Source organism: Peromyscus eremicus, chromosome 4 (assembly GCF_949786415.1).
Source record: "Peromyscus eremicus chromosome 4, PerEre_H2_v1, whole genome shotgun sequence".
NCBI lineage: Eukaryota > Metazoa > Chordata > Mammalia > Rodentia > Cricetidae > Peromyscus > Peromyscus eremicus.
The window spans coordinates 13,852,587-14,124,258 of record NC_081419.1 but is presented as its reverse complement, the minus strand read 5'-3'; the positions used below and the strand labels follow the sequence as shown (position 1 = coordinate 14,124,258).

The following is a 271,672-nucleotide window of genomic DNA, read 5'->3' as shown; positions in this document are numbered from 1 at the left end:
GATATTGTTGACCTTTAAATCAACTTTAGTGAAGTCTCAGTCACATGTTATAAAACGTTAAATATCACTGGTCCTTGGAAAACTGGCCTTGCCTCTTGCTGGACACTACAGCAAGAGAGCTGGCCCCTGCACTCGGGAGAGATAGCCCCACTCCTCACCACAGGCCAACATGAACTGACCCTAAGGGCATGGACTGACCAGCTCAGCTACCACCCAGGGCCTTGGATTGGCCCACCCTAGCATCTACCCCATCTAGGACCTGCTGGAGCTCATGAAGGGATGAGTCCTGCAGAGAGAGACCCACAAGACCTCCAAGACTCAGGGCGGCCACAGGATATCCCAGAGGAGTTCCAGAGAGGATCCAGTGATGACGGTGTCAGAAACCAGAGGCCTTGAACCAGACCAGTGACTCATTGCAATGAACGTTTGCTAGTAAAGCTGATAGGACAAAAGGGTACACTGTGTGACACACTGAGGCCCCCAGTGACACCAGGACAAATGATGTGTTGGAGAGGCAGGAAAGACGGAGAAGCAAAGAGGTTTTATGTTGTTGTTTTGGTTTCTTTTGTTCTTATTTTTTTTGTTGTTTGCTTGCTTTGTTTTGTTTTATTTTGTGGGGGGATGCTGCAGGGGTGAGGGGAAGATAGGGGGGACTGGGGAGGTGGGAGGAATTGGGGTGCATGATATGAAACTCCCAGAGAGTCAATAAAGAAGTTAAATTAGAAGAAAAATTAAGTATCTGGTAAATTTTGATCACTATATGGACATTTATCTTTTGGGGGGAAGTTTTATTGTATTTTTACATTTAAGCCTATAGTCAATCAAGTGAATTTTTGTGGAAAGTATAAGGCATGTGTCTAGATGGGTTTTTTACTCCATATAGAAATATGAAGAAGTCTCTATTCCCCTGAGAGAGAGCACTGCAGGGTCCATTGAAATCCAGCCTGAGGGACCACTCAGTGAAAACTCAAGAGAGACACTGAGGCTGATTGTCCTGTTGGGTGTGGGATTTGTTAGACTTATTAATGCCACAGAAAGACAGCATGGCAGGGACTCTGAAGAGAGTTGAGGTGTACAAGGCAAAGCAGGGGTCCACTCTTGAAGGTTTCAAAGAGGGAGGAAGGTTTCATGATACAGTGATGAGTAGCCCATAGTATTGCTTGCAGTCAGGTTGTCTCTGATTCCTGGCAGGGAAGGGACAGGTTCTACCCTTGGTTTAATGTGTATCCATCATATGGGGTGTTCCGCTTGTAGCCTCTGATAGCTTAGGGTACTTGATAGACTTCTGCGGTGGCTTGAATGGTTCCCACAGGTTCATGTATTTGAATGCTTAGTCTCCAGTTGGTGGACATGTTTGGGAAGGATTAGGAGGTGTGGCCTTATTGGAGGAAGTGTGTCACTGGGGTGGATTTTGCTGAAATATAAGCCAAATAAACCCTTTTCTTGCCAACCTGCTATTTTTTATTTTTATTTTTTTTTTTGGACAGGGTTTCTCTGTGCAGCTTTGCACCTTTTCCTGGATCTTGCTCTGTAGACCAGGCTGGCCTTGAACTCACACAGATCCACCTGCCTCTGCCTCCCGAGTGCTGGGATTAAAGGCGTGCGCCACCACCGCCCGGCTGCCAACCTGCTTTTTAGTCATGGTGTTTCCTTGTAGCAATAGAAACCCTGACTCAGACAAGGGTAGGGTATTGCTGTGGCAGACTTGACCTATGTGCGTTTACCTCTACATTTTACATCTTGTTTATTTTAAAGGTTTATATCCTTGTTTTGTCTGCAGATCATTAGACAAACTTGATTGTTAGTAATATTTTAATCTAAACTTACAGTTTTGGGGGTGGAGAGAGCTAGATTATCAGCATTTGGGTGGAATAGCAAACTTAACAGGCTGACAACAGGAGCCCAGTGTTTCCTGGTCATCCGTAACTGAACCTGAGGCTGACTCAATGTATTTTAAAATAGACCATCAGATTGTATTGCTTACACCTGTAAGCACTAGTTTTGTTTCATTCCATAAATTCTCATAAGTGATAGTTTCAATTAAGGTTGGTTTAAAGTATTTTAAAATTTCATTTTGCCTTTGTTTTGACCCATGTGTCAGCTATGTGGGATTTTTTTTATTCCATATATTTATTTATTTATGTGTGTGCATGTGCTACAACCTGCCTATGGAGATCAAGTGTGAGATCATGGTCTGTGCCCTAACAATCCGGGTTCAGCCACTGGTCCTCCATAAGCCAATCAAAAGAGATAAATTAATGGTGAAAACCATAAGAATGATTTGTTAATGTGGCCATATTGGGAGAAGGACAATGAGAGCCAGTAACCACATACAAAGTCATCGGTCCTGACATGAGGTAAGTTTTAAGTAGAAAGCAAGCCATAGGCAAAAGTAAGCAATCTGACCAAGGGTCCTGCCCATCACTCCAAGTCTCTGCTGCAAGGCGGCTGACAAGTTCCTCTTCTGCCTGCCCCCAGGGCTCTCTAGTTTTCTTTTCCTCTAGAAAGAAAAGGTTGCTGGGAAAATTCTGTCGTGGGGCCCATTGTTTTAGTAGTCTGATAGCAAAAGAGAGGTACAAATACCTTTTTAGAATATTTTCATTCCTGCAAGGTAGATGCTACAAGGGGACAGCTTATGGAAGTTGGTTCTCTTCTTACATGATGTGTGTGGGGATCAAACTCGGGGTCTTCTTGGTAAATGCCTTTGCCCATTGAGCCATCCTGCCAGCGTAGCAGTGTGTGTGTGTGTGTGTGTGTGTGTGTGTGTGTGTGTGTATACCCCAAATATTTGGGGATTTTCCAGGTGCTTTTGTGTGTTCAAAAATATATAAGAGGCCAAAGAGATACTCATCAGGTAAAAGCACTGACAACCTGAGTTCAATCCCCAGCACCTAGAAAGACAGACTACCAGAAATTGTCCTCTGGCCTCCATACACTCTGTGGTACAATCTGCTCCTACCCACATACATCATATATGTACAATAGTAATATTTTAGAAGTGCTTCTATTTTACCTTCATTCTTAAAATTGTTTCAGGAAGCCGGGCGGTGGTGGCGCATGCCTTTAATCCCAGCACTCGGGAGGCAGAGCCAGGCGGATCTCTGTGAGTTTGAGGCCAGCCTGGGCTACCAAGTGAGTTCCAGGAAAGGCGCAAAGCTACACAGAGAAACCCTGTCTCGGAAAATCAAAAAAAAAAAATTGTTTCAGGAGTGTAGACTTCTGGTGGACAGTTTTTCTCCTCTTTTAGCACTTGGAATGTCTTTTTTTTTTTTTTTTTCTGGCAGGACTCATATACCCCAGGCTGGTCTTGAACTCACTGTGGAACAAAGGATGACTGTGAACTTCTGGTTCTCCTGCCTCTATCGGTCAGCAATGGGATTAGAGGTGTGCCCCATCAGTGCTGGGGATTGAACCCAGGACTTTATGCATGCTAAGCAAGTACTCTGTCAACTGAGCTACTTCGCAGCCCTTCCTTTTAGCACTTTGAAAATGTCCTGATGCCTTCTGGCCTGCCTTGTTTCTGGTCAGAAACCAGTGGGTTGTCTTCAGTGTTGTGCTTTCTTTTCACCACAGGAAAACTTGCTTTTCACAAACAAGTTTTGGGGGGCTGGAGAAATGGCTTCGCTTGCTCTTGTAGAGAACCTGAGTTCAGTCCTAAGCTAGATCAGTCCCTAACACCCACAACTATCGGTAACTCCAGTTGCAAGGGATCTGGCACCCTCCTGACTTGCACGGGCAACAGGTATGCATATGGTGCACATATACACATGCAGGCAGGACAATCACAGAAAACAAAGTCTAAAATTAAAAGAAATTTTCATATCTAGACATTCTCTTTAGTTCCTTGTGAAGGGGCCGTTCTTCAGACTTTCTGTAAATGCAAATCAAATGTACACATGAGCTGTCTATGCATTTTTCTACTGTTATTGCTATGTGTGTATATAATGGTCGTGCATGTGTGTGTCACAGGTTGTGTATGGAGGTCAGAGGACAACATTGTGCATTTAGTTCTCTCCTGCACCAGGTCTAAAGCCTAAGGAGTACACTGTGGAGTTTATCATGGCTGAGACTCCACTTCTCTGTATCCGTTGTCTGTGTTTGCTACCTTCCTTATCACATGACAGACACCTGAGAGCAAGATTTGAGAGGAAAAGTTTACTTTGGTTTATGGTTTAGAAGGGTCTATCATGATAGGATAGCACAGTGGCTAGAGTGAGCAGTGCCTCCTTGTTAAACCATACCAAATAGGTCTTTAATAAGTCTGAGGTTCTTTATTATGGCTCCATCCTGGCCCCCTTCCTGTAGATGTAACCAACCGTCTTATTAAATAAGAAACACAGAGCCAATACAGACATGAAAGCCAAGAGGTCAGAGCAATAGCTAAGAGCTAAAAACCTTACCCTTCACTGTTGCTGTACCTCTCTGAAAGAGAGCTACTTCCTGTGTCTGTCTTTTTTTTATAGAGTTTTTGTTCTGCCTTCTCATTGGTTGTAAACCCAACCACATGACCTCCTAGTCACTGCCTGTCTGTACAGACCTCCAGGTCTTCTGTGGTTGGTATTGAGATTAAAGGCGTGTGTCTCCAATGCTGGCTATATCCTTGAACACACAGAGATCTACCTAGCTCTGCCTACCAAGTTCTGGGATTAAAGGCATGCACCACCACCGCCCAGCTTTTGCTATGGCTTGCTAATAGCTCTGACCCCTGGGCAACTTTATTTATTAAAGTCACATTTCAATACAAATAAAATATCACCATACCTTCCCCTCAAAAACCAGCCACTTTTGCCTCCTCCATGTCTCACTTGTCATCCCAACAGGAGGACTGGGCTTTCTGGTGCCTTCCTCCTTATGCTGTCATTGGAAAACTGTCTTCTTAGACAGCCAAGCAGGGTGATTGTTCACAAATACCATTCATTCTTCTTCCAAGGATCAGCAGCTTGCATTTTCTATTTATCTCCCAGGGACTAGGACAGTTTCATATATTTTTGCTCAGTTTTATGGTTGTTGTAGGATGGGTATCTAATACTTCTAGCCAAGTTGTATCTAAACGGAAAACAATAGCAATAAACAAAAGCCTTTCTAATTTTATTTCAAATTAAAAACCCAAACCAGTTTTCTTGGTTATTAATAAGGTTATGCCAACTCAAATACTATTTGTTGATTCTTTCCACAAAAATTTAAATATCACCTATAAAGTTGTGTACACTTCCTTTTATTTATTATGCTATTAGTTTATGACTTTCCTAATGCATCCTGTTTCTTTGAGATGTTATATTTTAAATAGAAAAAGTCAACCACAGATATAATATATAAAGGCAGAAGGTTACAACCCTACTGTGGTGGTTTGAAAGAAAATGGCCCCCAAAGGGAGTATGGCACTATTAGGAGGTATGACCTCGTTGGAGAAAGTGTGTCACTGAGGGGTTGGACTTTGAGGTCTACTGTACTCAAGCTGTGCCCAGTGTCACAGTTTACTTCCTGTAGAACTCAGCTCCTTCTCCAGCACCATATCTGCCTGCATGCTGTCATGTCCCGTGATGATGATGATGGACTGAACTTCTGAAACTGTAAGCCATCCCAAATAAATGTTTTCCTTTATAAGAGTTGCTGTGTCCATGGCATCTCTTCACAACAATAGAAATCCTAACTAAGACATTCACTTTCAATGTCTTCCTCAGATTAATCAGTTACTGGTTTTGATAATTATGCATCTAATCATCCAGTCATTTTATATAAAAATAGATTGAGGAATGGGTATTTTAATTACTTTCTACTTCTGTGATGAGACACCATGACCAAAGCAACTTATAAAAGAAAGCATTTAATTTGGTTTATGGACTCAGAGGATAAGAGTCCATGATGACGGAGCAAAGGCATGGTGACAGGAACTGCTGAGAGCTCACATCCTGATTTGCAAGAAGGAAACAGAGAACACACTGGGAATGACATGAGTCTTTTGAAAACTCAAAACCATCCCCAATGACACATCTCCTCCAACAAGGCCACACATCCTCATCCTTCCCCCAAATACTTGGTCCATCAACTGGACCAAGTATTCAAGCATATGAGCCTATGGGGTCTATTCTTATTCAAACACCACATCCAGTAAGGTGGCATATACCTGTATTCACAGCACTTAGGAGGTGGAGGCAGGACAACCAGGAATTCAAGGCCAGTTTTGTCCATATGTGTTGCAGGATATTTGATCACACTATGAACCCCGAGATTGTGCTATTTACTAGAAAAACGTGTTTCTAGTTGTGGTGTGGCTCAGCACTAGCACACACCTTTAATCCAAGAGATTTCTTCCTGGATATTGTAAACAGGATTAAATAAAGTCAACCATAGGTTAAGAGGCGGAGCAACAAACCAATGACAGGAAGTGAACAACAGAGAGTAAAAGGGAATCAGGAGGATAGAGAGACACACCGGAACTAGAAGGGAGGGACTTTGTGTTGCAGGAGTCTTGTTAGAGATAGTGTAAGAGAAAGGTCCTCTTTCTGGGATGTCAGTGGAGGAGGAAGGTCAGTCTTGTGCTTTCAGTGCTTATCTGAGCTAGCAGGTTATCACCCCAACACCTGGATCCCAAGTTTTTATTGGTAAAACTGAACAATTGAGATTTAGTTAAAAAACAACATATATGAGACCCTGTCAAATCCTGTCTCCTCTGCAAATATATAGAGAAACAAGGGTAGTAGTTAAACTCAGTTCCTTCTGTCTGTCCTATGTACTGTGTCCCAGCAGCCTACTTGGGCTTTTCAAATGTAAGTCTCTTTGTTTTTCATAGTGACTCTCTTTTAGGAGAACTGTCTCTCCACACAAGCAACCAGCATGAAGCTTACACAGCTCATAAAAGCAAAGTTGTGGTCTGTGTGGTGTCTGCTCCAGAGTCCTGGGGTACCGTAGTTGTTACTTCATCTCAGGACAGTCCCATTAGCTACCTGCCAAGAATCTAAAAAGCCTGCACCATCAGACCTGTAGTCCTGTGTGTTGAAAGTTCTGGGATAGTACGCAAAGCAACTTTTCACATTCTTTCCCTGTTTCTAGTTGAATCATTAATGCCTTTATTATTGATCTTAAAGAGCTCTTTGAATATGGAGAAAATGCATTTCTTGTATTACAGATTGCCAGTATTTTAGTTGTGATTATTTGCTTTTCTGATGATGTTCTTAGGACATTAACTTTGAGTGATTTCCCACAGTTTCAACTATTCTGCAATTAGGTAAGCTGTCTGTGTCTGAAATTGGTGGCTCTCAGCCCCAGTGGTACCGTGGGCCCCTGTGTGATTAGATGAACATGACACTTCTGACTTCTGGTGCTCATGTGAGCGGTAGGCGGTGACCCTGCCTAGGCCTCCCCACTTGGACACCATACGATCACTGCCCCCTTGCATTAGCGACTCTTTTTGCTGCTGTTACAAATGCCTGGCAAACACCACTTCAGGAGGGCAGGGGCTGCTTTGGCTCAGGGTTTAAGAAGGGACAGCAGGGCAGCAGAGGCAGGGGAGTGGCCACATCGTGTCTAGTCAGGAAGCAGAGAGGCGTTCTGGTGCTCAGCTCATGCTCTCCTTTTTATTCAGTCCAGGACCTTAGCCAATTCTGTGGTGCCACCCACATTCAGAGTGGGTCTCCCCTCCTCACACTGTCCTGGAAATACTCAATAGACACACCCAGATGTGTGTTTCCATGGTGATTCTAAATCCAGTCAAGTCGAAAATGAAGGTTAACCATCTCACTCTCCTTGCTTCTCCATAGCGTGGTCCGCTCTTGCCGCATCTGATCTAGACTTTACTGCAGTGTCTACATGCTGCATCTTTTGAGTTGTGGGTCATTTTGAAGAACATTTTCATATTGTCCTTCATTCTTCTTCCCTCTGTTGTCTCATTTCATTTCTCGGCTCTTCCAGATTAGCTTTCTTATAAACTTGACAATTTTCTCCCGACTGTCTGAAATCCCATTTCAGTGTCTAGGAGAGAATGTCTAGAGGAAAATGGACCCTTAGGTGCAAGGGCCTAGGCAGAGCTGTGGGTCTGGGAACTCAAAGCACTGGGCAGCAGTTTTTACCTTGAAATGGCGCAGGGTTGACATGGCAGGCAGTGACATCACCCAGTGTGTAGGCTTCATGAGGATACGTCACCCCAGAGACTTGTCTAACCCAAATGTCAGTGCTGTTAAGGGGCCAGTGCAATGATGGACAAACTAACTGAACCCAGACTGCTGGGTGTTGTTACCTGGAGCATACTTGGGAGACATGGGGAAGCTGAGAAAAGGTCGTGGCACAGTGTTCTAGAGACTCACCAGCCATGAGTTCTACAAAAGAGGGGTGGAGGGAGGAAGCTGTTAACCATGGTTCACACGAGCCTGTTGGGGAACACAGGTCTGGAAGTGGCAGGGAGGGGAATGAGGTTACTGTTGTTCTCTGACGGCTAAAGAAGGGCACAGAGCCTGTCGCTGTGGGTGGTGCTGTGGTTCCTAGTGGGAGGCGGGTCTACCGGTGAGATCTGGTGACACAGTGAGAGAAACAGCAAGTCTGAACTTAAAAAAAATCCGAGAGGGAATGTGTGTGGCTACCAGTGTTTGGCATTTGGCCAATGGCTCTTTCATCCTGCCCAGTATGGTACCAGGCAGAGAGCAGTGCAGACTGGCTAATTCTCAGACTGTCTGTGACAAGATGAAATGGTGTGCACAGTGATGGAGGAGCAGGGATGTGTAGGCTTCTCCAAGACCTGAGCCAGCATAGTCCATGCCAGGCCTGCAGAGACATGTGGTGGACATTGGTGGGTAAGTTTTTATTTGAACTGTTTTGAGGTCTATTAATTTTGATCAATTCCAACTCAATTTCATTAACATATAAAACCTTTGCTCCTGGATATATAGCTGTCTCCCCTAGGCCACAGTCACAAACTACAACCTTGTACACTGTGCCTTCAGCAGGATGTCTTTAAATCTCTTTAGCAGTTATCTTTAAATTGCATAGTTCTCTATTGAGACCATGGAAAAAGCACAGGGACAAATAAAAAAAAAAAAACTAGTGGAAACACATGAACTATGAACCAATAGCTGAGGAGCCCCCAACTGGATCAGGCCCTCTGGATAAGTGAGGCAGTTGATTAGCTTGAACTGTTTGGGAGGCTTCCAGGCAGTGGGACCGGGACCTGTCCTTGGTGCATGAACTGGCTTTTTGGAGCCTGGGGCCTATGCAGGGACACTTTGCCCAGCCTTAGTGCAGGGAGGAGGGGACTGGACCTGCCTCAACTGAATCTACCAGGCTGGGCTGACTCTCCAGGGGAGACCTTGCCTTGGAGGAGGTGGGAATGGGGGGTGGGCAGGTGGGGCTGGGGGGTGGGAGGAGGGAGGAGAGGGGAATCCATGGCTGATATATAGTTAAATAAATTATAAAATAAAAATATTTTTTAAAAATTGCATAGTTCTTACAGAGGAACCACAGACCAACACCCTCAGATTTATCTGGCCAAGAAGTAAGTGTGGTGGGCAGAGTATTAACCTGCCCATCTTACCTCCTGGGCTGGCTGCCTCCTTCAACAGTAGGTCCCAAGCCTGAAAACTGAGGCAGGGATCTGAACTCTGGACCTCCATGTTTAATTACATCTATGCAGCATCTTGATCCCAGATCCACTCCACATAACTCTGGCTTTCACAGAACACCATGGCCTGGCCTCTTCCACTCAGTGACAGGTGCTACTATGAGGCACGCTGATATCCTGCTGAGACAGCTCGGTCTCCTCATCTTTCTGCAGGTTGTTTGGACACAGGAGTCAACCGGTCCCATCTTTGTGGAGCTTGGTTTCCCTGTTCCTGTTGCTCTTCAAAGGCCTCATTAGGCACAGCACCTTCTTCTTCAGGTTGCTTCTAAGGTCACCACTCATGAAGCCCCATCTGTGTCAGGGACACCTACCTCCAACAACTGGGGAACCCCCTTCTTCCTTGTACGATGGTGCTTGAGCCAATTCCACATCATCTCCTGATGCCAGGTGTATGGGTTCAAGTCTTCAAGAGACAGGTACAGCTAGATTTGTGTGGGTTAGATCAGGCCTCATGATAGAGTGATGATTAGATATTATTGAAATTTCTAGAATTAAACCTGAGGACAATTGGGAGAGCAAGCATCCTGAAATGTTGCAACTTCAGTGAGGATGAGAGACAGAAGGTAGGGGGAGCTCTGGACCAAAGAGGCGAGACTTCAGCATCACTATGGGATAGATCTAGATCCAGAGCATGGAGCTGGCCTTGTATCATGCTTCTTGTGGTTTCATGTTATTGCATGAAGGCAGTAATGTCCTAGACGGATTTTTCTTTTTAAAAGAAAGCCCCCCAAATCGAGCAAAGAGAAGACAGTAGGGCTGGTAGCTGGATTGGTAAAGGCTTGTCTTGCGAGTGTGAAGATCTGAGTGACCCCCAGAACTCACTTTTAGGGAGCCAGGTATGACGGTGCACACATGTGATCTCCACACTGGGAGCTGTGTCAAGTGTATCCCTGAGACTTGATGACTAGCCATTCTACACTTGCTGGTTAACTTTAGGCCGGTGAGAGATACCCCACTCACAGCCCCCCCCCCTCGTTTCAAAAAACAAGGAAGAAAGTTCTTTGGGAATGACACTTGTGGCTGATGTCCGGCCTCCACTTGTACCTGAACATATACATCTGTACATACATGTGCATGTCTACCTGAACATACATGACCACATACATATAAGAACTGTTTACAAGACATCAGAGGTGAACAGGGACTCTATTAGGAACAGGGCTAGAGGCTTAGTTATACTCTGGGGAGAAAATGTGGTTGCTTTCTTCCTGAAAATTTGACCATGCTGAGTTAAAAGATAATGGACTACGGCATTTGCTACGGGAAATTTGAAGACAGGTTAGCATTCAGACTGCAACATAGCTACTGCTCACTGCTTTTACTCAGATCTGCAGTAGGAAAGAGCAGCCAGAGGAGCAGAAGGATATGAAAAATGTGCCTTTTTTTTTCACCCAAGGCAGGAAGTGTGAGCAGTTAGAAGGTTGCAGAAAAGCGTGTAGAGAAAGCAGCTGTGATGTTAAAGTGATGCATACATTGAAGACAGAGCCTTGAGATCTGCACGGGGACAACAGGAAAGGTACAAAATCACGACACTGAAGGCTCCAGCCTGTGGAAATGCAAATTGATTCGAAAGGAGGCAGCCTCAGTTGAGAATGCTGCCACCCGGGGTTCCTGCTCAAACAGTCTCCTAGGGAAGAGCTTTCCCGGCTCAGCCTCCAAGACTCACATAGGCTGCTACAAACCGTAGTCCGAGAGCGAGGCCACGTCTCAAGCTGACAGCAGAACTTGGCAGTGTGTCTCTGTGCTACTCGTCTTGCAGGCAAGAAAGCCGAAGGGTTGAGGGAGTCATGGAGACTGGTGCCGAGGTTCCAGAAGGACATCGAGGAAAAGCAGTGCACCGAGGGAGCAGGTTCCCTACGAGGAGACGCTGAGAGGCCGCTCACCCGTAAACAGGAAGTGCAGTTGCCAAGGCGAAGCCTAAGTTGTAATGGGGATGCAAATATGTTGGAGATGCCAGGACTGCGATCCCATAGTCTTGTGCCACAGAGAGCTGTTGGTGCAGAGGGGAGCTGGCCTGAGAGTCTGTGTGTTGCAGATGGCAGCGTTGAGAACGGAGTAATTCCAAGGCTGTTGGAGCTTAGACGATGCCTCCAAGAGTGTCAGACACCGGAAATGGAGGTGCAGCGCTTGTTCACCCTGCATGGTTTTAGTCTTCGTGCCGGCCTGATCTTTCCTTGTTGTGTCCCCATCCCCCCCCCGTTTGGTTAAAAGAAAGTTGACTCGGAGAAAACAAAGATGGCAGCGGCAGCCGGCACCCGCCAAGGAGCTCCATGGAGTCTTGAGAGACTAGCCTCTTGGAGGTTCCAAAGGGTGACGAGGTGGTGGAAGAGGAGTCTACAGAGCCCGCAGTAGCTCTGGGAAGATGCTTTTAAAGGGTGGACTCAATACATTGGAAAGAAAGATGGCCGAACAGAGTCACAAGCGGTGCGGAGTGACGAAACTGTCCTCGGCTGCAGTGTCTCAGCCAGGAGGCTGCAAGCACAAAAGTCGTGCTTGATGAGCCGTGGGGGCTGCCAGAACTGAAGACAGGGAGATGTGCAGTGGCCTGGAGCTCCTGCAGAAACAGGTCACTACTGATGAGGGCCCGCCCTAGACCTGCAGGCCGGCTCCCACGGTGCTGCTTGCTGCTTGCCCTGCTGGGAGAGCACAGGGGAGCGGTGCTCCCCACAGACTACAAGATCAACAGTCATGCCTGGTGAGCCATGAGGCAGCCGGCACTGAGGACAGGGTGGTATATAGCGGCCTAGTGCTCCCTCGGAAACATGTCATTACTGAATAGGGCTGGTCCTAGGCCGGACAGCTGACCCCACAGCATGGAGCTTCTCTGGCTGCAGCCTCTGCTGCTTGCCGTGCTGGGAGAGGGAGAGCCCAGGGCAGTGGAGAAGATTGAGCACAAAAATTGAGCCCAGCGAGCCTTCCAGTGAGTGGCAGCCAAGAGCTCACATGGAACCTGTCCCCCAGAAGCCCTGCTTAGCCACAACATCACCCTGACTCTGGGCAACAGCAAGATATCCCAACAAGTCTCTGCAATGGTCCAGTATTTATGGTGCTTCAGAAACCAGAAACCTTGAACCAGACCAATGACTCATTGCAATGAAAATTTGCATGTAAAGCTGTTTGGGCAAAAAAAATATATTTTGGGTATACTGCATTTTCCAATGCCACTATGATGACCAAATATGCAGTGGAGAGGTGGGAAAATGGAGGAATGGATTGGTGACTGCAGGTGAAGAGAGGTGGAACTAGAGAGTCAACAGTGGTGGCAGGTGGGAAAGGAGACTGTGGTGGATGGGGAACGTGTCCTGCTGAGTAGGACCAGCAGGGTAGTGTGCAGGAGCCTGGAGTTGTGCAGACTCAGCCCCTGAACATGCTGCCCAGCCACATGACAGCCCTGGTTCTGAGCAATGACAGGATGTCCCAGATGAAGAACAGTTCATTTTCTGGATTTGACCTCCTTGAAAGACCTCTATGGTCCATGCTGCCCCTGGAGGCCATGTTGGTATCCATGGTCCCTTGCACCTGGCCGTGTTGAAACTTGATGTTCGTGTGGATGTCTGTGGTCTGAGCTGCCACTGGAGGCCATGTGGATGTCCAAGGCCCTTGCTACTGCTGGAGACCAGGTGGACTTCCACAGTATGTGCTACCACAGGAGGCCGTATTAGTTAGTGTTCATGGTCTGGGTTGCCACTGAGGGCCATGTTGATGTGAGTGGCCTGTACTGCCACTGAGGGCCATGTTGGGGTTCATTGTCCTGTTGTAGCTGGGGCCATGCTGATGTGGGTGGCCTACACTCTCACCTGAGGGCATGTTGATGTTTGTCAGTTGGGCTGCCATCAGGGACCATATTGGTGTCCTTGGACTGTGCGGTCACCAAGGGCTGTGATGGTGTCTACGGACTGTGCTGTGCAGAGGGCTGTGTTGATGTCCCTGGTCTGTTCTTCTACCAGAGACTATGCTGAGGTCTGTGGCACTTGCTGATGCTGGAGACCATGTGGATGTCTGTGATCTGTGCTGTCACCAGAAACCAGGTGGAAGTCTATGATTGGTGCTCTCTCTGACTGTAAAGGGCAAGGAAACTACCTTTGCAGTGGCATCGATGACTGCAGACTCACAGTTGAGAAAGAGGGACATGGAAGGCTTCTGTGACAACCCCTATTGCTCCCCCACAAAGTAACAGCCTAGACAGGAAACCATCCAAGAGAATCTTACAGATTGTCATGGGGATACTGAAGTGTAGCTCTCCACAGCTGAGGGCCTCTGGTGGAGGTGCAGGTGGGAAGTGTTGGAGCCCACTAGGTTTCCTAGTGTCTGTACCCAGCAGGACTGCATAAGAGGTTGATTGGACCACAGGCCTGGGTACCAGGTGACTGTAACTAGCAAGGGGGAGGTCTTATGCTCCACCCCTTAGCATGGTTATAAATAGACCTTTGGAATAAAGTTCTGGGCCGGTGGATAAGGATCCAGGCCCACCGGAGTCTATCCTACATTTCTCTCTGTTTCTCTCCCCTCTATTTCTAAGTCTCTTATTGCTCAATCCTCAAGAGTCCTGGGGTAAATAAATGTGGGGGCCAGTCCCCCACAGGGAAGGACTCAGTTTTCTTTAAGGGAGTTTGGCCATGCTCCAGTGAGTATATAAGCAACACAAATGGACTTGTATTTGTTTCTTTTCTTCTTCCTTTTTTTGGTGGGGGGGAGGTGACAAGGGTGACGGGGAGCTGACCTAGGAGGACTGGGAAATGTGTGTGATGGGGTGCATGATGTGAACTTCCCAAATAAAAATATTGCATTGAAAAAACAAGAATGTTTACTGTGTCATTGTCGATTGGGAATATATAATTTGCATTTTAATTTCATAGAGGTTCATAGTTAACAGATCACCTTGAGTCTCAGAAGAGACTTTGGGTTTTTGAACAGAGATGAAATAAATGCATTTTGTATTATTAGATAAACATGGAAGTTTATGGTTCATGAATGATATGTTATGATTTAAAAAGCATGTGTTTAGAATCTGAGCATGGTGGCACATACCTTTAATCTTAGCACTCAGGAGACAGAAGCAGAAGGATCTCTGTGAGTTCAAGGCCAGCAGGGGCTACATGATTTCAAAAACAAAACAAAACTTACATGTTTAGGTGTCAAGTTGACAAGGGGTAGAATTTTCACAGTTAATCCTCACTGTCAGCTTGACTAGATTTAGAATCAGCATGGAAACACACTTCTGGATGCTGGAAGACAGCGGTGCTCAACCTCTTGAAGAACCCTTTCACAGGGGTCACCTAAGGCCATCAGAAGACACAAATATTTACATTACAATTCATAACAGTAGCAAAATTACAGTTATGAAGTAGCGACGAAAATAATGTTGTGGTTAGGGATCACCACAACACGAGGAACTGTATTGAAGGCTGGCAGCATTAGGAAGGTTGAGAACCACTGCTCTAAGGGTATTTCCAGAAAGGTTTGATGGAGGAAGGAAGACCACCCTGAACACAGGTGGCACTATCCCATGGGCTGGGGTCCTTCACTGAATGAGAAGGAGAGAGAGCAAGCCGAGCATCAGCATTCATCTGTTTTCTGCTTTCTGCCTGAGGATGTAAGATGACCAGCCGCCTCACGCCGCCATACCGCCACCCCCACCACAGCACACTGCATTTCCTTAAACTTGAGCCCAAATACATTCTTCCTTCCTTAAGTTGTTTACGGTCAGGCATCTCATCACAGCAGAGAAATAAGTAACTAATCCTATTATAGCATGAAAACAGATAGAACATCTCAGAAAGAAGCAGCATCAATGTGTAGAATTTTCATTAAAAAGTGAAATATTTTACTGAAATGCTCTAAGAATGGCCCTACCCAACAGAGATACACATTGCTGTGGTATTAGAAGCTCAAAATCACAAGGATTTATATTTGCCTCTGATTATCTATTGATAGTATGTAATTTCTGCGAAGAGCCCACTGTGTGTATATGTTTAACTTGACAAGATGATTATAAAATCTACAAGGGTGAATCAAGGCTCAAGGAGAGTAAGGCATTTCCCAGTGAAAATCGAGTGTGGGGATATTTGCCTGTCTGTGAGTCCATGCCTCACACTTATCTGAAAGGAAGGCTGAGCCCAGGAATGACAGTCCTTCCCATAAATGGTGTTGTGGCAATTCGATGCTTTAATAAAAACAAGTAGTACCTCCCTTAAATCGTGCAGGAAAATTAGCTGACGTGGTTTAAAACAGAAAAGCCAAATCATACCAGTGTTAGGAGGGAGCACAAGAGAACGTATCATCAACACTTCACAAGGATGGCAGAGGGTTACTGTCACAGTGGGGACTAAGAACCTCTTTGGGTTCAGCACCCCAAAACATAAAAGCCAGTTGGATGGGGAGTTTCATGGAGCTATCCAGGGGATAGCAGCACAGATTCATTTGAAAGGAGAGTTCCTTACAAGGTGGAACCTCACGGGGTTGGCAGGATGGGGCTGCCAAACCTGATGACTTGAAATTGATCCCCAATACAATGAAAAGTTAGGAGAACAAACTCCTCAAAGTTGTCCTCAGACCTCCACACACAGTCCTTAACATGTGTGCTTGTGTGTGCACATATGTACACACACAATAGTAATAAACAGAAAATCCTAAAAAGATGAGGCCTCGGGTACCTTGCTGGAAAGTGACTGCCAAGGGAAGTGAGCTGGGGAGACTCTAGATTTTAAACAGTGGCTGCTTCTTAGATTTGGTGTCCCTTAGAAATGGACTAAAAGCATTTTGCATTATGAAATGTTGGGAGCGCAAAGGTCCTTGGGCCCAGAGATCACTAGGGAAACCAGGAATGTCAAATAAGCATGCAGTTTTGTCTTTTCAAAGAAAAAGATGTATAACCTGTTTTTCCACCCAAAAGGCTAGAAATTGGAGATGATTAATAGCATGGTAATCTGCGTTATCTGAAGGGCCAGGCCATATCAAGCTCCCACAAGCAGGACCAGAGGTGGCTGATAGTCTGGGTGATTTTGCATTATCTGTATGGTCAGGGGTTCCCCCAAGCTCCCACAACCAGGACTGAAGGTGGCTAATAGCCCAATGCTATCTGGGTGACCAAGACCATATCAGATCCTCCCCTATGCCCTTAAGCTAATACATGTATCCTATCTCTAGAACTCATCTTCTTGGAAGAAGTGACATGTACTTTGAGTTGAGTTTCAATGTAATTATGCCTCCTTGTGCAGCAGGGGTTGTATTACACCAGGAAACTTCCCCCTGCCCCCAGATTGTACTGTGCTTAAATATGCTTACAATAAATTGCTCGGGGTCACATTACAGAAGTTTGAACCTGTCCGTCTAAGTAAGTCATGCCTCTCGAGAGGTGCCTTTCTCTGCTGGTAGTAGAGCTTGAAGATACACCCATATCGAAGTGATCATGATACTTCAAGAGTCATGGATGCAGTGTTACGGTTTGAAGTGATGTGTTTGGGGTCAAGTTGATGTAGACTGTGGTAGTTAATTTCAGGTTTTAACTTGATTAAACTAAGAAGCACTTAAGGAGCTAGGCATGGTGGTGCATTCCTTTAATTCTAGCACTTGGGAGGCAAAGGTAGGAGGATCTCTGAGTTTGAGGTCAGCCTGGTCTACAAAGCAAGTGTCAGGACAACCAGGGCTACACAGAGAGACTCTATCTCGGGGAAAAAAACCAAAACAACAACAAAAAACAAGACAAACAAACTAAGAGCTTAAAGCATTAACGAGAGCATAACTTGGGGTGTGTCTGTGAAGGCATTTCCAGAGGAGATTAAGGGAGGGGAGATGAGCTGCCTTGACTGTGGGCAGTATCTGGGCTGCTGTCCTGGACCGAACGAAGGGAATAAGAAGAAAGCCGTGCTGGCATCCCTTTTCTCTGCTCGCTGATCTTTCATATTCCTGTTGCCACACCTGTCTGGCTGACTTGTCTTTGTATCCATGACAGACTGTACTCCTAATGTCATTAGTCAGAATACACCCTTCATCTCCTACGTGGCCACATCAACAAGAAACATAACCAGTACAATATGCTTAGGCTGTGTTACAGCTATGAAAGCTGTACACTTCCACATCAAAAGAATCACAAAACAGCAAGAGAGAAGTCAGCATAAGGGAAGACACTGTGACCATACACTTGAAGCAGAGGACTCACTTGGCAGAGAAAACGCCACTGAGAATGACAGGAACAGCGGGCTGCCTGGATAGTCACCCAAGGTTCCCCTGCAAGGTTGGGGCATCTGTCTTTGGCCTATGTGCCTAGAATATCTGACAGACTTTTCTGTGAAGCAGGAATTTTGAAGGGCTGTCCTGCCTTGTCTTGGCAAAGTTTGGCAGTTACTTTCTTTTGTGTCCTGCTTGTTCAATTTGTACAGCACATTGTCAGCAGTCAAGGCAAGGGCAGTTTCTTGTCCAGTGGCTAACTTTGCCACAATTAAAGCAAACTCCATATGGAGGTGCTTTGATGTCCATCATCTTCTCTGAAGTAGATTGGTGCTGCCAGGAGCAGATGTGTCTCATTGTCATAAAAAGCCTTATGTTTTTGGAACATCTTAAATGTCATATTCTCTAGATCTCTGAAGTGTTTGAAAACCACCTGTCTATTTCAAATACATCTCTGTTTGACCTTCAAAACATACCTAACATGGCCACAAATTTGATTGTTATAGATGACTAACTACTAACCTACATGTCTTAATTATTTTTTTTCTTTTTCCTTCTGAGACAGGGTTTCTCTGTGTAGCTTTCTGGTGCCTGTCCTGGAACTTGCTCTATTGTAGACAAATTTCTAAATGGTCTTATTAAATAAAAAACATGGAGCCAAATATAGGAGTGAAAGACTTAGAGATCAGAGAAGCCACCAGCCAACCTTAACTCACCAACTCTGCTGCTTCCAAATGTGAGCTACTTCCTGTCTACCTGTGCCTTTATTGCCTTGCTATTCTGCCCTCTCTTTGGCTCTTAGCCCAGCTACCTCACTTCCTTGTCACTCCCTGTCTGTACAGACTTCCAGGTCTCTATGGTTGGTACTAGGATTAAGAGCGTGTGTCACCAAGCTTGGCTGTGTTCCCCAGTGTGGCCTTGAATACACAGAGACCCTGCCCGCTAAGTGATAGGATTAAGGGCATGTGCTACCATTGCCTGACTTTTGTGTTTACCTAAAATGGCTTGCTATTTCCTTTGATCTCTAGGAAAACTTTATTTATTAAAGCACAAATAAAATATCACCACATTCTGTGGCCCAGGCTGCCTTCAAACTCATAGAGAACCACCTGACTCTGCCTACCGAGTGCTGGGATTAAAGGGATGTGCCACCACTGCCCAGCTGTCTTAATTATCTTAAAGAGTTTGTAATAATAGCCTTTAAGGACTCCAACTCTACATTACATTTTAAAATGAGCTGCATAGCCGGGCGGTGGTGGCGCACGCCTTTAATCCCAGCACTCGGGAGGCAGAGCCAGGCGGATCTCTGTGAGTTCGAGGCCAGCCTGGACTACCAAGTGAGTTCCAGGAAAGGCGCAAAGCTACACAGAGAAACCCTGTCTCGAAAAAAAAAAAATAAATAAAATGAGCTGCATAAGGTATAATACCTTAAACAAGAGTAAAAATGTAAGCCACGTGGCAGTGGCTCACGCCTTTAATCCCAGCACTCAGGAGGCAGAGGCAGGAGGATCTCTGTGAGTTTGAGGCCAGTCTGGTCTACAGAGTGAGATCCAGGACAGACACCAAAACTACACAGAGAAACCCTGTCTCGAGCCCTCCTCCCCCCCCAAAAAAAGAGTAGAAATGTATGTACTGTATGTTCTAACAAAAATAACCTTAAATTTGTATCAATATACAAAAATTCCTTAAACAAGAGTATAAACATATATAAGTATAACAAAACTAACCTTAAATTTATTTCAATATATAAAAATCTATACCATTGTAAAGTATTTAAGACTGGTAGTTACTTTTTTAGTTTAAAAGTAGATTCAGTTATCTACTCTTTTATCTATCATTTCCTCATTCTTCTTTTCAGAATGAGATCCTAAATCTAATCTCCTTTGTTCAGCTTTTTTTCCTGACCATTACCAATAACAACTTGTAACAAATCCCCCTAAATTATGATAAATATCCATAACCCACTGAATGACCAAAAACCACTCACCCATCTCTTGGAAATGTGGACATCATGTTCTCTAGACTGCTTCCTGTTGTCTGAGAGGGCGACGGCATCTCGAGGGGACCCTGAGAAAATTGAGGTAACGGTTAAGTTCTGGGAGAGCTAGCTGCATCATTTGTTGCCAGTCTCTGTGTAGTGGGAAAGTGTAGGGCTTATCTGAAGTCCTGGCTGGAGTAGTGCATGAGGCGGGATCATCTCAGCTAGCTGTCTTAAAATTGTCCTGAGCAGTTTGCAGTCCAAAGCTGATCTTTGGGTGGTGCTCATCAGCTTAGTGGCATTACCACAATCCAGGTGGAATTGTTGTTGTGGGGCTCCATCATCCTTTTGGAGACTTCAAAAGTCACTGTTAGGAAGGGTCACAGTTCACTGCAGAAAATGTAAATATTTTATTTATTTATTTATTTATTTATTTATTTATTTATTTATTTATTTATTTATGAGTGTTCTGTCTGCATGTATGCCTGCATGTCAGAAGAGGGCATCAGATCTCATTACAGATGGTTGTGAGCCACCATGTAGTTGTTGGGAATTGAACTCAGGACCTCTGGAAGAGTAACCAGTGCTCTTAACCACTTAGCCATCTCACCAGCCCCCAACTTAAACATTTTAAATGTCATATGCAGCAGATCTTGGAGAGGTTAAAGGACCACAATTTGTTAAGTACATCTGTGGTACATAAACTTAATTCCTAGTTACCTGATTCAGACTCAAGCCTGAAATCATGTACAGGAAGCTAGATGAAGGAAGCTTTTTTTTCTAGAATTTGTTAGTACTCTATATGACCATTAATGACATGACAGAAAGTTTAAATATATATGTTGTGGGATAATGCTCTTGTACACTGGTTTAATAAAATGTTGACTGGTCAGTAGCCAGGCAGGAAGTATAGGTGAGATAAGCAGACTAGGAGAGTTCTGGGAAAAGGAAGGCTGAGTCAGGAGTCTCCAGCCAGACACAGAGGAAGCAAGATGACAAGGCAGAACTGAGAAAAGGAATCAAGCCATGTGGCTAAACATAGATAAATATTATGGGTTCATTTAAGTGTAAGAGCTAGTCAGTAATAAGCCTGAGCTAATGGCTGGGCAGTTTAATTAATATAAGCTTCTGAGTGATTATTTTATAAGTGGGCCACAGGACTGTAGGGGTTTGGCGGGACCGGAGAAAACTTCTGACTACATATATTAATATATGTATATATTAATCTTATAAATTTTTGAGATAATATTTATACCTTAAGAAAAGTTTTAAAGAGTCAAAACCAAAGGATTATGAGATTAGTAGCAATAAAATAATCCTTTAATTTTGATTTTTCTTCTGTCCCATACCAGGTGGCTCTTCTCACATGAGACAGAGATTTTGGATTTTCCTTTAACAGACATGTTTAGGTTTAGAGAAGGAGAGAGCCATGCTCCAACCCCAAAGCCAGCTTTAATTTTCAATTCATCTGGGACTATAAAAAGACCATATGCCTTATATGTCTGTAGAGAACAGCAGAAACAAACATTTGGGAAGATTTATAATATTTTATCCTTTTGGAAATGTGCTATATCATTAGGCCAATTTACTCTTTTTCATGGGACATTTTCTCTGGATGATTTGTCCTCTTTCTTCAGATGTCTCATTTGTCCAGTGGTCTTCAGATTCCTTAGTTGGATGCTTCATTCTCCTGGAAAGACAAACACAAAACTCTGCTCCAACCCCAATTTTGGGAAGGTTCCCTTTTTGGTAAGTTATATCTGATCAAATGAAACGCATTTGGTAGTCTTATAAGTTAGTTTAGTTTGAATGGCCACACTGTTTGATGAACTATTGACTCTTCTAATCAAGAGGGCTCTCCTGTTTGAATCTAAACTTTATCAATTTTGATAGTATCTATAGCTTTTCTTCTCCTGCGGAAACAAAAGCAAAACCTCTTCCCCAACATAGCACATATCCTGGTTTCCATTCTGAGGTCAACACATCTTTAAAGTACACAGGCTGACTTAATTCAGCAGTTTCTTTCTACCATCCAATGTCTCTCCAAAGTTGTCATTCCTTTCTCATTAGCATTTAAAAAATTTAAAGTTAATAAAGCATTGTGCAATCTATCTCTGGGGATCTTTATTACCCCTTTCTGTTTATTAAGTATATCTTTTAAAGTTCAATTAGATCTTTCTACACCTGCTTGCCCTTAGGATCATGTAGTATACCTGGAATATACTTTATGTTGTAACATGAAAAAAATGGTTTCATTTTACTAGAGACATATGCGGGAACATTGTCAGTCTTAATTTATGCAGGTATCCACATAATGACCATAACTTCTAGCAAATGTGTGATTACAGAATCAGCCTTTTCAGAACTCAAGCAGCTGCCCGTTGAAATCCTGAATATGTATCTATGGTATGGTATACATATTTTAATTTTCCAAACTCTGCAAAATGAAACACATCCATTTGCCAAATTTCATTTCTTTGAGAACCCATATAGGTAGTGAAGTTTGGTTACACAAAGAACAAGTAAGATATTTCTTCATAATTTCCTTGGCTTGTTGTCAAGTGATAGAAAAATCTTTCTTCAACCCTTGCTATTAACATAGTGTTTTTTATGAAATTCTGAGGCTTCAAGCACATTTCCTACCAATAGCTAATTAATTTCATCATTACCTTGTGGTAGACCTGTATGGGATCTGATATGTGTTATATACAAAGGATGATTTCTATTTTTGATTATTTCTTGTAATTGAATAAATAACAAAGCTAATTCTGAATCATCTGAAATAAGTTCAGCTATTTAAATATATAATACAACTCTTTCTGCATATTGAGAGTCAGTAACTATATTAAGAGGTTTTGAGAATCTAACAATATCATGAGAATAATATATCATTCTGACTTTTGAACAGAATCATAAGGACTTTGAGCCACTTTACTTAAATTTCCTGACTTATAATCTACATTTCCTGATTTATTTGCATCAGTATAGAATGTAGGATCTCCAGAAATCGGTGTTCATCATACAATGTAAGGATCAAATTAGTTCTCTTTGTAAACTGAATTCTCTTGCTTTTGGGATATTTGTTGCTAATATCTTAACAAATTACTTCAAGCTTTTTGCCAATGTTCATTTTCTGTCCATAATGAGTAAATTTCAGCATCAGTAAAAGTACCACAATTTCTACTGGGTCTATTCCTATTAATCAACAAAGTCTTAATTTTCCTTTCAGAAACAATTAAGGAACCTTTTCTACATAGGTCTTTAATTTTTTACTGTTTGTGTGGCAAAAATATCCATTCCAGAACATTATCTTCTCTCTGCATAAGAATTCCTGTAGGAAAATGTGTAGAAGATAAAGTAACCAGAATACATTCAAGCTCTAGATCCAACTGATCCACATGTGCATCCTGTAATTTCTTTTCTACCAATGCCAATTCTTTCTCAGCCTCATCTGATAATTTTCTTGGATTATTTAAGTCCTTATCACCTTGTAAGGTTTGAAATAAATTACTTAGTTCTTGAGTTCTCAGTCCAATTGTGGGCTGTAGCCAGTTAATATCTCCCAACAATTTTTGAAAATTATCAAGTGTTTACAATTGATCTCTCCTGATTTGTATTTTCTGTGGCTAAATTTTTTTGTAAACCTATCTTATATTCTATGTAGTTAATAGAATCTTCTCTTGCCAGACAGTGGTGATGCCCGCCTTTAATATCAGCACTTGGGAGGCAAAGGCAGGTAGATCTCTGTGAGTTCGAGGCCAGCCCGGTCTACAGATTGAGATCCAGGACAGGCATCAAAACTACACAGAGAAACCCTGTCTCAAAAAATTCAAAAAAAAAAAAAACAAAAACAAAAACAAAAAAACCCAAACAAACAAACAAAAAACCTTCTGTTTTAATGTTGAGGAATATTTGTTTACACAGTGAAGATGTGTCTTTTGTCAAGGTGCCTTCTGATTGGTTTAATAAAGAGCTGAATGGCCAATAGCTAGGCAGAAAGTGGTTAGGTGGGACTTTCAGGAACAGAAAGGACTCTGGGAAGAGGAAAGGCAGAGTTGCCAGTCAGCTCAGAGGAAGCAAGATGAGCAGTACAGAGAGATGAGGTATTGAGCCACACAAGTGAACATAGATTTTAAAAATATGGGTTAATTTAAGTTCTAAGAACTAATTAGAAACAAACCTAAATTAAGACTGAGCTATAATTAACAAGAAATCTCCATGTCACTATTTTGGAGCTGGCTGCCCAAAGAAAAATCCATCTACCTATACATAGTTTTATTGTGTTAGAGTAAAAACATTTCCTTTTTTACTTAGACAAAAGGAGGGAAATATTGTGGGATAATCGTTTTGTACACTGTGAAGATGTGTCACTTGGATTGGTTTAATAAAAAAGTTGAGCCGGGCGGTGGTGGCGCACGCCTTTAATCCCAGCACTCGGGAGGCAGAGCCAGGCGGATCTCTGTGAGTTCGAGGCCAGCCTGGGCTACCAAGTGAGTTCCAGGAGAGGCGCAAAGCTACACAGAGAAACCCTGTCTCAAAAAACCAAAAAAAAAAAAAAAAAAAAGTTGAATGGCCAATAGCTAGGCAGGATTTCCAGGCACAGAGAATAGGGTAGAGATGTGAGGAGACATTGAGGAGGCAGGAAAGCAGGATAGACAGTACATAGATGAGGTAAACAAGCCTCGGGGCACCACCTAGATTAATAGAAATGGGTTAATTTAAGTTATAAGAGCTAGCTGAAAGCAAGCCTAAGCTATTGGTCAACGTTTCATAATTAATAATAAGTCTCTTTGTCATTACTGGGGAGCCAATGGCCTGACAAAAAAGTCCGACCACACTTCTCTGAAGGAAAGAATGTTTCAATCTGGAGGAAACTATTATACAACACCAACAATGCCAGCTACTCAGTGGTGTTTAGCTTTCTTGGAGAGATAGGAAATTGGTGATGTGGGGAAGTAAATAAATGGACTGGCAAATACCCACAGTGGAGTACCCACAGTAGATTGTTTATAACCGCCTGTCTAGATCCAGGACCATAAGATCCACACACACCCATATGCAGACAGTGTTACACATATAATTAAAAACAAAAATTATTATTTTTTTGAACAGAGTCTCACTATGTAGGTCTGGTTGGTTTGGAACTTGCTGTGTAGACAAGGTTGAACTTGAACATAGATGAGGCTGGACTTAAACTCACAAAGACAAACCTGCCTCTGCCACCTGAGTGTCTAGATTAAAGGATGTGTTCATCACATCCTTTAAAAATATTTTAAAATTTTAATTTTTTGAGATTTTATTTTTACTTCATTGTATGAGTATTTGTCTGAATGTTTGTTTGTTGTACCATTTTCATTCAGTGCCCTTGGAGGCTAGAAGGCATTGGATCCCCTGTGACTGGAGTTATAGACAGCATGAGCTGCCATGTAGGTGCTGGGAATTCAACCCCCATCCTCTAGAAGAACAGCCAGTGCTCTTACCCTTAGAGCTATCTCCACAGCCCATGAAAAATAAATCTTAAAGTAAATAAATGTTTTAAAGTGAAAAAAAAAATCAAAAGTTTAAGAGTTCTGAACAAAATCTTTCCTTCATTATAAAAGGATATAATAAACTGATTTAAAAAACAGGTGCTTTTATACCTTCCTTCCCTTGCTTGATATGGTAAAGATGTAACAGCACAGCAGTCTTTGAGTCACAAGGTAACAAGCGTGAAGACAAAGGGAGTATACAGTGATCTTGGAAAGAAGGGGGATGAAGACAATGGTCCTAGAGCCAACTTTTCATTACGTGAAGTTAAAACTGTTTCTTATAAGTTGCTGCCTGCCTCTGCTTCCTAAGTCACCATGTACTGTGTCCTGCTGTCTATGTTCTTGTACAGCCAGTGGGATCCTTTGGAATGTGTCAGATGCCAACAAGGAGAGCATCCCACTTCCAGCAGTGGACTGCCCTGGCTGTGTCCTCTGCTAGGTCTGGTTTTGCACGCCTCACCTCCCAGGAGCACTCTGGAGGCATGTGTGGATCAGCTTTCATTCACTAAGAGCAATTTAAAGGAGGAAGGGTGTATTATCGCTCACAGTTTCAGAGGTTTCAGTCCATGGTTTCTGTGGCACCACTGTTTGAACCTGTACAATGCCAGAAAAGGTGAAGTAGAGAGCAGGGAGAGTGGGAGATAGAAGAATGAGACACACAGAAAGGACTGTAGACCCATGCAGCCCTCTACCCCCACCCCGCAGCATGCCCCTCAACGGTCCACTCCCTTCAGCTAGGTCCCACCTCTGCTTTTCACCGCCTCCCAGCAGCCCATCAATTTATGAATCCATCAACAGATTAATCCATTCATAAGGTCAGAGTCCTCTCGTGATCCCAAAGCTCTCGCTTCTGATTACTGCTGCAATGGGGACCAAGCTCAACACACGAGAACTGGGGCAACATCTCAGATCCAAGTCATAGCAGGGCAGAGAGACCCCCACCTTCCACTCTTCCACAGGGCTGTGGCTCTGTGACCCGCCTTTGTTTATTTTCTGCAAGGGTGAAGAGGACCCTTTCTCTTCCTCCGGCACTCAAGTGTGATTTGGGAAGGGGTTAATCCCAACGCTGTTAAGACCCACAAGCCAGCCTGTGTACTCACCGTGTCTGCTATCACCTATTAAGTGCTATATAGATGTTTCTATCTTTGGTAGAAAAATGTCAGCTCGGTGAAGGTGGATCCTGGGCGTGGCAAACAGGTGCACCAGGAAGGCTCTGTCTGAATGTTTATAGAATGAATGGCAGAACAAGGACTGTCTGAACTGAGATCGTGGAGCGTCTCAGAGTCCGGTATATGAAAAACCGCAGATGGAACTCTTGACAGGGTCCATTGCGAAACCTTCAGGGGCCAGGGATTTCAAAGTAGGGCATGTAAGGATATCAAAAAATGGAGGGGCGACGATAGCCTGAGCATCCGATGGCCAGCAGCGAGAGGGAGTGGCTGACGACATGGCCTCCGCAGGACAGGGGTGTGGACGCCAATGGGAAGCTAGGCTGCCGCTTCTGGATGCCATGGACATCTCCCCCCGGGGGAGGGTCTGTTCGGGTTCGAGGAGCGCGAGGGCACCCGGGGGCCTCTCAGGCTGCTGAGCTGGGGAACCAGAGGCAGCGAAGGCTTTGGGCGGCGCCCCGGGGGCACGCAGAGGCTCACGCTGCCTCGAGCTGGGGACACGCAGCTCGGCGTTCCCCGAGGACCGCCGCGGACTCCGGCGGGGGCGGCCGCGGGGGCGGGGTCTGGAGGGTCCGGGGGTGGGACCGGCGCGGATTGGCTGGGCGCGGCCGCGTGACCGACCCCTTATAGGGCGTGGCGTAGGGCCGCGGCTCGGGTGCGGTAGCAGCTGGCGGGCGAGGTCCAGGCGGCTCGCGGCGGCTCGGCTAGGAGCCCCTGGCGCGCCGCGCCCTCGGTGCCGGGCCGCGGAGCCGGGGATGCTCGCGGCGCCCAGGAGCCATGGTCCGCTTCGGGGACGAGCTGAGTGGCCGCTATGGGGGCACCGGCGGCGGGGAGCGGGCTCGGGGCGGCGGGGCCGGCGGGGCGGGTGGCCCGGGCCAGGGAGGTCTGCCGCCGGGCCAGCGGGTCCTGTACAAGCAGTCCATCGCGCAGCGCGCACGGACCATGGCCCTGTACAACCCCATCCCAGTCAAGCAGAACTGCTTCACCGTCAACCGCTCGCTCTTCGTCTTCAGCGAGGACAACGTCGTCCGCAAATACGCTAAGCGCATCACCGAGTGGCCATATCCTACGGGGGCCTGGCCGGGCGGGGACCGGCGGCGGAGGTCAGGGGCAGGGGCGACGTCGGTGTCCGCGCGGCGGGTCCGGGAGGGGCGGCTGGGGCCTGGGCGGAGGCGCCCAGTGGCCATCTTTCCGGTGCTGGGAGGGGGTGCGACCCGGGAGAGGCGCGTCGCGGACCCCCACGGCCCGGCGAGGAGGAGCGGGGCGGAGCCTCTGGGGCGGTCTCCGAGTGCGTGTGTGCGTGGTTTGGGTGTGCGCGTGTGTGGTCGTGGAGGCCACGACGGACCGGGTGCACGCTGGGCGGAGCCCCTTCTGACCTGGGGCTTGTCTCTTCGTGCACTTGGTTTTGGGGAGCCAGGTGGGGTCACACAGCATGCGGCCGGCCTGGAGGACACGGGAGGGCGAATCTGAGGCTTGCAGGTGTGAGGGCTGAGTGGATGCAGGTCCGTGCGCGTGCTGACTGCAGGTGCCTGCGTTTGTGTGCGGGCATCGCATGAGCCGGTGCTGCGCGTGCGTGTGTTCGGCATTCGTGGTACATTATGTTCACGTGCGGGTGTAGATACTTGTGGCTGTGTCTTTAGGTAGGGTGTGCGCCTGCGCAGGGTCCGCTTCTGCTGCTCTGGGGGGCTACAGGAGGGTTCCCCTGTGGCGCTGGCCGGCTAGGCAAAGCAGCTGTCCGTGGTGCTGACGGCGTCGGAACTAGCGGAGGGGCTGGGCAACTGCAGAGGCCCCGCCTCTTGGCTGCCCCCAGAAGTAGGGCGGGGAGCTGAGAAGACTAGCCTTGAAGCGGGGAAGGTGGGTGTCGGCCAGCAGTACTCAGCCCTGGCTACTGCACTGCGCTGTCCTCAGCTTCACTACCTCCGTAGCGCCTCCTAGCCAGTCCTTAACCCACACACGCCCTTCGAATACATGATCCTGGCCACCATCATCGCCAACTGCATTGTTCTGGCCCTGGAGCAGCACCTTCCTGATGGGGACAAGACTCCCATGTCTGAACGCCTGGTGAGTGCTGGCTGAGGGTCTGGGGAGCCGAAAGCTGGGGGTAGTGGCAGGTTGTCTGATGTGCCTAAGCTGGACGGGCAGGGCCCAGTCTTACATCTGAGGGCCCTTTGACTCCCCCATCCAGTGCCAGGAAACTGGGGTTGCCAGTTGAGCCTGATGAAAGACCAGGGAATCACCAGCTGGTGTGTCTTGTGTCTTTAGGTATCCCTACTCCACAGATGGTTGGGCATGCTATGCTGGTCTTGGCTTAAGAACCCAGTTCTAGACCTGGAATGAGGGAGGGGCATTTCTCATAGACAGAACAAGAATATCAGGCTTTATGGGTAGCCCTGTGGCCAGCTGACCACCTTTCCTGCCATGCTCCCTAAGGAAGCACTCCTTCCCAAATGTTCTGAATCCATAGTTTCCTCTAGTGTCCTGCTAAGAGTTTCCTAGAACCCAGTGGTGTCCACTCCTGGAATCAGGCCGGTACCTCTGGGATTAGGACTCTTAGGGAGCAGGAGACAGGATTGAAGGCCAGCCTTCTGGACTCTGGAGGTTTGAGGGGCTAGCACAACTTCACAGGTGAAAGCACAGCCCCAACTCTTTCCTGCTGCCCTTTTACCTGGGCTTAGCACGTGCAGGGTATGACTATGAGACTGTAGCACTTCACAGTGTGGAGGGGAGGGAGTAGGGGTCAGAAGGGCTCTGGGGACTGAGGTCTTTAAGAAGAGGCTGCTCCATTCTTTCTCCATCCTGGTTGTTACTTCCCCGACTTCAGCTCAGATAAAGCAATGCTTAGCCTGGGACCTGCTGAGCTCTGGGGTGGCCTGTCTTCCCGCTCTCTTCTGAAGTTTGGAAGGGGAGGTGGCTCTGGGTAGGTGGGCATCAAGACAAACTAAGAGTATGTCTAGGATGGCCACCTGGGGTTGAGGACCTTCCTGGAGGACAGGAGAAGGCCAAGTGGGCTTAGAGAATGTAGGTTGGGAAGGAGGAGTGTGAGTTAAGTCACATTTCAAGGCAGAGGGTAAGTAATGGTAACTGGGCACTTCTGGGCATGCCCAGTAGGATTCCTGTGTTTCTCTGGGCTTCTGGTGGAGTAGGTCCTCTGCCTGCTCTATCCTTGTGGTGAGCACCCATTCCAGAGTCCAGAGAAGGGAGTGAACTTGGAGGTTTACCAGGTTGAGCATCACTAATGCCAGGCCACAGGTCGTGACCATATCTCTAGGGAACTCTGGCAGGTAGGGCCAAGAGGGTCACAGGCCAGACTGAGGGCAGTGCCAGGAGGCCATGAACTTAAGCATCCTTTCATAGACAAGTCTAGTGTTCATCTTTCTGAGTACCTGTGTCAGTGGAGCAGGCTTGCTTGGTGTTGGTAACGGTGGGGATGGATGGGGAGGTGTATTTTTTGTGGCTAAGCTATTAGAAAAACAAGCAGTATATGGAGGTCCAAAAAGCTCTCTGCTGACCCCAGTCTTGTCTGTCGGCTCAGTCCTCAGGGGCTGTTAGGACGAACAAAGGAGAGATGGGCTTGGAAACTGGAGCTGCTTTCTACCTGGCAGGAAGGGGTTGAATGGTGTTAGGACCCCCCATGTTTGTAGCCTCACTTGGGTCGAGCTTCTCATCTCCTGGGACTCTGCTTCTTATTCACTTACCTTCTATAGCTGCCTGAGAAGATTTTTTCTAGCTTGCAGCCCAGTGGCTCCCCAGCTGTCGGCATACCCATCTTCCAGCCCCATCAGCCTCAGTCATGGGTCTGGCTTATAGGAGCTGGGCAGAAGAACCTCGGGGAGGACTGCCTTGCTAGTGGCCCTAGAGTCTAGTCCGCTCTTCTCGTTCTGCCCAGGAGCTTTTCGTAAAGACCTTCTGAGGTCAGTTTCTTCTTTGGTGTAGAGAGTCAACAGCACCTCCCCTTGAGGAATGAAGACCCTCCCACCTAAACTAGACCAGAAACCTTGAGGCCAAGAACAGTTCATGCATTCCTCCAGGAGCTTCATCCTTCATGAGTCAGCATCAGGAGGCCGGACAGGGACACTAGCCTGTCATGGACGCTTAGTTGCCAGGCCCCTCAGATACTTCCTCTCATACTGCTCATACCTCCTCATAGCCATCTCCCCCTCCAAACTCCAGGGTCCTCAGTCAGTCTTAGGAGCTGACTCCTTGCAGACGAGAGAGGGAGGCTAAGCCCATGTGTTGGCAAGGCATGGGGCCCTTGAGGGCCTTACTTCTTGGACAAGGGCTCCAGCTGAAGAAGTTAGTGGCCCCATCTCATCTGACACAACCTTAGAGCATCTAGGCCACACGCCCAGTCTTTCTTCATGGGCGCATAGTGGCTCTGAAGAGCAGTTTGTGCTGGAGCTGGTCCTAGGGGCCAACCTGTGTGAATGGACTCTGGAAGCTAGCCTCCTCCCCAATCATTCCTCTTTTTAAAGCCGCTGCTCCAGAGTGTAGCAACTGATCATGCTAATCCTCCGTGTCTAGCTTCCTAAAGCTCTGCTCTCCTCCCTTACGCATGAGGCTCCTCTTGCTTTCCACATCTGTGGTCCTAGAACAGTCTTTGCTCAGTACCAGTGTTCCCCAGCACCGTACCTTGTAGATGTGGGGTAAGAAGTAGACTTGGGGATCTCGTTAGAGTCCCTACCTTTATTCTGTTTGTCCCACTGTTTTCTCCAACAATAATTTTTCCTTAGATTCTAGCCTTAGAAACCTTTGTTGCCACACCTTTGACAAGGGTCCCCGAGCCGTGGTCTATCTGGGTTCCTGGGTTGCTCCCACCTCCCAAGTCTCATGCCTACTCCTGGGCTTTAGGCCTGGCCTGTAAAGGGCACTGTCCTCTGGTCTTCACAATATCATCACTGTAGCATCCTTAATGCTGGAGCTTTTCTTTTCTTTCTCCCCCTGTCAGAATTTGCATGTTCTGCTTGTCTATGTGTGTTGCACATGTGAGTGAGTCCCAAAGCAAAGACTAAGGATGTCAAGCTTTCCAGATAACTTGGCATAGTGGCCAGAGCCTAGGGTCAGACCCAGCTGGCTGTTGGGGTCACCTATGGTCTCTGGCCTAGTTCCTCCCTCTCTATGCCTTTGTGGCCTTAGAATGGGGAAGACTTGAGTGTATAGAAAGAGTTGTTCCAGTTAATACAAGGACTTGATTGACAGGCATTGCCTATGAGTATCATCACTACCTTTTTACCTCCTTGAGCGAAGTCTTCCTGATTCCAGCAGGACAGTCCTGGTACCCTGTAACTGGAGCAGAAGCTGGGATGACATAGTAGAGGCCTAAGGACTCCCAGGCATAATCAGGACACTGTTGTCATATCAACAAATGATAGACTCCACGATGAGTTATCTCAGATGAGCAAGCTCATGTTAGTGGGAACAGTGCATGCTAGAGAAGGCTGCGGGGTGCCTGGCAGGGTCAGCCTTGGGGTAGCAGGCATGCCCATCAGACAGGGACTGCTGTCTAGCTATTTTGCTGAGAGGACAGAGGTGAACACTGTCCTGTGCTCCTCCCCAGGATGACACGGAGCCTTATTTCATCGGGATCTTTTGCTTCGAGGCGGGGATCAAGATCATCGCACTGGGCTTCGTTTTCCACAAGGGCTCCTACCTTCGAAATGGCTGGAATGTCATGGACTTCGTGGTGGTCCTCACGGGGTAGGTGGGCCAAGCCTGAGTGTACTCATGTGTGCTGCCCTGCTGTAGAACTGAGGTGGCAGAAATGTTCACGTTGGTACCCCATCCCCTGACTGTAGTGCAGAGTGTAAAGAGGTCTCTGATTGTACTTCTGAGTAAATGGGGACTGCTTCTCCCCACTCAAGTAATGGCCTCTGGGCTCCCGACTAAGGCCGTCAAAGACATTGGGGGTCTGTTCCCATCTGCTGTGCTGTGGTTTCTGGTTTAAGGATCACGTTTGTGTTTGTAACATGTTTTCTCAAAGGACTCACTCCTAGTGGCCTATCTGGAGGAGTCTGCTTACAGACCCTAAAAGCAAGGTGGACACTATGGTCATAGGGTCCTGGGTACTATAGATGGTGTGACCAGCAAGTGAGGGCTTCTCCAAGGTTCTTACCCAACTGTGATCTTAGAGGAGCGCTTGGTATATGAGCCATTTCCTGTCTGAGAAGCTACCTGGGACGTCTCCCTGATAGCTCTGTGCCTCTCCACTGTGTGAGGCAGAGCACATGGTCCTGGTTCTAACCCTGGCAATGTTTTCATTTTCAGATTTATTTAATGTATGAGTGTTTTGCTTGCATGTGTGTATGTGTGCCTGGTGCCCTCGGAGGTCAGAAGAGGGCATCAGGTCCCCTGGAACTGGAGTTACTGTGTGGGTGCTGGAAACTGAACCTGGGTTCTCTGCTAGAACAACAAGTACTCTTAACTGCTGAACTGTCTCTCCAGCCCCTCTGCCCTGAATGCGTTTAGTCACAACGTATGCCTGCTGCTTCCTGTCAGTCCTTCCTTATAATGATGAGAATAAAGCTCCCTACTATCCAGGAGCTTCAGGAAGCCAGTGTATGGCCCATCTCCTGGCCACCTCAGTTGATTTATCTCCCTAATGGGTACTGTACGTCCTTCTTCTGTTTCTCTGGTGTCGGTTGAGGACTGTGGAACTCCCGTGTTGGGGACAAAAGCTATGGTTGGGATGAGGACTACTCACACAGAGCCTGTGGCTTTTCCAGAGGCTCCGTCCTGGTCTAGGGATGGCAGCGTCATCTTCCGTAGGGCCTTGTGGTTGGGGATTAAGTACCAAGATCAGAGCACAGGGAGCTGGCCCACTAGAGGTGAGAGCGATAGCACTTTTTAAAGTGGGAGCTGGGGTGGCTCCGTCTCTGCCCACTGACCTCCGTAGAGGCCTGGTGCACGTGGGTGTGTGTGGGACGGGGCTGAGCAGATGGAGAGCAGGAAGGAGGTGACTGGGAAACCTGGGTCTGGGGCTTCAGCAACCATGGCTCCCTGTATTTGAGGAATAAAGGAAGTCAGGTAGTGACCTCTGTCCTGCAGAGACATGGGGGGCCTGCTCCCCATCTTTGTGTTGTAGCTTCTGTTGGGAGGACCATGTTTGTAAGGCTGAGGCTGGGGAAAATCTATATGATGGTAATCTTTGCACACTTCTGTGGGTTGCTCCTTGTTCCAAAGTGGGAGTGTGTTGACATGGTGTTTACAGAAGGTCCTCCATAGCTTTATGGAGGCTTGCTTCCACGGATGACATAAGTGAACAATCACGAGGGGTTGGTGCACAGTGTGGCCCCTGTGGGTCGGGTGTTCCCCACGTCCAGGGCTGCTACCCGGGCATCCGGGAGTAACCACAGCTGTTTACAGTTCTCCTTCTCTTGAGATCAAGTCCCTGAAGACAAGAATGGCGTCTTATTTTTCAGAGTGTCCCCTGAGCCTATCTTGGGGCAGGCATCCAGGAGGGGGCAGTGAGTGGAGGCAAAACTGATGGATGTTGAGGGGAGAGGCTGACAAGGGATGCCGGACCCTACTACTAGAATCGGCCACCCATGACGTAGGGTGCCTGGGAATAGGAGGCAAGGAAGGAGACCAGAGCGCCCCATCCCATCCCACCCCCGGGGCCTATAGGACCTCTAGATCTTCCAGAACTCTGATCCTAGGAGAGGCTGAGAGTGGGAGACGCCGCAGCCCATCGCTGGGTGGTGGAAGACAGGAATGCTCATCTTCCTGTGAATGCCTGTGAGAAGATGCCAGGGCCCCACAAAGGAAGGCAGACTGTCTCACTCTAGTCTGGAGATCCCTGGTCCATTTTCTGTTTACCCCTTCTCCTTTCCGCCTCTTTGTACAGCTGTCTTTTCTCCTCTTCCACGTCTCCACCCTTCTGCCTCCCTCACCCCGTCGTCTTCCCTCCGCTGTCTCAGCCTCTTGCTCTGTGGCTCCGCCCTCTGCCCTGTGTCTGCAGGAAAACCGTCAGGGTTTTAGGCATCTCCCCTCACATCGAACTCCTTGAGGTAGTGCCAGGTTTGGGGGACACCCCCCCCAGGGTGGAGGGGTGATCCATGTCTCATGGAGGCCGGCATGCAGGACCAGAGCCACACTAGGAGCTGCTCTGACACTCCTGTAGGATACAGAGTCACAAGGACCTGCGTGTGTCTGTGTTTGTGGGAGGTTTTGGTGGGAAACCCAGGGAAGAACCCATCTCTAACCCTCCTGAGCTGAGGTCCCTGTGGCAGGGTATATGTGGGTGTGTGGCACATTCTTGTTATTTTGTTGTTTTAATTAGGCTTTGTTTAATTGGTGCTTAGGGGTTCGAGACCCAGAGGGGAGAGGCAGACAGCACCCTGGCCTGTTGCCTAGTGAAGCCAGGCATATCCCTAGTGGCCAGCAGGGGTCTCTCTGCTCCTGATGCTGGTGTGGTGGTTGTGAGAGATGCCTGATGCCTGGGCAGGGGTAGGATAGGGAGTTGTGTGCCACCCCCTGCTCTTGGAGAAGCCACGGCTGGTGCCTCCTGCTCCCTGCCTTGCTTCCTTCTCCGGTGTATCTTGTTATCCACACCCTACAATATATATGATGCAAAGACTGTAATAACCAGGTGTGCTTCCTTCTCCGGTGTATCTTGTTATCCGCACCCTACAATATATATGATGCAAAGACTGTAATAACCAGGTGTGCTTCCTTCTCCGGTGTATCTTGTTATCCGCACCCTACAATATATATGGTGCAAAGACTGTAATAACCAGGTGTGCTGGGCACTTGCTGCTCTGGGGCATAGATGTGATCGGGTTTGGGGTCTATATTGGTCACAGAGATGCCTCTGGGACCCTGGGGATTATGAGAGATGTTGGTAGGTCCTGAGCATTGAGGCTGGCTTGGGAAGTATGGATGGGCCTGTGCTCAGGGAGTCTGGCCCCTCAGTTGTGAGTTCCTGTTCCCGATTGGACCAGCCCATGGATTACCAACCAGACTGTTATCCCTTGGTAGAGTAGGGGCAAGAGCCTAAATCTCCTAATATGGGCCCAGCCTCACAGCTGATTGTAGGGATAGGGGTAGGCTTCCCTGCCCATCTCCTTTTCCAAGAACACTTCTTTCTGCACAGTAGGAAGTGCCCCGATGGGAGCCCTAGTTGGAGGAGGACAGAAAGAGCCACCATCCCAGTGCAGCCAGGGGCCACCTGAGAGCTGCTACTCTTCTGCCTGTTCACCCTGTGTCCGTCCACATCCTGTCTACCTGTAACTGTTCATTTTCCTGAGCATTTGAGCTTCTCATCTGCTGATACTGCTCCGTTCACCATTAATCACTTCCGTACTCAGTGTTTGCCAGATGGTGTGAACATGAGAACAAAGCCACAGAGCCCTTTCCGGTGAATGGTGTCCAAAGTGGCATGCATTTTTCCTAGCCTGTTTCTCACCAGTACACGTAATCTCATGCCTGGATGGGGCTTAGATATGTTGCAGTCACTGGCTCTGGGTTTCCACCACCTAGACTGTAGCTGGGGCAGTTCTGCATCTTGGCTGGGCCATAATGCTTCTTGGCATGGACTAACTCAACATACATCAAGGAAGGACTGAATAATCTTGATCTTGGTGGGAAAGTGGGTAATGAGTTCATAGGGCAAGCTTTGTCTGTAGGCAGGCAGGGAAGGCTTCCGGTTTGGGAGGGCATGAATGGGCTTCAAGGCTTAAGGTTATAAGCTGCTTGATTTCTGGGGAGAGCTGTGGCTATGGTCCTGACCAAGAGTATAGAGAAACCAGACAGGATTCCCAGGAACTAGAGACGCTATCTTGGACTGTACCCTAGCGCCCATAGCTGTAGGCTGCCTGGGCAAGGAGGTGATGGAGAGCCAGGGGAGCACTTGTGTGTGCAGTTGGGGAATCAGGAAGAGTATATTCTGCACCACAAAGCTGACGTTGGAGGGAAATGTGTGATGTGACCTGAAGTGGATTAGGTGTGTGTGGGAGTGAGAATGCTGGGCCCGGGGGCCTTGTGGTGGGACCTGTTAGTAAAGCTCATTGTAGCATGCTTCTCAGCAAAGTAGAGAGGAAGTTGGGTGGTGTGGGTAGAGGATAGAGGCCCAGAGCGCCTACTTGAGCATTAGTGGGAGGTCCAGGGAAAACTGATGCAGTTGGAGAAGGCCAGCCCTGGAGTCGGAGTGAAGATGTGTCTGGTCAATGTATGGGTCTATCCAGTGGAAACGAGTGTCTGGGGGCTGAAGATGGGTGTGCTTAGGTGGGCAGGGGTGGCAGAGATGGCTGGAGTCTTCACAGACTGTTCACTGAATTTGGAAGCAAGTGCGTCAGCTGAGATGTGTGAAGATGAGTGAAGGGATACAGGAGACAGAGATGTAGGAGAGAAATGTAGGGCAGAGCAGGGAGGGGTGACTGAGGGAGGGAGAGAAAGCGAATGAGTGGGGCCACTGGAGCTCCCCAGCCCAGCACCCCAGTCTGTCCTGCCTTCACTGCCTGGTCAGCGCCTTGCTCGGTCACCTGAAAGGCACCTGCTGGAGACACCTCTCGCCTTCTACCCTGTGTAGGTTTCTTGGGACACAGAGGTGACCAAATAGATCTTGCTCTTCTGCAGGCCATGTTTTTCTGGATACATAGAGCAAACTGTCCAATTGCCCTTGGGGAGAGGGAAGGCTTGAAGTCGGCAGAGTGGAGAGTGCCGTCACTGTCCGGAGATCCTTGAGAGACAATTTCAGTGGATGGTGGGGAAGAGGATGCAGGGACAAGGGCCGTGGTCTGGGTGCAGGGCAGTCAAGTTGGGCTTACGCTGGGCACAGGGAGGAAAGCAGACAGTTGAGGAGAGCGAGGGTACTGGGGACAGCAGCAGCCCAAGTAGAGGCTCCAGGGCCAGCCTCAGAGCATTCGAGAGGCATACTGAGAAGGCACAGTCTACAGGAACCTCTGGCACCTTCCAGACCCAACACTCACTTTTCCAGGCAGCTGTCTTTTTTGTGCTCTCTATGGCGCCCATCATACTTCTTCCCCACCCCGCCACCTCGTCACTGACTCCTCTCTTCCGGGACCCGCAGAACACCATGCTATAGCCTTTTGCCTGGAGGACTTTAATCCACAGGTAATAAGACCTCTGTTGTGGCCTAGCCTGCTGCTTTCCCTATGGCCTATGGAGACACAGAGAAACATGTCTTGGCTCAGGCAGGTGGTTCCCTGGGGGACATTTCCAACCACAGCTTCTCATTTTACTTCAAATTAAACTGAGATTCCTTTCCAGGACGTGTAATTAGAGCTCAGGCTCCTCTCTCTGGATTCATCTCCTGTGGGAAGAGGAGAGGAGTGTGGGTTGCCTCGGGGGAGGGGCGGTGGACAGTGAGTTCAGAATCGGGCATGGCCTTCGCAGGCTCTGAACTTAGTGCTGCTGGTGTCCAATGGCTTTTAGGGGACATGGATGTAGCCTGATTTGGGAGGTGTTCTTTGGGGACTGGGGAGGCACAAGGAATTAGGGACAGAACAAATAGATGAGCACCATGGACATCTGCCACAGGGCAAGGGGACAGTGCTTAGGGATACTGTGCCGGCCAGCAAGTGACTCAAGACATATCTGAACATGGTAGGAGAGACAGGGAGTGCCAGTGGCACGTGTTTGAATGAAGCTGACCCGGTGTGTGTCGAACAGTGTTTACAGCCAGCTCCATACAATGGGCCGTTCTCCAGCTCCCCAGCGTTAAACTGTGGCTCTGTTGGGGGATGGCCTCTGGTGCTGGTCAAATTGAAGTTCACTGGACTCCCTTTCCCTTCCTACATCCAGGGCCCTGATTATTTGCTGCCTCTAAATGTGGCTGGAGCCATTGGGGTTAGGAGTTTAGTTCTGAGAGATAGATAGCCTCTGTAGCTGCATGGAGGAAAACCTTTGCTCCCTATCTTTTGAGATCAGAGTTCAGATTTTCTAGGTAGTATGCTTGGGGCTTTATTGCAGGCTCATGGGGCGTTGCAACCTTTCCTGGTCCTGTGGCATCTGAGAACTTGCCAGACCCAGGACATGGGGAACCCTACCTTGTACAGCAAAGCCTCTGCCCCGAGCAGCCCTGTGAATGCTGCCATGTGAGTGTGGGCACTGGGTGAGTAGTGGTGACACTGTGGGTCAGCACTGGTGTTCATATCTCAGATGTCCTGTGTTGGTAGTGGCCTCCCACTGGACTCATGTCCGTGGGACAGCTCTAGAGCCCTGTGTTGGTTACATAAAGTGCCAGGGATGCCCTGCTCTGATGAGTGGCTCCCAGCCTCCCTCCTTGGAACACACCCCTGCAAGTGGGTATTTATAGAGGACCCAGCTCACTCTCTGCTCCGTTTCCTCCCTCCCCCAACTTTTCCTTTGCTTCAGGACTCTATGCTTCTGGATCATGGAATAGAACCAGCCCTTCTCAGGGACAATCCTCATTGACTTGTATTCAGGGGTTCAGGCTCTTCCCCGGTGCTAGGTAGGTGGGGATCCACAGTCCCCTAGCTGAAGTATCTTCAAGCTCTCATCCTGTCCGTCATTTCCAGGGTCTAAGAGTCCTTGTCTGCTTCTAGGTTAGGACCAGCCCCTGGGAAAAACTAATTGTAAAATCTACCTTATACAAAAGCAGAGCGGGGCCTTCTTGATGGGTCGGGGCATGGGCTGGTTGATGTGCAGACCTTGAGGCCCTGTGCTACTCAGGGGGTGTACAGAGGCCCACCTTCCTCTGGGCTAGACCACAGGTGAGTGTGTGGGAGGCACTCCTGAAGTCCACTAACCACTGACTCACGAAGGAAAGCATCCATGGTCGCCAATAGCCCAGACCTCTGGCTGACTACAGGGTCCAGGAGTGGGATATACTTCCAGTTGCTTCCTGCTGTCACTAGCCACCACCTTCCGAGTCCCCAGCTGTGAGAAAGGGGAGAGAGCAGGGATCCTAGGCCCTAGGACTCATGCCCACCTGTCCCTCATACTTCCACAAACTCTGCCCTCAGACTTGGGTGAATTTTAGGCTAAGACACTCCTAAATCCAGCCTCCACGGCCTCTCAGATTATTCAGAAAGAAACCCAGAAGTTTCTTTGTAGTCAGCACGGGTGGTCAGCCAGGAGACTTGCCTGTTCCCACTTGATCCCTCTGCACCTGACCACTGCAGCTCAGAGATGAGGAAGTGAAGCCTTTTTACAGAACCTCTCAGGGAAAGGGGCATGCATTTGTAAAACCTAGCATAGTTGGTGCCCAGGCTGTCAAGGTCTACAGAGCTTGGGACACAGAGTGGACCCAGGGTGCTAGAGACTCCACTGTGATTATGAACAACAGTTCATGGCCAGGGAGCTGGTCCTGTAGCACCCAGTGAGGGCTTTATACAAGGTGTCAGACAAAGGAGTAAGGGTCTGGTGCAACATGGACCTCGCTTGGGGCCATGAACCCTTTTCCTGACTGAGCCAGTAGCTGATGGGCTGTAGGCCTGGCCAAGGTTTTGAAGTGGGCTCTAAATTAGGTGTCACCATTTAGGAGGGAGGGGCCTTGTAAATCCCCACGTTTCCATCTTGAATAGACATTCTAATTCCATCTAGTGGTCTCTGCCTGTCTGGCTCCCTTGCATTGCCCTGTCCTGATTGGCATTTCCTTGATAGGCTCTGGCATGGGTGCTCCGGTGTGTGGTGCTGTGTCCAGGCCAGTGATATAACCTGGGGCATTGGCACTGCATCCTGTGGCTATACCCCCACAGATGTCACAGGAATTTAAGTTCACACCCAGCGAGGGTGGCACTTGTGAGCGAAGGGTAGTGGACTCACTGGCTCCACTCCTTCCGCTCACCATCCCTCCTCACACTGCAGGCCAGAGCTGTGATTCACACTGAGGTGAGAATGATTGCTAATGGTTTCTCTCTGTTACTACTAGGCTTGGAGCTAGTCCCTGGCCTGAGAGCAGGGTGGCAAGCAGGCCTCCTTCTCAGCCTGGATTCCTTGATGGGGTCTCAGGAGCTTCCCATCTTCTGGTAGAGAGGCTCTCACTGGACTGTAACTTCGTTGGTTGACCTGTTTTGCACCCCACCATGCAGCCAGGCAGATGTTTCTAGGGCGGCTTCTCAGCAGTCCACATAGCTGCTCCTGTCACTCCATCTCTCATCTGCTTCCCTCCCTTCTCGCTGTCACACCCTTTGGTGTTGTTCCAGGCCTGGGGTAGGGTTCATTCTGGACTTCACATCACACCATCACAGAGCCCGTCTGTGGGTCTGCCCCTTGGAAAGGGCCCTGTGCTACTGGCTGGCCTGGGAGGTAGTGCTGGGGCCCATTTGGAATGGGACTTGTACTATGTCACGACCCTCTCTTCTCCAGTGCTGGCCTTAGCCGTAACTCACTCTCACCCCCGCCCCCAGGGCCGTGTGTGTGTGTGTGTGTGTGTGTGTGTGTGTGTGTGTGTGTGTGGTGTGGTGTGTGTGTAGGCAGGTATAACACAGCCCCACACAGGCTGGGTAGCTTTCACTCAACTGTAATCTTACCTGTTCTGTGGGCTGGAAGCCCAAGCTCCTGGTTTTACAGTGAGTACAGGGGGGGATGTGATTATGGGCAGGATGCAACTCTATGCCCAGTTGTTTTGTGACCCCTTGGTATCCTGAGCTGGCCTGCTCTTCTAGTGCCTTGAAGCCCTAGCTAAGCATTGTGGAGTGCTGTGTTACCCCGTTTGCAGTCTCTCCTGATGCACTTCTTGCATTTTCCTCCCATTAGCCACAGAACCTGGCAACACAGCACCCAGAAGAGGCTGAGGATGGGGAGGAGGAAGGAGTTGGGGTATGAGGGCAGTATGTTGTTTAAGGTGGAGCCCCTGGTTCCACCTTTTCTCAACACCTGCCTCAGACCCTAGCTCAGGAAGTACAGTGTTGCTCACTGGTGGGTAGGAGGCCAGAGCTGCCTTTTCTGCTTGCACCCAGCCTGTGTGGGGCTGTGTTATGCCTGCCTGTACACACACACACACACACACACACACACACACACACACACACACACCACACACACACACACACACACACACACACACACACACACACGGGAGGTGATTGACTCCTGCCACAGATGGACAGACAGGAGGGGCCATGGGTTTTAACTGGGAGTGGTTGACAGGTGGGTTTCCACAGACTCACCAGACTCATACTGGGACACACTGGTAGGATCAGGGCCAGGAGTGTAAGGGATGTGTGCCTGTGGACCAGGCATGATCAGTGGCTGGGCACTGTGAGCTCTGAAATTAACCCCATCTTTTTTTCTTCCTTCTTTCTTTCCTTCTTTCTTTCCTTCCTTCCTTCCTTCCTTCCTTCCTTCCTTCCTTCCTTCCTTCCTTCCTTCCTTCCTTCCTTCTTTTCTTTCTTTTTTGTAGCTCTTTTTCTTATTTAATTTTTTTTTCATTTTACATACCAACCCCTGTTATCCCCCTCTCCTTTCCCCCTCTCCCCATCCCCTCCTCATCCCCTCGTCATAGGGGGTAAGGCCTCCTTGGGTAGTCAACACAGGCTGGCATACCAAGTTGGGCCAGGACCAAGCCCCTCCCCCTTGCGTTATGGCTGAGTAAGGCATTGCACCATAGGGAATGGGCTCTAAAAAGCCAGTTTGTATTCCTGGGATAAGTCCTAGTCTCATTTGCCAGGGGACCCACAAACACATCAAGCCACTCAACTTTCATCCACATTCAGAGAGCCTAGTGTGGTCCCATGCAGGCTCCCCAGCTGTCAGTCCAGAGACCGTGAGCTCCCAATAGCTCGGGTCAGCTGTCTCTGTGGTTTTTTCTTATCATGATCCTGCCCCTCCTTGCTCCTATAATCCCTCCTCCCTCTCTTCAACTGAACTCCAGGACCTTGGCCAAGTGCTTGGCTGTGGGTCTCTGCATCTGCTTCCATCAGTCGCTGCATGTAGGTTCTGTGATGACAATTAGGGTAGACATCAATCTGAGTACAGTGGAAGGCTAGTTCAAGCACTCTGTCCACCATTGCTGAGTCTTAGCTGGGGATATCCTTGTGAGTTCCTGGGGATTTCTCCCTAACTCCTTAATGGTCCACTCTGTCAAGATATCTCTTTCATTGCTCTCCTTCTCCATCCCTCTCCCAACTTGGCCATCTCAAACTCTCATGTTCCCACCTTCCATCCATGCTGTCATTGTTTTTTTTACTGCTGCGTAATACTCCACTGTGTACCTGTACCACATTTTCTTTATCCATTCTTTGGTTGAAGGGCATCTAGGTTGTTTCCAGGTTCTGGCTGTTACAAATAATGCTGCTATGAACATAGTTGAGCCTATGTCCTTGTGGTTAACACCACTTATTAAAGAAAGGTAAAGTTTTGATTTTGAGCTAATTGTAGATTTGCCATATATTCATAATAAGTATTATGGAGTGAGTATCGCATCCTTACTCAGATTTCCCAAGTGACAGCTCCTCACAGGTGCAATATAATGCCACAGCCAGGACACTGAGCTTGCTGTTCCCAGAAGGAGCCCTCATGTACCCTTCTGTAGCCTACAGACTTACTATATCCTCCCCACCCTGACCTCTGGAAACCCCTAATCCTTTCTATATTTCTGTTGTTGTTGTTTCAAGACTATTATGTGAGTGGTATATGCTGCTTCAGGTTCTGCTCCCCACACTGAACACAATCATTTGCAGGTAATGTGGCCATGACAGTTGGCTTCTTTTATTGCTAATTTCAGGCATGCCTCAAAGATGTAGTGTGGGTCTATACTACAATGAAGTACATTTTGCAATAAAGCAAGTCAGGGCTTTTTATTGCCATAGTGCATATGAAAGTTATACATTTTTCTACTATATTAAGGGCAACAACATGTCTAAAACATGTGCATTCCTTACTTTAAAAAGTGCTTTATTGCTGACAGTGTTAACTATCATTGAGCCTTTTTGTTGAAATCATCTTTTTGTTGGTGGCAGCTGCTGAAGTGGTGCCTGGCAGTTTCCTAAGGCAACAGTAAAGTCGGCCTTTTGACGGACTCTTCTGTCCACATGCTTCTCTTCAGTCTACAGTGCTATTTGATAGCACGCTATCCACAGCAGAACTTCTTTCAAAATTGAGGTTGCCACTGCCCTACCAACCAAGTCATGTGATGCTGTGAAGTGCCTCACCAGGAACAGATTCCGCCTCAGGAACCTGTCGTGTGCATCCTCTAAGGCTTAAGCAACTTGCTTGATTACGCAATGACAGTATTCAGATAGTTCTTCAGGACCCATTCCTAACTCTAGGTCTCTTGGTATTACTCCACAGCTGCAGTCAGCTCCTCTGCTAGATTCTTTAGACCCCAACATCCCCCGTGAAGGTTAACATCCTCTTCCAATCTATGTGAGTTGGTGTTTTGATTTGACCCACCCCGAGTTGCCAGTGTTCCTGCCTCTTAGCACGGTGAGTCCTTAGAATTGGTGATGTTTGTTTTCCCAGATTTATCAGGAGAGTAAATTGGAATTATGTCTCCCTTTGTGAGCTACAGAATGGCTATTGTGTTAGCCGGTGTGAAAACAACATCCGTCTCATTTAAGATCGACATCACAGCGCTTTAGTGACCAGATGCATTGTCAATGGATAGTAATATTTAACAGAATCTTTGCCTCTGCCGTGGGCCCTGTGTTCAGTAAAACATACTTTAACAGGTGTGTGGTCATTCAAGATTCGTTCATTTGCAGAGCAGAATGGACTTAGTATAATTTTTAAGGCCCGAGGATTTCAGAAAGGAAAATGAACAGTGGCTTCTACTTCTGCATCAGTACCCAGTGGAGTCAGCCGGTACTGTCTTTATACCTGGGGCAGTTTTCAGTGGCTTCTTCTCCCAGGAAGCTACTGCTTCTGTGCTGTGAATCTGTTTCAAAGATGCCAGCTCCATCAGTTGCTCAGCTGGGCCTTCTGGAATTCTTGCTATTGCTCTTACAACAGCACCTGCTGCTTTCACTTGGATGTTATGTTGCAGCCTTGGGCCTTGTAGAAGGGAAGAAAAGTTGGACTCCGCTGAGTGAGGTGTTAGTTGAGGGAGCTGTGGTGGCTAGTTGATTTCTACAGACCACTAGCACTTTGTCCTTGTCAGCAGTAGGCTGGTAGCTTTTCCTCATATGGATGTCATTAGACTTCCAGAATGTTGGTTTAGATTTACAACTTGGCTGTTTGGAGTAAGAGGCCGCTTAGTCCCTCTCAGCTTCTGACACACTTTCCTCACTAAATTTCATCATTCACAGCTTCTCTTTAAGGTAAGAGATACACAATTCTTCTTTTCACTTGGACGCTCTGAGGTCATTATAGGGTTATTGCTGATTTTAATATTGTGTCTCAGATTAGAGAGGCCCAAGGCAAGAGGCAAGATGGGAGATTTGCTGATTAGGGAAGCCATCATAGCATAACATTTCTTAAGTTCCTTGTCTTTTGTGTGTAATTATGAGTCTTATGATAAATGTTGCTCCCAAACAAGTATAGTAAGAGTGTTGGGTCTCAGCTCACAAGGGTGGGGCTGTGTCCTTTGCACTGAACATTACTGTGGTCATTTTGATACAGAGTATCTGTGATGACTTACCTGAGACCCTCGGGGGATAGGTCTGTTAGTCTCTTTCCTTGTGAGAATTGAAGGGAGGCTTAGAGCATCCCTTTCCCCGCTCTGCTGTTCATAGTATAGCTGTTCATGAGTTGCCAAGGGCACTTCCTGGTGGTGTAGCCGCCTCTGAGTTGCCCACATTCCTATAGATAACCAAGCAAACTCACTGCTCATCAGACCGGACTTAGAAGCAGTCTCCTTTGGTTTGTTGGTGCCCTATCCACAGTGAATAGATGTTTTTATATCTCCCCATGAAAAATCATGCCACATAGGTCACCATAGCAAATCAGTAAGAACATTTGGAATACTGCAATAGTTACTAAGTTGTAGTAAAAGCCAAAAACAAGAAAATGATGTTGGAGAGATGCTCAGTACACTCGATGGACATAGGTTATAAAAACACTGTCTGAGGCACAGTAAAGCCAAGTACAGATAAAGGGGCTCAGTTTGCTAACCATCTCCCTGTGAAAAGTTTCCATACATCTCCAAATACAGTTGCCTTTTGTGTGTGTGTGAAGCTAAAGAATATATTAATCAGGCTGTATTATGGCTCCATGTTTAGTGTTTTTAAAAGAAAGTATTAAATGGTAGCCCAGAGTAGGTACACTATTGCTGTGTTTACATTCCCACTGGCAGTGTGCAGAGATCTCTGTCTTTGCTGGCCTTTGGGGTTGTCATTATCTTTATTTACCTGTCCTCACAGGCAGTGGATTGCCTATGATGTATTGAAATCATTGTAGTTTGATTTATGTTTCCTAATGACCAGTGACAATGGACATCCAGTATCAAACACTCCAGCTGGAACTGAGCTGAGGGGGTAGCTCAGTGAAAGAGGACTTGCCTGTCATGTGTGAGACCCAGAGTTCAATGCCCATCATAAAAAGTAAGACAGACAAAAAAAATCAGCAAAATAGATAGAGACTCAGTTCATGGGCTAGGTCTCAACAGGTGGCAAAGCACTGTAGCTTCCTTTATTTTGTGTTTTTCTTTTAAAAACTTTAAATACTCTGTGTGTGTGTGTGTGTGTGTGTGTGTGTGTGTGTGTGTGTGTGTGTGTGTGTGATGGTCAGCAGATAGTTTGTAGGAATTACTCTCTCCTGTCTTGGGGACTGAACTTTTCACTGGGTTTGGCAGCAAGTGACTTTACCCACTGAGCCATCTTATTGATGCTCTATCTTTTAAAAATCAAATTAAAAAAGTTTTTGTACTGTGGATTTTGCTAGTAGATACAAGCTTTTATAAATTAAATTTGGAAATGTTCTCTTTTCTAGAAGTCACTACATCAGAATGACAGTTCTTGAAATGTTCAGTAGATCTCTGGAGTGAATCCATCTCTAATACTGGAGATTTATTTCTTTGGGAGTTTAAAAAATTTAAAATTCAATTTCTTTCATTGTCATGGGGATATTCAAATTATCTGTTTCATACAAAGTGGGTTGTAATAGCTTGTGTTTTTCTGGAAGAATTCCAATTAGGCTGAGGTCTCCTGAGAGCCAGCTTCTACAGGGGCTTACCCTGCAGGGTTTGTAATTTTATGCTCTCTTCATTTCATCTCTTGGCAACTGGCGTCTACCTTTTTGTTTTGTTTTGCTACTGTTGCTGGAAGTCGGTCAATTTTAATAATCTTCTGGAAGATTACTCGACCCTGATTTTTGTCTCACATGTTTGATGTTCTGCTCTTATGTTGTTTCCTCCTCTCTGTTATCTTTAAGTTTATTCTCCCTTCTTCTCGGTCTCTGCAGAGAGAGTTTAGATTTTTTAAATGCTTGTATATATGTTTTCAGTGCTGTGCGTTTGCCTGTTAGCACTGCCCTAGCTGCCCACCATTTCTTCTGATATATTGTATTGTCGGTTTAATTCAGGTCTCTGTGTTACTGAATTTTACTTTGGATTCCTGCTGTGACTTAGGCATTGTTCAGAGGTGTGCCCAGTTTCCAAGTGCTTGGAGAGTTTCCAGAATCTTGTCATTTCCATTTGGATTCCATTGTGGCCAGAGGGCACACTAAGTATGATTTCAGTTTTAAAAGTTTGTTAAGATTTCTTTTGGGGACAAATTTGATTTATGTTATATGCTCCCATGGATACTTGGAAAGTTTGTACATAATGTCATGTAGAACGTTTCTCAACAGTTTCTGTTAGTTGCATTATTCTAGAAATTCTTGTTGATTTTTTTTCTTTGTCTTAAGCATTGGAGAGTGGCACTGAAGTCTTCAGTTCTCACTGTGAGTTTGTCTGTCTTCCTTCTAGCTTGCTGAGTTTGTTTTCTTCTTCTTTTCTGTTTTGCAGCTCTGTTGATTGGTGGACACACTGCTTTGGTTTAGAATCAGTGGTTCTCAACCTGTGGGCTGTGACTCCTTTGGCAAGCTTCTGTCTCCAAAAATATTTACATTATAATTCATAGCAGTAATAAAATTATAGTTATGAAGTAGCAATAAAAATAATTTTGTGCTTGGGGGTCATCACAACATGAGGAACTACATTAAAGGGTCGCAGCATTAGGAAGGTTGAGAACCACTGGGAACTCTAGATGTTTGTGCTCACTGAAAACCCATGTTGAATCTTAATCTCTTATGCAACAGTATCAAGAGGTGGACCTTTCAACGGCAATTACAATGTGAGGACTCCACCTTCATGGGTGGGATTAGTGCCCCATAAAAGGCCTTTCCATCATTTTGGCTCTGTAGAGATGCAGCAACAAGGTGCTGTCTTGAAAGCAGAAACTGGCCCTTCCCCAGACATCCAATCTGCTGTTACTCCATCTTGGATTTCGTAACCCCCAGAACCATTAGAAATATAAACCTCTATCATTTATAAGTTTGTAAATGTTGGTCTTAGGTATTTCATTATAGTGGCACAAACGTCAAGTAAATGAAAAAAAAAAGAAATAAAGAGGAGGAGGGCTATGATTGCTCCTAGTTATGGTGGAGGAGAAAGTTTATTGTAGATAAAAGGGAGACATAGCCAGAGGCAGAGACATCTGGAAGAGTCTAGAGCAGATATGACCCTGAGCCATGTGAGGAGAGGAAGGAGGGGAAGGGAGAAGGGAGAGAGGGGAACCAGGTACAGAGGCCTAGAGGGCAAAAGGTAAAAAAGAGATAGGTAGCCAAAATGGGTGGATTATAGGGAGGAGCCTCTGGGGGAAGGGCAGCTGGAGAGTTAGGGGGTAGAGGGCGGGGCATGCCAGCCATACCTTGTAACAGGTAGGGACTGAGGGATGATGAGAGAACTTGGCAGTCAGGTCCGCTTTGATATGCTAAGTGGTCACTTCAGCCATTTATCCCAGGGTTTGAGACTTGACAGCAAGGACCTTTATGTTTAGAATCAACGTATAGTCTCGGTACGTATTGGCAATATTTTTGTTCTGAAGTCTGCTTCCCCCTCCCTTCCTGATATAAATGTAGTTACTGTTGCTTTTCTTTGGGTAGTGTTTACATAATAGTTCTTTCTCAATCCTTTTATGTTCAACCTACCTATGTCATTTTATATATACAATGATTTTAATGAATTACTTTAGATTGATTTTTATTTATGTGCATGTGCATGTTTGTATGTGTATAAGCCACATGTGTGCAGGTTCCCAAGGAGTCCAGAAGGGGTCACTGGATCCCCAGAGTTACAGGCAGCTGTGAGTGCAGCTGTATAAGTGGCGCATTGTGGTGCAAAACTTGCCCCAGTCTCCTGAGGATATTTTACTAATCCACAGGAGGAGAAATCCTGCCATTACTATATTCTGCTTATAGTTGCCTTAAGTAGTTCTTCTGTTTATATTTGGAAGTACGTAAGTTAGTAAATCTAAGTAAATTGACTTTGATTCAACCACCAAATATATTTCACAGAACTCAGAAGGAGAGGAGATTGTATTTACTTTTCACTCATTTGAGGATGTCCTGATTTCCCCTTCATTCTTGAAGGATGTTTTTGCAGTTGACAGTTCTTTTCTTCCAGCCTCTAAACTGTGCCATTTCCTTCTGTCCTGTGTGTTTTGTGATGTGACATTAATTAATGAATTGCTTTCCATGATCATCAAGATGTGTTTTTCTGTCTGCTTTTAAGACTTTTTTTTTTTAAGTTTTCTGTGGGTTACTGAGGTGTGTTTTGTTTGGAGTACCTATGAGTTGGTTCTGTTCAGAGTTTGTTCAGCTTCTTGAATCTGATATTTATGTGTCTTCCATATTTTTCAAGATATTATATTTTTGAGTACTGTTTCAGTCTGTTAAACCTGAAAATCACAAGAGAAAGACTAGTTCCACAATTTTTGAGCCAAATTTGAGGAAAGTGTTAAATACTGGCTAGGATGATGGGCTCTGGCCAGAACCACTCCAGAGTTCCCAGAAAATGGTGACAAATCACATTTTGCAGAGGCTTAAAAATGCTACACCATAGGGCCACTTATTTTCCATCAGGTCCAATCAGGGCCAAGCATATATCCTGATGTATTTCCTCCCTACATACCTCCCGCCTACATCCAATCAGGGCTAAGCATATATCCTGATGTATTTCCTCCCTACATACCTCTCACCTACATCCAATCAGGGGCAAGCACACATCCTGATGTATTTCCTCCCTACATACCTCCCGTCTACATCCAATCAGGGCCAAGCATATATCCTGACATAACTCTTGCCTATGTACTTCCGCCCACATGTGATCAAGCACATCATGCAGATGGGGCAAACAAACCTGTTTAGGGGAGTGAAAACATGTGGCTTGTTATCTCCCACAAACAATAGCCTCCAGCATTTCAGGAAGTATCAGTCCTTGGGCAAGGGGCTTACAGGTAGAGGCATTTTTGTTTTATGAATCTCTTAGGCACAATAATTAAAACTTGAAACATAACTTTGGCTCTCCCAGCCTTTCTCTTTTCCTTCTGGAACTGTGATGGTATTAATGTCACAGTTTTAGAGGTGCAAGCCTCCATTGTTGTTCGTACTTGTGTTTTTCCTTATGTCTGTGTTCTCTCTGTTCACAGTGGGTAACGTCCATCATTCTGTCATAATAGGTCATTGGTTCTGTCCTTTGTCCCTGTCAGTCTGGTGTTGAGCTCATCCACTTAGCTTTTCACTTGAGGGGTGTGAGTGTGTGTGTGTGGGTGTGTGTGTGTGTGTGTGTGGGTGTGGGTGTGGGGGTGCACACACATGCCACTTTTGGGAGGTCAGAGGACAGCCTGCAAGAGTCATTTCCCCCGTTCTGCCCTGTGAGTTCCAGGTGTTGAACCCAGTTTGCTCAGCTCGGCAGCAGGTGCTTTCACCACTGAGCCCTCTCTCAGGCCCTTGGTGGTGTTTTCTGAGTGGTTTTTGCATGAAAACATGGACATTCCCATGTTATATTCTGGGTCTCTGGATCTTACTTAGACCTCCTGTTCTAGCTGGGCCCTTTTGAACATAATACTAACGACGTAGAGGTTGAGTGCTGAGGGTTCCTTGTTGAAGAAGGAGGTAATATCCATTCTGCTAGCTAGAACTTAGAGGTCTTGGGCCCCAGGTCACAGATACAAAAGGTCCAGCACCAGAATGAAGCCGATTCTAGCTTCTTAGTTCCTAGAGATGCAGGAAGAGTAAAACTTACTGGAAGGGCTGGAGTGCGGCTCAGGGGAGGGCACTTGCCTGTCATGCCTGCAGCCATGACTTCAGTCTCTAGCACCGCACATACTGGGTGTGGTGGTGTGTGCTTGTAGTTCCAGCACCCAGGGTGATGAGTATGGGGTGGTGGTAGAGGCTGGAGGATCAAAGTTCAAGGTCACCCTCAGCTACTCTTTGAATTCAAAGTCCATTTGGGCTATGTGAGAACCTGTCTCAAAACAATGACAGCAACAAAACAACAGTGACAACAACCAAACACCATTCAAAAGAAGGACAAACGGTGCACCTGAAGCGTTTCCTGGTCTGTGGATGCTGTGAGTGTCCTCGTCACTCACCGAGCTTTGCTGGCTAGAGCTCTGCTGCACTTGATCAGCTGTAGGCCTCTTCTGAGCACATCTAGAGCTCTCTAGCCAGCCCAGGACTAAGCGTCCTCCTAGGTCCCTTTCTCCCAGGGAGGTGAGTGACAAAAGTCTGAGGATGATCGTGAAGGGCAGGGAAGCCTGTAAGATTGCCTTCCCTGCCTTGAAGAGGAAGTTTGAGGCCTGGAAGTCACTGGGTAACGTGTTGTCTCACTGCCTGTCTGTAGTGCTTCCTTAGAGATGACTGAGAGGATGACGGTACAAGGCTAGAGCCTTTCCTGAAGGGACTGTGACATCCCTCTGCACATGTCACTATGGGACGAATGAGGCATTGGGATTTCGTTGTTGTGATTCGAGGTCTTTCCTGAGGTTGGTTCTGTTCCCAACTGCCTTTTCCTGTGTCAGTGCTGTATCTTCTGCAGACTGCAGTGGTCCTGACAGGGTGTCGTGAAAGAGCCTGGCATGCAGTGGGCAGCCCACAGTTGCCTGCTGTTGGGTGTGTTTGCAGGGTCTCTGCATGACAGGCCAAGCCCTTGTGCATCCTACCTGAGATCTCCTGGGCTTAGAGTGGAGTAGGGGCTTGTACTGCTGGGAGGCAGGGAGCCCTGGGTCTGCTCTTCTTGTCCGCTTGGAGTGGGGATGGGACTTGGAGGCTGGGATAAAGCCAGAGTGTCTTTGGATGAGACTCAGAAAGTCTGTCTCCATGGAAACCACCAGCAGCTTCTTGGGTGACACCAGCACCTGGAAAGTCAGTGACAAAGCGGTTCCTAGGAGATGGTGTCTCTGCTGCTCTGTCTGCTGTGTAGCAGGCTGCCTCCCTGGGCCTGCCCTGGCCTAGAGGCTCTTCCTTTGCCCTGGATAGGCCAGAGCCAGGGTGTGCAATGCAAACCTTTTCCGAGCAGAGCACCCTGAGCTGTGGGACCCAGATGCCTCCTTACTGCCTTACTGTGGTAGCAGGTCACAAGGACACTGGTGTCTGATCCTGCCACTAGGTGCCAATGCAGGTGGGCACATCTGCAGAGTGTTTCACCACAGACATGACACTTCTCCATGACCTCTGTGTCAGGGAAAAGGATATGCAGATAGGCTGGGCAAGCGGACAGGCCAAGTGTCTGTGACTCAGATTGCTGTCACTTAGACCTCTAGCTCTTGGTCGCAGGAGCCTATAACTTTAAGTTCCTCCTGGCATGACTTGCTGAGCTAGAGTGTCAGTTAGTCGAGAGTGGAGGTATCCCTAGCTGCCTGGTCTAGTGGATGAAGAGATGCCTCCCGTCTCAGCCCTTAGTGGGGCAGAGGCTCGTCTCAAATTTCCATCGCTAGAGTGGCATCCCGTGAGAGATGGGCTTCCTTTTCCTCTAGACTTTTTCTTTTTTAAATTGCCCAAATGTAGATGTTTCTAAGTGTCAGAGGGTTTCCTGTAGCGATGTTGGGATGGCATTGTCCTGCTGTCTTGTCCTAGTGGCTGGAGACACCAACGGTCAGTCTATGCTGTTCCCTTCCCGGGACTTTATGTAATGGGAGCTTCAAGGTAGGGCTGCCAGCTCTGCTCAGAGGATCCTCGGCCTCAGGCTGGCAAAATGGAAGACAGTTGCCCATGTTCCAAAGGCAGTACGGGCTCAGTGAGCCTTGCATGTGCCTGCTAGGCAGAGACTATGTGCAGATTCAGTGCTGCCATCATGGTTTTGATGGCTGTCTCCAAATAGCTCCCAAAGTATGCATACATAGGCTTGGGACTGCTGGGTGCCATGAGCTTTGTGGTCGCCTCCATGCTCGGTACAGGTGCTCTGAGGAGCCAGCCCAGGTGGATGGGGCAGAAAGAAGCAGAGAGAATATGCAGGCAGGGCTAGGCCAAGGTAGCCCCAGGTGCATGGGGCCTGAGGACACCAGTTTTCAGTCACCTCTGGTGTTCCGACTGGTATGGCTGCTCAAAGGATGAGACCTGCAGATCATGGGAGCAGCTAGCTATGGGGGCTCAGATGTTGCTCCAGACAGAAATTTAGTCAGTCATCTTTGCTAACTCATGACTTATGGGTAGGTGGCCGTGAACACCCAGCTGGGACTCCAGGTTTGAGGAATATGGGATTAGTTTCAGGGTTGGCTCAGGGTTATAGTTATAAGGGCCTATCCCTTCTCCATGCCTCTCTGTTCTTGGGAGGGCTTCACTCTGTAGGCGCTATAGTTCACCAGGGGAATGATGTTGTATCTAGACATGTGTCCACATGGTCTCTTCATGTGTCCACATGTCAGTGCTGTGTGTCCCTGTGTCCATGAGTGTACCCCTTGCCTGGGTTGCGTCCACCTGTCTGGGTCATGTGGGCTGTGTTTCTGTGTTTCCATGTCCTTGGCATGCTTCTGTGTCTGGCTGTAGCTGTGTGTACAGAGCTGTTGTGGTATGAAATGACTGCCCACAGTTGCAAGCTGTGCAGGTGTATGCTCTGAGGTTTTGAGTCCCTGTACATTTTATAAGTGAGGTAAACGTTTGCACTTAACCTTTTCCTTTAAATTGAGGCTTATTGAGGCAAACATTGTCACCTCCATCTTTTGTAGCATGCAATCACTGGCGCTTTGTGTGAGATGCTCATGAAGTTGTACACCTTGGTCTAATCTTAGAACATTTACGTCGCCCCCTAAAGAAGCTCTGTGCCCACCACTCGACTTGGGGCCACTGCTGACAAGTGCGTGTTCGTTTCGTCACATCTGTGAAAGATCACAGGATGTGACCTGTGCGTGCGATGGCTTTCTTTTAGGATGTGGGAGGCCTGTCTGTTCTGTACATGTATCAGCCTTTAACATTGTGTCCCATGGAGACGTCCACATATTGCTGTCGTCTGCAGTGACCACTCTATGTTCTCTTCCTGTATGAAGTGCTCTCTGCTGAACACTGAGAGTGCTGAGTTGGGGTCATGGATTGTAAGCCTGTGATGACCAGCCTTGGCTGCACTTCTTAACTCCGGATCGTTTTGATGGGGCAGGTTCCCAGAATGCGTAAACAAGTGTGTGACTGTTACAACACCAGTGTTTTGCCAGGTTGTTTCCAAACGGGCTGTGCCAGTTTATGTTCCCACCAGTTCTGTTATATCTTTATTTTCATGTCTAGTTTGCTGCCACTCAGCATTCTGTTTTCAAAGCTTTTGTTAATTCATTCTTTATGAGTCTGTATACCATTACTGTTTAGTTTTCTGGCTTCCATTATTCACACATCACTGAATTGTGCTCACTTTTATAAATTTACTATGGGTCCTTTGCCATTAGGTTTAGAAGTTTCTGGGCCCTTCCACTAGAATCCATGGAACTCGTGTTCCTTCCCAGGATTCATGCTAACCCTCATGACAGGTGAGTGAAGAAGGGAGGGGAAGGGCAGCTGGCTCTGGGCATCTGCCAGGCTGTTCCGGGGGTTTGGAAAGCTGAGAACTTAGGATGTAGAAAGCACTCAAGAAATACTTGTTGACTGTAGAATGTGTATTAGAATAGGCTGGCCTTGAACTCAACAGAGCTTGCTTGCCTCTGCCTTCCAAGTCCTGAGATCCAAGGTATGTGCCACCACTCCTGGCATTGAACATTCTTCTTTATCACTGTTAATATAAATGTTTAGACAGTTACCTTGAAGTTGTTTTTTGTTTGTTTTTATTTTGTTTTGGTGGGGGATTTATCTGTGACCTTAAAGGATAGTCTATTTCTCTTCATTTCAGATGGAGAGGGCAGCAATAGACCAAAGGAATTATTCTGCCCAAGTGTAGCTTGGCGAAGCAGTGATTTTAACTGGTTTACTTACAGGAGCATGGACAACTTAAGGGCCACTGCAGCTCTGAAGAACTTTTCTTCACCATCAACGATTTGTTAACTGCTCATATGTGCTTAGAGAGGGGAGGGGCCTTCTGTGTCTTGTAAGGAATGTTTATAGGTTCCAGTTTATCAGACTCTTCTGTGGACAGTTCCAGCTGCTCTCTGATTTTAAGATAGCAACAGCCATGACATGCTTGGGAGACAGAAGAAGAATCCTGGCCACAAGAAGGATAGAAATTTTTTTTTTAATAAATAAGATACCAAATAAAATAAAAAATAATTACTGTAAAATGCTTATTACAAGGAGTATGATAGTGATATAAGTGCCAGCATCTGGCAGGAGGGTCAATTCAGAGTCCTTTATTTGTCTTTACTCTGTCTGTCTGTCTATCTGTGTGTGTGTATGTGTGTGTGTGTGTGTGTGTGTGTGTGTGTGTGTGTGTGTGTGTAAGTGAGTGAGTAAACGTGTAGATGCCAGAGGACAACCTGTGAGAGAGAGTCCGGTCTTTGATTTCACCAAGCGAGTCCTTGAATGTCCAGCTCCGATTTCAGACTGTTGGGCTTGGCAGCACCTTTACCAGCTGAACCAGCTCACTGGCCCTCGTATCTTCTAATTAGACTCACAGTGCAGTTGCTTATGTTCTGATAAATTCTCTTAGTCATAATTAAAAAATATTACCACAGAAGGTTTGATTTTTCATAAACATTTTTGTATTGTTCAGGGTTCTCTAACTTCCTGATGCTGTGACCCTTTAATACATTTTAATACGTGTTGTGCTGGCTCCCAATCATAAAATTATTTCATTGCTACTTCATAACTGTAATTTTGCTACTGATATGAACCATAATGTAAACGTCTGGTATATGACTCCCCCACAGGTTGAGAACCACTGCTTTAGAGGCCCAGAACTGGTAGAATGAATCTATATGGAGAAGGGGGATTTATTAGACTGTGGTCCAGCTAGTCCAAAAATGGCTGTCTACCAACAGCAAGCCCAAGAATCCAGTAGTTGTTCAGTCTGTGAGGCTGAATGTCTCAGCTGGTCTTCAGTAGATGCCAGAATCCCGAAGAGGTAGGCTCCAATGCCAGTGAAGGTACAGACTTGCCAGCGAGAGCAAGAGCTAGGGCAGACGTGAAAGCAGGCAGGCAAAGAGAGCGAGTTTCTTCTTCTGCATCCTTGTATGGGCTGCCAGCAGAAGGTGGGGCCCAGATCAAAGGTGGACCTTCCCACCTTAAAAGATCTGGGTTAGAAGTGGGTCTTCCCACTTTAAATGATGCAATTAAGGAAAAAAATGCCTAACAAGTGTGCATTTTAGTTTTAGTTAATCCCAGATGTAGTCAAGTTGACAACCAAGACTAGAACCGTGTTTACTTCCAAGTCTTTCTGGGGTTTAGAATGCTACATCCACTAAGGAACCTGTTCCTGAACAACAGATGAAGTTGAAGATTCTGGCACTTCTGGCACCATTTGTGGGTTTTAGCATAACACTTGATGGCTAACATAGTGCGCTAGGACAGGGGCTCTTGCTTAGGTTAGACCCTGGGGTCTCAGAGTCTGTAGTGGCAGTTGGCTGTGAGTTACTGCACAGGTCTGCGTATGGTATTTGGGCACTGATCAAATTCAGGGCTTCATGTGTACTACGCAAGCACTCTACGAACTGAACTACAGTCCCAGGCCTGTTTTAAACATTTTATGTATTAATGTATGTAGGCCTATTTAATTTTGCATACTCATCCATTTTTAACTGTAGTATAATGTGCCCATTATATGCATATTCCATGATTATTTTTTCCCCTTTCTTTGTGAAAAGCAGTAGGCTATTTCTGATCTTGACTTTTACAAAGAACTACACGAACATGCCTGAATATATTGTCTATATAGTTAGCAGTGGCTTCCTGAGTCACAGGCTGCTCATTTTAACATTTACTGGGATTAGCCGGGCACTCTCTGACATGATTCTGCAATTTTTTTTTCCCTTTCAGCAGAGCTGTTGGGAGAAACAGCACCAGGCTTAACAGCCTGCTCAGCTTGGGTGTGAATTCCCTGGCTGCCAATGGCTCCGAATGGCTTTTTTTTCTTCTTGTGACATTTGATTTTTCTGATAAGCATTTTGCAATTTTCATGTGAATTTTTAGGAACTTACTTTTCCTGGATGTCAATTGTTTTCTTCTAATTGCAACGGGAAGTACTTTTCCCTTCCGTTCTTTTCTTTTTCTTCTTTTCATTTCCCTTTCTCTTCTTTTGTAGTGTTGGTGACTGAACCCAGGTCTTGCACAAGCTAGGCAATACCCTGCCACAAGGCATCCCAGCCCTCTTTTCACTTTTAATTTTGTGACAGCGTCTCACTAACTTAGGCATGCTGACCTTGAACTCAGCCTGTAGCTCAGGATACCCTAGAACATCTGGTCTTCATGCCTCAGCTACCCAAGTAGCTGAGATTATAGACCTGTATCTTAAGACCAAGCCTAAAATACTGCTTTTGTTTTCTTCATAGTATTCTTTGTGGTATTGTAGTAAGACTTTTCAATTATTACTTTGTCATTTGTGATTTTTGTGTTCTTTGACATACTTCAGTGTTGTTTTTTTTTTTTTTTTTTTTTGGTTTTTCGAGACAGGGTTTCTCTGTGTAGCTTTGCGCCTTTCCTGGAACTCACTTGGTAGCCCAGGCTGGCCTCGAACTCACAGAGATCCGCCTGGCTCTGCCTCCCGAGTGCTGGGATTAAAGGCGTGCGCCACCACCGCCCGGCTTACTTCAGTGTTTTAATACCAGTTTTTAAAAATTTATGTATATGGATGTTTTGCTTGCTTGTATGTCTATGAACCAAATGCATGCAGTGCCTATGGAGTCAGAAATATGGCATTAGCTAGATCCCTTGGAACTAGAGTTAGGGACTGTAGTGTAACATGTGGGTGCTAAGATCAAACCTAGCCCTCTGCAAGGGAGGCCAGTGCTCTCCAGCTCTTCATTCTATTCTGTTCTTTCCTTTCTTTTTTAAAAGATTTATTTATTTTATGTATATGAGGAGTGCTTTTTCATGAATATATGTGTATCAGGTGTGTGCCTAGTTCCCAAAGAGGCCAGAAGAGGGTGTTGGAGCCCCTCCAACTGGAGTTGCATATGATAGTGGGCCACCATATAGATGCTGGGACCCAAACCTGTGTCTTCTATAAGAGCAACCGTGCTTTTAACAACTGAGCCATCTCTTCATCCCCAGATGTTCTCAAGTGTCTCCCAAGACCCTTTGTCCTGGGACAGGCTGGTCCCCTGATGGCAAGGGACAAGGAGACCAGCAAACAGCCTAAGAGGATAAAAACATTGTGTCTTTGAGAACAGTTAGGAGATAAACCATTTCCAACAGAGGTTATGCTGTTTAACCCATGCTGCAAAAATACAGCTAAGGTGGGAATGGGAAGCTGGAAGCCCACCTGTGGAGAGACCTCTGCCCAGAACACTAGAGTGGAAACTCCAGCTGTGGTAGTAGGCTTCCTGGTTCATGTCTGCAGCGTGTTAGATGTATCCAGTGGGATGACCTTACCTGTTTGCCTCTTGCTGCTTGGTTTTGACTCTTACTTGCTGCATATTTAATAAACTCGTTCAAAATGGAAAGTCTGGTTGTTGTTTCAGGACATTCTCTGGACAACAGCTTATCCTTGAGACTTTCAGTTATTGTTACAGTGGAACCTGTCTCTCTTGTAGATCTAGTATTTGCTGGTTCATATATATTTACAGTTGTTGTATTCTGTTGCTAATTTGTCTTTTTATCACAATACAATTACCTTCTTTGCCTTTCTTTTTCCTGTTTGTGAAGTTACTTGAATGCAATGTGTGTCTTTTCTTTCTTTCTTTTTTCTTTTTGAGACAGGGTTCATCGATGTAACAGTCCTGGCTGTCCTAGAACTCACTTTGTAGACCAGGCTGGCCTTGAACTCAGAGATCCTCCTGCCTCTGCCTCCCAAGTACTGGGATTAAAGGCGTGTGCCACCACCACCTGGCATGTGTCTTTTCTTATGAAGTGAGTTCCTTGTAGTCGGCAGATAGTCGGGCCTTCTATTTAAATTCATTTGGCCAGTCTATTGAAGGATTTATTTAAATGAACGATTATTATTCATAGGTAACAAGTGACTCCTGTCATATTAATTACTTTTTGGCTGTTAATGTATATATTTTATTTTTCCTTTTTTTCTCACTAACCCTTATAGTTTGGTGGTTTCTATAGCAATACGGCTTTCCTTCCTTTCTCATTTGTGTATCTTCTCTACCAGTAAGTTCTTCATTTTCGTTTGCTTCATGGTGTCTGATTTCACTTCTAGATAAAGGATTTTCTTACTCCTATATCAGGGCTGCTCTGGGGGTGATGATTTCCTTCGGTGTTTGCTTATTTGAGACAGACCTTAGTTCTCCACTTCTGAGGCAGGCTTTGCTGGGTGTGGTATTTATGGCTCACATTTCCATTTCATCACTCTGAATGTTATCCTGTTATTTCTTTGCCTGTGAAATTTGTCCTGAGAATGTACTACTTTATATGTGACTTTTTTCCCTCTGATTTTAGAATTCCGTCTTGGCCTTTAACCTTTGACCATTAAGTTCTAATGTGTCTTGGAGAGAGTCATTTTGGATTAAGTCTCCTTAGGTCAATGGCTTCATGAACCCAGATGTCCATATCTCTCCCAAGTTGGACATTTTTCAGATATTGTTTTGTTAAATGAGCTTTCTGTGCCTTTCTCAGTCTTACTCCCGGGATCTCTCATATGCAAGTTTTTGTTTACTTAATCATGTCTTGTGGGCCCAGACCCCATAAACTTTGCTCACTGTTTTCATTCTTTTCATCTGGTTGAGTTAGCTAAAAATATCTGTCTTCAAGGTCAGAAACTTAACTTCTACTTAATCTAGTTTATGTAGCAATCATCAACTATCCTTATTTCATTCATTAACTTCATTAGCACCAAGTATTCTGTTTGATTCCTGGTTGACTGTTGGGCTGGGCATGGGTGCCTGAAAGTACTGCAAACCAGTGTCTTTGTGTTGGCTTAATGAGGGCAGGACCATTTTCTGGTTGGTTGTTGTGCTGGGCATGGGTGTGTGTGATTGATTGCTTCTGGCTGGCTGACTACTGCAGGCAAGTGTGATAGTGTTACCATCTACCTGGCTGTAGGACTAGGCTTGGCTATGTGTGGGGTCCCATAGCTGTGTGTGGCTCTCTTCAGAGGGAGGAGCAGGGCTATGCCTGAGTGTTTGTCAGGCTGGGTGCAACCTATGTGGGTGTCCTGGGCTGCTGACTGTGCACCCTCCTTTCTGTGAAAACTGGCCCATGTCTGTGAGGTGGGGGCTGTATTAGTTTAAAGGCCAGGTTTCAGTCTCTCTTCTGAGTTAGTGCTCTGAGCAGCTCTTGGATCTTATGTTGCAGTCATTTCTGTGTACATGGCAGTATGAAGGTAGAGCCTCAGAAATGAAGATCACCGTGGCAACTACCTAGGGTCAGATGTGCTCAAGTAGTGGCCCAGTTTCAAGCTGATATGGAGCTATCTCAGCTTAGGTCACTGGGTGAAGTGGATTTTGTCCTGGGTGGACCACCGCTCTGGCAGTAATGCCATATGAACTCTGTGTTCAGGGTCTGTGAGGGCTGTGGGAGTCTTCTGAGCAGTCACTGGCAAGAGCAGTGCTGGAGTAGCTGGTCTGGATGGGGAGACAATGCAGGGTGCCTTGCTTTCCTCTTGACAGTGAGGTATGGGTTTGTATGTTAGTTAAAAACCTCTGTCTTCAAGGTCAGAAAATGTCACTAGTTCATGGCCTCTAGCTCTAGTAGGAATGACAGTTTTCCCGAACTCTTTACTGTTGGCCGTGGGAGCCAGGCGGCAGGAAGACGGGCTGGCATGTATTGTTTACTGCTTGCTGCTGGGATGAAACACCACGACAAAGGCCACTAATGGAAGAATTTGTTGGGTGTATGGTTCCAGCCGTCCTGATGACAATCCCCCATGATGATGTTGTCCCGAGTCCTGAATCTACCTTCCATTCTCTATTCTCCTAGAAAAACATGAAGAAGGGTGATGGGAGGTGTGCCTCAGGCATCCTTCAGGGTCCAGTCTACCTCTGCTGCTACACGCTGTCATCTTTTATGAAGCAGCAGGAAGTGCGGTTAGAGTTGATTTGGGAATGTGGTTTAGGCATGGACTCCATTGGAGTAAGATTCACTCCCAGGCCAATGGTTGCATGCCCACTCAGATGATGTCCCTCTTTGAACTAGAGGGACAGCATACAGATAAAGTCCTTGTCGACATTCCTTCAGGAGTCGGTTCTGTTCCACCTTGCTTGGCCCTGACCTGCCCTGGCTTGTGGTTGGATGGTGGGGACACAGGAAAGAATGTGTTGTTGCTCTTGGGAGACAGGACACAAGTGGTGAAATGAGTGTTGTTTCTTCATATACTCAGTGTGGAAACTCTTATAGCCTTATCTTTGTTTTGGCCAGGATTCTCGCCACAGCTGGAACAGACTTTGACCTCCGGACCCTGAGGGCTGTGCGTGTGCTTAGACCCTTGAAGCTGGTGTCTGGAATTCCAAGTAAGTCTAGACATTCAGACCCAATATAACTCTTCCACCCTCATCAAAGCTGTGGCTCCTAAGTATTGGGCCCTTTGGACACTTTTTTTTTTTTGTGTGTGGGGGTGTTGGGGATTGGACCTTGTGCATACCAAACACTTACTCTACCACTGAACTACATCCTTACCCCTGAGATGTCTACTTTTGATGTGTATTAGTTACCTTTTACTGCTGTGAGAAAACACCATGACCAAAAACAACTTACCAAAGAGTTTATTTTCAGTTATGGTTCCAGAGGGAGAGTCCTTCATGGTGGGGGAGGCATGGCAGCAAGGGGCAGGAGCAGGAAGTCAGAAGATCACATCCCAGTGACACTTAGGAAGCATCGGGAGAAAACTGGAAATGAAGCCGGGCTGTAAAGTCTCACTCCCCTCCTCAGTGATGTAATTCCTCCAGGAAGGCTTTATGTCCTAACGTTCCATAACCATATCAAACAGTGTCACACACTGAGGACTAGGTGTTCAGATACCTGAGCCCCTGGGGAACATTTCTGATTCAAACCACTACAAAACTCTTTTCAGTTCATTCTTCACAAAAGCCCAGAGGGTGGCTGTCCTAGTTAATTGAGGTGGTGGCTTACAGTCCAGATGTTCAGTCCATTATTATCATGGTGGGGAGCATGGCGGCGTGCAGACAGACGTTTACTGGCTACATCTCGATCAGAAGGCAACAGGAAGTGAACTGTGACACTGGGTGGCATCTCGAGCATAGGAAACCTCAAAGCCTCACAGTGACACACTTCTTCCAACAAGCCATACCTCCTAATAGTGCCATTCCCTATGAGCTTATGGGGACCAGTTACATTCAGACTACCGCAGTGGCCCTGCTTTTTTTCCAGACTTGTGTTTCTACCTCTTACCTTCGTTTTCTGGGGGTGAAGAACAGATTAGAGACCAAGTAAGGTTGTAGAACAGGGAAATGTCTAAGGCTACGACGGGCAACCTTGTCTTAGTGCCCGAGGGGCCTGGTACTGAGTTGGCTAGGAGGCAAATATGGACAAGAGATTGGGGGACTTAGTAAGCATGTTGGACACAGGCTGTTCCTTGTGACTATTTCCTTGGTCTGGCAAAGATTTGGCTTCAGGCTTACTAAGGGCCTGAGCGGGCAAGGACTTGGTGTTGTGTTGTCCTGAGACCACTATAAGAAAACCCTTGGTTGACTTCCTGTTCTTCTCAGAATAGATGAGGGTTCAGTTCCATGTCTAAGAGCTGAGGCTAAGAGGAAAGGGTGAAGGATTAAGGGTTATCATCTATCTTGGTAGTTTCTCTGGTCAGCTCATTTGTGCCCTGTGGCCAGTGACAAGACACTTTCTGGTTTTGGAGAATTGCCTTCTTTTCCTGAGGAGATTGATCTACTATGAATCTCTGTGTGTTTACTTTTCCAGGATCCCCTGCTCCTCATTCCCAAGATTCCCTGGTCTTTCCTCTTAGGATGCTTCTTTTTCTTCTGTATATTTCATTCTCTCTCTCTCTCTCTCTCTCTCTCTCTCTCTCTCTCTCTCTCTCTCTCTCTCTCTCTCTCTCACCTGTGCCCATTCCCTAACCTGAACTCTTTCCTTCCCTCGCTTCCAGATCCTGTTCATCTCACTTCTCCTTCAGACCTCACACTTGGCCACAGAGGGCTCCCTGTCTTGCCTGCATAAGCACTCCCTGTCATGTCCTTCCTCTCCTGTCACTCTGCCTCTTCTGTCCTCCGATTGCAGGTTTGCAGGTGGTGCTCAAATCCATCATGAAGGCCATGGTCCCGCTGCTGCAGATCGGGCTGCTGCTCTTCTTTGCCATCCTCATGTTCGCCATCATCGGACTCGAGTTCTACATGGGCAAGTTCCATAAAGCCTGCTTCCCCAACAGCACAGGTGAGTCGTGCAGTGCTGCTTGGGCTCGAGGGAGGACCCCAGATGTATTATCCACCAGACAGGCCCCTGGTCCAGTGCCACAGGGGCTTTGGAGCTTCCAGACCAGTAAAGTAGAACTTATATTCTAGTAGCCTGATAAATAGTAAGAAGTAAATAGATACATGAATAAAATTACACTATAAAAACATCTATGAAGGAAACACAAGTATTTGATATAGAACAGCTTGGGGCCTGCTTTGCATGAGCTCCCCAGGGGCAGCCTTCCTGCTAAGGCTGCTGCTGAACAGAGTAAGGCCAGCTATTGGGCCACACTTCCAGAGCGCTCCAGTTACAGGGACAGGAAGTGCAGAAGTGCAAAGTGGAAGAACACTGAGATGAGGAAATCATGTGGTTTCAGGGCCGTGCTTAAGAACTTGAGCCTGTACGAGAAATAGGAAGACTGGAGGGCAAATCACGGTATTTTTGAAGCCTTCATCAAGCAATTGGAGAAGGAGAAATAAACTTAGTAATCATTTATGAGACTTACCGTTTGTCAGTCCCTCTCACTCTTCCCCAGGCTGGGAGAAAGAGGAGAAGTCAGGTTACGGTTAGAGTTGGCATATAGATGTCTGCTTGAGTTGCTTTCAAGATGAAGGGGTCTTGAGCACATTTGAATGATAATGGGAAGGTTTCAGGAGGGAGAGGGAGAGAGGTGAGCAAGTTGCTCCAGAGAGGGCAGATGATTGGCTGCAGGGGAGGCGGCTGTAAGGTTAGTGAGAGGACGACGATCAGGTGCAGGCATGATAAAGGGTGGGGTGATGGTGGAGACTTAGGGAGCAGAGATTTCACGTTTGCTCCTCCTCACAGATGCAGAGCCTGTGGGTGATTTTCCCTGTGGCAAGGAGGCCCCAGCTCGGCTGTGTGAGGGTGACACTGAATGCCGGGAGTACTGGCCAGGACCCAACTTTGGCATCACCAACTTCGACAACATCCTGTTCGCCATCTTGACAGTGTTCCAGTGTATCACCATGGAGGGCTGGACTGACATCCTCTACAATGTGAGTTACATCTTTGCCCTAGCCCTGGTGGTATGGTCTGGAGCTCTCAGGATGGTGCTGCAGGGGGCTGGGGCGTGTGTCTCTCTTAGGGACACTTCAGACTGAGAACTCTTTCCCAGTCCTTAGCCCATTCTCCTACTCTAGGGTAGAATATAGGCCCCTTTATCCAGGTTTTTCTTCAAGACCCTGTGGTCCATATCAACTCATACTCTGGACATAGGTCTTCCTGCAGTCTTCTTTTATGAAGATGAGGCTGGGGGCTGTTGGATAGATCAGATGAGCTAATGCAGAGAAGATGCTGCTGTTGCTCTTGGTGATGACAGCAGCTGATGCTGTGAGCCTGCGCATAGTAAGCCTATTGTGACATATCATGCCACACCCCTGTTGACTTGTACAAATGATTAAAAACGGGTTATAGAGAAGTTGATTAATTTGTCCAGGCCCTAGGCCTGTAGGCTGCTGTTAACCACTAGTATATTCCTGTTGGAATTTTCTAGATTGAGTCAAGGGCCAGTGAGGTCTGAGGGCCAAGTAAAGATGGTATGGAGTAGGATTAGGACTGCTCTGGATTGAAACCCAGACACCTGCTCCTCCATAGCATGCTGGGATTCCTCCAGAGCTTGTGTTTTGTATGTTTGCTTTGGGTATACTTTGTCCATTGTCCTGGTTGGTCTGTCAGCTTGGCACAAACTAGAGTTATCCGAGAAGAGGGAACCACAATTGAGAAAATGTCTCCCTAAGATCGGCCTGTAGGCAGGCCCATGGGACATTTCCATAATTAGTGATTGATTTGGGAGGCCCGCTGTTTGTGGGTCATGCCACCCCTGGGCAGGTGGTCTTGGGTTGTGTAAGCTAGCAGACTAAACAAGCCAGTACGCAGCATTCCTCCATGGCCGCTGCTTCCGTTCCTGCTTTTAGGTTCCTCCCTTACTTCCTGCCCTGGCTTCTTTCTATGATAATTGTGTGGAAGTATAAGACAAATAAGCCCTTTCATTTTCCCCCTCATTCTCATTAGAATTCTAGCCTGTCTCAGCAATTTGAGGTAGTCTGGATCTGGTGGATGTCTTAGTCAGTGTTCTATTGCTGTGAAGAGACACCATGACCAAGGCAATTATTATAAGGGAAAGACTTTAACTGAGGACTTGCTTACAGTTTTAGAGGTTTAGTCAGTTATCAGCATGGCAGCAGGCAGGCAGGTGCTGGAGCAGTAGCTGAGAGCTACATCTTGATCTATAGACAGAGAGGCAGACTCTGGGCTTCATATGGGCTTTTGAGCCCTCAAAGCCCACTCCCAGTGAAACACTTCCTCCAACAAGGCCACACCTCTTAATCTTCTCAAATAGTGCCACTCCTGAGCGACCAAATCTATGAAACTGTGGGGGCCATGAAGGATGACCAATATAAGGCCCCTGGGGGTGCTGGTGACCCATTTAATTACTGTTTCCCAAGGTTTTTCTTGATGATTCTACAACCAACTCTAGCAAATTTCAATCTTCTTGTAGGAAGATGGCCCTGTTACCTCCCTCACCCTGTCCCAGAGTCTTGTGAACCATCTGCTAGGGAACAAGGACAAGGAAGAGCACCTCATGAGCTTTGGGAATTAGAGAGTGAGGATGAAAGTACACTTAGCCAGGAGTCTGGGAAGGTGTGACCAGTGGACCCTTGGTTTTGGATAGGTAGAGGATACAGTAGGGATCTGGAGAGTGGGCATGAGATGCTGTCTTGAAAAACCAAGCAGGGGGGTGGTTCTGAGTGTCAGTTCTGCATTGGCGACAGTTATTTTGGTGACAGTCAGTGTTCAGGGCTCAGAAGTTATAAGCTTCACTCAGTCTAGGTATCTAGGGCTATTTAAGAACAGAGTCTGCAGATCTGCCATGCTGGGGAGCAGAGATCCTGACAATTGCCTTGGTGACCAGCCTAGCTTTGGGACAGAGCTCAGGTGTCCTGCTGTCTAAAGGGATGTGCCCATCCTCAGCATCCACTTCACTCACGGTTTGCTTCTAGCAGTAGACGCACATGGAGATTCATTATACTCTTTAGCCGAGTCCACCGGAGTTCATACAGTAAAATTGCTGTGGAGTTAAGCTGGGTTTGGGGGAGCTTTCTCTTCAGTGGGCTTTGTTATAATAAGCCAAGGGGATGGCCTTTATGTTTTCAGCTATTCAGATCATGCCTGGATGCTGAGCCATCTTGGGCCAGGCATAGGGTGAGAGAGAGATTCTAGGGGCTTGTGGAAAATGCATTGTGGAGGCACCTATAACCTGAATTGGGGACCTGCTGAAGACGTGATTAGACAGGATTAACCCTAACTGTGGAGCTTATGGGGTTCCATTTAGGGGGAAGTATCCTTGGAGCTCCTCAGGGAGGCCATGAGTATCCTATCAAGGAGCTATCCTCTCAGACAGAGGTCAGGCATCTGTGTATAGTCCTCAGTGTGTCCTGAGCAGCCGTTGGCTCTCTGTTCTTGCTCCTGGCTTTTTAGTATCACTTGGCAATGACTGGAGATGTACAGTTTCCCTGGTCTCTGGGAGCCTCCACCCAGGGAAGGCTTTGTGGGGCAAGAACAGGTCTGACCAAGCCTGGACTCCCTGCCTGGACCTTTCTGAGGAGGCCTGGAGGCCAAGCCCACTGATGTGACCATAGCTGTTTGCCTGTTTGTCTCATTTCCTCCTTTTTTTCCCAGACAAATGATGCAGCTGGCAACACCTGGAACTGGCTGTACTTCATCCCTCTCATCATCATTGGCTCCTTCTTTATGCTCAACCTAGTGCTGGGTGTGCTCTCAGGGTAAGAACCATGGGCTCTGGTGTGCCCTCTGTATTGGAGCCCATGGGCACATAGCACCCTTCTGTTCTGTACTTGGGTTCCTGTTGGGAGCTCCCACCCTTATATGGTCCAAGGAAGTTTATGTCACAAAGATGGTAAAGAGGACAGGCCTGACCTGACTCTGCCCCTACCTGAGCAGCAGAATCCCTGGATGGCTCTATTCGTCTCACCCTGAAGACTTCTGACCAGGCCTATGGCTCCCAAAGTGGATGGGAATAGAGCCTAGTGGGCCCCCCAAACAGCTGCCAGGATAAAGACTAGATGTAGAGGACAGCATGCTCTGGAGCTGAAGTGGTCTCTGGGCTCTATGTGTCCTATAATAGGTGTGGCTATCACTAGCATATCTTTCCAGGTACCTTTGCAGAGGCTCCCTGAGCCTCCAGTGTAGATGACTGTCTTAGTCACTGTTCCATTGGTGTGAAGAAGCACCGTGACCAAGACAACTGTTATAAAAGAAGACATTTAATTAGGGCTTGCTTACAGTTTCAGAGGTTTAGTCCGTTATCATCCTGGCGGGGGAATCATGGCGACATGCAGGCAGGAGCTGAGAGTTCTATATCCTGACAGGCAGAGGCAGAGGGAGAGAGAGAGAGAGAGAGACAGAGAGAGAGAGAGAGAGAGAGAGAGAGAGAGAGAGAGAGAGAGAGAGAGAGAGACAGAGAGAGAGACAGAGAGACAGAGAGAGAGACAGAGAGACAGAAACAGAGAGACAGACAGAGACAGAGAGACACAGAGAGAGAGAGACAGAGTCAGAGAGGGAGGGAGAGACAGAGGGACAGAGGGACTGAGGGAGGGACAGAGAGAGACTGAGACTCCTACTGACTGAGACTGACTGTTTGGGCATGGCAGGGGCTTTTGAAACCTCGAAGCCCACCCCTAATCTCTCTCAAATAGTGCCGCTCCCTAATGACTAAGCATTTAAATATATGAGCCTATGGGAGACATTCTTATTCAGACCACCACAGTGACAGAGTAGAATTAGTCTGATGAGGAAGTTTAAATCTGAGAAGGCACCTGAGGATGGAGTATCTCAACTGCAATCCAAAGAGAGGATTAGAAATGAGCCAGGTAGAGGGTGGGTGAGAGCCGGCTCAGTAGAGCACAATAGGCTGGGAGCCCAGCAGTAGTGAGGGGTATGGCACAGGGGTATGGATTCCCAGAGCTGGAGCCGGAGCATGTGGTGGGTGAGGTGAGGGTGCGGGAGCTGGAAGGAGCCTGCCCCCAGGCATGAAGCTTCTAGAAGCAACACTGTCCTGCAAACTGTGTCCACTGGAGCCGCTTGCTTTTCTCTCCTACATGGTATAGAGAGTTCGCCAAGGAGCGGGAGCGAGTAGAGAACCGTCGTGCCTTCCTGAAGCTCCGTAGGCAGCAGCAGATTGAGCGAGAACTGAATGGGTACTTGGAGTGGATCTTCAAGGCGGGTGAGTCTGTGTGAAAGTGGGCAGCTGCACTTCCGCTCTGTCCACTGTCCACCCTGCTGCCGCCCCGGATTCCTGGGCTGTGGGATGGAGCAGTGAAAAAGGCTGATCTTAGTGCATTGCCATATGATAGTCGCAAACCCTCTGAGTGGAGGATCAGTCTAGGACCTGAGTGCTCTGCCCTTGCCTTGTGTTTTTCTGTCATCCTTGCTCTGGGTACTGTAAACCTAAACTCTAACCTGCCTCCTCCGTCCCAGGTAAAGTAGCTCCCCTCTGCATGGGCTTCTTTCCTCCATCTGGGAAACTCCCTTCATAGGGCTATCCCTCTCCATGTCGACTGCCCCTCTCCATGTCAGCAGTTTCTCTTCCTTAGGGCTTTCCCTCTCCACGTGGGCTGTCCCCTCGATGTGGTCTACCCCCTCTGTGTAAACTGCTACCTCTGGGCTGCTCTTCCATGTGGGCTGCTCTATCCATGCTGGTAGCTCCCTTCCATGTGGGCTGCTCCATTTGTGTGAGCTGCTCCCTTCCATGTGGGCTGCTCCATTTGTGTGAGCTGCTCCCTTCCATGTGGGCTGCTGTCCTGCCTGAGGTCTTACAAATACTTCATCAGTGGCAAATCACAGTTACAGCTGCTGTCTAGGAGGACCAGTTGTAGGTTGGACATGGGATGATGAGGTCGCTGGGCCTCTGCTTGGGGCATGGTTTGGGTGTTGGTAGAGGGCATGCAGTCACAGCCTGCTGATGTGGATGTGTATAGAGGAGCAGGCAGGTGCTTCCAGACTACTTTTACAGGTTTTCCCGGGATGAGTCCCTTTTGGGGGATGGGTAGAAAGGCCCTGACCTGAGCTTTGCCCCTCACAGAGGAAGTCATGTTGGCCGAGGAGGACAAGAATGCTGAAGAGAAGTCCCCCTTGGATGGTAAGTGGTCTCAATAGCACTCCCCTCACAGTAGGAACTCAGATACCTGTTTCCCTGGGACATTGTGCCATGTTAGGTCCCTTTAGATCTGTCATAGTAACACATGGGCTATAGAATCTGAGCAGCCTGGGCTTCTGACACATGCATACATTATCTTTTGTTGGAAGCTATGCTGGACAGTGTTGTTTCTAGAAGCTTCATGCCTGCAGGACTTGAGATGAACTGTCTGTCTCTGGAGTTACGGTTATCCCTAAGGCCCCAGAAGACTCCAGGCACTGTCCAGAGCCCTTAGTAGAGTTAGGGGCCTCCACTGCTGTTGGCGCCTGCTGTTGCCTGGACAGCCCGAGCCACGGGCAGGCTTAGGTTGGGACCAAACAGCATGGCATGCTGTCACCTCTGCAGGTCAACCCACTCGAGCAAATTTGTACCCGCACCTCTGCATCCCTGGCCTGGCCCCAGATGATACATCTAAGTCTTCTTGGTGGTCATGCCTCCCTAGTGTCCTTGCTTTGGATGGAAGAGAAAGAAGAGTGACCCTCAAAATTCCATGTGAGGAGTGAGAAGGGCCTAAGGGCCAGGGTCAGGGAATTGCTTTGCCTCAGTGTCAAGACAGGAGCTGAGATAGTGGACCATTCTCAGGAACGATAGTGCCACACAGCTGAGAGACGCCCTGAGTGGGTGCCCGATGCTGCCCCTCACACTGGTCTCCACTACCCATTGTTTAAAGCAGTGTTGAAGAGGGCTGCCACCAAGAAGAGCCGGAACGACCTGATCCATGCGGAGGAAGGGGAGGACCGGTTTGTGGACCTCTGTGCTGTTGGTGAGTCTCTGGGGGTCCTTCTGAGGCTGCGAAGCCCTGACTGGATGCATATACAGTGCAGACACGGGATCCTTCTGTCATCCGCCTGGGGTTCTTCCCTCAGCACTCCCTCAAGTGCCCTTCTGGGTGCTGCTGCTTTTGGCTACACGACACCCTGTAGTCAGAACCCAGGGTGGAAGGCACAGAGGGTTTCTGCTTATCCTCCCTTGGTCCTCCCTTCCCTTGGCCTGGGCCTCTAACACCCTGGCTCTGTGCCCTCCCTCCTACACAGTGAAATGAGCCTGGTTGATTTTTCCTGCAGAGTTAGGCATTTTAGTTCCTTTAGTGCCCAAAATACCTGGCATTTCCCTCCAGAAGCCTTACTGTGCTTCATTCTGCCAGGATGGTGCAGCCCTGGGTCTCCTGCAGCTGTGTGGGGGAGGCACAGACCCCAGCAATGCCGAGGCCACACAGCAAACCCATCTGGCCTGCCTAGTCCTTCAGCCGTCTGAGTGTCCCAGAGTAAGGTCACAGTTGGAGTCTGCTTCCTGCTTGTCGGTGTCTGTGCCTCTCTCCCTCTTCTGGCTGTCCCCTCAGCCATGCCATTTACATTTTCTATTTTTCCTCATAATGAGAAATGTTGCCCTAAATTCCTGTGACCATTTGTCTTTTCTTACCAGTGCCTTTGTCTCTACAGATGGGCTCCCTGGGGTGGGCTACTGAGGGTAGAGGTGTCCGCACTTTTGAGAATTCCAGTGTTAGTATCTTTCACTAGCGGCTCAAAAAGATATTTGCCTTCACCTGGGTGCCTGTTCCTTTAAAATTTTTCCAGGTTTTTTTGTTTGAGATGGGATCTCTCTCTGTAACCCTCACTGTCCTAGAAGTCACTGTGTAGACCAGGCTGGCCTTGAACTCACAGAGATTGACCTGCCTCTGCCTCCTAAGTGCTAGGATTAAAGGCTTGTGTCATCGTACACGGTCATTCCCCCCCCCCCTCCTGTTTTGAGGCTAGTTGGGTGAGCACTGTAATTCTTGTTTTATTGACGCTGATGGTTTTGGTCCTTTTGTTGCCTGAAATGAGTATCCACTCATTTACTTTTCTGTTGACTTGTGTTCATTTTATAGTAGTGACAGGCAATGTGTGTTACAGATCTAAATCTAATTTTAAAAATTCCTGTTATAGCCGGGCGGTGGTGGCGCACGCCTTTAATCCCAGCACTCGGGAGGCAGAGGCAGGTGGATCTCTGTGAGTTCGAGGCCAGCCTGGGCTACCAAGTGAGTTCCAGGAAAGGCGCAAAGCTACACAGAGAAACCCTGTCTTGAAAAACCAAAAAAAAAAAAAAAAAAAAAAAAATTCCTGTTATATTTACATAATTGTCTTTGATTATCATTTTTACCTACATTCTGATTTTGTAAAGTGACTTAGAATTTTTGAAAAGCCTTTTTTTTAACTGTGGTGTATATGCATTTAAAGACCATTAGAATTGTTTGGCTCCTGGTTGGTTGGTTGACCACCCTTCACTGGACGGCCCCACACCCATGAGTATATCAACAGTACAGAGTGAACTTGATGGACTATTTTTTTTAAAAAGTAAATAAGGATATGAAGTTTGCAGGTGGGGAGTGGGGGGTGGGTCTGGGAGGAGTTGGGGGAGGAACAGGAGGAGATATGATCAAGGTAAATTGTAAGAATTCCTCAAAGGAATTCTTAAAAATATTATACTAAAGAGAACACTGTAATTGTTTATAGGTGAGATTAACTGAAGACCTGTGTGGTCCTAGAAAAATAGAGGGTGTTGGGAATGAACTTGGGCTAGTTTTGTAATTTATACTTTATTAAGAAGTCTGGTTTTTTGTTTCTGTAGAGTTGCATGTAGCATTCCCTTAATTAACTTAATCTCTTTTGTGTTTAGTCATTTGTGTGTTTATTCACTCAATAAATATTTAGTAAATACCCATAATATTACAGGAGTTCTTTGAGGCATTTGAGCTGTGGTGTTGGACAGACGATCAGGGCCCTTCGTCTTTAGGGGGTCTGTTTCAGCAAAGCATCAGATGAGACAATGATTATCACGTGTGTAGCTCATCAGATGCAGCTGTGTTAGAAGGAAGGGTAGACTCTCAAGGGTCTGGATGTAGTATTACAGTTTATGGCTCTAGGACAAAATACCCTTGAGTAAGGAGCTGGAAAAGAGTGAGAAAGAACCTTCTAGAAATAAGTATCCAGACCCTGAGACAGGAATGGAGCTAGTGTTCATGAGCAATATCAGAGGCTAAAGGTAGGCTAGGTCCTAGCAAGGGTTCCAGGTGGCCATCCTTGGTCTGAAGTCTGCTCTCTGCCTTTCACTGAAGCAGTGGGAGCTGTGTCTCCTTGGGATGCTGAAAAGAAAATGAAATGGGAAAAGGTGCAAGCAGGGAAGCCAGTTTGTGAAGGCTAGGGTACAAATCAAACAGGAGGGATCCTGGGCCTGACTTTGGGTAGTAGAGAAGGAGAGGAGAAATGCTTGGACTTCAGGCCGATTTGAAGACAGTCCAGTCAGGTGTGTCTGAGAGTAGGAGAGCTCACTAGGAAGCTCTGGGTTTTGTCTGAGGAACAGCAGGGAGAGAGGAGCTCTGCTTAGGAGATGGGGCTGTGGGCTGAGTTGGGGGCACAGGGAATTGGAGATGTCTGTTGGAGGCCAGGCACAGGCCCACACAGGTGTGTGTGTGTGTGTGTGTGTGTGTGTGTGTGTGTGTGTGTGTGTGTGTGTGTGCAAGCTGCTCGTGGCTCTGCAGATGAACCCTTGTCGGCACAGCTTTGCTGCTATTGGTCCCCAGTGCATCCTTTGGTTTCTTTTTTTTTTCCTAATTAAGATCGTACAGAATGACATATGATCATTATCATTATGTCACACATTAACATGTATTAATGAATGTTAGAACCTGGAACTTCTGCAAGAACACTAAGTATTCTTAACCACTGAGCTTTCTCTCCAGTCCTATTTTCTTAATTTCTTTTTCTTTAAAAAATTATTTTATTTTATTTGCACGAATGTTTTGCCTGCATATATATGTATATGCAACCATGTGTGCCTACGGATAACTGTGAGTCACCACGTGGGTGCTGAGAACCAAACCCGGGTCCTTTGCAAGAACAGCAAGTGATCGTAACTGCTGAGCCATCTCTCTAGCCCTTTTCTAATTTTCTAAAAACACTTGTTTCATTTTTTCTTTCTTCCTTAATAATGAAGGCTTTTGGGTTGTGTGTCTTCCTTTCTGTACAGCTTTGCTCTAATGTGTCCCTTTTTGTTGGCATCTGTATCATATTCCTTATTTTCCTCTTTGAGCCAGAGGTTGTCTTGGAGTTTGCTTCTTAACTGACAAGTAGGGGCAATATCTGGATGAGCTTCAGTTTGATAAAATTGTATCAGATAATGATTGGGAAATGAGGCCTATAAATCTCCTTAAGTTTATAACTTTTCAAATTAAGGTTTGTAACTAATCTTAATATTTCGTTAGCATAAACAAAAAGTATATGTCCTGCAGCTGAGAGTTATCAAGCTTGGTAATTGAAATTGCTGCTTCTTTGCTTTCTGTCTTGTAGGGCTGTCACTTTGGAGGGGTGCTGTTGGTGTTCGGGCGCTGCATGCTTTTTATCTTGTGTTCTAGGGCTGTTTGTGAGGCTGTAATCACCATGCTTTCCTCCGTTCTTCTGTGTCGTCACACAGGGTCTGACCTCACTCCACTGGACACTTGGCTTCCTCCCTTCCTCCCTCCCTCCCTCCCTCCCTCCCTCCCTCTCTCCCTTCCTTCCTTTTTCTTGACAAGATCTTGCTCTGTAGCTCATGCCAACCTGGCACTCACTGTCTAGTCCAGTCTGACGTTGAACTCATGGTGGTCCTCCTGTATCTGCCTCTTACCTACCAAGTGCTGGGATTATAGGCACGATGCCTGGCCTTGATCTTGTCTGACATTATGCCACTGTTCTATTCTTTTTATTGTTGCTCTCAGTGTTTTTGGATTGCATTTACCTGGTAATTTTTTTTCTTTTTTATTCCTCTTTAGAATATTGTCTTAGGGTTCCTATTGCTGCAGTGAAGCACCATGACCAAAAGCAAGTTGGGTAGAAAAGGGTTGATTTGGCTTATACTTCCACATCATAGTCTATCAGTGAAGAAAATGGGACAGGAATTCAAACAGGGCAGGATCCTGGAGGCAGGATCTGATGCAGAGGCCATGGAGGGGTGCTGCTTACTGGCTGCTTGCTTTCAAATAGAACCCAGGACCTCCAGCCCAGGAATGGCACCACCCACAATGGGCTGGGCCCTCCCCCACCCATCACTAATTGAGAAAATGCCCTACAGGCAGATCTCATGGAGGCATTAATTTTCTCAGTTGACGGTCCCTCCTTTCAGGTAGCTTGTGTCAAGTTGACATCAAGACCTGCCAGCACATGTATCAAGTTCCTTTATAAAATTTATTTAATTGGCCTTAGCTTTCCCCTCAAGTCCTGGTCTTGTGGGCTAGTATGATTTCTTTCCTTGTTACTTCGTGTGTATTATTTGTATGACATTTCTGTGGTGTCTAGATCAGGTTGGTATTTGTCATGTTCACTGTTCTTTGCCCATTTCTAGGTTTCAGTTCCGTTCCACAGATGGGCTTTTCCCTAACTTGCTCTCATAATTAGAACGGATATTCTATTTATTTTCCTTCTTTAACTTTGAGATGTTTTAGTCACTAAATTGTTGTTTCCACTTATTCTGTTCCACCCCTAACCTAGGAGGTGTGTCCTTTGCAGAGCTTCTGCACATGGTTGGCCCCATGCTTAGCATCCTGCTGTGGGCTTCCTGAGGACCCCCTACCTGAGAGCCTTTCCCACTCGCTCTCTTCTTCAGGTCTTCCTCACAAGACGGTTTCCTATTTTCCCAGTGTGCTGCTGACCTGTTAGTGTCCCTCGAAGGATGTTAGGGTGCAGACTCTGAGTCCCTCCCCTGGTTCCTGTGCTTTTCCTGAACCATCATCTAGTGGCACCTGGACTGCTGTGGACAGTTCCTCCTTGGCTCTGGAGCTGTGACTTCATCACAGTTATTGGTTCCTGGTGACCTCTTCTCTGCCTCAGTGTCAGGCTCGGGCTTGCCATCAGTTTATCCACCTGTTTATTTTGTCTCTTTTCACCAGCTGAATGGCTTAGAAATGAAATTCTTTTTTCTCTAAAAAGTCTGTCTTAGTTAACTATTATGTTTCTGTGAAGAGACACTATGACCAAGGAAGCTTAAAGAGAAAGCATTTAATTGGGGCCTAACTAACCATTTTAGAGGGTTAGTCCAAGACCAACATGGTTGGGAGCATGGTGGCAGGCAGGCATGGTGCTGGAGAAGTAGCTGAGAGTTCACATCTGATCCACAGATGGAGTCGGAGAGAGCTGACACTGGGCCTGGTATGGGCTTTTGAAACCTCAAAGCTGGTCCCCAGTGACACACCTCCTCCAATAAGGCCATACCTTCTAACTCTTCTTAAACATCCCATCAACTGGGAGCCAAGCATTCAAATATATGAACCTAGGGGGGCCATTCTTACTTAGACCACCACAGATTCTTTCTCTCTCCGAGTTTCACTTTGTTTTGATTAACTTAGTGCTGTCCTTAAATCCATAGGACTGTGAGATTACTCCCCATCCCCACAGAACCCACGGATGTTGGCATGTTGCTTGTACTAGGTCACTTTCAATGCCACATACTGGGATAGGCCAGCTAGGCTGGAAGGATGCTTGGAACCTTCCTTCTTCTTAGTAGTCTTAGATAGGCAATGGTGGTGTGAGTCTTGGTTATCCTTTGTTTTCTGTGCCTTCCTTAGAGACTGATGTGGATAACCCACTCATGTATCTGTATACATGTTGTTGAACTAGTCGTGCTGAGGACCCATGAGGACCCTGTATTCACTGATGCTCCTTGTAGTTGAGTGGAGGGAGTCTTCGTGTGTAGCTGTCATTCATGAATTATTTTAATGCTCCAATACCTTTAGCTTGAAGATATCAGATCTTGTTTTTCTTAAGAAACATGCTTTCATTATAGATAATACGTGCTTGCATTAGCTATGCCCGGGAAACACAGAAGAGTGAAAAAGGGTCCTAGTCTCTGTGGTTTCCCTCATAGCCTACAATGTGAACAGTGTGTTTACCAGAGACCTCACTGGAGACCTATCCAGAGCAGACTTGGATATACATGGTCTGCTTGCTGGGAAATGCAGCCCAGAGACCCGGGTTCACAAAGTGCCCGAGAGGGATATTGGCGTGGTTGCCTATGCTTCCTGCCCAAGGGCACCAGGCTTCAGTGTATCTGCAGCTGGCACGTCTATTTTTCCGGTGCCGAGGAGCAGAAGTGCCTTCAGGTTGCACTCTGAGGGCCCTATCAAGCTTTGAGTGTGTGTTAGAGTGAAGAGCTGGGAGAGGAGTGGTGTGTGGCTGGGTAAAAAGACACATTCCTGTGAGGCCTTCCTACACGAGCCTTGCTGCCCCTTTCTTGGATGGTATGGTGAGCTGGGTATGGATGATCTTGCTGCCTCCCCTGAGACTTTGTTGAGTGATTCAGTTGTTTGCATGTTCTCTATATTGTGAGTGGCCCTGTGCATGTACATACGTTCCTGCTGTGTGCCTGTTGAATATGTGAGCATCTGGTTGGGTCTCCAACCAGAGTGAGCCTGGCCAGGCGCTGGATGTGTGCTGAATGTGCATGTGACTTTGAGGTTTCTGTGTGCCCATGTGAATATGTAGTATGTATGTGGGGTCTGAGGCAGTGCCTTGCTCTGCACATCTGCCGTCCTCCGGGTAACAGATCTTGGCTTGTCTGTACAGCTGTGTCTTTCCCAGCCCCGTAGGGAAGAACAGTGCCTTATTTGCACCCCTTCCCAGAGCTGGCCTAGAGGCTTCTTCATATGATTCAGGCCCGGTTTGTGGAAGTAGCCACCTCCATGGTGCACATGTGAGGCTGTGGTTGAGGCTGGCTTAGTGGGGAGTTGTGAGGGAGCACAGGCTTCTGTAGGCGTTTGCTGGTGTGACATCCAGAACCAGGCCTTCACTCTTAAGGCCTTGGAGGTCATCGCTGGCTGATGGACTTCCTCTGTACCTTCCTTTTGGTCCTGGACGTTGTGAAAGCCTCTGCCTATGGAGATGGAGAAGTTCTTCCAGAGGCTCAGGGACTTGGCTACATTTCCCCAGACTGATAATATTTTCAGTGTACCTGGGTGTGTACACACTTATGTGTGGGAAAACATACATTCTACAGCTATTCTCAGAGACCCCCCAGTCCCAGATGTCCAGAAGCCCCTTAGCTGGGATGCAGTGTACACTTTCAGAGGAACACAGAAACAACCGTTATCTAGGCCCTCTGTGCAGAAACTTTGACAGTAGTACAGACTTGAAGAAAGATTCAGTAGTATCTAGACACACCCTTTATTCTACACCTACCCATCTGGAACCTTTAGGTACCCAGAGACCAGTCTCATTTATATGTCAGCACTTATGGAAACCATCTCTGAACAGGGCTCATCGGCAAACACACTGATTATTGGTGATGAGGTTGTTGTCATTGTTGGGAGTGGGTTGAGGACCATATTTTAGATGGAGTGTCAGAAAAGGACACTGTGGAGATAACCTTGAAGCCAAGACTCAAACTCAAGAGCCAGGGTGAAAAGGAGTCAATGAAGAGAACTGTAAAGGGCTAAGGTGGAGCAGGAATAGTGAATCCTGCAGGGAGAAGAAGGTAGCCATTTGGTTGTATTTAGAGTTGGATTATAGCAGGTACAGCAGACGTTCTAGACCATGAGTATTCAGGGCTCTGGACAAGATAGGAGGGGCTGCTGACACATAAAAACACATCTAGCTGTGTTCTAGAAGAATTGCTTAAGAAACAGGAGGACAGTGCTTGCTGATCCTAGTTGTTAGGGAGAAAGGGAAGGCCAGAGACTGCAGAGCCCCAAAGACAGGACTAGTGGTGGGATTTATTTATGTCTTTGGAGGAAAATCATGGAGTACCTGTAGAGGGTACCCATGTCAGAGCTGTCCTTTTGGAAGTTGGCCAGGGTCTTGGGGACCAGAGACATTGATTGTTGATCATCCGGTATGGTACCCACTAGCCCTGGACTCCCTAATCTGAGAAATGAGAAAGGGCTGGAATCCATTCAGGGCCCATGGAGGTAAGCAGCTCAGCTGCCTGTGGTCAGGAAGATGTCTTCAGAATGCTCAAGAGTAAGCATATACCTGAGGGGGATGTCTATAGGTGGGTGGTTGCTTGTCCCGGGAGCCCACTGTTCCCTGAGCCCTCATCAAGACTTGTCCTGCAGGGTCTCCCTTTGCTCGTGCCAGCCTCAAGAGTGGGAAGACGGAGAGCTCATCATACTTCCGGAGGAAGGAGAAGATGTTCCGGTTCTTCATCCGGCGTATGGTGAAAGCACAGAGCTTCTACTGGGTGGTACTGTGCGTGGTGGCCCTGAACACATTGTGCGTGGCCATGGTGCACTATAATCAGCCTCAGCGGCTTACCACTGCACTGTGTACGTACTCTAGTCCCTTCTCCAGGGCCCTTCCCAACCACTCTACTCTGTAGCCTGGAAACCCTGGTACTGGATATTCTGGATGGTATCCCATTTCTACTGTACAGTCATGGGCCTGGCCTGTGTTCAGGGCCTGAAGATCCCCCCATCCTTAATTGATCTGGCTAGATGCTCATCATGTTTGTATCATGATATGAAATGAGTGGTTCTTAGGGGAATAGATAAGTGCATGGCCAGGGGCAAGCCAGACTAGAAGGTTCAGTCATCGGTGACTTAGTTCCTGGCCTCTTTGCCCTGAGGCTACTTCTGGATGCCTGGGGAGGCAGAGTTGGATTTCTGCATTCTCCCAGAGCTCTCCTGATCACTCTGTCTCCTTACCGTGGGCTGAGTTGGGGAGTTTCCATGTTCCCACAGGGCCAACTTGATGTCTCATGTCGTGAGCCCCTCACTAGTCACTGGGATCTGAGTCATGTTCAGCTGGTCCCAGCTACAGTTCAGAGAAGGCAGACAGGAGGACCCTGGAGGGTTGAGACTTCCTATGCTTGTCTGGCATAAGTACTGATTGTCAGAGAATGCTCCCCCAAGTCATATGAGGAAGAGCTCACTCAAGTGTTAAAGAATCTACTCATGTTCTACAGTCAATGCGTTGCTTTCCATTTCCTCAGGACTCAGCTGTACTTATTCTTGTTATCTGTAGTGGGTATGGAGGAACAGGACCTAATTAAGTTCACTTTCGCCAGAGGGATCTGTGTGCCCAAAGTTGCCTGAGTCCTTCAGGAGAGCCCTGTCTGACCTAGTGAGACTCTATCCTGGCCTCTGCTGGCTGAGTATTCTTCCCTGATGGAGGCCCTTTTGTAACCACACTCTGTGGACCACTAAGCCTGCTCCTCCCCTGAAGAGCTCCCATCTGGTGTAGGCACTGACAACCCCATAGTAGTCAGTCACATGCATGCGTGTGCATACTGTCTTGGGAGTAGGATTCTAGGCTGTAGCTTCCTAAATTTCTGTGCTGAAATCTATTACTTGCCTCATAGAGTAAAGGTGTAGAGGCAGCAGAGTGAAAAGGAATAGAGGTGGCATCAGCTGTCAGCCTGACTTGTGCTCCCAGGGTAGGATGAAGGTCAGGGTTAGTGTATATCATGCAGCAGCACGTCCTGGCCTCCAGGGCCTGTGTCCTAGGGCTGGTGGTTTGATGTCTCAGGACTTTTATGTTGGTTCTCCAGGCTCATGTTTTCCCCACCATTGGGTTTGGGTGGGAACCGAAGAACCTGATTCCTGCTTTCTCAGTTGTTGAAGCCATGGTATCTTGTCACTTTTAGTTACTCCTGGGTGGTTGCTGTCTAGCAGGTCATGTGTGTATGTTGTGGGGCATTTGTCCGCTTGCATGTCTAATGTGTGGTGGCCCAGGCTAGAATGGCCCCAATGCTGGGTTAGGCCACAGATAGGCCTGCCGGGCTTTCTCTCTTCTCAGTGCTTTCCTGTAATCCCTGGCTCTCTTGGCCCCATGAGGGAACATTACTGAAGGACGGTGGGCCTTTACAGGATCTGAATGTTTCTACCTAGAGTCTGAGGCATTGTCTTTGAGAGCTAGACTGACCCAGTAAGGTGGGGCAGCCTTGCCAGAGGCTGAGGGAGTGTTGGATCTTGAACAGACCAGTGGGAGCTCTGCCACATGACAGATGATCCCAAAGCACAACCAGGACCTTTGAAACCAAAGCTTGGATAATGAAGGGGGAAGCTGCTGAGTCTTGTCATCCTGTGAGCCCTGTGAAGTCTTACCCATAGATAGACATCATTCCCCTCTGTTCCCATGGCATACTGGTCTCTTACTATAAAGAACAAGTAAAACCCCCAACAAAACAATTTTTTGAAAAATGTTTGTATGTGCACAGGTCAGAGGACAGTTTGTGGGAGTTAATTCACTCCTTTTACTGTGTGGGTCCTGGGGAGTCAATCTCCGGCTGTCAGCTTGAGGTCAGCCTTTACCACTGAGCCATTTTACTGCCCTTAGAAAAACACATTTCCTCATCTCTTTCTGCTTCCCTTTAGCTTGTAAGCCCTACAGAAAATGATGAATATTGTTTCCCAGCAGCTCTGGTGCCAGTTGAATGAATGATACAGGAATGAATGAAGGAACCTCTTTATTGCCTCAGAGGGAGGTTGTGTCTAATGCTGTGGCCATTTTGACAGGATATAAGGGCATTTTTGACCTTTTCTCTGAAAGTTTAACCCCTGACAATTTATTTTTCTGAGGAGTGAGCTCAGTGCGTGCACAGCCTCACTTGGTGTGTAGATGGCAGGTTTTCCAGGTCCATGGGGAGCTCAATGGAAGGAGCTGCTCCTTTGGCTACAGAAGTACTTTGGGCTTCAGACGGGAGAGTTGGGTCACTCCGTTCTGCTCTGTGTCTCCTTTGTCTACTGAGCTCTTCCAGGCTGGTGTGTGTAACAGTAGCTTTTCTTCTTCACACCTGCTGATGAGGACATTTAGGCTGGGTGTTGGTCACTTGGGCAGTGTCAAGCCTGACTGGGGAGGGTCCTGTCTCTGACAGGCCTACTTATTAGCATCCCATGCTGGAAACAGGTACCCACTGGCTCTGAGGGTGTGCTTACTGGGTTGAGTTGTTCTTGGTGTATAAAATGCCTGCCCCACCCCGTTTGCATGAGGCTGGGGAGCTAGTGTTGCAGCTGTTGCAAACTCGCCCCCAGCTGAAGCATTTGGACCTTCACAGAATGACTTTTGGAGAGTGGTGGGGGCAGGCAAATCTCAGAGTGTACTGGCGTGGAGAATGAATACTCTTCTACTCTTATCAGAAGCTGTGTCTGCTTGCAGTCCCATGTCCTTGACAGAGACCCTGGGATGGTTAGGTTGGTGGCTTTCTGGTGACAGGGATCTTAGAAGCTTGTCTTCGCTTCTTGGTTATGACTTTGTGCTCTGTGTGGTTCTGCTCTGAGTTGAGGTCACAAAAACAGTTGACACCTTTGGGAGCTCATACAAGATGGGTGGTGGAGAGTTTTCCATTTAGTAGTTGAGGCAAACACATGAGTAAAGTTAAAGTCAAACCTGGTTCTTTTGGGGTCCTAAGAAAGGATGTCAGGGAGTTTTTATGGGAGACTCTGAGGAGGAGGCTGGGATCCCTAATGGAGACTGGAACATGGTAGAAGTAGAAGGTAGAGTGAGGAACTGGAACATGGGACAATGTACAAGAGCCATTGGGCTGTGCCCAGCCTCATTGTCCCAGCCTCCTCTGAAGTGTCCTGAGGCAGCTCACTCCTGAGTGATCCTGTACTTGTGTCCTATAGACATTGAGCATTTGTTACCATTGGAACTGGTGCATCTCATGACCTTTCAATTCTTTATCCCTCTCCTGAGCTGTGGCCAGAGCAGGGTAGGGGTGGGGTGGGGTGGGTTGGTTCAGACCAAGCCCAGAAGGCTCAGAGGTGTGCTGCTGTCAGGCTTGGGCTAGAGGCCAGGTGAGAGGAGCCTGAGCTAAACCTTTTCTTCTCTGCCTTCTAGACTTTGCAGAGTTTGTTTTCCTGGGTCTCTTTCTCACAGAGATGTCCCTGAAGATGTATGGCCTAGGGCCCAGGAGCTACTTTAGGTCTTCCTTCAACTGCTTTGACTTTGGGGTGAGTAAGATGCCTCACTAGGTCCCTTCTGTTGAGTGAGTCTGAGATGTGCACAGCCCCATCCCCTGTATATACTCAGAGTGGGCTGAGCTCTGTGACCCTGTGTGGGCCAGAAAGGCTGCTAGAGACTGGGAGGTAATAGAGGTTGTAGAGGGAGGCCTGTCCTAGCTCTACCCAGTGGCCAGAATTTCAACAGCTGCTTTCCTGAAGGATATATGCTCTTTCCTCCCTGATCCTCTCTGTAGATTGACAATCAGGGCACGGCTCTGTAGCTCCTTCTGTACCCGAGACCTTGTCTCTTGGCAACTCAATTTTTCCAGTAGAGTTTGGGGACTGTGGTCCAGCATCCTACCATCCTGCAGTCTGGCCTGGGCTAGATCTGAGAAAGAACCATGCTAGACTTGCCTTTTTGGAGAGTGTGTGGTAGGACTGTCCTGGTCTCCTCCTAACCTCTATGGGTCAGTGAGGCCTCAGTGAGAGCTGTTGCTAAGGTCACCCTGAAAGTAGTGACCAGGCTCAGGGTGGGGCCACGTAATAGAGCACGCAGGATGTGCTTAGCCCGAAGTCCCAGGATTGGTCCTGTTGGCACCTGCCGAGGTGATGAGTGGAGGCCCACAGCCATGTGTAAGACTTGGAATGCTGGAAGCAAACAGGGAGGGAGATTTGGCCAGATGGACAGAAACTTCAGCATAGAGTGAAGTTTTCTCTTCTCAGGCTCAGGTGTGCAGTTCTTGAAGTCCTCAGTCTGCTGGCATGTGAAACTATGACAAGTGACCATTTCCACAGCCAGGATCCTACCTCACAGCAGCAGCAGGCTAGGGTAACTGTCATAGGCATTTCTATTCAGAAAAGGGCCTATAGAAAGCACAGAGGAGCCACAGGTACAGAGAGGGAATGGTGCTGGTATCGCAGCTGCTTACAGCCTGGCTGTCCACGGGCTCTGAGTTCTATCCCTGGAGCTCTCTCCTTCTGTGAGAAGTATATATTTGCAGCTGGACAATTTTCTCAACCTGTCCCTGTCAGTAGGGTTTTGGGAATCCAAAGACCTATTTAAAAAAAAAGATTTATTTTTATTTTTAATTATGTGTGTATAGGTGCCTCTGGAGGCTAGAGGTGTCAAATGTCCCCAGAGCTGGAGTTACAAGTGGTTGTGAGCCATCCAGTGTGGGTCCTGGGAAGCAAGCTCAGCTTCTCGTCAAGATCAGTATGTGCGCTTAACTGCTGAACATTCTCTCTCACCCCAGAGACTAGACTTGTTTTGTCTTGCCTTGGTCCTTTTCAGTCAGCCTGGTATGCCCCTACATGCATTTCTTTTAAGGGCATATTGGGCATTTGAGGGTATTTTTATGGATATATTATAGACTTTCTTGGAGTTTATCCCATTAGATAAAAACCAACTCCTACAGAACAGGTCCTTTGCTCATGTTTCCTTGAGATACATTAAGGTTAACATCCTTTAGTTTCCTGGGGCACTCACCATCTCAGGAGTCAGTATGGATCATACCCAGTCTCTTACCTCCTCAGTACAGAGGTGGTAGTGCACCCCAGTGTCTTATTACCTCAAGACTAGGTGGAAAGTGCACTCTAACCTTCTAACTCCTTTACAGCTGGCCTGGGAGGCACACCCTAACCAGGACCAAGTTGGGAGTCACACTTTGATTTTCTTGTCAGAACTGCCTTTAACCTTTTTCAGATCCAAATGGAAGTCATGGTGGTATTCTTGGAATCATCTTTAGACCATGCTCTTTCACAATGTTGGCACATTTTGGTATCTGGAAAGGCTGGGCATTTGTTGAACCAACAGGTCCTGGCTCCCTTCTGTTGATTGTTCTTGCCTTTTACATTTGGCCTAAGCAAATGTAGCACTTGACTTGAAAATCTCCAGAACAAATTATACCTCACAGTTTATTGAGCTCATTTTCTGTTCTTCCCACATCTGCAGGCAACAGTGTGGCCAGATGTCTTGCCAGGGGATCATGGCACACACCTTCTCTTGTTGTCTACAAGATGTTCCTTGTGTTCTTTAGGTCCTGGTGGGCAGTGTTCCCAGTGTCCAGGGCACCTTATGCTTTCACTGACAGGCTACTCGGTGCTTGTTCTCTGGCTCCAAAACTACTACTACTGTTGCGTTTCATTACAACCTTGCACTAGTCTGTTTCTAAAACCCATGCTGGTGTTTCCTGCTTGGAAACAAATTATCTCGATGGTGAGTGGCTTAAAGCAGTAAACACATGTTGCCTCACCGTGTCTGAGAGTGACAGATTCTACTGTGACCCACTTGAATGCCTCTGGCTCAACCTCTAAAGAGGTCTTAAGTTATCCCAGTTTCATCTGGGTATAGAGAATTCATTCCAGGCTCATCTTGAGGCTGTTGACCAGGCTCACTGCCCAGCCTGCCACAAGCTCTGTTCCTAGTCACCTGAGTGCTTCTACAGAGTACTAGAATGTTATTACAGTGGTATATCGGGGGATTTGGGAAGATGAGCCTAGAGCGCCAAGATAGACCCACGGTATTTATGGCTTGTGCAACATTCTCTGGGTTACCAAGCCCCTGTAAAACATACACTAGTGGACAGGAGGTAGGGTGGGTATTTACTGAGAGAGGCAGCCACACCAGTGCACACGCGAGGACATGTGCATGCGTTTGTCAGTTTTGTCCATATGTGCACATGTGTCCAGGTACATATGTGCCCTGTGTTGATGCTGTCTGTTTCAGGTGATTGTGGGGAGTATCTTTGAAGTAGTCTGGGCTGCCATCAAACCAGGAACCTCCTTTGGAATCAGTGTGCTGCGGGCTCTCCGATTGCTGAGGATTTTCAAAGTCACAAAGTATGTCATCTCTGTGCTCCCTGTGGGGGAATGGACAGAGGCCACATGTGAGGCTGGATGGGGATGGATGGTATCTGGAAGCTTATGCTGTGGCTTACTGCCTTAAATACAACACTGGTTGTGAGACAACACACACAGGGACTATCATGGCAAGAGCCTTTGGACCTTTGGGCATCTGTAGGGTTGTCCCCACTGCCCACAGTGCTACGGTCATTTTCCTGGTTCTCCTGGTCATTTGTCATGATTCTATACCATCTCCTCTTAAAGCTACCAGTTTTACCTTCCAGGCCTTCAATTTTTTTAAAGAATACAACTAGAGGTCATCATATTAAGTGAGGAGAGTAAGTTGGAGTCAGAAAGACACATATTGTATGTTTTCTCTCATTTATGGGTCCTACACAGACAACATCAAAACAGAGAGAGACAAGGCTGTCTGGAGGAAGGAAGGACAGGAGTTGGAGAGAGTGAGGGGTGAATGTGGCAAAAAAGTACATGATATATTTGAAAGAAAATACCTTTATGAATATATGCTAATAAAAGTAAAAGAAAACAGAAGTTCTCAGAAATTTTTCCATAGTCCTGTCCCAGGTTCGCCCACCCACTGTGCAGAGGGTGGGTAGCCTTGGCCCTTGCCTCATGGCACCCAGCCTAGTGCCTACATGGCTCCTTTGCCCGGGCTGGATTTCTCCACTCTCTTGATCCCAGCTTTGGTAATGATGATGGTGACAAGACTCTGTTTTTAGTTCCATTTCACATAAATCTTAACTCTGGAAGAAAGTTGTTTCATTTGTCTGTGAGGAGCCTGGAGCCCAGGGAGGTTGATGTGAGGTCGAGCGTGGGGCCGAGACCCCTCTGCTTCCTGTCAGAGATGCAGGTGGGAGGAGCAGGAGGGGAGGACCCTCTCCATGGTGGTCCTAGCAGTTGCAGAGGCTGGGTGGGCTGAGCTTGTTCTGTTTCAGAGGTCCTGTGCGTCGTGCTGTCCCAGTGGCTGTGGTGCCAAAGCTGTTGATGCTGAGCCCCTGCAGCACATGGGCCTATAGTTCCTTCCATGTAGACTGAAGTTCTGCTAGTCCTTTCCAACTGTTTTAAACCCCTAATCCAAACCTTTTGAGGACAGAGATGCATGAACAAGAAGAGGCTTATGCAGGAATTCTCTCCAGTTAGGTTTACAAATATGCTAAGCATGTCCTTTGACCTGTCCTCAGTCTTCCTTGAGCACCTGTGGGGGCCGGTAAGAGAGGCTCCAGAAAAATGCCTTTTACCCAAGTCTTGGGTCTTCAGATCCCCCCCAAGGAGGTCAGTGACCCTTGTCCTGAGGTGGGTTGGCTCTTTCCAGGCCAGAAGGCTGGACCCTTCATGAGTTTTCTAATACTCCCGAATCTATTCATGTTTCTTATAAGAGAGGCTGTGGAGGGTGTCTGGGCCCTGACGTGGGACCAGGAGGAAGGAGAGTGCATCCGAGCTCCCAGAAGCCCCTAAGAGGGTGAGCACAGGGAGACTGGCATCTGTTCTGCTGTCCCTCATTCCCTGTGTCAGGGTGGCAGAATAGCACTGCACAGGTGCAGAGGCTGGTGACATCTCTCCCTGGGGGAAGGCTCCTCGGAGAAACATTCTAGAGTCCAGGATGGCAATTGGAGCTGTCACTCAGCAGCAAAATCATTACCGGTAGAGATGGGCCCTGTGTGCCATGAAGACTGGCTATGAATGAGGGAGTCATATTTTCTCTTCAAGGAGTGTGGTGAAAGGGGCCTTAGGAAGCACCAGGTCAGCCATAACTTGGGTGGCCGATTGAACACTGGGGTGGAGCTAGAGCAGCAGTTCTCAATCTGTGACCCTTTCACGGGGTCGCCTAGGACCTTCGGAAAACACACGTATTTACATGATGAGTCGTAACAGTAGCAGAATTATAGTCATGAAGTAGCAATGAAACTAATTGTGTGGTTGGGGGTCACCCCAACATGAGGAGCTGTGTTAAAGGGTTGTAGCGTTAGGAAGGTTGAGAACCACCGAGCTAGAGGGTTGGGGAGTGGGAAGTCTGGGTTTGGGCCTGGCCACCTGACAGGCAGTGGTATCTTCTGTTAAGGAGGATGGTGCAGTTGGGGAGAGTGGACGAGTCCAGCACTACAGTCACATGTCTGCTGTTGCTCCCCATGGCTGGATTGAGGGTCCAGGATCGTGGGTTTTGGTTCCTGGAGAGATGCATGCTTCATGTGTAGGCTGAGGCTCACCTTGAATACAGGGAGCCTGGATGAGTGTGAAGGAGCACTGGGGTGGCCCAGCAAGGCTTCAGCCATCCTTCCTGCCTGACAGGTATTGGAATTCCCTGAGGAACCTGGTGGTATCCCTCCTCAATTCCATGAAGTCCATCATCAGCCTCCTCTTCCTGCTTTTCCTCTTCATTGTGGTCTTCGCTCTGTTGGGGATGCAGCTGTTTGGGGGACAGTAAGTAGCCAGGAGTAGGAGGGCAGGCCAGGGCCCCTGGGGAGGCAGAGCTCAGAGCAGACACTGCCACCCCAGGCCTTTCCCACCTGCCTCCTTCCTGAAGGTCCTCCAATAGGGCTGAGAATACTGAGACACCAGAATTGAGCATGTTGATGTCAAGGGCCTGGTCCCCTGGCTCCTGATGGGACTTGTTCTACTCAAGACTTCTCTTTCCCTCAGGTTCAACTTTCAAGATGAGACCCCGACCACCAATTTTGATACCTTCCCAGCTGCCATCCTCACTGTCTTTCAGGTGAGGCTTCTTGCTCTCTCATCTCCTCCAGGAGCTAGGAAGGAGTTACTGAAATTAGAGGTCCCATATTTAAACATAACTACACAACAAAAGATAAGCCTTGGTAGGTCCTTGGTCTGGGTGTCCAAGGGGAGGTGGGTTGCCAATCTGGGGGGCGGATGAAGCTCCCTTGGGTGTCTGTCTTCATGAGCTACCACTACATCAAGTTATTAGCTCTAAGGCATGACACCACTTGTTTTCTATCCTCAGAACAAAACCAAAGCTCTTCCTGAACTTCTCCTGTGGGGTATCAGGCCCAGTGGCCTCCTGTTCTCTTTTATTCTGGGATATGTGCCTACCAGTGCCCCCCTGGAAAGCCACAGCTGTGGGCCCATTGTCTGTTTGATAGGGGCCTCATTGGCTCAAGTGATCACCTCCTCTCTTGGATGGTTTCATTTTGGGTGCTCTTGGTTGTATACTTTCTCCTTCGATAGTAAGCCTTCTAATGCTGCCAGAACTGGCCTCACTGGTCATGTAGCATCCTGTGTATGTGTTCCATGATTCCTGCTTGGATACCCTGTCTGAGACAGGACAGGACAGAATGAGCTGCCAACCTGTCAAGGTAACTCTTGAGAGGGAAACTGACAGGCTGAATGAGGCTCGGTTCAGATCTTGGCCTCTGAAGAGGCTGAGCTAAGCCCAGAGCTGAGCCCACATGTGTGGAAGAGCCTTTGCTCCCCACTCAGAGGGAGGGCATGTTGACAACAGCTGATCTAAACCCAATCAACAACTGGCTAAGAGAGTAGTTTAGTTCTGGGATTTCTAATCCTGCCCCATCCTTGGATTCCAAGTGCTACTGTCCTGCCTCCATTTCTCTCACAGGTACCTGGGAAGGTACTTTGGATTGCTAACAGGTCAGTGGCTTCCAGAATTTGAGCCCCTAGTGTGGGATAGGGCCTGTCAGCCTCTAGAGACAGAGAATGTTGCTCCAGCCTGGGTCCTTGCAGAGTACGTTGTGTCTGCTTGGGGAGCAGATACTCACAATGGGAAGGAGAGCTTCTTCATCTGGTTCATGGGTCTAGGGTGCTGGGGTACCAAGGAAGGGAAGCTGGGAGAACCACATCCCAAGGCCTACAGCGAGCAAGCATGTCAAAAGAACAGGTCTTGACCAAGGCCCAGGGGTTTGGAGGCCAGGTTAGAGGGCCCTATAAGCAAGCAGGTTTTGATAGGTTCTGTCCAGTGGTGTGGCTCCAGGCCATGGTGGGTGACAGGCTTATTGTGACTCTGCTTTTTGTGTTTGTTGCCAGCAAGGAACTAAGCGTAATGGGGGCACAGTTAGGAGAACTGGTTCTGTTTGTCTAAAGAGTTCTGACTGACCGGGCGGTGGTGGCTCACGCCTTTAATCTCAGCACTCGGGAGGCAGAGCCAGGTGGATCTCTGTGAGTTCGAGGCCAGCCTGGACTACCAAGTGAGTTCCAGGAAAGGCGCAAAACTACACAGAGAAACCCTGTCTCGAAAAACAAAAAAACAAAACAAAACAAAACAAAAAAAAGTTCTGACTGGACCTCTGCTCTGGTTTGCTTTCTGGGGCTGTGATAAACACAATCACCAAAAGCAGTTGGAGAGGAAAGGGTCTATTTGGCTTACACTTCCATGTCTCAGTCCATCACTGAGGGAAGTCAGGGTAACAGCAAAGATCGGAGCCATGGAGGAAAACTGCCTCCTAGTTTGCTTTCAATCTCTGAAGCAGAAGGTAGTGGTCAGCTACCTTTCTTAGAACTCCCAGGACCACCTGCCCAGAGGTGACACCACCCACAGTGGGATGGGACCTCCCACACCAATCAGCAATAGGGAAAATGCCACACAGACCAATCTGATGAAGGCATTTCCTTAATTGAGGTTCAAGCTGACAGAAACTAACTGTCATGACTTCACATACCTTCTGCTCTGAACACAGCAACAGGACAGTAGCAGAGTATTTGAGTCCATTGCATCAGTGGTGTGCACACATGGCTAGGCACTGAGTACTGGAGGAGGCCAGAGATATTGACAGGCCAGCCTGTCTTTAAGGGAGACCCTGCCTCTGGATTAGGATCAAAGTGTGGGTGGGAGGGTGCAAAGGAAGAAAAAAATAAAAATCTTTCAATTTTCTCGTGGGGGCATGCAAATTAAATACTGTGAAACACTGGTACCCTAGAAGGGGACCAGCACCCACAGTTGGGAGGTGAGACGACTTTCAAAGAAAAAGGAACAGAGCAGGTGCACCTGATTCTGGGCCGAGTCAAGGGACAAAGGAAGAACCCCAAAAAATCCCCAAATTGAGGGAAAGCATCTAAGTCAAAGAATAAGAACTAAGCAGCAATCCTAGACACTAAAGCTGTAGCAATTCAAGTTAAAAATGTAGGTAGACGGCACTCTGGACACTGTCTAAGGGATGGTGGGCAGCTGAGTTAGAGAGAGTAAGATGCTCAGCTGAGTATAGCCTGGAAATAAGGGGGTTCATGCATTATATGTGATGGGCTTGGAGATCAGAGGGACTGGGTGGGGATGCAGCTGAGTGGTAGAGATTTTGTCTAGCGTGCACTGACCCTGAGTTCAATTCTGGAAACTACGGAAGGAAGCGAATAAAAAGAGAGAGGAGTGGCCAATTCTAGGTAGACTCTGAGTACATGTGTTCATAGAGCGGAGTGAAGAGTACGTCTAGACCGAGACATATGGCAGTGCAGAAGACCACATCCTAAGGGCTTCCCTAGAGTAACGCTTCATACAAAAAGACAACTCTTCTGATGGCTGTTTCATGAGTGACAGATACCAGGCCATGGAAAGCAACTTGGGAATATTGGGGTGCAGTGTCAGAGCCCAGAATCCTGAGTCTTAGAGCTGTCAAAGTGAGGGAGGAGCAGAGCGTCCTTTAGGACTGTCCCAGTGGCGGCTGAAAGCACGTCAGATGCCCATTAAGGAGAAAAAGTACATTGACCTGAGAAGAAATAGGAGGCCTGGGTTACTTCTGACCAATGCCAGCAAGTTAAGATAGCTCTGTAAAGAAATCCTCCTAAATATTTAGGGGTTATTGCAATTCTGTGTGGACTACAGAGAATATATAAGTTCCTCATTCATTTGATGAGGCTAAAATGTCATGGATAGGAAATACTAAATGAGGATAATATGAGGAAAAAAATGTATGTCATGATCACAAACAGAGGCTAAAACATCCAGAAGAAAAAAACTGAGGAGTCAAATCTAGGCACACTTAAACTTGTCTACATAAACTTAGTGTGGTTGCTCATACATATAATTCTAGCATTCAGGAGGGTGAGGCATGAGGATTGTGAGTTTGAGGCCAGCCTGGACTGTATAGCAAGGAGTGCCCCCCAAAAAAAGGTAAAACAGAATCATAATGTAGTAAGGAACAGAAGAAAAAATTGTCTTTATAAATAACTCACATTTTTTTCTGAGAACGCAAGATAACTTAATGTTAGGGAGTCCTTGAATGTGACTCATAATGTTATCTCAGGTATTGGAACATGAGACAAAGTACATCTGGCAGGGTGAAAAGACAGGTGTGTGAAATTCTAGCAGATTATGTTAGTATCAGCAGCCTAGGTACAGTAGAATAAGAAAAAAAACCCCAAAATTTAAGATTTGTTTAGAATTGACAATTAAGGAAAATACTCATTAAAAATAAAATACATGTGCTGCCATTGCATGTGGCGTGGATCAGCTAGTTAGTCACATCGAAGAACATGAGACTGGGCTGTTGAGATGGCTGACTGGGTCAGAGCACTTGCCATGCAAGCCTGAAAACCTAAATTCAACTCCCAGGACTTACATAAAGTTAGAAGGAAAGAATTAACTGAACAAATCTGCTCTCTAACCTCCACATGTATACCTAAACATGCACATGCCCCTCCTCCACATGTACACCTGAGCATGCACATGCCCCTCCTCTACATGTACACCTCAGCATGCACATGCCCCCTCCTCCACATGTACACCTCAGCATGCACATGCCCCCTCCTCCACATGTACACCTCAGCATGCACATGCCCGCTCCTCCACATGTACACCTCAGCATGCACATGCCCGCTCCTCCACATGTACACCTGAGCATGCATGCACATGCCCCCTCCTCCACATGTACAGCGCAGCATGCACATGCCCCCTCCTCCACATGTACACCTCAGCATGCACATGCCCCCTCCTCCACATGTACACCTCAGCATGCACATGCCTCTTCCTCCACACATACACCTCAGCATGCAATGCCCCCTCCTCCACATGTACACCTCAGCAGGCACATGCCCCCTCCTCCACATGTACACCTCAGCATGCATGCACATGCCCCCTCCTCCACATGTACAGCGCAGCATGCACATGTCCCCTCTACATGTACACCTCAACATGCACATGCCCCCTCCTCCACGTGTACACCACAGCATGCACATGCTCCTCCTTCACATACACTGCAGCATGCACATGCCCCCTCCTCCACATGTACACCTCAGCATGCACATGCCCCCTCCTCCACATGTACACCTGAGCATGCATGCACATGCCCCCTTCACCTCCTCTCTCACATGCTAATAATGAATTTAAAAATGAAAAAATAATCAGGATTTCTGCATTGTACCTGGTATGAAAAATAAGCAAACCTAAAATTTTAGAGCCCATGTGAATGCCATATCATTAACTAAAGGCAGGAAAGGCATTAAAGAAAATATAAACACAGCATAAAGGCAGTGATCAACCAATCTGATTATGTAACAGTAAGTTTCTGTGCGTTGGAAGATACCATCAAAATATCTTCCTAGTGTCAGCAAATAGCGAAGGATTAGTTTCTAGAATGTATTGAAAACACTTATAAATCAAAAGAAAAGATGCTGTAGTAGGAGAGGGCTAAGATAAAGACCAGTGACAGGTAGGGAAGGCCTGGTGAATAAGCTAGAAAATAAGCTTTTACTGCATCCAGGGAGATGCAAATTAAACCCACAGTGACCATCCTTCCCATTTAGCCAAAATTAAGAAATCTTACATCAGAGTTTAGAGTGGATGTGGCTCTTAGAGCCTCCGTGTGCTAATGGTGAGTGGTTAAAGTCGTGCTCGACAGTGATTTCCTAACGTCCTGTGAATCCCATGTATCAGCAAGTCCTGTGCTAGCTGTGCTCTCCTGCTCAGGTGTACAGATGTGTGTAAGGCCGCTCAGCAGCACCAGCTGTCGTGATGAGACCAGAACATCAGAGTACTCATCATGTAGAGACTGTGTAAGAAGTGTGTAGTTTGGAACCAGGAAAACAATTGACCTAGAACTAAATATGTCAGCATGGATGCATCTCACAAATGTAATTTTGAGCAGAACAAACCAAGTTTCAGGGTAATTTTATATTGTTATACACTATTGTATGCTGTGTAGAAGAAGCTTTCATGAGATGATAAGCACCAAAGTCAGGAAATTGTGTGACTGGTGGGGAGGAACAAAACTGGCGAGGCCCATCGAGAGACTTCGGCCTTATTTGGATATTTACTTTTATTTTGAAATAATAAAAATTATTTTAAATTATGTGTATGTATATATCTCTGTGTGAGTATATGTGAGCGTGAATGCCCACAGAAGCCAGAAGAGGGGAACTGGAGTTTACAGGCAGTCAAGTATTGTGAAATGGCTTCTGCTTAAGATGTTACATAATTAGGGGTTAGAAAGATTGTTTAGGAGTTCCAAGGAATCTGACAGATGGTTATGAACCACCATGTGGGTGCTGGGAATTGAACTTGGGTCTTCTGCAAGAGCAACAAGTGTTCTAAACTGCTGATCCATCTATCTATTATGAAATTTATAATCTCAAATGCAATGATCAAAATCTAAGTTTTATACTTTAATGAGAGTAATAATTAAGAAAAAGATTTTTGAAATCCCCATATTTTATGGCAGCTTTTAGCCAATAAATTCAAAAACTTTGATGAAGCATACGTTTTAACAAGAAAAGAGTAATTACTTAATTTGACTTAAAAAGAAAGGAAAAGAGCCGGGCACTGCCTTTCTGCTTCTTGCCCTGAGCCTGTTAGCTATAAATTGAGTTTTATATAGCCTTCAAGGAACAGATGATAGTTAGCAGAAGCAAGACATTTCAGGGAAAACAGTTTGTCCATGGCGTCAGTGTGTTTTGACACCATGGCCACAGTAACAGTGCAAGTCAAGCAGAACAGGCCAGAAAGTGAGGTCTGGAGTGAGGCCCTGCGGTCTTGCCTGTCTCAGCTGCCAGCTTGGGCCCAGCATCAGACACGCATGATGTGGACGGGAAACATCCAAGAGTGACCAAGACTCAGGAGGGAGCCTCAGGACTGCTTGGGCGGCTCCATTTATGGTAGTGACGGCATGTGTACAGATAAGATGCTACAAGTAAAATATGGTGCTTAGGGACTTGCTTTCCATGAAGAGAAAATGGGTTCTATGAGAAATATAACTCTGAACTCAGTGGGGAAGGCTGGGGTATTCAAAACATGGGTCTGGAGAAATGGACTCCATTAAGAAAAAACAGGATAACCATCCCCATAATACATAAGATTCCATATGGATTAGAAAGTTAGAAACTTATGTGAAAAATCATACTTTACAATGATCAATAGAATATCTGACCAGAACAAAGGATGGGAAGGGGTCAGGGCAGGGAGAGAACTCATGACCATTGGGACAAGGGAGCTGCCCAGGATCTGACTCAGACTGGAACTGCCCATGCTGCTTCTACCTTTCTAAATAAATAGATAGATAGATAGATAGATAGATAGATAGATAGATAGATAGATAGATAAATGAAAGTAGAGACAATAGTTCACTGGTGGAGCAAAGATTGCACATATCACGTCTGTGAGAGTGGACGTACATGGCCAAAGGTGGCAGGAGCCTAGAGAGTTGTGTGACATTGAGCAGCTTGTTTCCTTCTCTGACCCTTGCTCTCTATAGTGAAACAATAGTGTGGTCAGGGTGGCCCCAGATGGCTTCACCTTCCTGTGTCACCACCCTCTGTTGCCTGGACCTTTGGAATTCCTGTCATCTAAAGACACACTGCCCATTGATGTATGTGTGTCCTGATTCAAGTCTATGTTTGTGTGTGTACATAGACATGTATACATCTGTGCTGTGTACTTTTGGGTGTGATCCTGATGTATTCTATGTTTTCCTCCTGTAGATCCTGACAGGAGAGGACTGGAATGCAGTAATGTATCATGGGATTGAGTCACAAGGTGGAGTCAGCAAAGGCATGTTTTCTTCCTTTTACTTCATCGTCTTGACATTGTTTGGAAACTGTATCCTTCTTGGGGCTAAGTACAAGTGGTTCATATTCAGCACTCTTCCTGTGGCCACCTCATGGCTTCCTCCAGAAGGGCTGGGGTATTCTAAGCAGTTCATTTTCAGAATGTGGGTGATGCGCATGCCCAGGATGCTGGAGCACTGAGTATGGAGGCGCTGTATGGGGAAGGGGTGTCTAGAGGTTGGGGTGGGCCATATAGTTACTGGGGACCCAGGAAACACTGAATAATCTTGGAGTCCTTATAAGAAGGTGTGGCTATGGAATGGGTGGGGAAGAAGGCTTTCTTCCTCGTTAAGTTTCATGGAGTAAGTTTTGGCACTGGACGTTAATTAACCCTCCCACCCGGAAACAGAAAGTTGCAGAGCTTGACTCCTACCTCTGCTTCAGGCCAGAGATAGGCCTGCAAGGCAGGGGAGAGTGGGGATACCCACCCTCTGGACCAAGGCAGACCCAGCAGCAGCCGCCCAGGGACAGCCTGGGGAGAGAATTGGGGCCAAGAAGAATCCACATGGCTCACCATGCCTGCCGGGTGAGGGCTAGAGGACACAGGTGTGAATGTGGTTTGAATGCCCTTAAGACAAGAAATGGAGCCTCAGCAGGGTTAGGGTTAGTATCTTCTGTGAATGCAGCTGGGTATCTGACCTCTGAGATTATAAAGCTGGGGTCCTGGCCCCAGGGTTTGGGTTGGGGTCTGAGAATGTGTCTGATACCAGATTCACAAGCAGGACCTGATAGGCTGGTCTAGGAGCCCCATTTAGAGAATGTGGTAGAATCTTGTGGAGCCCAGAAATAAGTTGTAAGCTGGAGCCAAACAAGTGTGAATTGTTTTATAGATACTCTGCAAAGGGGATTCTTTTCTAGCCCAGGATTGGTGTTCATCTTCTCTCATGAGGCTGCGTGAGGCCTGGAGAGCAAGTGTGGCCCTGGTGTCAGAGAGGACAGGGGACTGCAGTGTTAGCCTCATACTGGGACAAAGCAGTAACAAGTCACAGCAGGTGTATTAGTCAGGGTTCTCTAGGGTGGCAGAATTTATAGAATGAATCTTTGTCCAGAATGACTTACAGGCTGTGGTCCAGCTAGTTCAACAATGGCTGCCTATGAGCAGGAAGTTCATGAACCCAGCAGTTGTCAGTCTATGAGGCTGGAAGTCTCAGCTGGTCTTCAGTAGATGCCAGAATCCTGAAGAAGTAGGCTCCAATACCAGTGAAGGGATGGACTTGCTAGCAAGGTGAGAGTAAGCAGGCAAAGAGCAAAACCCTTCTTCTGTATCTCCTCATATAGGCTTCCAGCAGAAGATGTGGCCCCAGATTAGAGATGGATTTCCCCAGCTCAAATGGTCTGGATGAAAGGTGTGCCTTAAAGATCTGGATTAGAAATAGATCTTCCTCCTTCAAATGAAGCAAAAATCCCTGATGGATGTACCCTCTATATTTGGGTTTTTGTAAATTCCAGATGTAGTCAAGTTGACACCAAGAATAATCATCACAGCTGTTAAACACTGACATTAGGTCAGGCATATCAGCCATCAGGTGTCTCCATTTCTATTCAGTTAGGGTGGCTTCGATGCTTTTGTCTTTCCCTCTGCACAGGAATGCAGCCTTTAGCTTTACTTTGGGCATGGAAGAGCCTCTAGGTGCGTGTGGTATGGTTAGTCCATAGGATATGTAGCGCTTGGAGGTGTCCTGCTTGCTGTCAGTCTGACCATGATGTCCTATCCCATGGGTGCTGTTGAAGCCCTGAGCAGGAGGCTTACCTGTAGCAATTCCCTGGGCCATGGGCCCCAGACAGAAGGCCTGACTTGGGTTGGCTATGGCTATCCAGTTGTTGTTTGCCTGGCTAGAGGCCAGGGCAATAGGGAGAATGACACTGCCTGACGAGGATGAGTCCCCAGACGTAGGGTGAAAGGGGCCTAAGTCCAGCGAGCACTTCCCCCAGGGACATCAAATAGGGTCTGCAACATGTTGGATTGTCAGGATTAAGGACATCAGGATTAATGCCAGGAATTGCACTGGCCAGTGTGCCAGCGGTATGAAGATGATCTCCAGCTTTTGAGATAACTCAGAAGGGTAAACCTTGGGAGGTGTGCAATAGCAATGCTGTCATTACCAGGCATAGTTCTCTTCCCTTGTGAGAAGAGGCTTGTGGGAATGGCAGTGATAGACTAACCAGGCCTGGGGAGATTCAGGGAAGACACGTCACTCTGGGACCTTGTTCAGCTGTTTTATTGATGTGAAGAGATACTATGACCAGAGCAACTCTTATGAAAGAAAGTATTTGATTAGGGCTGGTTTACAGTTTCAGAGGTTTAGTTCATTGTCATCATGGCCTGGAGCATGGCAGCAGCAGGCAGACATGGTGCTAGAGAAGGAGCTGAGAGTTCTACATCCTGTCCAAAGGCAGTAGGAAGAGAGAGACTCTGGGCCTGGCTTAGACTTCTGAGACCTCACCCCCCACACACACTAGTGACACATTTCCTCTAGTAAGAACACACTTTCTAATCCTTTCAGAAATGCCACTCCCTGGTAACCAAGTATTCAAATCTATGAGCCTGTGGGTCCAATCTCATTCAGACCATCACACACACTGTGTAACTGTGGCTTCCTTGTTCCCAAAGGGTGGTGGCAGCACTTCACCATAGGGCTTCAGGGGATAGTTTAGGGTGGGGTACAGTGTTGGTCACTCAGACCACTGTATGTAACCACCCTCCCATTTCCAGTGTTACTTGGGGGAACATGTTGAGGAAGGATGCTGAGGAATTCACAATGAAACAAAGTAAAAAAACAAAACAAAACAAAAAACAACAACAAACAATGGGAACTTGTGAGCCTAGCTTAGGAACTGGTGCCTGGAAGGTGCTGGTCATGGGTGGATTTGTGTGTTAGATTGGGTAGGTGATATTCACAGCCCTAGAAGGTGGTGGAGCCATGTCTGGAGCCTGGGAGGCAGGGTGTGTTTGTTTCAAGGCTTCTCATGCAGACTAGAAAAGAGAAGAGCTGGGGTTAGTGGTCTGTGTATCCTCTGAAGGAAACAAAGGTAAATGGATTAAACACAACCTTTAATCTCTGGTTCTACAGCATCATCCCCAAAGATCCTGGGTGAGAAGAGAGCGCACTCTCGCCCCCTCCCCCATTCTGTGTGTGTGTGTGTGTGTGTGTGTGTGTGTGTGTGTGTGTGTGTGTGTATTAGAGAAGGTTGAGCTATGTGAAACTGTAGAGGCACAATCCTGCTTGTGAGAGCAGAGGCTATGGGGGAAGGGCCTGTGCATCTGGTACAACAGCCTGGAATGGGCTAATGGTTTCAGGGGATAGAGACTGGGGACTTGGTAGATGGGTCTTTCTGTCTTTCATGGGCAACCATGGTGGGGTGGTATGAGACAGTATGTGGGGCAAAGGGCTCCCTTCCTTAGCTGGAGCCAACCAGACACCCTGCTGAATGTTTTCCTAGCCATTGCTGTGGACAACCTTGCCAATGCCCAGGAGTTGACCAAGGTATGTAGAAATACTACTTGCAGCCTAGAAGGTGCTAGAAGGTCTGGGACTCAGTACACGTTACTGGATGAAGTTATGGAGTTATGAGGAAGGCCAGCTCCTAGGTCAGGGTTCATGTGACTTCAGGGGAGTTTCCCTAAAGTCATGAACAAAGAGACATTAATGAGAGCTCTGGGTATAGAGGATTGCCACAGAAGCAAGGAGAGACATGGCCATAAGGGTAGGTACATGTGTGGACAGGCTCCCAGAGAAGCTATGGCTGTGGAAGAAAGAATGAACAGCAGGATAGGGTGTAGGAGCACAGGAGGTACAGACTGGCCAGGACCACCCATGTCACAGAAGTACATGGTCCTGAGATAATGCTGAGCAGGTGTGTGATGAGGGTGAGAAGTGTTCCCAGACAAGAAGATGTATGAGTGGGCCCTAGGAAGTACTCATTTGTGAAAACCTGAAAGGGCAGTGAGAGGACACCTGTAGTGTTATCCTCAGATGTTCAGCTTGGCTGGAAGCTGGAGGAGCTGTGGTGGTTCTGTCTGTGCACATCTGTGTCACAGCAGGACAGCGCCTTCTCTAGGCAGTACCCAGCAGGGGCCATTCAATATTCATTTCTTATGTACAAGCCCAGTGGGGGACATGATTATACACATCTCTCTCTCTGGTTTCCCTCTAGAAGACATAACCTCCTATCTGGTAACCCTCAGTCGCCTGTCCTGCTGCCTGCTAGGTAGCTAGACTGCCTGCTGTCAGCTTTAGGCTTGTGTTTTGATTCAACTTTTGGGTCCAGTATGGAGGCTGCTACTGCACGCATTACAAATGTCATATGTGTGTGCATGTACCATGTCTCTGTAAGGGGTGCTGTGTGTTCTCTGATGCTCAGGTTGGCACCTGTGCACTTCTCCCAAGTCTGACCTTCTCAGTCCTTATGTTTTCCTCGTTCTGGGTCTGAGGAACGCAGGTTTAGATGCTTTGAAGAGGGCCTCACTTATGCAGTGTAGTGGCCATGAACCTCCTTTGGCTTCCACTTAGCCTTCCTCTTCTGCATGCAGCCCTAGGCTGTGCCTGAGGTCCAGGACACCCCTCTTGCTCTGATCCCTGGCTTCTGAGGACTCAGGAATTCTATCAGCTTCTTATTGTTGTCATCAGTCTGGCCAGTGTTGATGATTGCCATCCTGTTGAGGTCAGATCCCTGGCTGACATGCACCGTCCGGGGAACCCATGTATTTCCAGAGCTGTCCTTGGTGTTAGTGTTTCTGGAACCATGTTAATTTGGGATACCAGCAACATTAGTTCCTGTGCAGGAGAACACTTGAGTCCTGATGTCTCTCTTCTAGTTCTCTTGTGGGCAAGAGAAAGCTGAGGAGGCAGTGTCTTCAGGGAACTGTCTGTATACAGAACTCTGTCTGATAGATCCTATACAGGAATCCTCCTGCCTTGGGAATTGGGACCAATGGAAGCCTGTCTGTCTGATCACATGACACTGCCTGGGTTGGGCAGGAGCCCTAGAAGGGAGGACTTAATCCATTCCGTGTTAGCTTTTCATTGCTGTGACAAACACCTAGAGAAGCAGGATGAATAGGTGGAAGACTCGATTTTGCTTCATGGTTTCAGAGCTTACAGTCCATTGTTGGCTAACTCTTCTGTCCCTAGGCAAAGTCAGACATCATGGCAGAAAGTTGTGGTAGATCACAGTGGCTCTCTTATTGGTGGTTAGGGAGCAGAGATGGATAGGAAGGGGCCAGATCATGATACAGGATCCAGTGACATCCCCTGGTGACCTATGGCTTCCAGCTAGACCTCATTTCCTAAACAAAGCATTTGATAGATGAGCCTATAGGGCATATTGAATAGTGAAATGGTAGTAACTTAACACTTTGATAAGTGTGTTATAGCACTAATTATGTTTCTATGAAGTGGAAATAAATTCAAACAAATTATTCATGGTATAGTTAGGGCATTTAACATATACCTGCCTTGGAGGTGCTGTAAATCAGGACTGGTCTCCTACCTTTAAGATGTGCGTGGTTGGAGTGCTGTACGAGGGAACTGGTTACCTCTGTCCTAGGCCTAGGCCTGAGGCTCTTCTCCTTTGTGCTCCTCAAGCAGACTGGGTACACCTTAAGGAGTGCCAGCTTTCAGGGGAGCTAGGTAGGCCTAGGCTTGGGGGTTTAAGAAACCATGGGGGGGGGGGCCCAGTAGTTCACATGAACAACACGGAGGTCTTCCTTCTTGGGTCATGGACTCAGCAGCAGTATTGATTCAGAGTCCTGGAGCATAGCTTGTTGGTTTTGCTTAGCGACACGGGGTCAAGGTCAGAGGGTCTCTCAGCTGTTGATTCCTCTTCCTGGACAGGTAACTGGACAGACACAAGTCCTATTTCAATGGCAAACAGCATGTGGGGCTTCATGGAATCTGAATGGTTCAGGCAGAGAAACTCAGAGGTGGAGTATAGTCCTAGTGGGAACAGGAAGAGCTTGGCATCTTGTCCTCATTCCTGGCCTTGTGGGGTAGCCACATTTGTTCAAGTGGTTCAGGAGCTCCTAGAAGGACACGGGAATGGAAAGAGGGACAGGTTTGCTGTGATAAACCTGAGGTGCAAAAAAAAAAAAAAAAAAAAAAAAAAAGTTCTGGTAGTGGGTTTGTACTGGTCTAGGGATGCTCAGGAATGAGGTCTGGCTACAGGCACAGATATGGAGTCATCACGTTGTGAAACCTGCTGGAGATGGCACAAACTAGACAACACTGATGCAGGAATCCTGGATACTATTACTTCTAGCCACAGACTTAGGAGGGGAGGCCTTGAAGAATACTACAGAGAACTCATCCTGGGTCACTCTGCCCACCCAGGACCTGGATGTCTGCTCCAGGGTCTGGACGGCAGAAGACACATACAGGCATTAGGAAGAAGAGCAGGTAGCCTCAGAGTGGCCACAGCACCTTAAGAAGACAGTTCGTTTTGTTGTTCAAACAGGATGAAGAGGAGATGGAAGAAGCAGCCAATCAGAAGCTTGCTCTTCAGAAGGCCAAAGAAGTAGCTGAAGTCAGCCCCATGTCTGCTGCCAACATCTCCATCGCTGCGTAAGGCTCCCGGGGATGGCATATGGGTGGCTTTGGGGAGCAGCAGAGCCTGTGTCTCCCTCAGAACCCCTGCCTTGGCCAGGGCTGGTGAAGACACAGCCGTCCCCTTGAGCTGTGTGTTGAAAGGAGCCTGAGCAAAGGGCTCACTTGAGCATACTTTATGGCTTTCCCCAGCCTGAACATGGGCAGAGTGTGAGGGTGTGGCCTTCATCTTGGGTAGGGTTAGCTGGTCGTCTGATTCACTGGATGGTGTCTGGGTGGTCCTAGTACTCGTTCCTTGGCAAAGCTCTGGCTGGGGTCAGGGGAGCAAGGAGTCAACATGTAGATTTTACACATAATTTTCCAGAAATGTACTTTGTGAGACAAAAGGTTCTAGTGGCACCTTGACAGCCCAGCCACTTCCAAAAATGTCTCTGCAAGTGCTTGGCATGGAGGCATCTGTGATGAGAAAGGGCAGGTATACACTGGGAAGATCCAGTCTCCCTGCCAGCTAGCTGAATCTCAGGTACAGTGACATTCATAGAGGTCTAGGGACTTTGGGAGGAGTTTAGTGTGTAGGAGTCAGGACAGTTGGGCATGTGGCTTGGCTATAGGTGACTCTTTGGAGAAGTACCCTGCTGGCATTGAAGCTGCACACTCATCTTGCCACGTACTTTTCATAGGCTGGGCACATGACCTTGACTTGGCACCTTGTGGTGACTTATGCCTGCACTGCTAAATTATGTGTTGGAATTGGTTGGTTGTGGATGTTGGTGTAGTGATTGAATACGTGAGCTGGTGTGTGTGTGTGTGTGTGTGTGTGTGTGTACCCAAAGTGGTTCTGATTCTTCCAAGAGGTCATCAGTATTTTCAGAGGACTTGTCTCTAAATGTAGAGAAAGCACTTGGCATGGGAATTGTCAGCCAAAATGGCTGCAGCCCATAGGGATCGAGCTCCTGGGAACCAGGAGGCTTGGGGCATGGCATTTGTTGCTTAGATGGCTTGTGGAGCTCAGTGTTCTACCCTGTTATTTCACTGTCTGGCTAGTTCAATTACTGACTAGCTGGCCAGTTTAATTCAATAACTTGATCCTAAGGTTGATGAGACTTGACAGGTCCCTCCTCGTGTCTTTTATATGAGCTCTGTGAGGTGGTGGTGGTCAGTTGTAGAGAGGATGGCAGGTCAACATTTGGCATGATGAGCTCCCAGCCTCACGTAGACCTGTGGCATGAAGTGATGTTCTTTTAAGCATGTGCCTTCTCTGCTGTTCCTAGATATGAGCAGCTCCTGCTGCCTCTAGGGCTGCCATTCCTGGAGGTGTTCCTGTCTAGACTGATGCCTAGGGAAGAGAGTCTACGGTCCTTGGCGTAGCCCAGAAGGAACTGCCCCTACATTCCTTCCCCTACTGTCCCTGCTTGGAGACACTGTTGCAGATGTGCATCTCCGGGAACAGGCTATGCACAACAGTATATGTTAGTCTGACTTGACTAGAGATTCTGGGCAATCGGCCACACTAGGTGAGCCTTCTTCCGTGTGTGCATGGTACTGAGTGTGAGGGCCGCTGTTGTTGGCTCTTGCCACTCACACTAAGACCTCTGAGGGCTCAGGAGCTGTATGTGAGCTCCCTCTGGGGGTTTGTTGCCAGACTGGGGAGAATGTGGCTGTTAGAACCTTGGCAGTTTTACAGCAGTGTCTCCTGGGGTGGGGCTGCTGAAGGACCTTTAGTATGCATGGTGAGTGAGGCCTTCTGTGCTCTGGGAAGCATGGCAGGTGATTCCAGAATTGCTGGGGTGAGGCACAGTCCTGTGTAGCCTCCATGGAAGCTCCTAAGGAATAGGCCACTAAGTGTGGGGTATCTTCCTGCTCTCTGCTGTGACTCCTCATCCTTGCCTAGTCTTCTAGGGGCACACACACACACACACACACACACACACACACACACACACACACACGGAATCCCACTCATGTCTTGCATAGTCTCACATTCACAATATTACATGTTATCTCACACATTCATACATAGGCTTATGATCTCCCACTCACAATTCACACACTCAAAATCTCAGTCACAAGTCCTGTATTCATGCTCCCAATCTCACACTCACAGTCACTTTCTCAGCAGAATTGTGATATACTTACATGCCTGCTCACACTGGGGCCTTTGTGAAGGTGAACTTTTTTCAGTGTACAGTATATAAAGATCTCGGCCTTTAGAAAGGGACACTGGAAAGCTTCCCGACCATCCCTGGGAAGCCAGTGTGAAAAGAAATGACTGTAAAGAGATTTTTGCTTTCTCTGTTGTTTTTGGAAAAACTTCTGCCCATCGCTTGGAAGTGGCTGCAATACTACATGGGAGGTGGGTTGGTGACATAGGCTGATTCCTTCCTGGGGGTCATTGTGGTTTTTTTTTTTGTTGTTGTTGTTTTTGTTTTTCGAGACAGGGTTTCTCTGTGTAGCTTTGCGCCTTTTCCTGGAACTCACTTGGTAGCCCAGGCTGGCCTCGAACTCACAGAGATCCGCCTGGCTCTGCCTCCCGAGTGCTGGGATTAAAGGCGTGCGCCACCACCGCCCAGCAGCCTGGGGGTCATTGTGACCTAGAAGCCATGGGACTTGAATCTGGGAACTGAGGGTCTGGGAGCAAAGACCAGGTGCTTTGGGGGAAGGTGGGTGGGGTGGGTGCCTGTAGCCTCACATGGTAAGGGTGCTCTTGCCTCCTGTATATGCCATGTGCTCATCCAAAGTCCACAGCTTTAGGTCAGCCTGCCCGGGTCTCTAGGTGTGGGAGACTGTTGGAATTGCTATAAAGGTGGCTGCAACTCTTCCCAGACCTTTCCTCCTAGGGCAGTGTGGGCCAGGCTGTGGTGATGGATGGTCTCGGAGAGAACTGTCTTGTCTTCTAGCCATGTAGGGTTTGCTGGCTCACCTTAGCCTCACTTTTCTGCACATGTAGAATTGGTTCTCAGCTTCTCTTTAGCCCTGGTCTTGGCCAGTGCCTGTCTGGTGGATGCATCTGCAGCCTTCTGCCAGATGTGCACTGCGGCCTGCACCTGCACTGACGTGGTGCCCAAGTGCCACTTGTGTCTCAGAACGTTCTCTGGTTTTCTCACTCCTGTTTATGTTTTGTTTCTTGCATGTGCAGTTTTGTAAAGCAAACTCGAGGTACTGTATCTCGCAGCTCATCTGTCTCCAGCGTAAACTCACCGTGAGTGGTTCTGCTACGATTCTCCATCTGTGGCTCCATGATAACTATGTGCACACACCTTCCCTCCACACCTGACTGCTTTCCCCCAGTCATTTGCTTCATGGGCAGCTCCAGCCCAGCCTTCTGTGGGAATAGTGGGCATGTTCCCTGTTGTCCCTGAGTCCTCCTCACAGGCCCAGAGCTTTCTGAGCTTGGCCCTCCTCTCCCTTCTGGTCTCTGTCCTTTTGTCTGCTGTCTGTCTGTGTGCAGTCACTCTAGTACCTTGTATGTGTCTACTTCTTGGATAGGGTGGAACTCTGCAGACTCAGGTCTTCTGTGCTTTTCACAGGGCTGGCAGAGAGAGTTCTTGGTGACATTCCTTGGCTCCTCCTAGCCCCTCCTTACTTTGGGGAGATGAGTCAGTTATTCTGAGGCAGCCTTGTTTTAGTATGAACAAAGCTTCTATAGAGCTTGTAGTACATAGGCTAGGGAGTACTGAAAATCCAGGATGAATGCTGAGGGCCTAGGAGCAGAATGGGGACCCCATTCTGTTCACAGGGGAGGATAGTAAGGTAGGGAGCAGACCAAGCTGGCCTTCCTGGCTGTGACACCAGCCTGGCTAGTTGGCCTGAGTAGCTCTTCCTGGGAGATGTGCTCCTGATTCTTCCCTCAAGGACGGGGCCGGACCTGTAAGTGACAGTCCTGTTTCCCTCCTGACTTCGTCTGAGCTCCCAGGGAGGTGCTGGTCTTGTCTGCTGCCAGTGCCTCCTCGTTAGAGCAGGAACGTTTGTAGTTGGGCCCTCTGCGTGGATAGTCGGGTCGCCTCTGTGTCTCATGGCTGCTTTGTGTGCCTCCTTGACAACAGCACAGAGCAGTCTGAGTCTTCTCACAAGTGTGAGATGCCGCCGGAGGTTGGGGCCCTAATGCCTGGTAGAGTGAGAAAGCCTCTTGAGTCCTCAGTAACTTCCATATGGCAGAAGTGAGGTATCAGTGGTACACACCACCCGGGATGCCTCACCCTTCCGTAGCATCAGGTGACAGGCCAGCTCTGCCCAGAGACCTCACAGCAGGAGCACAGACACTCAAGATTCCTTTCTGAGCCTTGAGTTGTCCAGGGTGCCTTAGCTGAGAGCCTCGCACCTTCCATATATGGCTGGATAGCATTTAAACCTGGGACCAGGACATCCTGACAGCGGCTCTTCCCCACGGCTCCTTAGGGAGCCCTGTACAGTATGGATTCTGCCTGAGTAGTGCTGCCAGCCTGATAGCAAGATAGGTCAGCAAGGAGTCGGCCTTTCAAGAGAGCATCTTGAATTGCTTGTGAAGTTGTTGAAGAGGAAGAGTGAGCTGTCTGTCCTAGCCACAATGGGCAGAGGTCAAAGAACAGCTGTAGAGAGTGACCAGGGCAAGGGCAGGATGGCCCAGATGTGTAGAATGAGACTCGGGAATCTGTCCTGGGAGGAGCCTGTGGTCTCTATGGGTTTGTGAATCAGATAAACAGTCTGGTGTTATTAGGTCCCAGAGCAATGGACTGGGGGGCTGTAGCAGCCAGCGGAGGTGAGCGGGTGGCCCTTGCCCAGCTAGTTGGTATTGTTCTATGTTTTGAGGGGCCCCTGCAAGCTCAGTGATACCCTTCAGTCCCATGGGCAACCTGTATTCTTTCTGTACTTGAGGTGGTTCCTGAGAGAGGGTCGGTCATACCTGGTGCAAGGCTAGGGCTGAGTGAGCCCAGTCCTGCCTTCCCACAGAGCTGGAGCGTCGGGCCTGTGCATACCCTTGTTGTCTTCAATGCCCATCTTTCACAACAGAGAGCCGTGGTGCTGGCCCTAGCCCTGATGCTCATTTGAGCCAGCCAGCTTTCTGCTGATCAGAGGACTCAGAAGCCAGGCCCATCTTGGTGTACTGACTGGTTGAGAGGTCCAGGTAGTGACCAGACATCAACCCTCCCAGGATTCTTGAAGATGGGTGCATATCTTCAGGCCCTCTTCCTTTTCTTGTCTTCCAGCGTTGTGCGAAGATGAGCCCTTCAGGGACAAGGAAGCTCTGTGGGTATTAGAGGGCATTCTTGGAGCAGAGATATCATGGTTGTGATGCCCCGGTGAGGACAAGTAGCAGATGCTTCTTGTTGTTCTGTCAACCTCACCTGAGCTCCTAGGGGAGGAGGCACAGATTTTGTTGTTCTTTATTGGCTTTCAGACTTGCCCGGGGATGGCTCTTCACACAGAGAAAGGATAAGATTTGCTGGCCTCCCACTGAACAGTCTATTCTGGTGACTGGGCTGTTCCCTGGGGCACAGTTTGCACCGGTGGTTTGAGGCAGTTGGGGTCTGACTGAGAGCTTGCGTGTTCTTCAGGCACTTCTTCCCTCCTGCCCTGTATGCATGTGAACCTAACTCCATCAACGACTAACTCTGGACCCCAAGTAGATCATGCCCTCTTTCTAGGCTCAGTGTTCATCCTTTAAAATTGGCACAGGAAAAGCACCTGTCCTCGAGGTGGTCATAAAGGCTGTATGAGGTGGGTATGGAACCCAGAGCACTGATGCTGTCGCTGTCATTGTTAGTGATCCCACAGACAATGCCGGGGTTATCCAGAAGCCTCCAGACCGAAGGATGAGGCTGTAGCCTCAAATGAGGTCTCTGCTTGGCAGAGGTGGGCCTGGGGCCACATCCTTTGCTGGTTTTATTCAGTAAAGAACCCAGAATGGAAAAGAGCTCCCTGTTTAGGATGTGGGAACAGAAGATGTCTGGGCCAGTGAGATTTGAATGAAGGTGAGGCCTTTTATGGTTCAGTGAGAACTGAACTGGACTGCTGCCCACCCCTGTTGCTGGAGGATTTCTAGGGTATGTCCAGCTCTCTTCTCATGGAGTATGAGGCTCCCACAGACCAGGAGAGAAGAGGGCACTGGTGACTAAGAAACAGGGCTTCCTCTGCTCTAGACATGACTTCGGCTCCTGGTAATTGGTTGAGCCAAATAGTGGGGGCCGCCTGAATGCTTCAGAATGCAGCAGAAGTTCTGTTTGCTCATGACAGGGCCACCTGCTCCCTTGGGAGGTACCAAGGGTAAGTGCCTCTAGAAGTGTCCATTTGTCTAGCCCTCCTGGGCCAGCTCCCAAGGCAGACTGCAGGGTGCCTCCATCGGTTCTTCCCATTTTGCCTCCCTGGCTAGCTGCCCGTTTACCTACTCATGCCGGTACCTGGCATCCTCACAGCCTTGCACCTTTCAGACTCTGGGCCATTGTCCTCCTGCTAGAGTGGCGTCCAGAAGGACATTGACAGGAGGAGCTGAATTGCACCCCTACCCCCATTCTTCCCCCATCAGCAACATTGCAGGGGTCTTTAAGGCTCTGGTTACCTCTCCTTCCCTGTCCCCACATTCCTCCATCGCTTGTGTTCATCTGCGGCTTCCCTGTGAGGCAGAGATAAGCTGGATGGTGACACTCATGATAGTCTCCCCGCAGCAGGCAGCAGAATTCGGCCAAGGCGCGCTCAGTGTGGGAGCAGCGGGCCAGTCAGCTAAGGCTACAGAACCTGCGTGCCAGCTGTGAGGCACTGTACAGCGAGATGGACCCCGAGGAGCGCCTGCGTTATGCCAGCACACGCCACGTGAGGCCAGACATGAAGACACACATGGACCGGCCCCTAGTGGTGGAGCCTGGCCGGGATGGCTTGCGGGGACCTGTGGGGAACAAGTCGAAGCCCGAAGGCACGGAGGCCGCTGAAAGTGCAGACCCGCCACGCAGGCACCACCGGCACCGTGAAAGGGACAAGGGCTCAGCCACCGCCCCTGCTGGCGGCGAACAGGACAGGACAGACTGTCCAAAGACCGAAAACACCGACACGGCGACCCGGGAGGAACGTCCGCGCCCTCGTCGCAGTCACAGCAAAGATGCTGCAGGGGCTGAAGTGCAAGCACGCTGTGAGCGCAACAGGCGTCACCACCGGCGTGGCTCCCCGGAAGAGGAGGCCGCTGAACGCGAGCCCCGGCGACACCGTGCCCACCGGCATGCACAGGACTCGGGTAAAGAGGGCACCGCACCAGTGCTGGTACCCAAGGGCGAGCGACGCCCACGACATCGAGGCCCCCGCACGGGCCCCCGGGAGGCAGAGAACAGCGAGGAGCCCACACGCCGGCACCGTGCAAGGCATAAGGGGCCACCAACACTTGAGCCCCCCGAGAGGGAGGCTGCAGAGAAGGAGAGCACCGTGGCAGAAGGGGATAAGGAAACCCGAAACCACCAGCCCAAGTATGTAAGAGGCAGGGTATGGGGGAGGGGGCTAGGAGCCCTTACACAAATAATAGAAAGGTACAGGATGACTCTGCCAGGCTGCTCCTGTTGTCCCCGCCCCCTACACACACACACACACACACACACACACACACACACACACACACACTCCCAATTTTCCCTTTGGTACTCAGTGACACACAGGGAGGGACAAAGGACTTAGGGAGAGACTGGAGACATTGGGAACACATTGACCTGGGAAGGAGTGGAGCACCCAGGAGAAGAGAAAATTGGGGGTACTGCAGATGAAGGGGAGGATGTTGGGAGAGGAGAAACAAGCAAGGTTGCCAGCTGAGTTTACAAAAAATGGACCAGAGGGTACTGTCCCGCTTTTTGGCTCTGACTCTTGAAGAGACCTGGAGACTGGAGGTCGAGGCTGAAGCCACGGTCTTTGTGCTTGCCTGCTGACCACTGACCGGCAGAAACCAGGTTAGGCACAGCTGGAGGCCATTGTTGAGGATCAGTCTACAGAACACTGCCTTCTGTGGTTCGAACTCTGTGCTGGGCCTTTCCTGGGGAGTGGGGTGGAGGATATCGCTGGCAGGGTGTCCTGGGGAAATGACCTACTTTAGACTGCTTCTTTTTCCAAGGGGTTTTGATCCTCCTACAGACTATAATACCAATAGTGTCTGGCTCTGTTAAAAGCAGATAGGTCAGCTCTATACCTTCCTTTTAGACCTAATGACAATGTGTGTAGGGTAATAGGAACCATGCAAAACATGAGGAGAGGTGATAGCCCAAGATTTACTTGCCTTGCATGAAGAGAAAGCCATAAGGAGTTTCACCTGCTGCATCAGACTAACGAGCACTCTGGTTTCAGGGAACCTCACTGTGGTCTGGAGGCCGTTGCAGTTACAGGTGTGGGCCCTCTGCACATGCTGCCCAGCACCTGTCTCCAGAAAGTGGAAGAACAACCAGAAGATGCAGACAACCAGCGTAATGTCACCCGGATGGGCAGTCAGCCTTCAGACCCCAGCACCACTGTGCATGTCCCAGTGACACTGACAGGCCCTCCTGGGGAGACCACTGTCGTTCCCAGTGAGTATCTTCCTGAACCAATGGCAGGCCCAGCTACCCCATTGCTGCTGCTCTCTGTCAGTGACCGGGGATCCAGATTACTTCTCTGAATTTTCTCCCCATGGAGACCAAGTTCTTTGCTATCAGTATCTGTCCTTTGATATCTCTTGGCTTTCCATTGCCCTGGAGGCAGATAGATGTTAAATATCTTTGTCCCTCCTCCTAAAAAAATGTTTTCACATTGCTGGCTTATGCCAGGCTCAGTGTCAGAGTGCTGGGGACACAGTGGAAGGTGGCCACTTCCATCTTCATCTTTTGTTGCTTGCCAAAGGTGGTAAGGACTGGTGCTGGGGGTGGGTAGGTGAGGACAAGGATCTCGGAGCTGTCATCTGCCTATTCATGTGCTCTGTAACCTTGCCCTAAACCTGCCCCCTTGTGCGACTTGCTCTCTTCCCTTGCTCATTCCTATGTGTGTGAAACCAGAAAGGAGCATGCAGGGAGAGCTTAGTGAATAAGCCATGTAGTAAGAAGGGTGACGGATGTGGTCCTCACAAGGACAGACATTAGAATGAAAGAAAACATTCCAGGTTGAGAGGCAGAGCCTGTGGAAGGCCAGGCAGCACTGAGCTCTGAAGTAGGCCGCATGAGCTGTAACCCCATGCACACCCATGTGTGCGGTCAGTCACACACACTTTGTCTGGGAAGATAGAATGGTAGAGAGGGTGGCTTTTAACTCCTTAGCCACCGGTATCCCTGAGGAAAACTTGATCTTGGCCCACTCGTGATTCACTTGCCGTGCACACTAATGGATCTGTCTTCTCTGAAGAGTAGCCTGAGACTGAGCCTAGGGACCCCCTGGGATTTTGTCCACAGCTGGCCCGTCCGTGCTGGCAGCCACGGGCCTTTTATCAGAATGTCACATACTTGGAATCATACAGCATGCATATTTTCAGGTTGGCTTAAAAAAGAAAGAAAGAAAGAAAGAAAGAAAGAAAGAAAGAAAGAAAGAAAGAAAGAAAGAAAGAAAGAAAGAAAACAAACTATCATTATACACTTAAGGAATTAATTCTGTGGCTTGGTGGTTCATTTCTTACCACACTGAAGTTCCACTCTCTGGATATATCACCGTTGTCTGTGCACCTATCGAAGGGTATTTCAGTTACTTCCAGCTTTAGTAGTTACATGGTCGGGGTTCATGGTGTACCCTCCTGAGTGCGTACCTCCTAAGCGTGATTGTGAAGTTGTATGTGGTAAGACTGATTTAGTTTTGTATGAAACTGCCAAATGTCTTCAATGTGGCTGTGCTAGTATACATTCCCGTTAGCTACCAGTGAAGCCCTCTCTGCTTCACGTAGTTCTGAATCTGGTGGTACCTGTGGTTTGGATTTTAGTTGTTCTAATGAACCATATAGCAGAGTTTGTTTAACTTTGCAACTTCCTAATGATGTATGATTTTGAGTATTTTTCATTATGTTTACTTGACATCTGTGTATCTTCTTTGGGGAGATTTTTATTCAGATCTTTGCCTATTTTTTAATTGGTTTGTTTAATAGCTTAATTTTTAAGACACACACACACACACACACACACACACACACACGGACTTACGTATTTTTATTTTATGTGTGGATGCTTTGCATGCATGTGTGCTTTCGCACCGTGTGCATGCCTGGTGCTGGTGGACTCAGAAGAGGGCTTCAGAAACCCTGTAACTGGAGTCACAGATTGCCGTATGCTGCCATGGGGGTGCTGGCCACTGACCCCAGGCTCTCTGTAAGAGCAGGAAGTGCTTTTAACCACTGAACTATCTCTCCAGCACCTCTTTTTATATTTTTCACAGAGGTCTTTTATCAAATGTATTTTATAAGTATTTTCTCCCAGTCTCTGGCTTGGATTTTTAGTGTCTGAATGCCTGGTGTGTGTGTGTGTGTGTGTGTGTGTGTGTGTGTGTGTGTGTGTATTTTTTTTTAATTTTCTTCCTGAGACAGGGTCTCACTATGTAGCTCAGACACTGACCTCTGTCTTTAAAGTGCCAAAATTATGTGTTCACTAACAACTTGGTTCTGTGTCTGGTGTTCATGATTATCCCTTTTGGGGTTAATCTGATACTTGTCACTACTGCTAGAAGAAGAAATCTAGGGTATTGATTTTAAATGTTTTATATGTTTACTATTTATCCTGTTTTTCTGAATCCTCAAATCAAGGCATTAGTTTTAATGTTGATTCTGTTTGTTTTGTTTCCCCACTACATTATCAAAACTTCTGTGAGTGAGTGTATCTCTCTTCTAAGTTTTAGATCTCTTAATCTGTCTGATAGCATTGGTGGAAACATCCAGGTTATTGGGTACCTTTGCCTTGTTTTATCTTTACTAGGCTAAAAATTCTGGCTTTAGACATATGTAGAAACATATGTTTCTAGTATACATTAATTCCTATTTTAGTAAATTTTTTGCCTGCTCAAAGAGTGAAATTTTGTTAAGTCTTAAAGCATCCATAGAGGTCATATTTTCTCTTATATATGGAGATATATAGCAATGGATTTCAGATCTGAACTGTCTATGCAATGTTAGACCTCAGTCAGTCATTATTTATTAGCAGATTTAGTTCATTCTATTTTTCTGGTATAAAAATAGAATGAGCTAAATCTGCTAACAAATAAAAAGTGTGGTAGCCACTGATGGAGCCTAGGTCCTCTGAATGGAGACTTTTGTGTAGAGTTTTACAAGATGGACAGTGAATCCTGATAGGGAGACTTGGTCTCTTCCAGAGGTTGGGGGTCAAGTAGCTGTCAGTCTTGGAGATGGCATCAAAAGTGGATTTGGAGAAGTTGCTAGAGTGGCAGTGTAGCCCTAGCTCAGTGACTCTCAACTTGTGGTGGGTCTTGACCCCTTTGGGGTCACCTATCAGCGATCCTGCATATCAGCTTATGATTCACAGCAGTAGTAAAATTACAGTTATGAAGTAGCAAGGAAATAATATTCTGTTTGGGGGTCCCCACAGCATGGACTGGATTAAAGGGCTGCAGCATTAGGAAGGTTGAGAACCGCTGGCCTAGCTGGTGTGTAGCAATCATCAATACCGCTCAGTAGCAGCAGCTTCTTGGACGGAGGAGCAGAGACGATGCCAGCGGGTCTTGGGGCAGAGGTGAGGCACACCAGCACAGAGCCACAGCGGCCTGTCACCTTTCACAGGATGGCCCATCTTTTTTTCTCCATAGCCTCTCCGTAGAGAGATGATGGAGATGGCCCCTTGAATGACACTGGCTACTGTCTTAGAGCATTTACCACCAGACACGTGATCATTATAGTCCCCAGCAGTGACAAAAGCTAGCGAGGAGACTCATGTGAAGTGGCTGGTGGTGCCTCACAGCACCAGAAAACCTAGTGTAATTATGCAGATTAAGACAGTTATACTTATTTTGATCATGATTTTTTTGTTTGTTTGTTTTTTGGTTTTTTGAGACAGGGTTTCTCTGTGTAACAGCACTGGCTGTCCTGGACCTCACTGTGTAGACCGGGTGGCCTCAAACCCCCAGAGATCCGCCTGCCTCTGCCTCTTGAGTGCTGGGATTAAAGGCATGCACTACCACTGCCCGGCCAGTTATACTTACTTTGAAATGCGCTGTTGGATTCCATTAATATTTTCTTAAGAGTTTAGCTTGGTATTTTAAAGTGAGGTGTATACTGTGGTTTTATCATTCTGTGTTTAGCATTGTAAGATTAGGATATTAATACCATATAGTCACATCATACTTGACCTCAATACTCCATTCTTGAAAATCAGTTCCAATTACAGCCAGTATTTTCCTGGTGTTGGGGATCAAACTAGGACCTTTCACATGTTAAGCAAGGAATCCATTGCCTTTCTTATTTAAAATGGTTTTAAAAAGTTACCATGTTGCATGCTAACCCAACTGCACAGTTTCATAAAACATGATGAAATATCAGTTAAACACTGACAAGTCACACAGTATCATATTAGGGCATAAAACAGTTAACATAATTTTTGCTGATCACTGTTAAAATAGCTGTTAATAAGGAATTGCTTTGGATACGTCCCTTCTTGAAATGTAGGGTACTTTAAAAAACGTCCATACATGATTCTGATAATCTGCCACTGGAATTTGGACTCCTGTCTGTGAGTTTTTCTCTGCATTACTCTGTTAAAAACGTTATATTATGTTCTGAGTGGGCATACCCTTCTACATGAACATCAGGCAGTAAAGGTAACAACATTGTAGTGACATATTTTGCTGGAGTATTGGGCATTACAAAAGAAGAGACTGTGAACTGGGGAATTTGCCTCAAGTGAGGAGCTGGCCTGTGGAATATTATTAGTTCATAAAAAGAATTGGAATGTTTTACTGTTTGGTGCTGTGGCACAGTCTTTGTAGAATTTTGTAAAGTTATCTCATGGACTTATATAATGGCAGCTCTTTGTATACTTGTCTATTTGTTTATTGTCTCTTGAAATGAGCTTGGTAAATTATATTTTCCTTTAAAAAGTTACCCAGTTAGGGACAAGGAAGATGGGTAATTTGGTAGAGTTTGTCCCACAAGCATAGGGACCTTAGTTTAGATCTCAAGTAGCCATGTAAGGTCCAGCAGTGAGCCTGTAAGCTCAGTGGTGGGAGATGACCCTGGGGCTTGCTGCCAGTCAGACTAGCTTACTAGTAAGCTCCAGGTTCAGTAAGAAACTCTGTCTCCCCCAAATAAGGTGGAGAGAGATTAAAGAAGATATCCAGTGTTGACTGGTGGCCTCCAAATACACACCTTTACACATGTGTACACACCAAACAAAGTATTGGCTTAAGTTCTTCCTTTTCTTTTCTTTTCTTTTCTTTTTTCTTTTCTTTTCTTTTCTTTTCTTTTCTTTTCTTTTCTTTTCTTTTCTTTTCTTTTCTTTTCTTTTCTTTTTCTTAGTCAAGACAGGGTTTCTCTGTGTAGCCCTGAGTGTCCTGGAACTCTTTGTAGATCAGGCTATCCTCGAACTCACAGAGATCCGCCTGTCTCTGGCTCCTGAGTGCTGGGATTAAAGGCATGTGCCACCATTACCCGGCCTTAAGTTCTTTTTTCTTTAATTAACTTCTTGTTCAGTGTTTTTATTTTCCCTTGTCATTTTTAGAATCTGAGCATTTCTGTGATTTCTCCTTGATTAGATTAGTTGGTGGTTTATATACTTCATAATCTTTATAAAATAAAAACCAATATTTTAATTCATTTGTTATTTCTACCATAATTTGTTTTAAGAAAATCACTATTTTCCATTTTGTCATTATTTTCTTTTTTGTTTTATTTTATTGTTGTTACTTTTCTAACTTCTTAAGTTACTTATATATTTTACCTTAAACATGTATTTCTAGATTCCTCCCAAAGTCTCTACATAAAAACCACAAAGGAATAATTTAATTTTTTCACTTTTTCTTTTTTCTTTTTCTATGTCCTGTTTATGATATTCAATGCCACAGTTTCTCAAGCCTACAATTCTCCTACCTTAGCCTTCCAGTACTGTGATTATAGACCTGAGATACCACAATCAATTTTAGTTTTCTTTTTCATAATGTCTTTGTCTGGTTCGGGTATCAAAGTAAAAATGGATCCATAAAATGTTTTAGATCTAATGAAACTGTTCCCTCTGCTAATTTCCGGAGTATATTATGTTGAACTGGGTACTAATTGTCCTTTAAATTACTAATTGTCCTTTAAATAGTTGGTAGAAATTGTCAAACAAGCTTTTCCATCTGAGTTATTTTAAATTAGTACCTACAGGGTTATGTTATTGGTATCAGTTTGGATGTTTTGTACTTTCTACTTTTGAGGACATTTACACATCACTGACGTTGTCAATTTTATATTATATATGGTGTGTAGAGTACGCCATAGTTGGTCCCTTGTTATCCTTGTGATGTCTTCAGGCTCCTGCCTCACGCCTTGGATCGGCATGTATTGTCATCTCTTCTTTTTCTTAGTCTTGCCACATTGTTAGTTTTATTGATCTTTTCAAAAAGTTGGATTGTTTTGTTGATTTTTTTCTGTTTTCAGGAGTTTCATTTTAAAATTTAGTTTTGTGTTTGTGTGTATACATGCATACAGAAGTCAGAGAACACCTCTGTTAGGTTGATTTTTCTTCTACCTTTATGTGGGTCCTAGGAATTGCATTCAAATCACTAGACTTGGGCAGCAAGTATCTTGACCCATTGAAACATCTTGTTGGCCTATTTTCATGTTTTTAATTTAATTTGATTTCTACTTCCCATTGCTTTGTGTTTGCTTTGTTCTTTTTTAGTTTTCTTGTGGTAGGAGTGTATATTGATTTGATTTTCCTGCTTTTCTTTCAAAAATTCTTATTAGATTCATTTGTGTCCCTGAATGCTTTTGCCTGTGTGTACGTATGCACAGCATGTGCACGCCTGGTACCCTCAGAGATTGGAAGAACATCATCAGATCCCCTGAAACTGAAGTTAGAGGTGATTGTGAGCTGCCATACGGGTGCTGGGAACCTCTGCAAGAGCAATAAATGGCTCTTAACTCCTGAGCCATCTGTCCAGCCACCTGCTTTTCTAATACAAACATGTAGTACTGAAAGTTTCTCACTTTGCGCTGCCTGTTTCTCCCAGAGGTTTTCGTGGGATACATTTTAATTTGACTCATGTGTTGTTGAGATGATACCAGGATAGTTTCCAGTGTTTGGAGATTTTCCTTTGTCTGTTATCAACTCCTCCTTTTATTACTTTGTGGTCAGTAGCCACATTCTATAGTATTTCTTTTCCTTGAAGTTTTTAGGTTTTGTTCCATGGCCCAGGATATAGCCCACAATAGATGTTTTATGGGAGTTGGCAAAGAACATGTGTTCTGCTGTTGCTGGGTGGAATGTTGTGTAAAGGCCAGTTCCATCCTGTTGGTTGATCTTCTGTGTGGGTGTTATTTATGTCTAGATCTGTTGGTTGTTGAGAAAAGGATACTCAAGTCTCTAAATGCAACTTTGGGTCTAATCTACCTTTCCTTTCACACTGTAAGTTATTACTTTCACGTTTGTGAATTGCTGTTAGATGCGAACACGTTTACGGTTTGTCCTTCTGGTGCAACAGCCTTTTCATCATTGTGTTATGCCTTTCTCTGACCCAGTAATTTTCCTTGATTTGACATCCATTTTATCTTGTGATAACATCTTTACTGTTTTTAATTAATGTTTGCATAGTTGATCTTTTCTACCTTCCATTTTCAGGCTAGCTGTATAGTTATATTTAAAGTGAATTTTTATAGACAGCATGTAGTTGAGTCATGGTTTAATCCATTGCAAAGTCTTTTATTTGGCATTTTTAACATTTATATTTAATGTAAATTGTTGGTAAGAGTACAGCTTAAGTTTAAAATCCTAATTTTTGTTTCTGTTTGTTCTCTATGTTTTTTATTTCTCTAGTTTATTTTTGCTGCCTTTCTTGGAGGTTACTTGAATGTATTTAAAGCCCAATTTGGTTTATCTATAGTACTTTAAAGTGTCTGTTGTATATGGTAATTGCTTTAGCTATTTTATTATATAACTTAATCCAGTTTACTCATTCTGCCAGTTTGAGTATAGTATAAAATTTCTCTCTATATACTTCTCGTTTATAATATAATATTCTTAATTTTTTTCTCTGCGTAAGTTTAGAATCTCAGCAAAATGTGTTTGAATTTTTATTTCAGCTGTCAAACATAACTTAGGAAATGGAAGAGAAGAAGGAAACGATTATATTTAATCATTTTTCTCTTACTATTCTTTCTTCCTTTCTGGTATTCTATATTCTTTCATAAATTGTCTCTGTGTAGAAGGCTTTCTTTAGCTATTCTTTTGGAAGAGGTCTGCGGGTGACAGGTTCTCTTTAATTTCCTTCATCCAAGAATGTCTTGATGTTCCCCTCATTCCTGAAGGATATTTTCACTGGGTCTAGAATTCTGGGTTGACAGTTCTTTTTTTTTCAGCACTTGAAAAAAACGTGTGCCTCTTCTGAATCCATGGTTTCTGATGAGAAATCTACTGTCACTCCAATTGTTTCCTTCCCATAGGTAAGATGTTGTTTCTCTCTCGCTGGTTTCAAGGGTTTTTGTCTTTATATTTCAGAAGTTTGACTACACTGTATTTTGATGTGGACTTCTTCAAATTTATCCTGTTTGGGGTTTGCTCAACTTCTTGACTCTGTAGGTTAATGTCTTTTGCAAATTTGGAACTATTTCATCTTTTATGTCTTTTGAGTACTTCCGTGGTTCCACTTTTTCCTTTTCCATTCTTGGGCTCGGTAATATGAATGCTTAATCTTTTGTTGTACTCTCAAAGGCTCTTGGGCTCTACTGATTTTTTTTTTTCCGGTATATTTTCTCTCTGTTGATCAGATTGGGTGATTTCTATTTTCCTATCTTCCAGTTCATTGATTCTTTCCTCTGTGCCCTCCATTCTGCGCTTGAGCCTGCCCATCTGTCAAGTTTTTAATTTTAGTTACTATGTTTTTTCAATTCTAAAGTCCTCCCTTGGTTCTTTAGATCTTCTGTTTCTTTGCTGAGATTTTCTATTTTTTGTTTGCTTCAAGTTTTGTTTTTTGGTTTTTTTTCGACTGTTAAGAATTTCTGGGATGCTGTTGTAAAGTCTTTGTCAGATAGACTGACCATCTGTTTTTGTGGTGCCTGTTGGTTGCTTTTTCTTGTTCAGGTTGATTTTCTGGTTCTTGGTGTGACAAGCAGTTTTTTTGTTTTTTATTGAAACCTAGCTACTTTGGGATTATATCCTGAGCCTCTGAGTCTCGTTTAAATCTGCTTTGGCTTGTCTGCTGTGATATACTCAAGGAGGAAAATGGAGAACTGCGTTGTTAGGCCCAGCTGAGGTGGGGAAATAGATTCTGGCTTGGCTGCTGTGAGCATCAGTGGAAGAGACCCTTCATTATTGCTGGCCTAAGCCGGGTGTACTAGCTCCCCAGCAGGTCTCTACTGCTCCCACGTGACTGCCATGAACAGCAGGGTGGACCTGATTACCACTGGCTGGTAGTGTTTTTCCTGGTTTTCTGCTAGCACTCATTTTAGTGAGATGGGGAAGGGGTGCTTCCTTAACTGTTGGCAAAACTTGAAGTCTCTCCGTGTGATCTTCACTGTTACTGCATGGCTTATGGGTCTGGTTACTTGAGGGTGGGGATTGAAGCCTGTGCTCCGACTCAGCTGTCTCTCATCCTACTCCAACTGGGGCTTTGGGTTGCCTCTTACAGGCAGGGATGGTAGAGGTCTGGGTTCCTTCCTCAGCCTGTGCTGGTGTGAGTAGAAACGGACCATTTGTTTTGTTGTTTCTGTTGAGTTGGCAGTGGTTTAGCGATTGGTGCCTGCATGTCGTCTGGTCTACTAGGGCTCACGTTCCCAGGTCCTTTCGCCAGGGCATTTTGAAGGCTGTGCCTATTGGTGTTTATGAGTTCTAAGCCAAGTCTGGATATGTGAGGCATAAAATAAAACTCAGAAAAGGAAGTGTTCTTATTGTGCTGTTCCTTGGCTCTACGGTTCCATGGCTGACCTGCCATTTTCTTCCTATTTTTCAAAATCTCTCTACGTTTATCTTGCCCAAGGATCACGTATATCCAGGTGTGCTTCGCTGGATGGAGAGGGGAGGATACTTTAACTCCATCTGACCAGAAGGTCACATCTTGAGCTAATTTCTCTATGTGGCATGAGGTAAGGATTAAGGATCTCTCCTGGCCTCTGGCCCTTATGGGATCTCCAATCACGTCATTACCATTTGTTAAAAAAGGACTGTGCCCTGTCTGTTAAATTACTTGTGTTGAAAGTCAGTTGGTAGATGATACTGAATTTCAGGGAAAATGTCTGGAATTACATTTTAATGATTAGTTCTGTCACATCGTTTTGCTGTTGTGTGGTAGACGTTGTAGTTGGACCTGGGTCTACCTGCCTCCTGTGTAACTCTCTAATCCTTTTAAAAATCTTCCCTTATTTAATGTTTGTTCTCTTGATGCATTTCACTCCATCTTTTCCATGCAGTACTTTCAGCCATCCCTTCTTCTGTGGGCTCCTTGTAATTTCTGAAATGATTTAGATTTATTGTTTAGTTTGTTTTTCTCACGTTCTCTCCGAATTTGGTGAGCTGTCATCTCCCATCTCTCAGGTCTCCACCAGTCTTCCCTGGGGCCGCAGGGCTGTGCTCCTCTTTCTCATTGGCAACTGGCTTGTATAATTGTATTCATTATTTCATGTTGGAGAGTTGTTTACAGGTGTGTGTGTGTGTGTGTGTGTGTGTGTGTGTGTGTGTGTGTGTAATATTTTCATTAAATAGTTTCCATTTTCTTATTATAGAAGCTGTGCCTATTGGCTACTGTTTCAGAAGAGGATAAAATAAAGGGTTGTGTTGTTGTTGTTTTTGTTTTGTTTTGTTTTTTGCTAGCAGTTACATTTCCTTCTGTGGAGCACAGGTCAGCAGTTTGGGGCAATGTGTTTGCTTTCTAGTTAACAGTGTCCTTTTCTAGGGGTGCAATGGAATTTAGCATTCTTGTCAGGATTGAGGGGGTGGGCTCTTCATTGTTCTAACGCTCTAGTGTGCCCAATCGCTCTGTTGCACCATTGACCTCAGTCCCTGAAACCTCACCAGCATACAGTGGCTCACTCCCTCTTTGTAGTGATTCTTGGCTTCAGTAGCAGGATCCAGGTGGCTTCTTTCAGGCCCAGGGACTTACCAAGTCCACCACTTTTAAGTTCCCAGGTGCAGTGGTCTAGTTATCTGGCCTCAGACCTATTCTTAGTATTTATTTATTACCGATGGGATCTCTCTTCTAGGACAGGCATGAACTGATGTCCAAACTTCATGTCACCAGGACTCTGATACACTCTCCTCCTCCTTTGTCTCTGCGTGGTTCTTCAGATCTCAGTTTATCTTCCCATTTCCTGTTAGATCCAGACCCAGATTGTTGCCTAGACCATGCTAGCCTGCAGTTCCTCCCCTCCACCCCCACCCCTTTTCCCCTAGCTGCTGTAAAGGAAGTGGCAAGTTCACTTCTGAGAGTCTGTCTGGGAATCCCTGACCCCCTCAACAGACTCCCAGGTGCCCAGATTCCAGAGAAATGGCAGACACCAAGGAAGTTCACAGGCTCAGATTGCCAGACTCTAGGGTAGTGGGGGTTCCTGGTGGCGACACACCTCCCACCCTTTTAGAGGATGTGCTGTAACGAAATGTGCCTCTCCTTCCTCACTTCTTGCCCTGGAATTCCCTTCCCTCCCTGCGTTCCCATGAACTGAAGACAGCCTGACTACAGGAAGTCCCCCTTTTCTCTGACACTTACAGGAAGGAACCCTGACTCTGCCTCATGAGTCTGAACTCCTTCAGAGCCCCTGTCATGCTGCTGTCCTTCTGTCTGTGTGCTCATGGCATCAATAATGTTTAAAAATGAAAGTCTTACCTAAATGACGATCTGCCTCAGTTATTCCCTTGAGCTCCAAATCAAGATGGCTCACTTCTGTGTCCAAGTTCATAGTTTTTTGTTTTGTGTTTTTAATCTCCTGTATGTGAGAGAGGTTGACTAGGGATGACTTTGTTCCCTCTCCTTATTGACCTTTTGGCTTGTGGCGGGTTCAGGGAGAAATACAAATGTAGAAAACTGACACATTTATGTGAGGCGGTCTCCTGCTCTGTCCAGCCATATTTATATTTTAAACAAGTGTTCTGCCACTGACCTGCATCTCCAGAATTCTTTTTGCCTTCTGTTTTGAGATAGGGTCCAAGGTCTTACTAAGTAGCCTGGGCTGGTGTTGAACTTGTTCTAGTGCGGGCTACTCTTGAACTTGGGCTTTTCCTTTTCCAATCTCCTGAAACCTGTGACTTCAGGCCTGGCCCCCTGGAGCCCTGTCAGTGTTTCCGATGTCCCTCCCTCTGTCTTCCTCTAAAGGCTGCTCGGTTTAAGTCACTCACAGTGGCAACCCGCATCATGGCCTTCTCCGCCGTGTCTTTGTTCTGGCTTGTTAATTACTAGTTAATCAATTACTGCTCTCACCAGTTCCTTCGTTCTACTTTCTTTTCGCATCCGCCTTGCAAGGCCCTTTCTCCTGTGTTTTCCTTTGATGTTCTCAGCTCATGACATTTGGGCTTCTCGACTTTGTGCATTTTAAGCTTTAGATTTCACTCTTAAGGATTCTTTTGATTATAAGTAAGTTTTTGAAGTTTGTTTTTGTTTTAAGTCTACCTTTCAAGTTTCATTGTTTCTTGTCTGATTCATCCGTGTGGTTTGAATTTCCAAATAGTGGAGGTTTCTCTCAGGGTTGCCCAACCTGTGCCAGTGACTCAAGATAGTAATGAGCATGCCCATGTAAAAACGTAACCTTCACTTAGAACAATATGAGGCTTTTAGGGGAGGGCCAGTTGCACAGTTCTCAGTTGTGAACTTTGTAGATGGGTGTGTTACAATATCAAAGGGTTGGCTCTCCCTGGTATTTTTCACTTTTCTTTTGTTGACTTCATTATTCCTCCTTAACTTTCATTGCTTCCATATTTTAGATCACTTTTGGGGGTTCTCTTGCCCTCTTCTGCTTGAAGAAACGTTTTCTAACTTTTTTTTTTATGGGGTTTGACAGTGGTAACTTCTCTGGACAACCTGTATTCTGGCATTGTTGTGAAAGTGCTTTTCCTTTAGATGGAGTTCTAGCTGCTGGTTATTTTTTCTCCTCTTGAGACTATTATTCCATTGTCCTCTGCCTCCTGTTCTGTTCAGAAGCCAGTTGTTAATTCAAATTATTGTTCCTTTGTATAGCTCTGTCATCTATCCATGGTTGCTAAAATAAACCCCTTTTTATTTTGGAAAATTGAAATGTATGAAAAGTAGAGCCAGGCATAGTGACCCCGTGTTCCGTTCCTCATCCTTAGCTTGCTCTCGTGTGCCAGTCACATTCTGGTGGTTTCTTGTTGTCTTCTGTATCATGTTCAGAATAATCATGCCAGGAGGCATCTCAATTAGGGGTTTAAAATAATCATAGTAGCTTTATTGCACTGAATGCTGATAGTAATTCCTTTATGTTGTTCATTACACATTCCAAGTTCAAATCATACAGTTGTCTCAGAAATAGCTTTTTATAGTTGTTTTGTATGAATCATTATCCAGACAAGGTTCATTCATTTGCCTTTTTTTTTTTTTTTTTTTTAAAAAGTCTGTCTAAACTTCTCTTTTAAGCATCTCTCTTGTGTTTCCTTGTTTATCTGCTGGGTAGAACTTCCCATATGCTAGAGTTGGTTGATTGCATCAGGTGTCCTGTGGTACCTTTCTCTACCCATACTGCACTCTGCTAACTGATAGGGGTGTAGACAAGGCTTCAGAACTGTGAATCCTTCAAAATTGTGTTGTTGGCAACTATATTGTGATTTAATAGTCTCCTTGGCCTCCACCTAGTAGATGCCATTGTCGTTTTGTGAGAATCAAAAGATGTCTTTAGACATTTGGTGCCTACGTATCTAGAGACCTGATGGTATGATGAGCTCCAGTGATGACAGCTTGGACCAGGGCAGCATCACATGGGTCTCCATAGGTGATGTAAGAATGGAACAGTGGATTAAGATGAAGGCCTTCCTTGTAAAATTCCCCATCAGCCTTTCCCCCTAGTAGCTCCAGTGGTGAAGACGATTATCATCTGATGTGTGATTTCAGTAAGGGTCACATTTTCCATTATTTCTTCTGCAGTTATTATTGTGATCTTTACTGGGAGGAAGATCGTTGCTTATGAAATACTTGGTTATCTCCAAATACATTTGTGTTTGTGTTAAGAAAGGTCATGCTTATGTTTATCCACTTACTTATGAATTTTCAGAGCAAGAAATCAGTATCTTAGCAACTAACCCAAATATAATCAATAAGAAATATTACTTTGAAATTTTAGATTTTGATGTGTTTTGATTTTTTTTTAAATCACTTATACTTTTGATGCTTCAGGTTCTCCCATTTGGACCCAGGGAGTTCCTCTTTAAGTTGGGTTTTTGTCCTGCTCACATACTGTAGACATTTTTACAGATTTCTTGTTCTCCTGTGTAGCATATGCCAAGGACCATTTTGTATGTCTCTCCCAGAAAACCATGTATTGGACACTGCCATTATGGCCAGATTTCCCTTCCCTTCCTGCAGGAATTCCTGCCTTCAGTGACAGTCCTTTCAGTTCCTTAAGGCTGCTAAGAACTGTAAGAATGTGTGGAAGCTCACCTCCCTAGGGTACCCTGTGCCAGTGAAGGAAGGTCTTGCATATGAGAGCCCAGCCCTGTGGCTACAGGTCAGGATGACCTTTAGAGTCCCTTGAGAGCCGAGAATGCTTCTGCTGGACTCTGCTGAAATTCACCCCTGCTTGGTCCCTTCACATCCTGTCCATTTCCATTTCCTTCTGGTTGCTTCTCTGCAGCCTAACACAGACGGCACCGGGATAAATCATGACCTGTGCGCGTTGCTGTTGCTATTGGGTCTCTCTCTCTCTCTCTCTCTCTCTCTCTCTCTCTCTCTCTCTCTCTCTCTCTCTCTCTCTCTCTCTTCCTCTCTCTCCCTCCCTCCCTCCGTCCTTGAGGGCCAGTATCCTAAGAGGTCAGAAGAGGACCTTGTATACTGCTAGACGAGAGTTACAGGAAGTTGTGAGCCACCTGATGTGGGTGCTGGAAGCTGAACCCCGGTCCTCTTTCTCAACTGCTGAGTCACTCTCCAGGCTCAAAAATAGTGGCACTCAACCAAGGAATGTTGAGAGTAGGAGAAATAGTCTCCTCCAGGGAAGAGCACACCAACTGGTCAGCCCCCAAAACATATATCCGCATAAATCATACAGACTGAGCAGGTTAAGAATATAATTGTATATACTTATACATATATGTTGTAATAATAATTAATGAAAAAAGAGGTCATACATTTGTAAGAGAGCAATGAGCCTCTGAGTGTTGTCATTACAGACATATACCACTATGCCTGGCCAATGTCTCACTTTTGATTGATGGGATCTCTAAAGTCCATTACTCAATTACCAAATGTGAAATTTTTATTTTAATTTTTTTATTGTTACTATGATTTAATTGTGCCGTGATTACGATACTGACCTGTTTGATAATTTCCCTTGAGGTTTGTTGATAATTCATTCTCTGAAAGCTTAGCTTATGGCTCTTTATATCTTAAGCTATCGTTTTGTAAGTATATTAGCATTAAGCAGTGGCATGTGTCCTGTTTTACTCAACTTCCTTGTCATTGCTACTCAGTGTTTTAGTCCTTTTTCAGAATCCTGTAAAATAGAAATTGCCATTGTTTATGTATAGAGACAATATTTATATTTTCCAGTTTATTGGCATATTACTTTTTTGCTGTAACATGATTTATGTGTTCCTGAAAATGCAACAGACCCATTGGAAAGGGGGTCCACATAACTGCGACGACCATGAAAGAAACGCGTGGTCTCTATAAAGTACAGCAGGTTCCCTTCTTCCTGGTGTTCGCACCCCGAGTGGAGACCAGTGCGTCCTTGGCAGTCTGAAACTCTCCAGCTGTGGCTCCTGCAGGACTGGGAGGGGACTTGCTGCCCAGGGAGCCTGGTCTCTTCTGTACCCAGGGCCATCGGTCTGTGCCGTGGAGATGGTCTCCCCTCGGGGCTCAGACACTGTTGTCTTCAGACTCCAGTCTTTTCACCCCTGTCTCTGTGGAACAGGTGGCTTCGGCTTAAATTTTGTTGCTGAGTCTGACAAATGGGAAATGGTCTCAGAGAACACTTAGGTGAACATGTGGGGCTCTTGTTTCTTCCTCCCAGAGAGATTTGCTCTCGGGTTCCCTCTGGTTCTGACCTCAGTTTCTTCAGACAGGCTGTCCCTGTCCTTCTTCGACTGTCACAGGGACTGGGGGTGGCTGGGAACCAGCTCCAGAGTTTTATTGCTTGACATTTTTGAAAAGATTCACTTTTTATTTCTCACATTTTATATTTGTCACTCCAAAAAATTCTAAATCTGAAGTCATTGGGGGTGCAATTGATGACCTGTCGTATCTGCCCTTTGGACTGTGGTGGCCTTGTTTCCTTGTGTGTTCGTTGGCATTTGCTTTTTTTTTTTTTTTTTTTTTTTTTTTTTTATTTAAAACGTGATTGCTATCTGCCTTCCCTTTCTCACTTGGCAGTGTGAGGTCATTTCCTCCTACAAAGGACTCGCTGGCTGCTCACTTCTGTTCTTTCTAAGGACAGTGTCTAACCAGTGCCATGCTAGATGTGTAGGAAAAGGGGCTTAAATTATTTTAAAACTCCCTTGGTCTATAGAGATTCTGTGGCCCAAATACAGTAAGCTTTTGTCAGGAGGACTTACATGTCCCCGCCTCATCAGCCCGGTCTTGCTCAGGGTAGCCACTTCTGGCATGTGGTTTGATGAAGGAGGCCATTTCTGCCCTGTCTTACCGTGAGTGCCAGTCTTGAGGATCCCATCTCAGCACCAGTGGTCCTTTTCCTACACAGCCATTCCTTGGGTCAGTTCAGATTTTGGCCTGGAGGAAGGAAAAAACTACGTCAGTGGGGGCTGGCTCGTCACTCTTGGAGTCTGGCCCTCTCCCTGCCTCCCCCGTCCTGCAGCTGTCGTTCTGTGTGTCTGTCCCCCATCGGTATATTGACTTGTTACCAGAAGTTGTTTAAACAACCTGCTTTCGAGAGTGGTTCACACAGCCTGTGGCAGCTCCATCCTGACCCTTCCTCTGGTTTTGCTCCCTCCAAACCCTGTCATAGACCCTCCTTGTTCTCTTTCAATTTCATGGCCTCTTTTCACTAATTGTCATTGCATACATACATGCATATGTGTATAATTGTTCATGATTTTGTTATGGCAAATGCTCAGTAATAGTTCCATCCAGGCTCTGGTGTCTTTATTTCATTTTTTTTTTTAATAATTTAGTTCTTCGAATCCAGATTGGTTTTTTCCCTCATTTACTTCTTGGCTTCGCTGTATTTTGCGGGGAGGAGTTAAAAAAGTCACAATGTTAAAATGATACTTTCTTTAAAAGCAGTATGTGCTCATCATGGAAACATTTTCTAAATGTTAAAAGTGAAAAAATAGTTGTTGCTAGAAATCTACTCACAGTCAGTCTTCTTGTTCTGTGTCCCCATGTACAGTGCCTCTGCTGTGACAGGGCTGCTTTGGGACAGACAGCATGGTGCTCATGTCTCTCTGCTGGTACCTTACTATTTCATATACCCCTTGTGTCTTTAAACTTAGATGCTTTCAGTATCCTTTATGTGAGTATTTTTGTATGTTACCTGTGGTTGTATGTTTTGTAAAGAACTTGAAAGGCTCTCTCTACCCCCAGAGAGAATGTCGCATGAATTAGTAGAATGTTGGGGGGTTAGTGAGTATTACTGACTGTTTTCAGAAGACTATGTAACTTACATCTTCAGCAGGAAAGTTTGATGGTATTCATTTCAGAGCATTTGCGTTAACATCCTCACAGGTGGGGGATTCTGGAGGCAAACTCTGCTGCTTTGCTCTGGCTGTTCTCTACTGCATGTGAGTGGCAGTGATGAGGGAGAAGCTGGATTCTTTGATCTCCACCCTGGGCTTTGGCATGAGCACCTCCATTTCTGTTGCTCTTTAACATCTTCTTTGGTTTTGTGTATAGTCTTTAAAGGACGGGGGAGACTTTGGCAGTGGGAGGTGGCTCAAGTCACTGCCCTGTGTCCTTTGATGTCTCCGCTGAGGTCTTAACAACCCTTCTATCCACATGAATTGAAACAATGTGTTACTATAGCTAAAAATTAAGAATTGAGAGAAATGTATAGCTTACTTGAAAAGGACGCCACTCCCGGTTGTTAGAACCTAGGGAGCTGAGTTTATGGGCACAAAGATGGTGGGCACTAGAGAGCAGAGGAGGGAAAGTGGAGAGGCAGCCATGGGTAGGAGTCAGAGAAGAGCCCAGAGAGCTGGGTCTGGAAGTGGAGTGGATGGCAAGGCCTCTATTCTCCAGAGCTCTGCAAGAGAAGCCCCAGACCAAGTCAAGCTAGACCTGGAAGTCAAGCTAGACCTAGAAGTCCCTTGCTTTACCCTGTCTTGCTGCCCAGAGATCTACCAGGCAGAGGGAAGGGCTTACTAGGCTGGGAGGCATTGGTGTCCACATCAAGGGAGTGGTACCACCATGGTGTCTCACATCACAGTGTAGGAGGCAGGCGGGGCCTGCTCAGATGTGTCAGGCCATCCTTTCCTCCAGGTCTGGCAGTGGATCATGTTCTGCTCAGTAAAGCATTGTTCTTAGCCAAATATCCTTCCTTGGCTGGGCATATGATAGTCTGCCTCACTTGTCCATGGCCTGGAGCTGGGAGAGACCCATGTGCTATGGCTTTACGTGTGTACATCCCTAATTCTGAGGCCCTGTGTCCTTCTAGGTGGTAATGTGGACGTGGAAGGCCAAGCAGAGGGCAAGAAGGAGGCAGAGGCTGATGATGTGCTGAGAAGAGGCCCCCGGCCCATCGTCCCATACAGCTCCATGTTCTGTCTCAGCCCCACCAACCTGTGAGTCCCCTCCGTGCCCATGGCCTGGGTTTGTCCTGCCTGTGTCTTTGCTGTGAGTGTGTGAGCACACTAGCCAGCGTGTGTGGGTTATGCACCTTGTAGAGACTAATTCTATACGTTTATTGAACACCTCTGTCGTAGCAGTCCTGTGACACACGTATGTCACCTCTTTTTATAGATGAAGACACAGGAAGAAGCAGAAAGTTCTGTGCCCTGTATAGACACACAGCCACGCAGTCTTGGTGGTGGGGCTGGGTCGGAGGCCAGTTCCTTTCAGAGGCTGTGCCTCAGCCTTCTTGTCCACTGTTGTGTGCACCGCCTCACACAGGCCCTGTTTACACTTATGCACGTAGCTCACGCCATTCGCCTTCCCTCTGTTGCCACTGTGTGTTCTTCCCGTGTTGGTCACGGTTTATCATCCACTCGTCGTTTCGGTACTTTGTCAATCTAAACAACATGCACATGCCAACAGCCTTGTACGTGCTGAAGTCCAGTGATGACAAAGACAGGCAAGACTTGCCTTTATTTAAAGCACGTGGTTCAGTGGGAAAGACAAACAAGCAAGATGATGCAGAGACGTATAAGATACTGACAGGGATGAATACTGGGAACAGTGGAGGTGGTGATGTGGGCTTCTGGTACTGTTAAAATTAGTGGAAGGATCAGGTTGGGGCCTCAGGGAAGAACAGCTCAATCACTTGAGGACGGGGATGAAGGACACTCTGGGAAGAAGGGAGAGGTTAAAGCCCTACAAAGGCCAATTGGCCAGAGTGGGTGGGTGGTGAAGAGGTCAAAGGTAGCGACCTGAGAAGAGTGACTGTTTCTGCCCCACGTTTTGCAGGAGTCTCCACACAGTTCTCCTCACCAATGCTCGCTCTTTCCACCCTTCGTTTCTCACTCAGCGCCCGTGTACTGGGCGCTTGTGCTGCTAGGTTCAGGGTTAGGGGTAAAGGGTCGCAGAGACATCCTTTCCCCTGCCTCCCTTGGAATGACAGTGTTGGTGAGGCAGAGAGATGTGAGGTGGGGAGGTTCTGATGTTCTGGAACAGGCAGGAGAAGGCTGATGGAGTTATCCTCAGTGGAGCGATGTCTCAGTTGAACGTGAAGGATGCATTAGGGTGACGTGGAGAGCACATTTATGATGGTCCAGAAGTGGAAGGCAGCTAGTTGGATGGATGTAAAGAGAAGGTCCCCTTTGGCTGTCTTGTGGAGGACTGGGCACGGTGGGGTCCTGTGTACTGCAGTTCAGGGCTGCCCACTGGTGGAAGAGCATGGAAAGGAGACTGAGGAGGAGACAGACAAGGAAGGGTGATGAGATGTGACCTCGGTAGTAGGAGTAGAAGCTTGGAAGTAAAGTGTTGGGGGGACATTTTCAGATGCAGAATATGATAATGAATTAAAAATAGATGGAAATGGGGTATTGGTGATAAATGAGTTCCTGCTTGCTGCCAAAAGGCAGGGAAGTCAGTGAGACCAGAAGTATTCTTGGGAGACTGGCTGAGCTTTGGGGGTCTAGATAGTGGTAGATAGTTCATATTATGAGTCCATATGACTTTCTCAGCAACTCTTACTTTTTTTTTTACCCTCCTTGTGTATTTATCTCCTTGCTCCTTAAGCAAAGCCCACCTCCTTTTTTCCATTTCCCAAATCAGATCACTTGTATCTACTATTCACATTTGGGGCATCTCATGGCCACGTGAGCTGGGAGCACAGCTGAACAGAAGAAATGTAGCTATGAGCTGCATGCCTGAGTTAGAGGAGGAGAGGGCATGCTGAGGGATGAAGGGCCGGCAGGCTGCCTGGACGTGGGGAGAGCAGCTTTGTCAGATAGGCAGAGGGTTAGAGGAAGCGGAGAGAAATAGGTGGTGGTGCCTGAGAAGTTGCAATCCTTCGACAGCATTCATCCCTGGGGATGTAGAGTTGGGGGAGGGACCTGGAAGGGTTGGTGGCAGGGGTAGACTTGTGGAGCCTATTGAGGCTCTGGTGATAATAGGAGAGATGTCTGTTCCGCTTGCCAGGTCTCTGGCTGTTCTTTATTGTCTGCCACGTGGGTTCAGGCTTGCCGACCTGGCCAGGTGGCTGCTTCAGTACTTGGCACCTGAGAGACTCTGACTTGTTTATCGCTGCACTGCTCAGTGGTGATTGCTCACTGGAGTGGAGTGTCATGTAGCCAGGGACTTGGCTTTCTCATTTGATGCTCAGTAATGTTAAAAACCAAACAAAGGTCCTGGTCAGCTCTTGTGAGCGGCAAGTACATAGTGGTGGCTTGCACCCATCACAGGCTCAGACACTCTGGGGCAAGAGTGGCCTGCTTTCCGCCAGGCTGGTGTACTAAAATATTTTCTTCATGGACTACCTCCCCTAACCCATTCCCTCTACTTTACATGGTCTGTGAAGGGCCGGGTGGTTTCTGTCATCTGCTCTGGGGCTACAGACAGGGCACAACTGAGTGGAAGCAGTTATGCCCCCACAGAATGCTATTCACAGGCATAAGGTCAGGCCTTGAACTGTGGTTTGCTGATCCCTGACCCGAAATGCCTTTTCAGGAATCTTGGTCACGGTCACCTGGCTGCAGATTTTTCACCACAGAAATAAGGGACAGGCAAAGCTCCATTCTGATGCTGCCATGCTTTCCTGTGGTAGCCAATGAGCACTTCTTGTGGGAGAGATTGACATACTCAGGTATTGGCCTATGGTGACCTGAACCTTGTCCTCACAGGCTCCGTCGCTTCTGCCATTACATTGTGACCATGCGGTACTTTGAGATGGTAATTCTTGTGGTCATTGCCCTGAGCAGCATTGCCCTGGCTGCTGAGGATCCTGTGCGGACTGATTCATCCAGGAACAATGTGAGTGTCAACTCCTGGGACACTGCTAGGACCCGAACATGTTCCCAGGGTCCACAGGGATGAGATGGTACCGGTGTCCTGTTTTCCCTCAGACATCCTTCTTCTCTCTGGGGGTATTAGAACCAAAGATCTGGAAAAGCCTGTCTCCTTTATCCCTTGTCTGGGTAACATGCCAGACTTAGCAGGGCAACCACCAAAGACTCCTTCACAGAGGAATGCCCTGGCACTGTTGCCAACTGATTCTATCCAAAGACCTGGGGGGAGCTAGGAGCCAGTGATGTATCCCTGGCTCTAGAGTTTAGGCCTGCCTAAAGCGATCCTACTTTTGGTTCTAGGCTTTAAAGTACATGGATTACATCTTTACAGGCGTCTTCACCTTCGAAATGGTCATAAAGGTGAGATGTAGTGACTCCTGCAGCTTCCATGGAAGCATGTAATGTTTGCAACCAGGCATGAGTTCACTTGGCAAATGTGCATGTGTGCATGAAGTATTTTGATGACTAAAAGCCTTACAAGCCACAAAGGGTCCCTGGTGTTGTGCTTGCCCCATGGAATGCTGCTAGGGTCCTTGGTCCTGCTGTTCTTTGCTTCTGAGTATGGGGACTTTGGGCTTTATTTAAAGTGTGTGTGTGTGTATGTGTGTGTGTGTGTGTGTGTGTGTGTGTGTGTGTGTGTGTGTGTGTGTTCAGCTTCCTCTCCAGGGTTGCCTCATAGCCACAAAGAAGGAGCCATATAACAAGGCACAGAATAAAGACCTCAGAGAGAGATGGCTGGAGCACTGTTAGATGCTGAAGACTAGGTTTCTATAGGATCTAGAGGTTTCCTGATGGGCTGAGAGCCTGCCATGTCCTCACAACTTCTGCTTTCTTCACAAGGTGCCCTTTGCCCGTGTCTGGCTTACACAGATGTGCATTCAGTGCAGTGAACTGCACACACGTGCACATGTATCAGTGCAGCTGAAGGCACATGTGCACCTACATGCTTGTAGTCGGTTCAGAGAGACTTTGCGCACAGAGCACTTACAAATGATACATAAGTACATTACTTCTGCTCATATGCTTGTGCTCTTGTGAGGAAGGGGCGAGCTCACTTTGCAGAAGAGGATGTTGAAGATAAAAGATTGTGGTATTTGCCAAAAGTCACTGTAGCAGAAATGGCAGAGTTAGGACATGAAGCTTGGATTGGCTTGGTCTTTTCTCCTGAGCTTAGCTCAGGTCTGGGCTATGTGAGTTCTCAAAGGGAGCATGTCTGTTGCTAGAGAGGTAGGGGATGGCGAGACAGACCTCTTACCACAGCAGAGCTTCAGGAAAGTTTGGAACCTAGGCAGGACTCAAGACAGTTATATCCTCTGTAGGGACATTGAGGTCAAGGCCCTACTGAAGCCATTTAAGAGAGTGACCTAGGAACTGGAGAGATGGTTCAGTGGTTAATAGCACTGACTGGTCTTCTAGAAGACCTGGGTTCAATTCCCAGCACCTACATGGCAGCTCACAACTGTCTGTAACTCCAGTCCCAGGGGCTCTAATGCCAATGCACATAAAATAAAGTTAAACAAAAAAGAGTGTGACATGCGTTGTGTCCCCTCTCTGAGAGGGTATGTAGAGTGTGTCTGAGTTGCACTGAGGTCATAGTGTACACAGTATGTGGTATGGTCTGAGCAATGGGCCTATACTCAGAACCATGTCCCTCTGTGGCTTGGGCCTGCCTCTGCCTCTCTTTTCCTTATGTACTGTACTCTAATATCAGCTTATCCCCTTAAGATGATAGACTTGGGGCTGCTGCTGCACCCTGGAGCCTACTTCCGGGACCTGTGGAATATTCTGGACTTCATTGTTGTCAGCGGAGCCCTGGTGGCATTTGCTTTCTCGTAAGTAAACCTTACATCTAGTCTGGATCCCGTGGGTGTAGTGAGAACCACGTGGGGTGTGAGGGTGAGAAAAGAGAAAGGCGAGGCGTCTGTTTGGTCTGTAACTCTGTAACTGCACAGCAGGGCTCTCTTGCCTTCTGGGGGGCTGGAATGTGGGGTTGAAAACTGAGACCATCTGTTCCTGGCACTACCTGTGGTCTGGGAACTGGCTAGGCAGGCCTCTGATTTGGGGCGCCTACCTTGCTCCTTTGGTGCCTGCTTACCTGCTCTGAGGTGAGTGCCTGATTGAGGGATTGGTGTGTTTTTTGCCCCAGCTGGTAGAAATCTTTGTTTGTTGGGGTATGAGACTCTTCTCTCTGATTCCTGTCTTAGTCACCCTTAGCTTGGTGACAGTTGGGACTAGACCCTCCATGGAGAGTCTAAGTTGGGCCAGGCATAGGGTAATAGAGAGGAAGTTGTGGGATGAGATTTAGAGACAAGAGTGACCCAAGGGGAGGGTCTGTATTTCTCTGGCCCTTGGGTGGGCCAGTGGAGGCTTGTGTTCTGCCTCCCACAGCACTGACTCTGTTCTCTTTGTCTTCTTGTTGCTGGACTCTGGTAGGAGCTTCATGGGGTAATGCCTCCCCTCCCCTTCATATTGCCTAACATCATGGCACGCCTGTGGCCTCTGGTCCACCCATCATGGCCTCACTCCTGCTCATCCACCTTCACCTTATTTAGGCTGCATGCTATCTACCAGGCGCCATCCCCAGGCCACCATTCCTGCCATGCCTCTGGGGACTGGTTGGGGGCTGGGCTGGGCTAGGCATGGTCGCCCTTGGTAGGGAGGCCCTCAGTGAGCAGAGTATCTGAGTGAGAATATTAGAGGCTGGAGCATTGGCCCAGAGAACAGTGAGGGGTCTGGTTAGAAGCTGCCAGTAGTGACCACAGTCCATGATGCTGGACATCCTGAAGTGCTTTCCCAAGTGGCTACTCTCTGGATATGCAGCTTTCTTTTTTCTTCCCTCTGTATAGCTCCCTTCCCAGTACCTCCCAGTGTCTCCTCTGGGTGTCTTAATGGACCCTCTGTCCATTAAGGAAATGGCAGGAAATGAACAGTTTGCTGGAGCATTAGCAAGGGCCCTGGAGAGCTCCAGGCAGCATGTCAGAGAGGCTCCAGATGTTATTGGGGAAAGGGTGGGACTCAGCCTGTGGTCTCTGAGTGAGCGGAGAGGGGAAGGTGTGAGTCCAGAGGGTGGCTCCAGTGGACAGTTCTTCTTGGAAATACCCCTCTTGCTTTGCCACCCACCCTGGCTGGTCTGTGTCCTGGTTCTGCCAGAGAGAGGTGGGTCTAGGTGGGTACTGGGAATGTTGGGTGACAGAAAGGCAGGTTTTGTTGTCTTGTGTCACCAAGCCAGCCCAGGGTAACCTTGGACTTGCAAGCCTTCTGCCTCAGCCTCCTTATTTCTGAGATGTCCAGCTTTAAGGATGGTTTGATCTGATTCTGAGATGTGGGGCCGAGGAAAGGGAAGTGTGGGGGGCCATATCTCTCCTTTCCTGTGAAGAAGGCCTAGGATGTACAGCTGCTTTCTGTTTATCCTAGAGTTTTGCTTGAGCCCAAGGGAAGCCATTTGGGGCAGACCCAGCCACACTTGCAGGCCAGGCTCAGGGATCTGGGTAGGAGGGATGTCTGAGCTGGCTAGGATAGGGCTCCCTGTATATAGGAAGCCTCCCCAGCCTTGCAGGCCTGACCCCTGACTGCTAATTTTACCATCCCCAACCTCCAACAGGCAGAGACAGCATTTGTGTCTGCTCTGGTTTCCAGGGGGTTCTTTTCTAAAGATTTACTTGTTTATTTTATGTGTATGAGTGTTCTATCTGCATCAATGCCTTTATGCCAGAAAGGGGCATCAGACCCCACTATAGATGGTTGTGAACCACCATGTGGTGCTGGGAATTGAACTCAGGACCTCTGGAAGAGCAGCCAGTGCTCTTAACCTCTGAGCCATCTCTCCAGCCCAAGGGTTCTTTCTAATCCTAGGCTTTTGAGCTTGCTGCTATTACCTGGAGCTTTGTCTAATTTTCTGACTCTCCCACCCCACTTTTCCTGTATACTTTCTTGATGGTCCTGGTATCTGGCTGCTTCTCTGGCTCTGTCTTTCTCTTTCCTCCTCTCTACCTCTCCTTCTGTCCTTCAGGTGTCTCTCTCCTCTCCCCTCCTCTCTGATCCTTCCCTCTCCTCTCTCCTGTCCCTTTTACCTGTCTAGTCCTTCCGTTCCCCTTTACTCCAGTATCTGGCACTGCTTCTGTATTTATGTGTCTCTTTCTTACTCTCCCCCTACTTCCCTTTTGGTCACTTGAGGGGTGTTCTACAGCTGATGACAGTCAGGTGGCACCCCCACATTCTAGCATAGTAGGCGGGCCCACAGACCTCTACTCTGCTGGCTTGGAGGTGTCTGTCAGGAACTCTGGGCAGGTGGAAGTAGCTCTTAGAGCCAAGAGCCTGGGGCCTTTCCTCTTGAGAAATCAGCTTTCCTTGTATACCAGCTGTGCCACTCTGGTTTGGTACTAGTCCTAGCCCCACACTGTTCTCAGACAGCCATGGGAAGAGTTCCTCCACTAAGTCCCCTACCTGGAGCCTGAGACAAAATGCACAGGGCCTTATTAGACAGACCAAGTGGACTGGGTAGGAGCTGGACTCAAGCCAGCTCTCTGCCTGTCAGCATCAGCAACTTCTCCCTTCTAGAGGATCCAAAGGGAAAGACATCAATACCATCAAGTCCCTGAGAGTCCTGCGTGTCCTGCGGCCCCTCAAGACCATCAAACGGCTGCCTAAGCTCAAGGTTGGAGTCTGAAGCTGGGGCTTAAGGAGTGTGCTGCGCATGTGGGTGCGCTGGTGTGTGGTGGGTGCATGTGTCTTCGCAAACTGTTCACCTGTATGAGGGGACATTCTTGCTTAACTCTAAGACCCTTCTCCAAGGAGGTCTGTTCCCAACAGAGGACCTTCTTCCTTGACCTCCAACACCAAGTGGGACACTATGACAGGGCAAGGAAGAACAGAGGACAAAGGGCACAGGAGTAGGATGCCAGGAGTCAGGGACTCCAGAATGTAGCTGTTGGGCTCAGCAAAAGAGGCTGGGTACTGCTGAGTTCCTGGATGAAGGAAGTGCAGTGTAAACCTAATCTAATGATTAGTAAGCCTGAGTCAAGAACAAAAGGCTTTCTGCTCCTTTACTCTACTAGCCTTCAAAACCTAGGCAGTAGGTTTTCATTTCAACAGCTTGGACTTGTAAACCTCAGAGACAGTAGTCAAAATGTCAGGGAAAGGGAAAGGTGGCCTAATACTTGTGTATCAAGTGGTATGTGGGGAAGTGAACTAGAAAGGCCTCAGGGAGTCCCTGGGCCAACGCAGAACTTGGACTTGAGGCAGCAGGAAAAGAATGCCGTGCACGGGCCTGCAGCTTCCTTGGCCCAGGCAGCTGGCAGCATTTGGAGTATGCTAACTAGTGTCTCCAGAGATTGCTTTCCATCTTCAAGGTAGCCTGGAAGGTAGGTCAGCTCTGGGAGCAGGATGAGGATCCTGAGTCACATCTAGATCCCAGAACACATTCCAGTTCTCTGTCCCATGGTCCTCAGAGACACAGTCCCTTGTCTACAGCTTTAGTCATCCCCAGTATCAATGCTGCTGCTGGGCGGGAACAAAGCAGGGACAATGTACAAGGTCAGTGCATTTTCTCTGTACAGGCCTGGTCCCTTCTGGTTCCTTCCTGTGGCCTGGCACCAGCCTATTGCAAAGCCAGTTTCCCTGGGTGTCCAGGTGGCTGGTCTAGCACCTCCAGACCACTGGTAAAAGCTAGAGAAAGAGCTGTTAAGGTAGCTTGCAGTAGTGCCTTCTGTGGTCATGGGTTAGAGGGTCTTATGTGGTTCTTGAATACCTCTGGGAGTCTGGGCCTTGGGGGTGCTGAGATTCTGACCCTGTGATCCCCTCCATACCCTTTCCTACCTAACCCCATCTCCTGTTCTCTCTCAGTGACCCACTCTCCCTTATGACCTTTGGACTCCACTTTGCCTCTCCCTGTGGAGTCTCTGACAGCACTGCCCTCTCCCCTCACAGGCTGTATTTGACTGCGTGGTGAACTCCCTGAAGAATGTCCTCAACATCTTGATTGTTTACATGCTCTTCATGTTCATATTTGCCGTCATTGCAGTGCAGCTCTTCAAAGGGAAGTTTTTTTACTGCACTGATGAATCCAAGGAACTGGAGAGGGACTGCAGGTAAACTGAGGCTTAACTGATGTGAAGGTTCATCCCTCATGTGAGCACCTAGTTCCTTTTTATAGCTTAGTATCAGCTCTGTAATATGTCACATATAAAAACATTATGTACTCTTTTTATATGCATTGGTGTTTTGCCTACATGTACGCCTGTGTGAGGGTGCAGATCCCCTGGAACCGGAACTATAGACAAGTGTGAGCTGCCATGTATGTGGGTGCTGGGACTTGAACCTGGGTCCTCTGGAAGAGCAGCCAGTGCTCTTTACCTCTGAGCCATCTCTCCAGCCACACATATTAGTTATTGAGTCACTTGTGACCTGATATTTGGGTTGTTTCTCCCTTCCGCTTATTGCAGATAATGCTGCCATCAACATTTTTGTACAAGCTATTTTTTGTAGATGTGTGTTTTAATTTCTCTTGCATGTGTAGCTAGAAGCAGAACTCCTAGGTAATATGGTAACAGTTTTGCTATTGAAGAGATGCCAGATGGTATTCAAAGTGGCTGAGCCATCCTGTATTCTCCCAAGAGTTCTGATTTCTCTCGAGCCTCACCAGTGTGCTATTTTCATTGCTTTTATCTATTTTGAGTTGTCATTCTGTTTATTACGTGTGTGTGTGTAAGGTGGGGTCGTGCATACTTGGCACAGCGAGTGCAGTCAGAGGGCGCTTCCCTTCTTCCACCATCTAGGTCCCAGGGGTTGAACTGAGGTAGTCAGGCTTTGCAGCAAGCACCTTTACCTGCTGAGCCCTCTCGCCAGCCCTGTTTGCTTTTATCTAGTTACATTTATCCTAATGGGAATGAAGTGAAACCTCAGTGTTTGATTTGCTTTTTTCTAATAATTAATGATAATTGAGCATTTTTCATGTAATGGTTGGTCTTTTGTATGACTTCTTCAAGGGAAACTTTTATTCAGATATTTGATCCATTTTAAAAATTAGATTGTCTCTTTTGGTATAGATTTTATTCATATTTTATATGTTCTAACTACAAGCATTCTGACTGATCAAAGATTAACAATAGTTTCTCTGATTATTTGGATCATCTTTTAATTTTCTTTTTTTTTTTCTCTCCCTCTTGAGACAAGATCAAGGCTAGAACTCACAACCCTCCTGCCTCAACTTCCTGAATACTGGAATTGAAGGCATGCACCACTACCCCAAGAGAGCTCTTATTTAAAAAATGACTTACTGCATTTGTTTTGGGGTGGGGGCACATGCCATCGCATCCATGGGGAGGTCGTGGGACAACTTGTGGAAGTCAGTTCTCTCCTTTTCTCACTCACATCTTAGGGATCGAACTCTGGTCACCAGTCTGGGCAACATGTATTTTCCACCCACTCACCCAGCTCACCAGGCCGCTCCTTTTTTATGATGTCTTTTGAAATAACAAAAGTTTTTGATTTTGCTGAAGTCCAATTTACCTTTCCCTCTGTTTTGTTGTTCATGATTTTGATAATCTAGCTAAGAATCCATTCCCAAAACAAGGTCATAAAGATTTGCCGGGTGTTTTCTTCAAAGAATTTTATGGATTTATATAGATTTATGTACATTTGCAGTTTTGGTCCAGTTTTTTTCACTCTTAATAAAATTTAATTATAAAAATCATCAAACAGTGAACTCAACCAGTTCCGAAGTCTATACATCTCAACGATAAATAACGACATTGATAATGAAAGTGGCCCGATTCTCTAACATCGGCAGTGAGGTGTAGGTGGTGGGTTTGCATGTAGAGTGGTCGGAGTGCCTTTGTCTCACCTCCGTCATGGTGGAGACTGCACTGTCCACATGCAATGGTCTTGTCAACTTTCAGGAACCGTTGGACTGGAGATACATGGGTGTGTGTTTGAACGGAGTTCCTTTAACTTTTGTCTATGTTCCTATTTCCAGGGGTCAGTATCTGGATTATGAGAAGGAGGAAGTAGAGGCTCAACCGAGGCAATGGAAGAAATATGACTTCCACTATGACAATGTGCTCTGGGCCCTGTTGACCCTGTTCACGGTGTCCACAGGAGAGGGGTGGCCCATGTGAGTGCTAAGCTAATCGTTGTAGCTTGTTTGGCAAAAAATGAGTAGACTGAGGCAGAGTCTGCTTGGTTTACCTACTTCCAACCCCATAGTGAGGTCAGGTGTGATATAGATAAGAGCCCTATTCTTCCAGGAGAGAACTGAATTTCACCCCAAGACACAAATATGCACCACATTCCCGGAGTACAACTTGAGCCCTTTCTGTGAAGCACAGACTTGTGCCCTGTCCCTGAATACAAGCAACCTCATCCTGAGGTACACACATGAGCCCTATCCCTGAGATGCAGTCCTAAGTTCTATTCTTGAGATGCAGACCTGCTTCTTCTCCCTGAGGTCTGACACAGAGGTGAATACTGGATCCCCATCCCTGAGGTGCAGACCTGAGCCCTGTCCCTGAGGTGCAGACCTGAGCCCTGTCCCTGAGGTGCAGACCTGAGCCCTGTCCCTGAGGTCCAGAGATGAATCCTCCTCTTGAAGTGCAGACCTGAGCCCCATCCCAGAGGTACAGACCCAAACTCCCCTGGAAGCTCCCCTGAAGTCTGCTCTCCCCTTACCTAGGGTGCTGAAACACTCTGTGGACGCCACCTATGAGGAGCAGGGGCCAAGCCCCGGGTTCCGGATGGAGCTTTCTATCTTCTATGTGGTCTACTTTGTGGTCTTCCCTTTTTTCTTTGTCAACATCTTTGTGGCCTTGATCATTATCACCTTCCAGGAACAGGGGGACAAGGTGATGTCTGAATGCAGCCTGGAAAAGAATGAGGTAGGTAGATGTTATGGGATCCTGGGACACGGGCATATGGGCAAGATCACCAGACTTCTTCCACATGCGCCTGGCTTGTGGCTGGCATAGGCGGGGCCTCTTTCTTTCTACAAATAGAGACTGTGCTGGTCAGATGGGCCTGGAGGAAGCTTAGCTGCCTAGACTGCCTTCTCCTATCCGGGCCCCTGAAAGGGCATGGTGGGAGCGTTCCAGTTGTGGTGGGCAGTGCGTTGAGTTCACGGCACCCCCTTCTCTCCCTGCAGAGGGCCTGCATTGACTTTGCCATCAGTGCCAAGCCCCTGACACGGTACATGCCCCAAAACAAGCAGTCGTTCCAGTACAAGACATGGACATTCGTGGTCTCTCCACCCTTTGAGTACTTCATTATGGCCATGATAGCCCTCAACACAGTGGTGCTGATGATGAAGGTACGTAAGGCCCACCATACTTGCTAGGGGTTATTGTGTGTGACACTTTTTCTGAGGAGACATTACACACACACACACACACACACACACACACACACACTACAACTTGCCCTAGATAGAGAACCCATAACAGACCAAGTAATGATTCTACCAAAGTCCAACCATGAAAACCAAAGAATTTTTATTGGGATTACTTACAGAAACAGGGACAGGGCAAATGTGGCTGTATTACTGAAAAACAAAACAAAACAAAAACCCACCTCATCATCAGTGATGACTATCTTAGTTAGGCTTTTTTTTATTGCTGTGAAGAGACACCGTGACCATGGCAGCTTTTACAAAGAAAACATTTAATTGGGGCTCGCTTACAGTTTCAGAGGTTCAGTCCGTTACCATCATGACAGGATGCATGGCAGTGTGCAGGCAGATGTGGGGCTGCCTACATCTTGTCCAGAAGGCAGCAGGAAGTTGACTGACAGGAAGTTCACTGAGTGAGGCTTGAGAAAAGAGACCTCAAAGCCTGCCCCCTCCCCCCGCCAACCCGCCCCCCCCCCCATCCAGTGACATACTTCTTCTAACAAGGCCACACCTCCTAATAGTGCCACTGCCTTTGGGGCCATTTTCTTTCAAACCACCACAAAAGCTGTAACTGAAGAGCTCTCTGCACAACTTGCAGGCGGCTCAACATGTCTGAGAATCTCTTCTCTGTAACTAGTCAGAGTCCCTCCCCCAGCAGTTTACTGTTTCTATACTCCTCAGGAAGGACCCTTATGGGACTTGTAATTTCAGCTAAAGGGAATGTTTGAATTCAGAGAAAACTGCTGTACAGCTTGGGTATGGGTCTTATTTTGAGGCCCAGTAGAAGACCCCTTCTTGCTGGCACATGTTGGGACTGAGTGACCTCGTGTCCTGGCCATCACATGGTGCCTATGGGATCCTGTTCTCTCTTATTTGTAGCTGAGGCAGTGAGAAGGTTCTGGAAGAACTGGAAAGACAAGGAGGGGTGACCCAGGTATGGGCAGATGTAGAGATTTCTCTACCCACTGTGTAGTCAGGGAGCTATATTGGTTCCAGTCGGGGTATTGGGGCTAGTGCGTCCTTGCCCATCAGCCCTTATTTCTCTGGGCAGTTCTATGATGCACCTTATGAGTATGAGCTGATGCTGAAATGCTTGAACATTGTCTTCACATCCATGTTCTCTATGGAGTGCATATTGAAGATCATCGCCTTTGGGGTTCTGGTATGTGCCTCAACTTCCTCTGTATTCTCCTAGTATTCTTTCCCTCTTTTGAGTAGCCTTTGCAATACATGTGGTACTGTGGGGGTCCCAAGGAAGAGCTGCTTTGCTCTCAATTGCTTGAGTTGTGTCCTGCTCTGGTCTGGGAGGCATGCACGTCTGAGATTCTCCTTTCTGGACTTTTAGCTCTCAGTTGTGCCTTTACCCAGGCTGCAAGTATTTGCATGCTATGGTGGCATCTGCTGGTCATTGGGCTTCTGCTAAGATCTATCCCCCTTGGCCCTTTCTTGATCAGTGGCCACAACCCACAGGTCTTTGCCTGGATAAGCCTTCACCACTAGCACTGACTGTCCTCTTTTTCTCCAGAACTACTTCAGAGATGCCTGGAATGTCTTTGACTTTGTCACTGTGTTGGGAAGTATTACTGATATTTTAGTAACAGAGATTGCGGTAAGTAGCATTTCCTGTCCCCCATCCAGGGTCCAAAGTGGCTTCCTTCTAGAGGGTTGCCCCCTAGGTGTGTCCCCAGGTCCCACTGTAACTGCCTTCTCATGAGCCCCAGGAGTTTCAGCACAGATTGCTGCTGCTGCTGCTGCTGTTCTTCAGAGATGGAGGTGGATGACTGGGGATTGTGTCAGCAGTTGGTCTTCTCGGATAAGAATGTAGTTCTGGGGCTGGAGAGAGGGGTCAGCAGTTAAGAGCACTGTCTACTCTTGGAAAGTACCAGGGTTCAATTCCCAGCACCCACATAGAGGTTCACAACCATCTGTAACTCCAGTTCCAGGAGATCTGACAGCCTCTTCTGACTCCCTTGGACACCAGACATGCATATGGTACACAGCCATACATGCAGACAAAATGTGCACAAAACATATGAATCTTGTATTTTAAGTGGTTCTCAGAGGTCTTTCAGGTTGGTAGCCTAAGAATCTCCTGGAGCTCCATGGTAACTGCTGTCCAAGAAGACAAGAATCTTAAGGGGTGTGCGTGTGTATGCATGTGTGTGTCTGTGTGAGTGTGTGTTGGATGTATTTAACAACTTGATATCAAGAATATATAAGCCAAACCCAGTAAGAATTTGTAACCCAACAAGAATTTATATTTTCAAGTCTCTACTTCTCTATTGAGAGATATTCTTATTAAAAATATATAGATACGCTCTCTTTGCCTGTTTACTCTGCTAGTAAGTCCATTCCTTCACTGGCTAGAGCCTACTTCTTCAGGATTCTGGAACATACTGAAGGCCAGCTGAGACATGCCCCCTTGTAGACTGAGCAACTACTGGATTCTTGGACTCTCCATTGGTAGACAGTCATTGTTGGACTAGCCAGACCATGACTTGTAAGCTGCACTAATAAATATATGATATATATAAAAATATATATATAGATAATCTCCAAAAATTGTTCAATTTCAGGGCATAAACAGATTTCAAAGAGTTGGAATAAAAAAGCAATATTTTTTAGTGTGATGCATTAAATTGGAAACAGAAAGTCTCATCTCTAGGAGCAGCTGCTGAAGTGGATATTCATGTAAAAGTTATTATTATTATTATTATTATTTTTTTTTTTTTGGTTTTTCGAGACAGGGTTTCTCTGTGTAGCTTTGCGCCTTTCCTGGAACTCGCTTTGTAGCCCAGGCTGGCCTTGAACTCACAGAGATCCGCCTGCCTCTGCCTCCCGAGTGCTGGGATTAAAGGCGTACACCACCACCGCTCAGCAAAAGTTATTTCTTAAAAAAAAAAAAGCAATTGGGGGGGGGACTGGAAGGAGTAGAGGGAGTGGCAGCTGTGATCAGGGCGTATTATATGAAAGAAGAATAAATAAAAATTTATGAAAAAGAAAAATTAAGTAAAGACTAGGAAATGGCTATGGTAGGAGAAGGATCAGAAATGCTGTATCTTGAACCAAGTATGAAGGAAGGATTGAATCATTCCCAGGGTCCTTTGGGATGGGGCAGGCCTCCCCTCAGAGATGTCTCTGCAGTGGAAGAGAGCTGTAGGATCTTACCTTGAACTGCATGGGCAAAGGGCTGTACCAGGGGTCAGGCTGCAGCCCTTAACAGCTCCCTGCATGTGTGTATGGAGGGAAGTGGACTCTGGCTACATTGGTTGTTGAGCCAAAGGACAGCACTGGTGCCATTGTCACAGAAACACACTGGAGAGCAGGCTCTTACCTGGCCCTACTTTACTGAGAGCTTGTGTTGAATATGTAGCACATTTTCAGATAATACCTCCTGGTTCCCTGGGAGACAGACTGGAGCTCTCTGGTGTGTGTGTTAGTTCAAGTGAGCTGATGTCATCATTGTGTCTCTCTACTCACTTCTAGAGGCCCAGACAAATGGCCAATCGTCTACTGCTCTGGTTTCTGGCCTAATGAGGCAATCCATATCCTTACCCTGTTGTTTGCCATTCACTTGTCTGCCTCTGGTCAGTGTGGTAGTCCAGTCACAGTGTAAGACCGGCCATGGCATCTGGAAAGGCCTTGGGAGCTCTAAGTCCTACGTGGACTTCTCACTTGTCCATTGTGTGGCAGGCCCCTCTGCCCTTCTCAGCAGTTAGGGTCAGATACACTGGCCAATATGGAAATTCCTTGCATAGCAATGCTGGTTTTCTGAGGAAGTCCCCTTTCAGTCATGTGACTGTCATAGCTTTGGGTGTTCTTTTGTGGAATTTCCCCAGCCTTTGGAACAGGATTCATTGATTCCAAAGTTAGGAAGATGAGCACAAAGTCCACACTGGGTCCCTGGAGGGCTGGTGAGAACTCCAGTACCCTCCATGGGGCACTAGTTCAACTTGATGTTTAGTATTCTCTCCCCATAAAGCACATGTCCAGTGCTTTGGCCACTGTTTCACTGGTGATGTACTGGGTGATGTATTTGTACCCCAGTAGATCAGCTTGTGGCCACTGCCTTCTGTGTGCCTCCTTTGCTTGCCCTGAGTTGATGTTCTATGGACTTTTATACTGGTCAGTCTGATGCTGACCCTGTCTGAAAAGAACAAACAGCAACAACAACAACAAAGTAAGGAGGGTGAAACTTAGAGGTTGACCTTTGGCCTCCATGTGCATATACAAAATATACACCTGCAAGCCCATACACACATGAAACCCCATGCAGTGTGGTTAGCCCTATGCCCAAGACTGAGCTGTTAACCATTTCATCAGGGGTGGGGGAGGGACTCATGAGGCCTTATCCCTCCCTGAGGGGCTATTAGCAGTTAACTGTTGCTGGGAAAGGGGTGCCATTTTCTTTAGTGATTTAACAACTGCAGAGTATCCTGTGCTCTGGTACATCACCTTTTATCTATGGTCATGCAATCAAGATATTTTCACACAGAAGCTCCATGTTGAGAATGCATTTGAATACATCAGAAGGGCCAAGATGACACCCTCAAAAAGTCCAGCTATATTAAGTCATTTGATGACCACTTACATGCAAAACTAGCCAGAAAAAAGAAAAAGAGAAAAAGAAAAAATCATGAGATAGGTATAATTGGTTAAGAAAATGTAGAAAAATCAGCCATGCTTGGAAGAAGGTCCTTCAGGTTTAACTTCTGTTCATGGTGCTGTCCAGGGGCTAGCAGGGAGTGCTGCTAAGCATCATGAGCAGGGAGTAGGTAGGCTCGTATCAAATGTAACTTGGGCTTCTGTTTTGAGTAAGTGGTCTTGTGAAGAGGGATGATATAATGGCTATTAAAGTGTGCCTCTGGCTTTTTTGTTGGGAATGAGGCACAGAGCAACTGCAGCAGCAAGTAGCTGTCCTCACTGGTCTTTCCCAGAAGCAGAGCCTGAGGCCAGAGTGTGGTGCACGTTCTTCATTTGGAAGTTGGTCTTGGAAACCCTGGTAGGGAAGTAGTGAAGCGCCAGAGGGCAGAGTGTCACCCACAAAGCTAGTTACTACTAGAAGTTACCTAACACGGAGTTCTGAGTGAGTGTGAAACATGCCTGTCCTTGTCAAGTGACTAGGAAGCTGGAGGAGTCTTTATCAACTACTGTTAGTTACTAGCTAAAGGCTTCTAGCAGGGAGGCCAGGGAACATCCACCTTCCGGGAAGTGCCTAGGAAGCCCCCAGGAAAGAAGTTAATATAATACTGGGTTCTGGCCCTGAGACGTTGAGGTCAGTGGGCCATGTTCACTGCAGAACTTTTTTGCTGGGAGTTGGGCTGTGGAATTGTGAAATGAGCCAGGGATGAGAAACTATCAAATTCTAACTATAATTTGAAGCTAGAGCAATGGATGAACCAGATAGGGCCATGAAAGATGAGGCAAAGGTGACATGAAATTTGTGGTGTAGCACTTGGAAAAATGGATGACAGTGAATAGAAATGGGAAAGAAATATGGTTGATGTGGTTAATGATGTGAATATTTTAGGAACAGGTTTGTTGTGGAAGTTTGGGATGTAGCTGGACATCTTAGGTTTGAGTTTCCTGGTGCACTTCCTTGAAGAATTGTCCAGTAGGCTATTGGACAGATAGCCCTGGAGTTCAGTGAAGAAAACCATGCCAGCTACATGAAATTTGTGGTAGTGAGTATATAAAATGGTATTGGGTATGTAAGACTGAATGAGGTCAGTAAGGGATGAGTGACTGAGTCCTGGGATATTCCAACCTGTAGTGACCAAGGAGATGAGCAGGAGCCAGCCTATGAGGCTACAGAAGTGGGTCGTGGAAGGTTCTAAGCAACAAGGACCTTCTGTGAGTGAGAAAAACACAATAAAATGGGGAAATGAGCAGAAAGTATGATTGGGCAGTTTACAAATTAGAAAACATAAATGACCAATTAGCATAGGAGAAGGTAGTCAACCTTGTCTGTAATCAGAGAAGCATAAACTGAAATGCCATTGAATTGCCATTTTATACCACCTGGTCTGTCAGCCATCAGACAGAATGCTCAGGGTTGACAGGGCGCAGGCCACCCAGAACTCTCACACAGCTGTCCACTGGTCTAGTCTATATGGAGAATTTTTACAGAAGCTAAGAAGTTGTAATATGCACATCTTCAGCTTAGCTCTTCACATGGATGTCATAGCAGCACAGCGATGTCTAGGCACCCAGCAGCAGTGGAGTGTGTCAACTTCTGGCGTGTATCAATACTGAGAAAATAGCAGTGTCTGTGCGTGAGTGACAACCACATCGGTGTGCGTGCTTCTCTGGTGTCTACTCCTTGTCAAGGAAAGTTTGCACAAGCTACCACTGCAAAGGCAAAATAGGCAAACACATAACGCACTCTAAGAGTTTGTGGTAAAACTGTAAGGACAAGCAGTTACTGGTAGGTATTGAAGGTTGCTGCCACCTCTAGATATCAGCAAGAGAAATAGGAGGAAATCAAAAGTGATGGAGATGCTCATGCTTTTTAAGCTGAATGGCGACTACATGGGATTTGTTTTTACTTTTCTTCAAACTAATTTTTGCAGACTTGTTTGTATATATGATATGTTTCATGGTTTTACAATGCTAATGATGCAGTTATTTCAAGAAGAAAAAACGGAACCTGCCATTTAAATAGAAGAGCCAAGGCATTTTGTCTTTCCAGTTCCTGGTTTTATAGCCTCTCAAAGGTGGCTGCTCACCACAGTGCACCTCACTTGGAAGTGTTAGTCCCAATGTGGGTTCTGCCATCAGTGTACTGCCCCCCTGGAAACAGGATTCTTTATTTACCAGATAAAGTGATCCAAACATCAGGCTCCTAATTGTAAGGATAGTGCTAGGGGCTTCCACATGGGTGAGTCTCCTTTCCTAGAGAGAGCTGGACTACTGATTGCTGAAAATACCTAAGAAGAAGGCTGCAAGCAAAGGCCAGAAACTGGCTGACATCACTGGTGTGTAGAGCGTTGTTCCAGGCAGAGGCATACGGTGCAGGAGCAGAAATTAACCAGCCTTTCTGTTCCTGGATGGTCAGCTATGGCAGCCTGTGATTGTGTACGGTCTGGTCCAAAGCATCAGGAGCCTTAGTGCCCAGCAGGGATGCTGGGAGGCTGGGAGACCAGGTATTGTGAAAACTCATGTTTTGGCCACTTGCTCTTGGAGCTCAGGCCCCTGACTCTTACTGTGCCTGAAGGAGATGAGATGAAAGGAAAGCCATCATGTCAACTGAGCAGTATGCTGTTTGTGTGTTTCTCATTTGGAGCATTCTGTACATTTGCTTTGCAAATGCCCTTTTTTTCCTTAGGCAAAAATTTGAGTGTCAGTTTCCATCTCTAACTTCAAAACCAGTAGATGTTGCAGGAGTGCCTGCCTAGAAGAGGGCTCTAAGCTTTCCTAAAACTGACACTGATTTCTTTGCCTGGAAATAAAAATAATAATGATAAGTGTCTGTGACTCATCTTTGGATTTGCATTACAAACAAAATGCAAATGAATCCCATTGTCTGCATAACCTATAGATTTCAGAAACATGCTTTGAACGGACACACTTTGAGACAATTGTGTGGTTTAACAAAATCCTGCATTTTCTAGTTAAGTATTCAGAGTTTGAGTTTGGGCTTGTGTTGATGACTCATTATCTCTTTTGTTTCCTGTTTTTGTTCTTGATTTCCCTTAACCTACCGCTGACTCACGTCATCCAACCAACATACAATGCGAAAACCCATGTCTCCGTCTGTATGTTGTGCACCTGCTGCTCAAACCACCCCAATTTGTAAATACTATGCAAAAACCCATCCATGAAAACATCACATATAGGAAACGGTTGGTTTCACGACTTTAAACGGTTCTTATATCTCTTTTCTCTGCTTGCTCTGCTCCCCTTCTCTTGTTTCAGGGCTTCTGCCCACTGCCTTCTGAGGCATGAGCAAGATTTTGCTGCACTTACTCACCTCTGGCCTCTTTGTGTATTTTCGAAGGCAGCAAGGGTTTCTGGAGACCTCTAAGAGGCTGTTTGACTGTCTGAAGAGAGGGAGTGGGGCCTTATGGGCTGCGTGGTGGGCAGTACCTGGGGCAGATCTTTTTGCTGAAACTCATTCAAATTTGCGAGGTTTTATAGGGTGTATTTGGTCCTCATCCCTGTGAATCCATGGTTTCTGTTGCACACTTATCTACTACTGTGCCTAACACAGAGAATACACATCCTTGCCAAGGTGGCCTCTGGTGAAGACCCCACGTGGTAGTCTTGGTTTCTATTGCTGTGATCAGGCTACATGATCAGGGCAGTTACAGAAGGGGAAGTATTTGGGGCTTTCAGCTGCAGAAGGGTTAGTCCATCACCCTAACAGCAGGGAGTGCAGCAGGCAGGCAGCCTGGGGCAAGAAGGGCAATCCTTTTGAAACCTCAAAGCTTACCCCTAGTGACATACTTCCTCCAGAAAGGCCATACCTCCTAGTCCTCCTCAACCAGTGGCTGTTCAAATATTCTGTGGCTGTTCAAGTATTCAAATGTCTGAGACTTACAGGGGACATCTTCAAACCACCACACCCCAGTAGCATCCATCCTTTGTAGACAAGCTCTTCCTTAGAGTGTCAGAGCTGAGGCATAAGGTTTAGGGGAGGGTTTGGAGACTTGGGTTACATGAGTCAGAACAGTTTGTTTAGGGCCTGAATTGGAGGAGACTGCCCCAGTGTATTAGAACACATGGATCCCCATCCATGTCCCTTTGCATATCACAGATATATGAGCATGTCTTGGTCAGGTTCCTAAGTGCCACTAGGCCTCTTCCAGGTCCTTGAGGATTTTAAGAAGGTAAGGGAGTTTGGTAGCAACTCATCTATTGTGGCTATGAGAGTTCAACCACACAGGCAGATATTTGATATCCCTGTTAGGATGTTATAACTGTAATTGCATAAGTTTGAGTTTTGAGGAAATACCATGGTACTGCAGAAATGCTTGTGGCGTGTTTTCTTTATGTCCTCCAGCCAGGCCAGGCAGCTTCACCTCTTTGTCTCTTCCCCTTCATAGCACACATGACATCTAATGTCTGTCTGTCTCTTTCCCTCCCTACACCCCTCAAAATGTGTCCCCTTTAGAGTTAACAAAAAAGAGTAGCTGGTTTAGAAATACAGTATTTTCTCCATTGGTGCTTGAACAGCAGGTGTCCATAGGTCTGGGCTTTATGCTCAGGTGACATTCAGGAGCAAGTTCTCCCTGTCTTGAGACTAACTAGAGGCCATGGTGGGGTTGGATGCCAGGCCATAGTCCAGTTGTCATTGTTGGGAGTGTCTTACGATGCTTAGTGTACTTCCAACACCCCTCGACCAGTTGTGCCTCGTCACCTGGATATGGATTCCTCTGGTGTCTCCAGGTTGTGAGCAGGGAGGCCGAGGCCCAAGAGTTAGGGACTGGTGTCCCCTCAAGGGCAATGATCCTTACAGTGAGACTACCTGCAGCCTAGGGAGGCAGAAGCAAGGACAGTCCTGGTAGTGGAGCCACTTTCTGTGCAGCAGAAACCGTGGGTCCTGGGAGCACAGGACAGGTATGCTTACCACCGGTGAGATGACCAAGCCAGAGGTGAAAGTACACGATGCACAGCTGTATGCTTGTCCTTTGCCATCCTGCATGTGATTGGCATGGTGGTGCCTAGCCCATCACTCAGTGCTTGGGGCGTCTGGCAATTATCACCATCTATGGTACTCTAGGGTTGCCTATCTATTATTGCCCCATCCAGCCCTGAGCACTTATGGAGCTCCCAAGAGAAAAGCTTGGATGGAGGGGTGTGAATCATTGTTAACAAAGTAGAGATGACTTTAGGAATGCCAGTCCGGTATTCCTCCCCAAGGTCATCTAGATATGCTATTGTTTACAGCACCTCCTCACCATCCCTGGTGTCTTCTGTCCTGCCTTTAGTTCAGAGAGCCTTTACTGTCTCCCAAATCTTCAGGAAGTCTTCTCTCTGACAGATACCTCAGTACAGGCTGCTTTGAGTTGGGCAAACATTGTACTGTTATAATCCCTGTCCCTCAAACCCAGCTGAACAGTCAGTTTTAAAGTAGAAGCCTGAAGGGGACAGGTGTTTACCTCTCTGTCTCCTCATCTTTGGTATTAGACAGTGGTTCTTGGCTACCATATCTATAGTGAGACTGTCCTCATTTCAAGCTAGGAATCTGCCAGGCTGTGTCATCTTTCAGGGCATGCCCTGAGGTGGTATTTGCCCCCTTGCTGATTTGGACATAGTTTGGGGCCCCTGTGTCTGCAGACCCTTGTGTGTAGTGTTTGAAATGAGTCCTGCTTCTAGGTCTCCAACATCCTTCCCAGAGTCACCTTCAAGGTGGCTATACCACCCCCTTGCATAAACAGTCCAGAAATGCTGTTACTCTGATTGAGAACCATAAAAATATGTCCCCAAGAGTGAAACAGCAGACAAGACAGAAGTGTCCACTGAAAGTAAGCATGAAACCTGTTCCCCCACTGAATGTATACTCTGCCAGGATGGGCAGCCCTGGAGCATCTTCTCAGGCTTACCCTGCTTCTGTGTCTGCATGCACTGTCCTGCTGTACTGTTTCATTCAACATACGTGTTCTCTTTCCTTTTTATTTGTCACCGAATTTTGACAACACAAACGTGTATGAGCCTGAGCTGCTTGCATATTGAAAAATGCCAAATGGTAGGAAGTTGCTTTCAGGTGATAGTATAGGTACCTGGTGTTTAAATAGGCAGAAAACACCTGGCTCCACAGGTCCCCTGTCAATGCATGGGTGCCTCCTCAGATCCAGAACCCTGAAAAAGCCTGCCAATAATTCAAGGTGCCCAGGGTCAGGTAATCTTTAGAGTCTGGGGTTTAATGGTTTATTAATTTTTGTGTGCTTGGTTTTGAACCCTTGGTTGAGGGAGCAATGCCAGATGCCCTGGGTTTTCTAGAGCAGAGGTCTGTTGAGTATGGGTGGCACAGGTAGATGCTATGGCAAGAGCAGCAGTGACCATACCTACCCCTTAGGAGGTGTCTGCTGATGCCTGGACCAGTCCCAGAGAAGCCAGCCAGTGTCTCAGACAGGCAAGACCTTTACTGATTGAGCCCAGAATGGAAGATTGGCTGCTAAGCTCAGGCAGGGGTCACTTCAGGAATGCCCACTGGAGAGTTCCTGGGCAGTTTGACAGTGTTCTAGGAGAGGTTGCCAGTCTTGGAGGCTCATAGGTGATCTCCCAGCACTACTTGGCAGAAGGGAAGGACTTTGGAGAGTTTTTCTTTATGTCCCTTACTGTTGGGGAACAGCCCTAGTGTGAAGGGAGTTTTCTCTGACTTGCTGCATGAGAAGTGACTTATAGTGACAAGCTTTTCTTCTGGAAGGATTTCTGGCAGCCAGTTGCTGCTTAGACTATGGCAATGACTTGGTTTTTATTTCTTTTAACCACATTTCTTTGGGGGGTCACAGGGACTTGGGGGAAGGTTGTAGGATGGAAGCAGCTGGTTTGCACTTTGTGAGAGACGATCCGTAGAGTGGGAAACAATGCCTCTTCTTTGCAGAACAACTTCATCAACCTGAGCTTCCTCCGCCTCTTCCGAGCAGCGCGGCTCATCAAGCTGCTTCGCCAGGGCTACACCATCCGCATCCTGCTGTGGACCTTCGTCCAGTCCTTTAAGGTAAAGCAGGGCTCCAGTGTGGGCTAGACAGCTCCCTTGGGGTACTTTCTGTTTCTCTTCCTATACCATGCTTCCTCTCTCTCACCCGGAGTGGACCTTCCTCTGGAAGGCTGAGCTAGGGCAGGTCATGCGTGCCCCTTTGGCATCTGCTGTCCTAAAGCAGTTTTGTAAAGACATTCTGAGTGAGTCGTAGGTTATTTCACTAATGCCTGTACAACTCTGAGATAGGCTTCCGCTCTCAGGGCACAGGGAAGCAGACGGGGTCCCTTGCTGCCGAAGGGCTCAGTGGTCAGTGGGGTGGAGTTGGGCCAGGCTGAGGTCTGTGTAGCCTCAGGGATGCCTTGGAGCTGATGTGCTCATGTGTCTCCAGGCGCTGCCCTACGTGTGCCTCCTCATTGCCATGCTGTTCTTCATCTACGCCATCATCGGCATGCAGGTGGGTGCCTCCTGCCCAGATGGACACAGGGCTCCTGTCCGCTGGGTGAAAGGGATACAAGCCACTGTCACTAAATGATAATAATACAATGAAGTGATCATCTGCTGTGAACCAGATGCTGGTGTAAACATTGTATTGGGCCCCAGAAGCACTGCTTTGTGGCAGAGGAAGCCAAGACATCGCAGGTTGAGCTCTCAGCAACCCATTTTGCTCATTCCCAGTTCTCTGGGAAGCCATACTTTGGTGTTTTTAAAAGTGAGGTCCAGAAGGGCTTAGGATGTCCAGGCACTTATTTTTAGATTAGGCACCAGCATCTGGCTGGTGGCTGTTATGTTTTCTGGCAGCCAGTTAAAGGGCTCCTTTATAGGTCAGATGTCCCTGATGAAATCCTTTCCAGAGTGTAAGTAGAATCCCCCCAGATCACTGAACTTGAAAATAACTTAGTTTTTCTTTATTTTGTCAAAGGGCACTGTGCTAATTCTTTGGGGCAAAAGAACATTCAAAAGACGTAAATCAGCATCCTAACTCTAAACTTGGCCGCTTCCTAACAGTATGGATGGGAAGTACCAAAGCCTTGAGCTTTATCTGAGTTCAAAGACTCTTATTTCAGATTGAAGTTTTCTCAGTTTAAAACTTTTCTGAGATTTGATGCTATTTAAAACAAACACGCACATTTTTTGTTGCTTTTGTCTGTGGATATCCAATAGCGTGTGTTTCCCTGATCTTTGTGGAAGTGTGGTAGTTCATAGACTTTCACTTGGTCTGGGTATTAAGCTCACTCAGCATGGCTCTTGACTCATCTTCATTTCTTACCCTGAAAACAGCCTATTAGATTGCCTAAAAGCCCACTGTGCTATTTGTACAGGAGATTCCAAAGAACATTCCCCGAGCTGTTAGCAACCTAATTACACTTTTGTATTAGAGAGTGACCAGAAAGGCTTCCTTCCTAGTCAAAGCAGAACCCAACCCCCTTTTATCCCGGCCACTCAGACTTGCATCTGTGGGTAAGCCTCAGTGCCCCAGCTGCATGAGTGCCCCCCAGGCAACCCCAATCCCGTGTGTTGTCCTTAATGTTGCATGCACACTTTCTCTTGCCTAGTCGAGTGAGTTTAGCTCTCAAAATTCAGCACTGGCACTCGGTTACTTTTCTCCTTTTCAGGTATTTGGAAACATTGCCCTTGATGATGACACCAGTATCAACCGACACAACAACTTCCGGACATTTCTACAAGCCTTAATGCTGTTGTTCAGGTGTGCTGTTCTTAACCTAAAGAACATGTCCACTCTTCACTTGTGATAAACAAGGGTCAATTCCATTCCTGGGGACCACTTCCCTTCTGGCACCAAAATTATGCCGTTTCTGTTGAGTGGGCCTTCCCGTTCTTTTACTTTCTATTTATTGTTTCTAAAGGGCACTTGTCTGCCTTAGTCTCTTGATAGACAGAAAAGAAGTACCTGGGGGAGGGATCCTGTGACCCCTGTGCCAACCTAGCCTCTAGCACATTGTTTCTGAGCAGAGAGGGGGTGATGTAAGGGTAGGAAAAGGGTAGATTGCAAGTTCCCGCATCCCAGGCAAGGTTTGGGAGTTTGGGCTTCTGCAGTGAATGACAAGAATCCTGGAAACAGTGAGGAAGTGAAAAGACCAGCTGCACTTTGGACCTGCTGGGACACTGTAAAACAGAGTGGGCGGTCACTTAGGCACTCTCCCTCAGGAGTGACAAAGGGGAACGGTGGTACTTCCTGATGGCAGGCTGGTGGACAGAATGTAGAGTGGCAGCTAGACTGCCCACTGAGTTAAAGGCTGACAAGGCTGAGGAAGACTGAGTTCTGAAAGTTAGGAGTATACTGGAACGTGTTGTGTCCACATGGGAGCGAGGGCCCACAGTGGGCAAGCTCCCAGCGCAGTAGATCACTTCCAGTACTTTCTCAGTTGGTGGTTGGTTTGGAGATCTCCTGTCACAGGTTCTGCACTTGTGCAGGAACCCAGTACAGGAGGTTCCCTCTACCCAGCTGTCCCAAGGACTCTGCCAGTCAGGCTCTGGGTTTACTGGACAGCTCCCTCTGGACTTGCCTTTGTGTGCTTACAGCTCTGTCCTCCTCAGGAGTGCCACTGGGGAGGCCTGGCATGAGATCATGCTGTCTTGTCTGGGCAACAGGGCCTGCGACCCATATGCCAACGCCAGCGAATGTGGGAGCGACTTTGCCTACTTTTATTTTGTCTCCTTCATCTTCCTTTGTTCCTTTCTGGTGAGTCCTTTTTCTGTCCATGTCTACCTGTCCTGGGGCATCACCTTTGTTGATTCCTGATTTTGACTCAGTCCGCATTATATGCCAGCCCCATGCTTGAGGCCCTTGTCCACTGTGGTAATGGAGTTCAAATGAAGCAGTGTGCCTGGGGTGATGAATAAGTGACGTCAGGATGAGGTGTAAAGGGTTGGGGGGGGGGCTGGTCCTTAGGCACGTGGAATCCTGGGAACCTTGGACAGTAAGGGATGGAGCTGCAGAGTGAGTGGGGAGACTGTTGTGAGCTACAGTGGTTCAGAGAAGGTTGTGAGGATTGGGAAGGACTGGCCTACAACTTGAAGGTAGGGCTGAGTGAAGAAGAGAAAAGAAAGCCACACTCTGGAATTTTCTAAGCATTAAGTGTGGGTCCTCCCTCTGGTGGACGCAGGAAGCTCTGCAGGCGTGGGTTAGAAGGAAGGAGACACTGCATAGACCTTGGGGCTGGAGATACGGATGAGTTATCCTTGTGTTGGAGTGTCTGTGATGCACAATCCAGCAACTCATGTGTGGCCTAGGCAGCATGAAGCTCTCGAGTGCTTGTTAGAAGTGCAGAACCCTCGGGAAATGGCTCAGTTGGTAAAGTGCCTGCCACCCAAGCAAGAGGACCCGAGTTCCTCGGCACCTGTGTGAAAACTGGTTCTTGTATGTAACCCCAGTGCTGAGGGGAGCACAGTATGGAGGCAATTGGATCCCTGAAGCTCTTTACACAGTCAGTGTAGCAGAGTCAGTGAGCTCCGGGTTCAGGGAGAGATCCTGTTTTAAAAAATAAGATGGGGGCTGGAGAGATGACTCAGAGGTTAAGAGCACTAGCTGCTCATCCCGAGGTCCTGAGTTCAATTCCCAGCAACCACATGGTGGCTCACAACCATCTATAACAAGATCTGGTGCCCTCTTCTGGCCTGCAGGGATATATGCAAGCAGAACACTATACATAATAAATAAATGAGTAAGTAAGTAAGTAAATAAATAAATGTTTTTAAAAAAAGATGGATAAGTGATTAAGAAAGACACCTGATGTCAACCTCTGGCTTGGATGTATGCATATGGACACACGGTGCCCAGTGTCCACACAAGAAAACAAGAGAAAGTATACACAATACACACTTATACACAAGGAGAAGAGGAGGAAGTGCTGGGCCCTGCCTCAGACTTACTATATCTCTGGGGAAAGGATCCAGAAATCTGAGGGTTTTTTTTCCTTAAAAATAAAGATTCCCTTATTTTTATTTTTGCATATATTTGTCTCACTGTGTGTATAAGTGTGTCCCAAAAGGCCAGAAGAGGGCGTTATATTCTCTGGAGCTAGGGTCACGGGCAGTTGTGCACCACCTACATGGATGCCATAAACCTAACTCCAGTCGTCTGAAAGGGCCACGGGTGCTCTTAACTGCAGTCCTTTCTCCAGCCTCCTCCCCTTTTATGTCTGTGTTTTTAATGGGTGTGTGCATGTGTATGGGGGGGGGGTGCGTATGCATGCGGAAACCTGGGGTTTATGTCAGGTCTCTTCCTCAATTGCTCTCTACCTTATCTGAAACAGGGTCTTCTACTGAACCTAGAGCTTATCACTTTAGCTAGGCTGGATAGTTCCTGAGCTTCAGTAGTGCTGGGGTTACATATGTGTGCCACTATGCTTACATGGTGCTGGGAATCCAAACTCGGATCTTCGTGTTTCTGCAATGGGCACGTTACCAACTGAGTCATCTCTCTGGCCTGGAGTCTGAGTTTTAGTGAGCTATTAGGTCACTCTGTAAATGTGAAACTTCAAGGAGCAAATGAAGACTGCTGACATTAATGAAAAGAAATAAAAGAAACCTTAATTAACTGGGAAAAGACATCACATGTCTGTGAATTAGAGCTTAGTGTTATCACAGTGGCAATACTCTGGGCAGAAAGGGAAAGGCAGATCCTCAAATACATACTTAGCTGCCAGGAAATAGCCAAAACAATCTTGAAATATAAAGTTGAAGGATTTACCTTCCCCAATTTCAAAACTTACTTCAAACCTATTATGGGGGGGGCAGCAGAATGCTTGCCCAGCCTTCATGAAACACTGGGTTTGATTCCCAGCATGGCATAAACTGGGTGTGGTGGGCACACATCTATAATTCCAACACTTAGGAGGTGTAGGATCAGAAACTTAAGGTTATCTTCTACCATACAGCAAGTTCTAGGCCAGCCTAGTCCTCAAACAAAACAATAGTAATCAAAATAGTGTTGTGGACATAAAGATTGATTTATAAGACAGTCAAAGAAAGTCAATAATCTAGAAATAGTTAAAACACTGTGGCCATTGGTTTTTATATCTATTTATTGTTTCAGATTCGTAACATAGGGTTATTGAGTATACTGCAGGGGGCCGTGGGCTGGGGCAGTATGAGAGAACTGCTTATAGTCCGGCCAGTTCATTTTTGACAAGGGTGCGTAGGGAAATAATTTTCTGTCTTTCAGTCTTTCTGTCTTTTCAGAAGTAAAAATTGGGATTTGTGGGATTAAGAATCCTTGAGACTGAGGAGACGCTAGAAGTCCCAGTGCAGGGAGGCCTGTAGGGACAGCAGGTCTGTCCTTATCCAATAGGAGTGACCTCTACTGTCCAGAGACCTCCTCCTGCTTGTGGACAGAGCTTGAGCGCAGGTAAGAAGGCACACTGGAGTTGCCTCACCTCTCCTTCCTTCCTTCCTTCCTTCCTGCAGATGTTGAATCTCTTTGTTGCTGTGATCATGGACAATTTTGAGTACCTCACGCGGGACTCTTCCATCCTAGGGCCACACCACCTAGACGAATTCATTCGAGTCTGGGCTGAGTACGACCCAGCTGCGTGGTGAGTGAGCTCCAGCGCTCTATGGTCCTCAGGGTTCTCATTACCTGTGGCTCTCAAGACAGGGCCAGGGGGTCTTAGACAGTTCCATGTGCATGTCCCCCTCAGGTGTTGGTCTGAGGCCTAGGGACGTCCCCAGTTTCGTATGTGATAGCGCTGGTCCCCCTTTCAGGGGCGCGTTCCTTATGACCCCATGCCTTGGTGCAGCTCTGGGACAGAGACACAGTCTTTGAGACCCTCAATATGGTCCTCAGGAGAGTGCCTATGCCTGGGGGTCAAGAAACATTTCCAGGGCTCTTTGCACAGAAGTGTCCTGCCTTCTCCCAAGGCTTGTCTTGTGATGGAACATGGAGGCCCAGTGCGGGAGCAGGGGAGGGTGAAGAGACAGTGTGGAGATACTCTTGTATAATGCTCAGAGGGCTTTGAGAGCAAATGTAATGTGTGGGGTTTTGTTGTTGCTGCTGCTGCTGTTGTTTGAAGTATTGGTGATTGAACCCAGAGATGTGTGCAAATTAGGCAGGCACTGTACCAACTGAACCCTACTTCCATATGTGGGCTTTAAAAGTTTCCCCAGATGGACTTAGGTTTTCCTCTCCACCATTTCTTTTGGAGACAGGAGCCAATGTGTATGTCTGTTCCCAGCCCTAACTGCATGTCGGAGTTTCATTAAACCAGAGGAACTGGGAAGGCCTTACTGTGTTCTAGCTCCTTTAATCAATGAGGAAACAGTTACTGTGCTACATAAATTAGATGTGATTTGTTTCTAGACAGCAAGGGCCTCATGGAGTGGTCTGGGTTCAGAAGTCAAAGTTGTTTGAAGCCAGGTTCCGCTAACAGCCCTGCACAATCACGTCATGTGAATCTCCCATGCCAGAGACCATATTCAGGAAGGCAGACGAGCAGGACGCCAGGGGCTCTCCATCTGTGTGCATGTTCATTCCTTCACCTACCCGGTCACTAAGTTGATACTCTGACCGCTCATTTCATTTACTCACACATTCCTTCATCTTCTCTCACCTATTTACTTGTTCACTTGTTCATCGTGTTAATGACTTGATTCTATGATCGTATCTCACAAAAAGCAACTTAAGGGAAACAGTCTAGTTTGGCTTATAGTTTTTTTGTTCTTTTGTTTTTGTTTTTGTTTTGTTTTGTTTTGTTTTGAGACAGGGTTTCTCTGTGTAGTCGTGGCAGTCCTGGAACTCACTCTGTAGCCCAGGCTGGCCTCGAACTCACAGAGATCTGTCTGCCTCTGCCTCCAGAGTGCTAGGATTAAAGGCAGTGCCACCACTGCCCAGCTAATTTTGGCTTATGGTTTAAGAAGTGGTGTATCCTAGCATAGGGGGACGGCATGGGAGCAGGAGCGGGAGACAGCTGGCCACAGTCCTAGATGAATGCTGGTGTCAGCTCCATTTTCCTCCTCCTTCAGTCTGGGACCCCAGCCTTGGAATGATGCTCCCTACATTTAGACTGGTGAGAAAATGCTCAGAGGCTCATCTCTTGGGTGATTCGATCTGCTGACAGGCAGCAACAACCATCACACCCACCTGTTCACTTGCTCAGTTATTTCTCATCTGTTTAACTGCTCGTTCACTCGCTTGGTTGTTCAGTCACTCGAGTAGAATTGCTGAGGGCTTTTCCCTGTAAGGTGGGATATAGAGGAGGACGAGGCTAAGAGAACTGGCTGCTAGGGATACAGGCCTCTTCTTGTCTCATTTACCACGATTGTTCAAGAACTGTGCTGGGAATGAACAGTTTTCCTTGAGTGAATGAGTGTTCACCTCCTATGCCCTAGGGATGGACAAGGCTGCAGCTGCATGCAGCTTCCCACCTGCCCTTGTCTGCCTCTCACAGGTCTGTGTTCAGCATTTTACTATGGCATAGTCAGGAGGGTGAGGTTGGGTTCCTGGTGGAGATCCTGGGGCATGAAATCAGGGTGGACATGTTTCGGTTTCTGGTGGAGAACTAGAAGATACGATCAGACTGGTGACAACAGTCCTGCTTCCCAAGGAATTCCTTGGGTCCTGCTTCGTTTTCCTTAACTTGATGTTCAGCATGAGAGTGCTCAACAAATCCAGAGGGCCTGGGGGATAGTTGGGCTTTCTTCTGCTGGGCTAAATTCCCAATGTCCCGTCCGTCCTTCAGCCTCTCCTGTGCCCCTAGAGATGGACAAGAAGGCTGTGGTTGTGTTCATTTCCCTACCTGCCTGCCCTTGTCTGCCTCTCACAGTGTGCATTCGGAGGTGCTGCACAAAGTTGTAGTCCTAGAAGTTTTATGGCATTGCATTAGGAGTCTGGGATAAAGGTCCCTTTGTTTGTTTGTTTGTTTATTTGTTTGTTTTTCGAGACAGGGTTTCTCTGTGTAGCTTTGGAGCCTGTCCTGGAACTCACTCTGTAGCCTAGGCTGGCCTCAAACTCACAGAGATCTGCCTACCTCCGCCTCCCGAGTGCTGGGATTAAAGGCATGTGCCACCACCACTGGCACAGGTCCCTTCTGTTGGGGTTATTTGAACTGACATTATCCCCATGCATATTTTCCATTTACATGAGAATTCTTCAGTTTTCACATAGTCCAGAAGCAGCAGAACCATTATTGCATATTGTACTTGACCAGTTTTTGACTTTGTAGAGTCTTCTCATCTCTGATATATCCGTATGCTTTCCCTGCAATGCCCAAGACCGTTACTGAGGTGCATAGGCCCAGGGATATTGCATTCTGTGGTTAGGTATGTGACTGAGGTGGGGTGCAATGCGGAGACTGGACTCGGTCATACAAAGGGCAGGACAGGCTCTAACTGCACAATTACTCATTAGCACTCCCCAATTATCCTGGCTATGACCTGAAGAGTCACGGCTATTTCTGGAATATGTTCCCAAGAGGAATACGTGCTGCAGAAAGCAGATGTTCTGTATCATGCACTTCGCCAGAGTACAGCTTTGTGATCATGCACAGTGAGAGTTCAGTCTGTTTCCTATTCAATACTTGGAGAGCTAGGGGCCCTGGAGGTTATGAGCAAGTTGGAGAGATGGCCAAACACAAGCCTTGAGGCAGAGGTGACACAAGGCCAGGAGACAAGATCAAGCAACCTAGAGTACAAGTACTCCAGTGAGCATTGAACAGGGAACAGATGACTCCAGGAGGTGGATGCCTTGACAGGTTAGGGCTGGATCCTACATCTGGACTGAGTCACTGCAAACCTGGCAGCTGGTTGTCTTTATTTCTCATCATTTGGGAAAAACTTTGAAACCGCATACAAACGGTCAAATTTTCTAACATTTGTATATGTGTATGCACAAACACAGATGTGTGTGAGCATATGCATGTGTGTATATGTCAATGAGCCTGTGTGTCCTATCCATGTGCACAAAAATATGTACATACATTATCACACATAGGAACATGCATGTATACAAACATGTTTTGTGTATCCACGTGAGTTTATCTCTGTCTGTGTATGTAACAGACCGTTTATGTGTACACATCTGTATATGTATGGTAAGTGTATGTGTATGTTGTGTGCATATGTTAAGTCATTACATGTATGTATGTACATGTTAGGGTGTTTATGTGTCATCTGTGCATTGTGTGAACTTATACATGCTGTGGGAGCTCCCGGTAGCTGTGGCTGCCTATCCCCAGCCTCCCTCTTGTTGCTTCACACAAGTGTCGAAGTGTGGAGACTCAAGATGAGAAAGACAGTCACATATTCACCCTCTGTTCAGCAAGCATTTCCTAAGGTCTGCTGTGCCCTGGTCTCAGGTCCCAAAGGTGAAGCCATGAGCAAGGCTGTGTGATGGATGGGATGGTCGCGTGGCCATAGCTTGAGGCCAGGACATTTTTGAGGAGGGGAGGATCACATGGCATCTGAACTGTACGAAAGGAGGCAAGTTGAACTGAGTTCTAGGTGACAGATGTGAGGGGAGAGCCGGGTAGGACCTGCACGAGGCTGGAGTGAGGCAAACACTGGGAGAGAGTGAGACTGAAAGAGTGTTAAATGGGTAACTTTGCTTTTTTTCTTACTTGGTAGACGGTGGAAGAGCTTTTGAATATTTGGGGAAAATATTCCAGAAATAGCAGTATTAACAGTGTTGTGCCTGCACTTTTCCACGTCTGTTGTATTATGGACTTGATGGGAAGCCCCTACCCCTACCCCTACCCCCACCTCCCGTTGTAATGTTCCTGGGTTCCAACAAGATTAGCAAGTATGGGGGAGGCCCGAGTAGAACTTCCTCTTTTCCAGAAGTAAATTGGGCATGACTTAGTACTGACAACATAGGAGGAAGCAGGCTCAGTGGCGACCAAATCCCAGGGACACCAGTGTGTCCAGGGAGAGGGGACAATTGAGTCATGTAGATGTGAACTTCTGCATAGGGTTTCTGCATCCAGGAAATGGATGAGCCACATCATGGTAGTGAGGGCAAAGGTCAGACATGTGGAGAAGGGATCTGGCATTCAGCAACTGAGGGAGGGGGCAGACTGTGAGCACATAGGCAAGTCCCGTTGAGCCTGGCCAATGATAGGCATGGCACAGTGTGCAGAGTGGGGCTTGGGAGGCTGCGGTGTAGACAGAACATTATTCTGAGTGTTTCCTGACCTCCTTCACTGTAGGGATTGTCTTGGGGCTGACACTTTCTGGGGAGCACTAGACTCCAGGTCCCCTAGGAAGTACTGTGTAACCGTAGTCCTCACCCCCACCTCACAGCTCATCTTCCATTGCAGACTGGGTGGGTCGGTGGGATGGGCTCCATCATGCCTTGTTGCCATAACCTGTGACATTTCCTTTCCAGTTGCCGGATTCATTATAAGGATATGTACAGTTTGTTGCGTTGTATTGCGCCACCCGTTGGCTTAGGGAAGAACTGCCCTCGTAGGTTGGCCTACAAGGTTTGCAACTTCAGAGCCTCCATCTGACATACTTCCCTGCCCGAATCGCAAACACTGCACACACTCCCTGCCTGATTTGGGAATGACAACACCTCACCTTCTCTTTCCTCTGTCCTGCCCTGCCCTGCATTCCAGCATCCTGGATACTTTGGTTCCCTGTCTTATCTCCCCAACCCCTCCAGCTGGCTGGAGGCAGGCAAGCCTTCAAGACAGTATCCAAGGAGTTTTCTGACCTGGCTAGGCTGAGTCGGCCAGGACCAGCTGGCTGGGTGTGGGGAGTGGGGCTGGGGGGCGGGGGATGTGGGTGAGGCAGGTCTTGCCTTTACCAAGGAAACAGCCATCACACCCAGCATTCCTGCAGGCTCTTACGAATGGGCTGATGGTCCGACAGGCCAGAGGCTGAGAGCCCAGAGGAGAAGTATGAATGTGGGCGCAAATAAACAAGGAGCAGTTGTCCCTGTGGGTCAGAAGAGGCTTTCAGGTCCCTGGGGGAGGGGAGAGTGGGAACAAGAAAGAGGAGCCCTCCTGCGCCGCTTCTGGATTGATGTGCTCAGCTCAGGGTGAAAACCCCTGGCCTGGAACTGTGAGCGGAGGGCAGGGTCTGGGCAGATCTGCCCTCTGGAGAAAGGCTGGACTCTGCTGTGTCTCTGAGACCCCAAGCCCACAGGCAGGTGCTCTGGGGTAGAGGGAAGCCCCAGCCTCTCGACTTGGGAAGATGCTTCACCAGCCCCAAGATACTCCCCTTAGTCCCCAACCTTGGGTTCTAGGCCCCACAAGGGGCACATCCAACCTGTTGGTCCCAACCTGTGCTGTCAGAGGCACCAGTGGCACCAGGCCACAGCTTACTCAGCTCCTCCCTTCCTGCAGTCTCCTTCCCATCCAGCCCTGGACCTCAGCAGCAGCCCTGCCCTGGGCTGGCCTCGGGCGTCTCTGGGCTTGGAGCTGACTTGCCCTGTCATTAAGTTTAGTCCCCTAAGAGCTTTGGGGCTCCTTCTCTAGTTTTCTAGCCTGTTGTAGATCTTTCTCCACTTTAGCCTCTGGCCTCATTTGGAAGCAAAACTGCCCTGCTCACCGAGGCAGGCGTGGCTGCTGCGGTTCTGAGCAGCGGCCGTCCATCTCCACACGGCCTGGCCAGTGCTTCCTGCATGGCGAAACAGCTCGTTCTGATTTGGCCTTGTCTACGGTTCTAAAAGAGTAAAGTCAGACATTTATAACCCAAAGCCGCCCCGATGCAGCCCTTCCTCACCCCTCCATGTTCATTAGCTCAGACGTCACCCCTGCCCGCTGCCCTGCACTGGGCTGCTATGAGGAGGTGAGGCTGGGGGTGGGGGCAAGCAAGGGTCAAGTCAAGCAGAGACTCCCTCATTTTACCTGTTTTGATTTGGGGCATTGACCCGACACTTTGGTTAACTGAATCTGTTTTCTTGTCTGCTTCCTCCCCTGCCCGCTCCCTGCTCTGCCCCTCCTGCCGTGTGCCTCTCCTGTGGACCACCCCACTATGCCTGGCCTCTGGAACAACGGGGTTCCAGTGGGCGCATCAGTTACAATGACATGTTTGAGATGCTGAAACACATGTCCCCACCTCTGGGGTTGGGGAAGAAATGCCCGGCTCGAGTTGCATACAAGGTAGACCTTGACCCTGCACTGATCCTGCACCAACCCCGGCGCTATCTGTGCTTGGCTGGGCCCACCTGGGCCTTGCTCAGCCCACAGAGCAGTCATGGGCTCTCGCCTGCTTTCTCAGGGTTTGTCTGGCTGTGTGGCTGTACCTGGCTGCCTTACCGCTGCTCCCTTTACGACCCTGAAACCCTTTGCTCCCATCCCAGATAGAGGGGCATGCCTTTGCACTAACCCCTAAAACTCCATCCGGCTTCCCCACTACTGACATCCTTGAGAAGCTCAGGACAATGGAGCCAGAGTCAACTCCACCCCATCCCTGCCCTTTTTCCTCCCCTTCCCATGCCTTCCCAAGAATGAGAAGACAAACAAGACAATGTTTTTTTGGACAGAGGGTGCTTTATTCCGGGTTTGGGACTACCCGGCTGCCCTGTCCCCTGTACTCCTGTCATGGGTGGTCATCAAGTCTGCAGGGTCTGGCCTTGGGGGATGTGCGGGCGGTGGAGCCTCTGCCGCTTACCTCTCCCTGCCCTTCTACCCCTATAGGCTCAGCCTTGTAGGGATTTATGCCCAGCTGCAGTCTCCAAGGGCTTCCCAGTGGGAAGGCTGCCTTGATGTTGAAACGGAATTGGGTGAGGGTCCCAGCTTGGGAGTTTGGGAGTCACAAATCACTGAGTCATGAGGAAGGAAGTGAACAAGGACGCCTCCTTCCTGGCCCAGTCGCAAGCTGCTTCTGCCTGACGTGCCTTCAGCACCCCCAGCCCCCACTGCTCCCCATTAAACAACTGTGTTTGCCTCTGTCTGCGAGCTTTCTGCCAGACCCTCCCTCTTTGGGTCACTGTCCTCTGTCCATATTCTGTCTCTGTACCCCATTCTAGGTTTTTGTCTGCCACTTCGTTCAGTGTAGTCTGTGGGAACCAGTCAGTTCTCCCACCACTCACAGATGCCTCTGGGTTCTTCCTGCCTTTATCTGCCCCCAACTAGCATGTGTGTTGAAACCGCAGGGGCCCTGCATGCATGCATGTCTCTATCCACAGGAGGGAGAGCTCTGTTCCTATGACACCCAGTCAGGCAGAACGGCAGGCAGGAAGGGTTGTGTTGCCCTTTCTAGCCATGCCTAAGGATCCTGAGGTTCAGGGTATGACCAGACCAAGGGAGGCATCCGGGTAGGGTGCAGGTGGCTTGGGGCAAGATGGGGAGGGCCCGAGAGACTCTTAGAGTACCATTTCTGGAACTTACTTGCCCTGGTCTTGCCACTCTGCTTCTCTGAGGTTCTTTCTCTGCCCTCCATGAGTAGGGGCAAGCCAGTGGGAGCCCTTATGAGGGTAACCCTTGGTGTCCTGGACAGATCTCCCCCTCTTAGAAGTAGTCTGCTTGCTCTTCTCTCATTCCCATCCCAACTCCCCTCCCTGGAAGAGGAACTCCTGGGCCTCTCACACCTGCCATCGGTGCTGCTCTGCAGGGATGCCATGCTCTGGGAAGCAGGTTTTTCCTGGTGTGTAACATATGTGACATGTGAGGTCCTGGTCCTGTAATTGGATGTGCCCAGTGGGGCTTTGCCAGCATTCATAGGACAAGAGCCTACCTCCTATTTTCTGTGCCCCTGTGCCCCCTCCATCACAGTGAAGATATAGAACTTGGGAGCAAGGTACTAGGGGCTGGTCTGTGTGGCCTTCCCCCAAAGAAGGGTGCTTGCTCCAGGGAGGAACTCCTGTCTCTAGTCTTCTTCCTGTATAGAGGACACAGTGGGGGTACAATAGTACTCCTGGGGTGCTTCTTGGCCAAGTGAGTGCTCCTCAGATGCACCTGAGACCTGTATCCTCCTCGAGGCCTCAGGTGCTCTCAGCCAGAGGTTCTTGCAGCTACTGAGTCGCCCCAGAGGACTGATTCAGACACATCGTTGTGTTAAGGTGTTTTGTCTCTGAAAACCAAGAAAGGAAAAGGTGCTGTCCACTCAGAGAGATGGGAGCAGAACAAGCCTGAGACCCTCTGCAGCCCCGTCTGCTCTGGCCCCTAGAAGGTCTCTTAAGACTCCTGATGCATTGACTATGATAGTGGCTGTCTTCAAGTACCATCAAGCGTGTCTTCCAGGCCCTGTTATTGTGGTAAAGATCTGAGTTAAAGCAAGAGTCTCTCTCTTGAGGAGTCCCCCACTGGGCCTGGGCCTCAGAGAGGCCTTTTGGCTGCCACTTCTAGATGCTCCAGTTGCAGATAGAGGGCAGGTAAGCAACGTCACAGGACAGGGTCCCATCTATTCTTTAGGCTGTCCCAGAGAGTAGCACTCTGTCTTGGATTGTTCTTCCTCAGCCAAGACAACCGCAGCCTTTTGGCATTCACAGGCAGTGGGCAGGATTCAGGTTCCTGGCCCAGCCTCTGCTATAGCTTTTACTTGGATTTCTGCTCTTCTCTAGCCAGGAGAATCTCAGCTCAGATGAGAGTGGGGTCCGGGAGGAGAGAATGCTGGCAAAACTTCCACCAACCCAGCCTTCTTGGACCAGGCACCTGCCAGGACCACTCTCAGGAAGCCAAGCCAAGCTCCAGAGCCCAAACACTAATTGTAGGGTGGGAGTGACCCTGACATGCTTGGCCCTGATCTGCCCCTACTCATCCCCAGCGCCTGGTTCGCATGAACATGCCCATATCCAATGAGGACATGACGGTGCACTTTACATCCACACTGATGGCCCTCATCCGGACAGCACTGGAGATCAAGCTTGCCCCAGGTGAGTCAGGTGGCCTTGGGAAAGGGGTAACTAGTTTGACTTCCTGTTTCAAAGCAAAACAACACATACACACACACACACACACACACACACACACACACACACACACACACACACGACCTACTTCATATAAGGAGATGGATAAAGGGATAGGCTCTGTCTGGGGACAACTGGATAGGTTTACCTGCTCTTTTAGGCACTGACTGTTACCTTGATGATTGAATTAGCACTATAATAATGACCTCACATTTAGGGAGGAAACCAGCACAGTGAAATGAAATCCCTTGTTCTAGGTCACTCCATCTAGCAGCGAGAGCCTGCCCCAATCCTGTAACAGGGAGCATATACCATCTTCCCCTTCTTTTCCCTACACCCCATTACCCTCCCTCGTCTGTGCCATATAGTTTGACTGCTTATGTTGTGAGGCGTGGGGGCCACCCCCCCTTTGTACACCAGATCCCATCTTTTCTTGACATCTCCCTAAGGATGTTAACCAGTTTCATCCTCTGCTTCTTCGCTTTGTTAGTTTTTCTCTGTTTTGGGTTACTTGTGTCAATATGTGAGCAGACTCTTATCATTCCTTTCTTTGAAAAGGTTATCTCTTAACCCTCCCTTGATGTTCCTCTTTTTTAATTTATTCATTTATGATGTATACAGTGTTCTGCCTGCATGGATGCCTGCACATCTCATTACAGATGACTGTGAGTCACCATGTGGTTGCTGGGAACTGAACTCAGGACCTCTAGAAGAACAGCCATTGCTCTTAACCTCTGAGCCATCTCTCCAGCCTCCATGTTCCTTTTTTTTTTTTTCTTCCTTCATAGGAACCAGCTACTTGAGAGTCTAGTCTCTGTTGATTTCTCTTCTCCAGTTTTCAGTTAGGCAATTGTCAGTCTTTGCTCTCTCTGTAGCCTTCCTCAAATTTTACTTCCTGTGTCATTTTTTTAATCTGTTTTTTTGGCTTCTCTGGCCCTCTCCACCTCTGAATTGTGGGTGTGCCTCAGAGCACCCTTCTTGCCCATCCCTTGTACATCTATTGAATTCTAGTCTTGTATTTTCAGTCCAGACAAAAATAGCACAAGTTATTCCATCTTTGCTCAGAGCTCTGCAGGAATTTTCCCACTGACTTGTCTAGACCTGGATTCCAGCTGACCCATATCCTTCCCTGACTCCATTGTTGAGAACTCTTGTTCTTTGATCCCTGACCCAAACCTTAGAATTACCCTTAAAAATTCCATCATTTCTGATTCATGTCTGATTTACATCTCCATGCTGACTTCAAAGTGCACCCTCTGCCTCAGCCCACTCTCTGTTCTTGTTGCACTGTGAATGGCCTCAGTCTGGCTTAATGGCCACAGTGGCCAGGTTAAAACTACGACAAGAGTGTGGGTCAACCTCCAGCTAGAACCAATCAAGAAGAAAGAAGGTGCAGATAACAAAAGTAAAGAGCAGAAGAGGTACATCATCCCAGCTACTTTGAACAGTAGAAGAATAGCAAGGGTGAGCATCATGTCAGTGAGTGCAGCATCTTAGGGGAGATGTGTGAGTTCTTGGAAGAATATAAACTACCAAGCTCATTCAAGGATAGATAAACTCAGGGCTAAGGGAACGAATGACTCATTTGATAAATCCAGAATCCACATAAAAATGCTAGGCATGGTGTGTGTGCTGGTAGTTCCAGCACTAGGGATATGGGAACAGGATTTCTGGGGGGTTCTGGCCAAACTTAATCTGTGAGCTTCAGGCTCACAGCGGGAGACTGTTTTAAAGAGGGTAGATGGTTTTCCTGAAGATGACGCCCAAGGTTGTCCTCTGGCCTCCAGACATGCACAAAGAGGTGCCTCACACATGCACCAGCATGCACATGTGCACAAACAGGTGCATGTGCACCCTCACAGCCTCATGCACCCCACATATGTGCTCATACAGGTGCACATGCACCCTCAGAGCCTCATGCACCCCACACATGTGCTCATACAGGTGCACGTGCACCCTCAGAGCCTCATGCACCCCACACATGTGCTCATACAGGTGCACATGCACCCTCAGAGCCTCATGCACCCCACACATGTGCTCATACAGGTGCACGTGCACCCTCAGAGCCTCATGCACCCCACACATGTGCTCATACAGGTGCACGTGCACCCTCAGAGCCTCATGCACCCCACACATGTGCTCATACAGGTGCACGTGCACCCTCAGAGCCTCATGCACCCCACACATGTGCTCATACAGGTGCACGTGCACCCTCAGAGCCTCATGCACCCCACACATGTGCTCATACAGGTGCACGTGCACCCTCAGAGCCTCATGCACCCCACACATGTGCACATACAGGTGCACGTGCACCCTCACAGCCTCATGCACCCCACACATATGCTCATATGCATGAAATATGAGATAACCTTAGTAATTCTATATTTCTTAGATAAACTGATAGCAAACTACCTTCCAACAGGAAATTCCAGGCCTAGATGGCTTTATTGATGAAGTCTATCAAACACTCCAGTGAAAACAGACTGTCTAGACTCTTACAGGAATAGAAAAGGAGGGGATATTTCTCAACCTATTTTTAATGTACTTTATTCTGATACAATAAACAGAGATATGACAGGAAATAAAATAACATGAATGTGGACGTAAAGTTCTCCAATATAATTTTAGTGAACTGACTCTAGACATAAAAATCTTCAGTGCAGTTTTAGCAAACCAAATCTGTCAGTACATAAAAGAAGATGATGTACGATGCCTTTATCGAGGTTTATCCCAGTAGTGGAAGGCTGGTTTATGTTCTAAAGCCCAGTCAGTATAACTTACCTGTAAACTATATGATATCTTCACAGTCACATAAGAAAAGAAGCCTCTGGAAAAATCCAACATTCATTGATGCTAAGAACATTTCTTTGTAGAGTTTGAATTAAATGAGGTGTTCAATAAATGTATGATAAAGGATATCTATGAAAAGTTACAGCTAATCTAATGTTTAACATAGAAACTCTCTTGAAGTCAGGACAGACTATGGTCTGCTGTCAGCACTCATTTTCAATGATGTGCTTGAGGCCCTAGCCATTCCAATAAGATAGGAGAAAGAAATGATGGGGGAGGGGAAGACTGATTAAAATAGAAACGATGGGGGAGGGGAGAAGACGATCAAAATAGAAATGATGGGGGAGGGGAGACTATGATCAAAATATATTTATATGTAAAAATTGTTTAAAATAATAACAATGTAATAAAAAAGAGCAAGAAATGAAAGTACCTGTGTTCAGAGTTGGTATCATTATCTGTGCAAAATTTCCAGTCTGTTTTTGAAGTTACTGAAACTGACAGGTACACAAAGCTAGCCATACAAAAGCATTTGTGTTTCTGTGTACTAGTAATTAACAATAGAGCTCCTTGAAAATAACACCTCAGCTATGAAGTGCTTCTGCATTGTGGGTAACTCTAAAAATCCCTCTGCACACTTTATTCTGTGAGTTTCAAAACATTCATAAGAAGAATCAAAGAAGACCTAAATATATGAGTAGTCTGTTGTGTTTATGGTTTAGAATATGTTGTGGCTAAGACACATCAGCCTTCTCCTCCTATTCACAGTTAATTCAGAATATGTATTAATTTTCTTGTCTCTATGACAAAATCCCTGACAAAGAGTAACTTTAAAAAGGAAGGGTTTATTTTAGCCAACCATTCCAGGAGCTGCAGTCCATCACGGTGAGGAAGTATGGTGGGAGGGGCCGGAGGCAGCGGGTCAGATCCTCTCCCTGGTCTAGAAGCAGAGAGGAATGCTCCTCTTCCTTTCACTTCTCCTTTTTGTGTGGCGCATGACTGGTGCTGCCTGCCTATGCCTTCCCTCCTAGTCAAACCTCTTTGAAGACACCCTCACACATGCCCAGAGTTTGTCTACAGCACGATTCTAAATTCTGTCAACATTAAACATCACAGAGAACTGGCACAAAATACCATAGACTGGGTAGCTTGCCCAGCAAATCCATTTCTCAGAGTTCTGGAGACTATACAAGGTGGGTTTTCTTCTGAAGTCTCTTCCTGCTGTGTTCTTTCAAGGCCTTTCTTTTGAGGATACAAGGTGAAAGGATAAGCGAGATTTCTGCTATCTTTTCATAAGGGCATTTTTTTGTTTGTTGGTTTGTTTCAAGACAGTGTTTCTCTGTGTAGTCTTATTTGTCCTGGAACTCACTCTGTAGACCAGGCTGGCCTTGAACTCACAGAGATCTGCCTGCCTCTGCCTCCCGAGTGCTGGATTAAAGGTGTGCGCCAATGATAACCGTCCTTTGGGCTTCTCCATAGTCACTGGTCTCATGACTTCCGTGTAGGAATAATGGTATGCCTTTCAATACATAGCACATATTTTGACCTCTTATAAAGCTTAACTTGAAATGGGTCATAGATATAAATTGAAAATGATAAAAATTTCTAGAAGAAAAAGATACATTGGCAACTGAGTTAAGTGGAGATTTCTTTTTAGAAAGATGCATGAATCAGGGATGACTATGTGTGCATCCTCCTCTGTCAGAGTATCAGAGTTTGGATCCTAGCACCACATCAGGAGGCTCACAAATAGGATCTGATGCTCCTTTCTGGCCTCCATTGTCAACCCTTACAATCACACACACAACATACATACATAAATAAATAAAATAAATGAACCAAGAATACATGAACCATATAAAAAATGATAAATTAAACCATAAAAATTAAAAGTTTTACTCTTCAAAAGATAAAGTACTGGGGTTATAGCTCTATTATAGAGCATGCATGCGCACACGCACGCACACACACACACACACACACACACACACACACACACACACACAGAGTTCTACCATCTCCAGGACTACTCTGAAGGAAGAGCTGTAACTAGTGTGCAGGTCAGTGTGTCTTCATGTATCTTCCTTTTAGCACTGTCTCCACCCTATCGTCCTTCTACCCATGCCTCCACATACACTGTCTCCAGCTCTGCCTGAATGAGGAGGATGCAGGACTGCTCCTGACTCATTTTTCCTTTCCCCCTTGTCCTGGCCCAGCAGGGACAAAGCAGCACCAGTGTGATGCTGAGCTGAGAAAGGAGATATCTTCGGTGTGGGCTAATCTACCCCAGAAAACTCTGGACTTACTCGTACCACCCCACAAACGTAAGTGGAGAGTGAAGATACCCTTTTGCCCCCTGCCCCCACTTTCCGTGGTCCCTCCAGGTATATGGGAGTATAGACGGGGAGTGTATTGTCTTGGAGAAGTGGGCTCTCCCCTCATCCCTCTGTAGCCATGCTTGGTGGCACAGGAGCCATGAGAGGTGATCTGGGGTCCTCCAGTTTAGAGAATATATCCTACAACACTTAAAAGAAATGCAATAGGGAATCATACAGACACAAAGAAGGGGTGTTCAGTTTTGAGGACCTCTTATTGGGATGCCTCAGTCCATCATAAAGGACACAGGACTAGTTAGTGTTGCTCAGAGTGGGATGTGTTCTAAGTCTAGAGGAGATGTGATACTCGCTCCTGTGGCTGAGCCCTCATCTGAGCTGCTCAGCCCAGGGCGTCTCCTGGAGTCCACATAGGGGAGGAGGGAAAGAAGATGCCCCCTTACCCAGCTGCGCTCTCTGTGCTTTCTGTGTTGTGCTGTCTGCCCTCCAAACCTCTGCCTCCGGTTCTTCTCGTCTGCACTGTGCAGCTGATGAGATGACGGTGGGCAAGGTCTATGCGGCTCTGATGATATTCGACTTCTACAAACAGAACAAAACCACCAGAGATCAGACTCACCAAGCTCCCGGAGGCCTGTCCCAGGTACAGCTGTGGGAGACCTACAGCGGGGCCCAGTTCAGCGCAGGAGGAGGGAGCCCCAGCAGGCTGCCTGCTGCTCTCCTTTAGTTCTTGCTTGCTAGTGTTGTGGGGCTTCGAACCTGAGAGCCGGCGTTCAAAGGTGAGAGCAGAAGCTCCGAGCAGTATCACTTTTCTGTGGTCAACAGAGGAGGATGTGCTGTATCAGAGGAAGATTTTTAGCAGATGGAAAGAGAAACTGTGTGTGAACACACAGGTGCAGCCCCAAGAGATCCATGTTGACAGGCCAGAGTTGCTGTTGGCTTTGCTCATGGTTATGTGGGAGGTTTAGAATACATCTTCCTGGTGCTGTGTCTTCAGTGGCCACCACATGGAGGTTCTGTTAGAAAACTCTTGTAGACACACAGAGCGTCTAGTGCTATTTACCTGACCCTGGGTAGGAAATGACAGTGTCATTCCTGCAGTCTCCCCAGCCAGGAGTTCCAGGTGGCAGTCACTGTAAACTGAGGACGGGATGACAATTCTATAATGGGAGCAGCCCCCAACTGTGTAGGTGGAGAAAGTGCCTACTGAAGAATGAGGAGCCCCATGCTGTCCTAAGCAGGCTGGACTCTGTTACGTGCGGTTCCAGGCTGAGGTCCTCAGGCACAGGGCTCTCCTTTTCCCTGTTCTCCTTTGTAGATGGGCCCTGTGTCCCTGTTCCACCCCCTGAAGGCCACCCTGGAGCAGACCCAACCTGCTGTGCTCCGAGGGGCTCGGGTTTTCCTTCGGCAGAAGAGCGCCACTTCTCTCAGCAACGGTGGGGCCATGTGAGTGCTGGTGAAGAGGGGAGGGGGACTCACGGCCGGTGGGGGGAGGAAACCTCTGACCACACTCTAGCTGGTTTTCAATGCCATCTGGCCTCTCACTTACCTCCTGAAATACCTGAGGGGTTCATCCACAACCTGAACAGTCCTCTGAGGACGGGAGGTCCTCAGGACCCATCCCACTTCCAGGGATGAGCTCTGGAGCAATTCCTTATCTGCGTCTACCCATGGGTACACACGGATGTTTGCTGCTGCTAGTGGTTTTCTATCTGCCTGCTCCTGTGGTGGACTTTGGGGTTAGCTGCATAGCATTAGGCAGACAGCATGGACTTGGGTAGACAGCTGTGCTACTCCTGAGGTGACAGCCACTGCATGTGCCTGTCTCTTAGATTCTCCTGTCACCGGCCTCTAACGTCTGTGGACTGTTAAGAAATTGTTTCCGCCTTGAGCTCCCAAATACCTGTTCACAGACAATTAATTCTGATCTTCCTGGCTCCTCTGAGCCGTTTCCCAGTTTGTCATTTTGGCTTTGATTTCTGAGGCTGTTGCATTTCATAGACAAATTGGTCAGTCCTTTTTCACTTAACTCTTAGACGGTGTTTCTTGATATTAAATTCAGAGTTAGATATCAAGGATCGCCTTTCTCACCAAAGGCCGTGGACAGGCTCTGGGCGGGGCTTATTACACACTGAAAGCCACGCTCTTTCATCTTTCCTGGATAGCTGTCTTTCAGGTGTGTTGATCTTTCCTCATGTGTTGACTCTAAGGGACTCACCACCTCATGCTGGCCTTGAAAATGGCAAGAGACCAAGGTGCAGCTCTTGTGTGGACCCCTTCTTGTGTCTCACAGGCAATACCCCTGTCAGCACCGCACAGGCAGGCCCAAGTTCATGTCGTGGGCAGTAGACAATGCAGAGGGATCCTGGCTGCCAGGGCTGTTAGAATTGCTCCAAGTTGAGGAGGTCCATCCTGGAACCTGCCTCAGCAGAGCCCTGCAAACACCCTCACTTATCTGCTTTCCCTTGAACAAGCTGGTTAGGGTCCCTCTTCTGGATTTAAATTAAACAAAAACTCGGAACGTGTGTATAAGAGTGTGTGAGAGGGAATGTGTGCTTGGGCATACAGAACTTAGAGGTTTGTATGTGAGAGGGGCACATGTGACTGTTTCCTAGAAAATGTGAAGTGTCTTTGATTTGATTTGATCCAGGCTTCCAGGAGGAAGATAAGCTTCAGGTACTTTGATGATTATAACCTCTGCATAAAGCAGTTAGAACTTTCAGGGAAGGTCAGTGTCTTAAGGTTTCTATTGCTGTGAATAGACACCGTAGCCATGGCAACTCTGATAAAGGAAAATATTTAATTGGGGCTGGCTTACAGGTTCAGAGGTTTAGTCCATTATTGTCATGGTGGGACATAGCAGCATACAGGCAGACATGGTGCTAGAGAAGGAGCTGAGAGTTCTACATCTGGATCTGCAGGCAGCAGGAAGAGAGAGTGTCTTGGGCCTGGCTTGAGCTTCTGAAACCTCAAAGCCCACCCCCTGTGACACATTTCCTTCAACAAGGTCACACCTAGCCCAGCAAGGCCACACCTCCAATCATGCTACTCCCTGTGAATATGTGAGGACCATTTTCATTCAGACCTCCACAGTCAGAGAACACCCTCTCCACTGCCTCAGCAATGGAGGGTCTGAGATGTGCTGTGACCTCAGAGCTGGCAGTGCTCCAGGGGTTAGCCTGGACCCCCTCTCAGCTAGAGTTCTTTCCTGGGGTTGCTTCAAGAGTCATTGAGGTAAGATGGCTTGTAATACTCCCAGAAGACAATGGATGATTCTTGTTAAAAATGCCCAATAAGGACAGATCTGGCCTACTGTCTCAGTATACTCCATGTTCAGGAGTCTGGCCTTATGCTGAGTGCTAAGCTGACCCTCCTCAAATGTCACTCAACCTGTGTGATACAAATGAGGTCATTGCAGAGATGCTGCCTGGGAAGAATCAGTGCTGTGTGGGGGTCTCGCTCTGAATATGAACACCCCCAGGCACCCTGAGGAGCTGGCATAGTGAGCAGCAGGTGCTGAGGCCATATATAATCTGATAACTAAGAAGCTGATGGAACACCAAATGGGTCCTTTGTGGTGAAGAGGTGGGTGTAAGGAAGAGCCACCAGCAAGGAACTTCTGAGGAAAGAAGCACAGGAAGAATTATGGAGTTCCCTTAGCTGCTGGTCATTTACCCAAGCTTTACCACATGGTCACTGTATAGCTTTGTCCCTTCCCACCGTGGTCTGTGGCAGATGACACAGAAGAATTGGTGCCCATGTTGAAGAACTTGCTGATTGTCCCCAGTCGAGGGAATGATGTATCTGGCTTTCCTCAGAAGGAAAGCCCTCTGCCCTCAGGAACCATCTAGAACACATGCTCTGTGATATATCTCAGTTTGGGGGCCATGCTAGAGCTCCTGTGCTGGGATGCCAAGACTATGGCTGTTGGAGATTCCCAGCAATTGCGATGCTCTGCAGCCCATGGGTCTCTAACCCTGCAGAACATTTCTCTCCCCAGACAAACCCAGGAAAGCGGCATCAAGGAGTCACTGTCATGGGGCACACAGAGGACCCAGGATGCACTTTATGAGGCCAGAGCACCTCTAGAACGTGGCCATTCTGCAGAGATCCCTGTGGGGCAGCCAGGAAAACTGGTGAGCCCTCCCTGCAGGGGTATATGAGATCAGGGCAGGGATGTAAGATTTATGGAGAGCATGTAAGATGGGGGTGTGTAAATTGGGGTGAGGATTGTGAGGTGGGGATGGGAGAATGAGTTGAGGATGGGGTCAAGTGGTGTGGGAGTGGTGGATATAGGTCAGGGTTGGAGCAGGTGAGATGGGATGAGCAGGGCCAGATAGCTCTATAGTGTGTAACTGAGGAGGCACCATCCTCCAGGCTGTGGATGTCCAGATGCAGAACATGACCTTGAGAGGACCTGATGGGGAGCCCCAGCCCGGGCTGGAGAGCCAAGGCCGGGCTGCCTCTATGCCACGCCTGGCAGCAGAAACACAGGTATGTTGTCTTGGAAGGGTCTGGGCTGTGGGAGTATGAGGTGTCGATGGAGGAGGGGGCTTGATGATGTACATGAGAGGAGACTGGGGGTAAACAGAGCAGGCAGCAGCCTGGAGTCACCTGCCTGTGCAACTTTGGGCACTTTACCTCGTGGGACATGGTGCCTGCCTCACCAGGACAGTCTTATTGTCAGAGAAAGAGGCATTAATCCCCGAGTGGGTCTACAGCTTTGGTGTCTTCGTCCCAGTCTAGTCCTCCCAATTGTAGTGTCTCCTAGCCCTTGTACCCAAGACTCTGCTGTCTCCTAGGTGTTCTCCCTCGGGCTCTCGAACCCCTCAACTCTGCTGTCTCCAGCTGTTTTTCTGTCTTCCCATCCCCCAGCGTTCTACTCTAAGACCAGAACAGCTACTACAGTTCAGAAAGTCATGCCTCATGCCTCAGTCTACCCTTCTGTTGTTTGAGGCTCTGGGATGGCCTCACTGCCCTGTTCCTGAACCCCTATTCCTTCTCTGGCCTCTTGTGAGGTTTTTCTCATTAGGCACATTTAACTAGGAGCTGGATCAACAAACCCCTTTCCCAAGGTCATCCCCATTCTTGAAGCCGACACGGGACTGCAGTTGACCTGAGTCTTTAGGACCTGCCCAGGCCTGTGTGGTTCTCCTCCTGACTCTGTCCCTTCTTCTTCCTGTGGTCATAAATATGTCATGTGCTCTTTATTTTCACCCTGGTCTCCTCCCCTCTGGCCCATATCCTCCCGTTACAGTGTCTCTACATGGCTGTAGCCTACAGTACCTCCCATCTCCCATCTTCCTTCCTTCTGCTGTTTTCTCTTCTGTCCTGGGGCCCCACCCCTTGGTGTCACACGCCAAGGTGTTTCCTTCTGGCATTTAACCTTAAGGTGTCAGTGGCTACGGTCTACAGCAGTTTCTTTCCATGGGTCCTGAGTTTGTATGTCATAGTTGGAGGGTGGGGATGGGGACAGCATATAAGTCAGTCCTCCATGGCCAGACACCAGGCTGAGCTCTGGGAATCCAATCGATGAGAGAGAGGAGAGATACTGCAGGTGGGGGACGTCGAGATCATGATGGGAAGATGTGCAGAGATGACCGGCCACACTAGTGGAAGCCCATGAACTGTAGACTAGTGGCTGTGGAGCCCCCATGGGACTAGACTAGGCCCTCTGGGTACAGAAGACAGTTGTTTGGCTGGAACTGTTTGGGGGGTACCCAGGCAGGGGGATCGGGATCCATCCCTGGTGCATGGGCAGCCTTTGGGGAGCCCGGTACCTGTGGTGTGACGCTTTGCACAGCCTTGGTGCAGTGGGAAGGAGCTTGGACCTGCCTAGACTCAGTGTGCTGGGCTCTGCTGACTCCCCATGGGAGACCTTGATTTGGGGGATGTGGGGATGTAGGGATGTGGGGTGGCTTGGGAAGGAGGGCTGGGGGTGGGAGGAGGTAGGATCTGTGGGTGGTATGTGGAGTGAGTAGAAAATTTCTTAATAAAGAAAAATGAAAAAAAAAAAAGTCAGTCCTCCAGATGAAAGAAATCATCCCCCTATAGCCAGCTATGAATCACTCTGGGATTTCTCAGTCAAACCAGCAGCCCCTCTCCTTGGACCCCTCCAGCAGGACCCACATGAAGCAACTCTGCTTCCAGTCTGCTTGTCTGTCTCAGACGTGGCTCCTTCTGACTTGACTGGGTCATGGTCAGGTTCATTTCCTCCACCAATTAAAGAGTTAAAAGGTAGGAAAGGACCTGGAGCACACCGGGGAGCAGTGGAGAAACCTCCAGCACCACAGACGGCAACAGACTGAACGAGCAGCCGAAGTAAAGCATTTATGGGGGTGAGGAGACAGACGTACACATGCAGCAGACACGTGGACATGCTTTGCAGGGGAAAATACCCTCTGCAAAGCAGAAAGGCGGCTGGGGGAACTGAAAAATCCACTCTCCTTTTCACAGCTGGTGTTTCAGCCTCTGGAGAGGTTTTCCTCTAATTTAGGGTTGGTAAGTTTGAAGATGGTGGATTGGCCTACAGTTGTTGTGTAACACATCCAATCCAGCCTGCTGAGCCAGTCCATCAGCAGGAGGGGAGAGAAAGTCTCACAGGCTCTTGGTTTTAAGATGCCAGGCTTTTGTCTCAGGTCAGGAGCCTGAGGAAGAAGCTGGCCATTTTGGAAATCCACCACCTTTATTACATAGCCGTGGCCCCTCTCCTTATCTGTCTGCCTACCAGGAAATCTGTAACTCCCGGTCTCTCATCCGCCTGCTGACTCAGGCCATGTGCCTCCTCATCCCTTGTCCTCTGTCTGCAGCCTGCCCCTGATGCCAGCCCCATGAAGCGCTCCATCTCCACACTGGCTCCACGCCCCCATGGGACTCACCTTTGCAACACAGTCCTGGACCGGCCTCCCCCTAGCCAGGCATCATCACATCACCATCACCACCGCTGCCACCGGCGCAGGGAAAAGAAGCAGAGGTCCCTGGAAAAGGGGCCCAGCCTGTCTGTTGACACAGAAGGTGGTGCGTGTACTGGGTCCGGGTAGCCTCGGAAGTGGGTGTGGCCTGATTTGGGATAGGGTCTAGCAGTCCATGGGACCATCTTCTCTTGGTGTTCCATATGGTCCCAGAACCTACCCACAACAGGGTATGAGTTCCATTTCTGGGGACCAGGCAGGGCTATTGGCTACTTCAGGTACTGAGTCTGTCGTTTTGCCTCAGGAGACCATGTAGGTCCAGAGCCAGAGGTCTCTGCCCTGCTCTGGGCTCAGCTGAGCTAACCCCTCTCCTTCTTGGCCAGCACCAAGCAGTGCTGCAGGATCCGGCCAGCCCCAAGGAGAAGGATCCACAGGCTGCCGCCGGGAGCGCAAACAAGAACGAGGAAGGTCCCAGGAGCGGAGGCAGCCTTCCTCCTCTTCTTCCGAGAAGCAGCGCTTCTATTCCTGTGACCGCTTTGGGAGTCGGGAGCCGCCGCAACACAAGCCCTCCCTCAGTAGCCACCCTACATCTCCAACAGCGGCACTAGAGCCAGGACCCCACCCACAGGTAACCACACAAGGCAGCATGGCTCCCGTGTCCCAACTTCGCTTTCCCCAGACCTTTGAGCATCCTCCACGCCTTGCTGCCCAGCTCAAGCCTGCCTTTCTAGCCACTGCCTCCGTCCCGAGGCCAGTTGTGTGGGCTGTCCCAAATCCTCAGCGCTTTCTTCCAGCCACTGCTTTGTTTTCCTCTCCGACTCTGGGCTCGTAGCACGTGAGCACGTGATCAATTCCTGCTTCCCCTCCATTTGCCTTGCACCCTCCCTGCTTCCTTTGTGATGATGCCACTATTTCCTGTGTGCTGGATTGTTTAATGTGGTTTTTATTTTTATTCGCTGTTGCCTTTTTCATGTAGGGCAGTGGTTCTGTTAATGGGAGCCCCTTGATGTCAACATCTGGTGCTAGCACCCCAGGCCGAGGTGGACGGAGGCAGCTCCCCCAGACTCCCCTGACCCCACGCCCCAGCATCACCTACAAGACCGCCAATTCCTCGCCTGTTCACTTTGCTGGGGGTCAGAGTGGCCTCCCAGCCTTCTCCCCTGGCCGTCTCAGCCGCGGCCTTTCTGAACACAATGCCCTGCTCCAGAAAGAGCCTCTGAGCCAGCCTCTAGCCCCTGGCTCTCGCATTGGCTCTGACCCTTACCTGGGGCAGCGTCTGGACAGTGAGGCCTCTGCCCACACCCTGCCTGAGGATACACTCACCTTTGAAGAGGCAGTGGCCACCAACTCTGGCCGCTCCTCCAGGACTTCCTACGTGTCCTCCCTCACCTCCCAATCCCACCCTCTCCGCCGTGTGCCCAATGGCTACCACTGCACTTTGGGACTCAGCACCGGCGTCCGGGCGCGGCACAGCTACCACCACCCAGACCAGGACCACTGGTGCTAACTGCACCATGACCACCCATGCACCAGCTCCGTGGGTGCGGGTTCCAGTTGATGAGTTTTATCATCCGCTCTGGGCTGTGGGGTCACAGCCCTGGGAGGAGGGTCCTCACATCATGGCCTCTGTGGTGGAGGCTCCTGCTTTTCTCCTTCCCTCCCTTTTACACTGGATGGACTAATAAAGCCCTTTCTTAGAGGGATATGGTTCTCTCTATCCTCCTGTGTACTGCCTTCCTGGGTTCCATGCCAGATGTTGGATCCTAAGCAGGAGGTAGCTGAGTTGAGATGGACCCAGCAAATCCAAATCCTTTTGTCATGGCCTCCAGCATCCAGGGTGGGTACTTGGGACTTTCTTAGGAGGCCTGAGTCTCATGGAGAGTATTGTTTGTCTGAATGTGTAGCCTGGGGGATAGGGTGACCTGAAAACAAGGAAAGGAACCCAGCTGTGGCTGGCAGCACCTGTCAGCATCAGTGATTTCATGTCTGTTGTCTTGGAGTCAAACAGCACATGTGTGTAGAGATGCACCCAAGGCCCTGCCTTCCACCTGTACTGTCACCATAATAGGGACCAAATCTGGAGAATGTTGATGCTATTGATTTTGGGTTTCAGTTACAACACCTTTCACTGTCTGTCATTTCTATATAGTTGATCTCAAAAAACAGGGAAGGAAATGTTCATGTAACTTTAAAAACTCAACGTGTAGGGAGGTCTCCGTTTTGCATTGTTTCTGTGACTTGTATGCGATGTTCCTGTATGGATTCCACCCTGCCCAGGAAGTGCCCAATGGCCCTGGCTCCTCTGCTCAACCAAGTGCCTGATCTCTGGCTCTGAGCATCATGTATGAGGCGAGGCCTCGGGAACTATCGGGTGGACTGGGTGGGAACTGCTCAGAGCAGCATGGGGGCGTGTGTCTTAGGGACACTGACAATGTCCCGCAGCATGTCAGAGAAACAGCTGCTGCGCCCCATGCACCTCCCCGAGTGATGAGCTCTGAAGAAGCTGCAGAGTAGCAGTGTGTGCTCGCATGAGGCATTTTCAATCTGTTTTTTAATCTGATTCTCAGGGACGGGATGCCTGCCAAGTAGGGTATGATCTCTGTGGTGTTTAAAAAAACAAACTCGTTTTCACTGGATGCTAAAGAGCGAGCGCTAGGCGCTAATGAAGAGAGGGAATAGGGCAGGGGGAAAGAAGCTGGAAGCATAACAAGAAACAGGCAGGGAGGAAATGGCTCCTGGAAGGAGGCTGGGTGTCTAAAGCCTAGTGGAGTCCCTGGCCCCAGATCTGGGGAGGCAGCAGTCAAATAAAGCCTCACCTCACGGCTACTTTACAAAGGGAAAACCCGTACCCAGGACGGTGTGTGATCCACACAGACGGCTGGGAGGCCACTAGAGGAAGGTTGCTCTAGGCAGGCAGCCAGGCACTCCTCGGTGTTTTCTGTGTTTTGAAATTTCTGATGACTTCTTGGTGGAAATGTTGGCTTCTATCCCATGTTTCTCACAGAAGTTGTGTGTGATTGTGTGTGTGTGTGTGTGTGTGTGTGTGTGTGTGTGTGTGTACTCACAGGAGATGCAGAGGTGTGTGTGTGTGTGTGTGTGTGTAGGTGTGTTCAGCGAGTGGCTGTTGTCAATCATAGGGCTATGCAACAAAAGACACATTACTAGAAACAAAACACAAGACCGCCACTTGGTCTAGGGTTTCAGCATGATTGTGACCAAACCTTTTATAGAATTTCCTTATATGAAGGCACAATACCCTGAAACTTTAACGATAACAGAGTATTTTATTCCAGTAGGGTAAAATTAAACAGGAACCTTGGACTGTGCATGTGACTGCACTGATGTTGCAAAGTAGAAGGATGTGCATTTTGATACTGACGTTCTGTCTCCGTTCCAAGCCCAGCCCTTGTTCTCTGGAGTGTTGAGTGTATACATTCTGTGTGGAACTACAGATGCCCCAGACAGCCCTGGGTTGGGAATCATCTTTACCCCACATTAGTGTAGCTGGCTTCTCTTCCAGGCATTGGTAGACATGAAAATCACAGGAAGCAGGGAGAGGAGACATGGAGTCTTGTTTCCTGACTTTGGGTTTGTTTCTGTACTGTCTCTTCCTGTCTGTTCCCCCTGAAATTTCATAGTGAGTTGCCAAATTTGAAATGCAACAACCAGCTGTCTGCATCTGGAACCTGTCAAGCAGTGGCTGTAGTTTGAACAAGTTATGTGTGCATGTAAAATATATCCATATATACATTATACAAGTATGCGCATGAAATGTATATCTTCGTACTTTTTGATACAATGTATTCATTTGTTAATTTTTAATTATATTTGATATAAATTGAAGGTTTGTTGCAAAACTTTATATTTAACAGTGTTGAGAGAGAGAGAGAGAGAGAGAGAGAGAGATCCAATCATGCAACACAAATGGGATCTACTTTAAAAAAAAACAAAAACAAGTCCCTTGACTAGTTTGCTGCCTGAATAATATTTACAAACCAAACTTTGGATTCTGCTCTTGTTTCTACAATGACTTTTTGTATAAAGCAAAGTCCTTGGATTAAATAAAAACAACCAAAAAATTTCAAAATCAAAACCCAGGATGCTGCTGGGTGGTACCTGAGGACAGTGTGTCTCAGTGCGTCGGTGGAGAGGGTGCACTGTCAGGAATGCCCAAGAAAAATTGAGAATTTCAGCAATGTGCTCTGGGGTAAATGCAAGAGTGAGGTGTGGTTTGACAAACGGGGTGAGCATTGCTTGGAACCCTGCAGATGCCAGAGTGGGAGTTGTCCAGATCATGCAGAGCAATATTACCCAGAATCCTTTGATGCAGGATGGATGTTGGTGCCCTGTAGTTCCAAGAAGACACTACAGTGGGGACTGTGCATGCAGGAAAGACTGTACTTTGCCAGAATCCCTCAGTGCCCAGTGTGAGTGGGTGAATTGGGTTCTGCAGCTCTTTTTTTAAATTTTATTTTATAATTTAATTTAATTTTACATATCAGCCACGGATTCCCTTGTTCTCCCCCCCTTCGCCCCCCCCTTCCCCCCAGGTTCTGCAGCTCTGAAGGCCACTAGGAGATTCCCTTCCGAGCTACAGGTTCTGACAGTGGCTGCTGTTGTCCTGTTGTTTACTTAAAAGTCAAGAGCCTGAAGAGGCATCAGTCCCTGGCCAAGTCCCTCCAGCTCAAAGACTACACTTGCTAGAGTGTCCTCGGAGCTGTGTCTGGTCTGTGCCCAGCCCTTGCTGCCACCTGCCCACTGGTGTACATAGCGGGGACACATGGCCTCTCTGGATCTGGTCCCCTAGTGGTCAGGCGGTCAAGTGCAGGGGTTGGGATCGACTCCTTGCCTCTTTTCTCACCTGAATTTCCATGTTGGTGTTAGGAAGCAAACACAGCAAGACATCATTTGAAGCCCCTGAGCACATTTTACTGTACATACCAAAGGAGGAAGGAGCACAGCACCATTCTGATTTGTGCCACAGTGATTTAACTGTTTTAGCTCTAGAACAAGAGATGTGGAGTGTGAGCTGTGGGCATTGTTACTAAGTGAGGCAGGACAAAGAGTCGGCCAGGCTTGTGTTGAGGATGGCAGTATATGTAGCAGCTGTCTAAGTGGAACAGTGGTTTTAAGGCTACTGCCATCTAAACAAAACAAAACTAGGGTCGGCCACCTCTCTCAATATGCCGAAGATAGGAGGAATGGTGGGAAGCAGAGGAGATTTAATCATGTGCAGGAACACCACAGGGGTCCAAGTTCATCTTCCGGGCACTGACAAGATGTTAGTCTTAAAAATAGGAAGCACTGGGAAGATGGCCAGAGAGGCAGGCAGAATTAAGTCCTCATGGGGGTGGGGTCTAGTTGGTCATTGTGTCAGTTCCAAATCTGCAAGATGGTCCAAAAGTCATTGTTTGGGGGTACAAACTGGTTCCTAGTAGATGATTACTTCTCTGGGTGCAGTTTTGTCATGGTGGATAATTGCTTTCCTCCAAGGAGAGTCTGTCCTTCGAGCCTCTGCTATACCTGAAATCCAAGGTAAATACAGGCTTAGGATGATTGGGTACTTTTAGGTACCCTTTGAGAGTGTCTGGAACAAGTCTGTCTAAAAATCTGACTGTAAGATGCCTTACAGGCTACTCTTCTCTCTGTACCTTCAGCCTTGACTGAATGAGATAGGCTAGGTACCACCAGTTCTAGGTAGACCAGATGACCCAAAGTAAAGTGTAGACAAGTTTCTAAATGATCTTATTAAATAAGAAACATGGAGCCAAATATAGGGGTGAAAGCCTTAGATCAGGGAAATAGGGAAAGCCACCAGCCAACCTTACCTCACCAACTCTTCAGCTTCCAATTGTGTGTTACTTCCTGTCTACCCACGCCTTTATTGCCTTGCTGTTCTACCCTCTCATTGGCTATCTTAGCCCAGCTACCTCACTTCCTCTTCCTACATAGCTCTGTCACTGTCTGTCTGTCTGTACAGACCTCCAGGCCTCTATGGTTGGTAGTGGGATTAAAGGCATGTGTCACCACCCTTAGCTCTGTTCCCTAGTGTAGCCTTGAACACACAGAGATCCTGCCTGCTAAGAGATTAAGGGCATGTGCTGCCTGACTTCTTGTTTACTTAAAATGGCTAGCCTTTTCACCCTGATCTCCAGGCAAGCTTTATTTATTAACATACAAATAAAATACCACCACAGTAAAGGAGAAAGATATAAGATGAAAACAGAAATGCTAGGTTTTTTTGTTTGTTTGTTTTTTCCTGGTTTTTAGTTACATTGTGGTCTTAGTGTAAGAGCAGCTTCAAGTGCTTGGTTTATTTGGACTGTGTCTTCTTGCAGAGTCTTGGAAACTGGCCTTCTACCTGATGATAGATTATACCTAATGATTATATTTTCAGAGGAGTCAGAGTTGGGTTCTGAAGCCCTTCTGAGTTGTAAGAGAACATGAGCCTTTTTATAAACACTTCTGTTGTGTGACCATTTCCTTAGCTGCATTAGGTCTATGTAATAGTAATAGGGCTTTGAAATTTTCCTCTTGGATGTAGGGAGGAGGTTGAAGATACCCTCCCCAAGATTCCATTTACCACCTCCACCCATCCAAGTGATGTGATGCTAAACTGTCTAAGAGGTAAAAAGTTGACTGGGAGCTAGGCGGTGGTGGTACACGCCTTTAATCCCAGCACTCGGGAGGCAGAGTCAGGCGGATCTCTGTGAGTTCAAGGCCATCCTGGTCTACAGAGCGAGATCCAGGAAGGCACCAAAACTACACAGAGAAACCCTGTCTCAGAAAATCAAAAAAACAACAACAAAAAAAACAAGTTGACTTGAGGTAGGAAGTTTGAGTCACCCATGCTCCTGTGAGTAGCCATAATAACTCATTTATTTCCCGAGTGGGACTTGATGGAATCTTTCTTTGTTTTCTTAGCTCTTCCACAATTTGTTGTGGAAAGATGTTTGTTTTGTCTCCCCAGGAAACTTGTGAAATAACTTCAAGAAAGTGAGGTCAGGGACTATTGGTGAAATTATTAAGGCCACTCCACGTAGTTAAAAGGGAGGTTTAGCCGGGCGGTGGTGGCGCACGCCTTTAATCCCAGCACTCGGGAGGCAGAGCCAGGCGGATCTCTGTGAGTTCGAGGCCAGCCTGGGCTACCAAGTGAGTTCCAGGAAAGGCGCAAAGCTACACAGAGAAACCCTGTCTCGAAAAACCAAAAAAAAAAAAAAAAAAAAAAAAAGGGAGGTTTATTTTGTGGGGTAACTTACAAGTGAAGGGATAGGTAACAGGGTCTGGGAAAGGTGTAGCACAGTCCGGTGGTGTTCTCTGGAGAACTCTGCTCAGTCTACCTCCAGCGTCCAGGGTCCAGGAACCAAAAAAGCCGGCGCATCTGGATCTCGGGTCTCCAGGGTCCTCTCTCGGCCTCGCCTTGTAAGTGTGACAGTTACCGAAGCCTCAATGGGGGTTAGAACTTCCAGATCAAAGCTGGAATGCCGACCCCCACTACAAGGGACCTGTTAGGTTGGTTAGAGCTTAGCACATTTTTCCTGTCAACACTGAGCTTTCCTCAGGCAGATATTGTAGTAGAAGGTTGTGGAGAGGGATGTTGTTGTTATCACTTAGGACACAGTCCTTGTCCTCTCTGAAAGCAAGGCTGGATTAGTTTGGTCCAATCTCTTGGTGCAGGCATTTGGACTGAGTTACCATGTTCTGACAGTTCTTTCATTCTTACTGGTCCCACTTAAGTAGTCCCTTGAGAGCTTGTTCTTTGAGAGTATATTCTTGACTGAAGATGGGCCCTTCTCTAGTTGGGAGAAGGTTGTCCTCTTTGACGGGGCAAGCAGCCTCAGGAGGGATGGAAGAGGACTCCAGCCTGGCTAGCTAGGTCAGCCAAGTCAACCCTGGTGATTCATGAGGTGACATGTCACAGCCAGATTGCTCTCACATCCTACATGTTCCCTAGTAGTTTTGAGTGGAGATACTTGGTTGCAGATTTGCTTCCTACATGTTATCTGTAGTCTTATGCTTTGCTTTATATATTTCAGGAAGTCCTGGCCAGACTGAACTCATCTCAGCATTTTTTTCTAATGGGAAAAGTAAGAACATTTTTGAAAAGGTTTTATGGTGAAAGGATATCTCAGAGATGGGGCATGGGGGTGGGCAAAGAACACCACAAAAATCAAACCATGCCACAAACTTCACTCTAGAGATTTATTTGGGGGGGGGGTGCTGCCTCTGAGCAAGAATGGGGTCAGCAACAGGCCAGGCCATGGTGTCAGGCTTTATAGGGGTTATGGAGCATGCACACAGGGAAAATATGGCAGTGGCAGGGCAGTGAGTCATTGAAGGGGGGTGGGGGGCGAAGGAAGGGGTGCTCCAAGGAACCTGGTTCTTGAATGGGGGCAAAGGACTTTTAGTGGTTCTTAGTATACCCAACAATTTTCCTGTATGTTTTTAGGTGGTTGTATTTTAGCAGAAGAAAAGAATTGTGTGTGGTCAGATAAAAAAGATGAAGTACAATTATGGTTTTATACAGCACTGAGGCTGCTTTACCTGGAAAGCTCCTGACTGAATGAAAAAAAAAAAGGTGAAGAAGAAAAAGGAAAAGAAAGGATGAAAATGTTTGATTATTTTTACACAAAGAATTAAATCTTAGCTGAATATTGATACTGCACACAGAAGGCAGAGCATTGTCAACATTATTTCAGAGTTGATGTTTTGATTTTATACCTATCATTGCTGAAAACACTGCTTTACATAAATACCACAAAATTTCAGAAATGTGTTTAGAAGCAGTTCAGAAATGGTTGGAAATTCTAAATTCCAAGCCAAAATTAATTTGATTTTTTTTTTTGAGACAAAGTTTCTCTGTATAACAGTCCTGGCTGTCCTGGAACTCACTTTGTAGACCAGGCTGGCCTCACACTCATTGAGATCCACCTGCCTCTGCCTCCCAAGTGCTGGGATTAAAGGCGTGTGCCTCCACCACTTGGCTTGATTTTTTAATAGGGCCAGAAGCACAAATAGAAGTTTTAAAAAGCAAATAGTATAACATGATGCAATTCAAAGATACACTAGTTTGATATATACTGAGGAATAACAGTAGGGAAATACTAAAAGTTGTTTTCTGTAATTAAACTATTGTTTCTGTAAGGGAGAGTGCAGGGAAGCCACTGAACTGGACTGTTCCATGCGTGGGGAGGTTTGTTGCTAATATGAAAGAGAGAATAGCCAGAGGTATCTGTGGGAGTCCAAATTTCAGGGACAGAGTGAGCGGCAGACTGGCAACAGCCAGGGCAGAGAGGAGAGCAAGGAGAGCAAGGAGGGGGCCTTGAGGTCATAAAGGTAAACAGTTGGGGCCGGAGGGAAGCCTATAAGCTAGAACAGCCTGAGAGCTAGCTTAGTTAGGGAGGAGTCGGGAGAGCCAGAAGGCTAGAGTGGGGACTTTGGCATGCTTAACAGGAGGAGGCACCAGGTTAGCACTGGGCTTTGATATGTTACTAGATAGATGCTCCATTTGCCTGAGGTAGGGAAGCAGCTCTGTTCTCAAGTTTCTGAGGAATGCTGCCCATGAGTTCTAGCAATCCTTTTGTGTCATGCCTGAGCTGAGCCCAGACTGCCATTTTGGGACATTACTGCCTTTTGGGGATATTGGGATTTGGGGTTTTCTGTACCCTGATAATAGGTTTCTATGTCCATACAGTAAACCGGATCAAGCTGATTAAGAAGTAAAAGACCAAGTTTATTCTGGGCAAAGCAGCTTCCAGGTGACTCCTTCAGCCCTCAGAGATGGAGGTGGGAGAAGGGGCAGGAAAAAAAAAATCACATGGCTGAACTAAAGGGGGGCACTTATATATCCTGTAGTCAAGGGGTAATGACGAGTCTGCCACAATCTGGGTTTGTGTCCAAGTATGGTACATTTTTAGGTGGGTCTTAGGTGGGTCTTGGGCTTTTGACAACTTCAGGGGAGGAGCCACCAGCCATCAGGAATTAGGAACTATACTTTTTGGGGGTTTTTCTTTGTTGGAGATTCTCTGAGGGCGGGTTTGGAGAGGCAGGAATGGGGCTTTTGCAGAGGCAAGCTGTTCTAGCCAAACATTCCAACCTCTTGGGTATATGGGCACTGGTACAAGTCTGGCTACTTCCTGTTGACGTGGGATGACATGGGGAGGGGGAGTTGGGAGTCAGTGGGCTCAGGCTCAGTGGGAGGTATGGGTGAAGAAGCATTTGGCTAACTACCATCCTGGAGACCTTAGGAATCTCTTTCTGGAGGAAGCAGAGAAGGCAGTTGCTAGGAGAAAAAAAATAGATTATTATCACTGGTCCTATGAATGGGGCTAGTCATGGGAAGAATGGAGATTGCCAGTAAGAATGGAACGGAGATATGCCCAGGGTATAAAAAAGAGACAGAGGTGAATGAGTAAGATATAAGAGCAGATAGGCCCTTCATTGGGATATTCTGGAAAAACAGAGGGTGGAGGGTCCCAGTTGCTGGACAGACCACTTATCCTGGGTAGGTACCCACTTGAGTGAGCCTGAGGAAGTGGTACTGAAGTCACAGCACTGATGTCCCAGGAGCTGGGCAGAATGAGTGGTAAGGATCACAGTGTAGCTCCTGTCCACCAGAATCTAGAGACTTAGATAACTGCTTGAGGAGTACCCAGTGCCCTGTGGAGAGTGGGGCAGGCTCAGGGGAAGTTGAGTCCATTGGCATGGGGGCAGGGAGATATCTGTTAGCATGTGAATAGAAAACAGACCTTAAACAAAAAAAAAAAAAAAAAGCCGGGCGGTGGTGGTGCATGCCTTTAATCCCAGCACTTGGGAGGCAGAGCCAGGCGGATCTCTGTGAGTTTGAGGCCAGCATGGGCTACCAAGTGAGTTCCAGGAAAGGCGCAAAGCTACACAGAGAAACCCTGTCTCGAAAAACCAAAAAAGAAAGAAAGAAAGAAAGAAAGAAAGAAAGAAAGAAAGAAAGAAAGAAAGAAAGAAAGAAAGAACAGACCTTAGGAAGGAGAGGTATGGTAGGTACCTGGCTAGTGGAGGGGTCTGGGCCTAGAGGTGGTGGTTGAGGAGGAACAGCCTTCTGTAAAGGAGCTCAAAAGGGGGGTGGCCCAGAGGTTGGTAAGTGCAATGGGGAATAGGGAGGGCCAAGATAATCTAAGTTCAATGGAGAGCTTGGTGAGTTGTTGTTTGATGAGTTCATTGGCCTTCTCAACCTTTCCCAAGGATTGTGGGCAATAGGGTATATGGAGCTCCCAGGAAATGTTGAGGGCTGCAGACACAAGCTCCATGACCCTGAAAGTGAAAGCTGGGCTGTTGTCTGTTTGGATGATCTGTGATATGCCAAGTTGAGGGATGATGTGTTCAAGGAGTCCCTGAGTCACCACATTTGCTGTTTCCCTGGAGGTGGGAAATGCCTCTATCCATCCTGTAAAGTGTCAACAAGAGTTAGAAGATAATAGAGCTTCTATGAGTGGGCATGTGGGTGGTCAACCTGTTAGTCCTCACCTGGTTGGTGTCCTTGGAGCTGGTGCAAGAGCTGGCATATCTGGAGGGCCCCCTGCAGGTTGGCCTTGGCACACATCTGGCAGGAGGAGTGGACCTGTAAAATATGGGTTTGAAGATGGGTGGGGTCAAAGACAGGCTCTAAGATGTCTGAAATGATGGGCAGTGTCTGGCCCTGGGACAGGATGAGGCAGTTATTTAAGTGGAACCGTCCGTCCTTGTCTGCATGACCCCTTTTTCAGGAGTTTGTCTCTCCCCTCTGGTTGATAACAGGGCTGATAAGATGGTGTCAAAACCAAAATATGTCCTGTAGATCCAGTGAATCTGGAGGACAGTCCCCAGGCTACTGAGTCAGCGCTGGCATTGTCTAAGGCCACTGGGTCCTTGAAGGACTGATGTCCCCAGCAGTAGATTATGGCTACTTCTGCAGGGAGCTGAAGGGCCTCCAAGAGCTTGGCTATAAGGGGTTCTTTGATAATGGGAGCGCCCTTGGTAGTGAGGAATTTCCTTTCCTTCCAAAAGACAGAATGGGTATGGGCTATTAAAAAGGCATATTTAGAGTCAGTGTAGTTGTTAGCCCATTGACCCTTAGCTATTTGGAGCACTCTAGTCAAGGTGATTAATTCGGCCTTCGGTGAAGAGGTCCCCATTGGCAAGTGGGTCACTTAATAGAAGTGACCATTGCATAAGCTGCCTAGTGATTTCCTGATCTGTCTATAAGACACTTCCATCCACAAAGGAGGTGAGTTGGGGGTCTGTGAGGAGTTAGTCTAGGAGACCAGGGTGGGGTGAGCATAAGGCCTCCTCAGCCTCTGGGCTGGAATAAGGGGGGGGTATCAGAGGAAAGGACAGGGAGGAGGGTTTCAGGGTTCAGGGCAGAGCTGGGGGCCAAGGTAATTTGGAGGTTCTTTAGAAACTGTTAATGAAAGACCTGGACCCATGAGGGTCCAAGGACGGAAAGAAAAGAATGGTTCAGAAGGTTGGAGAGGCGGTGGGTGGAATATACAGTGATTGGCTGAAACAGGGTGATCTTGAGAGCCTCCCAGGTGGGTTTGGCTGCTAGGGCTCTCAAACATGGGTGTTATCCACACAGTGGGGTCTAGTTGTTTGGATAGGAAAGCAACAGCTTGTTTCAAAGGCTCAACCAGTTGGGCTAGGATGCTGGTGGCCACTCCCACATTTTCATCTGTATAGAGGTAGTAGGTCAGGTGGGGTCTGGAGAGCTAGGATGGGGGCTGTTAGAAGGGCATCCCATAGTAAAGAGAAGTGGTGGCAGATGGTGGCCTGGGTGGGTGAGGGAGGAGTGTGCTAGGACTGGAGCCAAAGGTGGAAAGATCCTGGGTCAAGGCTAGGCCAAAGAAATGGGGGCTGTCCCAGAAATCCTGAGGAAGAGCAGTCCATATGAGCTGTCTGGAGGACCATTTGTCATGGTCCTCCCAGGTGAAGGCAATGAGAAAATATGAGTCGGGGTGTAGAGGGACAGTAAAAAAAGGCATCTTTTAGGTCTAGGACAGTAAAGTGGGAAGTTGTAGGAGGAATATTGGAAAGAGGGGTGCAAGAGTTGTTGACCACTGGGTGGGTTGGCATAACTGCCTCATTAATGAAGTGGAGGTTCTGAGCTAAGAGGTCAGCACATGAGGATTTACACACAGGGAGAATGGGAGTGTTGCAGGATGAGCCAATAGGAATTAGAAGGTCCTGAAATAGAAGGCAGGTAATGGTGGGTTTGAGGCCTCGGTGATGGGTGTCAGAAATAGGAAACTGGGGTCTGGAAGATAAGGAGGAGGGTCCTTGAGGAGAACCGGCCTGGCTGCTGGTGAATAGCAACCCCAGAGGAGGAAGGGAGTGAAAGAGTGAGAGGCCATGTCAGAGTGGACACATGAGAGAGGCGGACGGACAGACAGACAGGGAAGATACAAGAGGCAAGTGGGAAGAAGAGGCAAGAGAGCGAGCTGTGCCTGGCGGGCACTGTAAGGGGTGTGTAAGTCACGTAGCTGAAAGACACCTGGCGGCAGCTGATGACGTAACTGCTTTGGCAGAGGCAGGCAGAAACCAACACTAACCCCACAAAACTGTTTGCCTGAGCATTCTACTTCAGAGCGGAGTGTCTGGAGCTCCCTGGAGAGTAGCTGGTGTTTAGCACACACTGGAAGGCCAAAGAAGCTTGAGCCTATTGTCTTACTTTGGTTTCTTATTGCTGGGAAGAGACACCATGGCCAGCAACTCTTATACATAAAACCATTTAATTGTGGTGGCTCACTTACAGTTTCAGAGGTTCAGTCCATTATTCAGGATGGGGAGTGTTATGGGAATTACGTCACTGCCCAATTGAGAGGAGCGTTTTTTGGTCCAAGAGGTGGGGTTTTCATTGGAGATGGACGTGACCAAGAGAGTGGAGAAGTGCACGGCCCTTTTGAGCTTGGAGAGGCGCAAAGGCAGTGGCTTGTGATTCGGCTCAGAGTCATTAATATTTATGCACAGGATTTTGCATTTTAATAAACCATAAAGAAATTTCTTGGGGGTTTGGAGAGATAGCTCAGTAGTTAGGAGCACTGGCTGCTTTTCCAGAGGACCCAGGTTCAATTCCCAGCACCACATGGCAGCTCACAACTGTCTGTAAGTCCAGTTCCAGGGGATCTGATGCCAATGCACATGAAAAATAAAGTTGAATAAATTAAAAAAAAAAAATCTAACATCTGGTGCCCAATATGGGGCATCCTCTGGCCCTGGTGCTCTCCGTGCCCACCCACCCTGTAGCCACCCACCCCATAGGCCCTGGTGCTCCGAGTGCCCACCCGCCCCACTACCTTGGCACTTCCCATGCCTGCCTACCCCACAGTCTGGCTGCTTGAAGCCACCAGGTGCTCTTCTGAATTGGTTTTGCTGGTGCACACAAGCACTGGGGCAGAGTCTGGTCCAAACCACTTTGAGCATTTGCTCAGCGTGCTGAACCTGAGCTGCCTTGGTGCTGTGCCTGCTCCACCTGCTGGTCAAACATCATCACTACATCTATACAACCCACTTCTCCAAGAATCGGTTGGAACTGTGCTTAGTCACTCGGGAACTTTTAAAGGGTAAAGTAGGCTATTAAAAAAAAAAGTAAAAGAATAAGGAGAAAGGACAATCTTAAAGCCTTTCCCATGTCAAATATTGGGACTATCACAATGCAGGGAAGTAGGACCCCACTCATGGCTACTATGGACAGGATGCTAGAAAAACTGAAGAGATAAACAACTTAGCTGGGATTGATATAATGTCGGTCATAATGATGATTAGTCTGGTAATTCATATTTTGTCCTTAAAAAGTGGTTTGATAACTTTGCCAAATATGAGAAATTGACTGATAATATGCAACTCTTAGAAAAACTTACTGTTCAAAAGATACAAGCCTTAGAAAAGGCTACTACTGATAATATGTAAACCTTACAAATAGTTACTAAGGAGAATAATACAATTTTGGCTGACAAGATAAAAGCTCTAGAAGTATTTACTGATGAAGAAAGCAAGAGGCCCCTGAGGAGTTTCCTGATGGCAAAGGGTTACATTGCCTGTCCCTTGTTGATCTGCATTCATTGGTCCAATGTCGGCCTTTCCCATACCTTCTGCATATTCTGGAAGGCCTTCTGTTTGGGTTATCTCTAGAAAAAAACATTGTTTCTAGGAACGTTCTGCCTACAATCCCTTTTTAGGTGACCTTGTTTACCACAATTAAAACATCTGATATTTTTATTTTTCTTCAAGCCTTTAGGTATCACCTCTCCTACCCAAGTATCATCATAGTTATGAGATTCAATATTGACTGTATTGGATCCATTCCTCTATGGGTGCTGATATTATACCTTTAAAGGCCCAATTACCCTTTTGCATTGTGAATTAGCGTTTTCAATAGCAAAAGATTCAGTTAATATTCATCTAACTTCTGGATCTGATTTCATGCTATTTCCAGCTAAAGTCAAACTTTGCAAAAATTCAGGGGAGGCTTCTTTTAGGCCTTCTGATGTCAGGAGCCATTGTTGTGAGCTATTGCAGGCCAGGACACAAATACAGCATATTGCAATTGATAATTCAGGTGTCAACCCACTAGAGGAAGGATTCTCAGACAGGGTGCCCTGTCGTGCAAGACTTGCAGGCCATGACTCTGGATACTGTTGCTTCCATCTGTAATTTCACTTGTGCAGTAACAGCTGTGATATCTTCCCATTACCACGCATTTTCATGTAATGTGCACATGCAATCTCATGATTACATCTCAATCTTATGAGCACATACATATCCGTGGATGGTCAGGAAGATGACTTTTCATTAGTTGTACACTTCTGTTATATAGAAAATATACTAGGAGATGTTTCATAGCTAGATAACAAGGTTTGAAAAAGGAATTTTCTATCATTAGGCAACAAGCCAATGAAATTATAAGGAAATATCCTACTTGTTCTTTGTATAGCCAAACTCCACTACCTGCAGTAATTAACCCAAGTAGTACTCAAAGAAATGAAATTTGGCAATTGGATGTGTTTCAATTTGTAGAGTTTAGAAAATTAAAATATGTACACCATATCATAGCTACATACTCAGAATTTCAATGGGCAACTACTTTGTGTTCTGAAAAGGCTGATTCTGTAACTATACATCTATTAGAAGTTATGGCCATCATGGGAATACCTGTACAAATTAAGACTGACAGTGCTTCAGTATATGTGTCTAGTAAAATGAAACAGTTTTTTAACATATTATAACATATATCATATTATAGGTATACCATACAATCCTACAGGGCAAGCAGTTATAGAATGATCTAATCACACTTTAAAAGAAATCCTTAATAAACAGAAAGAGGTAATAATGACTCCTAGAGATAGATTGCACAATGCTCTTTTGACTTTAAATTTTTAAATACTAATGAAAAAGAAACAACAGATTTGGAGAGACATTGGATAATAGGGAAAAAAAAACAAAAAAAAAAAAACAAAAAAACCGAACAAACAGCAAAAAACAAAAAACAAACAAAACAAAAACAAAAACAAAAAACCAAAACCAAAACAAAACCACTTAACTAAATCAGCTAGTATACTTTAAAGATGTGTTGACCTCAGAATGGAAACCAGGGTATGTGTTACATTGGGGAAGATATTTTGCTTTTGTTTTCACAGGAGAAGAAAAGCTATGGATACCATCAAAATTGATAAATATTTAATTTGAACAGGAGAGACCTCTTGATGAGGAGAGGTGATAGTTCATCAACCAAAGTGGCAATTCAACACGTCAAAAGGAAAAACTCACCAAATTAGGGTCAGGGCAGAATTTTTTTTTCCAGGAAAATGAAAACATCTAACTAAGGAATCTAAAAACTTTTGAACAAATGAAGCATCAGAAGAAGAAGGGAGAACCATCTGGAAAAAATGACCAAGAAAATGGGTAATCTGGCCTAATGGTATAAAATACTTCCTACAGGGTAGAATTCCATAAACCTTTCAAAATTTCTGTTTTTGCTGGCTTCTATAGACATGTTAAACAGGCAGGCTTTATGTAGTCCTGACTCAATTAAAAACTAAGGCTGGCTTTGGAATTAGAGTGTGGCTTTCTCCTTCTCTAAACCTAAGCATGCAGCTAAAAGAAAATTCAAAGTCTCTGTCTCATATCAGAAGAGCCACCTGGTATGGGACAGAAGAAAACCAAAATATAGAGACTATTATTGTCACAAATTTCATATCCATGGAATTTATTTTGACTCTTTAAAACTTTTCTTAAGCTATAAATACTATCTCAAAATTTAAACTTCCTGTTTTGATATTAATGATATTATAAAGTACTAATTCTAATCTTAGGTTTCATGTAGTTTCCTACATGTGATTTCAGGCTTAAATTTAAACAGATATTTAGAAATTAAGCCTAGATAACCCAGATGTATTTAATAGATCATGGTCCTTTAGCCGCCCTAAGATTTACAGCATATAACATTTAATATGTTCAAGTTTTTCTGCACTGAATGATAAGAATTCCTAACAGCGATCTCTGAAGTCTCCAAAAGAATGATGGGGCCCCACAATGATGATTCTACTCAGATTGTGATAACGCCACTAAGTCAATAAACACCACCCAAAGATCAGGCAGTGGTGGCACACACCTTTAATCCCAGCACTTGGGAGGCAGAGCCATGCAGATCTCTGTGAGTTCGAGGCCAGCCTGGTCTACAGAGCAAGATCCAGGACAGGCACCAAAACTACACACAGAAACCCTGTCTTGAAAAAAAAATTACTCAGTTCATTATTTTTTACCCCAATAGTGGTCCATAAATCTTTGAATCATTAAGAGTCTGCAATCAATCTCTCCTAATTTGTACCTTTTGGGGTCAAATTTTTTGTAGATTTATTTTATATCCTAAGTAATTAGTAGACTCTCCTCATTGTATTTTTTCAGGAGAAATTTGTAATACCCAGCAAGGCAAAACTTCCTTTACTTTTTCTAACATTTTTTTCTAAAGTATCTACCTTTGGATCAGCTAATAAGATATCATCCATATAATGGCAAATTACAGATTGTAGAAACTATACATAAAATATTCCAATGGTTTTTACACAAAATATTGTCACAGGGTGGGGCTATTTAACATTCCTTGTGGGAGAACTTTCCATTGATACCTCTTAACAGGCTGAGAATTACTATAAGTAGGTACCATGAAGGCAAAATTTTTCCTATCCTTTTCTTGTAGAGGTATAGTGAAGAAACAGTCTTTTAAGTCAATAACTATAATAGCCCATCCTTTAGGTAACAGAGAAAGCCAAGGCATTCTAGGCTGTGGAGAGCCCATTGGCTGAATTATTTTATTTATGGCTCTCAGATCTGTCAACACTCTCCATTTTTCAGATTTCTTTTTAATAAAAAATACAGGAGAATTCCAAGGGCTGGTGGATTCTTCAATATGTTGAGCATTTGGCTGCTTCTGAACCAGCTATTCTAAGGCCTGTAATTTCTCTGATGTCATAAGCCACTGCTCAATGGAGACAGGTTTGTCAGTTAACCATTTTAAGGGTACCTCTGAGAGTTCAACAGCTGTTGTCCTCTGTTTTTGTACAGCCTGAATGATCGGTGTCTGTTTTTTATAGTGCCTTATAATATTCTTCCCAGAAACATGAGTTGATTTATGGTCCATTTCTGAGAGTGGAGGAATGTTAATCTGGGTATTCAATTGCTGTAACAGATCATGACCCCATAGATCCATTGTTACATTAGCCACATATGGCCTCAATTTTCCTCTCTGTTCTTCTGGCCCTATACATTCAACCTATTTTATGCTTTGTTTTACCTGAGATAGGGTTCCAATTTCTAGGAATGGAATATCTACTTCCTGAAGAGGCCAATTTGAATGCCATGATTTTGTTGTAATTATGGTCACATTTGCCCCTATGTCCAATAGACCCTCAATTATGACATTATTTGTACCATTAGCTTTGATCTTTGATTATTTTTAGATTATTACAGATATTATTTATATCTGCCAAAATATTTGTTTTGTGGCTTCTCCTGGAATTTTTGATTCATTTTGTAAAGCTGTTCTATCATCCAGAGCAGTATGTTTTTTTGTTTTTTTGTTTTTTACAATAGGTACTGACTGGATCCTCTAATTGTTCTGGGGAGGAGTTTCCTTCATAGAAAATGAAGGAAATTCTGGGAATGACTGGACCATGTTTGACTTGGGGGCCTGTGAGAAGCCCCTCTGAGGAGTTTCCCAATGGTAAAGGGTTGCCTTGTTTGTATCCTATTGATCTGTATTCATTGGTCCAATGTCTGCCTTTGCTACATCTTCTGCATAATCCAGAAGGTTTGGGCCTTCTACTTGGGTCATTCCTAAAATAAACATTTTTTTTCTAGGAACACCCTGTCTACAATTTTTTTCTTAGATGGCCTGGTTTACCACAATTAAAACACTTGATGTTTTGATGTTTCTTCAGACCTTTGGAAATTGCCTCTCCTATCCAAGCTTCATCATTATATTCAAGAGACTCAGTATTGACCATGTGTTGAATCCACTCTTCTATGGGTGCTGATCTGACCTTTAAAGACCCAATTATCTTTTTGCATTCTAAATTAGCATTTTCAAAATCCAAAGATTCAACTAGTACCCATCTAACTTCTGGATCTGATATCACTTTATTTACAGCTTTAGTCAATCTTCACAAAAAGTCAGTGAAGCGTTCTTTTGAGCACTTTGTATAACTTTAGTAAATGGCTCATTTATTTTTCCTGATTCTTGACTCTTATCCCAAGCAGTTAAGGCTGCTGTATGGCATAGGGACAAGGTATGCTCATCAATTGTAGCCTGATTATTTACATCAGCAAAATGGCCTTTGCCAAGGGAAATTTAAAAACCTCTATTCTTACTTTGCTATTCAAGGGCCTTAGGTTCTTCTCTCAACCAGATTTTCCATTCTAACTGAGGACCATATTCTAATACTGTTGAGACTAATTGATCCCAATCATTTAGAGTGATTCTGTTCCTAGAAGACCACCTATTCTGCCTCACATATGCTGAATGTATACCATAGGAAATTATTGCTTCCTTAATATCTTTTAAATCTCTCATATGTATAGGTTCTCATTTCCAGTGTGCATATCCTTTGGGATAATTGTTATTTGCTGACCTTTCACAAACAGTAACAGGATAAATCATGTCAGATGTGCTAACAACCCTAGGCAGTTAATCTCTAACTCTGTAAGGTAATGGTGAGGTTGATTCCCTTCTAACTTCTTTTGTCTGTATCTGAACGCTCTTTTTTCTTTTTCTTTTTTAAATCCATTTTAATAAGTTCTTTTAAAGGCTTGGAATCTGTTAGTAATTTCATTTTGTAGGGTCTGAACCTCCTGATAAGTAAGTACTTCCAAAGCCTTCATTAAATCAGTTTCTTGTTCTTGTCATTCATATATAATTTGAAAGCTTTTATCTTATCTACCAAGGCTGCCTTGTCTTCTTTAGTGACTATTTGTATGCCTTGCAAATTACTCTCCAAAGCTAGTGTTTGTCCTGACAATTTTTCATAACCATTTTTCATCGTTTATGTAAATACCTCTAAAGTTTTTATCCTATCTGCCAAGGCTACACCATCATCCTTAGTGAGTATCTGTATGGTATACATATTGCCTTCCAAAGCCAATATTCTATCTGCCAATTTCTCATAACAATTCTGCAAAGTCCGTATCATTTTAGTCAGTTTCTCATTTTTGGCACTGTTATCAAACCATTTTTTAGCGATAAGATACAAACTGCCAGGCTAATACCAATTATAGCTAAAAAATGTATACATTCCAGCTAGGTTTTTTAATCTCTCATCTTGTCCGTAGCAGAAATAAGCAGGTGTCTAATTTCCTGCTTAGTGATATTTCCCACCATTGGCATGGAAGGGGTTTACAAACTGTAAACATTTATTTATTTATTATTTATTTACTTATTTATCTGTCTAAAGTGTAAAGTTATTACCTCAATTAAAATCCTTGGAAGACTGTCATAGGTGTAATACTCTTGATTGACCTGCAGATTTGGATGGATGGTTTGTGGGAGGATTTTAAGATGCAATAACGATGTTTGGCCAGCAGGTGTTACAGATGTGGCACCAAAGCAGGTCGGCTCACTCAGGCTCCTAGAGTGGGCTCCTGTGAATTAAAGACTCACCCAAGCAAACCTGATACCGGTGAGTACTAGGCAGATCTGCAGAGACCACAACAGCGATGATGCAATACACTGAACAAATCTGGTTAGAGAGAGAGAGAGAGCCATTGGCAGTCCTCAGGCTGGGCGGGTGTTCCGAAGGCTGGAGAAAACTCTGACCTGGTGCTTAAGCAGAGCAGAACAATGCCGTGCCCACACTGCAAAGCAGGTGCTTAGGGAGTGCTGGCACACGTGGGCACATGCTCGCAGGTGCAGTTGTGTGAGCTCGAAGGCTCAGGGGCATGCACAGACAGCTCAAAGCGGGGATTTTATAACCAGAGGTTATAGTATGTGGCCAGCAGCTGGTGTGGGCATTTAAAACACTGGCAGGAATTCACCGGTGTGAATGCAAGGCCGAGAGGGGCAGGGCTGTGCCTAAGCGGGACTTGGGGATATGCGGGTGGCCAGTAGGCCATGCACTGGGCACTGGTTCACGCAGGCACATGTGGCTGGAATGCTGGAGGGATGCACTGGGGCCAGAGAGGAGGCAGGAAACACCGATGCTTTAGGCCAATCTGCTACAGGTGCAGTTCCAAGTTAGGAGTGGGGATTTTAAAAAATCGGATGGGCTGAGCCGAACTGGGAGCTGGGAGCACAGCCCGGCTGTGTGGCAGAGTATGCGGCTCCAGCTGGGCTGCAGAAGGGCCCACAGCTCCATGCAACTAGCCATGGCCTTGTGGGCAGCCTGCGGAGCTACTGCAAGCGGGGGTGGGGGGGATATTAAGCTAGCCTGTGTGGGCAAGGTGGGTGCTCAAGAGGTCACTGGGGCCATGGGGATGCCACACACACACATTGGGGTGCCACGTGAAGTGTGAACCCACAAAAGCCTATTTGATAATTTATTAAGCGGTGCAACGGAAATATAAACTCACTAATACAAACCAAGGTGGACACCACTGCGGATCCTGCTGATCCAGCTGCCTCTGTTCTGTCCAAGGACGGTGGGAACCAACGGCAAGCTGCTCCTGGAGGCTTGATCTGGTCCTGGCCACCTAAGAGAATGCACAACCCCTACTGCTCTGCTCTTAAGTGGTCACATATGCAGGCAAGGCCATGCCCTAGGGCTTGTTACCCCAAAGCTGTTGCCTGAACAGAATGAGTTCCCACAACAGAGGTGGATTTTTCGGTCTTTCACTGAGTTATGCATATTTGTCATCGTGTAAGGGGGTTGGTTACAAGTTGTTATTGGGTATGATTTAAAAAAAATGTGGGGGAGATATGATAGGATAAAAAGGTAGGTTATTGAATCTACTTTATTTAATCTATTTTCAAACTAAAAAGCATTTTAAATAATTTACACTGGTATGTATTTTTCATATTATTGATACAAATTTAAGATTACTTTTGTTATACTGTATATATGTTTCTACTTCTGTTTAAGGTATTTTTTGTATATCATTACAAATTTAAGGTTATTGTCCTTATTCTGTACATCTGTTTCTATTTTTGCTTAAGGTATTACCTATACAGCTTGTTTATTTATGCAATGTGAGTTTTAGTCCTTAAAAGCTATTTAGGATAATATAGAAATACAGGTTAACAGTCACCCATAACTATCAAATTTATAGTTATGTTAGGTTTTCTAGGTATACAGAGATATAGTTCAGATAGGTAATCTTCAAACAATTCAAAGACTTATGCAATATTGCATATGAAATGTTTTAATGTAGTGGGTGGCTGTTTGAGCCATGCCCTGAAGCACCGCCCCAATGAGGTAGCTGTTACACCTGCCTATGACCTTGAGGTACACGCCCCTGGGGAGTGGCCGCTGGGGGACCCTTAAGACCTGGGATGCATGTATGCTCTCTCTCTTTGCTACCTCATGGTTTTGGATGCTGGTATGGACCAGGGCAGAGCTTGCCAGAGAAATGCATTAATTAGATCGTGCCTCACCCTTCCAGGATCCTGCGACAAATTCCTTTATTCTGCCTTGTGAATTAACCCCCAAATAAATTCCTTTGACCATTAAATAGACTCCATGGATTAATCTCATTTTAATATCTTAGACTTTTCTTGACATGAGACACGTCTGCTCCTGGCAGCACTGATTTACTTCTAAAGAGGATGACGGGCATTGAAGAAACTCCATATGGAGTTGGCTTTCTTTGTGGCATGAGCTAGCATTAGAGCAAGAAACTACCCTTACCTTGACTGCTGACAGTACGCTGATCAAACTGGACAAGCAGGACGCAAAGAAAGGTGACTGTCAAACTTTGACAAGACAAGGTGGGACAGTCCTTCAAATTTTTCTGCTTCTGAAAAAAGGTTGTCAGATATTCTAGGCCTGTAGGCCAAAGTTGGACGCCTCAGCATTGCAGAGGAACCTTTGGTGAATGTCCAGACAGCCAGCTGTTTCTGTCATTTCTCACATTTCATGCTTACTCAGGTAATATTATTTCCTTCTTAGGTATTTGATGGGGTTGAAGACTAGACAGTTGCAGTTCTCCTGAATCTTGGCAAAAGGCATAACTTTGAACTCTTCAGGAGAGATCGGCTAATGGAGTAATCTCTATAAATTTGCCAGTTACTCATGGACTGGACATTGAGAATGTATTTCTTACTTGATAATTGTTCTTGTATGTAGTTTCATTTTTGTTGAGTTTATTACCTTTCCATTCTATTTGGACAATATTTGATAATAATTCTTATTGTATATAGTTTTACTATGTTAGAGTTAGAACCTTTCCTTCTTAATTAGACAAAAAGTGGAAAATGTTATGGGAATTCTGTCACCTGTCTACTAGCCAATTGAGAGGAGTGTTTTGGTTCAAGAGGCAGGGTTTTCATTAGGGATGGACATGACCAAGAGAAAAGGCAGAGTGGAGAAGTGTATGGCCCTTTCAAGCTTGGAAACAATCTATGGCTTGGCAGTGGCTTGTGATTCGGTTCAGGTTCCTCTTTTGTTCTTTAATATTTGCACATGGGATTCTTCATTTTAATAAACCATAAAGAAGTTCTAACAAGGAGCATGGCAGTGTGCAGGCAAATGTGCTGCTGGAGCTGAGAGTTCTACATCTTGACTTAGAGGCAACAGGAAGTTGATTGACTGTCACATTGAGGGAAGCGTGAGAAAAAGAGACCTCAAAGCCCGCCCCTACAGCTGATGGTTTTTAACAGTGCCTTACCCTGCAAGGAAAAGTCACGAAACACGACAGAATCCACTAACAAGAGTTTTATTAAGACAAGGGATAGATGTGATCAGACCTGCTGAAAGGACACGTGTGTAAAGGGGGTGGGGGAACATGGGGCCTGTCTTTTAAGGGCCAGCTTGCACCTGTGCACACAGGCCCACGTAGCTATCCCACACATGCGCATAGATCACGTGGTCGTGCTGCACGATTATGCAACCACACAGCCTACATAGGAGTAGGACATATGACCTGGACATGACTAGGTGGAAATGACTAAGTGTCCCGCTGGGCATGTGCGACCGTGGGGGTGTGGTTGGAATTCCTATCAACAGTGACACACTTCCTCCAGCAAGGCCACACCTCCTAATAGTGCACTTCCTTTGGGGGCTATTTTCTTTCAAACCACCACACCTATGTTCAGGAAAAGCAATAGGTGCAGGTTGAGGAGGAAGCAAAGCAAGGGAGGCCCAAGCTGCTTTACCCTCAGATGTCTTTGTATTTACACTTTTAGATGGTCTGCCTAGTTTTGCCTAGCTTCTCTTTCCTATGTGAACCTAGCCATTTTGGCCACATGCTTTCTTGGCCTCTTGGTCCACTTGCCCCCCAACACCTCTTCCTCTCCCTCTCATGCCCAGTTGAGTCTCATCTGGACACTTTCAGATGCCTCTGGCTTTTCTCTCTGTCATGTCTACAATACAACCCTTCTCCTCAATCATCCCTTGTCATGAATGAGATCATGTCCTCATTTTTATTTACATAAAAATCCATAATGAAATCTGCAAAGATTTCTAATAAAAGAAGGCAGAGAATATATAGTTTAGTGGTATTATGCATATGTTTGATTTTTTTAAATTATGAATGCCTGGCCTTAGCTTGACTTAGTTTCTAGCCAGCTTTCTTTATCTTCTTTTTTTTAATTAAATTTTTTTTCATTCATTTTACACACCAATCATAGATCCCCCTCTTCCCTCCTCCCATCTCCCCAGCCTCCCCCTCCCAACACCCCCACTCCCCCCCCACAAGAAGGCAAGGGCCTCCCATGGGGAGGCACATTCAGTAGAGGCAAGTCCAAGCTCTTCCCCCTGCCTCAAGGCTGCACGAGGTGTCCCATCATAGGTAGTGGGCTCCAAAAAGCCCGCTTGTGCACCAGGGATGGATTCTGATCCCACCGCCAGGGGGGCCCCTAAGCAGATCAAGCTACACAACTGTCTCGCCATACAGAGGGCCTAGTCCAGTCCCATGCAGGCTCCACAGCCATTGATCCAACTTTCATGAGTTCCCACTAGTTTGGTTTGGTCATCTCTGCAGGTTTCCCCATCATGATCCTGATGCACTTGCTCATAGAATCCCTCTTTTCTCTCCCCGACTGGACTCCTGGAGCTCTGCCTGGTGTTTGGTTGTGGATCTCTGCATCTGCTTCCATCAGTCTTTGGAGAAAAGCTCTGTGATGACCGTTAGGGTATTCACTGGTCTATCACTGGGGTAAGCCAGTTCAGTTCAGGCACCCTCTCCACTATTGCTAGTAGCCCAGGCTGGGGTCATCCTTGGGGATTCCTGGCAACTTCCCTAGCACTGGGTTTCTCTCTATCCCCATGATGTCTCCCTCTATCATGTTATCTCTTTTATTGCTTTCCCACTCCATCCCTGTTCCAGCTCAACCATCCCATTCCCTTATGTTCTCATCCCCCATCCCCTACTCTCCATTGCCCACCCCTCATCCCCAGTTTACTCATGGAGATCTCATCTATATCTCCTTTCCGGGGCAATCCATGCATCCCTCTTTGGGTCTTCCCTGTTAGCTAGCTTCTCTGGAGTTGTGGGTTGTTATCTGGTTATCCTTTACTTTACATCTACTATGCACTTATGAGTGAGTACATACCATGTTTGTCCTTCTGAGTCTGGGTTACCTCACTCAGGATGATATTTTCTAGTTCCATCCATTTGCCTGCAAATTTCGTGATGTCATTTTTTTTTCCTGCTGAGTAGTAATCCATTGTGTATATGTACCACATTTTCTTAATCCGTTCTTCAGCTGAGGGGCATCTAGGTTGTTTCCAGGTTCTGGCTATTATGAATAATGCTGCTATGAACATAGTTGAGCATGTGTCCTTGTGGTATGATTGAGTATTCCTTGAGTATATGTCCAAGAGTGGTATAGCTTGGTCTTGAGGAAGATTGATTCCCAATTTTCTGAGAAACCGCCACACTGATTTCCAAAGTAGTTGTAAAAGTTTGCACTCCCACCAACAGTGGAGGAGTGTTCCCCTGGCTCCACATTCTCTCCAACATAAGATGTCTGCAGTGCTTTTTGACCTTAGCCATTCTGACAGTTGTAAGATGGTATCTCAGAATCATTTTGATTTGCATCTCCCTGATGACTAAGGATGCTGAGAATTCCTTAAATGTCTTTCAGCCATTTGAAATTCTTCCTTTGAGAATTCTCTGTTTAGCTCTATAGCCCATTTTTTTTTAATTGGATTTTTCGTTATTTTGATGTCTGGTTTCTTGAGTCTTTATATATTTTGGAGATCAGCCCTCTGTCAGATGTGGGGTTGGTGAAAATCTTTTCCCATTCTGTAGGCTGTTGTTTTGTCTTATTTACTGTGTCCTTTGCCTTATAGAAGCTTCTCAGTTTCATGAGTCCCATTTATTAATTGTTTCTCTCAGTGTCTGTGCTACTGGTGTTATATTTAGGAAATGGTCTCCTGTGCCAATGTGTTCAAGACTATTTCCTACTTTCTTTTCTATCAGGTTCAGTGTAACTGGTTTTATGTTGAAGTCTTTGATCTACTTGGACTTGAGTTTTGTGCATGGTGATAGATATGGATCTATTTGCAATCTTCTACATGTTGACGTCTAGTTATGCCAGCACCATTTGTTGAAGATGCTTTCTTTTTTCATTGTACAGTTTTGGCTTCTTTGTAAAAAATCAGGTGTTCATAGATGTGTTGGTTAATGTTAGGGTCTTCAATTCCATTGGTCCACATGTCGGTTTTTATGCCAATACCAAGCAGTTTTTATTACTGTAGCTTTATAGTAGAGCTTGATGTCAGGGATGGTGATGCCTCCAGAAGCTGATAGGATTAACGTAGTAAAAATGGCAATCTACAGATTCAATGCAATCCCCATCAAAATCCCAACACAATTCTTCACAGACCTGGAAAGACCAATACTTAACTTCATTTGGAAAAACAGAAAACCCAGGATAGCCAAAAGAATCCTGCATATGCTTGATTTTTGATATCTAATTTATGGCCCAATTTTCTCATCTGAAAGATGGTAAAAAGCATGTGGCTTATAACTTTTTCAAATGACTGAATTATAAAGTTTCCTTTGGTCAATGATTGGTTTACCACTAATACTCTTTAAGAGTTAGCTACTGATAGTATTGATCTACTATTATGAAAGTAAGGCCCACCCAGTCCTTCACAGGTTAGAGTATATAAGAAATTAGCCTAAGAAATGTAAGATCATTGGGTTGACAAACTCTCTCTGCAAAGGGCCTTATATTGCTTAAATATCTTAGGCTTAACCTTATGAGTAACTGTTCACTCTAAAAGCTGAATAGTTCTTGTTTATACTTTACTTGTGGAAATTTAACATTTATTCTTAGCTCATGGTTCCATACAAAGCCAGCTTTGACTGTGCCCTAGTTTTAACAGCCTGGTAAGATGATGATGATGATGACATAGTCAGTACTTTTTAAAGGCCATATAAACAACTGTCAGTTAGCCAACTTTGGTTGAAAATATTCTGCCTCAGACTTTTGAAAGCAGGATAACACACTCTCATCTCTAGATAGTGCTGGCCCCGGAGGACTTTTAATTTTTCTCACATGGCTTATTTGCAATTTTAAAAAATTATAAGTTTATTTATTTTAAGTGTGTGTATGTGTGCGTGTGTGTGTGTGTGTGTGTGTGTGTGTGTGTGTGTGTGTGTTTATGGGTGGATATGTGCATGTGAGTACAGGTGCCCACTGAGGCCATGAGAAGGTTTCAGCCCTTGTAAGCTGCCTGATGTGTGTGCTGATAATTGATCTCAGGTCTTTTGGAAGAGCAGTACATGCTATTAACCACTGAGCTATCTCTCGAGCCCTTTAATGAAACTTTGTCTCTTTGATAGTCAAGACAGTAAATTTCTTTCCCATGCCCCACTCTTGTGTGGATTCAGCTCTCATCCTCATTCATTTAAGTGGACCTCTATGTCTTTTAGATGCTTTTATAAACCTGTGAAACACTCAGAAGTTAGGATGCCATCTATGTAATGAGACTCTTTTACAGAGCACAGGTAGGATAACAGGCCCTGGACTATCATATGACAAGTGGTGTGGCTGTGAAGTTAACCTTGAGCTAGTCCTCTGCGGGTTCACTGTTGACTCATCCAAATGAATGCAGATTGGTTTTGGGATCCATCAGATAAAGGAATATTAAACAATACATTAGCAAGGTCTAATGCAACACAGAGAAACCCCATCGTTTGTTATCAGCTGCTCAGTCACGAGAGCAGTGGTGAGCACAGTGGTGTGGATGGGGAAGCATTTATCTATCTCTCTGTAATCCACAACTATTCTTCAGGAGTCGTCTGGCTTCTTCACAGACCATACCCGGCTTTTAAAAAGACTGGGCAAACAAGCCGTACCTTTTCTGACTCCTTGATGCTTATGTAGCATTGTCATAGCTCCCAGAAAGCCTGTACTATTTGATACTCACCTCCATGCTTGTGGTAGGCAACTTTACATGTTTCCATACTGACCATCCTCACAGTTTGCATCTTGAGGTGAAACTCTTCAGTGGTGGCACGCAGTGTGTGATCCAGCAATACAGCCACCCTTGGGTGTGATGGTTGCTCATCCCTAGGACAGCTTTTTCCTCCCCCACCCCAACACTGTTCTGTTCCCATATTCATCCACTGTTACCATTTCCCTGTATGCTTTTTTAAGTTGCTATATGTTTAGGTCTTTGTCTTAGTTTGTGTTTCTGTTGCTGTGAAGAGACACCATGACCACGGCAACTCTTATAAAGGAAAACATTTAATGGGGGCTGGCTTACAGTTTCAGAGGTTTAGTCCGTTATCACCACTGTGGGACATGATAGTATGCAGCAGACATGGTGCTGGAGAAGGAGCTGAGAGTTCTACATTTTGATCTACAGGCAGCAGGAAGTGAGCTGTCACACTGGGCATGGCTTGAATATATATGAGACCTTGAAGCCTGCCTCCACAGTGACACACTTCCTCCAGGGCCACATCTACTCCAACAATACCACACCTCCTAATAGTGCCAAACACAAATACCTCTATGGCCATGCACATGAGTATACATGGGGGCCACACCTATTCAAACCACTACATTCCACTCCCTGGCCCCCATAGGCTTGTAGCCATAACATAATGCAAAATGCCTTTAGTCCAACTTTGAAAGTCCCCATAAACTATCACAGTTTCAACAATGTTTCAAACGTATGAGTGTATGGGTGCCATACCTATTCAAACCACCATGGAGCTCTTGGCTACTGTACCCATCAAAGCACACATAATTTTTACGGTATATATATACCTGTATACAGTCATAAATATACACATGTACACACATGTATAAAGTCATAAATATACACATGTATACACATGTATGCAGTCATAAATATACACATGTACACACATGTATGCAGTCATAAATACACACATGTACACACATGTATGCAGTCATAAATATACACATGTACACACATGCACCTTTGTAGTCATAAATATTCATGTGTACACACATGCATCTATGTACACTCATAAATATACATGTGTACACACATAAATATAAACATGTATACATACATAAATATAACTCTGGATCAGATAGACAAATATCACATGTTTTCTCTCACATACATGTTACTGTCTATGAGTTTTGGATAGGGAGAGATTTGGTGTCGATGTTGTTGAGTAACTGATTAAAGGGGAGAAAAACTGCAATCACAACACACAGCTGAGTTTAGTTGGAAGCAAAAGTACACACAGAGCACACAGCACATCAAAGAGACGGGCTCCACAGAAGGTGTTTGAACTGAGTCTGCGTTCCCCTCTGGAGAGTCTGGGATTTTATATGTTTAGGGCAAGGGGCGAGCTACCTTTTCTTCACTCTAGATTGGTTGGTTTGGGCTGTCCAGGAGGATTGAGAGTTTGGACAGAACCAGAAAAGCTGATGGATTCCACCAGAAGACAAGCGACTCAAAGGCCCCTCTGAACAAGGAGGGTGATGCAAAACATCTGTAATGTGAAAACAGAGGTAGGAAGCGTGCGAGTGGAGGGGCCAGGGAGAGGAGGGAGAAGAGTGAGAGGCAAGCCAGCCTGTAGACGAATTTCTAAACGGTCTTATTAAATAAGAAACACAGGGGCAAATACAGAGTTAAAAGTTCAGAGATCAGAGCACTAGCGAAGAGCCAAGACCACCTTATCTTACCACTAGCTGCTGTCCTTCCCCTGAGAGAGAGTTTTTTTCCTGTCTGACTTGTGTTTTTATTGCCTTTCTGTTCTGCCTTCTCATTGGCTCTAAACCCAACCACATGACTTCCTCGTCACTGTCTGTCTATACAGACCTCCAGGTCTCTATGGTTGGTACTAGGATTAAAGGTTCGTGTCACCATGCCTGGCTGTGTCCTTGAACACACAGAGACTCTGCCTGCCATGTGATTGGATTAAGGGTGTGGGCTACCACCACCTGACTTCTGTCCTGGCTCAATAATGACCCCTGATCTCCAGGCAAACTTTATTTATTAACATACAAATAAAATCACATTTCAGCACAATTAAAATATCACCACATTTCCCCCTATTATTCTAATAAAAAGAAAAGAAGGAAAAAATTATAACTAATATAAGAAAAACTAAATACAATAAGTAAATAACTATATACAATAAATATAAGCAATAAATACCTAAAAAAGTCTAGTCCATTTGCATTTGACAAACTCAGAGAAAATATTTCATTATCTATCCTATTTTGTTAAGTCCAAAATGCACCTGATTCACTTGCCATCCTAACTTACGTTACTAACAGAGAACTATCTTATAATGTCTTTCAAATTGGTACACTTACACCTCTTTAGTGAGTTTCTTTTCTGAAATTCTTAACAAAGAAAACTATAACTATAATTATCTAATCTTTAACTATAACCATAACTATCTAATCTTCAACTCCCTCAGAGACCCAAGAAGGAAATAATATTATCGAATAAAACAGGAAGTGCACACAAATGGCTTCCAAAAAAACTGTGAGTTGACAGAAACAGCCAGCTGCCTGGACAGTCACCCAGGGTTTCTCTGAAACTTCAGCTACACCAACCAAACTAAGTATGTGCAAAACTGTCAGGGAAAGCGGGTTACCTTCTGTGTTAATTTAAATAAACTTCAAAAAAAAGAAAGAAAAAAAAGGCGAATATAGGCAAGAAGACAACAGAGAAGTTAACTAGATATTGTAACAGGTCAGTGCCAAGAAGCTAGGGAGAGGAGGAGGCTGGCCAGGAAATTCAGTAGTCACGACAGCCAAACTGAACTTGCCAGGCTGTTTGGATCCTTATACTCACAAACTATAAAAGGATCGTTTTGGTGTAGCTGAGGGAATTCAATTATGACCAAGTAAATAAATGATACCAAGAATTAACTAAGGTTAATTGTATTAAGTCATGATTGCATCATCATTTTGTGATCTCTAGGAACTTCAGTCTTTTCAGGAACCTTCCCTCATTAAAAAAAAAAAATTAAAAAGACATATTTGGGGCTGGAGAGATGGCTCAGAGGTTAAGAGCATCAACTGCTCTTCCAGAGGTCCTGAGTTCAATTCCCAGCACCCACATGGTGGCTCACAACCATCTGTAATGAGATCTGGCACCCTCTTCTGTGTATATAACAAATAAATAAATCTTTAAAAAAAGACATATTTATGAACTCATTAGGATAAAGATTAACATAATCCAGTACACATAATTTATATACAATGTTACTTCTTTTTATGACTTCAAAACAAATGAAAACTTGCGTTTTCTAGGCTCCTAGTGGACCATAGTTCCTAGGCACTGTGTCTACAGTATATCAGCCCCAACAAAAATGCCACGAAGAATTGAAGGAATTTCCTCAAAGTTGTTTTATTCTCTAGAACAAATTAGCAATAATTTATTTCAAAATTCAGGAGGAGCTCAAAGAACATAAAACCGAGTATGGGGCAGGAAATTGTGAGTATGGGGGTAATTAAGAACACACATAAAATATTTTGCTGACAAAACCTGGATGATAACGCAATGAACCAATAGAACGAAGACTATGAATTAAAGAAATTAGTCTAAAGACCCTCGGCTCTACCTACCAATCCACAGTATGGTGGAGGGATCAACAGGATCTGAGTTATTCTGTTCTGCATGAGCTGGGGGGGGAGGCATACATCTCCCCGAGCTGGAACCCAGAGTGGAACTCAGTTACTGTCAGACCAACAGACAGTGGTGATACCTTGGTGAAGATAGCATAAACCAAGGGTCAGAACAGAGATCAATACATCTGGATGGATGAAGGAAATGGACTTCCGCTGAGAGTCTCAAAGAAGGAGGCACTATACTGCTGCCTGGGAACTCTGCTTAAATTACAGTAGCTGGGTGTTCAGGGCCAGGTGCATATTTCTACACAGTAGCATTTGCCTGGAGCTGAATATAGGTTCTGTCCAAGCCAGGCGCTTGCTTTGCAGGTCAACAAAATCCCACATGTGCCTGTTTATTCACTTCTGTTCCTTACCCAGCCTTTGTAGATGTGGCATTCCTGGTGTAAGACGTGAGCAAGCACAATTGTCTGACAGAAAACCCATTATTGATCTGTATTACGATATGTCTACGATACATCGTAAAGTAGATTTGTAAACAAGATGCTTCATGGGGAAGTGGGAGGCCTGAGACGGGCCCTCCCACTGTAGCCAGCTGTAAACTGAATAATGGGCAGAAAGCAAATGAGCGTAGGCATTGGATAACAGACAATGTAAGCCTTGAAAGGAAAAAATACGTTAAATCTAGAGGATGATGTTAAACCATGATGAGAATAAATAGCTGTAATATCAATAAATAAATTCTCACAAATAGCTGGCTGAGAACCCCTTTGTATTGTTTGAGTGGAAATCACTAAAGAGCAGAGGCAGCCCACCTGGAGCGGGCAGCCCTGAGCGTCTGAACTCAGAGGTCTTACCATCCCAGTCGCCTGCTTAGGAGAGTTAACTTGAATCTTTGCAACAGGCCATTCCATTGGGACTAACGGAGAAGAGGGGGTTGGTGCTCCGGTCAGAGACATGGTGCTCTGGGCTTTGAATGTCCACAGCCCAGCTGCCAGCAGCTCATGTCACAAGCTCTGGGGACTGGGACACTCAGCTCTTAAGCTTTGATGGTTCTTAAGAACCCTTCCAGGGCCGGGTGGTGGTGGCACACGCCTTTAATCCCAGCACTCAGGAGGCAGAGACAGGCGGATCTCTGTGAGTTCAAGGCCAGTCTGGTCTATAGAGTGAGATCCAGGACAGGCTCCAAAAGCTAAACAGAGAAACCCTGTCTCGAAAAAACCAAAAACCAAAACCAAAACCAAAAACAAAAAACCTCTTCCAGGAACCAGGGCTTACGGTTCTCGTCCTCTAGGGTTTCTGCTCTCAAGTTTCCGCTTCCAGAAGCTTTGAAAGCTGCTGGGTGGGTCTAGGTAAAAGTACCAGCTCTTCTGTTCTTTAACTAACTCAGCCCCCACCAACCATAATAATGATCACTACTCAACAATAAGCAATACAAAGACCACTTCACGGAAGCCTTCACTAGTGCCTAGTGTTGTAACACCATGGGACAGTACATAGGAAAGAAAACTCCAGGCTGTATCCAACCAGATTGAAAACAGCCCGCTACGATAGCCAGAAGAGGAGCATTACAGGTTGGAATTCCACCAATCACAGCCTGATACGTGTACGGCTCCAGTTCCACCCATCACTAGCACTATACAAGAACCAATCATAAATCCCCTTCCCCCATTAGCTCCACCCACAAGCCTCTCATTACACTGATCACGGGTGATTAGTGATATTCTGGGGGATATCTCACTCCTGTTCAAGATGAGTGGGTTGTGTAGAGTTCACCGAAGCTTGTCTTGCCCACCGAGGAGTTACGTCAAAGCCACTGTGGGGTGTTTGAGGTGACTGGGCTGCTGTGACAATAGGTCAAGAAGCTGCTTTGCTGACAGATCCGTGTTCAAGGCAGCCAGGCTGTCAGTTGTCAGTCAAGCAGCTAGCCGTCCAGCCTGAGCAGTTCTTTTGAGACACCAAAGGGTGCCTATAGCAAAGACCCGACACAGAATTGGCATCTTCCACAGTGCTTAAACCCTAGCATGTCCTTAGAAAGAGCTGGGTCCCTCTGATGCGTCACCACAGCCACCCCAGCTTCCTGCCAAGGAACATTTTCGACAACATGGCTCTTCCAAGTGCAGCCTGTCTGAGTGGAGGAAACAGATGAGAGGTGAGGACTGCTAAAATAGCAGCCGTTTGAGGATCCAGAGTGGAAGAGGAGCAAGCTGCCAGAGAAGGTGCCCTAGAAATCTGTATTTGGGTCATACTGAGCCTTTGGCATGACAGTAAAACTGGCGGTGAATAGCCACAGAAGTGGCACAGAAGTGGTGTGGGAGTGTTACCAGCTGGGCTGAGATTCCACACACCCTATGTATTGGGGGTGTTCGGTGTTCTCATCTAGAATGAGATCTTCCTGCGCATCCTGGGCATTCACTTTAGTTTCTGAGAAAGATCGTGGTGTGGGGGCCCACAGAGGTTTCCTAGTGAGATCTGAACTTGCTTTATCTTGCAGGGCTGCATTAGGGGATGGCTTGACCACATGCGTGGTTATCAGGTGTTTGGATGGTCTACACTTGGCTGTGCTGGGGGAGGTCTTTTGCCCCACCTCTTGGCATTCCTATAAAATGCTCTTTAGAAGAGACAGAAGGGGCTGGTGGATATTGATCCAGGTCCTCCCAAAGCTATCCTGTGTTTCTGTCTGTCTTCTCCACACTATCTTTCTATCTAAATATTTCTTATCTCTCTTTCCTCAAGAGTACCCTGGGAGATACCACACACAGCCTTGAGGCAGGGGGAGGGGCTTGGACTTGCCCTTACTAAATGTACCTCCCCATGGGAGGCCTCAGCTTCTTGTAGGAGGGAATGGGGGATGGGTTGGGAGGGGGAGGCTGGAAGGGTGGGAGGAGGGAAGAGGGTGATCTTTGATTGGTATGTAAAATGAATAAAAAAAATCTTAATTAAAAAAAGAGTACCCTGGAAAAAAGTGGGAGCTGTCGTCCCACAGTGTGGCTACAGAATAGGTTTTTCTCTAATCATAGATGAAGGGGGAATTCTAGATCTTTCGTGAGTCTACAGGCAAAGGTCAGTAAGATCAACTAAATGAATTCTGCTGTTTTTCATAAGAAAAGGATAAAATCCAGACCCCGATCAACATATTGATACGGTTTGAATTGTTCCCCAAAGGACCATCCTTGATATGGTTTGAATTGTTCCCCAAAGGACCATCCTTGATATGGTTTGAATTGTTCCCCAAAGGACCATCCTTGATATGGTTTGAATTGTTCCCCAAAGGACCATCCTTGTCTTAAAGCAGCAGGGTCTTTGGGGGGTGGGTTACTGGGGGCATGCCCCTGAAGGAGACGGTGGGGCTCAACTTCTTCCCCGTCTCTGTTTCCTGGCTCAAGGTGAGCAGAATGCTGTGCTTTCTTCTCTGATGTTCTGTTCTTGCTGGAGGTCCCAAGGAACAAGTTCACTTGATCTTGGACTAGAACCTTCAGAATTGTGAGTCAATGTCTAGTTACAACAACAACAACAAAATTACGGGAGCTGTGTCAAGAGACCACCTGTTTCAAGAGAAAATATATCTGGTAGAAATGATGCTGGAATTAGAAAACGGGGCTATTTAAGACAGTGTAATCAATGTGATCAAGGCTTTAAATGAAAGAATAATTATAACAAGTGACTTTATAAGGAAATATTTATAGAAAATAGTGATTATTTAAAAAAAAACAAATGGAAAATAGATAGCTGAAAAATACGATGTCTAAAATGTAAATTGAATACTGTTTTTTTTTTTCTTTCTTTCAAGACAGGATTTCTCTGGGTAGCTTTGGAGCCTGTCCTGGAACTCATTCTGTAGCCCAGGCTGGCCTCGAACTCACAGAGATCCACCTGCCTCTGCCTCCCGAGTGCTAGGATTAAAGACGTGCGCCACCACCGCCCGGCCAGAATACTGTTTAATTTTGTCAAAACAGATTAAAAACAACAACAACAGCAAACTGCACCAACCAAAAAGTGGCTGGAATGGAAAGAGTGAGTTGGAGATGCTGCCATCTAAGAAGCCCTGTCTATTCTGCTTCTCATGGAAGCCTCCACTGAAGATGTCATCTGCCTGCTGGCTGCTCCCAGGGACACTCTGGATAATTTTCAGTTTCAGCCTGAAGGACCCAGTAAGGGAAGTACACTGTGGAGTCACCTGAGCTACTCACTTCTTTAGTGAGCAGAGGCCTAGACCAGCAGCCACGGGCAAGGAGGGGGTGGTGATCAATCAACAGTGCCCTCTATGGGACGAGAGAGGGCATGGCAGAATTGGCATTGTGTTCCCCAGGCACTGGAGTTTCCAGATTCAAGAGACCAAATTTGAGAAGCATTAAATCTTCTTTATGACCCAAGAGCTGGACTTTCCAACAGTTTGGACGTTCAAGCAATTCAGTTTAATTTGCACAGTCATTCATAGCGTTTATAGTTGCATGAACTGAGAAAATATAGCTTTTCTATCATGATAATTGCTTTTTTAAATGATGATAATTGCCTTTTTAAAACAAGTTAATATTCTCATAATATGCTTTCTCTTTTGTTGGCTGGTCAAGCCAGACTTTTAAATAAAGAGCCATACCTTGGTTTCGATTCTTGGGTTGATATTTTTTCTATTTCAATTTTCTGCCCTCTCTTTCTCTCTCTCTAATTTTTTTTTTTACTTTGCAATTAGTCCCCCCACCCCCACCCCGCAAGGGCTGACTAATTTGTTGATTTTCTAGCTGTTTTAATTACTTGATTAGGTGTTCCATGTAGGATTTTATTTTCCTTTTTGGATTAATGCATCATAATTTCAATTTGCTACGGCCTTTCTTGCATTCTCCTGGGTTGCCGGCTTTATCTCTGGTCCATCTATCATCACCTCAGGATGGTTATTCTTTTTCTTTTGAGTGCTGAAGCTATTAAATATGCACCATCTCTGTTTGTGTGCTCATCTTTTTATGTGTGCTAGATTTTGATACTGTCCTGTAACCACATGAAAACGAATAAGCAAACCTGCAAAAGCAGTTGCCGTTACTTCTGACTACAGAGTTCTCTGTCGGGGCTCTCAGGAGAAGGCACAGGAGACTTTCTCCGAGCACTAGGATGACGTCCCCTTTTGCTATAATACAGAAAGTGTTTATGTCAAAGAGCCATTTCTTTGACCTGTTTGTAGCAGTAATAGTATCTAGCTCATAGAAACAATGCCAGGGTCCACTGATGGAAGAATATAGAAAATGTGGCAGATATTCACAACAGAATATTATTTAACCATAAAAAAGCCCAAGTCCTGTTATTTGCAGCAGAATGGACAAAGAGGAGGCTATTAGGTGTGGTAGAGTAAGTCTGGCACACAAAGATAAATAGCCCATGTGGAAGTTAAAGGTTAATCTTGAGGAATGAGTAAAACAGTGGTTAACAGGCCTGAGAAGTGTGTAGAAGGGAGGATGGGAGAGGATGTGTACTGGGTACTGGGTGAAGTTGGAATATGCAGAGGGAACTTCTTTAGCACAATGAGATACTGTACAGATAGCTCTTAATTGAATATTTTGACACAGTTGATAAAAGAATTTTTAATATCCCCAACCCAAAGAAATAACTGAGGTGACACATATGTGCTGTCCTGCTGATCATTACAGATTGTGGGCATGTATTGAAATGCCACACTGCACCCCATAATTATCTACAATTAGTAATGATTCTGGTTTTTTTGTTTTGTTTTTTTTCTTTTTTTGTTTTAGACAGGGTCTCTCTGTGTAGCCCTGGATGTCCTGGAACTCACTATATGGACCTGGCTGGCCTTGAATTCACAGAGTGATGGAATTAAAGGTGTGCATGACTGTGCTACTAAAGTCTTCAATTTTTAAAACAAAATGTCCCTTTATACATATCTTAACAAATCGCTCAGAAAATTCCATCAACATTTCTAAACTTTGGCATATGAGAACTATAAACCTGACTGCTGTGGAATAATCTTTTTGTACACTGTGAAGATATGTCACTCTGACTGGTTTACTAAAAAGCTGAATGGCCAATAGCCAGGCAGGATCTCCAGGCACAGAGGATGCTGGGAAGAAGAAGGGTGGAGTTGCCAGACAGACACTGAGGAAGCAGGATGGGTAGCACAGAGTAAAGGTAACCAAGCCACGTAAAAGAACATACATTAAAAGATAAGGGTTAATTTAAGATATAAGACTAGTTAGGAACAAGCCTAAGCTAAGGCCGAGCTTTCATAATTAGTAAGAAATCTCCGTCTCATTGCTGGGGAGCCGACAGTCCCAACAAAGAAGTCCGTCTATACCGGAGTTCTCCTTGGGGAACCAGAAATGTTTTCAGCCCTCAGTGCACCTGAGAATCACCAGAGTCCCACCAGCAACCACGTGACCAACCTGTGGGGTCCAGGCAAGCTTTCCAGGTGGCCCTACCCAGTAGCAAGTCTTGGTACTCTTGGGAGCAAAAGTTGCTAACTGGATCCTTTCTGCTGATTGGAACCATGGACTGCACACGGTTGGCGTTAGAGGAGAATAAAGAGTTGGGCAGGACAGCCACGACTCATCTCTAAGACCACGGAGGACATGAAGCCAAGCCGCTGCCCTGGCTCTGCCTTGTTGGACTTCTTTTCCTGAAGGTGGCAAATTGGCAAGAACAATGGTTAAAAAGAAACCACTTACTTATTTTTAAGAAGGCCCTGTTTTTTTTATTCTTCTCTCATTTTTCCTAATTTCCTTTATTTTTAAAAAACATTTGCTTATGTGTTTTGTGTGTATGTATATGCTTGCTGAGACATGTATGTGCAGATGGGAGAACTTGGAAAAGTTTTGTTCTGTTCTCCGCATCCACCATGTGGGACTCAGGGACGGAACTCAGGTCAGCAGGACCAGTAAGCCCTTTACCCGCTGCGTCATCTCCTTGCCCCATTTCCGGGGTTCTTAGAACCTGGGGCCTAGTTCCCCTTGACAAACCTCCAAGGCTGTCTATGTGGGTACGAAGCCGCACTGGAGCCTGAAACATACAAACCACAGCAATGCTTCCTGCCTAGTCTTCCCCGAACTCCCTAACTCTTAGCTGCTACCTCTATCCCCGTTCCTGACTTCCAGTCTGGGTCTGGGGTTCTCCCTGGGTCACGTCCCCAAATGAAGTCTTTGGAGCTTTTATGCCCTGAGCTGGGGGATAGCAGGCAAACGCCTCGGCCCCGTTCCCTTTGCTTCTAGTTCTTTCCTCTAGCCGCGAAGTGGTGCGAGACCTGATCTCAGACCAGTATGAGCAGACGACGTGAAGAGGAGGAGCTCATGCTTCCTTCTTCACTGGAAGTAGTCACACACACATCAGCATCCGGGAGGTCTGCAGCCACAGCTTTTCATTTCCCGTGTCCTGCCTGCTCTTCCTTCCTCTCTCCTCCTTTTCTTTCTTTCTTTCTTTCTTTTTTTTTTTTTTTTTTTGAGACAGGGTTTCTCTGTGTAGCTTTGCGCCTTTCCTGGAACTCACTTTGGAGACCAGGCTGGCCTCGAACTCACAGAGATCCGCCTGCCTCTGCCTCCTGAGTGCTGGGATTAAAGGCGTGCGCCACCACCGCCCGGCTCTACTCTTTTTCAAATTTTGAAATTAAAATATAATTACGTCATTTTCTCCCTTCCCTCCCCTCCTCCCATCTCTCTCATGTCCACACCCTTGCTCTCTCTCAAATCCATGGCCTCTTTTCCTTAATTGTTGATATAGTGATATGGATAGGTAGACACACACATGCATATACTCCTAAAAATATACAAGCAATAAAGTTTATTGCTAAATATACATATAACAAATAAACAATATATTCTTAAGTATGTACAAAACTATATATATGTGTATATATATATATATATATATATATATATATATATATGTGTGTGTGTGTGTGTATACACACACACACACACACACACACACACACACACACACACACACGACTGCTTAGTCTGATAAGGTTACTTGCACACATATGATTTCGGAGCTGCCCACTCAGTACTGGGTTTTCAATCGGGAGACTTTTCCCCGGGGAAGACTATTTCTCCCACTCTGAGCATGAAGGCTCAGGAAGCATGGAGGAAGAAGGGATGGAAAAGGTTAGGAGAGCCAGAGGACCAGGAAGTTTGCTTTGAGATTGTGTCTCCTAGAAACATCGGGAAAGCCACACCTGTGAAGTCCCACCAATGACACCAATAACACGGACTAGGGAAATCTCATGGGCTCCAATGTAGACAAAGAACTACATGCAACATCCTCTTTTTGGTTTTTTAAACATTTTTTTTTTCCTTTTTCAAGACAGGATTTCTCTGTGTAGCCCTGACTGTCCTGGAACTCACTCTGTAGAGCAGGCTGGCCTTGAATTCGGAGATCCATCTGCCTCTGCCTCGGGAGTGCTGGGATTAAGGGCGTGCCCCACCACCGCCCGGCTGTTTTTCTGTTTTCCTGCCTTTCTTCTTCCACCCTCTTGCATTTACAGTTAGCCTAAAAACTGGTTGCTTGTTTCAGCCACTCCCTAGTCCACATTGAAATCTCTAGCTTGATTTCTGATCACAGCTGTAGATTCACAAATACTAACGGGAAACACTCAAGTTTTCTCTCTCCAGTTTTCCCCAGGCCAAGAACACTTTCAGGGGATCCCAGCATTAAGAAATTCATCACAAACCGGGCGGTGGTGGCACACGCCTTTAATCCCAGCACTCGGGAGGCAGAGGCAGGCGGATCTTTGTGAGTTCGAGGCCAGCCTGGTCTACAGAGCAAGATCCAGGAAAGGCGCAAAGCTACACAGAGAAATCCTGTCTCGAAAAAGCAAAAAAAAAAAAAAAAGAAAAGAAATTCATCACGAATGGGTGCTTGCGCTTGTACTGTGTGGTATGCCCTAGCTCAGCGTTCTTGCATGAATTGAAACCTCACAAGTGCACACCGATAATGCCCCCCATCCAGAAGCTGCTCCCTGCTGATACAGAGCCGAGTCTTGCTTCCTTTTCCTCATTAGCTCTGTGGAAGAGTCCACCACTACCAATCCAGTTCCGAGGCTCTTCGGCTGTGCTTACATTTTATTGTCCTTCTTTTAACTCTAGCAACTAAGATTTACACTGTTTAGGAGCAAGAAAAAGACAACCAGTTCACTTACCTGAAAACTTTCTACATGGAGGGGCTGAAGAGATAGCTCAGCAGTTAACGCTTGCCGCTCTTGCAGGGGACCCCAGTTCGGATCCCAGCATCGTTATCAGGAATGCTCTATTTGGGGGTAGAGCCTGTGTGGGGCAAGCAGGCCAGCCGTTCTCCAGCATTCCCCTGTTACTGAAGAACAGCAAGTGTCATTTCCTAGCCTTCCACCAACAAGAGACTGTCACCTCGGCACTCCTCACTGTGGTTAAGCTCAGTCTCCTGAAACAAAGGGACTGCAGGGGTGGTGGCACACACCTCTAATCCTAGCACTTGGGAAGCAGATGCGGCAGAGTTCTGTGAGTTTGAGGCCAGCGCCGTCTATACACTGAGTTCCAGGACAGCCAGGCTACACAGAGATCCTGTCTGAGAGAGAGAGAGAGAGAGAGAGAGAGAGAGAGAGAGAGAGAGAGAGAGAGAGAAATTTAAACTGACAAGGAAGAGAAGTTCCACGTTCTGTATTATGGATCTATTAGGGAACCACTTCAGGGAACGTTGACTGATTTGGTCATATAAACATTCACATATATAATGTATATAAATACATAATACAAGAGTACCTACCCATTTTCTCCTAGTTTGTCTTTCTCTTTGCTAACTTAGCCCTTTTCTTCCTGTGGAGAACCTGATTCCATATCCAGATCCCACTGGTCAAATGCAGCTTAGAGCTGACCAGTCGGTCAATCTTGTATTCTCCTGCTATATGACTGGTCTCTAGACAACACACACGTGTGATCACCACGTCCTCCAATCTCTTGTCCTTTTAGCCTAAAATTCTGCTTTTGTTTAGGACCAGCAACTTGGTTTGCTGTCATCTGCATCCGTTAAAAACTCTGAAGTCTCCTCCACAGGGAACCTGTGACGTGTGCACCTGGAAAGCCAGCTACCAAGGACCCAGAGCCTCACACTTGACCTCGAGTTGTGGTTCCATTGCTTTAACTGGAAGCTTCCGGGAAGAGAAGAAGTATCTAAGAGATACCGTAAGGTATGAGTGACACAGGGTGGGTCCACAAATGGTTCTCAGAGTGAGCATCCCAGCATCTCAAACCCTCAGCCAACCTTTGCAGGCCTTTCCACCCGACTGCTCTCTCATCCACTCCTCTTCTGAGCCTCCTTTTCCTTCATTGTAATCAGTACGATCACACAACCATGTGTGTCACCTTTCAGACCCAGCCCAGACTTACCCAGCACTCTTTCAGTATCCATGGCTCTGCAATCTACTGCCCCCACCCCCTTCACAGCTACAAGAAAGAGCACCTGGTACTCATTTAGGATTAAACAAATAGACCGGAAAAATCAAATTCTACCACAAGGGGGCAGCATGTGCACAATCAATGGAGAAAGCCTCCGTCCCACCAGGACAGATGGTGACGTGATCAGCTGTAAGAAACTTCCTGCCTTTCTATACCTGTCTAAAGCGACTACAGACAAGTGAGGACCAGTTATCATGACACTGGCATGGAGGTGAAGGTCGTAACTATTTCCTAGCCCTCTTCAGTTGTTTTCATAACAAGCACAACAGTGTTCTTTTCAAATACTGGACAATATTTAAAAATTGCAAAGAAATTTAAATAGACCCCAAATGTTACAGAAATAGCATTTGCAAGACTTTTAAAGAGACCAATACTGTGAGGGGTAGTCAGCAAAGGGTAGAAAAACTTACATGTGTTTATTGATCAGACAGTCTTTAATAATAATGAATTGATGATATACAGTCTAGATTTTAATAGGTGTTCCCCATGTGTTTGGGAAGAAAAATAAATATTTGAAATAGTATATAACTACTAAGGAGATGGAAAGAGTGTCCTCTGACAACAGTGTAATTATCCCCTCCCCCATTCTGCACGTACACACAGCTGCCCTTACACTTGGAGGGAGCCCGGTACAGGGGTCCAATGCTTCTCTCTGCAAGCCCTTTACCTTTGCTATTAACACTTAACTGTTAAGTGTTCCAATTTGGTAGTTGGCTCAGTTCAAAAGCTCAGTGGTACAGAGCTTGCCTAAGGTTCCATCCCTGTCACTGTAAATAGAACATACAAAAAACATAAGAGGATGGCTAGACAGACAGACAGACAGACAGATAGACGATAGATAGACAGACAGGACAGGGGTGGTGTGGAAGAGACAAAGTGTGAACTGTTTGAAGAAAGAAGTACTAAGTTTGAATACAGCTGGAGGGGTTAGGAGCTTGACCCTAGAGTATCTAGTTTGGTTCCTAGCGCCTGGCCCATGCAGACTCCATTTTCTGTGTTTAACACTATCTGCTCCATGCATAGTTATAGGGAGAGAATGATGGTAATAACTCTAGCTTCTGTAGTTAGGGAGATTAAATGAGAGAATAAATTCAAACAGACTTTGTAGTTCATAAAATGCTGTGATAGAATGTGTGTTTTACTAAAGGCTAATTATGTGGCCAACAACAAGAGAGTCTGAGGCAGAAATGGAAGTTGAACTTTCTCTGGAGACCCAGAAAAGTTTCCCAGAGGTGGGAGGAAAGACTGACCTTGCAAATCACCCATCTCCTCCAGCACCAGGCAACATGAACCCAGCAGACACATCGGGTGGTGAAGCCTGCTTCGTTCTTTTTGAGAGGTTCACATGTTCTTATCTGGGAGCAATTTCATGCCCCAGGGCCAGAAACATGCTCCCCTCTGCAAGGTCCTTTCTGAATGACCAACAGTTGCTTTGTAGACAGTTAGATCCGATTCTATTTCTACCAGGACCCCTTCTAGCCCTACCCTGAACATATTAGCATCCTCAGAAGAAAGATTCTCAGTCCATTCAGAATCATATTATTGCTACTATAATTATTATAGCTATGACTATGACAGTCATTAGATGAAAAAAATCCAAATGGATGCAAGTGGAAGATTCAGGCACCTTGAGTCTGAGCAAAGGTAAAGGGCTTGCAGAGAGAAACGTTGGACCCCTGTACCGGGCTCCCTCCAAGTGTAAGGGCAGCTGTGTGTACACACAGAATGAGAGAGGGGATGATTACACTGTTGTCAGAGGACATTCTTTCCATCTCCTTCCTACCCACAACTTGTCCTTTGTCTGTCCTTAATGTCTCTAGTACCCAACACTCCCTCTCCATCCCACCTGTGGGTGCCCTAGATCAAACCATTTTACCTAGATTGTCACAACACCCTCCTCACCCACCAGTGGCCTTACCCAGTCCATCTAGGGCATCCCTGCAAGATTCTTCCCATTCTCCAAGCTTTCCATTGCCTGGAGAATATGTGCTGGTGTCTTTCCTGTGGCTAGAAAACCTTCTTGGTTAGATTTTTTAAAATTTTTAATTGTTATTTATATATTTATTTATTTTTATCAACTTGACACAAGCTAGAGTTATCAGGGAAAGAGGAACCTCAATTGAGAAAACACCTCCATCAGATTGCCTGTAGGTATGTCTATAGGCATTTTCTTGATTAATGATTGATGTGAAAGGGCCCAGCACATTGGAGCAATGGAGTAGATGGTCCTGGATAAAGGATAAGGGATAAGAAGATAAGAAAATGTGGTGATATTTTATTTGTGCTGAAATGTGGTATTTTATTTGTATGTTAATAAATAAAGTTTGCCTGGAGATCAGAGGTCATAGTCAGCCATAAACAGAAGACAGGTGGTGGTAGCACACGCCCTTAATCCAATCACACGACAGGCAGAGTCTCTATGTGGTCAAGGACACAGCCAAACATGGTGACACACGACTTTAATCCCAGTACCAACCATAGAGACCTGGAGGTCTGTATAGACAAGCAGTGATGAGAAAGTCATGTGGCTGGGCTTAAAGCCAATGAGAAGGCAGAACAGGAAGGCAATAATGGCGCAGGTTAGACAGGAGGAAGCTCTCTTGGGTAGCTACGAGGAGGTGGTAGCTAAGGTTAGTTGGCGGCTATTGCTTTGATTTCTACAGCTTATACCTCTGTATTTGGCTCTATGTTTCTTATTTAATAAGACTGTTTAGAAATTCGTCTACAAGAAGATAAGAAAGGGATGAGCACACGCAGGGAGCAAGCTAGTAAGCAGTGTTCCTCCACAGCCTCTGCTTAAGTTTCTGCCTCTAGGTTCCTGACTTGTCTTCCTTTATTGTTGATGGACTACAAGCTGTGAGCTGAAATAAACCCTTCCCTCCCCAGGTTGCTTTTGACCATTGTGTTTTTATCACAGCCATAGAAAGGAAACTAGAGCAACTGGTTCTGTGCTCTGAATGTCTTTGCCACCACCTCCATCTCCATACCCTTGGATTCATAGGCTGAAATCCTAACCCCTAAGATGATGGTATTTCAAGGTGGGGGCCTTTGGGAGGTCATTAGGTGCTAGAGATGGTGCCTCCATAAATAGGATGAGTGTCCCTATAATAGAGACACCAAAGAGACCTCACCCCTTCCACAAGGTGAGGGCACAGTAAGAAGGTACCACCTAGGAGCCAGAAAAGAGCCTCTTCAGATGGTCTGGGTTCCCAACCTCAAGAACTATGAGAAATACATATTGTTATTTACATGCCTTGTCTATAGCATTTTGAAATAGAGACGAAGACATGTTCCTATTGGTACATGCAAAAGAGTCCAAAGAGACAGACTCACCTGGCACATGCAGATTCCCACATCAGGCCTGGAGTCATGCTGTTCTCATGGGCTGATTGCTTGGGCGTGCCTTGCCATCCTCCATCTGCTTTCAAAGTCTTTCACAGCTATAGTCCGACCTCTTCCTCTAAACATGTCTCCATACTAGAGTTATTTTCTCCTTCACTTCTCTATCGATATTTGGAATCTGGTCCCTTGGCTTTGGCTGCTAAGTTCATACTGGTAGTTCATTGATCTGCAATTCCTCGAGTCATCTGGACCCAGGTCACCATTGCCTCTAACATTATGTACCAGCAAGTGGTCAGAGCTGAATACATGCCTGGTGAGTTGAAAGCATATTTCTTAACTTTCATTGGAGTTGGCCTTGAGATGGCCTGAGAGGGCAGGTTCTTTGTTGTGATGACTATGGCAGTGCCCATGTACAAAGAGGTCAAGCAGTGTTGCCTGGGCCAGGCACCAAGGTTACAGGAGCATGCACAGAGCCCAGCTCAATACAAAAAACAAACAAACAAACAAACAAACAAACAACAACAACAACAACAAGAGTAGACCCACCCAGCATGTCAGAGTCTATGTAACATAGTAAGAATCTGGACCCTGTTCTAGATTCTGGTTTCATTATTTCTACTGTCCAATCCTGGGGGTATTTCTTCGCCTCTCTGGATGTCATTTTCCTTGGTTAGAATAGCTCCCTGGCAGAATTGAAAAGGGTAAAGCAGATAGCATAAAATAGTAGTGTTGAATCAGGAACATACTAATACTGAAGACAGAGCTCTGCATAATACAAATTTCACTAAGAACACTGTAAACACTGGCTGCAAATTTTCCTTTTGTGCCTGGGAATAGTGGCAAGGCGTCCAAAGTATCATTCTAGGAATGGGGAGGAGAAGGAGAAGTTGGAAAAACATCCCCTGGTCTTCTGAGTACATTCCCAAGATACCAGGCCAGCCACCAGCATTTCCCAAGCACCAAGTTTTTCCTCCCCCATGCCCTGGGAAACTGCACAAATAGAGCTCATTCCATAAGCCACTCTCAGGAACTGTCTTGACCCGACACCCCGCCCCCCGCAACTTGCTATTTGATACTCAAAGAGCCAAGTATCAGCCATGTTGGATGTGGTCCTCCAGACATCTGTAGACAGAGGAAAGATGAAAACAATTTTCCTAGAAAATGTTAGAGTCAATGTCTGGAAGAGATGCCTCCGTACTTATCTATAAAGTATTAACAAGAGAAGAATCCAGTCATCCATATGGAAGGCAGAACATGTAAGAAAAAAAGAGAAAGTTCAGTGGCCACTGAGAATCAGCATGGACCCATTTCCCTGATAGCAATGATGTGGGTTGAAGACTTCAGGCTTGGAGTCTGAATACTGAGTCTAAATGTCTACCTAAATGTATGGCTTTAGAAAAACTATACATTTCCAAAGCAAATTTCTTTTCATGTATAAATTAAGAGTACTGCTGACCTCTGTATCCTAGAAGGGATGTGAGGATTATACGAGGCACTTCACATAAAATGCCTGGCAACGTTGTGCATGGCGAGCATCCCTTTGGGAAGTGAAGCCGAAGTGACCATGGCACTGGTCACTGATCCTGACGTGGGCTAGACGAACATCCATATTCCTGTTTCATGGTGAACAGACTCAGATGGAATGTTACAAAGGCATTTCATGGCAGATATAACTAAAGTACTACTGCTTCTTTCTGGAATTTAATGAGAAATCTCCATGCCCTAAGGAGCAGGGGTTGGGACCAGAATAGACCATCTTCATGAGGGACAAAAAAGATCCAAACCAAAGCCAGGCTGAGCCTAACAGCTAAGGCGATCATTAAAACATTCCACATCATTACCTAGGACTAGGTAAGAACATGTCTTTTGAAAAATCTTGCCTTGGCTTTCTGAAATTGCCAACCCACCCCTCCCTGCTTCCAATATTTATCTACAGCTTGGATCATTGAACATATGAAAAACATTACAAGGTGTCTCCCAGAAGGAGCCCTAAGATGGAGGGTTTCAGCAGCAAAGGCAGGACAAGTCCAATGTCATCCGAAGGTGATTTCAAGAAGACCTGGGCCCGAGAACAAACCCACCTGTGCAGGGTGGCAGGGGCTCCTCCCCTGGCAGTGGTTCTCAACCTTCCTGAGGTTGTGACCCTTTAATACGGTTCCTCACATGGTGGGGACCCCCAACCGTAACATGGTTTTTGTTGCTACTTCATAACTGTCCTTTTGCTACTGTTATGAATCATAATGTAAGTATCTGTTTTCTGACGGTCGCCGCCCACAGGTTGAGGACTGCTGTCCTACGGGCCGGCTATTGTTCTCCGGGTGGAACCTGCTGGACAGCAGCGTTTATTGAGCAACTTATTCAAGGGCCGAAGGTCAAGAACTGACGCCGGTGCCAGGATCCGAAGGACCGAAAGGTTGTTATGAGCTGAGGCACTCTCCACCCTGTGGTCAGTGTTGCAATCCCATTGTGAGCTCACTTCATAGCATCTCTAGGCCAGTATGGCTGGGCTCCATAGATACCTGTCGAATGAAGAAGTAGAAGTCACCATCAGCACGGAGCTTAGGAACACTCTGGAAGCCATTTCCTACCTCAGGAAACATTCTTGTCCACTGACCCGTACATCTAGCACTGCTCGGGAATATCTTGATAACACACAACAACATGGCTCTAAGCACAGGTCCCATGATGCCTCACTGCCTATTTCATTCTGAGAGCGGTCAGCTCCCGGCCTCTTCCCTTTCTCCTGCCATACCTTGAGAGTCGAGTGGCTCCCTGGCAGTCTGCCTTACGGTGTCCCGGTACCCTATCTAGCCTACGGGAGCACCCACCAAGACATTTTTTAGGAGTAATAATAGCTTTTGGCTGGGAAGTTCTGAGCTCCAAGCCCAGTTCAGTTCCTGGTTGGCCAAGTCACCAAGTGACTCCTGTTACATAGACTCTGTGTTTGTTTTCAGAGAGTGGTAAAGTGGACTAAACAAAACAGGAATAAGTAAAACAAGGGTATGAAAGGACTTCAGGTGGCACCAAGTGCCAGGAAAAAATCATGCCAGGGGATAAAGTAGGAAATTTTATGCCAAGCAGGTAGCATAAGGCCTGAGTTCAGTAAACACTCTAACTGGGATTGTGGTTTCTGACCAGCTTCCATCTCTGGGTGACATCTGTCTGACCCCCTTAATCCAGGAACGATCCCTTTCGTCAGTACTGTACATGCCGTCAGAGAGAGCTAGCCCACCGCATGGCCTGTCTGCAGGGCAACGGGGAGAGGAGCTGTGAGAAGCAGAGCCTTGACAACACATGGGGGCAAATGTGTCTCAGCCTGACTCCTGTGACTCACTGGCCCCACAACCTAGAGGGAAATTGGAGTTACTCAGTAAACAGCCAATTACTCATGCCCAGAGTTGATACATAGTAAATATTCCTTTATTGTTTTCAAAACCCTCCCAGGAATGCTGGTATTAAGGATCAAGTTGCCTGCTTCTCTGCCTTATTATTGTCTTTCCCCTCTATGTTTACACAGGACCCGAAAAAAGGAAAACCTTACTAACTCTCCCTAACCGACTGGAGATGCCCCAGAACTTCCTGACTGGACTGTTTCTCCACTTGTTGTGAGAAAGACGCTGAGCTTGCTCAGGCATGAAGTTCTGTTCTAAGGAAGAAAGCATAGTGGGTTGGTGAGTGGGCTGGGGTCTGAGTTTTAGCAATCCTGTGTCCTCAGAGATGACAGCTTTCAAAGCTGCATGTCAGGAAGGACACCGCGTTGACCCCTGTGGTGAGGGGCACTGGTTCATGGGCATCCTCAGACACTGGGTGGAAAGCTGACAGTAGAACTCTTCTGTGTGGGAGACAACACAGAAGTGGGCAGATGGAGTGTAGGGGCAGGAGATAGGAGCCTGGGAACTGACTTCATATGTGGGCTCTGTAGCTGGTCATATGTGTGACATGGAACTAGAGCTTGTGCCCACATAGCCTCTGTTTGAAATTCAAAAGCCAATCATTGGTTCTTTGATGAATACCTGGAGGGCTGTTAAAATGTGTGTACTGGGTGGTTTTGTGTTTCAACTTGACACAAGCTATACAGTCATCAGAGGAAGGTGCCTCAGCAGAGGAAATGCCTCCTTGAGATCCAGCTGTAAGGCATTTTCTCAATTAGTGATCAATGGGGGAGGTCCAGCCCATGGTGGGTGCTGCCATCCCTGGGCTGATGGTCCTGTGTTCTATAAGAAAGCAGGCTGAGCAAGCCATGGGAAGCAAGCCAGTAAGCAGCTCCCCTCCAGGGCCTCTGCTTCACCTCCTGCCTCCAGGATCTTGTGCTGTTTGAGTTCCTGTCCTGACTTCTTTCAGTGATGAATAGCAATGCTGAAGTGTACTATAAACCCTTTCCTCCACACCTTGCTTTTTGGTTACAGTGTTTCATCGCAGGAATAGAAACCCTACCTAAGACAAATTGGTACCAGGAGTGGGGTATCACTGTGACAGACCTGACCATGTTTTGGGGAAGATTGTGGAAGGACTTTGGAACTTTGGGCTAGAAAAGCCATTGAGTATAGAGACCTCAGTGGGGTTCTGTGGGAACTTGGAAGGATGTTAAGAGCAGTGCAGAAGATGGAGGCCTGGCTTGCAAAGTTTCAGAGTAAGTCTAAAGATTCCATCAGGGCCATTTGTTATTTTGAATTAAGATCCTGTGGTTCTGGTTAGCTAGGGCTGAAGAGTCAGCTGTGATTAACAAGATGCCAGAACTACTGAAGTGAAATCTTTACTGGGACAATTGATTCTGGTTAGCTAGGGCTAAGAAATTAGCTACGATTAAGAAGAAACCAGCATCCCTGGTGAAATCTTCTGGGAAGTGTTTCCTGAGATTCAGCACACAGAAGCTCTGTTCCAGAGGTGGCCAAGGTTGTACCTCAGGCTGGCAGCTGGACTTGCTAATGTGTTAGAGTCACCCAGATGGTACAGGTTTTGAAGGCATGAAGGGGTCATGGAGAGCAGTTGAAGCTTGGCACTGTGAGAGGCCAGGAGAGGCCATTGGTGAAGGTGCAGACTCAGTGGCAGTTGAGGACTGACAGGATCATGCAGAGCAGTTGAGGTTTGGCACCATGAGGAAAGCCTACAAGAGGCTATTAGTGAAAGTGCAGCCCAGCTGGAGCAGAAGATCCCAGCATTTTGGAGATGCCAGCACCATGGGATGACCACCAAGAACAGCAGCAGCCGTGGAGTGGAGCCTGCTGGAGCCAGAAGACGAGCTGTGTGTGCTGCAGAGGGCGGAGCCAGGGAAGTGACCCAAGCACTTCTGAGAAGCCCAGAAGATTGTGAGTGGATCCCAGACATTGGGACCTCCAGATCTTCACCTTCATGGGGCACGAGGAGGTAGGGGTAGGGAGTGGGGGACGGAGAGCAGAGTCTGAGACAATCTAACAAGTTCCTGTATGAAGCAGACACTGCTGCCCCAGAGGTTGTGTTTGGAGAACCGGTGACCAGATGACTAGTTTCTTCCAGCTCTGAGATTTTAGGAATCTGTTTCTAAGAAACAGCATACAATGAAAAGAAGAAATTGAGAAATAAAGTTCAATTACAGAAGAAGCCAGAGAAATTTCCAAACACATCCCCTTACCTGTGACAAAAAGCAGGTGCCTAGTCATTGCCCAGGCCCAGCAGAAATGGGGCTGGCCTTAGTCTAACGGGCTGCTCTCACCTCCGCGTTCGGAGCTTCTTTTCATTTGATTTCCATGGATCCCACATCTAAGACGGTGTTTTATGACGGCAGCTGCTTGAGTCTGTAATGAAATACTTTATGAGAAAACACATTGAAAGCGCGAAGTGCAAGGCAGGAGGTTTATTCTCAACGTATGTTTGTATTTTCTGCTTTACCTCCTTCGGAAAAAGCAAATGATGGCGGCAATAAAAAACAGATATAGTTGATGGCAGACAGTTGAGGAGGCAGGAATGAAACTGATCTGAATTAAATAAGAGATTCATTATCTCTCATAGTAACCAAACTCTGAATGAGTGTGGAAAGAAAATCAGAGTGGCTACAAAGATAAATACCACACACATTCTGCTGCGCCTGGGGAGAACCCTGCAGGGCACATGTGTGTGGGTACCATGGGACATGTTTTCAGAAGCCCGTAGGTTCACATGGCTACTTGCAGCCCTGAACTCTAGCTGGCCCAAAGCTCTTAGGATCTCTGGTCAGAAGGGTTAGTGGAGGGTTCAGGCTCCCTGGTGCTTGCTTGGTGTCTTTTCTAACATCTGGAACACATAGACTTGGATACAACTCTTTATGGGTATTTTTCTGTCTCTGCAGGTTCAGTCACTTTAAATGTTTACCAACTCTCTTACCCTCATCATCCCACCGGAGCTTATAGATGTACAGAAACTAGAAGGAGGAGTTAGAAGTTTGCTCAAGAGCAAAATCACCGTAGGCCCTGGAGCAGCCTTGGAGGGTTCTGCTCTGGCTCCTCAGCCACGATGTTTCCGCAGTGAGGTAAAGAGTCTGGTGGAACTTGTCCAGGACTTGACACCACCTGGACACACTCCACTATACACACCTACATCTGTGAGTGACCGAGGAGCGGCTGTTTCAGGGAAGTGTATGAAGGGGACAAGGTAGCTCCAACAGGGTCAGAAAGCAACACCTTGAAGCTTTAGGTGAGAGCTGAGGAAAGAGGTCAGGGTAGACCTCGAGCCTCAGTGTTTGTCTTTGCCGTATGTCCCAGCAACACTCCGGCCTGTCTATACAACTGACGCAAGCGGCCACTTCACAAAGGGATCGCAGTCTGTTTGTACAGGGAAAGAGGCCAAAGAGAGCCGAGGGAGCTAGGGTTCCGGCCGTCTCCAAACTAACTAACCCGTAGAACTGGCTCAAGCACTGTGCAGCCGCACAGGTACATTGTCTGCACATCTTGGAGAAGACCCCCACCTGTTGGGAATTATCCAGCCTCACACAAGAGCCCTCCTCAAGGGATCAGCAGGGTTGTTTCAAGCTGAGGTCCCCGTTACTCTTGAGAACATCTCTAAGTGGCTGGCTGGCCAAGGTGGCGCCAGGCAGCCCAGGTCTCAACAGCCCCTGACCTTCCCATGACCTCTGGGGACAGGTTGGGCAAAAGCCCCAGCTTGAGCCCACTGAGTGATGTGATAGAGAAACCTACATGAGGCAGCAAGAGATTGTTTTCAGGGGCCATCACTGGCCTTCTAACAAACTCGAATACAGCATTACTACCAATCAGACAAGTGTAAAATTTTGGATTTATAGTCAGGAAAATCAGTCAAATCAATGCCAAATGGAGAGAGACTCTAGTCAAGTGCTGAGACCTCAGAATACTCACCACATAGCTATACCAAAGGCTCATGTGAGCCATTTGGCTGCTAAAACAAAAACAGAAAATTAATGAAAGTGTATGGCTAGTTTTTTTGTTTGTTTGTTATTGTTTTTGTTTTTTGTCAGTTTGACATGAGCTAATGTCATCTGGGAAGAGGAATCCTCAGTTGAGAAAATGCCCCCCAACAGATTGACCAATAGTAGGCAAGCCTTGTAGGACATTTTCATGATTGATGATTGCTGCCCAAGGCCCAGCCCACTGTGGGTGGGGCCATGCCTGAGCTGGTGGTCCTGGGTCTGTAAGAAAACAAAGCCAGGAGGAGTGAGCCCGTATGCTGCACTCTCCCATCCCTTCTGCATCTGTTCCTGCCTCCAGGTTCCTGCCTCCAGGTTCCTGCCTCCAGGTTCCTGCCTCCAGGTTCCTGCCTGGAGGTCTTGCCTCAACTTTCTTCATGATGGACTGTAATGAAGGTGGATAGGCCAGATGAACTCTTTCCTCCTCAAGGTGCCTTTGATCAGGATGTTTAGTCACAACAATAGAAACCATAACTAAGACAGAAAGCTAGACTGCATTTGCAGAAATAGAGGATACCAAATAAAAGAATTAAAAAAAAAAATGAGCGAGTCCACACTTGATGTATTGGATACCGTTCTAGATAGCACCTTTAAAAAACCATAGCAACAAAACAGAATATTTTCTAGTCCATAGACTAGTAGTTCAAAGAGCTTAGAAAGTAACCTTTAGAAAAATTTAAGAAAATGAGTGTTAGCCTGGAGAGAGCAGGGCCTCAGACAGTTTGAGAGCTGCCTTCCTGTGTGTCACGGCCTGCATGTAAGGGTGTTTTCTTCCTGTGTGTCACGGCCTGCATATAAGGGTGTTTTCTTCCTGTGTGTCACGGCCTGCATGTAAGGGTGTTTTCTTCCTGTGTGTCACAGCCTGCATGTAAGGGTGTTTTCTTCCTGTGTGTCACAGCCTGCATGTAAGGGTGTTTTCTTCCTGTGTGTCACGGCCTGCATGTAAGGGTGTTTTCTTCCTGTATGTCACGGCCTGCATGTAAGGGTGTTTTCTTCCTGTGTGTCACGGCCTGCATGTAAGGGTGTTTTCTTCCTGTGTGTCACGGCCTGCATGTAAGGGTGTTTTCTTCCTGTGTGTCACGGCCTGCATGTAAGGGTGTTTTCTTCCTGTGTGTCACGGCCTGCATGTAAGGGTGTTTTCTTTAACCTAGGGACTTCAAGGGGATGCCGAGAGTTACTCTCTACCGTTAGAAACTGACCCAGCCTGTCTGGAGAAAACACTGTCCTGCAAATGAAAGTCCTTCAAAATCCTTACCTCCTGAGGCCACAGCTTCAAAGACTAGGAAGCTGTTTCAGAGAGGCAATCAGGAGGCAGCAGAGGCTTCCCGCAATGATGCTCTCTTACATGTTGTGCATAATAGTGAAGAATTAGAACCAACCTAAACGTGCCACATGGAGGACATGCCATGCAGGTAACCCATCTTGGCCACGGAAAAGTTGCCATCTCTTGAGAATGTGTCTCCAAAGACAATGTAGTGACAGCAGAAATGTTCACAACCTCAGTGGGAAGAATAAGCTGCATGCAAAATCCATAATCACGTGACTCGAATTTGGTAAATGCATGCATGCCCACACAGGCTCAAATAGGATGAAACAGACCAACACACCAACAGTGTGTTTATCACTTCAAGTTAATTTACCAGTGGTTTTCTCTCTATTGATTTGTCCACGTCTTTAAAATCTTCTGCAGTGTGAACATTCCATCTCTCTAATCAGGGAGTATACTAATGATGCTGGGAGAGCAGCCATATGCAGATGCTGATACCCCTGCGCTGTTCAGTGACAACTTCCCCGTGGGGTGTGGTCCCAAGGTCCTGGGGTCCAGATCTGTGGGGTGGCAGGCTGAGTGAGAGGTTGCCAGGGCTAAGGACTTATGGGTAAGGGGAAATAGTGTTCTCTGAGTGCCTGCTCTAGGCTAGTCTCTATGTTCCAAACCTGAGCTTTAGACTCAAGTAACTACTGCAATGAACTGAAACCAGTAACGGGGAGAGAAGAGATGTGACTCTGACATCCTCTTTCTGCCCCTTAAGCTCAAGTCTGGAGGAGAGCTGGAGGGGAGCCAGGCCCACTAACAGGTCCAGGAGCCTCCATGCCTCTCAAGATCAAGGTGATCTCGTGGTCTGTAATGGAAGGTAACCTGCTGATGGACTCACATAGCCTTCAGGTGGAGACCCCACCAAGAGTCTGTGCTCAGGGAGTGGCTGGAACAGAGTTGACTTCTGATTCCAGGTCCCTTTGTCACAGATTTCTTCAGTCAGTCCCTCTTACTTAGATGAACATCCCTTTGGAAGCCCACAGCACAGGCTTTTCCATCCCTGAAGCAGAAAGCTACACCATCTAAAGTCAACACCCCCAGTTTCCAACTGCCTGTGCTGTTCTCCCTCTGCCTGTCTCCTTCCTCTGCAGCTATTTCCCAAAGGTGCAAAACAAAAAACCCAAAAAACAAAACAAAACAAAAACCAAAAAACAAAACAAAAACCAAAAAAAACCCACCCCAAAACAAAAGCAAACAAACAAACAAAAAACCGGGCAGCACCAAGGCATAGTACAGGTGAAAACAATCAGTCTGCTGAGGCCAAGAGCCATGGATGAGATGGGTCCTGATTGGGAACTCTAAACACCACACACAGAACAGCAATACGTCTATCTTCCATAAGGTTTCTCAGTTCCAGAGGATTACTAAAGTGAACTCTTATTGTCGTGAGGTATCCTCAACAGATTCCAGAAGAAAGTTAAAAAAAAAAAAAATGCCACAGAGACATAACAGTTCTTAGGATCTTTTAAACAGTGGTGTGTTCCTGAGCTTTTGTCTCCCACCACACACACACACACACACACACACACACACACACACACACACACACCACACACCACCCCTCCTATGTTAGGCTACGGACATGAACTCATCTAAGCTATTCCTGAATCAAGCTAACAGAATATGGAAAGCTGGCATTGCTTTTAGCCAACCCTTGCCCAAATGTTGGACAGAATGTTTGAATTGAAAAGCACCCCCCCCCAGGGGGCACCTCTCCAGCTAAGAAAGCTGTAAAACCTACATTTTTAGGCGCTGGCCATCAAAGACACAGCTCCGGGTGGTCGATGGTACTTGTGGAGACTGTTGAAAATCAAGTTTCCTCCCGTGTCCAACACAGATGAGGAAGGGAGTCTTGGAAGAGCACCCCTCTTATTTCCATAAAAATAGTCTTTGGTTTTCTTTTCTTTTTTTATTTTGTTTTTGTTTTTGAGGCATGGTTTCACTGTGTAACAGTTCTGGCTGTTCTGGAACTCGCTTTGTAGCCCAGGCTGGCCTCAAACTCACAGAGATCCACCTGCCTCTGCCTAACGAGTGCTGGGAATTACGGGCATGAGCCACCACTAGTCTTTGATTTTCTTAGAAGTCTACTATATTTTCAAATCCTCCCTGTTAGAAATGTTCCTAAGAAAAGGCAGCCTTTGAGCAATAAGTTACATTAAAGATGGTCAGAAGGACCCAGCACTGGAAATGGCCAGCACTTGGTTGCCAGTCCTTAGCCAGGCCTAGCACCCTGTAGTATGGCCATGGAGAACTTGGCCATACCTCGATGTCTCTGGATGTCACCACCCTCCTCTATAAAATTGTGCAACCACCAGGATGCCTCCCAGTCTTAAAGTATTAAACAACCCAGAATTGATCTAAAGCAAGGATTATAAAACTGTAGCTTGCCTGTTATATTCTGCCTCTTCCCAGTTTTGAAAATAAACTTTTATTGGAGTCCAGTGTGCCATTCATATGTACAGTCTATGGAGGCTTTAGTACTGCAACAGCAAGATAGAGTATGGCTGCAAAGTTGGCCACAAAGCTGAAACTATTTCCTGTCTGATCTGCAGAAAAGGTCTGCTGACTCCTGGTTTGGAGCATTAGAAACTGAGGGAGCCTGAATTAAGACAGCGAGAAACCCGTCATTCTGTAGGGAGCTCACGGAGACACATCCCAGGCTGGGATCTATTTACATTTTCAGCCTGTGCCACTTCTTGGGGTCACACAGCAGGCAGCAAACTTATGGGACGTGTTAAGTAGAACTTCTTGTCATCATCCTAAAATGGCTGTATCCAAGCTTCAGTGAGCGCCCCGTTGGCAGGCGCACTGGTCTCCCCCTCTTCCTTCCAGGGCTGTAGACTTCCATTGTTCCTGATTGGTAGCCCTCTTCCAGACATTGCTGCTGCTGGTTATTTTTAAATTTCTGTCCTCAAACAGAAGTCTTTCTCCCCTCAAGTGTTCTAATTGCTCTTCTCTGGACCATGTCCAGGTCCATTTGGTCTTCACAAGCACCTGTGACCAGAAAGAACCACACACTTTTGAAAACAGGCTGGGGTTTCTAACGAGGAGAGCGTTTCAGGCCATGGACTTGGGATGAGGGCCAGACTTTGTGGTCAGTTAGGTTGAATCCCAATTTTCTCTTTGTATGTTGTGTGATCTTTGTCATGAATGATATCAAACTTAGTGGTCACAACCTGTGACCCAAATCAGGTCTGGCCACCGGTCCTCAATGAGCCAGTAAAAACGGCCAGATTAACAGTGGAAAACAGAAAAAGGACATTATTCAATGTGGTCACATTGGGAAGGAGGATAAAGAGATCCCCCAAAGCCACCAAGTGCATCTTTGGGGTCCTGAAGTAAGAACGAAGTTTAAACAGAGGGCCGAGGATCTATGAAGTCTCATTTCAAGGCGTGGCCTCTCCCGCCACTGACTCGTCTGGCCTTGGTTACAATCGCGTGCTGAAGAACTGTGAAATCTCTTTCTAGGAGACAAGCTCTCCCTCTGGTGTCTTTTGCTTCTCCCAGCATAACATTTTTTTGGGAAATTTCCATTTCTTTAGGCCCCTTCCTTCAATAGTTTGACACAGTGTCTGCTTAGAGTACCTTCTTCTCGCCAATCCTGTAACACTAACAGTGAAGCAGTTGTGTGCAGTGCGCTGAGGCGTTGAGGATGCACGATACTAAGCCAACAACTAAACACAACTGCTCCCAAGGTGTGTGGTTAGATGCTAACGCTCCAAACGTGCACTGTTGTCTTTTGAAAGGCCAGTTGTGGTCTCAACTCTGCATTTTTGTGATATTCATTAGTGTGTTCACCGGTATATTATATATGTGTTTGTGTACACACACACACACACACACACACACACACACACACACATACACAGAGCTGAGACTGCAGCTGAACTCTTTGAAGGCAGGAATCCACAACACACACACACACACACACACGTGTGTATGCATGTCATACACACACACACACACACACACACACACACACACTGAGTTTTCTATTTTTTTTTCATTGTTTTATTTTGCATTACTGGGAATTGAACTCAGGGCCTCAAGTATACTTAGCAAGTGCTCTACCATGGAGCTTAATACCAGCACATATATATATTATATATATATATATATATATATACACACACACACACATATATATACATGGTGTGTGTATATATATTTGCATAAATACACAGTTGTGTACTGTATGTATATATGTAGTGCTTTATCCACATACATACATGCATAGAAATATTTATTTTAAATATTCACAGCTTTTAAATTAATAAATTTTATCTTCCCAACTGAGCATTAGGCAACTGAAAGAGACGTAGCTTCTGTGTGCCAAGTGGCTAGTGAGGTGTATGACATATCAGACAGACTGAAAGGGTATTTCATAGTTAGGGGTTGGGGAGAGTTCCTTTGAAATTTAAAGCTATAAATGAGGAATTTCTCAATAAACCCTCGTGAACTACTGGATCTCACAACCCTTGTTCAAAAAGTTGCTTAGCAAGCATTTATTGAACAGCTAATGAAAGCAATCTGCCTTCCCATGGGTGTGTCTCTTACATTCCTAAGTGTCACTTACAACTCATCAGATGTTTGAAGGGAAACTGAGAAGCAAGGATTGGAGGGAAGCATAACTCTGGAGGGCCCGTAGCCATTGTCACCCGGAGATAATGAACTTCTGGGATGTTAAGGGAATCCTGTGAGAATGTAAGTTTCCACTCACATTCCACTAATGTCGAGTCTAAAGTACAGGAAGTGAGGAATAGCCCAAGTCTTTCCAGGGTCCTGTGAGTGCAGTTTACTCCATCCCCACCCCCAAACAGCTTGAGATTGGCTCTTGGATAGCTCACCTGTCCTCTGAACGCTAGAACAAGTGACGCTGTGCTTTGGGAGCCACAATGGGCTATCAACAGAAGAGACTCTTGTCCTTAATTTAAGAGTGACCCTCACAGACACAGCCAAAGGAACAATGCCTGAGAGTCAGAGTCCACCATGTCTCCCTTCCCTCCACCTGGGTTTGCCCCGGGGAATTCTGGGTGTTTTAAAAAGCAGAAAAGTTGCCAATGGCCCGTGCTTGAGGCTCCCGTTACTCTTGTGCATGCTCCTATCTCCAACAGGGATCATGTATTAATGACAGAGACAAGTCCTTGGGAAGATTAAAGGCCTTGTATAATTAAAAAGATAAGAGCCAGGCTAGGGGAAGGAAATTGGGATTCAATTAACACAAACCCCCTACCCCAGCCCCCATCCAGCCTCTCCGGTCCTGCTATCAAGTGTTCCACTCACATATGTCCTCTCCACTTGCGGAGAGTGAAAGGCTGAAGGACTCTTATTTATGGCCTGCTTGGAGTTGAGCCTCAGGCCTTGCTTGGCTAGGGAGTTTGTTTACTTAGTGCTCAGGAGGGGAGGGGAAAGGCAACACCAGTCCCACGGAGAGAGCCCACAAGGTGCTTTGGACTCCTTTTCTCTCCCATCTCAGTTCCTCTGATCTTCTTGACAGGGGAAGAAAAATACTGAATGGAAGGTCTATTTCCTTCCTCCCTCAGCCTGAGGCTGACAGGAGGGGCTAAGGGTCACTGCTGAGAAAGCTCTGTGGGGTTATTTGTGTTGGGAAGCCACACCACTTCCCCTGTTCCATCTTTCTCAGGTTTCTGTGGGGGCAGAAGGATGATAAGGTTGGAAAGGTAGCTGCCCAAATGGCCTGTGGGACTGAATATGTGGGGTGCCCATCCCTCAGGGAACCCCAATTCTGATGACTATCTAAAGGGCTCTGAAGCTGGGGTAGAGTAGGGTTGACATGGGGCTGCAGACCAAGCAGGTGGCTGCAGAGAGGATGTGTCACATGACAGTGGCCTCAGCAAGCTACAGGTCTGTAAGAATTGGTCTTAAAAGGCCTTCTTCACCAGCAGCAGCATTAGTTTACAACTAACTAGTGGTAAAGTTAGGCTGGACCCCGGCACCTTACTGAAAGCTAGCACTGAGTGGCTTTCAATAAGCTATGTCTTGAGCAAGATGATACATAGAACTGCAGCTTCTCTCTTTACAAGAATTCACAAGAATTTGATCAGAACAAGGCCCAGCGGACCAGCAGACAGTAGCCCTGATCAGTTTCCTGCCAATGTAGTCAATGTGGTTATAAAAAGAAAATGGTCTTGAGAAAAACAACCCAGGACATGTAGACCAAGGCAGAACAGTATGACATCTGAAAAGAGTGGAGACATCCACAAATACAGTGAAGTAATCTGATACAGATCTTGTTCCATGCTCAATCACTCATCTGGAAGCTGTATTTAAGGTTTCATATTAAGTTCACTTAATATGCACACCATAGGCACCTCAAGGTCAAGAAGATCTACGCCTATCTCCATGTAGTATTTTTTCTTTTGTGCCCCTTACTGCAACAAATGACTAACTTGGGACTTTCTGGGCATGGGTTTTCAACCCACGCAAGGGAGTGAACAATGCCAACTCTTTCTACTTCAGCCGACAGAATCCAGTGTGAACCTAGGTCCAAACACTTGTTGGAAAACGCCAAATGCAAGGCAGCTTACCAATGCTGGAAACCAGAGCACGGTCCCCAACCCTCTCCTCCCACACTAGTCATCTCCTGTTGATGTCCAAAGCAGAGACTCTGTGTCCCACGCAATGAGCCTGCTCTGTGTAGACCACAGTAGGATGTACTTACCTGAGGAAGGCCAACCAGCACAGCTCATTACGGTAAGACCAGAGCTGCTGAGACCCCTCAAATGCAGTGCACGGTTTCTAAGAATCCTGTTAGGAACCAACCCTACATTTTTAGTGTGAACCAAGGGATTGGCAATGATAGAAATAGTTTCCATCTAGATCCAGAATGGATAGCAGGATTGGGGAAGAGCTATTTGGAGCAAACAAGGATGTAGCTGGAGAGTGAAGACCTTTGAGATAATCAGTAACCCTTATTTCCTAGAGGAGCCCTTTAAAACTGGAAGAGGGCTTATCTGTCAGCCTTCACTGTGATCTCCCATCACCCCCACCCTGGAGTTCACACCTCCGTGGAGTCAGTCCCTTCCCAGATTTAATCTGGCTGACCTGTAGAACAAATAGGATATTGAGGAAATCAGTGTGTGACTTCTGAGCCTAGGTTGTAAATCCTGATGACTTCTGCCTTGGATCGATCACTGTGGTAAGCCAATTGCTCGTTATAAGGACCCTCAAACAGTCCTATGGATTGACCCATACTGTGAGGAATCGCAGCCCCTGGACAACAGCTGGTAACGAATTGAAGCCTCTCACCAACAGCTACAGGAGTGAACCAGGTTGGAAGGAAATTGCCCGGCCTAGCCTTAGTCTAGCTGTTGGATGGTCACAGCCCCACCCAGGGCCCTGAGAACCTGGAAGAAGAACCTTCCAATCATGCTACTCAGGTATCTGACCCCACAGAACTGTGAGACTGTAATGTTTCTGGGTTCACTCACATGTGCATTTGTGTAGGTACACAAGTGTGCGCAGGTCCTGGTGCACGTGCGTGTACATGTGAAGATCAGAGGCCAAGCTTCAGTGTTGTCCTTTTGGAGTTACCTTTGTTTTATGAGAGGTGGGGTCTCTCTCTCACTGGTCTAAAGCTCACCAATTAGGCTATGCTGGATGGCCAGAGAGCCCCAGGCAGTCACCTGCCTCTGCCTCCACGATACTAGAATTACAAATAGGAGCCGCGACACCGAGATTTTTGATATGGGTTTTGAGAAACACACTTAAATCCTGTACTGGAAAGGCAAGCAGTTATACTCTGAAATTTCCCAATGATCGCACAGTTACTATCGCATTTTATTCTTACATTTATTCTCTCTGGAAATGTTGATGAGATTAAGTAGCCTTTCCAAATTCACCTTTTGTTGGTAGAGACAGGAAAGCCCTTGGCTTCCAGAACTTTCTTCTCATTTACAATCCCAAATCACTTTCTGCGCCTGTTCTGTGTCCTCATCTATTGTCTAGGACCTGCTCTAACTCCTTGTTGGGTGTCTTATGGCACAGGTGTGTGTAATATCACAAGTGGATTGGGAAGTCACCTCCTCTTTGGCACAACCTGATAAACTAGCCTGAGTACTCCCAGTCACCGTCTGACAAGCCTCAATTGAGTGCTTGCTGTATGACAAGGGTCAGAGAAGCCACATCTACAGGACGCATTTCCTAGAGGCACAGTTCAATAGAGAGCCAGGGGGTAAGAAAAAGAAGAAAAGAAAAAATAAGAAAGCTATAACATTTGAGCTTGAAATGTCACAGGGAGCCAAAGAAGTTGTCTGATGGATTACCCTGTCATCTCTAAGCCAAAAGAAAAAAAAAAATCAGATCCATCAATTTGTTCCTGCCCTTTTAATCCAAACAATATTTCACAACATCAGAATGCAAAGAAACTACTTTCTTAGACATTCTACTCTGTATATAGATTGCTGAGCACTTAACCAGAAAGTGGCAAGTAAGAGAGGCATAGGTTGTTTAAGTGGCCTTATATCTGATCCATCCAGATTTTGTATAACATGCCATAGCATATATGAGAGCCTACATGGTAGCATGTACTCGTTCATTCATGCACTAATTGCACTAATTCACTGACTGGTGGGTAACTCACTGATTATGGAACCTGCTTGAGGCAATGAACTTAAGGGACACAGCTGTGCATGTGTCTTCACTGACCAAGCTGAAGGCCACTGCACCTTCTCCAGACCTGCTCTTCACTTCGTCTGGCTGGCTGGTCTATAGATGGTTTGCAGTGCTCTGACTTCTCTAAGAGGATGCTTGAGGCTCCTGTGGTTGTGCCTCATTGGATTAAACGCTGGGCTTTTGGGTTCAGACCCCCTTCAATTATAGCTTTGTTTACAGAATAGGCAGAAAGACTCTTTCCCCTGACAAGAGGACGGGCAACATTAGTTGTACCCTGTAAATGTTTTGAGAATAACAAGCACTTATGGTTTCACAAGGAAGTTTCCTTAAGTGAGATGGGATCTAAAGTGGGAATTTTCCAGTCCTTACATCCTGCTTTCTTTTGGTTCTTGTGTTTAACCACACTGCTCCAGCCTCTGTAAGCAACCGCATCATGTCCCCACCGCATTGGTGTGATCTTCTCTGTTCCCATCATAGTTGGTTCCTTTAGCTCACTTTGCCTTACATGTAACTTTCCCATTTGTGCATCTAGCTTGCCTTCTAGGTTGTGAATTCCATTAGGTACAGTTAATTGTATGTGTATCCCTGTACAATGTCTAACTTGGTTAATAATAAATCTTTATTAAAATGACTTGGCTGAGAGGAACTGTGGCAAGTGGAATTTTCTGCATCACTTTTGGAACAAATATGAATACAGTAACAGTGATCAGAAAGCAGAAGATGTGATCATCATAGGACACTGAAGTAGGGCACCTTGGCTGATATAAGCCAAGAGATAACGTGCAAGAAGGAGGTTGTCTTAGTTACTGTTTCTTTTGCTGCAACGAAACACCAGGATCAAAAAGCAAGTTGCGGAGGAAAGGGTTTATTTGGCTTACACTTCCATACTGCTGTTCATCATCTAAGGAAGTCAGGACAGGAACCCAAATGGGGCAGGAACCTGGAGGCAGGAGCTGATGCAGAGGCCATGAAGGGGTTCTGCTTACTAACTTTCTCCCCATGGCTTTCTCGGCCTGCTTTCTTACGGCACCCAGGACTACCAGCCTAGGGATGGCACCACCAACAATGGGTTGGTCCTCCCCCATCAATCATTAATTAAGAAAATGCCTGACAGCCAGGTCTTACGGAGGCATTTTCTCAGTTCAGGTTCCCTCCTTTCAGATGACTCTAGTCTGTGTGACAAACTGACATAAGGCTAGCCTGCAAAGGAGAAAAAAAAAGACTAGCTCACGAAGGGATGAAGGAGGGTCACATATGTCTTAATAAGTTAAATATGCACCCTCTTATCTAATGACTTTACTTCTACATTCCTGTCTTTAGTAAATGAAAATATGTTCGTACAAAGACATGTGTGTGCGAATGTCCTTGGAAGCCTCATTCTTTTTTTTTTTTTTTTTTTTTTTGGTTTTTCGAGACAGGGTTTCTCTGTGTAGCTTTGCGCCTCTCCTGGAACTCACTTGGTAGCCCAGGCTGGCCTCGAACTCACAGAGATCCGCCTGGCTCTGCCTCCCAAGTGCTGGGATTAAAGGCGTGCGCCACCACCGCCCGGCGGAAGCCTCATTCTTAATAGCCCCAAATTGGAAACAATCCAAATGTCTACATCCATAATGGAATACTGTTCAACAATAAAAAGTAAGGAAATGCTGGTACATTCAATAACAGACACTAGCCTCAAAAATATCATGCTAAGTGAAAGAAACTGGACATAAAAGACTACACAGTCTTATTCTACTTATTTGAAACTGTAGGCAATTCAAAACCATGATAAAAGGTAAATCAGTTCTTGTATTAAATCATTAGTGGTGGAAAACGTATTTGAAGTTCAGAAATTAGGGACACAAGGGAGATTTGTTAGGTGACAGAAATATAAACTTGATTGTAGTTGATTGTTACCCAGCTATACAACTATGTGTAAACTTATGAAAAAGGATATTTAAAATGGATAAAGGCTATTATATGAAATTATACCTCGAAAATGGGAAAAAATGACCAGAACATGAATGACTTTGGGTATTCTGTGTTATTGGGGGCTTTCTATTTTTGTCTCTGGAAATACTGGAATGTTTGAGAAAGGGAGAAATGGGTGATATTGGGTATATGAATTTTTAAATTTTTTAAAGATTTACAGAATGGAGAAGAGATTGTAACTTTGATAAAGATGGCAACCACATAAATAGAAATGATCATAATGAATTCAGGAGAATCACCCAAGAAAGATTCATAAACTGTAATGATTCATCCCTAAAAGGAAGAAGCTATAGGTACACTCTAACTTGGTTATCTTTGTGAAACATGTTGATGATAGTTGAAGTCAAAATGGGATGCGTTAGGGCTACTTGGAGGAGAAAATGAATAAGGTCAAGTACTCAAAATCTACCACTGAAGCAGATTTCCAACTTGGTAAGGTTAAATTCTAAGACCTTCCCACAGTCATCGGAAGTGTTAGAAGAGCAAAGGACAAAGATTATGGAAATAAGAAGAGAGGGTGATAAGGTTTAGTGCATGAGAGACTCAAAGTAGAATGAAGGCTTGTGGACATTGCTGCTTTCACAAGGACCTGGCTTGGAAGTCCCCAAGTCTGTCATGTGTGATGTATAAGATAGAGACAAAGAACGAAAGAGGTGATTTTTGTCCTGAATGCTACAGGGCACCATGCTGTTATGGACAGATCCAGTGAACCCAAAGCAGAAGCTACGCAAGAACATAGGAATGGAACTCTGGTATCAGTCTAGTCCTACCAAATCCGAGCAGCAAGCTTGTGTCATGTGCTTAACCCAACTTGGATTGACTAGTCCTCCAGAAATACCAAGTCACTGCCATGAGAAGAGCCAGTTCTACTGCTGAACAACTCTGAATGGTGGTGTTGGGTACCGTGATTAAGATGAGGATGAAAACAATGATGTCGGGAGGGGGAAGGAGTGATGGATAACATGTACTGCGCAGTCTCCTTGTCTCCTGGTGCTAGGTACTTTACTAACCAATCTATATTATCTTACTCAATCTTCCAGCAAGCATCATGACGTGTAGCTATCATTATCCGTTCCACTTGCAGTGAAATGATAGCACAGAGAAATGAAACAGCTTTCTTACATAGATTTAGCAGCCACAGAGGTGGATTTGAACCAACCCACATTATTTGGCTTCAGAGCCTTCACAAGGCTAGAAAACGTTGCTTACTAGTGATTCCGTATCCACCTTTCTATAATTTGTATCAAATTTTAATCTCTTCATTGATCAATATCAATAAATGAAAACTCTTTTTCTATATCTTTTAAAATATGTTAAGCCAGAAAAGATTTTCTCCTGACTTTCTCTCCTCTAGGTTAAATATGTCTATTTTCTGAAGCATTTCCTGAGGTGCATTTAGCTTCCTTACCATCTTGCTCACCCACTATTGACTGATCCTGAGTTTGTAATTATTCTCACTGGAGGTAAAACTTAGAAGTAAACACAATACTTCAGGTGGTGGTTCAAATAACATGCAGTAAGATGATACAGTGTTTCCCAGTCTGGGATGGAGTAGATGGCGGAAGACTCCGCCTGGGGAAAAGCCCACATGTAGGAATATGAAGTGACACTAAATCAGAAGGGGACAGAGATGAGGGGCCAGCTTAGAAACGGGCTGTGTATCGGAAGGGCGCACTGCAGTGAAAATGTAAGTTGTCATGAAAACTGAGATGAGAGAGGGTCTAAGAACAGGGAGTGGTCTGCGTTTGTTGACTTTGGCAGGGGAGTTAGAGCAGACATGCCCTGAGAGGTGGCAACATCTGGTGGGTTGAGAGGAGCAGCTGAGAAGAAACGCAGTCCTTATGGAAGAATGTACACCTGGTAGGTTGACTGCCTCTCCTGTGGTGGCCCACTCACCATGAGTATATGGGTAGCAGGAATTGGACTCTGGGGGTCACTAAAAAAAAAGAAGAGGACCTGAAGTTGGGAGGGAGGGGAAAGTGAGGGAGATTTGGGAGGAGTTATGATTGAGGAATGTAGATCGTATTATGATAAAGATACATGGTATGTGTGTAAGAAATGCTCAAAGAATTAATAAAAATGTACTTTTTAAAAGCACGTGCGATAGCTTCTTGTTCTCCCTGATTACAAAAGGAAGGACAGGGGCCCCGTAGCTGGGAGAGGTGGGGTAGTCATTAGGGGTAAGTAAAGTGTTTCAGAGGCTTGGGAGTGGAGGCGTGAGTATAAAAGGGGAGAGCAGGTCCGAGGTAAAGGAGGTACCTTTAGACAAGTGTCTGAAGGCAAGGGCAGAGTGTGGGGCTGACGCTAGCCTTTGCTTTGCTTCATGGTTTGACAGTTTCTCCCATGTTTCCTATCTCATTAGAGCATATGCCAAGAGGGAGCGATAACTGTCTCTAGTTTTCAAGTGAGACAACTTCATCCAGTGTAAGGGAGGGAAAGTGACTTTCCCAAAGCTGTAAGTGGCGCAAGGCCTTCGGACTTGTGTGCTGTGCTCCTGAGTGAAGAGTCAAGCCAAGTTCCGTCCCAAAGGGGAAGTAAGGGAAGTATGTCGTCGTCGTTAAGAGGAGTCAGAGCTAAGATTGCTGAGAAGATGGAGCTCCTAGTTCTGCAAAAGCATTCAGTGAGGGATTAATTAATAGGAAGTTTATCTGGCAGCCGGAGAGCATATAAGAAATTAGTCTGAAACAGACCAAAGGGGTCCAGGACAACCTTCTATGGCATTCTCAATAATCTACCAGTTCCCTTAACCTTAGCAACACTCTTTGTCACTGAACCAGCAGGTGACTCAAAGCAGGAATGGCCGGAGGTGTGGTAAGAGACAGAGTTGTGACCAAACAGCCACAGGAAATGAGGGAGATGTCATGGAAATGAGCAGTTTGCAAAGACAGCCAGGGAGTGTGGTGTGGTAAATTTTACACATACATAAGCACAGTCATAAAGATTACTATGGGAGCTCAAACTTGGTGAAGATGAATGTGTGTAGGTAAAGTCAAGCCCGTCTCTGGCAGTATGCTGACCTTAGAACAATGGCGAGACTGGTAGACTACAGCTCATGTGCTAACACAGCATCAGAAAATCTAGGCTAGACTTAGTGATCTCAAAGGTATGGCCTAGACACTTGGACCTACCCTGGTGGCACTTGAAAGCATCGTCCAGGGTAATTGCTTAAAGAATTCTAATTTTCTCCATTAGAAGGGAGAAAGAGATCTGGCGAGGTCTGACATGAAGAAGGCACACTGTGAAGCAGTAGAACATTGCAATTGCCCATAGGAAAGCAAGTCCAAAGGGCAACGGGAGCATGTCCTGGGCACAGAATCTTAACAACAAAGTTAGAAGCAGATGGGAAGGAGAAGTGGATAAGTTTTGATTGCTAAGTGGGACACTGGGAATGAGGAGGAGGAGAAGTAACTCAATCATATGTGCAATGGTGGCAATGTCTATGGGATATACCACGGTTTATAATGAAGGTAAGCATCAGGAGAGTGCAGCAAGCGAGGCAGAGACATCTGGGGAGACAGAAGTGCTCACCAATAGGCCCAAATGATGATGACTTGGAGGTCATCTATAAGAAGGAGGTGCATATGGCTTCTTGGATGTACATTCCAAGGCAGAAGACTTGAATTATAAGCCATACCAGAGAAAGTGTGTTGAACCACAGAGTTGTCTCCTTGAGTAGTGGGAAGAGCACTTCAATTAAAAATGGGGCAGTAATGCCAGCTAATGAAGAAAAAGGTTAAGGGTATTGAATTTAAAGACAATGAGGAGATTCTTAAAGAGTTCTTAAGACCAGTACCTATAACTGGGTTAGGGACAACAATATTTCTATGTATAAAGGGTAGCCTGGAGTAGGCAAGGGATCAGAAAATTAGAATTCTTTAAGCAGTTACCCTAGACAATGCTTTTAAGTGCCCCCAGGGTAGGTCCAAGTGTCTAGGCCATACCTTTGAGATCACTAAGTCTAGCCTAGATTTTCTGATGCTGTGTTAGCACATGAGCTGTAGTCTACCAGTCTCGCCATTTCCTAAGGTCAGCATACTGCCAGAGAACCATGATTCTGACTGGAAATTTATAGCAAATGCACCAAGGAAGCATATTAGAAGGCACTTCCATCTGTGTACAAATGATACATAAGAACCTCATTGCATTTTGAGAGTGGAGAGAGTTCAGCAGTCACCTGGAAAAATGATCAAGCCCAGCTTGAAACTGTGACTCAGTGAGTGTCTTTTGAACATCAAGTTGGACTATAAGATCTGACCTTGTACTTTCACAGACTATGTAAGAGAATGCTCAGAACGTATTTGAAATAATCGCAGCACATGCAGGTGAAGTCATATTTGTGCAATAGAGACGTTGAATTGTCCAACTTGAGTCTGAGTCTGAGTCTGGTATCACTGCCGTGAGTACAAAGAGGGGAAAGCTGGTACAAATCAAAGGAGGTACCTTTAAACAAGTATCTGAAGGCAAGGGCAGAGTGTGGGGCTGACTGTAGCTACCTCACTCACACTGTAAATTCAAGGTTGTCTCAAGTGCCCTGAACTAACTTCCTGTTTCAGACCATCTCACTGTGCTAAGACAATACAATGGACCAAATTATAGAAGACCACTTCATCTGTTATAAGGTGCTATAATTACTTTGTGATTGGCAGTACTTGGTAAATGAACATTCCTTCATGCTGGACTGAATGAAGATCCTGGGGTTCAAGTGCTTGACAATGACTTTCCTTGCAAGGCTTTCATCCACACCTGCTGTTCCCAAATTAGTAATACAAAACAAGTTTCTCTTTGCCAGTTATTCTCAATCATTTTTAGCAGAAAATGTCACAGCCGTGTGCCCTGTGAAATGAGTTTGGAACCAAGTCAGGAAGTATGGGAAAAGAGTTTGGTGAGCCGAAACAAATAATTCATCGGGAGGGTTAAGGCTCATTTTCTTGTGGGATAATTCTGAGACCTCACTCATTTGGACTAGAGCTCTTGGGAAACACCCAGGCAGTTTGGGTTGTATGAAGTGTGTTCTGTGGACTCTTTAATACTGGGCACATTCATGTCCTTTAAGACATATAGTCCAGTGTATTCCATCTTTGGAAATAAACCACTTAACAGATGAAGGCATGGAGGCTCAGAAAAGCAGAAAGGGGCGTGTCCATCATCACATATGTGGACACCAGAGCCAGGGTCTTAACTCTTCTAAAGTGCAGATACTTTCCACCTCTAGATGCACCTATAAAGAAAAACTTCCTGGAAATGAATTATTTCAGCTTTTTCCCAGAGTATTTTTGACTTGAGAGCATCGCCGAGTCTGCTGGTTCATCTGCAGAAGTGAGATGAAGGATGAGTGACTCAGTGAAACAGATAATAGGACCCCAAATCAAACTCATGTGCATAGGGTACCACTTACTAAAAACACAGCTGGCATCTCAGACCAGTAAAGGGAGAAGATTATATTCAACAAATGTTGCTGGAACAACTATATAACCAGCGAGAAAAACTAAATTGGAATTCCACTTCACAGCATGCACAAAATCAATTCTAGATGGCTTACTAACTTAACTGTGAAGGGTAAAATTTAAAACTTTAAAAGAAAATATGAGAGGATATCTTTATGACTCCAGGATACAAAAGGTATTGATTTTAAAACCCAATATAAAAAATAAAGCTCACAAACAAAAGATTGTTAATGTTGACTATGTTAAAATAAAGAGCGTGGACTTAACCAAGAAAATAAAAAGACTGCCAACCAACTGGGAGAAAATATTTGAAACCTGTCTGATGAACAGTAGATTTTCAAAACAAGATTTCTGCAGATCAGAAAGAAAAAGGTGAACAACCTGGAAAAATACAGTAAAAATATCATTTTAGTTATTTCATTAAAAAACACAAATTGCTAATAAACATACAAAAATCCATTTCATCTCATCAGCAATCTAGAAAACTAAAACCATGATGAAAAACAAGTTCATCTGTCCCTAAGTGTAAAGCACTCACAGTACTCAGTGTTGGTGAAGAAACAGAGCAAGCAGGCTCTCATTGTTGGTAGGAATATACAGCATTGCAATCACATTGGAAAACTTGTCAGCATTACCTAGTATACTTGAAAACATGTATAGCCTGTCCCTCAATTTATACTGGTAGATAAATACTACACACACACACACACACACACACACACACACACACACACACACACACAAATCCAGAAAGGCTCTGCAGCAAGAGATACTAAAAATAATTTCTGAACCACATTGCTACCCTAGAAACAAACCAGAAGGCCAAATGTTCATTAACAGCAAATAGATAACTTACTACACATTCCTGTACTATGAAAGTGTGAAGCATACATTTACACCTCAGCACACAAGAACTTCTCAAACGCCACTGCACAACCAGAAACACTAAGCTGCCCAAGGGTACCCACACAAATTGTGTGCTACTATTTACATAAAAATTCAAAAACGTAAAATAATAAACAAAATAGTGTTTGAAATCTAAGACCAAATGACAAAGAAAAATAAAAGAATGAAAAAACCAGAGCTCAAGACAGTGGCCAGTCATGCTAGATGGAAGGAACCCAGGACCACCAGGACTTTACAGTTAGCATTCACTCTCAAGTTGTTTGGTATTTACATTGGTGTTGGTCAGTTGTTGTACTATATATATACCACATAGGGAATTTTGCAAATGTGAGATTCATAGAGGAGACAGACAAAAGAAAACAAAAAACCCTCGCCAAGAAACCAACTAGTGTTTATAAACACCCTGAGCTGTCTGTCACCTAGCACCCTGGCACATTCCTATCTAGTACTGACTCTCGCTGTTCTCCCAGATTCAAATGTCAATGTCGGCACATTAGCTAGTACGGGGTTAATGCATAAGAATAACTTGAGAGGGAAATAAATGGCTGAGGGTTAGTTGGAGGGATGAGTGGGTGATGAGCGAGTGAATGGAATGGCCATCTCAAGTTTACGGCATGTAAGAACATTTAATAAATACAAAAGGAAGCAGAGAATAAGGATATGACGTCAGCAACCAGAATTCCCCTTCTCTTATCTCACGAACACATTCAATCAGATAAATTAGGGTCATCTAATTTAACATAAGCCTAATTAAAGGTTTCTTTCCTAGATGGAGAGAACACGATAAGTATGTTAATTCTGTCCTCTGCTCCCCACCACCCCATCCTCACCAGTCTGCTTGGAGAAGTCTCTTCTTGACCTCCTTCTGTCCTGACCAACGCTGGCAATTCAATCTCTTGGACTCGCTTTGATTAGGGACACTGTTAACTGGCTTGCAAGCTCCCACCTTCCTCTGCCTTCTAAGGCTGAGGCCTGTGGAAAGGAAATGCGTCTGACTCATCTGTTAATTTCGCACCTATTGCAGCATCTGGCAGATTGCTAGACAACACACACTTCTGGAATTAACAGACACTGAGATGCAGACCATGAAAACAGTGACCCTAAAGTCAATGGCTCAAAACCACAGCAGAATAGGGATCTCAAAACCAAAAGGTGTTGGGGGGGGAAGGGAGTGGGAGTTGCTGTTGGTGGTGGATACAAAGTAGAGCCTAGACTGATTATGGCTGGGAGAGGGGTGCAGTTTAAACTAAACCCTGAAGTCTTGCTGTGTCTTCTGCTAAGCCAAGCAAGTCTGGTGTTGGTATGAGACATAGCAGGCCATGTGCTGCCCCGAGCCAGGCGGGAGAAGGGGCTCTGTGATGTTTGGGCTCGGATAACTTTGGAAGACAGAATAAAAGTTGGTTTTGTGAAAATAGGGTATTCTAAATGAAAATTATTTTTCTCGTATTTATTCTTAGAAAACACTCACATGAGAGTACCCTGGCAGGTCCAGGCAGGTGACAAAGCCAGGGAGAGATGCAGAAATAGAAGCCGGTAAGTGTGAAGGGCAGAGATGCGTTGTTGGAATTAACGGTGCCCTTACCTCTCAGGCTACTGTCTTCATTTCTTCATTGATCCTGAACTAAATCTGGCCTAGTAGCCAAAACAAACTTATAATATTTCCAGTAGAAACTGCTGGAAACTCCTCTTTAAAAAAAAAATCTAGCCCAGTAGTGGTAGCACACGACTTTAATCCTAGCACTCAGGAACCAGAGGTAGGTGGATCTCTGTGAGTTTGAGGCCAGCCTGGTCTACAGAGCGAGTTCCAGGACAGCCAGGGTTACACAGAAACCCTGTCTTGAAAAACAAACAACAAGCAAACAAACAAACATAAAAACAAAAACAAACAAAGAAATCTACCCAGACACCTAATCTTATTTATATGTTAAATTCTTCCTTTCAAAAATAGGTAAAGAAATGCTTTGTTAGAACTCAAAGTTAGCTCAGGCCACTTATTTCCTCCTAGTCTCGTAACTGGGCTAGTTAAACAGAGTTAGAGAAAACTGCCCAGCTCCTGGGTTAAATACCTGCTATTCAATGAAAGAATCACAACCTCTGGGCCACTCATTATGTGTTGGTCTCTAAATCAGCAAACATGCTCTAGCCTCATAATACATAGAACAGTGCCAAAAGGCTGGGGTTGTTATTCTCGTTTTCTGTGTGAGAAAAAAAATGGGACTTTGAGGAATAGCTAGCCCACGCTAAACCACAGTGCTGAGGCTGTTCTCCAGGGACATCGGATTTGAGCTTCTTCTGAGGGATATTGATGAAGAGCTGTCTCCTGAGATACGTGGGGCTCTCTGTGAGCACTGTCAGCTGTTTCTCTCTATTGTGAGGGCAAACCATCGCCACCATCATTAAACAGTGGGAAGCCTGTAGGCAAGAATCAGCATGGAAAAACCATGCAGGAAGTACACAATTCAATACATCTGGTGGTTTGGTTTGGTCTGGCAGTTTGGTTTGCCCACATCGAACAGCAGGGCTTTGAGATGCTACCCAACGATGACTTTGAACTACCAAAGCATCTTATTTTTTCCCTTTTCTCTGCCTCTGCCTTCCTTCCTGGGTCTCCTCCATGCTTGCTTATTTGTTCCTTCCTTCCTCCCTCCTTCCCGATTCCCTCTCTTCCTTTTTCCCTCACTTCCTCCATCTTTTCTCCAATCTTTCTTTCCCTCTCTGCCTGCTGTATCATTTACAAGTATCTACTTATCCCAAGCAATGTGCTAGGAGCCAAGAGCAGAGATAAAAAATGGCATGGAACCATACAATGAGACTCAGCTTCTAGATGTGATCACTTATCACAATGCAATCCAAGAAAGGCTCCAACCCCAGGGGAAAGTGTGGGCAGAGAGTGCCAAACCCATCCCTTCCTTTTATCTTCTCCAATAGGCTATACTTCCAGGGACAAGGACTCAGGTGCATGCGCCTGAACCTCGAGGGTGGGTCTATAAATGAGCCAAGCCAGACGGCATGCAAGAAGGAAGGGTACTTCATTCCTAGAAGGAAGATTCATCAAACCAGGGATGGGGTGAGAGAGGGGACCAGAGACATGCAGACAAACCCCCAGCTCAAGGAAAATGGGGAAGGGACCAAAGGCCAGGGAAATAACTTGGGGATCCTTGGAATTCCTTCTGACTGGCTGTGCCCACCCGCAGCCCTATCATTTGCCCAGAAGGACGTTAGCGTCTCTCTTTTTCACCCTTAATCTTGTAAATAAGAATGGAAAATATGTAAATTGTGCCTGCCCTGGAGAGTAGGACAAAGCTGAAGCATGTCTATTAAGTGTGTGTGGGGGGATCCATTCCCATATTTATTATTATTATTATTATTATTATTATTATTATTATTATTATTTCAGGGAGAAGGGGGAAAAGCCAGAAATATTTTCAAAATGTCAACACTATTAAGGAAATCTGAACACCTTAATCCATTTAAATGTCAGCTAGAACCAAGTGTGGGTTTGGAAGTAAGGAGGGGTAGAGGGTATTAATACCAGATTCCACATAATCTATCAAAGTTTCTTTCTTTTCTTAATATATTAAATATTAAATGCTTCTTTGCATCTGAGTGAGAGAGAAGAGAGAGAGGGGCCAGGGTGGAACTCATAAATGCCTAGATAATTGGTTTTGAGGTTTTTTTCCCCCCTTCTTCTTCTTTCTTTCTTTCTTCTTGGCGGATTCTCAATTTCCCTATAAAAGAGAAAATTCATTTCCAGCCGCTAATGTAATGTCAGCGTGCTGTTTACTAAGCATGGATGATGTATAGGGGGACACTACTTTCAGAGGACTACTTAATGATGCATAGAATTAAATCCTGAGCTCCTCAGCTGAGCCTCCTCCCTCCCTCCTGGTTCCCAGGCTCCCAGTGCATCCTGGGAGGAGCAGGCTCGGCATAACGTGCCTAGTTCCTTGCTGGAATTCTGGGGTCTCTGGCATGGAAGCTTAGAAAGAGCACACACATTTGCCCTTGGTGTAGTCCATGATGAGTTCCTGAGCTATAAAGAGCTGGTACGGAGGGGTACACAGCAGCCGGGGCGAAAGGAGGAGGAAGGTCATGTAATATGCTGGGATATGAGGTCCCGTGAAAAGGGGGTGGGGCAAGTTAGGCGGCAAAGGGCTGGCCGGGAGGAGGCAGAGGAGAAGCTTTTCTGAGTTTATCCTCTGCCCTGGAAGCCAAGTGGCCAGTTTAGCCTCATCCCAGAGGAGCCTGTGAGACTGCATTGCCAGAAGAGATCCCAGTCTTTCTCCCGCACCCCCCCCCCCCCCCGAGTGGATGGGCGTCCCATCAGTTCACTGCTGACTCATGCCTTGTCTGTTATCCTTTCGAAAAGACAGAAGGCTTCATCTCCCTGGGGAAGGTGACCTAGCCATGCCACTTGAGGAAATCCCTAACCAACTGACTGGTTCAGCCACTAGGGTGTTGAGAGCCAATGTAGAAAAGCAAGAAAAAGGTGAGCAGGCTCTGGGGGTGGGGTGGGGTGGTGTAAAGGTGGCTCTTTGTGGCTACAGTTAAAGGAGAGGATGTGTGGACACCAGGCCCTTTTGAGCGTCCTCCAGGGTCACATCAACCACTACCAATCTCCTGAAACTGATCTCCCCTGGGTGCAGCAGTCCTGCTTTCCTTAGGCTCCTGTGTGTTTGACATCACTGACAACTACCTCTTCGGGAGCATCCTCACACTACTCTAGTGCTGATTCTGGTTGCCATCTCTTCCATAATGTCCAGTCTGTACAGGGAGACTCCCGTGAGACTCTCCTGATGACTCACTCTGGCTCTGTGTATTTTCATGCAGTCTCCAGGCTTCTGCCTTTCCAGACTCCAGAGCCCACATCTCTAATCTTAAAGCACCCAGGCTCCAGAGCACATATATAGCCACCTCTGAGGCACCACGATATCCATTCCCTGCTAGTCAAACAAATTCAGCATCATTTCCTAGGCAGCTGCCATTCCCCACCAACTTACTTTTCCCCATTAAATAAATGCCATTTTTAAGTCTCCAAGATGGTACATTTTAGGATTATCATTGTCTTTCTATTTTATCAAAGTTTTGAAATGACCCCCGATTTCATTCTTTTTTAATTCATCCCCTGGCCCAGCATCTATTTGATCCAGGTCTTAGTCCCACGGTTCCGTCAGCTTCCCCCAGCTTTTATCTGCCTCTAAACTATCAATCAAAACCCATCATGAACCCTGGGATCTGCCCTGTTTTCACAGAACACTATTTCACTGAGACTAGTCACTGCCTCCCGAACTGTAACTGGACTGCATAGCTCTGAGCACATACCACTGGTAAGAAGAATCATGGGGTGGGGACGCCATTCAATTGGCAAACTGATTGCCTAGAATGCACAAAGCCCAGGTTTGATTGCTAGCACCACATAAGCCAGACATTGTAAAGCAGGCATGTAATCCTGGCACTCAGGATGTAGAGGTAGGAAGATCAGAAATTCAAGGCCAACCTACCCTATATAGTGAATTTGAGGCCATCCTATGTTACATGACAGCCTGTTAAAGAAAAAAAAACATTGGAGTGTGGGGTAGAATCAAGGCCCAAGAAACCACCTCCGAGCACCAGACAGTATTGGGAGGAAGCCCCGGTCACAGCCTCCTCCGGGAAGAAGAGCAGGGAAAAGGGAAGCTGAAAAGTTGCAGAATTTGATTTGAAAATCAGAAGAGTTGTTTTGCAACAGAGAGTGAAAGATAACCAGCACGGATAGATGCATCTGGGACCATAGGACAAAGGACACAATCACAGTCTAGGTCAAGCAGAGACGCCTCACAGCTGAAAGACTTTGCTCCCGAGTCAATCTGTGCTCTAACAAAACTTCCTGAGCACATGTATGGATATTATAGAATTCTCACACTCAGGAGGGGTGAGACAGGGAATGTTCCTAGAAGGGCTTTAAGGTTCCTTGGTACCCAAAGTTCCTGTGATGTTTTCCCTGGCTTCAAGTTCTTCCTTCATTTGGCCTCCCCTGTGTGTCCATCAAGGTATAACCACAATGTTTAGGCAGGACTTGATCTGCACTTACTAAACATGTAAGTGCAAGTCTTTGCTCACGTGACTTCCCTAAGAAAAATGGCCTCTCAACGATCAACCAGAACCCCCTCATTCAGGAAGTTCATTCAGGTTTTTATGTGTTCTTCCATTTTTGACCCACAGCCATTCAACTACATAATCTTGCACGAATTCCCTTCTGCTGTTTCCAATTTTTTCTAGGTGTGAGTGACTGATCTCCTGTACTGTATGAACTATGATGTCTGTTCTGTGGCCTCACTATCACTAACATAGACCTTGGCACATAGTGGCCATTAATAAAAACACAGTTAACTCACCTCTATTGTGTATACATTTTCACCACTCCCCTTGAGTAGAGCTATTAGCCTTGGAGCCAAGCAACACTGCTCCACAAAAGAGTCTATATCTTGCTGTCCTTCATAAAGCAAGCAGAGTGCTGGCTTCTGAGCATGAGACTCAGCCCATCCGACTGAATCCGAATCCTGAGCTACCTCTTTGAATGATCCTACATCCTTCCCTTTACACTCCAGCCAAATGACACTCCAGGCCTTGTCCAATTGTTCCCCTGCTGGACTGCCCTTTCTTATCCACTTTTCAGAAACTGCAACTCCGAAATCGCCTTCTCACTGAAGCTTTCCTGATGACCTCTAAGGCAGCTCCTTCGCTCCCTCCTTTACGCTCCCATGACACTTTGGGCAGATCTCCATTATATCACTCACCATATTTTATTATAGTTAATTGTGTACACATCTGCCTTCCACACTGTATGATGTGCTTGCCCTTCAAGGGCAAGGACAATGTCTTACCCATCCCTCATCCCTCTGGTACCCAGCAGAGTGTGAGGTACAGAGTAAGTAATTAATAGGGAAGGGGGGAAAAAGAGAAGGAAGGAAAGGGGAAAAATCATTGTAAAGGAAGGAATGAAAAGAAAGGAAACATCATGGAAGTGTGGGCACTATGGCAAGGATCTGACAAGACACACGTTATTAGCTGGCCCCAAATAGGAAAAGGGTATTTCATGAAGCTTCACATGTCTGACAAAGGGAACTCTGTATTCTTTCAGGAATATCAGCCAAGATCTAAACAGTCTGGGAAAATACTTGTAGTGTCCTCGCGTTACAGTCCATGGAATTAAAGCAAATGCCTGTCACCCTTCTGGGTCTCTGACACACCCTTGCATAAGACAGTAGATGGCAGCTACTTTCAGAAGTACCAGAAATCTTGTGCAGTGTACAGGTTGGCCCAAGGGGAGCTGGGAGCATGTTTCTCCCTGAAAATGTGGTTTATTCAACCTGTGCAAAGGGAAGATGGTGAGTTAGAGTAACTGTGTCTTTGGTGTCCATTTCAGCAGGTTTGGTCTTCAGAAAAGCTCTTTGCCCTACCAATGCTGCTAATTGGAATAGAAGCACTACCTACTCGAGCCAGAGCAGAAATCCAGGTGCAATCTAGTAGCTAAGCCCAGGAAACAGCTCTGCCTCAAAAGTCCATTTGAATCCTAATTCTCATAGAATGAAGATTCCTCCCAGGGAGCAGGGTGGCGGGTGGCGGGGGGAGGGACGCGACAGGACTTGCAGTTTCTAGGATTTTGTACATAAAACTCAGAAGGAGTTCTTTGAAATGAACAATACTCAGGAGCAGGGCAACATCCAAACTACACTAGAATGCTCTCCCCACTCAGCACTCCTGAAGACAAGGAAGAGAGAGTCCAGTGTTTGCAAACCGGAAGAGGTGTGGCACTGAATTCTGGCTCTTTGGATCAAGGCTTTCAGAAGTCCTGCGATGGAGCACTGAGGGCACACTGTGCTGGCCTTCTGAGAGTCAGTTGGCAAAGCAGCTTTAGAAGAAGCAAGTTCCTCATGGTGGTGTTTCTGGACAAAGAAAAAAAGTCTTGTTTAACCTTCCAAGTGACCACTTGGCACCCCGGATTCAAAATCCTGTAAAGATTATCGTTTGAGAAATCGATTGAGGGAATGCAGGTAAGTAGATGGGAGCTCAAAGGTAGTGGGTTCAAACTCAGAATCTAGGCATCATCATTTGAACCCTTGATGTGGCAATAGTCAAGAGACCGAGAACATACACTTCTGTGATAGCTAGTCAAGAGGTTGAGAACATACATGTCTGTGATAGCTGTAGTCAAGAGACAGAGAACATACATGTCTGTGATAGCTATAGTCAAGAGACAGAGAACATACATGTCTATGATAGCTATAGTCAAGAGACTGAGAACATACACCTCTGTGATAGCTATAGTCAAGAGGTCGAGAACATACATGTCTGTGATAGCTATAGTCAAGAGACAGAGAACATACATGTCTGTGATAGCTATAGTCAAGAGGTCGAGAACATACATGTCTATGATAGCTGTAGTCAAGAGACTGAGAACATACATGTCTATGATGGCTATAGTCAAGAGACAGAGAACATACATGTCTGTGATAGCTAGTCAAGAGACTGAGAACATACATGTCTATGATAGCTATAGTCAAGAGGTCGAGAACATACATGTCTATGATAGCTATAATCAAGAGACTGAGAACATACATGTCTATGATAGCTATAATCAAGAGACTGAGAACATACATGTCTATGATAGCTATAGTCAAGAGGTCGAGAACATACATGTCTATGCTAGCTATTGTTTAAATTTGTGAGTTTCTTAAAATGCAGAGCAATCCCTTGGGCCCGAAGAGGAGCGAATATTGCACCAGGCTATGCCACCTTGTAGCCACGCTCTCTAAACTGAACCTTTGCATGGGACAGGCATCCTCTGAAGATTCTTTGTAATCCAGCCATCTGCCCCAAACAAAAATGGCAATGGCCCTAGGAGAAAGCAACACTCCCCCTCCCCCAATCATCCCATCCAAGCATTGCTTCCGTCTTCTGCTCAGTATCCCTGTCCTCTGAATTACAGTCATGGTGCTCCCCAAGCCTGACCTTGGGGCTCAGGCACCCCTTATCCTTCACCCCATCCCTTCTTGCTTATGCCAGCTCTGACCTCCTGGATCCTGGAAATGAGCTAACCTGAGAAACTTCTTTTGGTCTGGAAATGAATGGGTGAAGTGAGTAGAAAGGTCACATTTCTCTGGGGTTTTAAGTCCCCAGGGCAGGGACTGTTCACCAAACCCTTGTGTTAGAGGGCTCTCAAGGCATGGACCTTCCAATCTGTAAAAAGTATTATTGACAAACTCCGAGAGACCCGAGACTTGCGTGACACCTTCATACGCTCATACCTCACTTTCCCCTTGGTTAGTCTCCTCGCTCCTGACTACTGCCAGAGCTCCACATTGAAAGTGGCCACAGCCTTGTGGAAGACCATCTCAAATCCACAGGGCCTTAAAGATCTGGTTAAATAAGCAAAGAAAAGTAATTCATCCCTGTCTTGATCCTTCTCCCTCTTTCTTCCCCCCTCCCTCGTTTCTTTCTTTCATGGTCCTCATTTGTGCTGACCTTCCTTTAAAATAGTTCCATCCATCTGTTTCCCAAGTTAGAAGTTTTTAGAACCCTTGTCTTGTGGCCATGACAACACAAGGGAAATCTCATTCCTGTGTACACTTTTTGAAGCATTTTTAGGGGACTAAAACTAGAGATTTGAGATGGAGAGAGATTCCCAACTGTTCCTCCATGCTCCAAGGATGGAAACCAGTCTGTGGGGGGCCGAGCAGGGAAAGCAACAGGAAGGGATTCTAAGGAGCTGAATAAACCTGGGAAGGGAGACAGGCAGGAAACTGGCTTTCTGTCTCTCCTGGGTTGTATCCTCCCACGCTGGCACTTCCCCCACACAAATGTAAACACCTGGGGTGGCTGAGAGAGTTAAGCTCCCAGCATGAGAGGGAGGGAGGAAGTCTGAACTCGGAGACAACTCTGAGTCCAAAGATGGGAATTTAGAGGATGTGTGCCTCTGTTTCCCCATTTGTAAACATAATACCCAAAGCTAAGCGACTGAGCCTGCCCGGAGACAAAGACTGAGAAGTTCTTTGTAGGTGTTCATTTACGTATTCCTCCCCACTCCCCACTTTGGGTGGATCCTATAATTAATCCCATTAGACAGATGAAGAAAATAAGGCTGGGAGAATTTGAACCAGGGATCATATAATCCATCTGTGATACAAACTCATCTGTTTGTTTTTTTTGACTACCTCTCTGGAGGCTTCTACAACCAATAGCCTTTGTATCTGATGTCTTTGCAGTAAGGCTTTCTTCTTCACTGTTCTTACTTCAACATTCCATTCTGCTCGTTAGCAGGCTTGGGTGCAAAGAGAGGCAATGGAGTTCTTTGGATATTTAAGTTGGCTGATGGGTGGACTGGAAAGTTAGCCAATGATAACCCGTATTCGCAGATGACCATTCCTGGGTAAATTTTATTCCTTTTTTGCTGGCTTTCACAGCACCCTTAATGTGTCAAAAGGGCAAGGTTTCCTCACCTATAAAATGAGGGCAAAGTTTCCTATTTTGCAAAGTTAGTATGAAGATTAAAAGATCACAGGAGAGCCCCTACGATAGTGTCAGCCTCTCGACTTAGTCTTTCAACAGATGTGAGTTCCCTTCCTCCATGTTTGGGCTGAGCTGATAAGGAGTCACAACTGTCTGTGGTCTCCCAACTGAAATTCCACCAGGCTAGACCTCGTCAGAAAAGCTGCCATGACTTCTTTTCCAGTACCTCTTCTGTGAGGTTACCTCCTCCTTGTTCTTCTTCTCTGATCTCAACACGAGTCCCACATAGACTGGTTGCTTGGTCTTGTGGTTCAGAAGAATCTGAGACAAGCTCTCAGGTTTGGATTGAGTGAGGGGTGACAGGAAGGTAAGGAATCAGGACATCGAGGGGAGAGGTGCATGGCAACAGGTGATACAGTGGATACAGACAAGTCTGGACACATTTGCAGCTGAACATGCACAGACACACACATGCACACACATACAGACACACAGACACACACACATACACACACAGAGACACACACATGCACACGATACAGACACACAGATACACAGACACACGCACACACGCACGTGTATATGCACACCAGCCAAGCAGCTTGATTCTGGCAGAAGCATTAGTCTTAGCAAATGGACCCCTACCCGGTACAGAAAGACAGGCAGTCAATCTGATGCTCTGTCTTTTCAGGGACTCTTCTGAGACAGAGAAATTATGGGTAAAATATAGGTAATAACGTGCACAAATATGAGTTACTCTGGGTAAAGTGTTAACTAAGCATAGCAAGTACCTGCCCGTTTAGTCTGCCCTCTGTTCCTCTCAGCCATCCCTGAGGCTTCTCTGAAGTCCCTTAGGGTTCTATGTAGTAAACATTGAAAAACACAACCTTCGACCAGAGAAGAGAAGACACGCAGAGTCTGGGGTTAAGAGGCAGTGGGATCACGGCCCACTCTCTTTTTCGAGGATGCTTCATAGGGCAGGTGACCTGATGTCTCTGACTGATGGAGTCCCTGTGTCGCACTGAGCTGTCACCTCCATATTTCTTGCATTGTGAAAGGCTAATAAATATCTTCCTTGTTTAGTCCAGCACTATCTGCCTCTTCTGTTGCTTATAGGTCATCTCAGGTCCCAACTGACCCATCACACTATCCATCTCTCTCCTGGCCTACATCTGGGGCTGACCTCCCACTGCATCTTGATGGGATTTATTTTCTTTCTCCACACAAATTGCTCAGTATAATTTCCCTCTCTGAATCATCACAATGACCCCAGGTGTCAGATCCATGCTCGGCACACAGTAGGCACTTAATAAATATTTCTGAGAAAGACAATGAGTGATCTCACCACCCAGGCACTCTTGTCATTGTCCAATGGCTGCTTAACCTACATCTCGGTCGCTGACCCCTCACCCGTCACCTGTCACACATTTCTTATTGTCTATGTAAGATCTCTATTTGGTTGACTTCCAATTTCTGCAATGGAACTTGTCCAAACCAGAGCTTGTTGTCTTTCCTACACCAGAGCCCTCTCCCATCTTCCCAGTTATTGCCAGTGGTGCTTTTAGCCTTGGGACTGCCCAGTCACTGCTCCCCATTTTTCTCTTTTCTTGGCATTTACTCCCTTCTTGCATTCCCTCTGTTCTTTCTCAGCAAGGTCTCCTGGTGTCTGTGTTCTCTGACTCACGCTTCCACTCGCTGTCTTGAGACCACTTGGCAGTTTCCCATCACATCTTGCATCTATCACCACCCTCCTGATACAGCTGAGCTCAAAAGTGAATGTACTTCAGGTGTCTACTGTCACAAAGACACTTGATGAGTCTGGGATGACAGACAAGGGAATGAATGAATGGTCTTGCATCCACTTTTCCTCAAGAAGAAAGGTATCTCTAGTTGTGTCTTCTCATGCATGATTTAAGCCATCACTCAGATGATTGACATGGGTCTTCTGGACTTGTCAAGTTCATGTCATTCCCAAACCAATGTGGAAACTCACTGCCTGCCCCCTCCTCATACTACCTCTGTACCATTGCTCTTTTGCTTGATCTATCAGGGCATCGCTCTTCAGTTAGATCCACATGGTGGGTGGAAAAGATGCCATGATAGAGGGAGGTTGGGAACTTAAGCAGATTGCCCAAAGGAACACATAGTCTTGTCCCACCTTCCAACTGAGTAGGCCTCTCTTGATTCTGTACTTCCCAATTTCTTCCTTTACCTGTTTCCAGAAAGTGCTTTGTGGTAATGTGTTCCTTTGATGTGTTCCTAGGATGATATCTTCCAAATAAGGAGGTAAATGACCAAAAGAATAGAGACAAAATAACTCTTCACTTTGTCAACATGGGCTTCCTCATCACCTTCCACAGCAAACTTCAACCTCAATTCCATCAAAAAGAGTTTCTCATGAGAAGAACTAGGGGGAATCTGGTCCCATCTTAGCACAGTTGATTGCATAACTACATGTCACAGAGAAGCCTGTGTGGCGCTCCCTGTGTTACGCCCCTCCCCCGAGTCTATTCATGGTTACTGATTTATGCAAAGCTAAGACACTTCCTAAGAAAGCATATCTGTGATATTTCTGGAGTCTTCATAGAGGCCATCTTTCAGTGAAGAACTTCAGGGCAAATGATCCACCATTATGGATCTGTCTGGACGTAAGACCAAGCAGTGGACAGAAAGGCTGTGTATGGAACAAAGACACCACTAAACAGTGTTTACATGGAGTCCATTTGCAGAGAAAATGCAAAGCTGAAAGAGCCAGAACATCCTGGGAACAGGGAACCCTGTTTTAGCACCTTGTAAAGGAGCCACAAAAGAAGGCAGGTCCCTTTTTCCAGATTGTTACCATAATCACTGCCAAGAACAAGGGTGATGTCCACCCTTCAAGAGGCAGCCTGAGCAAAGTGCTTTTGGAAGATGGGACACAGTCAAGAAACAGGTGCAGCCAGCAGGTGAGTTCAAAGAGATCTGTGATAATGTCCTCACGTTCCCAGGAACCATGTGAGATGGACAGAAAGAGCCTGAGGCAATGATAGAGCTGGGGATATATTCTCCAGGCCCAGGTGTGACCTCTTGAGTCTCCAGAGCCACGCCCACACTTCCACGTGATCTCATTCTACCCTCGGGCAGTAAGGTGAAGGAGTGGTCAGATTACATAAGGAATTGTCCTGTTCAAGGTACATCAGGCAAGTCCAAAGAATGAAGAAGGAGAGAAGAAAAACATGAGGACTGCCTTCCAAAGCACCGAGGTTATTTGAGAATGCTAAGTAGAGACAGTTTTGTTGGTCAGGATTGGATGAGAAGTGGGGGGAGGGGCAGGGAGCCAGATGCTTGTGTCCTCTTGTCCACCCTGAGACAGCATTGTCCTCGGAGTATGGGAAGTCCACAGATGTGAAAGTCTGAAGGATTAGTGACTGTCATTCCTCATTTTCATGGATAGGCTAATGGACTTTTCAGAAAGAAAATAATGAGAAGCAGCCTTTGGGGGACACTTCATAGAAGGCCTACCCACACATTAGCCCACACAATTCTCACAGTGTCTTCGGAAAATAAACTTCTCCTCACTTTCAAGTCAAAGAAGCAAGGGCTAAACAATATCAAACATTACACTCAAGGCCTCCTGGCTCCCATGTGTACTACCTAGTGTTAAAGGTGGTGGGTGGGAGGGGTGTGGCCGCGGATGGCATCTTGGTGAAACACTAAGAGCCAGCCATTTAGCAAGAATAAGGCATTGATAATGTGTGGGATATCAACCACTGTCACTGAAGGTAACCTGTACAGATCCTTAAGCACTGCAAGCCGCAGAAAACAATAGACAATGTGAGATTCTGGGAAATGGGTATATTCAGCAGTGTTTGCTGTGGTAGGTGTGTAGACTTCACCCTTCAATTACTGAAGCAGAATTTCTGGGTGCTTTGTGAGAGAGAAATGGAGAAAGCTCCTTTCATCATTTATGATCTAGCTTACGGATTATTGAAATCATCCAGACAAATAATTAACTAGCTTGTAAACACCCACATTTACTGATTGCCAACACATTTCTTTCTGGTAGTAACAGTGAATCTTGACGGGTATTTATGTTCTGCCCATATATGTGTATTCTGATTGAATTATTATCCTCATTTTATAAAAGTAGACCCTCAAGATCAGAAAGAAAGAGTGACCTGGTTAGAGCCATCTTGTTAATGTGTGGCAAAGTCCAAGCTCTGACCTGGACTTGCCTATCTCCAAACTGTACTCCCTCCTTTCTAGCAGCTACAGCCCTCCTCTTTTTCATGAGGTAGAATTGGGGGGCTGGACTAGGAGATACAGAGAAAGTCTCTGTTGTCCCCAAAATGATAAGCATGATTCTCAGGCCCCATACAGAGCCTTCTGTCCCCCTGCAGCAGCAAACAGAGGCTTTGAGGAGATACGAAGCAAAGAAGAGAGTATACATGTCTTAGGGATTCTGCTGCTGTGAAAGACACCATGACCACGGCAACTCTGATAAAGGAAAACATTTCATTGGAGTGGCTTACAGTTTCAGAGGTTCAGTCCATCATCATGATGGTGGGACATGGTGGCAGCAGGCAGACACGGTGCTGGAGAAGGAGCTGAGAGTCCTACATCTTGATCAGCAGGCAACAGGAAGTGGTCTGAGATACCAGGTGTGGCTTGAGCATAGATGAGACCTCAAAGCCTGCCTCCACAGTGACGCACTTCCTCCAACAAGTCCATACCTACTCCAACAAAGCCACACCTCCTAATAGTGCCACTCCCTATGAGCTTATGGGGGCCAATTACATTCAAATCACCACAACATGGCTTAGTCAATGTGTTTTAGAACAAACAAGGAGCTGTCTGCTAAGATGCTTAGAGCTGGGGATGAAGAAGATATCAGTGATGGAGACGGGGAGGTCAGCGAGGGGAATTTAAGTAGCTCAAATATGGAATCTGGGAGGTGAGGGAGTCAGGTTGGGAGTGTTACAGGAAGGAAGTTGGATAGATGAGAAAGGAAGGAACCTTCTAGAAGGACTTAGAGGGTAAAGCAGGGTGCCGTAACTCGCAGGGTTGGGGAGGGGTAGTGAGAAGAAGTTCAAGAGGAGAGAGCAGAAGAGAAAGAGCAGAGTGGGGCTGGAGAGAGAACAAGCAGGGAGAGCAAGAGGGAGAGAGAGGCAGAGGCCAAGGAATGGTCTTATTCTTCTAAGCCAAACAGGCAAGCCAGCGAATCACTAAATTTTTAGAAATGCTCTGAGCTCCAAAAAAAAAAAATCTCAAAATTTTGATCTCAGGAAGTTAAAATCTAAAAAAAATTATTTAGAAAAATATTTAGGGATATTGACTATGTGAGTTATAGGTATTAATAGTTGTCATTCTATGTACAACAAGAGTTATTAGTATATTTATGAATGGTTTAAAATCAATAATATAGTAAGTCCATTAATGTTAACATAAATATCTTTTCATAAAATAACTATATTTCTAAAAGTATTGTGCTAAGTGTCATTATTATATTTGTTTGTACAGTTTTGTTTCATAGAAGACAAATGGGTCCCGACATCTGCTTCAGCATTCAATGTGACGATATGTTGCATTGATCAAAGTATTTGGAATGAAATTTGGTCTCGGATATGTAAAGTAGGAAGTATATTAATCACTTTTTCAGATAATTACAGACATTCTTCTCAGACAGTACCTCAAAATTTCTTTCCCTCCCCCCACTTCACCCCATCCCCCTCTCCAGTATATGTACCTAAATATGCAGACAGTAGTTAAGGTTGATCCCAGGGTCTTGAAACTGTTAGCCAAACGCTCCACTACTGAGACAGCCAGCAAATTACCTTTGCTTTAAGTCTAGCAGTGAGGTGAAATATGAAGCCGTGTCTGTAAAGTATTTGGACTCTCTTGATTCACAAGGCTTGCTCTACCCTGCATCTTGAGAGGATGATGCACCCATGCGTGATTTGTAGCACTATGCATCCGGTCACCTGGAAATGGAAGGTGGCTGAGCTGCACAGCCCTTGTCCATGCACAGTAGGAAACCCCACTGTACATGCTGGTGAATGAGAAGGAGACTTAGATCGCGCTGGCTTCCCAGACACCATGGGAAGGTCTTGGGAAGTCTAAGGGTGCCATGTGATACTTTGGGGGGTCAGTTGTGGTGCAGTGGGATGTGTTCCAAGCTGGGAACCAGGCGTCCTGGGGACCAGCCCCTACGAGGCTTTTCATTAGCTTGGTCATAAGCCTGAATGTCTCTGGGCCTTTCCAGCCGAGGGTTTCTCTGTGTAGCTCCAGCTGTCCTGGAACTAGCTCTATAGATCAGGCTGGCCTTGAACTTACAGAGATCTACCTGCCTCTGCCTCCTGAGTGCTGGGATTAAAGGCATGCGCCACCAACCCCTGGCCTCTTTCTTTCTTTTTTATGATTTAATTTTATTTTATGTGCATTGGTGTTTTGCCTGCCTGTGTCTGTGTGAGGGTGTCAGATCCCTGGAAGTGGAATTACAGGCAGTCATGAGCTGCCATGTGGGTGCTAGGAATCGAACCCAGGTCCTGTGGAAGAGCAGTCAGTGCTCTTAACTGCTGGACTCTTTCTTAACATTTCCTCATGATTTCCCTGACTGCACCTTTCACTGCTTCCTCTAAGAGAGGCTCTTCTTCATCCCACTCGTCAGTTGCCACCTATGAGAAACACTTCCAAGAGGCCTAGTCACTGTCCACCTCTTCTACAACGTATCCCCTACGTCCTCCCAGTCAAACGGATCTTTTCTCCCTCGGCCCTCCGATGCCTTTGTTGTGGGAATCTTATCTCACCTTGCCCTGAGTTCAAATGGCCAGAGTGATTGCTTGGTACCACCAGGTCCACCCCACTGCCCTCTACTAACTGACCCACGAGACACCAGAAAGCCAACTCCTGATCCCGTTCGTGTTTGTGCCTCCTCCGCCTGACACAAAGTGGGGACCCTGTGAAAGTGGAATTAATTGGCTAGTGTGTTTCAGGAGGATCTATCTGTAAGACTGAATGGATATTTATGGGAGAAGGGACTGTGCAGAGGTGACTGGGAGGTGAAAGGAGAAGAATGGCGGTGATAGAAGTAAGAAGACTGATGGGAGAAGGAGGGGAGAGGTCAGGGTATGCACCTATGGGCCACAGACTGCGATAAAGAGATGGGGTGTGATGGAGCACGGCAAGATGATGAGAAGGGCATTTCTGTGGTGGATATAAAGGATGGGGAGGAGTAAGAAATTAACAGACAGCTGGGGAGAAAAGTCTCAGGATACTGATGGGTGGAGGGGCTGAGCCTGAGAGGCATGGAAATGGTTATTTACACCAACAAGGAGTGTGAATGTGGTGATGTGACTCGGGTGACTAGTCCCCATATAGCCGTGTTTCTGAATTTCAGCCATTCCCAGCCAAAGATGCTGTGGTCACTCTTGCTGGGTGCTTTTCCAAGCATCTCCTTCCCAGGAACCTAGAAACCCTTGTCATCTCCCACGCATCTGATGAGGAGTGAGCCCACATGAGGCCCAAATGGAAAAGATCAAGTCACTCCAAGCCTCAGCTTCTTTCTCTTCAAATATTTGCAGAGAGGGAGAGTGGCATGAGCCTGGGGAATGCGGTGCTTATTGCTCACACTACATTAAAATTCAGATTGGCTGGCGCAATATCCCCAGCATAACCGCTCTGCACTGATATTTTTATAACTCTTAATATCAAACAAATTGCTTCTTCACTGAGACAGTTTAATGTGACGGGGGCCATGCCCGCCAGCTTCCTCATGCTGGCCCCATAAAGATCACCGTTCTGTTACTGGGGACAGAGGAGCCATGAATTTCCTATCAAAAATATGACTAGATTATGCAGAGTAAATCTTGGACCACATTAAAAAGATCATGGTGTTTTAATTCCCACCCCCCACTCCTGTCACCCTGACGCCCTACTATCACATCTTCTCTTATTAATAAAATGAGGTAGGGGGTCTCCAGGCTGAATCACCTATGGAGGGCTCTCTCTCTCTAGTGTAAGTCTCTATGTTTTCTGCAGTTATATGTCTTCCCTCAGTAATCAATTGGTGATTTCAGCTTTACCCCACCTAAGAGAGGCCCCACCTTTCTCTTCTCTTGGTGTGGAAAAGATTTGGGATGATGCAACTAGAAAATCCCTACCATACTGTTCATTTTAGGGCCAAGAGAGTATTTTCTTGTTTGGGCTTGTTTTAGAAGCTTCAAGGGCAGCTGATCAGTAGGGAGAAGCCCAGTTGAAAGCTGTAGCCTTCTTCCAAAGCTCATTCCATCAAAGATCCCATTGTTACCCAGCCATGAATGCCTTCATGATGAGAAAAATCCAGACTGACTGATTATTAAACCATTGGATCTTTCTTTCATTAATGAGTCAAAGACCTAGGAAAAAGTCCATCAGAGCAATCCACTTGAGACAGTAAGGATGCTAACTCGAAGTGTTATAAGTCAGCCTAAAGCAAAAACACATGACATTTTACCGGCTTGAGATACTTTATTGTAATCAGTCATTTCCAGATATTGAAAGCAGTCCGTAGGCTTCACCCAGCCCTACTCCTTGTTCTTATCATTCCCAGCTCACCGTCACCATTCTCTCAGAGAGCTGCTCAGTCACCCAACATTGAAGTTCAAAGCAAGTGATGGAAAGCATCCTGAAAGAGCCTAAGAAATTGATTGGCTGTCTCGGGAAGGAACTCGATCCTACGTATGTGTATTTTATTTTGCTTCCAATAAAAGTGTTGATGGCAGCACCCAAAAAAAGAACCCATGGAAAAGTTCACGCTAGTTCCCAGGATTCCTGAGACCCAGGAGTTCCAGACATAGGAAAAATGGGCCATAGTCACAAATCCTTGTTCTCCAAGGAAGAGATGTGAACTTGTATGTCAAAGTACTAGCCACAGGATCACGCACATTTTCCAGTTTTATTTCAATATGTTTCCATCTCAGCCCTCCCCTTTCCTCTATAATATATGTTACCAGCATTTTGTTTCCGTGCTGGAGTCCTAGGTTGACATCACCATTTTCAACTCTTACATTTTAATACACTTTGCAATTAATATCCTATATAAAAAACACCAACAGAGATCATTGCAACCTTATTATAGTTTGCTATATTTACTTGTCAGTATCTTATATAAATTCAGAATCATCCTTTTCTTTAAATCTCTTTTCGATACTTGCAGCAACCGAAGCCTTCCCCACTTCCTTGCTTCCAGAACATTCTCAGGTTGTCTTGGCTTACAGACCCAGAATGTCTTTGGAAACCTGCAAAATTCTAGAGGAGCTGATCCAGCCTGAGAACTCCAACTAGGCCCAGGAGACTGTTAACTACTATATTAACATGTATCACATCTTGTCCTTAGGAAACCCAGGAGGAGCAGATAGTGATAAAAATAAGATAATTAGACAAATGGTGCATCAACACCTTTAGAACAGCAAAAACCATAGAAGTAATGGGAATGAACAAAATATGGCCCTTATTAAAATTATCATACACAGAACATATGAAGAAGTAAAACACAAGATTCACTCAAAGTTATGTTTTAGGGTCCATTGAGGGGCCTCAGCAGATGAAGGCCTGACCACCCGAGTTCCACCCTGGGACAGATGGTAGAGGAGGAAAATCAACTCCTGTACACTGACTGGCCTCTGGAGCACACATACGTCCATACACATAAACGCATGCAAAGTAAA

At 46.4% G+C, this 271,672-nt stretch overlaps 2 protein-coding genes across 2 annotated transcripts; both read left to right on the top strand.

Annotated features, from left to right (window-relative positions):
* Positions 1-28,416: 28,416 nt before the first annotated feature.
* On the top strand, positions 28,417-85,576 carry LOC131907678 (voltage-dependent N-type calcium channel subunit alpha-1B-like). The gene is made up of 12 exons (XM_059258802.1): positions 28,417-28,509; positions 32,003-32,142; positions 61,156-61,247; positions 62,989-63,141; positions 63,988-64,178; positions 66,862-66,965; positions 68,310-68,425; positions 69,284-69,340; positions 70,071-70,160; positions 78,456-78,665; positions 82,180-82,292; positions 85,009-85,576. Exons 1-12 carry the CDS (start codon positions 28,417-28,419, stop codon positions 85,225-85,227), a joined length of 1,578 nt encoding a protein of 525 aa, XP_059114785.1. The 3' UTR covers positions 85,228-85,576.
* Positions 85,577-87,369: 1,793 nt separating this feature from the next.
* Cacna1b (calcium voltage-gated channel subunit alpha1 B) lies at positions 87,370-183,464 on the top strand. The gene is made up of 33 exons (XM_059258801.1): positions 87,370-87,563; positions 87,783-87,855; positions 95,016-95,133; positions 98,559-98,626; positions 101,595-101,701; positions 108,325-109,107; positions 109,970-110,187; positions 128,526-128,652; positions 131,371-131,500; positions 131,836-131,895; positions 133,261-133,367; positions 136,093-136,189; positions 137,461-137,621; positions 139,508-139,645; positions 140,204-140,405; positions 140,669-140,833; positions 141,963-142,073; positions 142,437-142,520; positions 152,460-152,576; positions 152,947-153,012; positions 154,172-154,263; positions 155,115-155,259; positions 157,986-158,113; positions 164,524-164,620; positions 167,226-167,334; positions 172,377-172,484; positions 173,021-173,133; positions 173,809-173,936; positions 176,491-176,626; positions 176,868-176,984; positions 179,300-179,507; positions 179,785-180,029; positions 180,378-183,464. Exons 1-33 carry the CDS (start codon positions 87,370-87,372, stop codon positions 180,906-180,908), a joined length of 5,283 nt encoding a protein of 1,760 aa, XP_059114784.1. The 3' UTR covers positions 180,909-183,464.
* Positions 183,465-271,672: the final 88,208 nt, after the last annotated feature.

What these genes read in the sequence shown, in the direction of transcription:
- Cacna1b (XM_059258801.1), top strand. Translation starts at nt 87,370, where the DNA reads ATGAGTGTGAAGGAGCACTGGGGTGGCCCAGCAAGGCTTCAGCCATCC. An exon ending in GGAGACCACTGTCGTTCCCA is followed by an intron (nt 110,188 to 128,525) that starts GTGAGTATCTTC and finishes GTGTCCTTCTAG; the next exon opens with GTGGTAATGTGGACGTGGAA. An exon ending in GCAGCCTGGAAAAGAATGAG is followed by an intron (nt 140,406 to 140,668) that starts GTAGGTAGATGT and finishes CTCTCCCTGCAG; the next exon opens with AGGGCCTGCATTGACTTTGC.
- LOC131907678 (XM_059258802.1), top strand. Translation starts at nt 28,417, where the DNA reads ATGATCCTGGCCACCATCATCGCCAACTGCATTGTTCTGGCCCTGGAG. An exon ending in CTCCCATGTCTGAACGCCTG is followed by an intron (nt 28,510 to 32,002) that starts GTGAGTGCTGGC and finishes GCTCCTCCCCAG; the next exon opens with GATGACACGGAGCCTTATTT. An exon ending in GGAGTGGATCTTCAAGGCGG is followed by an intron (nt 68,426 to 69,283) that starts GTGAGTCTGTGT and finishes TGCCCCTCACAG; the next exon opens with AGGAAGTCATGTTGGCCGAG.